The sequence below is a fragment of the Mustela nivalis genome (assembly GCF_964662115.1).
Source record: "Mustela nivalis genome assembly, chromosome: 10".
Taxonomy (NCBI): Eukaryota; Metazoa; Chordata; class Mammalia; order Carnivora; family Mustelidae; genus Mustela; species Mustela nivalis.
This window is the reverse complement of record NC_139029.1, coordinates 17,743,936-17,967,298: the sequence shown is the minus strand read 5'-3', so window position 1 is coordinate 17,967,298 and position 223,363 is coordinate 17,743,936. Positions and strand designations below refer to the sequence as shown.

Below are 223,363 nucleotides of genomic sequence, written 5' to 3'. Positions count from 1 at the left end.
AAGTCAGAGGAAACTTTCAAAAACGCGAAGTAGGTCATCTCATGGCCCTGCTTTGGCCTATTCCTGGCTTCCTGCTGCTCAGATTAAAGTCAGACTCTGCCCTGGGCCTGCCTTGAGGCCCTGCAGGACGGAGGCGGGTCCACCCGAGCTGCTCCGGCCCAAGGGACAGCACCCTGCATTCACCACTGCCCTCCCTGTACTTCCTACCTCTGGGCCTTTGCACTCGCTGTTCCCGCTGCCTGGAATGGTGTGTCACACTGTCCGCTCCCCATCACCACTGTCCCCCTATCACTCTCTTACGTCCCCTGCTGGTGGCCTCCCAAGCACCGAGCTCTGCCTGCACGCCAGCCCCACCTTGCCCCTGGTCTGGAAGCCGCATGGGGGCGGAGACCTTGTCTGTCTTGTGGAAGCTGCACCTGCAGCCCCTTGCCCACTGCCCAGCAGAGATGGTTAAAGGCCACCTGTGGAATTACAGAGCCTGGAGGGTTCTAGAACCGTGGTCTGGGCAAGGAGTCCCATAACCTGTGAAGGTCTGGGGTTCAGCCTGAAAACTTGCATTTCTAACAAGCTCCTGTTGCTGCCGGTGCCTTGGACCCAGCTTCCATACTCAACCACGGATCAAACAATGGCCCAGTGCTGGATCGTTCTATGGGCCAAAGCAGAAACCCCTGCCTCAGGTGTCAGGGGAACTCCCAAGGGAATAGTGACTGGTGGTGAGCAGCTCCTGAGCGTCAGGGCAGGAGGGTCTGGGTGTCTCCCCGCAGGGAGACAGCCACACCCCTGATGACTGCAAGGTTGGCCGATAAATCCAAAGCCTTGGGAGAGGGAAGTTGAGGTGTGGGCGTGCATGTGTGTGCACGTGCCTGTCTCAAGGGAAGGGTAGAGAGAGGTCAGGGAAGGCTTCCTGGAGGAGGTGACATAGAGGCAGCCTTGAGGAATGAAGAGGAGTTTAGTAGGCATACCTGGGGGTTGGGGGGGTGGCGCAGAGGACAGTCCAGGCAATAGGCACAGGGATGGACATGGACGGAGGTATGTGAGAACATGGACAACTCTAGATTGGTTTCTAAAAGGAAAGATCTCTGGGCTATTTGCATGCTTTTCTGGGTTGGGTTTTGCCATTCTTTGAAACACCGAAGGCTTCTGGGAGAGATCTCAGATATCCTTCTTTACATTCATACCAGGGAAAGATCATCATTTTTGTCCAAATCGGGACCCTTTTGAGAGCAGAGGGGGGTGTTGTTAATTACTGGGCTGGAACAGTATGTCTAAAAACTAAACCGTCATGAGCAAATGTTCGGAAGAGGATGAGGGCCACTCTGGATCTGGGGTCATTTATGTGGGGAGGGGAGAGGAGGAGTGTGGCCGGGGGACCCCTGTGGGCATCTGCCCAGAGGTCAGGAATGGCTGTTTGAGAGACCTAAGAGACCTAAGCAGGTCTCTCTAGGCCTTAGTTTCCTGCTCTGTAAATCTCTGCCTGCCGTGTCTTCCTGCCAGAGCTGTAGGAAGGATTCATCAGGTACATCCTGAAGAGGACAGATAAACCGGACCTCCCCCACCACCCCACCACCCCACCAGCCCTTCCCCTGCAAGCGGAGAGCCTCTGCTAGATTCTGGGCAAGCTCCCAGCATCTTCTTTAAGCAGCAGCCCCCTTCCCCCTGTCTCCCTGACAGCCTCCCCCCGCCACCCCCCCAACCAGGCCAGCCCCTGGAAGTCCTTGGATCTTTACCCCAGTTTCCCGATTTCATAGATTCAGGGCTAACGGCAAAATGCTTGCTCAACGTGAAAAGCAGAAAATGTTCAGATTTATTGCTTTGAGATTAGGGGTTGTCTCCTGGGCCTGGTTGATGCAGTTTCCTCCAAGTTTCAGAGCATTTTGTTTAAAAAGAAGGATTTTTGACAGCAGTGTTTTCTAGTTTACAGAGAGCGTTCACATAATAGCAGTAACAATCATTACTATATGTACTGAGTTACTACACTGGGGAACTCAATTAACCCTCGAAATCTCCCTCCCTTTCCACAGAGACAGGCAGAGGCTCAGAGAGGTTAAGGGGCTTGCCCAAGGTCACACAGCCCAGGGAAAGGGCAGGTCCATGGTTTCAGTCAGTCCGTGCTCACCCTCTCCTGTCCTGCCTTTCTGATTTTCAGATTGACCTAATGCACGCAGATTTGCAGACATACAGTGGGTGAGAACAAAACAAAACAAAAACCAGAGGCTGTTGTTGAAAACAGACACCGGAATGAGTTTAAACAGGTACGTCCAAGGGAACCCTCACCTCCCCAAACAATATATTTTGTGCTAAGATTAGTTTTGTAATGATGCAGGTGGTAGAGGGTCCAGTGGGACAAGGATTCAGTGAGCAGAGGACTGGTTTTCTAGATCCTAGGACTGAACTGTCCAAAATGGCACCCAGTGACCACCTATGGCTATTTAAATTTAATTAAAATGAAATAAAATTTTAAATTTAGTTCCTCAGTCGTGCTTGCCACATTTTAAGTGTTCAATATCCACCTGGGGCCGTCCTATTAGACAGCACAGAGATAGAGGATTTCCATCACCACAGAAAGTTCTCCTAAGCCACCAGCAAGCCAGCTCCTGTCTCATCCAGACTATGCTGGAGGCCGCGGGGAGCCGCTGATGGAGGTGATAGCTTCCTCTGCCACCAAGGCAGATGCCATTCCAACACCTGAGCCCCTCAATTTGGGGGAGGTTACGACTCCATGGATGCAAATAATTTTTTCAAAAGATTTTATTTATTTATTTGACAGAGAGCTAGAGAGAGAGCACAAGTAAGCAGAGCAGCAGGCAGAGTGGAGAGCGAAGCAGGCTCTCTGCTGAGAGCCCGATGTGGGGGCTTAATGTCGATCCCAGGACCCTGGAATCATGACCTGAGCCGAAGGCAGCCGCTAAACCAACTGAGCCACCCAGGCGCCCTGCAAATAATTTTTTTTAAAGATTTATTTATTTATTTGAGAGGGAGAGCACGAGCAGGAGGGGCAGAGGGAGAGGATCCCAGGCTCCTTGCTGAGCCCGAACCTGACACTGGGCTTGATCTCATGACTCTGAGATCAGGACCTGAGCTGAAAACCAGAGTCGGAAGATTAACCCACTGCGCCACGCAGGGGCCCCTCCATGGGAGCAGATGAGCAGAAACCAAAGGAGCAGGCATTAGCAGAGGCCTCGCTACTCAGTGTGGTCTCAGGCCCGGCAGTATCCGCATCTCCTGGGAGCTTGTTAGAAACTCAGGAGCTTGGGCTCCGTGCCTGACCTGCTGAATATGAATCTGCATTTTAACAAGATCCCCAGGTGATTCAGGTGCACGTTCAAGTTTGAGAAGCTCTGTCTTAAGAGACAGGAGAAGCAGGATCAAAGTATTGTTCCAAATATAGGGAACCAAACATATTTTTGGATACTAAAAAATAGCATTAGCACCCCCATTACCGTGTGATTGAGCTTTAGTCACAGACGGCTGAGTGTCTGTGTGCCACATAATCAAGGAGCAGAGCCCCCGTGGGGGACCTGGGAGGAGCTGGCCCTTCCCTGTCTCCAGCACGTTGGCGAACCTTGAAGAAGTCCCTCCCCAAAGCCAAGGAGGCCGAGGTGAGATTCACATCATGGGTCTCAAGGATGCTGCCTTTAAACCAGATTTTCTGCTTTTGCTATTCTTCCCAGTGCACTCGTATTTGAACTTTGCCAACTGCCAAGGACACAACATGATGCACAAAACATCTTCACAAACACAGGGATTAAAAAGAAGCATCTGGAGAAGGGCTCTGTCCAGTTTCTCAGGAGTGGAGCGCTCCCCAGCCTCAGTGCTGGGAACCAGCTGCTGATCAAGCTTTCTGGCAGGAACCAGCCTCCCGCCCCTCCATGAAGAAAACAGGTGCAAAAGGTGGTTCCCTCCGACGAGACTCCGAAAGAGACTGGCAGCACGCTGACCCTTGGCGGGGGAAGAAGGGTCCACCGCCAGCACTGGTTCCAGAACCGGGATTCCGATTCCGTGGCTCCTCCTTCCATGAAGATGACTCATCCCTTAATTTCTCTCTCCGCTCAGCCTACCTTGGGCCTTACTTATTTTTATCCCTGGAATGGAGTTAAGTTGCCAAAAGAATGGTATTTCTCCACCTGCAAGGCCCTCCTGGAGGATGAATTTTAAAATATTCATTTTTACAACTTGCCCCCAGGGATAACGCAGAAGACAGAAGGCTGGTGGCAGGGTGGGAGGGAGGGTAACATACAGCGATATGGGCCCAGCGGGGAAGCCCGGGGGGCCTTGGGGAACTGCCAAGGGGCTTTGCAATGGTGAGACATTCCAGGAGCGGATTCTGAGGCGCAGAACCAGAGGCGAGGGAGGAATGGTCAAGGATGCTTTCATAACTCTCTTTAAAATACTGAAAACAATCAAAGCAGAACCTGCAGAGTCCTGCTGTTTTGCCTTCACAAAAGGCAAAATGAAGTGCGTGGCTTCATTATCTCGGCAGCAAACTTCCTTTTCTGCTCCTGGGAACAGCCCGTGGGGCATTGCATGGGGTCCCAGCGGGTCCCTCATTCAGGATGCCCGACCGGCTGCCAGCTGGGAGCACGTGACTCACGCTGGGCCAATGGGAAGCCCGCTTCTTTGAAGGGCGGCAGTAGGATCTGGAAATGTTTGAATTCACCTGTCCTGATGGGGGGTACTGGGGAGACTGCCCCCTTGGTTCTTGCTGCTTGGATTCCTGGCCACGTCCTCTTCCTAGTCCTTCTTGTGGTTGGACTGTTCACTCTCCTGAGATCCCATGAGTCACCGCAAAGCACTTCAATATGTTCTTTTTCTTTTTTTCCCCCCTTCCTTCCTTCCTCCCTTCCCTCTCTCCCTCCCACCCCCTCCTTTTTTTGGTGTAAGCTAGACAGAGTTTTCTATTATTTGTAACTGAGAGCCCCAACTGTCACAAACCCAAATGTCCAGAAATAGGGGCTTAGATCCAGAACGCATGATACAGAACACGATGGAATATTCCACAGCCAGGAACAGTGATAAAGATGTATTTGTTGACATGGAAAGATCTTCACAATATATAGCTGAGAGCAAAAGCAGATTACAGTAGAACAGTATGCACAGTATGGTGCCATGTTGCAAAATATATTCTGTACATTCATAGAAAAAGATCTAGAAGAAAATATAACAGTATTCATTCTGGAGGGTAGAATGGTGGATGGTTTTCTTTCTGCTTAGCATAAAGATATTCCTCACCTTTTCAACAATGCTTGTACAGTGGGTTTTTCTGTTTTACTTTTGTTTTTTTTGGTGTGTGTGTGTTTTTGTTTGTTTATTTGTTTTAATAAACACAGGCAGGTCTCCAGAGGCTGTCAAAAGTGAAGTGACTTCCTGGGTTCAGGCAGGGACTTACTCACCAAACACCAGGTTTCCTGCCATGGGGATGGCTCCCCCATAATTCTGACTACTTAAGAAGATTCTGGAAGCATCTGCGTCTCCAGAACAAGGAAGAAGCCCTTCCCATATGGCCAGGGCGCCAGTGGGTCCCACTTATTCTCACAGCAACCTTGGAATGTGGGAGGTTCCTCCCTCTGTTTGATGGAAGAATGGCCCGAGAGGTGAGGTGACCTATCCAGGGTCCCACTGTGTGGACATAAAGCCAGGTCACTTGGCCTAGGGCTCCAGTACCCCAGGGACTACTCAAGTTTATGATGGCCAAAACAATGCAGCTGAGCATGGGGGAGGGTTCAGAATGCCCCTGTGTGGTCAGCTGTGGGGCAACCTGCCTCAACTCCTTGTTCTGTACATGGCCTCAAGGTGTTGGGCCTCTGGGTGGGAGGGGGGAGCAGGTAATGTCACTGGGGAGGGGGTTTGTGGGATACTCCTCCCGCTGCTTGTTCTTATCTTCCAGGTCTCAGCTTGAAAGTCAGCTGCTCAGAGAGGCTCTCCTTGCTGCCCTAAGATGATCCCTGGCCACAGGCGCCTCGGCCCCACATCTCCTCTGTAGCAGTTCACGTGACTCACAGTCATGTTGCTTATCTGTCCGTCTACTTTACAGGCCATCTTTCCCCTCCTTGGCTGTATGCTCCCTGAGGCCAGGGCTTACAACTGTTTCACTCCCGGCTGTGTCCCTAGCAGCTAGCCCAGTGTCTGGTCTCCTACGGGCACTCACCACGTGTCTCCTGAATGAGAACCGATGGACACACAACAGGGGTCCTGAACACACTGTAGGGACTGGGCTCCCCCCTGCCTCTACCAGCTGATGACCTCAGGCAAGCTGCTGGCCCTCTCTGGGCCTCTTCCAAGCCTTAAGTATAAACATCCAACTCCATTTAAAGGATGGGCTTCAACCTTCCTGAATTTTTAAGACAAATTTAAGGGAAGGCAATAGAAGTTGGAGTCGTGACTAAATTGTCTGACACATCAACTGCTGGTGGATTATTTTTCTGGGTGATAACATTGCTGTGGTTTTCCCAGGAGTCACTGTTGTGCAATGAACCCAGTTGTATTTCTTATTCAATAAACTCTTTTATTGTAAGTTTACAGATTTTCCCATTACAATAATGAAAATAGCACTAGTGATTCGCTAACATTGAGGCCAAATAAAAAGGGAACGCCCCCTCAAATCATAAGGTAAATGCCGCATAGTTGAACGTATAGTAAATGTTGGGCAGAAGGCATTTAAGATCTAGAAAATGGGGTCAAGGTCTGTGTGCAAACACTTTATAAGGTTTAGTTTCTCAAGATGCTGCTGCTTTGGAAAGCCCATGATTCTGAAACTATATTTGTAACTTGTGATAAAACACAACTGCAGAGAAAAGGCAAAATCAAGCAAAACAAACAAACAAAAAAAACCCCTCCCCAAATGAGAGGAAGTGAATCAAAAGGCATGGGGACAATATGCAAACCTCCATTCACTGGGCCCTACAATGGCAAGTGAGTGGGTTTCATAGAAATTCTCCGTAGAAAGGAAAGTCTGGGCCTGGGGGGACACCACTGCGTCTCCAAGTCCTGTCTCCTCACAGAGGAAAAGAAGTTTCTTGTCCGACACATCTGCCCTGGGTCTGCCAGGAGTGGGGCCTATGTTCCCAATCCCTTTGAGAACAGTCCCAAATCCTGAAAAGGCAAGGCAGCCCTCCGGGGCCCTGGGTGCGGCAGGGAGACGGGTCAGAGTCGGCCCCCAACCCTGCTGGAGCTGTCCGAGTGATTCACGGGGAGGGGGTGGGCCTCTGTGTTGAACACCCAGTCTTCCAGGGAGAGCATGTCATCTTCAGAGAACAGAAGATAGAGATACCTGTGCCCCCGGGGCAGGGAGGGAAGCAAGACAAAGCTGGTGAGGGCACTGGGGAAAAGGGGACCACTGGCAGCCAGTCTCAGAGGCTTCCGCCACACTGGACTGTGGCTAAGGGTGCAGGGAGGTTTGAGATCCAGGTACTACCTGCAGCACTGGTCCCAGGGAAGGCACTGTGGATGCTGAGGAGAGCACTGAGATCTGGGGCAGTCAGACCTGGTTTAACTCTGGCTCTGCCCCTGGCCTTCCTCTGTTAGGTTGTACCCATCTGCCTTCACTCAGGTACTTGCGCCGCCTGGAGGAGAGGCCGGCCAGGTCCCCTTATGGCTTAGATTCTTCTTTCTTTTCATGGTGGCCTGAGTACTGCACCAGTCCAAACTCTTAGGCTGCTCCCTGAGGTGCCCCCCAGGAGACTCTAGACTAAAGCAGATGTTAGGACACTAAAATGAATAGGGAGTTGTGACTCCAGAACTCCAACTCCCCAAGCCAAAGGAATGGACTATTCCAATCCATTGCAAAGGGTAAAGCACAAGGTTTGGGGAAGAGCAAGGAAACGGGGTGGCTGACTTCCACCCCCAGAAAGTGAGGGAACAGCGCAGGAGCAAAGCTGTAGAGGAAGGTCAACGGCAGTGACTACCGTCACCATCATTCCTCCCATTTTACAGAAGAGGACATGGTTTCAGAGATCCCAGGGACCCAAGGAGACAGGTTACAGAAATTAACTTAGCACACCGCTCGTACTTGGAGTTGGGGTGCTGTCTGGTCTCTTTCTGAGGGGAGAAACCCACTTGGCCTGAGGGGCATCCTGGGGACCCCAGGCCCCCTAGCCATGGGCCCCCCCGTGATGGCAGAACCTGGTGGTGAAGGGAGGAACTGCTGACCCCAGGCCTTGCCTCCTCCTCCCTCCAACCCTAAGAAAGTCCCAGTTTCCCTCTGGAAAGAACACCGGCCAAACCCCAACTCACTTTAGTGTCTCCGCTAGAAAGAAAGTCTGCTGCTTGTTGTCGTGGTTGGGGACACTGCTGTACACGTCTTGGATCCCGGAGAAACCAGCTTCTGTCCGACAGTATTTCTCCAAGGCCTGAAGAAAAGGGAGGCAGCTTTGGTGCAGGGAGAGGAGAGGCCCCCCCGCAAGATTCGTGCCTGCCCAGGTCGTGAACAGGCAGGCCCCGGACCACTCTGCTGGGGACCCCTGGCATTTGTGGAAGCAGAAAGCCAAATTATTGTTCGAGGGCTCAGCCGCCCTGCCTCCGGGGCTGAGAGCTTAGTCCCAGCTGGCTGCCGGCTTGAGCTCCTCTCCTAGTCTGGACTCAGAGGACACAGGGTACCTGGGTGGCTCAGTGGGATAAAGCCTCTGCCTTCAGCTCAGGTTATGATTTTGGAGTCCTGGGATCGAGCCCCGCATCGGGCTCTCTGCCCCTCAGGGAGCCTGCTTCCTCTCTTTCTGCCTGCCTCTCTGCCTACTTGTGCTCTGTCGGATGCATGAATGAAATCTTAAAAAAAAAAAAAAATGAACTCAGAGGACATTCTTTTGGCCCTGCAGGGAACCAGGCTGAGCCGACAGACTCACCCACAGCGGTGGACAGAGGAAGGCAGCGGAAGGCTGGGACTTGGGGACTGGACTTAGCACACCCCACGGATTCCCTATGGAGATTCGGTCCCTGGTCCAGAGGTGGGAGGCCCCCGGCTGTCTGCTCTTGTATATAAATGCCATTTTTACACACTGAAGTCCCAGGAGCACAGAACACTTACTTGGTTTTCACTGGTCGAGAATGGGGCCTTTGGGGAAGCAGGGGGATTCTGAACCACAGAGGTGAACCTCAGCCCTCCCCAAGTATAATGTCCTGGGTGTGGCTCTCCCCAGGACAGTCTATGCCTCTGAGAGCAGGGGGCCCTAGGGAAAGTTGGGAAGGGGCTGGACAGAGAAGACTTAGCATCCCTCAAGACCCATCTTTCTGGACTTTCCATACTTGCCTTTGACACCCGTTCCCTGCTGGGTGGTTGGGGACAAGTGAGCTAGTAGTGGGGAACAGAGCCCAGAGATAGGTGGGGGCCGCCCAGGGCACAGCTGGCTTTGGGCAGAGGAGGGAGGCAGCCTATTTCTGTTTGAGAGGAGAAATCTGAAACCATCTCAGGCTTCAAGGTCAGAGGGTAGTGACTGCATGCGCTCTGTGTCCCTCTGGCTTCCGCCCTGCCTTTAGCCCTCAAAGTTTGCTGGCCCTGAAGCCTGGGCCCCAAAGGCTATGGGTGCCCAGAACCCTCTCCATTAATTTCCCGGCCCACTTTTATCCAGCCGGGGACTCTTGGCTCTGCAACTACACCTTGACCCTTTGCATTCGGAACCTGAGCCAGATGTCAACCTGGTGTGACCTTCCTCTCTGTGCCTGAGCTCGGGGGGGTTTTGGACCCTGCCTGAATTCCCGGGGCACCTGTCACGCAGTCGGCCCCCCACCCTCCCGCCCAGCGCACTCACCAGCACCACCTCCCAGCCCCACTCCCTGTAGATGGGGTCGTGGGTCTGTCGCCACAGGTACATGTAGCTCTCCACCACCTCGGGCCGCAGGATGTAGTAGCTCTCGCTCAGCTGCGTGGCCACGGCCTCCCTGCCCGAGTTAAACCAGAAGGCCTCGGGCCCCAGTTTGGTATCTGCGGAGAGGACCAAGCAGAGGACCTGGGTCAGATCTCCCAGCTCCTGCTTTTCAGGACCCAGCTGCCCCAGGAGCACTCTCAGTGGCCTGGAAGCCCTGGCAGGTTGACTGGCCCAGGCCGAACCCTTGCCTGCCCTGCCGAGCCTGGCAAGGCCCAGCTTCCCTCTTGGCCTAGGCAGGCCAAAGCAAGACCCTTGAGGCCTCGAACATTGTGTAGTTTTAGAATCTGAGAGTCCAAATGAACTATGCAGTAATCTGGGGAGAGAAAGGTTTGGGAGATGTTCCCCAACTTGTGTTTTGAGACATAAACTCAGCAAGATGTTAACCAGCCAGGAAAGGATGTTAACCAGCCAAGGACGTTTGGGGAACAGGGGGTCAATGAAGTGAAACAGTTTCCTGCTAAGTCTGCGGGACTTAGCAGGTTCTTTAACATGCTGATCTGCGGTGCTGCTTCTCCACAGAGAAAGACCCCTTTCTCAGGGAAATGAGGCTCCCAGAAGGAGCCTTCCAGAGCTGACAGGCTGGGACACTGCTGAGCTCAGACCGGGGAAGAACTGCCCAGAAGGCACATTCTCAGGCAGAGGCAGCTAGATAAAGAGCGCTTAAAGAGGTTTGAGATGTTTTGGTTTTGGGGTTTTTTTGTTTTTTTTTTTTTTTAAGATTATTTATTTATTTGAGAGAGAAACCACGTATGGGAAAGAGAGGCAGAGGAAGGGGGGAAGGAGAGAAAGAGAGAAAGACAATGAGCTGAGCTGGGGGAGGGGCAGAGGGGGAAGCAGGCTCCCCGCTGAGCTGGGAGCCCAATAATGTGGGGCCATAATGTGGGGCCGATCCCAGGACCAACTCACTGAGCCATGCAGGCACCCCTCAGTTTTTTGTGGGTTTTTTTGGTCACTGGTTTGTTTTTGGACAATCTGGTGCCTATTTGCTGGAAGGCCATAATTATAACCACCACAGCCACCACTGATTTCAAGGGCTGTGCTGGGTGCTTTAGGTGCATTATTTCGATCCTTAACAAATGTTGTTTTTGTTTTTTTCTTCTTTTGTTTTTTCTAAGGTAGATATTAGGGTCTCTCTCTCAGGCATATGGAAACTGAGGATCAGAGAGGCTAAGTAATTTGTCCAAGGTAACAGAGCGAGCTGTGACTGAGCTGGGATGTGACACGGATCTGTCTGATGCCCTTTCCCTGGACTGTGCTCTTGTTCTTTCCCTCCTGGGTCTGAGACTCTAGGCCCTGAGTTTAGGCGAGAGGGGTCAGCTTCTCCTCCCTTCAGCACCTGCACACCCTGAGTCGGTCAAGTGCCGGGCTCTGGTCCTAAGTGTGCCTTCCTTCTTCCCATCAGGTCAGGACCCCGAGAAGCCCCAGGTTGTTCTTAGATGACCGGAGCCTCGCAGGACATCCTACTCTTCCATGGAGGGCTTCACAGAAGGGCTGTACCATTAGCCGGACCGCGGCCTCGTCAAGTTCTTGGATGCTTGCTGCTGCTCCTGGCCACTAGCAAAGAGCTATTTCGCCCAAGCTGTGGACGGGGTCGGGGCACAAGAGCCTGCCGTGGCTGTCTGTGGACGGGCAGGCTGGCTGGAACAGCATGCTCTCTTACGTGGTTGTCTTTTATGGTCTGGGTTGGTTGTCCCAGACAAATTGTGAGCTTTTTATTATTCCTGAGATTTTCTTTTTGTTTACGGTTCTGGGTCTTTGAAGGGAACTGCAGAGCCATTGTAAGAACCCCCTTGTGAATTGCGGGCTTCGTGTAACCAGCTCCAGGAGATCTACATCCCACTGGAGGGTCGCAGACATCTTTCAAGCTAAAACATGCCTTCCATGCTGGGGCTGAAGGCAGCCAGCGATGTGCTTTCTATGGGACCCTGTATCTTATCCCGGGAGACCTGTGTTATTGTTCCCGTTGAACAGATGAGAAAATGGAGGCCACCCCGCTGGTGAGTGGCAGAGTGGCACCTGAGCCAGGTTTATGGCAAATCTTGGGTCCTCTCCTCCAACCAAGACTGGGATTACACCCAGAGCAGTGGGCACCTCTTGGGGACCCCAAGGGAGGGCTTTTTCTGAGGGGCACTGTCTGCAGAGGCAGCACACAAGAAGAAGCTGGGCATCAGAAGACCTCAGATGACATCAGAAGCTACTTGCGCACTGTGTGACTTTGGTGAAGTCACTTCCCTGCTCTGGGACGACTCAGTTTCCCCACGTGTAAGACAAGGCTCATGTTCTTTAATGTGCCTTCTGACTCTAGTATTTGACAATTCTGCAATGAGTGTTAGGTGGGGAAGGTCAAGAGGCTCTCAAGCCTTCTGGTGATCTTGATTCAAAGAGGGTGATACACAGGGTGGTGCTAGAGGTGGTAAGACCCCCCAAAAGGGAGGGGTGCCGGGGAGGAAGGGCAGAGGTACACTCAGGGGTAAGGGCCCAGGGAGAAGGGATCTGCTAGGCTCAGGAAGCCTGGAGGACCCTTCACTCTGTGCCCCTTACACCGGACCTCGACCAAGTTCTCTCTGGGCCTCAGTTTATCTGTGTTGTGAGGTTCAGCAATGGTGCAAGTCAAATGCTGAACAACAGTGGGCACAGGTGCTTGATACATCACCCCTATTCTCCTTTTCACTCAGGGTACAGTCTCAGTGCATCGACAGCACACCCCTTGTACAAATTCTCCATAACTTCCAAGGCAAGACCGCCCTAAGACCGTGTGTTCCCTTCACTCACTGCCGCTCTGCTGGTTTTCTAGTTCTTCCTGGTGTCTAGCCTCAGTCTCTCCTCCGCCCCTTCCCCTTGCCGGGTTACCTGAGCGGGCGTATGATTCGTGGCAGGTCTTGGTGATCTGGGCTGCGAGCTCTCGGTAGTGGGCCCTCTTTTCTTCCTTGGCATCCTCAGCGCCGAGGGCGATCATACCCCCAGAGAAACAGGCCAGGTGCCCCATCTTGTGGTCCAGAATCCCCCCTCGCCACTCAGCAATGTAGGTCAGCCCCCCAGGAGAGACATTCACCAAGTAGGTCTCTATTGCCTGGGAGCAAGGTGGGAGTCGGACAGAGGGGAGAGGCGTAGGAGGGGGAACAGAGAAGGGAGGGGGAGAGGACGGAAAAATGAACATTTTGCAGATAGCAGTGAACACAGCTCTGCTGAGCCCTCCATCCCAGGCAAAGGAGGTCCTTGACCTTGGCTGGCGGCTGGCGGTGGTCCCTGATGGGGCCGTAGGAGGTTCTGCCGCTCGCCTGGCTGAGGCCTGGTGCCTGCTGGGGTCTTGGACACAAGGCAGCTCCCTGGACGGAGTCTCTTGTTTAGACTTTGTTAAACAAATATTTTATTTTTAAATAATTTCTACACCCAGCGTGGGGCTCAAACTCGCAACCCTGAGATCAAGAGTTATATTCTCTAACAACTGAGCCAGCCAGGTGCCCCTCTTATTTAAGCTTTTATATCTTCTATGTATAAATATTTTTTTAAAAAAATCTTTAAAAATTTTTATCCATCCTCCACGATGTCCTCTGTTAGGGAATCTTAACCTGGAGCCCAGCTGGCCTGTGGACAGGCCCCAGGGGATCCAGAGGCCACTCAAATTGTATGTGACACTTCCCTGGGAAGAGGGTCCCTATGTTTTATCTGGTTTTCGGAAAGGACCCACGGAAAGTTAAGAGCTGCTCTCTACAGGCCCTTACCATACACCTTCTCATTTGATGCCCTCGACAACCCTGGCACACGGCTGTCATGCCCTGTACAGACAAAAGGATAAGTGGCTCATCCCAGGTCACCCAGCCATGCCAGTACAAGGGCCCCCAGATGCCCAAACTGGGCATTTTCTACTACCTGATGGCTGCTTCTTCTGGTAGCAAGGGGCTTTGAGGGCTCCTATCCCCAACTTCCACAGGAGATGATACGGCTGGTAAAGACTCTAAGGAAGTTGGGGGATGCGGTGTCAGGCCAGGGTGCCCCTCATTCCCTGCTGTTAGTCCCTGGGAGCCTGGAGACAGAGGTGATGGCACTGCCTGTGACTCTGGGTCCAGGCCAGGCCTCTGGAGTCCTCTGGAGGCCAGGCCTCTTCCTGCAGCCCTGCCACTTCCAATCTATTCTCCAGGGGCCTCTGCTCTCTGTAAATAACGGACTAGTTTAACCTGATGCCACAGACATGGCTCCCAGGTGCAGATTCCTCAGGTTCAAATCCTACCTCTGTCAATTCCAAGCTGTGTGACATTGGCGGGTTCTGTGGGCCCTCTGGGCCTTGACTGCCAAGTAAATGTATGAAAGGGGGACAGGACGTAAACCACCTCGCGCGGTTGTGAGGATCAAATGCGCTGTGCGTGCAGAGCTCAGCATACTTGCTCACACGGCGCCCTCAGCACCTGCTGGCTCGGACAGTTCCTCTCCAGTCCGTCCCCTGCCCCAGCCTCTTCGCTGTCACATCCCTCTCCTCCCACTGAGTTTTCCATGAGCGGAGGCTCGGGGCAGGGGATGAAGCCCCTGAAAACACACAGCCTGGACCCTACTCGGGGAGTTCACCTGTTAGGAGATTCCCAACAAAATCACACACACACGGGAATTACGATTTGTGGTCAGCATTTTGAAAGAAACATGCTGGGACGCCTGGGTGGCTCAGTTGGTTAAGCAGCTGCCTTCGGCTCAGGTCATGATCCCAGGGTCCTTGGATCGAGTCCCACGTCGGGCTCCTTGCTCGGCAGGGAGCCTGCTTCTCCCTCTGTCTCTGCCTGCCATTCTGTCTGCCTGTGCTCGCTCTCTCTCCCCCCCCCTCTCTCTGATAAATAAATAAAATCTAAAAAAAAAAAAAGAAAGAAACATGCTCCTCCTCGACTCCATGGCCCCAGCTTGCCTTTGCGCATGCGCCACCCATCCAGGCCACTGCCACGATGCTCGCCTCCGGTTCCCTTTCCACAGGGTGCTCTCCCCACCTTGTGCATCCCTCCGTGTATGTTCTGTGGCAAACCTGTCTCTCTCCCAGGACTCTGAGTGCTGCCTGACTGCAGAAGCCACCACCACCCCCACTCTCCAGCCCCGAGCAGGCATACAGTAAGTCCTCAAGCAACATTCGCTCCTGGATCTGTTCCTTTCCCCCTACTGCAAGGTCCCCCACGGTGGGCTGGCTCTAGGACCTTCACTGAGTAGCAGGTGGGGAAGCTCTGATGATGTGAGTGGCAGACCACCTGTGCCATGGGGGATGGAGGAGTGAAGGGGCCTACGGAGCCGCCCACTCTAGGGCTGGGTTTGCTCTTGGGCAGAATGTGGTCCACACCGGTGGGGAGGAGGGGTGGCAGGCTAGTCCAGGGTGCAGAAATCTGGTCCAGCCACCCGTTGTGGACGCTTGGGGGAAAACACAGACATCTCGGGGAGACCCTGTGAAGCCTCCCCTGGTGGCACAGAGACTGTCCCTATGGGTTACTTCCATTTGGGGTTCACCCCAAGCTAAGTAATCATGGTAAAGAGGAAATGACAGACCAGTCTCACTGTGAGGACACAACTGAGACAAGCAGATAGGTGTAAAGATGAAAAAAAAAAAATCGAAACAAACAAACAAAAAAACACACAAAGGCTTTCTAAAACTCTAAACAAAACACAAGACACCGCAGGCTGGCAACTGACCAGTTAGGCTTAAATCATCTAAGAGACCAGCCGAGCTGAGGGGGAAGACAGACCTGGGCTTGGATGCCAGCTCTGCAATGTGAGGGTTGGGTGACTCTGGGCAAATGATTTCCCTTTTTTGAAGACTCCCTTTCCTAATCTGTAACAAGGGAATAATTCCTGGGATGGCTGTGAGGTTATTCAAAGACTCTGCCTTCCTTTGCCTCCTGGAGGGGACCCCGTTGGCCTCACTCTGCAGAGGGATTTCAGGCAAGCCAGGCTCCTCTGTGGTTGGCAGGAGCACTGGATCTGGAGTCAGTCCGATCTGTGTTTGCACCCCGGCTTTGACACTGGTTGCTGTGGGACCTCAGTTTCTCATCTGTAAGATGGGGCTAACTAAATAAGACAAGGTAGTCATGGCACCTGCCTGGAGGAGGCCACCGAGACAGATGCTCTCCCTGTTCTTGTTGATCTCCCTCCTGTGACCCTCAGGGGTATGCCCTATTGGCCTGTCTGAATCATCCCCAACTCACCCCAGCTGGGCAGTGGTCTCACCCCACCTCAGGGCAGCTTTCCAGGCTGTTTCCTGGGCCCGGGCCCAGACATTCTGATGTAGCCTTGTCAGGGTGCAGCCTGAACAATGGGATTTTATAGCTTCCCCAGTGATTTTTAATGTGTGGACAAGGTTGAGAATTACTAGAATATTCTTCAAAGTCCCAAACTTGCCAGAGGCCCAGTCTTTACCCAGGGTCAGAGATACTCCAGGCTATTCACTGGGGATATCAAACAAGGGGAGCAAAGCCAAGGTTCTCTCCTCTTCAATCAAGTGCTTTCCATAAAACTCCCAGTTTGCTTAAATAATTCATAGCCATGTCTTTCCTTGAAGCCTCAACCACTGTGTGCCCTGAGGGCAGGGAACCAGGCTGCTCGCTAACTTCATGTTTACCCTGCAAGGAATGGTGGAAAGCGCAGACAGGCCTTTGCCAGCAGCACACTCTGCACAGGCTGAACACTGATTCCCTGACAGCAGACACTGGCTGTGGTCTGAGCTTAGTTGAAGCTTAAGCTGGGGCTGAGATGCAGACGGAGATGGGACTGGAGCCGCAGCAGCCGCTTCATGACCAAGGTCTTGGTGCTGGGGAGCTGGGTGGGGAAAACTCATCACCAAGCCTACAGTTTAAAAAGTCCATGGCTGTGGAGGCTTGTTTCGATGGGTTTCCTTTAAGCACTACCATTCCTGGCCAGATTCATGCAGCCAGAGGATAGTTAGAGCTCATTCATCCATCTATGCAACTGCTCATACCCTTCCATCCACCATATCCACCCACGTATCCATCTTTCCACCTGCCTATCCACCCATCCCTCCATCTCTCCTCTACCAACCCACCCATCCATCCATCCACCCATCTACCCTTCCTCCTGCCCATCCATCCACCCACCCAACCATCCACCCAACCATCCACCCATCCATCCACCTAACCACCCATCCATTCTTCTACCTACCCATCCATCCACCCCTCAGTCCTTCCACCCACGGATCCATCCATCCATGCATCCCTTCAGCAATCATGTGTTCATTTGCTCACATGGTTATTGTACACTTCCTATGTACAGGTACTATTGTAGGAGTGAGGCAGACACGGTGAGTGACTGGATGAGATCCTTGCTCCTAGATAGCTCACATTCTACTTGGGGAAGACAGATGATGAGTAAGCAAACATGTGCCCGGAGTAATTTTCAATGTTGATGAAGGTGAAGAAGAGCCTAAGTCTGGTGTATGTGACAGAGAGGCTGTGAAAGGCCAGTTTCCAGGGGCATTTGACTTGACCAATAAATGGGGCCCAGCCATTTGAATGCTATTCTAGGTAGAGAGGACAGGAGATACAAAAGTTCCGAAGTGGGAATGAGTCTGGTGTGTCTGAGGAAGGCGGGGGACCAGAGCTGAGAGTAAAGGGGGAAAGAGTTCAAGGTGATTGGTAGGTCTAGATCATGTGGGCAAAGGTGAGGAGTCTAGCTTCTTCCAAATGCAAAAGGGGAGCCAGTGAGGTAGGGACATGGATCGCCAGTTCTTCTGGCTGCTTTGTAGAGGGAGAATGGACTTCAAAGGGGAGGGGATCAAGAAGACTAGTTTAGGGGACATGACACCTCAGACCAAGGTGGTGGCAGAGGAGATCCAAGTTGCTCAACTTACTTTGTAGGGAAACTGAGGCCTGGAGCCTACCCAGTGCCTTTTCCTTAGTTGGGCTCCAAAGTACCTACTGATGGGTTAATGGGATTCCATAACCCCCTTTCCGATAGCTCAGGCTAACCACCTTCCTCTTCTATCCTAATTCTCCCTCTCTTTGGAGAGACTCATCTCAGCCTACCATGCCTTGTTCAGTTCACACCCTGTAGACACAACAGTTGTGGGGAGAGACAGTTGGAGGGATACTGGGAATGACTTAGAAGATCGGGCTTTAGCTTCAGCTCTGCCAGCTCTGTACTGTGTGGCTTTGAGCAAGTGCCTTCCCCTCTCTGGGCCTTGTTTTCCATCCCCATAAAGAGAAGGAGCAGAGTTGGACGATCTACAGGAGGAGGCCCTTCCCTGCTTACATAGGCTAATTACAGTCCCTCCGGCTCTGCAAGGAAATGGCTGAGGGTCTTGCTTTGGCAGCCTCATTTGGGGGCTCCCAGACCAATGTCTGGCTGTGTTCTGGGCTCTAAGACATTCATGGAAGGCCAGACACCGTGATTTCTGAATCAGACTGACTGCTGCTGTAAGACCTTGGACCAACGGCTTTACCGCCTCGAGCGTGGGTTTTGTGTCTGTAAAATGAGGATGCTAATGTGGCCCTAATTTCAAGGCATCTGAGTAGTCACAACTGGGTGTGCAAAGCACATGGCCGGGAGGGAGAAGATCTTGTTCTTCTGGCTAGTTCGCCATGGGGGATGGGTGGGTGAGGCCCTGGCACTCAGGGGTCAGGGCCAGAGCTAGGGTGAATGGCCAGCTGCCCACGAAGGAGCAGGCGCCCATCTTACCTCCAAGGCTTCATAGTACATATCTTTAGCCTCCACATCTGTCTTGGCTGACATCAACCAGGATTTGATCAAATATTCATAAAAACTGTCCCCGAGGCCTCCAACCGAGACATGGTCTGTGAGGAGAGAGAGGACGGCACGTTACCTCCAACTGCTGAGGCTGCTGGGCCGGCCCCCCAGGGGGAATGCACCTGGGCAGCAAGCACCCCCCTCACCTCATCCCCCGGGGGCCACATGCGGGTGGGGCAGCCTCTGAGCCCTGTGGGAGCAAGGGCATACAGGAAGCCCCAGGGCGGGACTTGGGGAACCCAGGACCATCCTGAGCCCCGCTGTCTGGCACACGAGCGCACGGCTCACCCAGGTGTATAAATCATGTCCCTTTAGCAGGCCAAGGACGGCAGGGCCTCTGGTTATTAACTGTAAATGAGTTGCATTTCTTTAAAAAGATAATCTGGTGGCAGGGAGTTCAGAGATTTTTATTACCCGGTGACAAACATGGTAATTAATGCTGGGCAGGTTCATAAAAGGCCACGGAAAGGAGGGACGGGAGGCTTAATTGAGTCAGAATATGGAGCCACTTGGAGAAACCAAGCTTCTGCTGCACAGACTAGGAGAAATGGAGTTTCCAAGGAGCAGGGGTTGGGGAGAATCGGGTCTGAGGAGCCCGTCTTTGCCCTGGGGGCATCTGCCTGGAGTGGCCCCCATGGGGCAGGACTGAGTGACTCCACCCAGCGCCATCTCTGGAGAAGGATGGTCAACCAGGAGCACTTAACCAGAGAAGCGAGACAGGGACAGCACTTCACGCACATGCTTTAAAAATTAATAACAGGGAAACATAAAGGCATTTAATAGCTATAACAAAGAGCAAACTTCAGTTTCCTGTTAAGATGCACTTAAGCAGAGAGACAGAGAGAGGAAGGAAAATGGGAGCAGAGTAAAGTGGGGTGGGGTCGCTGGCGAGGGCATCTCCAGCTCCTCTGGAAAGTGGGGGTAGGAAGAGAGAAGGGAGGGAAAGTCGGTGGGGGGAAGAGAAGAAGGAACAGGGAATCCATCAAAAGCTGTCATTTCTCCAGGGTCTACGTGGGCCCGGAGCCTTACTGTACTATCTGTAACAACCTCCCAAGAACCCAGCAAGGTGGGCACGGCCAACCCCTCTCCCGGAGGGGACAACTGTGGGCAGGCCTGCAGGGCTCCTCTAAGGCCACCAAGGGGGCAGAGCTCTTGCTTTCTGCTACTTTCCAGCTAACCAGAGCACGAATGCGTGCTGTTTCTCTGCCTAGAGACAGAGAAGACAAGTGTGAGGGGAGTGGGACCCAAAGTCAGAGGGTGAAGACAGGTGGGGACCAGAAAAGGGGGCTGAGAGGAAGACCCAGAGTAAACCAGCCCTTCCAGCTCCTTCCGGCCCCATAAATAACTCATGGCCCAGCAAGGGCTCAAGACCTGTAAAAACTGGAACAGACCAGAGAAATCCTGAGCCTTGGGAAAGCGCAGGAGGGGTTCTGTGGGGGCTGGATCCTGCTGTGTGAAGAGATATGCAGCAACACAGCACATCCCCGACCCCCCCATTGCTACACGGTGGACAGAGCACAGAGGAAAGGGCAGGAGCACGCCGGGTCCAGCACGCAGATGCCGCATCCGCAGCTGGAGCAGGAGGTATGTGCCTGGCAGGGGTTAGGGAACGCTGCAAGTCAAACCAGGCCGGCCTCTGCTGAGGGGACCCCCCCCCCAGCTCACAGACCACAGAAGAGGCACACAGGCCGGCAGCGGGGTGAAATGGGGGAGGGGCTGCCATCACCACACTCCTTTGGGCCTGCCGCCTGTCACTGTTTTCTCTGCCACCCAGACACTCCTAGCCCCCTGCCTCCCCAGACATCTCCGACCTGTGGTGTCCCCTCTATCAGGAACACCCCTGCCGCCCCTTGCATGGCTAGCACCTTCTCACTGCTATACCCCAGCTCAGGCATCCCCTCTGCAGAGAGGCCTTTCTCGGTATTGTCATAAGCCCGCTCATCATCCTTCCCTACGGGGGGACCATGAGGAACGGGTGAGAGAAGGCGCACACAAATCTGGCCCCACGGTGCCTCACGTGGGAAGCACTCCGTGGCAGCCAGTCCTTCCATTGCTGGGTGTGTGCCTTGCCCGTGGCGGCTCCCAGAGCGGTGGTGTCGGTGTCTGCCTCCTCCACCAGGCTGTGGGCTCTCTATGGGGAGGGGGGCGAGTATGATTCGCATTTTACACCCACTGACTGTATGGCACACGTGGACACCCAGTAAGTCCCGAAGGAAAGAAAGGAAGGGAGGTTTGAGCTGTGCTGGGAGGGGCCTTGAATGCCAAGCCAAAGAGTTAGGACTTCATCATGTGGTTGCAGTGTGTCTAGGATGTGGCTGAGGGCTCCACCTGGCGGGTGTGTGCAGGAGAGGGGAGTCAAGCCCCCAGGGAGCTCTACGGGTGTCTGCAACAGGACACCCTCTTGGGGATATGGGAATGATTCTCATTTGGAGGTCCCACTGCTTTCTGGCTTGTGTGTGCCTGCGGTGTCCTACCCCAGCACTGTGTGGTACATAGAGAGCGCAGAGTGGGAATTGGAAGACACAGATCTGCCATTAGCTCAGGGCAAGCCATTTTCCTCTCTGGGCCTCCACCTTTTGATCAATAAAATGCAAGAGGAGCATGAACTGGTGTCCATGAGCCTGAGCAGAGATGGGCCCTGCTGCTTGCTGACCTTGTACGTCAATACTGTCATCACACTTGCAGCAAGAGGTGGTCACCGTACAGTTGGGAACTGGGTGGTAGGAAAGTACCACTAACCCGGGAGAGGCTGCCAGGCTGGGGCTGATGGGCAGCTCACACTGCTAACCCCACTGGGAAGAATGTGGACTTGCCACACCCTCCTGCTGAGGAAAGTGGGGATTCAGGCAGCTGACCAGGTAGACAAGCCCCTCCAGGGGCCACGCTGACTGGCAGGCAGCCTTCTGAGCTCTAGGTGACTCTGCGAGGATGGGTTTCGTCGTCTGTGCCACGTACCAGCAGGAGCCTGGTGGACTTACCCTGGCCATGAGTCCTAGTGGCAAGAGGGTCTTGGCCTCCCCCATTACCCTGCAGCTCAGTGTCCAGCAGGAGCGGGGGGCAGAAGGAGCAGGGGCATGGGACCAGGACACAGCCCCAACTCTCCCTCCCCAAGCGGCAGCTCCTGTGGTTGCAAATGGGCTAACCAAGGATTCAAGAAGAAGAAAGTAAACACACTAAGCTTACGCAAGTTGGGAATGTTCTTGTCCGTTGGAAAAACACACAATTACCAAAAAATCCCAATGAAACCACAGAGAACCCAAGATGAGCCTGGTTGCCGGAGCTGGGGGTCGGGGAGGAGGCAGGCAGGTGCCTGGATGAGCAGGGCTCTAGCTTTCCCTCTGCCCTTTAGCAGGCCTCGCATTCATGTTTTATTAATATGAAACAATTTTCCATAGGTGACCGACTTTGCTCAGCCCAGCGACCCCTGGCGCAGCCTGAAAAGAAAGTTCTGCTTCTGAGCAGGGTGGGGGTGGGGAGGCTCTCTGGAATTTGCCAAGGTAGCTGCTCATACAGGGAGGTCACACCCCTCTCCCTCCTGATGGCTTCTGCTGCGTTGGCTTCTGCTGTGCTGTCCCGGAGCAGCTAAGGCTGGCAGTCGGGTAGTTTATCTCTTTACCCAGTCAGGCCTTGCAATTAAAAGCAGTAACAGTTATTGAACTGTCTTCCATGGCCATAATCTGTAATTCAAACCTTCATTTTCTCCCTGCACTTTTGGATTTGGCAGTGTGTTTTGGTTAAAAATACCTTGTATTTCTGTAAGTGGTTCTTGCAGGAGGCCACTTGGGGGTGAGGTCATCACAGGGGAAAAGTCCTTGGGTCACATTTTCTGGGCCTCCTGGACCTGCAGTCACAGAGGCCCAGGGTTGCGAGAATAAGGCCTCGGCAGTTTCTCTCTGGTGTCCCTGCAGGCTGGCCTGACCCCCAGGCCCTGCTTGCCTACTTTTACTTGTTACCTTTTGGCACAACACATATCCTCTTTGGAAGATGAACTGAAATCCATTTCCTGAAGCTTCTGACCATTACTCCCCCACCCCTCCACGGTGCACAAAAAAGCCATCTTGAGCTCTTCCCCCATTTGCAAGAGAGGAGACCGAGGCTTGCAGTGATGAAGGGCATGCCAGGCCGTCATCAGTCTCCCGTGCTTTGCTCCAAGCCCTTGCTGATGTTGTAACAACTAGGGCTGGCGGCAGGGGAGAGGGAGAGGGCTCCCTGTATCAGCAGAAATGATGGAGGCATGGGAGGGGGGGCAGGGCCAAAGGAACCTGCCGCCACCAATTCGCGCTGTGACCTCCTAGCAGGAGCAATCCCAGGGTCCTGGGAGACTTTTCCACACCCTCCAGCTTGCATGTCCCTGCAAATCCCATTCTGTTTCTGTGGGTGGAGCTGGGGGCTCTCAGTGAGCTTCCCGGGCCCACGCCCACCTGGCTGAGCACAAGCCTCTGAACAGAGAACAGCAGGAGTCCCAGGACCCATTCTGGCCTGTGTGAGATACAACGGTAAATTCATGATTTTTGTATCACTATATAGTTGGGCTCTGGATTAAAGCTGGAGGTGGGGCACTCGATCCAAGGGGCTGGGAGAGGACACGTGGTCTTTCCTGGGGCCAGCCCTAGAGTAGAGAGATGGTGCTGTGTGGAATGGCCCTACTAGTCTGGGGGTTGACCAAAGAGGCTTCAGTGGCACCCTAAGAGACAGAAGTCTGGAGGCAGCAAGTGTGCAGGGGATGCAGAGGGCAGGCCTCGTGACGGGGCAGCCACCACACCTGTCACACAAGACGACACAAAACACAACGGCAGTGAAGACCCCCACAGTGGCTGGCATCCGGGAGCATGGAGCAAAGGCCTCGCTGGCCTGGGGCTCTGACAAACATGTCCCTGCTCACTTGGCCGAGGTGCCTCACACTGGATCCTGGTGGCAGTGACCACAAGGTGGGCGGCGGCTTCCCCATACTCACGTTGCATCCAGTTCCCACTCACTGGGCTCAGGAAGTTGGGGTAGAGGCCAAAGGGCTTGTTGATCTTCCTGAGGACCTTTCGGATGTTCCTGACCTGCCAAGAAACGGACAAGAGATGCACCCTCACTTTCTGGAAGGAGCCGGCAGGGCTCAGCGGCCACTGCTGAAGGAGGAAGCTTGTTCGGATCCGAAGAGGAAACCGCTCAGCCGAGGCAGGAGGGAGAGCTGCGTGACAATAGCAGGCCGCAGCCTGGAGGTGGTGAGACCGCCGCGCCCTGGGCCCACGTGTGAGGCACGGCAGGACATGGCCACGGGGGAGCCTGGCCACTGCCACGGGGGAGCCTGGCCACTGCCTTTGCACTGACCCCTCCACCTGGGGCCCTGCTAGGCCTCCCACACTCCCCTCACTTTACCCCTTCCTCACTGTGCACTGCTTTGGGGGATGGGCCTTTTCAGGCGGGGACGGGGGGGTGGTTCCTGTAAGCGATAGTAGCCCCGTTTGTAAGAACTATGGGTAAAACTGCCTTTTTTTTTTTTTTTTTAAAGATTTTATTTATTTATTTGTCAGAGAGAGAGCGAGCGCGAGCACAGGCAGAGTGGAAGGCAGAGTCAGAGGGAGAAGCAGGCTCCCTGCGGAGCAAGGAGCCCGATGTGGGACTCGATCCCTGGGATCATGACCTGAGCCGAAGGCAGCTGCTTAACCAACTGAGCCACCCAGGCGTCCCAAAACTGCCTTTTAATAGGTTAGAAATTGTTAATACCAGTCATTTCATACGAGGAATAAATTATTGTGTCAGACATCATAGGACCATTGTAGAGGAAAGGCCTGGGCTCCTTCACACCCTGCCCTAACAACAGCCCTGAACATTTCTCAGTCCTTCTGACCCAGACCCATCACCTGCGTCACCTTGGAACCTTCGGACAACCCATCTGGTACTATCTCTGTGGAACAGGGGACAAACCTGCATCCCGGAGTTTCAGCGGCCTGCCCGTGGTCAGAATTCATAAGTGGCAGAGCCGGGACATGAGGCAGGGCTCAGCTGGCCACGCAGAGTAGCCCTTGTGCTCGACACGGGTCAGGGCAGGGACCGTGCAGTAACACGCGGCAAAGGCTGCCCGGCTGGAGCAGGAAGAGGCTAGATTTGCAACCTCTGGGGTTATAAAGGGCGAGAAGAGGGAAGGCTTTATCCCTTGGGGTCTGCTCTCTGGCAGGACACATAATCCTTCCAGCACAGAATCCTGGAGAACAGCAAGGCCCTCGGGGACAGTACTCTACCGTGCTTGTAGATTTATCTACAAGGCGAGGAGCAGGGAGAGCAGCCTTTCAGCTGTCAGACCTTTCTTTCCAGGGAACAGCACTTTGCTTTACCACATGAGATTTCATATCCATTTATGTTAACGAAGTCCATTATAGGGGACAGGAATGTGCTTGTACCTGAGTTATTCTCGACTGTCCTGGTGGTGAGCAGTGAAGCAGGCTAAATTAGCTCCCCTGGAGGGTACGGGTGCTTCTAGAATTTGGGCCAATTTGTTGACTGCCAATAATTGCCTCTGTGGGAGGCATGATTGGGGGATGAAAATAGCCAGAGAATATAAATGTAGAGGGAGACAGAGAGACAAGCAGATGGACTCGAGGGGGAAAGCCTGAAGCCTGCTACACTAATCTGGTCTTCAAAGAATGTGGGCTTTGGAGTCAGAAAGTCCTGGGCTTGGATCCTTGTCACTTACCAGCTGGATGACCAGGACAAGTGACTGAACCTCTCTCAGTTTCCTCCTCTGTAAAATGTGGGTAACAAGACGACCCACCTCAGGGTCTGGAGGGGTGGACAGAAACACTATAAGGGTATCCGACACATAGTAAGTGCTGGGGCGGTGGTGGCAAGTTTGTCCAGACTAACCAGGGACTAGAGTGAGCTCTCTGTCCCGCTCCAGCGTGAGCCAGTCCCAACCTTCCCAGTGGAGTCTGACCCAAGAGCAAAGGAAATGGGAGGCTGGGGGAAGGAAGGCTTGGCGGTAGGAAAACGGATCAGCAAATAAGACCCATCAGGAAGTGGGATGGAACTTCTTTCATGAACTTGAAAGGCGGGGTGTCACAGGGTGCCAGGGTCCTCCCAGTACAGGCTCTGAAGGCAGGTCTGACGTGACAAGCTATTTAAGAGGGGGGTAGTAAACCCCAACACAGAGGAAGTGATCAAGGGGCTGAAAAGCTCTTCTAGAGCTTCCTAAGAATGCTCAGGGAGAGTCCCATACTGAATAAGCAGTGCTCTTAAATCTGGCATCAAAAAGCACATGGGCGCTTATTAAAAATGCAGATTACCAGGCCTGGGTGACGCCCGGAGATGTGTTTCCTCTAGGCTTGCAGGGTGATGTTGGAGGGCTGGCTGGTGGACACACGACTGGGAGCCACTGGGTAGAGGTGTAAACCTATGATCTCCCAGCTCCCCTGGCACCCCAAGAGTCTAACCTTCAGAGAAGGGAAGGCTTTGGGAGGGGAGAGGCCTCTAAAGGGACATTCCCAGAGGCAGGACTTTAGCTCCTTAGGCAGGACTCAGGGAGGGACAGCTGCTGGCAGAGCCCAAGCACCCTCTGAGGGTATGTGTGAACCCTTCCCTTCCTGGGGTTTAGTGTTAGACCCGAGGAGACATTTCTAGATGACGGCGACTGCCATGGGTGGTCATGTGGAGGAACCCGTTCTTCCGGAGGGCTTCACAGAGGGGAAGGAGCAGGCAGCTGTCAGGCAGGCTGACAGCCTTGAGGCCAGCTCTCAGCACCCCTTGTGCCCTGAGCCAGCCTGGTAACAAACAGGAAGGGCAGACGTGTGCCTCTGCCGTGGAGTGCAACCGCTTTGCCAGCCTGCTGACAACGTGAGTTAGGCAGGCATCTGGAAGGAGAAGGCGGCAGATCACACACAAAAAAGTTAACTGTCTCTGGAAAGGGGCCTTCTGCACCCGGTGGCCAATTCCTGCCAACGGGAGCGGGTGCCTGGATTTCAGTTCATGCATTCTCTCCCGATTCCACATGTGCGTGGCTGCCGCTGAGCTGACAGCCCCGGTGAGAACCTCGCTGGCAGCTTCATCTCCTCCCTGCCCGGGCAGAACCCTGATGACTCCCTGCGTGCACCTTTCTGCCACCTGGCTTCGGGCATGCATGCGCAGGGCTCCCGCAGGCAGCAACGGCTGTATTAGCAACGGCTGAATTATCGGTGACCAGAGGCCCCCCTGCTGTTTGGGAACCTGCTGAGTGGGGAGAAGAGGGAGGAGCCATTGAGGGTCGGGGAGCAGGGAGAACACTTGCCTTTTCTGCGAAGACCTGGTTGCCAGAGAGCTCCGTCAGGTGTAAGAACTCCAGGTGCAGGGACCCGAACTCAGCCAGGATGCTGCTGCTCCCCGCCATGGCCCAGCCCCAGCTCCTGTTGGAGCCGCTGTGAAAAGACAGAAGCGCCCCTGTCAGCCTGCTGCTGCTGGGGCTGGCTCCCCTGCTGAGAGTAATGTTGTGGGGGAGGACTGCTCAGTGTGGGGGGGTAACCCGCTCACCAGGCCCTGTCCTGGGAGTTCCCACCATCTGATCTCCGTTGCTCCATCCTGGGGGTCAGTACCAATAACAACCCCAGTTGCTGATGAAGACATGGATGCCCATGAACAGACTTGCTGGAGGGGATCTGAACCTAGCTAGGCCTGTCTACCGGCACTATTCTTTGTTTCTTTCATCAACCAGCCTCTGGGAGATGTGTGGGCTCTAGGACGGGGCCAGAGCTGCCTTGGTGGCCAAGATCGGGCACCCAAGTTATGCTAAATTTATAAGTGATATGGACAATGCTGTCAGGGACCATAAAGACCCTGCAGGACGCTTTCTGTCTGCTGGCTGAAGGCCATCTGGCCCCTACAGTCTGTGGCGCTGTGTGTGGGGTACACTGCTGTGGCTGGGGTTGGGACGGGGACAGATGAAAAAGCAGGGACCCCACCTTCTTCCCGCCTCCGCCTCTTTGGGTATTTCCCTGAGTTGGGGGCGGGGGGGGGGGGGAAGGATGGGCTGCACAGAGAGGGGAGACTAGGCTCACGGATAAAAAATAAAACAGCTTCTGTGTACTGAGCCACTACAGATACCAGAGACAGGGTCAAACTGTTTGCATCTTGACTTCATTTATAGCCCACAAGGTAAAGCATCATTCATCCCAATACACGAAGAGGAAACTGAGGCTCAGAGAGGGAAGTAAGTTATCAGGAAGGTCGAAGCTGGTAGATGGTGGAGGCCAGATTCAGACTGGGCTCTGTACATCCCCTGATGGTCTCCCACCCAGATGGCCCCGCACCCACCCAGAGGGAAGGGGAAGGTGTCCCCTCTCTGTCCCTCTTCCCCTCAGGCCAAGTGTGACTTCTCTCTCCAGCTAGCTCAGTGGGAGCCGTGGGTACCCACAGAGGGTTTCCTGAATAATGGATGCTTCCTGCCCTCGAAGAGACACTCAAGGTCAAAACAGCCACTAATCAGCCAGCTGTCTTTTGTTCTCGGTTTTCCCCACAGGAGCCTTCTCCCTCTCCCTCCCTCCCTAGTGGGCTCCCTGCAGGGGGGCCAGCCTGGCAGACATGCAGACCAGGGCTGGACAGCAGCAGGCAGTGGGTGGGCACCTTCCCTCTCCTGCTTGTCTTCAAGTGCCAGCTCCTGCGGCGCCCGGCCTGGGCGACTTCAGGCAGGTCGGCTGATCTCTCTCACCCTCAGTTTCCTCATCTGTTAAATGACAGTACCCACACCTCACAGAGCTATCGGGAGGTATAAATTAGGCATGTAATTACTGTCATTTTTCACATTAGGTAATTACGCACATATAAATCATGTGTTTATAGTTTATTAAAATTATTGTTTGAGTTACTGAGTTCCTGATGGGTGCCAGACATTGTAGTGTCTTATTTTATCTTCACAACTTCGGAGGTGAATACCACGATTCTTATTTCATAGGTGAGGATGCTTAGACTCAGAGAGGGGAAGATACTTCTCCAAGATCACACAGCAAAGAACAGAACTGGTAGAGCTGAATCCAAATCCAAATCCTAAGTACTCTGTGCCCCCAAATGCTCCTGTTCCGGGCGGTATCCAGAGACCAGGAGGGCTTCTGATTGGCCCTGTGAGGCCCTGGGCTAATAGAGGCTCTGCCCACTGCCTCCCTCCCAGTCTGGTAAGCCTACAAGTGGGTCTGCAGCCTGTGTTCTCTCCCCACAGAAGGGGTCACTCCACAACGCCCCTCCCCAGCATGGCAGAAGCTCCCATGGGTATGTGTATGTCTGTATGTGTGCGGTACAGTTGTGAACATCGGAGCCAGACAGACCTGGCTAATTCTAACCTCACGCCACGGCTGTGTGACCTTGGGTGAGCGACCTCACCTCTCTCTGCCTCAGTGTCCTTCCTGGTGAAATGGAGTCCTTGTGCTCACTGTGAGGTTGGAGAGAGAGAATCCAGATCCCGTGTTCACACGGTGTGTGGTGCACAGTGAATGCTCCAGAAACACGAGCAATTACTAAGATGTGGCTATCTGTGCGTGGTAGGAGCGTGTCTACACAAATGCATGTTTGTCTGGGAGTGTGTGGTGGCAAGAGTGTGGGACACAGGCGAACCTGTGTATCTCAGCCTGCTGATTCGGGTGGGTGGCAGTCGAGTCCGTCTGTGTGTATGAGTCTGTGTGTGTGACAGATTAATCCTTGGACTTGACACTGCCACTGTCTCGGATTCAGTGGTCCCTGCAGGACAAGGGTCACAGTTGTCCCGGCCTCTGCCTCCCAGATAGGAGGAGCAGTCAGGCTCACTTTGGGGGCAGGGCCTTGTTACCCTTCCCTCCTGCTGCAACCTGGGCGGGCCCTTCCTCCTGGAGGGCCCCGGGCTGGGTGGTGGTGTGCAGCCCAGCTCCCACCAGTGGGCCCCCTCTGTAAAGAGCAAACTCAGCGCCCCGTCGGCTATAAACATCCCTGACATTCCCCCGGCTGGAACAGGGAGGCGTTTTTTTAGCAACAGACTCTCTTACCCAGAAAATGAAAGGGAGGCGTTGCCAGGAAATATGCATATACATACATATGTATACAGCACCCGCAGCAGGCAAATAGCCTAAAAATAAATGCATTTTCTTAATCAGAAATGTCAGGATCTGTGTTGCAGCCGGTCTGGGCTCTGCGGGACCAGGGTAAGGCAGGCAGCCAGCACAGGGCCACGCACAGACGCAGACGCGGGAAGGAGGGCCGAGCTGAGGTCCTCTCCCAGACTCTAGGCAGTGAGGACGGAGAAGCCAGCCCTGGGACAGAGAGCCACAAAGACAGCGTGATTGCATCTCCGCTTCCTGACAGCTGTGGCTGTGTTTCTCCAGGATTAGTGTTTGTGGGACAGGAATCGGAGCAGTGATCCAAACGTCCAGCTCTGAGAAGTCAACCCTAGCATGGAGAATGGGATTTGACTGGCTCCAGGGGCCCCCTGTGGCCTATGGTGAGACTTATGTGAGGTCGCACCCCAGGAATGCCCTCGGACCACAGGGACGGACCCTGTGAGGCCCCATGCAGACTGACCTGAAGAGTGAAACCTGCCCAGGACCGCAAGGAAGCAGAGGCAGAGGCACTGAGGCGCTTGACCAGAGCCCAGGGCCTCTACTTCCCTTCCAGGCCACTGGGGGGCGCTGCCGGTGGATGGAGAGTCCAGAAGGAAGACATCACTTCAGGAGATGGAATGGGGGAAGTCTGGTGAGATGGAAATACTACAACCTTCCCCCCTGACTTAGAGCTGCGGGAGAGCCTCCAGAACGGCCCCGGGGAGCTCCTGGGTGCCTTCTGCAACATCTCCCGGGGAGTCTGCTCTTGAGGCACAGGGGTGGCAGGGCTCCTGTCCCAGGGACGGCCCTAAGAGCAGAGCTGTCAATCTCTGACCAAACGGGCTTAAATCATATCCCCAGTTACCTAGTAGCTATAAGACTTTGGGCAAGTTAGTCGACCTCTCTGAGACTCTGTTTGAATAACGGGGGTACTATAAATATCTCCTCTCAAAGGGTTGCTGTGAGGAGTACTTGGTGAGGCAACATCCAGAAACCCTTAGCACAATGCTGGGCACGCGAACTTGCTCAGTAAGCGGCCGGCCCAGCCGCATGGCTGATCTCTTATCCTGCACACAGGCCCGAACACGGATATTTGCTGAAGGAAGGAGCAAAGACTTAGACAAGGATCCTGCCCTCAGGAAGCTTCCAGGCCAGCAGGGAACATGAATAGGCACATGCTGAGGCCATAAGGAGGCAGATAAATTGTCTGGAGTCCAGGAAAGGCTTCTGGTTTTCGTGGCCCAGATGGCAGGGCAGCTGGCCTTTGGCAGCCAGGGAAGCTGTGAGAGGAAGGCGACCAGTGGAAGAAGAGAGTGAGGAAAGGCAAGACAATGGGGCACTGGGGGTCCTCAGGAGCAAGACTCGTGCTCATAAAGATTCATCCATCATTAAGCTGGTTGGCCATTAGTTCTCTTGACTCTGACCCCACCCCTTCCCCTCTCTGGGTCTTAGTCACCACATCTGGACAATGGGTGGATATAAACACACTTTCATTCCTGTGAGAGGGAAGGGCAGCCTCATGGGGGGCAGGTAAGCACCCCCAGGCATTGGGGCTGGACCCAGCTCCAGACCCGGCTCTACCCTTCTCTCATTGCACAGCCCCCAGTCCCTTCCACTCTGACATTCTGTGACTTAGTGGCTACCCAGAAAGTCTTTAGTTCACACACTGGATTAAGCAATAGATCAGGAAGGAAAATCATGGAAGCAGCCAATAAGAATCAATGTTTTAAAACCAGGTCAGTAGAAAGAAGCATTACTGGTGGCTTCTTTCATTAATGGAACCATTCAGGAGTCTTCTCTGTGGTATAATCCATATATTCAGCAATGAAAACTTACTATTTTTAAAGAGGAGGTAATTCCAGTAAGTATTATTAAAAATGGATTTGGAAGTCCAGATTGTGCCCAGGAATGGCTAGCTACTGGCTTATGTGACCTGACAAGGGCATTTCTTCCTTGGAGTCCAAGCTTCTGGGTTCTGACACTGGGTTCCTGAAATCTAGCCCAGGGGTCCCTCTGCTCAGGGTCTTGAGACCCCCAAGCAGTTTGGAGTACCTTCTTGTGGCGGGAGCCTGTGATGTGCCTACTGGCTCCTGACCCTAGCTGGGCACACCTGTAGGGCTGTGAGTCAAGGCAGTGTTAGGGCACAATCACAGACCAGCTGCCCCCTCCCCACCATCAGGCCTTATGAATCCTAAGCCCCAGGTTTGGTGACAAGCATCAGCCCTGGAGAGCTCTCAGCTAAAGCTAGTCTCTGCTGTGCCGCTGACTCGTTATGATTCCCACGGTGGGTCCTGTCCTCTCCGTGCCTCAGTTTCCACATAGATGCACCCAAAGCCACAAGCAGGAAACCAGAAGATGGCCTACCTTTTGAAGTTCACAACACCTTTTGGGATACCCGTGGGGGTGTTGAAAGCCGGCAGAAGCTTCTCTCCCAGCTTGATGGCCTTCACTCGGAACACCTGTAAAGGAAGCAGCATCGTGAATGGGTCTGGGTGGGCGGGCTCCTGTGGGCAGAGGGGCCCAGGAGTTGCGGGCTGGGGGGTGGGTGGGAGGCTCAGGTTCCAGCCCTGCCTCACCGTGCCACCACTGGGAGCTTCTCAGCAAAGTGTTGCCACCCCGTGTGCAAAACCAGGGAAAGGGCCTTTCCCCCTTGACACTGTGAATCTTCCCATCGTTCCCATTTTACAGACGGGAAGGAGCAGAGAAGGTGAACAGTTAAACTACTGACATGGGGGCCAAGGAGCAGTAAGGAGGCCCCAGGCCCCAGGGCCCTGCTGGAGGCTCTGACCCCCTCACATTGTTCTTCTAATTCAAAAGCACCTGTGACCTTCTGATGCCTTAGTTTTCCTCTTAGGCATCTATTCTAAGGAAACAAGTAATCAAGGATGTTGTAAAGGTTGAATTTAAGGGCTATTTATTCCAGCATTGTTTATAATACAATCGTGGAAATATGACGTGGAAAATAGAAATATAAATGTAAATATAAATAAATAAATAAATAAAATATAAATAAAAATAAACACAAATATAATCGTGGAAAAATGACGATATTCTAAACATCAAACAATATAGAAGTGGTTAAATTAGGACTTATCCATGCAACAGAAGACCAGGCAGCCACTGGAATGATATAGACTATTACTTCGTAACAAAGAAAGGGTTTATAGCTTATGAAAAGAAAAGTAAAATTTGAAATAATGTAGTTCAACTTTAGTAAAAATTACATGCACACGGATGCGTGAGGAAAGGCTGGCAGGGAAATACACCAAAATATTAACGATGCTCGCCTAGGGGTACAGGGTAGGCTCATGGAGGAATTTTCTTCCTTTGGCTTATCTCTCTTTCTGTGCTATTTTTAATAATAAAAGCAAGCCTACAGTAAATATTATTTATTTTTTATAACGTGAGATGTAAGTTCCTTAGCAACTGCTCTGGGTGGAACAACACGTTTCCTTTCGCTTCCGAGCTCGAGGCCGATCCAGTCTACCGACCTCCCGCGGCGGCAAAACCAAGTCTTCTTGGGTCCCCGGGCCCCAGTATGGGCCCCTGAATGGCTCAGGCAGCTGCGGAGGGCCTGAGGTGGGGAGTCTGCAGGGCTAGCTGGGACGAGGCAGCGGGGCCTCTGAGGGCAGCTGTGCCTCTAGCCTGGGAGGCCAGAGGTGGGAAGGGAAGAAGTGCCCCAGGGGCCTGCAGGGCTGGGCGGGAGAAGAGGACAGGGTCCCGCACCAGACAGTGGGTCCCAGGAGTGGGCACAGGGGCCACCCACATCAGAGTCCCGGCGGGAGTTTCTCTAGAACCCAGATTCCAAAGCCTTGGCCCAGAAGCCTCCGGTTTAGCAACAACAAAGGGCTCTCATCTGAGGCTCCTGATAGTGTCACTTGGCCCCCGGGAGGCTGCGCAGTGCGGTGCAGAGGAACCGACTTGCACCTGAGCCCACTCCGGGCAGCTGACCGGCTGCCGGCTGCCGCGAGGACTGCAAGCGGTGTCTTCTCTACGCTCTTAGGAATTTTCACGTCTCCACCTTTGGAAAGCCTGTCGCTGGCGGGCACTGCAGGGTCTCAACCCCACCAGGAAGGATGCTGAGTGAGTGTGCGTGGACCAGAGGGGTACCACCAGGAAAAGAAGAACATGAGTTTACTTACTCTCTTGGAAGTGAGTAGGTGTGGAACAGATTCTGAACCCGATTCCACTCCGTGTGTGTGTGTGTGTGTGGGGGGGGGTGTTTCCCTATACCAGCAAGCAATTTGCCAGACACCAGCTGGGTACCCTACAATTCAACTCAGTTCTGACACTATCTTCCTGCAGTTCCCACAGCTTGAGGACGGAGGCCTACCACACTGCCGCACCTCTCCCTCCGCCCCTCCAGACACCAGTCCTAAGTCTAGCCTGTTACCTGTGCTTCTGCACACCGTCTCTAAGTCAGAGGTTCTCAACAACCCCTCTGTGGGTTTGATTAATTTGCTAGAGTGCTTCAAAGAACTCAGGAAACATGTTCACTTACTGGTTTATTATAAAAGGATGTAGCCCAGGTATAGCCCGATGGAAGAGATGCTTAGTGCAAGGTCTGGGGAGAGGGCACAGAGCCTCCATGCTTTCTCCAGGACTGGAGCTTTCCCCAAATCTCCTGGTGCTCAGCCACCCTGGAAGCTCCATGGCCCAGTTCCTTTTTGGGGTTTTATGAAGGTTTCATGACATGGGCATGGCTAATTAGGCCACTGCCAGTTGGCTCCTGATTCAACCTCCTGGCTCTCTCCTGTCCCTTGGAAGTCAGGGCAGGGGACTGAATATAACTACCCTCTCACCTTCTGGTTCATTTTCCTGGCAGTGAGCCTCTATCCTCAGGTGGGGTCCAAGAGTCACCCAATTTACATAACAAAAGATACAAGGATTGCTCTCAGTGCTTAGGAAATTCCAAGGGTTTTAGGAGCTCTGCCAGAAATGGGATGAAGACCAAAAACACATTACTTATTATAAATCACAATGTATCACTATGCCAGGCATCTTCTCTACATGACCTTCAGTCCCCAGTAGCCTTGTGGGCAGGGTGTTGACCACTCTGAGGATGACACAACCGAGACTCAGGGAAGCAATCTGCTCAAGGTTGTGGAGCTGGGAAGTGACACGAGCTGCCTGCCTTTCCCACACAGAGAGATGCGGCTGCAGGCAGACACGGTAAGCCACAGTCAGGGGCCCAGAGGTGAGAGAAACTAGCAAGAAGTATATTCTGCAGAATGAAAGTTCTCTGGGCTGGGCCCAGGTTCAGATCTTCCGACTTGGCAGCTGTGTGACCTCAGGGTCTCTGACCCTCCTGTGCACAATGGAACGGTGTTCTTCTAGAAATCAAGTGAGAGATGCTTCCCGGTGTTCTTCTAGAAATCAAGTGAGAGAAGGTACATAAGGGAATGGGCTGCATGAACTGTAGAGAGCTGGGCAAACGTCACCTCGTGTGACTGTCACCATGCTTGCCATTCTCAGGGGCGTCCCGTAGGGCTGGCCTACCAAGCAGGGGAAGTGACTCCTTTAGGCTCCCCCTGCTGCAAAGACAGGCCTCAGCCCAGGGGGGATCTGGGGTCTCAGGCACCATTCCACAAATACTCATGGGAAATCTGAAGAATGGAAAGTCTCAGCCACAGGCACCCACTGTGTGTGAGATGGAGGACAGAGATATGGTGGCAAGTGGGGACACCGGGCCAGGCTGTATGGGGGCTGTAACCCAGGCCTGTGGCAGAAAGGCTACTGGGTCAGGTACCAACTCACCTCGGCCCTCGGGGAACGCGACCTAAGCGAGTTCCTTCTAAGTCTTGGTTCCCACATCTGCAAGTAGGCAAAGACCCCCACCCTATGGGGTGTTTGGGGGCCAGTGCGACGGGACACATCGGGTATGGTCTCTGCCATGTGTAGGTGCTACGGACAGAGGGACCAGCAGGGCGTGGCTGGAGGACGTGCTGCCTGCTCAGGGGTTCTGAGCCAAGTGGGACTTTGTGGCCTAGTGCTAAATCACTCTCCTGTCCTCCTGTCCACACCCAGCATCCATTCTGCATCCCAGACAGTCAGACTGATGACCCTTCTAGTGACACGGGGGAACCGAAGTGACCCCACAAAGGACTGCTTTTTACGTTCCCTTACCTGCCTTGACCCATGCGAGCACCTGCACGCCCGCCTTATACCTGCTTCATCCTTGTAAGGATCAAGGAGCGAATGATTTCTTTGGAATCTTCCAGTGCAGGAGATACCATCCAAGGACTGCCTGGGCAAGAATGACCAGGCAAGGCTGCCTTGTGCATATCCTAGACACTGACACCAGACATCTCAATGTCAAGACCCCCAGGCGCCGAGGAATAAGTGACTTATGGAGGGCACCTAGACCCCGTCCTTGCTCTGACCAGTTCCTAGATGCTGAGAGGGCATGGACATCAGACCACAATCCTCAAAAACCACAGATCCTAAGCAAAGAAGAGACTCATTCTCTTTTTCCTTTCTGAGTCTCCCAGATGCTCCGTCTGTACCCTCCCTCTCTCTGTGTCTTCAATAAACTCAGTTCTCACTTCCTCTTGGCTCACATTCCACTTCTATCCTGCATGAAGCCAAGGACCACCCCAGGGGACCACCCCTCCTCTGTCCTCAGACCCAGCCAGATTATATCACTAACCAAGGCCTCAAACAAGTTCTCAGAATCACAGATACTCTAAGAGGAGGGAGGGGGAGGGTCGAGCATCAGAACTGAGGGACTCCAGTCCCCCCTGCAAATCATTGGCTCCCAGACTGACCCCTGTGAGCCCGGTCCCCACATCCTGTGGCCACCTCCCAGAGTCATGAGTGGCAGAGAGGCTGGGCAAGTACCTAGAAGAACACGGTGCCTTTCTCTGCTCCATGTCACTTTCCTGTTCTTGGGTTTTCAAATGAAATTCAGGCTTCGTTTGGCTCAAAGCCAAAGGCTCCCAACTACAATTACTTGGGGATGAATTGGTCCAAGTGGTAATCTCTGCCGAGGAGATGAGGCCCGTGGGGGAGGCCTAAAGCAGCTGGGGAGGGAGAGCAGGCACCTGATGCTTCTGAACCCCTAGCTGCAGAAATGACCTCTGCAGCCAACAGCACTGGGGCATAGTGGGGATTTTTCTGCGTCCCCCGGCCACAGGGAGTGGGGATGATGTTAATCTCGGGGTGGACAGAGCAGGGAGAAGTGCAGGGAAGGGAAAGGGCTAAAGTCCAGGTATCCAGCCCCAGGCAGGGATTGTGCTGAGCAGCGCGGCCCTCTGGGTAACGAGGAGGGAGCACAACAGTGGATGACCCAGGTCCTGGGGACTTGGCCAACTTCATGTGCAGATACTTGGGCTGCGTTTTCATGGGAGGTGACAAGGGGAAGAAGAGCCTCCCATTTCTACAGAGCTCTGTGGTTTTCCCAAAATTCTCTTGCATCCTGGAGAATACGGGCTTTGGAGCTGGTCAGCTCGGGGTCAAACCTTATCTCTCCTGTCCCATTTTGCAAGGTTTCTGTGAGCTGAATCCCCAAGATGGAGAAGGAAGCGAGGCCCAGGGGTGGAAGAGGACTTGCTCAAGATCACAGCAGGTATGGTGTGGGGATAAGACCCAGGTTTTCTGACTCTGTGCCCAGGGCTCTGCCTTCTCCCCACACTTCTCAGCCCTTCGGCTAAAGCCAAGGCAGCTTGCCTGGGGCCTGAGGCCTTGCACTCAGGGCATGTGACCAGCAGTGGCTGCCCATGTCCCGTTGCCACTGGAGACCTGAAGTGGTGTCTGGCTGGTGGCTGGCTCAGGAGAGGAGCAGAGGGGTGGCGGTGGGGGGGACAAGAGGCGGCCACAGGTGGAAATCATGAAACAACGGTCTTGGCTTCCTCCATCCTGAAAACCAACACCTGCAAAAACCAGTCCAGCAGCTCTACAAGCCCTGGCTGAGCCCAGAGCCTGTTGGGGGCTGTGCGAGGAGCTGCGTGGTTGGTGTCAAGAGACTAGTCATCGTCTTTAGAGAATTTACTATCAACTGTGGGAGCCAGTGGGGCTCACCTGGGCAGCAGAACAGAAGCATCAGATAGAAGAGAAGGAAGGGCCAGCAGGTGGCCCCGTGGAGGTTGGGTGGCCCCAGGTGGCCCCAGGCAAATCCCCTTGAACTCCTGTTTCCTCACTGGGGAAATGAGGGAGCGAGATCAGATGTTCTCCGAAGTCTTCTCACACCTGAATGGTCGAGGGGCCTCCAAGGTCAACTTACCTCTTCTCCCGTCAGGTAGAAGGCGGAGAGGAGGCCTCCGATATACCGGATGTTCACCTCAAACAGGGATGCTTCTCCACTCTGCAAGGCAGTGGGAGAGAGAAGGGGCGGGGAGCACTTGTGAGATGCCTGCTGGGCTCCAGAGGACAGCCAGGCCCTTGAGACAGGCCACTCTGGCCCCAGCCCCCGACACCGCTGGCTTGGCCACCGTTGTGCTGGGCTCCGAGGCCTCACCTGACAGTTGAGGCTGTGCTGGGAGGTGGTTTTCAGAGAAGTTGAGAGGGATCAGCACCCACAGGGCAGGCCACTACAGCACGTGGACAGCATTACGAATAAATGCTGGGTTTGGCTTCCTTCCCTAGCCTTCGCCCGAGGCCGCCAGAGCAAAGTTAGCCCTGGCGGCTCTCCAAGAGGCTCGAGAGGGTGGTGGGAGCTGCTGGCTAACGCCTAGCCTGAAGGGAGGCAAGTTCTTTAACCCAGCCACCCCCTTCCTGAGGGACTGTCCTACCTTAGCAGGGCCAGGGGAAGGTTCTCTGAGGAGGTTCTGGGGCAGACAGGGCCAAGCTGAGGCTGAGAGGCTAGAGTGCCAGGCAGACACCTGCTGGTAAGCAGACTTCTCAGCCTCTGATCTGCAGCCCGAGGGCATGTCCACACTTGGCTTAATCCGTGTTTTCTTTCTTGGGTCTGGGCTGCCAATCAGGGATGTTGGGGCATCATGCCAAGGACCAGCTCTAGGTTAAAATCCCACCTCAGCCTCTGACTTGGCTTTGGGCTGTCAGGCAAGAGATGTCACTTTTCTCTGCTCAGGGTTCATTCATCCTAAGGCAGGTTGCTCTGAGGGGTACGGGAGGACGCCCACCTGATGCCCTGTGTGGCTTCCCAGAGGTACCCGCTATGACCTCCCCTGTGCCCAGTGCTCCCCACATCACAGTCTTACTGCTGACCACACACAGTGACCATCCCTTCATGGGGGAGAGCTTTCCATTGAAAGAGCACCGCGAAGCCATTCTCTCTTTCAGCATCGCTTCCGTTTTCCAGATGAGAAAGTCAAGGCTCAGAGAAGGGATGTGACCCCATCTTGCCTTTTTCTGAGAGCCCTCCCTAACCTGCACCAGCCTGCTGGAAATGTCTCCTGGCTCCCTGGACCTGCCAGCAGCTGGCACCCTAGGTAGCTGCCGGATGCCCATTCTCTCTCCCCCATCCACCAGGGGCCACGTGCGCCCAGGAAGATTCCCCTTCCTTCTCCCGCCTCGGCCTTTCTCCCATTTAGAATGGTAGGAAATGGGAGGATTCTAAGCTTCCTCACACAGACTAGCAGAGGCATCACATGCCTCAAAATGATGGTAATAATGAGGAGGAGGAGGACACCACCCTACCTCCATGTCAGACTTGACAGTGTAATTAACCCTCCACTGTAGTTAACCTCACAACAAGCCTGTGAATCATTGTCATTGTCACGGTCATCCCGATGGCTCCCCATCCTCTCACCTACCTCTAGAGGGCAGCAGAGGATGGGGCGGGGCTCCAGGTTAGAGCCGCTCTGAGCAGATGAGCCACTTCTCCCCTCCAGAGTCACTTCCCCCATTTGCTGCTGTTCTGTGCGACAGATTCAGCCCTAGAAGGGACTTCCTGGGGACCTGGCACCCCGGGCAAGGGAGGGAGGGGTTGTTGGCTATCTTCCCTCCCAGAGGAGAACAGGCTGGTAAATACGCATGGGCTGGCCAGCGCTAGAGGTGTGCCCCACCTTGAGGCTGGTCTTAGGAGAGGACAAAGCAGACAGTGCACAGAGCCCCACTTCCAGCACTGCTCTGCTGGGCAGCTTGGGGCCAGGGTTTCTGGGTCTCCGAAGTGATAGGATGGAGCTGGCCCCTGACTTTCCAGGTGCCTTTTGGCTCTAACACCCCAAAGGTCTCTGACTCACCACATTCAGGTGGAAGTTCTCTTCTACCCAGGCCTTGGCCTCCTGGAACTCCTCCTGCAGCTCCATGAGGTAGAGGGTGTCAAGGGAGTCAATGATGGTTGCCCCACTGAGGCCTCCTGTAGGCACAGAGATCGAAGGCATGACTCAGGCTCGTTCCTACCCTTTTCATCCCCAGCCACACAAGCCCCCATTCCCCGGCCCCCTCTAAGTGCCTGGGCAGGCTCCAAGGCCAAGGCTGGCCCAGGCATGACCCAGAGAGACTCCACCAGTCTTCGAAGCAGGGGTCCAGGAGCAAGTGTGCCCCCTTCCGCCCACCCCAGCGTGCTTTCTGGGCAGTGGACCATGGGCAGCAGGCTGGGACACCAAGTTCACAGGCCAAACCGCTCCCCAGACCTTCATCTACAAGTATCTGTCCACAAGTCAACCATCAGTACCGGCCAGGCGCCCACCACTTTTCTGTGACATGGGGGAGACGGTGAACTGGCATTGGGTTTACAGGATCTTAACAAACAAGCCAGTCCTCTGACTTTTCAATGCCATTCTTTATTTTATTCTAAGACCAAAAAAAAATAAATAAATAAAAAGATGTTCACAAATATTTATCCAGGGAGTTATTTACTGCAGTACTATATACAATGGGAAGAGTTGGGGAAAAGCTCCAAATCCAATAATAGGGGATTAGTTATATAAATTGTGGCTCAAACATAAAATAGGACATGATGCAGCCATTCCTGCAGGTGAGGCAGACCCGCGTTTACTGGGGAAATATCCATGGGATCTGTTAAGTTAAAAAATGTAGGTTGCAGGAGCGCCTGGGTGGTTCAGTCGTTAAGTGGCTGCCTTTGGCTTAGGTCATGATCCTGGGGTCCTGGGATCAAGTCCCGCATCCAGGCTGCCAGCTTGGCAGGGGGCCTGCTTCTCCCTCTGACCTTCCCCCTGCTTGTGTTCCCTCTCTCACTGTGTCTCTCTCTGCCAAATAAATAAATAAAATATTTTTTTTTAAATGTAGGTTGTAAAAAAAAAAAAAAAGAAGAAGAAGAAAAGCCCAGTATAATTTCTTTGTTGTATGCTGAATGTGGTGAGCTCGCACAGAACTAAGTCTGGCAGCATGTGATTCAATGGTTACCTCCAAGTGCTGGGATTACAGGTGCTCTTTTATTTCTTCAGCTCATGGATTATTTTTACAATCAGAAATGTATTTCCATTTGAGAAAAAAACAGTTTGGGCAAAGAAACCAAACAAATGCACAAAGCAAAGATTCTGTGGCCGCTCTAGGACAGGGAGTACAAAAAGCACAAGCTGTGAGACCTGGCCCCAGCCACTGGGCCTTAGACTCTTGTCCTGGGAGTAAAGGCTGAGATAATGGTGCAAAATATCATAGCTTTCCACACCACGGACTGGGCAGGAGAGTGAAAAGGAAGACCTCCCCATGTGGCACAACCAGAGCTTGACTGCAGAGTATTGTGAAGGAGGAAAAGGAGGGAGAAGGAGAGATGCCTGGGGCCATCCGGAGGGCTTCCTGGAAGAGGTAGCTGCTTCCCATCAACTCCTTAAAACTACAGTTAGGAGTAATTTCCTTTAGAGACCAGCATGCAGCTTAAGAGGTCTGACTGTTCCTTCGGTGTCCTCCTTGCAGAGGCTCAAAAGCAGTGAGAACCACAGGCTCCATCTTTCCCCAGGGCGCTGAGCCCCTCTAGAGTCTGAAGCCTGAGCCCGGGCTTTGCAAGCACACCCGCATTCAGAGTTAGCATCGTATCTCCTTAATTAGCACTTCCCTAACTGCTTGCTTGTGTTGACTTTGCAGGCAGAGACTCCTGAAACTCAAACCCCCACCTCTCTGGGCCAGGCAAGGTCTCATAAAGGGCACGGCCTGGAAAAGGATGGGAGGGAGATCAGGAGACCCTGGGAGAAGGATAAGCCTGGAGGTTTCAGAATCCACTTCCGGAAGCAGGGTCTTCCCAATCCAGAGTCAGGCATCCCAGGGCGGTTTCAGTATTGGGGTAGAAGTGAATTTCCAGAACATCCTCCGACACTAAGGATTGGTAGGAAAACATCCAAAGCCAAACAAAGTCGATCTTCCCTGGTCTGTGCTGGCTGCTTCCCCTGCGGGTGCCAAAGATCAAACACAGGAACGCTTTTACGGTGAGGTAGAGGTGTGAGGCCTGGGAACACTGACATACCATGGATGCTGAGATGCGCCCGGCCACAGAGTGCCCGCCTGGCGTCCATCCTCTTGGCTCTGAAGCTTATACCACAGGGCCTCACACCTGATTTTTTAGGGATTTTTGAAGGCCCCACTGCCCTGTCCCTAAATTTCACAGAGGATCCCCAGAGGGGGTTGGGACATGCCTGGGATTAGACCAAAGGAGAAGAACCCAAGCTCTCTTGTTTCCCTGTGAAAACAGTCAGATCTGATTGCTAATTGTGCCCCAGCCCCCAAAGGGGCAGGAGGCTGCTGTGACCTGAGAAGGATTGAAGAGAAGCCCAAGGCCAAGGATGGCATGGCCCAGAGTATCTGATTTCTAAATCCTGCCCTGTGCTGCCTGGTGTTTTCACCCCATGGGCCCTCCTTCCATGGGCTGAGCCTGAGCCCGAAGGCCCGAGGGCCTAGGCTGGGGAAGGAAGGCAGCCAGGGCTCCTGGTGACCCGTTCTTCTTCCCAAGTGGTCCGGGGCCAGCGGCTGAGAAGGCAGATCACTGAGGGATTTACTGGCAGGGTTCCACTCTGCTCTCAGGTTCCTGCCTCTTCCCTCTGATGATCTCTCACCCCGGCCCACACCTACATGTAGCTGGGCTGCGGGCCAGCGAGGCACTTATTGGAAAGCCTTTCATCCCAGGCCAGAGGTTACCCAGCGGCCAGGCTGGGCAAGAAAGAAGGCCCAGTCCTAAATTCAACTCTATTCATACCTGCAGCCGGCCTGGGTCGGCTCCCCGGGGGGGAGAACACACACCCCTATTCAGTGAACAGGCACAGGGTTTCTATGCACAGAGCCAAAAGGGGACAAAAGTCAGGCAGCTGGCTTGGAAGCTCCACTAGGCTCGGCCCTGAGGCAGGTTCAGGTTGGCTCACTCTCCCACCTCCAGCTCTGAACCCCTGCTGTGCACAAAGGATTGCCCCAGCCCCTGGCCCCTGCCTGCCAGGCAGGAGGTGGGTTAAAAGAAAACAACCCTGGGTTCAAACCCCAGCTTGGGCCAGCAACACACCTGCTCTGACTGTCAAAGTTCTCATCTGTCAAGTGAGAGAAGACCACCATGTTAGATACTGGGGAGCCACTGCAGGTTCCTGAGCTGGGATAAATGCCGCACACGGGTGCCGGCCTTTCTGATACAGACACCTGTTCATGCCTGGCACAGAATAAGCGCTCAGTCAATCAGTTCATTGTTCTTATTCCTGGTGTCCTGTAGCTTCTCTTGAAACACTGGCCCTTTCAGGAAGCTGTGGGTTCAAATTCTGGTTCCATCACATACCAGCTGTGCGCCAAGGCAAGTCACCGTAACTTTCTGAGTCTCACGTTGCTTCGTCTTCAAAATGGGGATGACAGTGGGACCTACTTCCTAAGGCCGCAGGGAGCCCTAAATGGGGGGGGGGGGGTGGACAGAAAGGAGCTGGTGCCGGGCTGGGTACGTGTGAGCTTATTCCCCCAATCGCGTGGCCCTTCTTCCCCCACACTGGCCCTGAGCAGCCCCTCCACAAAGTCTTCGGGGGTCACCCAGGCCTTGGGGTGCTCTTGCATCACTGGTGCCTCCTGGGCCTAAGGGCCGTGTGGCATGACGGCTGCTTGCAAAACCTTTGGCCCAAATGAAAGGAAAAGTGTCGCCTGGGTCCCACCTGTGTCTGCCGAGGAAGCCAGTAACACCCCGATCTGGTTCTGCACCTGGCCTCTCAAAAGGTCTTCCTACCTCCAGGACCCCTGCACCCTAACACCACATCCAACTCCCTCCTCAGCTCAGCAGCTGCAACAGCTTCCGAGTACCTGTGCGATAAGGCAGGGAGGCGTGAGGCTTCTGGGGCTGATGCTAAAGGGCCTGGCTGATCTCAGCTCCCATCCAGCTGTGCTTCCTGGACATGAGCCACACCCTCCAGCCTCCACACCTTTGCACGCGTGCTCTCCTTCGCCAAGGCAGCTGTTCTGTGCAGCTGGGCATACTCAAAGCCCGTGTGTCCTCAAAGGCCCACCTCCCCCTGGCAGCGTTCCCTGATTCCACCCAGCTAACCCCCTCCTGCTGAGGGAGCTCCCTATCATGTGCGCGCCACGCCTGCCCCGCCAGCACTGTGGCCTTGCTCACCTTCTAACTAACCACGAGCTCCTTGAGCTCAAGGGTCCCCACTGCCTCTCTGCCCCTCTTCAGCACCTTATCTCCAAGCAGCCCCAAAGGCCAGAGCCCCCAGCTCAAGTGGGCCACTTTATAGCCCTGCCTTCTGTGACTCTTTGCAGACTGCTAGCAACTGCCCCCCCCACCTTCTCCTGGGCAACCTAGAGCCTACCTGGTGCCCTCCCCGACCCTCCTCTCCTGAGAAATCTTCACCAGCCCTTCCAAGCCCTCACTGTGGGCCCCTATTCTGTGCACCCCATCTCCAGAACAAGGGCTGCCTCCCTGTCCTCACATCACAGAGGAACTGTCGATCTGTCCGTCCGGAAGAGCAGGGCTCTGGTCTGCGTCAGACTTGTCTCCAGGCTCCAGCAACAGCTCCTAGTGAAAGTGGGCAGAGAGTGATGCCTGGGTGGCTCAGTCATTTGAGTGTCTGCTTTCGGCTCAGGTCATCATCACAGGGTCCTGGGATCGAGCCCCGCATTGGGCTCCCTGCTCGCTGGGAAGCCTGCTTCTCACCTCTCCCTCTCCCACTGCTTGTGTTCCCTTTTTCACTGTGTGTCTCTATCTCTCTCTGTCAAATAAATAAAATCTTTAAAAAGAAAAAAAGAAACTGGGCGGAGGAAAGGCTGGGAGCAGGCTGGTCCGTCCCTGACAGGTGCACATACTCTCCCCGGTGCTGGGCCTGTTCAGAGCTGACCTTGGCTCTCAGGACAACACTCTTCCTCTTGCCTTTCCTTCTAACCCTGTGACTGGGCCTGCCCAGTGCCCTCTGTGGGTCCCTCCTCTTCTCCAGACCTCTACGGACGGGGTCCGTGGTTGGGCCTTTTCTCTTCTCTGCCCACCCTCATTCTTTTAAGGACTCAGTACCACCCGGCATGCTGGGGACTCCCGGATGTCCACTCCCAGCCAGGACCTGGCCTCAAGCCCCAGCTTCCCCTAACCAGTAGTCCCCAGTCCTATCACCACCGGGAGGTCATAGACCTCCTGCTCCTCCACATCTGTTCCTCGACCACAGTGATCAAGGCCAAGCCCCTCCTTCCAGGAGCTGAGCCCCAGCCCTTGACTCCACTCCGCACTCCTCTTCCCCTCGTCCCAACCCACGGCGAATCCTGGTGACTCTCATCACAAGATTTCCAGACTCCACGCACTTCTCACCTCCTCTGTGCTCCCACCTTGGTCCAGCCACCTTCTTCTCTCCTGGGTTTATTCCAAGAGATGCCTCGCTGGCCCCTGGGCTTCTCCCCTTTCTCTGCACACCCTCCACACCTCCATCTGTCTGTCCTCAACACGGCAGCCAGAAGGACCTGTTGAAAATGCCGGTCCCAGCATGCTGCTCCCCTTCTCAAAATCCTTCCATGGCTCCCATCAGACTCGGAGGCCCTGGGATCTGGCCCTGGCTTCCTCTTGGCCTCACCTCCCTCTCCCTCTCCCACTTCTCTTGCTCTGCCCTTGCTGCCTGCTGCTCCTGGAGGCCTCCGAGCCTGCTCTGTGTCAGGCCTTGGCAGTTCCCGTCACTCTGCCACAACAGCACCCCCGTCGCATCTCCCTCACCTCCTCATTCTCCTCAGCACCTTCATCCCAGGGACGTTACATGTGGATCTGGGTCCTTGTTACTGTCTTCTCCTAAGAGAGCACAGGCCTCTGGAGGGGAGAGCCCTATTTTGTTCACTGCTGTCCTCCACTGCCTAGAATACTTCGCAGCATTTGCAAGTAAAGGGCCCCTCACCCTGGGTGGGGAGGGTCCGGAGCGGGGCTGTGGCTCAGTCCCATTTCTCAGTTCCTGGCTACAGTCTGGCACCCAGAAGTGTTAAAGGTAAACGTGGTGGTTTGAACAGACCAAGCCCACCATGCAGGCATCTGTGGGGACCACGCCCAGGGCAGGCAAACTGCCTATTCCAGGGGCTGGAGCCAGCAATCAGGGGAGGCCCTGCCACCAGGCTGAGGCCAGGTCAGCCAGGGTGGCTAAGTGGGTGTGTACCATCATCCTGTGGGAAGCTGTTCGTCGTGTGTGGCTCTGTTTCCACGAGGGACTGCCCCCCCACTCCCACCCCGCTCCTGTCACCTCCTCCCCCTGGGGCTGCCTGGGCAGGAGCCCTGCCCTGCTAGACTGAGGTTTGTACCCCCTGTCCCGACTCTGCCGTATTAATGGCGGTGAGGTTTTTACGGGACGCTACACTAGCAAAGAGAAACGGGTCAGGCTGGACAACATAAACTGCAGGAAGAACATTCAGAAGGAAAAAAAAAAATCACCCAGAGCATAGCCTATTACTGGAGCATCCCCAGAGCCATACTCTAACGGCTGCGTTTAATTTGATGACATAATCCTCAGAGACTGCTCTTAATCTGTAAAGAAACAACACAACTGTTTTCTTTCTCAGCTTCCAAAGAAACCAGTGTGGCTTTGGGGCAGGTCTTATTTCCCAAACAGGGCTGCCACAGTGCACCCCACCCCAGGAGAGGGACTCTGCCACCGCTCCTCTCTGTGAACCTGGGTGGGCCTTTGTGACTACAGGTTTATTTATTGATAAAGGGCAGGAGTATACACCAGAATATGCCAGAATAAACCAGAAGGGATGATGTGCTAGTTTCTAGATCCAGACCTTAAGCAAAGGGCAGTTTTCACTTCCTGTCTTTCGGAACGCTGGCGCTTGGAACCAGCCACCATACGGGGAGGAAGCACAAAGGTAGCCCATAAGGAGAGAACACATGGAGAGGCCACGTGTATGTTTTCTGACCACAGCCCCTTCTGAGCTCCCCGCCGACAGCCAGCGTCAGTTCCACACATGGGAATTGAAAAGCTTCCAGATGGCTCCAGCCGTCAGGTTCCCCTTCAGGCCTTTCCAGCTGAGGGTGGTAAAGCGATAAGCTGTCCCTCTTGTGCCCTTTCTGAATTCCCGACCCACCGAGTCTCTGAGCATAATAAAATAATTGTTTAAAGCCACTGAGTTTTGGAGTGATTTGTTATGCAGGAGAAGCAACTGGAATGTTCTGTCATGTGGGTTTCTGGATTGATTAAAGCGATATCCCCACTACCCCAAAGGGCACTGTGTAAAACCACACTGTCTTGTATGGCAAGGTCTTCCGGCCGCATGAAATCCTTTCAGGGATTAGGACCTCTGCCCTCTGTCAGGTCTGGGGCGGGGCTTTTTTCCCTCCAGTAATAATATTTTTCTTGACTCTTCCCATGATGGCTATTTTCTGATCACATCAAGTTGCATCCAGAGGATGTGTGTTTCCAGGCAAAGGTTTCCTGGAGCCTCTGGAAGGACTAAAGATATATTTTTAGGAACTATTCCTGGCACTTGACAGAATGTTCTTACTAGAGGTGAATCGATAGAAGATGGTCAGATCTGATGATGTTCCTGCCCTTTATCAAGGCTTCAATCACATTCAAAGTCCCCGGGGCACCGTGGGCAGGTGCCTGTGGTCCAGGCCTTGGCAGCCTCTGCCTCCACTCCGCTGCTCTCTGTGCGGTGGTGCTCTGTAGGGGGGCTGCTGACATGGGTCCCTAGGCCTGGGATACCTTCTTTTTCCGAGTTGGCTTGGGGAACACCTACTCTTTGTCCTGGCCTGAGCTCGAGCATTGAGCCTTCACTCAAGAATTCTTGAGCCAGCCAGCAGATCCTCCCGGGGACGACTCCCTCCTGGGCCAGGCTGCCTTGCTCCACTGCAGGCCTCTTGGTCACAACACTGTCCCCACCACACCACATGCGCTTGTGAACCCCAGGGGCGGCGGCTGGATCCGACTCTTCCCAGTGGCCCAGCATCCACCCCCAGGCCAGGCACAGGGAAGGTGAGAACGGAAGGCTGCTGAATGAACGAACGGCTCGTGGAAATGAGGACGGTGCTTTCTTGGAGCTCCCCAGGCTCTTGACAAGGCTTCTTGGCCTTGGAGAAAACACTCTGCGCAGCAGCGGCCAGCTATCCAAGGGAAACAGTTACCAGGACAGAATGGGTTGCCGCAGACGGCACGGCTGGTGGAACTAATGGCTTCCTCCAGCCTTCCCAGACAGATGCCACGCTTTGCTGCCACAGCCAGCCGGGGAATGTTTGCTGTGGCCGGCAGCCGAATGAGGGTCAGGGCGCCCAACAACCAGATCCGGTTCACTGAAGTGGTCTGCCGGACAGGGCCCCTCATGGGGAAACAGGGCCTGTTTTAAAAATGTTACTGTTGTATTTGGTTGTTTTTCAGTCAGACCTGAGGGTGCCGTCTGACTGGGAAATGTGCATTTTTAAAATGCCCTTTCGAAGAAGCTGGGGTTCAAATTCCAAACTGCTTTTTATCTCAGAACAGCTCTGAGAGAAGAAAAGGCAGATGGAGTCTGGGACGCCGCAGTGGTATCTCCAAAGTCACACAACGGCTTAGCAGCGCAGGGCAGAGCTGTAAGCAGACATCACCTTCCAGACCATGCGATCCTGTCGGCTTGGTTCTAATCCTCGTTTAGTCCCTTCCCAGCTGTGGGATGTTGGGCAACCGGCTTGACCTCAGAAAAATGGGGTAATAAGGTCTTCTTTTTAGGAAGGTGTGGCCGATTCCGACAAAGGTATACAAAGAGCATTGAGCAGGTATTCAACACCAGAGAACAGGCTATACCCAGCACACTCCACCTTAGGTGCTCGATGAAGGGGCCTGTTATCATAAGGCTCAGTTCCTGCAGAGCAAGCCACAGCAGGGCTGGCAAAGCTAGGACTCCTGGCAGATCCTTGGCCTCCCTGGCCCCGCAGGAAAGAATAGCACAGCTTTCATGCCAGGCAGGCAGGAGGCACGAGCTCTCGGGAGGGCAGGATGGGGCTGGGCAGGCACTGTGGCATTCTCAACATAGTTGAGGGGGAAAGAAAAGCCAGTCTTCTGCTGCTCACCCCAAGACATATTAAAGTCCAGCTGCAGCCTGGGCAGCTCCTGAGTCCGTCCATATACTGGCTTCTACCTGGCTTTTACCTGCAAGTTAGGGGATTGCTCAGTACCCTCCCTCTACCTCCAGGGGAGAAGCAGACACCTCCGGGCCATCAACTTTGGTTGTGTCCATGTAATCTGCTCTGGCTTCATGGTGGGTGGGGAATTAACTGTGCCCTTGATTTCAGGCTTGATTGCGAGCCTTGCCCATGGGATTCGTGGACATGACTTGAATGGAAGTTTGAACGAAGCCTGCCTGGTTGGGCTTGTCCTCCTGTGCTCCCACCTTTCACTGTGAGAAGAACGAATCTCAAACAGCCACTGGTCCAAGACAGGGGGAGCGGACTGAACCCAGCTGAGCACAGCCTAGATAAACTCCAGCCTACTTGCAACCACACGAATAAGAAAGAAATGCTCATTGTTGTCTATCACTTGTTGTGCAATAATGTGTTCCACAGCATTATTTTGGAAGAGGCTGACTGATACAATACCCTTTCGGCCTTGTTTCTTTCAAGTCTTTTATGTTCTCCACACTCCAACCTGACTACTGATTCTCTGGTCCCCTCTTTCGAGGCTTCCAGCCCATTACTCAAGCTATTGCCTCTGCTTGGAATGCCCTCCTCTCACCCCAAATGTCTCTACACCTCTCCCAATCCAATGGCTACTCACAGTCCAAGAGAAAGCTGCTGCTTCCATGAAAACATCCCAGATTCCCCCACCTGAACCTGAGGTCTTCCTCCTCTGAACTTTTTTCATAGAAGATTTTCTTTCCACTTTCTATATGATAATCTGTGTCATCTGTGTCCTTTTCTCAAGTCCATCATGGCGAGTGAGTGTCTTTGGAGCTGAATGGAAGTCTGGTTAATCTAGGCTCGAACATGCCGTGCAGAGGCAATGCATCTCCCGGATTTGCTGAGTGAAGAAATGGCTGCCATCCTCCCACTACCTCGTTCCCAAGCCTCCCTGACAGCCAGCGCCCCTTGCCAGCGGCTGTTCCTGCGCAATGTGAGGTGCTGGGGGACAGAGACCAACCCCATGAGTCCTGACCAAGGCTGGCACTCCGTAAAGGTTTGCTTGTGGAATGTGGCGTTCTCCTCCACGTCAACCACCAACCCCATCCTCGGCAGAGGTTAACAGAAGTAACCGCAGCGAGCCTGGCCGAGCGCTGGCTTCGCGCTCTAGGTCTCACACACAGCTTTTTTTAAACCTTGTGACAACTCTGTTATTGTCCCTCCTTTAGAGATGAACACTGAGGCTACAAGGAATTAAGTCACTTGCTCAAGATTTATATTTTCACCCCAAGACACTTCTCTGAGAGCTCAGGACGTACCCGTGCTGAAGCATGATGGGGAGTGGACAGTCCCGGTCCCCGCCCTCAACAAGCTGCAGGTCTGGTGGGGGGAAGAATGACACCAACCAGATGTCACCCAGACCACATCTAGGTACAAAGTAATGTCTGTGATAAAGGAAGAGAGAGAAGGACCTGAGGCCAGGGGAGGGGCGGCATCTGAACTGAGGCCTGAAGGAAGCACAGGACAAAAGGCGGGTGGGGGCGAGCCAGGCCGAATGCATGGCCCAGAGATCAGCCGGACGTGCGGGCAGTCTTGACACGTTTGTGGAGCAGAGCAGAGGTCGCTCGCTGTGAGGAAGATGTGGGAGCGTGGGGGTGGGGCCGGGCCACACAGCCCTGGGGACACAGGGAGAGGCCTGGACGGCTTAGGGGCCTAACCCTCTGGCTGCTAGGTGGGAAGGGGTCCCAGAGGGGACTCCATGTGGCATAACAGGGAGCTATCCCTCTTGGTTGGCGAGTGCCCACTAGTCATTTATGGGGGGGCAGGAGAGTGGCAGGGAGCCCCCGGGCCTGTGCTCTGAGACTGTCTGAGAGCCACTGGTGGTGCCCCCTCGAGCGGGGAGGCAGCTGTTCACCAGTCCAGGAACAAGAAGAATTCACCCCGAGTGCAGGGTAACGTCAGCTGGTTGCCTCACCTCAGCCCCAGCAGGGGAGCCTCTAGCTGTCCTCCCAGGTCCACAGGCACGGGTCACAACGGCCTCTTGGATATATGTCGTGGCCACACACAGCTATGCATTGATTGTGGTGAACACAGCCTGCGGACCAGAGCCAAGAGACACAGATGCAAGGCTCTGATAACAAGATGAGTGATGATTTTTGGAAAGGAGAAAAGAAAGGAAATCAAAGAGGCCCTATTCACCCCCAAGAAACAGACAGATGGCAGAGGCTGTGCTGGGAGAGCCTGGTACAGAGCTATGGCCCAGGATCCTGCCACTTGCTGGGATGGCCAAGCTGCAGGGAACCGGCAAAAGAAAGGGGTGAGCCTGGAGCCGCACTTACTAGCTGCCTCGGTTTTCTCATCTGTACTCTACCTTCCAGAACCATCCCGGGGGCAGCGGTCACAGTGTGTGTGCAACACTGGATGCACAACTGCCCACAGGGGCCCCCCGCAGACACAAAGCCACAACTGGCAGCCTGTGTGGGCGTGGCAGAGCCCCCGGGCAGCACCTCTTGTAAGCTTCCAGCAACTCTATGGGGAGGGCACGATTCACGTCCCTGTTCCACAGATGGGGAAACTGATGCGTGGGGTGGTCATGAACATTTCCCGAGGTCGATGAAGTGTGCATTCAGGATCTAACTCAGGCCGTCTGCTCCGGAGACTCTGCCTTTCCTTGCTGTGCCACCCCCGGCTAGACTCAGAGGGTCTGAGAGGATCCCAGGGGGCTGCTCACAGCCCAAGACTCCCAAGTCCCCTCCTTGCCTGTGAGCTGGGGCAATGCCCCTGGGGTAAAGGCACTGTCTGTGTGCCAAGAGCTGGGGGCCTCCCCCTGCAAGAGCCCTGCTATGACACACAGACCAGCCTGGCCCCCTCTTCCTCCATGAAGCCTTCTCAGATCCCCTCTAGGGACTATGCTTCCTCCCTGCTCCGTTTTGGGTCCCACTGCTAATCACTTGGCTCAGGCGGGCTCACGGAAGGATCTGGTCTGTCTCTCAGACAGGCCAAAGCCCCAGAAGCTAGAGATCCTGACCATATTCTTCTTTACAGTCATCAAAGAGCCTAGCATAACGCTGGGCACTCAGGAGGTACTGAGTTAACCTGGAGAGATGAGAAGGAGCCAGAGCAGGCACAACCACAAGACAGACCAGGGGGTCCTCGCCGTTTATGGGCCTACCTGATTCACTCCCAGCATCCAGAGAAGAGGAGGTCACCGACTCACCCCACTCTACTGACCAGGGACCTCCCCTTTCTTTGGTCCATAGGCTCCTGCTAGAATCTAATAGAAGCCACACTACCCCCTCTCCTTAATTGAAGATACTTGTACACATTTTACAGAGAAAGTAATGCAGGCATCCCCCTGCCAGACTTACTTGTGTTAACCACCTAACTGAGGTGAGGGGGACAGATTTTTGTTTCCTACAAAGGATGGGGTGAGGAAATTATTTTGGAGTCAGGCAGGGATCGGAGTCAAACCTCACTGTGGCTATTCCTACCTGTCTGACCTCTGGTTAGCTACTTCACCCACGGGAGCCTCAGCTTCCTCATCTATGAAATGGGGATAATGTCAGATAAGGCACATTGCTAGAGAGACTGACACTGGGAGGTATACAGTGAAATTTTTTTTCATTTCTTTAAACATAGATGGGCTGCAGGGGGTGCCTATGAGTCATCTTTCATTTGATTACATTTGGTGTTTTTAGATGCAGTTGCGATAGTGGATAAAGCACAGGCCTCTGGTCTACATGTTTGAGACTTGGCTCTGTATATTACCAGCTGTGTGGCCATAACCAAGTTACTTAACCTCTCTGAGCTGTGAGTCTACATGTGTCAAAAGAGACCGACAACACCCGCCTTGCAGGTGCAGGTAGCCTGGATAAGGCACAAAGTCTGGCAGGAAGAGGGAGCAGGAGGTGGAAGGTCTGTGTGAGGGCTGAGCAGGGAGAGAGGCCCCTCATCCCACCTGCCCACATCCACCCACTCCGCACGCCTGGTATGACAATCCCCAGCATGCTTCCTGGGTAAAAGCTGCCTATGTTTTGGATGTTGGGGCCAAAGCAATTCACAAATGCAGCAAATATGCCAAGCCCAGAAGACAGCTCTCCTTGCTTTGGAGAAAACACACAGTTCAATTTCCTAAAGATCGAACCCCAGGAGCCTTTCAAGGCTTTCCCCGAAGAGAGCAGTTCTCGGAACTCGGCAGACGCCACCCTCATGCGACTGAACAATTAAAGCCCCGAGTATTTGTCATTCTCAGCAAAGGTTTGTGAGGATGACTGAGAAAATGGAAAAAAATCTGATTTCAGCGGCACGGTTTTCAGAAATATATGGTAATCCATTTTTGTCAAACCGCAGAAGGCACAGCTCAAATCATTAAAAAGCCATCGTACTTAATCATGCAAAGAGAAGGCCGGTCTATGCCTCTCAGATCATTTTCAAATGGTTTCAGGTTAACTTTCAAAAACTGACAGGCAAGCAGGGAGGGGATTATGACAGACGATAACTTGAAGAATTTCTGGTTCTGCTTCTCAGCGGAGGGCGAGGGATTTATTTGAGAGAAAATCGCCACCCGGACCTCAGCACGGTGGTGGTGGGGACAGTGGTGAGGCAGATTTCAGAACGGATTGGCTGTGACTTCTGCCCACAGGAAGTCGGCAGCCGCCTTCTCAGAAAGACAGCACGTTCTAGGCAAACTATTAAGTAAATGAAGAATAATGATGTACTGTGACAGGTGCTAATAAAAGGCAGGAGTATAGCCAATGGTTGTCTTTGCTGTGAGTGTCCATACCTGGCTTGGGAACCCGTGTGCCCCTCGCTAGCTGCATGGGCTCACACAAGTTCCTGTCTCTCAGAGACTCGGCTCCTCCTCTATAAAATGGGATGCCCACCTCGGAGGCTTGGCAGGCTGTGAAGGACTTAATGCCTGTAAGGCCTCTGGTACAGTGCCTGGTACACAGTAAACTGCCCATCAAAGCACACTAAGCAGCTCCCTCACTGACCACCTTTGATTTGGATCAGGAAGGATGAGCAGAAGTTTGCAGGATGAAGAACTGGAGGAAAGACACCCAGGCAGAGGGCACATAGCATGTGCAAAGGCCCCACGGAAAGAGGCTAGTCATGAAGGAGCACAGCGTTTGGGGGGGGGGGCGTTAGAGGGGGGAATGCTGCAAGCTAACTTGGAGCCCTCCTGTGAAGGTTTGTCAATGCCAGACTAAAGGGTTTGGACTCTGTTGAGAGGGCCGTGGGGAGCCACAGGGAAGGGGGGTGTCTGAAGGGCAGGCCCGCGGCAGCTGTATGGGTTAGAAGCTAACTGGGGGGCCATGGGGTGGGGGCCGTGGAAAAGGCTGGGACGGTGTGTGGTCCAGGCTCTTCACAGGGTCAGGAACATCCTGTGTCGTCTTCTAGGTTTCATCTATGTCGGGCACTTGATCTCTAAGTGACTATCCCCCCCAAACAAACTCTGACCCAAGGTCCCCAGCCTCTGTTCCAGGAAAACACTGTGTCCTAGGCCCAGCAAAGATCCCACTCCCCTTCACCAGGGCAGAGCTGGCAGGGGAAAACCGCTGCCCGCAGGAACTCTATGTCCCACACCCCTTTGCATTTAGGTGTGGTGAGCGGAATGTGGACATAAAGTACATAGGCCACCTTGAGGCCTGACCCGCCTGTGGGATGCTCCAAGGCCAAAGTAACCTTGGGAGTCACCATCAGAAGATGATGCAGCCTCCAGCACCCTGGGTCCCCATGTGACCATGAGGAACAGAACCCCCTCCTCTTCCCGTCAGTTTGACTTTACATGAGCAAGAAATAAATGTCATCTCAATCCATTGGCTCTCTGGGTTTATCTGTTATAGCAGCTAGCATTACCTTAAACATACCCACTCAAAGCAGTGATCTTGGGCATGTTATTTTGCCTCTCTGAGCCTCAATTTCTCTCATGCAGAATGTTATAAGATAGACAAATGTGAGTGCTGCCTTGCAAGCAGGGAAGGACCAGAGAGGAGCCATTCATTGCCGGTGTTTCTGGCTTCCATCTCTCCGAGAGCCTGAAGGAGAGTGGACTTTGCACAGACCCTGCTAGGCCAGGAGAAATGCAGCCAGGGGCTTAGAGAAGCTTTAGGCAAGGGGTCAAGTTCCACCAGCAGAGCCTGACCTCACTCTAGGTTTTAGTTCTGTCCCTCAACAGAGATCATCCCCAAATAGCTGAGCCCCCAGGGGAGGGGGCTGGCACGTGGCTTCCCTCTCCTGGCAGCCACCCGGGAAGGAGGCAGCCCAGCCTTCTGATGGCTTGTTTCAGCCTCTCACAACTCATTAGCAGGAAACTGCATGCTCGATTTTTCAGACATGTCAGGTAGACACTGGTATCAAAACCTTATCATGTCTCTGCACAGCCCCACATTCTCCTGTGCTGGTGTCCTCCTGCCAGGCTCTGTGCTCAGGACACGCGCCTGCTGCCTTTGAAGATCTGAGAACCTTGTGTGGCTGAGAGCTTGGCCAGCCAGTCTGGCTCGGACCCAAGGCTCAGGATAGAGGCCGCCTGGGTGGCTAAGGCTGAGGTTCCGCCCGCACACTGCTCCGAGGCAGCACCACACTCTTAGCCCAGGATTGGTGCTGAGACCCACAGGGAGAGAGGCAGAAGGCCTGCGCCATACATGATGTCACCAGCTGGATCTGGCCATCCCCAACTTTAATAGGACTCTGGCTATTACATGTCCTTTTGATGAGGGGCCTCCTCTCCCACAGCCTGGGGGCAGGGGCGCAGAAGTCAGGGCCTGAGCCTCCAGGGCCTGAAGTCAGGGCCCCGCTTCCCTATTCTCCTGTGGGGGTGAACAGGTGCTGACCAGACCTTCTCTACTTCCCAAGCTCTTGCCTTCTCCCACTGCTGCTCGGCAGCTCTGGCTGGGGGCTCCGAGGAGTTCCCAAATCACCTGACTGATTAAAGACCCTCCCCAGCCTGGACTAAGCTCTCTGGAGAGACACAGAAGAAACAACAAGGACAGAAAGCATCCATTTCCCAAGTCTTTTCACACACAGCAATGCATGTATTTGACCCTTATACCTGAGGGGTGCCAGGTCCCCTATTTCACTAAGGAGGAAACTGAGGCTCATGGAGATTAACAACTGTTGCCCAAGGTCACTCGGCTAGTCCCCAGGCAGCAGTTGGAGCCGGGTCCTGAGCTCTCACCACAATCACAGCCACCTGGCCCGTCCGCCCTGCAGGCCAAGCACTACTACCATGAGCATTTTCTTCAGTCCCATGGCTTAGGAGGCTACGGTATCTCCAGTGCCAGATGACAAGGCTGAGGCTTCCTGAGGCTGGGTGACCTGTCCAAGGCCACATAGCAAGGAAGCTGGATCCACAGCCTTCGTGCCTACAGTGTTGGTGTTCCCTCCCAACCCCAGCGTCTCCCCAATGCCAAGGGTCCCACCTGGGGAAGGAGGGAAAGAGGTTACAAGGTCCTATCAAGGGGGGCGGTGCATAGCCGGTGTGGCCCCCAGGTAAGGGGTGGCCTCCCTCAGCCGAATTCTCCTCTGGAAGGATGGCTGAGGGTTAAGGTAAATAGGAATCAGGCAGGTGCAGGTGTGGCGGCTCAGCCTCGGCTCGGCCCTCGTGGCAGAGGGTCCTCCATCCCTGTCTCCAGGTGCAGGAGCCACCTGGCTGGGGAACCTTTCCACCTCACTACCTTCCAGACAAGCTTCGGTCTCGGGCACGGATCCACGCAAACCAGCGACCACTGATGTGAGCACCTAGAGCTTCTGAAAAAGTAAAGACTCGCAGGACGAGGTCTGAAGCAGCAGTTACAGCCCAAGCCACATTAGGAAGCCCCTGTGTCTGCAGCGCCCCTGCCGACCACTGTAGACGCTTAGACCAAGCCGCTGGCCTCCAATTGCTCTCTAAAAGGTCCTTGGTGGACCCGTCCTGCCCACCCGGGTGGCTCATTACCCACATTTCAGCTCATGCTACAGTCATACTCCATTCAATGGGCCAGACCACCAAGCCTTTGCTCAGGCTGGACCTTCTGTCCAGAACGCCTTCCTTTCCCTGCCCTCCTATTCCTAAGCTCTAGAATGCACATCTGTGGTTCTCAGTTGCCGTGAATCCATCCCTCAGGCCTCAGATTATTCAGTCTCTCCCTCAAAAGGCATATATTTTAAAATTTGATTAAAATAAGTACTTTAGGAGAATCCTAGTACTCCTAGCAGGGAAAGAGGAACTGAAAAGTGAAATGGCTCAAAGACATGCCACACACCTGTGCTCTCGGAGGCCTTAGCACGGCCCAGGAGGCCCTTGGCAGCCTTGCTCTAGTGGCCTTTGCGTGCACGCCTGGCTCTCACGCTGCCACGCCCTTGCACCTGCTGCGCCTTCCACCTCTCCTCTGCTATCCAGGCCCAGCTCAGTGTTACCGGCTCTAGGAAGCTCCAGAGGTAGAATCAGGGGCTCCTTCCTTTGTGGTCCCCACACTTAGTGCATCACAATTGTGTAGCCCTTCCCCCTACACTCTTTGGGGACAAGGGACATGGCCAGCTCACCTGTGCATCTCTAGTCGTAGCCCAGAACTGGCCTAGAATTGCCTCATGAACGAATGAATGAATGAATGAACGACCCTCTTTTGCTAAGATCCCAAGATGCCTAATTCCTCAGCTCCCGTGGGCCTCCCCTCTCCATCACAAGACGTGCAAACTGTATTCTTTGTCTTCACACCACGTTGGTACTGACCAGAGTTGGGTCTTAATGGTGCTTTGACAAAAGACAGCACCCATGTTCATTTTCCTTGGCTAATTACATTTCCCAATTGAAACGCTTATCTCTGGGTTGGTGTTAAAGACATAATCAGTTTCCAGAATGGATTAAAAAGAGGTGAGAAGCAAGAAAATAATTAAGCCAACTTCTGATTGAATCAAATAATTAAGCAGATTAAATCGGTTGCCTGTGATCTACGGCCCCAGCCTGTGCCTAGGGAGCACATTTCTCTATCGGAGAAATCATTTCTGATTGTTTTAGAGATGGAGAGCATCGTTCCCAAGTAGTAAGCAAAGGAATGACTCTGTCGGCTGAATACAGATCAGGGTGACAGGACCCCAGGTTCCTGGTTTAGGCAACATACTCTGGGTTTAGCAGAAGAAAACGAGGGTGGGGGCAGTATGCTCCAGAGCCAAACTCGGACGCCCGTGGTAGAGAGGCTGTATCAATGGCCCTAGTTCCTCACCCTCCTTGGGTCTGTGCCCTTCACCATTCTGACTGTAGTGTCTGACCCTCTCCTTTTACTCTGGGCTCAGCCATGAGACTAACTTTAACCAATGACAGCAAACGTGATGTGAGCAGAGGCTTGAGAAAGCCCTTGCACATTTCCCCTTGCTTTCTTGCTCCTTTGCCATTGGACTAGCCTGCTGAAATGGAAGACACATGGAGCAGAGCTGAGTTGCCCAGCTGAGTTGCCCAGCTGTCCCAGGCAAGGGTCTCCTAGATGAGCGACACTCAGCCACCCCTGGACACAAGGGTGAGCCCATTCAAGCAAGACCAGCAGTCACTGGGCTGACGCAGCCAGGAACAGCTGACCCCATGCTAAATAAATGCTTTTTTTGCCGCAAGCCAGTGAGGTCTGTGGGTGTTTGTTAGGCAGCATCACCGTGGCGATACGTAAGCGACACAGTGATGACATCGAAGTTCAGGGAACCAAACAATTAGGATTGCAAGAGACTGTGGTCAAAGATAGTGGGCTGGGTAAATGCATAAACCTGTTTCTCCCCCTGAAACTCCATTAAAACAACAGTGTGAGAATTATTTTTAAAAGGCATCAATCCATAAGGACAAAGCAAACAGAGGAAAAGACAACAGCAAGAAAGGTCTGGCAGCTGGAGAGGAGGCAGGTGTGCAACACTGACTTAGGGAAACCAAGAAAGCAGAACGTTAAGTCCTGAAGCTGAGAGCAAACACACACCAGGTCTCCACCAGCAACTTCAATGACTCTGGAATTGGCGACAACCCCAGGCATCTCTGGAAGCTGGATAATGAGAGGATTTGTTTAAAGTCAGTTTAAGGGCAGTAAGACCCCTAGCTCTCCTCCTTACCCCTCCTCTGCCAAGAACACGTCCCTCTCTCACTCCAGCAGAAGACTAGAACTTGAAGCACGAGAGGGAATAAGACAGAGGTCCTCTGGACTGTGGGACACCTGGAAGAGGCACAGAGACTCATTCTGAGAGTATGAGGGTTAGATAAAGGTTTCTGGACTACCCCACTTGTCCCCTAGCCCTCCTACCTTCCAACTCTCAGCAAGCTGGAGCCAGGGATCCACCTCTAGGTAGGAGAATGGAAACATCCTCTCTGCAGAATCTGACCAGCCTCAGAAAGCAAGAACCTATATCAAGAAGTCTGTCAGATCGCCCTACAGTGAGGCATCAGCCAATGAAGCCCAGTCACCACACCAGAGCTCCAACCATCTTGTTTTCTGTCCCACGTTTAGCACAAGCACACAACCAAGGATCCCCAAACATTTGCGGAAAAGCTACCATGTGAGCTAGACATACCTACGTATATACGTACATAGGACAAGTAAACTTAGAGGACACAGAGGCTCTGCAGGAGGAAGGACACTACACAGAATAATATCCTCAGAGGGACATATTACATCCATGAAATAAGAAAGGGATACTCAAAATAGAACATTCGTAAAATAAAACAGAATTCTTGGAATTAATACACAGTTTGACAATAGAAATAAGAAATTCATAGAAGAGTTGGAATACGAATTTGAGGAAATTTCCCAGAGTGGAACAAAAAAAATTTTTTTTTAAGTGGCAGAAGGGGAAAGAAAGAGAAAATAAAAGAGAAATAAGAAATTTAGAGGACCAACTCAGAAAGTCTAACATCCAAATTTCAGAAATGGAATTTTAGAAAGGAAGAAAAAATGGAGGGAAAAAAATAATTAAAAAATAATAATAATGATTCAAGGAAACTTCCCAGAACCGAAGGACATAGATTTGCATACTGAGAAGGTCCACTGATTGCCCAGCACAGTGGCTAAAACACGTCATCATGAAATTTCAAAATATCATCAACAAAGATTAGATCCTATAAGTTTCCAGAGAAAAGACAAAAGTCACATACAAGTGATCAGGTATCAGAATGACAACAGGCTTCTCATCAGGAATGCCAGAATCTAGAAACAATGAACCAATTTCAAAATTCTGAGTAACAATGACTTTCATCTTACAGTTCTTTATTTAGCCCACTAGTAATCTAGCATGAGAGTAGACTGGAGAGATTTTTTATTTTAAAAGTTTGAAATATTTTACCCCCTCAATCCTCCCCATTGCACTCTTTTCCAGGAAACTACTGGATGGTGTAAACCAAAAGAAAAAGAAAAGAAAAGAAAGATAAGGGATCCAGAAAATTGGGGCTTTATAACAAGAGGAACTCATAGCTAACATTGTACTTAATAGTGAAAGGCTGAAAGCTTCCCCCCTAGGATCAGGAACAAACAAGGACATCCACTTCTACTTAACACTGTACTGAAAATTCTAGACAGGGAAGTTAGGCAAGAGAGAGAAACAAAAGGCATCCACATTGGAAGGAAGGAGTAAAGCCATCTGCTTGCAAAAGACATAATCTTTTTGTTTGTTTTTAAATTCAATCAACTAACATATAGAGTATTATTAGTTTCAGAGATAGTGATTCTTCAGTCTTATATAACACCCAGTGCCCATTACATCACGTGTCCTCCTTAATGTCCATCACCCAGCTATCCCATTTTCTCATTCCCCTCCCTTCTAGCAACTCTCAGTTTGTTTCCTACAATTAAGCCTCCTATGGTTTGTCTCCTTAGAGGACATAGTCTTAAACATAAAAAATCCTAAGGAACTGGGACATCTGGGTGACACAATCAGTTAAGCATCTGACTCTTGGTCAGAATCTGGTTGAGATCTCAGGGTGGTGAGACTGAGCCCTGCGTTGGGGTCTGCACTCATTGTGGATTCTGCCTGGGACTGTCTCTCCCTCTCCCCTTGCCCCTGTCCCTCAAATAAATAAATAAATCTTTTAAAAAGTCCTAAAGAATTTTAAAATCCTAAAAATTAAAAAATCCTAAAATATTATTAGAGTTAATAATGATGATTCCATTTACAATAGTACCAAAAATAATTAAATGTTTAGGTATACATTTAATAAAAGAATTCCAAGACCTGTACACCAACATTAGAAAACACTGTTGAAAGAAATTAAAGAAGATCTAAATAAATGAAAAGATGTTCCATATTTGTAGACTGGAAGACTTCAATAATGCCAAGATGGCAATACTCCTCAAATTAATTCAATGTAATGCTTATCAAAATCCCAGTTGTCCTCTTTGGTGGAAGTTGACAAGCTGATCTTAAAACTCATAAGGCAGTACAAGCACTCACACAAAGAACAGTCAAACAATAGTGCAAACAATCTTAAACAAGGAGAACAAAGTTGAAAGACTCAAATTTCCCATTTTAAAAACTATGAAGCTATAATAATCAAGACACTGTGATACTGGCGCAAGGACAGGCATGGAGATTAGTGGGAGAGAGCTGATGGTCCAGAAACAAAATCTCACCCTGCTGTTCCACAAGGGCACTAACACCACTTGATGGAGAAAAGAACAGTCTTTTCAAAAAATAGTGCTGGGACAAGTAGATATCCACACATAAAAGAATGAAGTTGGACTCCTACCTCACACCATACACATCAAGCAACTCAAAATAGATCATAGTTCCAAAATAAGGGCTAAAACTGAAACACTTTTAGAAGAAAACACAGGAGTTCATGACTTTGGGTTAGGTAATGGATTCTTAGATATGATACCTCAAAAGCACAAGTAACCAAAGAAAAAATAGATAATTAGACTACAACCAATTCAAAACTTTTGTTGAAACCTAAACCATCAAGGTGCACCTACCTGGGTGGCTCAGTCAGTTAAGCATCTGCCTTTGGCTCAGGTCATGATCCCAGGGTCCTGGGATTGAACCCCGCATCAGGCTCCCTGCTCAGTGGGAGCCTGCTTCTCCCTCTCCTCCTAGCTCATGCTCTCTCTTGTATCTCCATTGCTATCTCTGTGTGTATGTGTGTCTCTCTCAAATAAATATATAAAATCTTAAAAAAAGAAAAGAAGAAATGAAACTGTATCATCAAGAAAGTGAATGACAATCCATTCAATGGAAGGAAATACTTGGCAAACTGTATATCCAAAAGGGACTGGTATCTGGAATACAGAAAGAACTTATGCAACTCAACAGGAAAAAAGATAAGTTACCCAATTAAAATATGGGCAAAGGATCTGAAACACAGATCCTCTCCAAAGAAGATCTACAAATGCTCAATAAGTACATAAAAAGAAGTTCAGCATCCTTGGGTATTAGGGGAATGCAAATCAAAACCACAATGAGATCACGTAACTCCTACTAGGGTCACTAGGATAAAAAGGAAGGCAGAGTATCCCGGGTGTTGGCCAGGACGTGGAGAAATTGGAACCCTCACACACTGCTGATGGCAATGTAAAATGGTGTAGGTTCCTTAGCAAACAATCTGGCAGTTTCTCAAAAAGTTCAACAAAGAGGCCTCCCATGACCCAGCAATTCCACTCCTGGGCACACATACCTGAAAGAAATAAAGGCACTCATTGACACACAAATCTGCACACAAATGTTCACAGCAGCCCAAAGGTGGAAACAACCCACCTGTCCATCAGCTGATAAATGCATATATAGAACCCAGTATATCCTTCATGAAACATTATTCAGCAATAAAGAGAAAGTGATGCATGCTACAACACAGAGGAACCTTGAAAACATGATGTTCAGTGAAAGAAGCCAGGCGCAAGAGACCACAGACTATATCGTTCCAATTTTACGAAATGTCCAGAAAAGGCAAATGTACAGAGACAGAGAGTAAATGAGAAGTTGCCTGTGGCCGGAGGTGGGAATGGGCACAAGGTTTCTTTTTAGGTACTGAAAATATCAAATTAGATTGCGGTGCTGTTTATACAGCTCTGTAGATACACTAAAATTCACTGAACGCACACCTAAACATGGGTGGATTCTATGGCATATAACTCATATGTCAACATTAACTATTAAAAAATAAAACCAAGAGAGGCCAAAAGATCCCCAGAGAAGAGCTGCTGTGCAGCAGGCCTGGGGAGGTCAAGTCTCTGGATGGGAGCTCAAGTCAGGGGCTCAAGGAGAGCCCCTCAAAAGGAGGAAACTGAGGATACACCTAATGCATTTGAACATGCCGAGAGGAACCTACCCAGCTCGGAGGATGTGGAGAGGTGGTAACTGTAACGAACTGAGCAGAAGCAAGTGGGACAGTTACAAACTGCAGAAAACACAGATGTGGAGGAAAGAGAAGGAAGCCACGCCTTGTCGGGACCAGCCAGGAAGAGCTGCCAGGATGATGGTAAACACCGAGTAATCAATAGTGTGTTAGCATTTGGTAACAGAAGGGATGGGGAATGGGAAGTGTGTGTGTGTGTGTGTGTGTGTGTGTGTGAGAGAGAGAGAGAGATACAGAGATGGAGAAGGAGAGAGAGGAGCGTGTAAAGTAAATAAAGCTACAATGAGATACCAATATTTAGCCACAGGAATGGTTAAATTAAAAAAAAAAAAAAAAAGGCCAACCATACCAAGTGTCGGTGAGGATGTGAGGCAACTGGAACTGCGGGGAGAAAACGGTACAGCCATTTGGAAAGAGTCTGGCCGTGCTCGCTCTGGCAGCGCATATACTAAAATTGGAACGAAAAAGAGTGTGGCAGCTCCTTACCAGGTTGAACAGACGCGTCACAGAATGCCCGGCAGCTCTGCTCCTGGGCGTATGAAATGAAAATACACCTCCGCACAATGACCTGTGCACGAAGGGACAAAGCAGCCCCAGAGTGGAGACACCCCAAACGCCCGCCAGCCAGTGACTGGATAAACCAGCGGGGGGTCCACCCGCACAACGGGACGCTAGCGAGCAATGAAAAGGAGCCAACTACGGCTACGTACAACAACTTAACATTATGTTACGTGAAAGAGCAAGACATGAGAGTTTTTTTTATAAAACTCATTTTATTATATTTATTATTAGATTAGGATTTATTTATAAGAAACTTCAGAAGGTTCAAATGAATCTAGATTGCCTGAGCCTGAAGTTGAGGAAGTAGGAACTGCAGTGGGGCATGAGGGAACTCTCAGAGGTAAAAAAATAAAATAAAATACATTCCATATCTTGATGTTGGGGGTGGTTAAAAGCATCTGTCAAAAGGCGCTGAACCATATGCTTAAAATGTGTACATTTTACTGTATGAAATTATATCTCAATATAATTGATTAGTAAGTGGGGGAAAAAGGGCTAGAATTATTTGATTGGGGTTAAAACAAGCGAGACTTCAGGGAGGAAGTCGAGTGTCAGCTTGGTTTTTAAAAACGAATTTGAGAAACACACAGGAGAAAGGGCAGGGACCTGCATGCAGAACAAGTGTGGCCGAGTCTGTCAGCTGCTCCCTAACGTCCCTTCTCCCTTGACTTCCAGAGAAACAGAAGCCACCGCTTCAGCTGAGCACAGGCCTGGCCGTGAGAACAGAGGCTCTCTCTTTAGCATCCCCTGCAGCAAGGTGCAGGCACGTGTGCACGTTTCGGTCAACAGGATGTCAGTGGGAGTGGTGGGGGCAGACTGTGCTTGAAGGGCAGCAACATCCCTTCTTGTCCTTGTTTTCCCTTCCTGCTTGCTGGGACACAGACATGATGGCTGGAGCCCGAGCAGCCACCTTGGATACCAAGGTAGAAGTCATCTCTAAGGGGGAAGAGATGAGCAGGATTTGCTGTTGAGAGTGGAGTGACCACACCTGTCCTAGTCTGACTACCCAGACTTGTAAGAGGATATAACTTCTATTCTGTTTAAGCCACTGCTATTTGGGGTTTTCTTTTAGTTTCAGTAGAATCCCATCCTAAGTAAGAAAATGAGCAAAGGCATCACAGTGAAGTACTCTTCTCCCAGTGCCGTAGGCTCTCCCAGACACCACCACCAGCAGGATTTGTCTACACTGCTTGGGGACAGGGCCCCAGTGCTCCCCATCTTACTGTTCCCAGGGCTGGAACCCAGCAGGTTCTCAGGGAAAACATCGAGTTGGCTGGAAGACCATGATTCAAGTTCCAGCATGATGTTATAGACTGAATGTTTGTGTCTCCCCAAAATTGATATGTTGAAATCCTAACCCCTAAAGGACGGCATTTGGAGAGGAGGCCTCTGGGAGATAACTAGGGTTAGACAAGTCTTGAAGGTAGGACCCTCTGATGGGATTAGTATTGCCATAAGAAGAGATACTAGAGAGCATGCTGTACTTCTGTCTCTCTCCCTCCCCTGACATGGATACAAAGAAGTCACGTGAGATGTGAGCACACAGCATCATCGCAGTGGCCTACAAGCCAAGAGAAGAGGTGTCAGAATGAAGCCCATGTTGCTGGCACCTTGATCTTGGACTTCTAGTCTCCAGAACTGTGGGAAATAAATTTCTGTTGTTTAAGCCACCAGTCCATGGTATGTTGTTACAGCAGCCCAAGTTAACTAACACACACAAGACACACTGAGCTTGGTCTCAGGAGGCAGGGCCTGGACCCTCCTGGTTACCACTGTAATCCTTGTGTCTAGCTCCAGAAGATGGCTGTTGGATCTCAGGTATTTGTGTAAAGAAAGAATGAAAAGCTGATAGAGCCGAAGTCTGAGGTTTCACAAAGGTCAGTTTGCATACAGCCTTCACCCTCCGGATACTTCCTTTCCTCCCTCACTCCTAATCCATGTCCTTCTTGGGGAGGGACCGTCCAGACCCTTAGCAATGGGATGGTTATGTGATCCAGACTCCAGCCAGTCCACACCTTTCACTTCTCTGGAAATAAGGATTAGTCAGGGACAGACAGAGCCATGGGTCCAACTAAAGCTTATCAGAGCTAATCTTGGGACATCCTGAAACACTTAAGAAAATGGCACTTTTATGCCATGCACAGATTAGGTGGGTGGAAGCTAAAGTAGTGTAACCAAACTGAGAAAGTAGATCACAGGGGCAGAGAAGGAAAAACTGAGTTTTAATGATGCCATCTGATGCCTGGATCCAGCTGTGCCTGAAGTCCAATCCTAGTGATTTCAATCAGTTGATCTAGTAAATTCCTTTGAGCTTAAACCAAACAGGCTTGAGTCTATTTTTTTTTTTTTTGCAACTCAAGAGTGCAAACATAGTTGAACTTGAGGGTCAATGTCTCCCCTAAAACACACCATCTTGGGGATAGTGTTCTGTTCTAACACAGGTGCCAGGGCACTACCAGGTTGCTGCATTAACTCTACTTCCTTTTGAGTATAGCTAACTCTGAGAACTCAAACAAGGCCTTGTTGATTCTACCTGGTATGTGACACTGTAAACCAATCTCACATTATCAGCATTGCAAAAATTCCCCTATAAAAACACAGGAGTCTAAAATGTTAATCTGGGAATTAGTGGACATTTATCTTCTTTTGGATCAGTATAATTTCCTTCCATTTTTTTATCTGCTTTCTGAGCCACCTCATTTATCTAAGCTTTCAAAAGCTCATGCAAAACACATAATGCACTTCAGCTACAAAAATCAATGCTCGAGGACGTGTTTTTACCAGGATTGCTACAGAAATTCTTATACTGCTTTTCTGAGGTCTTGCTATCAAAATTTTTATTCACAAATAGAGCCAGAATAGTTTTACTTATCAAAAAAGCTTCTCCCTAATTATCAAATCAGGGGGAAAAAGTAATTAAAAAATTCTTTTTTATTTTTAAGGGGAAGGAGATTTATATTGGTTTGGGTTTCAAACAACCCTCTTTCCTCCCACCCACCCAAGACAACTGACTGACTTTAATTAAAGACCATTTACCCTGGGAATGGATTGCTTGCTGCAATTTGTACTGAAGAGACACATTTGCAGACAAATGGACTGCAGTCCTTAGATTTTGCTCCAACGACAAAAGAAGTGATTATGTTCCCCCATCACTTCCTCTCTCTGAAGAACTCTATTAAGAGAATAATTTGAACGGACTCTTCTGCTACTCTGCATTTTAAAGTGCGATCTATTTCAGTACCACCAACATTTTTTTCCCCTTTTAAAAATGAGTGATATTTAAGGAAAAATGCCAGCTGGGTATATATTTGAGGAGGGGCTATGGGAAACACAAAGGTTTATATAACTCCCTCAGAAGCTTGGTTGCTTGCAAGCACTGAGTAACATGTAGGCTTGGTCTGCGGCTGCAAATAGCAGACAGAGACAGTCCTGGAACACAGGAGGAGGCTAATCAAATTCACACGCAGGCCTTGGACACCTTGTTCTATTTTTCCACTTCCTGCCTGCCCAGTGCTGGAAGGGTTTGGATGGGGCTGTCTAACTCCAAGTCACGGAGTTTCAGTGGAACTGTTGGGCCCTAAGGCCCCCTGATTTGTTTGTGGTCTAAAAAGAGGCCCATGGATCTGCCTCAGAATTGGCCTGAAGGAAGCCTGAACTGCAGGGAGCTCTCTAGCTCCGAATGAAAACAAAGCCAGGGCCGCCTTCTCTGTGACTCCACAAACACTCGTGTCTGCTGCATCGCAATGCCCTGTCTGCTATGCTCAAGGCCTGAGTACATCTTGAAATCTGGGCTTAGCTCAGTAGCGGGCTCCTGAAGGGTGCTTCGTAAATGCAGAAGGAGTAGCTGAATAAATCTGTGTTGTTGTTGTTGTTTTTAAAGTTTTTTTATTTGTTTATTTGACAGACAGAGATCACAAGTAGGCAGAGACGCAGGCAGAGGGTGGGACGGGGGTGGAGGGTGGGAAGCAGGCTCCCTGTGAAACAGAAAGCCCCATGTGGGCTCGATCCCAGGACCCTGGGACCATGACCCGAGCCGAAGGCAGAGGCTTTAACCCACTGAGCCACCCAGGCGCCCCTAAATCCGTGTCTCTAATTCTGTCCATCTGGATCTAAGCCGTGCACCAACAGTGACTGGGTGCCTGGTCAGCTGATCCCAAATTCACGAAAGGCGCACTGGCCTGGGCCTGAGATGATAGGGATCCTACCTTTGTTCTCCCACGGAGACCCAGGAGCTGTTTGACTTCAGAAGTGTTACAGTAGGAAGGACTCTGAGTGCCCTGGATCGCAGAAGCACTCCCCCTTCTCTGTACCCACGCCTTCGGCTCCGTGACTTACCCGCCGCACCCATCAAGAGATGGAGTCCTATTTCCTCAGCACTTGTATCTAGGCTGGGCTTTTAACTTGCTTGACCAAAGAATGTGAAGAAAGGGACAGTGTGCTGGTTCTGAGCCAGGGTCTAAGAGGACATGCAGGCTTCCACCTGCTCTTTCAGACCCCGTGCCTGCCATGAGAAGTCTGGGGCCACATGCAGCAAAGCTAGGTCATCCCACCGAGGCCATCCTAGACCAGCTGGCCCCCAGGTGAGCTACCAGGTGCCTGCAGACACATGAGAAATAACACATGGGTTTTGTTTTATATCACTCAGTTGTGGGATGGTTATACAATAGCTAACCGATACACTGAGTTCAACATTCCAAACAGGTGGGTACCCTGAGGTCCAGAGAAGGGAGAGATCTTCCCTAAAACTGCATGGGCTGGTGATAAGAATCCAAGTATGAGAACCACTCACCCAGGGCCTTTCAACTCTACTGAACACTGATCGTTCTTCAAGAAGCCATATCTTCCATCTTTCTAACTTATTAACCCTCAGGATCTGAGCAGAAGGCAGAAGCAGGTACATGAAAGTCATCAGCCCCCACGTGGAGGCAAAGCAGGTGTCATACCTCTGAGGTTCTAGTGTCATGTTCCTGGAAAGCCACTGGGTTCCTGTACCTTGTAACCATGTGCTCTGCCATGAAAATCAAACCAAAGGGCCTTTTCTCAATTTGCAAAAAATTACGGAAACCAGTAAGACCTTAAATATTAAAAGTAATCTCTGAAAGGCATTTGGAACAGCATTTGACACGTAGTAAATCTGTTCAACGTTCAACGACTGTTCGCTGTTATTATCAAATTCTCCTCCCACAAATTGTTCGTAAACCTTTGGTGCCCGCTGCTATTGGAGAGCCAGCAGGCAGAGGAATGAGTACCGCTCGGTGAGCACCGCTGTAGGCCATGCCTGCTGTGTACATCACTGCAGTTACCAACCCCATCTTACAGATGGGGAAACCGAGCCTTGGTGGGACGGATCTGCCCCAGGTTAGTACAGCTGGGGAGAGGTGAGCAGGCATCACCCGAGCTGCCTGACGCAAGCCGGTGGGGAGCACAGACCATGCTCACTCAGCTCTGTTCTCTCTACCGTTTAGCCCGTCATGCACTGTCTCCCCCACCCTCTCACCAGATCCCAGGATCTAGTACTTGAAAGGACATTTGTTGCAACCGATGTCCTCAGTCGTGTGTGATCGAGGAACACAACTGAAGAGGCCTCACAGAGTCGTGGTTTATAAGCGCGCATTTAGAGGTGGACTGAACAAGAAATATCTTGAGCTTTTGGAGCACCAGTCTGATCCAGCACTGTTACTGCCTACAGGACCCAGTCACGGCTTCTGCAGACTTCGCTGAGCACCTGCTCTATGCTGGCATTGAGAGCCTGGAGCTTCTAGGGCAGCAGTGTAAGCAGATGGTCGTACTGGACTTTTCTAAACTCAACCAGCCTGCCAGGTCCCCAGATGTCCCTCTTTGAGAGCAAGAAATGTCACTTACCATCCTAGCCTCACCATCTTAGAACAACCAAAGCCACAGGGATGGCCATCATACCTGACTTTCCTTTCTCAAGTGGGACAGCCTGTTCCCTCCCTGGCACGTGGGAGCCTAAGGATTTTCCCTGTTAAGAGACCAAACGTGTACATCCCCCCAAATTTCTTATGCTGAAATCCTAATTCCCAATGTGACCATACTAGGAGGTGGGGATTTGGAAAAGTGATGAGGTCATGGGGGTAGAGCCCTCATGAATGGGATGAGTGTCCTTAGAAAGGGGCCCCGGAGAGCCCACTCCCTCCTACCACGTGAGGACACAGAGAGAAGACAGCTGCTTATGAACCAGGAAGCCAGCCATCAAGCAGACAATGAATCTGCTGGCACTTTAATCTTGGACTTCCCAGCTTCCAGAAGTGTGAGAAATAAATGTTTTCTCTGTAAGCTACCCAGCCTGTGGCATTTTTGCTATAGCAGCCCCGACTGACTAAGGCAGGTGCCATCTGGTGGGGGCAAGATGGTCTACTCAGTTCGGCCCTCCATTGCTTAGTGCCCTGGGGTTACTCAGTCCAGGGGGTCACTGGCTGCGTTTCAGCTGGGCAGACCTACAGACTCTCACTCCCCTAGGCTCAGGAGAATGCAAATGCCCAAGCCCCATTTGGAACTGAATGTGAAGTTCTCCTGGGACTTTCTCAGATACCTTCCAAGGCAGCGGCCCCTTGATACCGACTTGAGATGAACTCCCACCACTGCAAGCAGTTGTCCAACATTTTGTATTTTAAAAATACCATCAGACGATTCTTCTTATTTGATCCTTCTAACCCTAATCCTTTGAGGCTGGCCAGACTTGGGAAATGGCCCACTGAGGTCTGAGAGGTGAATCCCTGGCATAGGCTCACACAGGCTTCCTGCCTGACTCAATCCAGGGCTCTTTCCACTGTTTATCTCGTATCCTCTCATAAATATGATGTGGGGGAGATTTTGTACGTCGTTTCCCCACAACTAGGTGAGATGGTACTGCACCCATTTTACAGAGGAAGAACCAAATCCACAGAAGCCGGGTGATTTGCCCAATGTACTAATAGTAACAAACGGCAAAGCAAAAACCAAACCCATGTTTTGAATCTGCACAGCAGCAGACAGTCCCAACTTTCTAGAAACAGAGTTTACTGGGGTCCCAGTCTGGTGAGTGACAACGAATCAGTAGGACCTAATACTGCATGGTTCAGGCACTGGTTCCTGAAAGGCACTACTCAGAGGGGAGACCAATGCTGCCCGAGGCTGGGCAACATCAGGGATTGTGAGCCAGCTTGTCCAAAGGGCCACTGTGAAAAAGAGCCACTTGTGTCATTCTAGTGGTTTTGTTTTGCTATTAACCATATAAGTTTTGAGGTCAAACCAGATAAGGCTGTCATTCTAGAAGGATGCAAGGCTGTCCTGGAATTACGGCTCTAGTGTGTCTTAGGCCCTCCTCGTGGATTCTGTCCCCAAATACCTATTTGGGCTGGAGAACTTCACCCCTTCTGTGCTTTGGGGTATGAGTTAGTGTTACTGGCCCTGGGAAACCAGGAAGAATCCAAATGGGGTACAGAGTGTAGCTCTCAAGAGGACACCTTTCCCATCAGTCAAGCCCTGGCCCATCACAGTTTGCAGCTTCTGAGCGGTTCATGAGAAAGGAACAGGAATGGCCTCTCCTCCACGGCCGGTCTGAGACTCTGACATGGCCTATCCCAGTCACCTGAAGATGGGAAACAGGTGCCTGCACCCGTGCTGGGGCAGGGATTGGAGGCACCTCCTTTTTCCTCCAGTCCCCGGTTTCCCCACACCTGCATCCTAACTGTTTGCAGCTCTCTTCCCCATGAGATTAGGAGCAACAAAAGGGCAGAGCCCAGGTCTGCTTCCCCTCTGAAATCGCTGCATCTCATACAGCAGCTGGGACTCTGGAGGAGTTCACCGACGGCTCGTTGAATAAACAAGTGCAAGAATGAATGAATGGTAAGTCCTGTCCAGGGACTGTTTCCTTGTTCCAGGGGCCCCGATGGGGACAGCTTGTGCTGAGGAGGAAGGAGAGGTGAATCTGCTCAAGGTTACAGTGGAGCCCGGTAGCAAGAGCAGATACAGACCTTTTCGACCTCAAAGCCACAGTGGCTTTTCCCAGTCGACCTACACCCTCAAATGCATTTTCTCCTCCAGATCATGTTACTTCAGAGGCAAACCAGTTCTCTGGTTTAGTAAAAAGAATGTAAGCCGATTTTCCATTGATTGTCATTGCCCCAGGGGCTTTTACAGATAAAGCTCCTCAATCTGGGGTCTGTAAGGAACACTGATGGGGCCAGGGGCAGCGGAGTGGGAGGTTCAGGGGCCTGAGCTATGAGCAGCCTGATTTTCTTGCTTTGGAAATCTCTGCCGTTCTAGGATGGCTTTTCTATATTGGCATTTCCGCTCCTTGGGTTTTAAAGAATGAGAAATCTGTGGTTGATCACATATTCAGCAACCAAGTACACTTATTCGAAGACCTAAATTGCAGAAATAACTCGTGTGATTATTTGAATGAATATGAGTCTGGATCATCAAGCTCAGCCCATGGATAAATCAAGAAGAGCTGGCTGGGCTGAGGGGAGGGCAAACCCTCCCTGTCAGGCGCTTCTGCTGGGCCAAGACATCCTTGCCCTGCAAGGTGGCCAAGCCGGGAATCCTTGAACCTCTCTGCTCGTTGGGGATGCTGTGCTTTGATCTGCCTATGTGACATGACCAGCCACATCCTGTGCCCCAGCTCCAGGGCAGAGCCTCAAGGACTGAGGCAGCTAGAATCTGGTTATCCCCAAACGGATGAGTCAGGCAAAGTGAGGGTCATGAGAAGAGCACCCCGGTCTCACCCCAGGGCCAGAAGCCTGTCCTAGAGTTCACTGGTGAGTGAACTGCAAAACAGGCCGTACCTTCTGGGCTCTGGCCTTGGACTTGCCTGGTCTAGCAGCAAACCTCCATGGCCCCCAGCCTGGAATCTGCCTCTTGCTCACAGCCTTTTTCTCCTTACTCTCTATCAAGGGCTCAGGCTGCCTTATGTGTACCCCCTGTCCACAGAGTGGCCCATGAGGATTCCCCATGAGGATTCCCCTCAGCCAGCCCCTGAGAGGAACTGCTCTCAGAAGAGCCCAGGGTCTCCCAGCACAGCTGGCTCAGCTCAGCCCACAGGCTGGCCTGTGAGTTGAGCAGAGACAGACACTCCCTTCTTTCCTCACTTGGGACACTATGGGGTGTCTGGGTGCTGGGGCTTCAGGAGTTTTTCTTTCTGGTTCTTACTTGTAATTTCTCATTTCTCTACAATGGGCATGTTTATCATTTTTTGAAAAAAGGAAAAAAATAGATAAGGGTAGAAAAGAATTTTCACACTCAGGTAATTCCAACATGGATAAAGGGATTTGTTCAAACTTCATCACTCTCCAACTAAGAAGAGACACCCAGAATGGCAGCCTTAAGAAGAGGAAAAAATCCCATATTTCAAGGTTTAATGTCTAAGAGTAGTTTACAAACAAAAGTGTCTGCAGCCTTTCTTCCCCGTCACTCCATCCTGTGGGACACCAACCTTGACAGCAACAAACCAGACATGAAACGTGCCTTCCTCTCAGGGGACACAAAATCAGGGTATCAGAATGACAGCAGATTCCTGTTTTACACCTCTCCAAGAGACCCTTCCTGCTGTGCTGAGAAAACACGGGGCACAAATCAGCTTTCTGGAAGGAGGAGGGACGTTTTCACAGGATCAGCTGCAGGTCGGGGAAAACTGCAAAGTCTAAACATTCTTCATGTCATAACTTTGTCAGCTGTGCTGAAGTGGACAAGATGCTGACTCAGCACCTCCAGGCACGTGCCAGATCGAAGCAGTTGACTGTGTAAGCTATCCCAGCTACCGAGAGTCCTTAGCAAGCTCGTGCCCACACCGGGGACTGCACAGCCCCGCTGCCCTGGGACGGGGTCTCGCAACAGGAGTCGGATGGATTGATGCGCTGGCCCATTCCCAGCACCTGCATGGTGGCCGGTGCCAACGCTGGATGTAAGGGTCTGTGCCTGTCTTCAGGAAGCAGCTTCTAAGGCAGGGCTGTGTTCTCCAAAGAGAAAAACGGGAATCTAACTTGCCTGGAGGCAGGAAAAAAGATAATGGGGATGGCTGATCCAGATATGCCACTTGGCTGTGTGAGACAGACAGGGGCTGAGATTTCCTACTCTCCTGGCCAGGCAGGACAGTGAGCTCCAGCAGGGGAAGGCAGGGATCAGGGGTCCACCAGCGCTCAAAAAGACAGGCCATGTGTGATAATAAAGCTCCTTTGAGGCTTTCTTATCAACAGCATCCACAGTCCTCTCCCTGGAGATGCGGGAATTCGGGGCTGACCTAGGGCCACACTCCCTGCCCCATCTCAACCACACTTCAGAAACAGTTCAAAGTTATACCAAGAATAGCCCACATCCCCTGAGGATTAGCCCCCAAGGACTACATGGCTGGAAGGTACCCCCTTCACACAACGGCTGTGCCTGCCATTTACCAATGTTACGCTCATCGAACACCTGCTGAAGGAAAACCCCTAGACAGGCTGATCACTCCCACAGCAGCCCGGGCCCCTGCAGCCCTCCTGTTGAACTTGAACTGAACTGCCTGCCACTCAGACTGTGTGGGACCCGCCTACACGGCTACACCCCGAGGGGGCTCACTCTTGCCAAAGGCACCACCTGGGCTAACAGGGCTGTGGCTGGGGGACCAACCACTTCAGGAAGGACAGACTTCAGGCCCGGGAGAGTCCTGTGTGTCCTAACCCATGCTGTGCATCAGAACCACCGACAAACTATGTATTTTTTTTTTTTTTAAGATTTAATTTATTTACTTGACAGGCAGAGATCTCAAGTAGGCAGAGAGGCACGCAGAGAGAGAGAGGAGGAAGCAGGTCCTCACCGAGCAGAGAGCCTGATGCGGGGCTCAATCCCAGGACCCCAGGACCATGACCTGAGCCGAAGGCAGGGGGCTTCACCCACTGAGCCACCCAGGTGCCCCAGCAGATTCTATTTTTAACACAGATCCCTGGTCCAGCTACTAATTCTACTGAATAAGAATTTCTGGAGATGGAACCTGCAAATCCATGTCTGCAAATGTCCAGTAGGTAGTTCTGATATCTTCCCTTGTTTAAGAGCCATAAAAGGTCCCAAACTGCTCATCTTATGGATAGTGAGACTGTCCCAGGGAGGGTGGGAAAAATGCATTGTCCAAGGTTACACAGAGAATCACTGCTTCCCTGGACAGCTTTGACAATACTGATGTTAAAGATGATGATGGCACCCATGATAATGGCAGCCTCCACTATTTACTGGTGCTGCTCTAAGCCCTTCACATGTACTAATTTGAATTCTCACAACCACTCTATGAAATAGGTATTATTATTTTTTTTCCAGGAGAGGAAACTATGGAACAAAGAGGTTAATTCACTTGCCCAAGGTCACACAACTAGGAAATGGAGCCGAAGCCCTCTGTTCCTATCCAACTGGCAAACTTGTCTCAAACCACCAGAACCCTGCCTCAGGGGTTTTGCCTCGTCTCTAGTAGGTGGATTGAGCTGCAGGGTCTGGGATGTTTCTGGGGAGTGGTCTCTGCCCAGCTTTGCATCCTGACCTCTGGAGCCTGGGGGAGCCTAGAGGGTATCTGTCATTTGCCAAGGGACCCACTTTTGGATGTATACCCTGGTCAGGGCACAGTTTATGTCTGTGGAGTTCAAGGTCCTTCAGATAAAGCCATGCTGCAGGTGGTAAGAAGGACCCCACTTCCGGATGTGGCAAGAACAGAAGCAGCAGCTTTTCCCAGTCCAGCCAGACCCCTGTGACAGCCCCTTAGACTTTGGAGAGTCAGGTAAATAGCCTCACCTGGGCTATCTGGGATTTTGTCCTCCTTAGTTTGGGAAAGATCTGTAAATACTTTGGCTTTCCTTTTAATGCAGGGTAGAGGGATATAATGGACAAAGGCTGAGCAGTTTCAAAATAAGAATGTCACAGCCTTGGGTGCCTAGGTGGCTCAGTGGGTTAAAGTCTCCACCTTTGGCTCAAGTAATGATCCCAGGAGCCCCGCATCTAGCTCTCTGCTCAGCAGAGAGCCTGCTTCCTCCTCTCTCTCTGCCTACTTCTGATCTCTGTCTGCCAAATAAATAAATAAAAATCTTTAAAAAAAAAATGTCACAACCTCCTTCTGATGTAGTTTTGGGATATAGGTGAGGTTTGGTGGAGTGAGGTCTGGAGCCAAAGGCCGAGAAAGAATTCTTGAGACGTCTTTGGTGCAAAAAGGTGGTATTATTAGGGGCACCTGGATGGCTCGGTCAGGTCATGATCCCAGAGTTCTGGGATCGAGTCCCATTTCGGGCTCCTTGCTCAGCAGGGAGCCTGCTTCTCCCTCTCCTCCCAGCTCCTTCGCTCTCTGTCGGTTTCTCTCAAATAAATAAATAAAATCTCTCTCTCCTTTTTTTTAAAGGTGGTTTTATTAAAGCACAGGACAGGACTCAAGGGCAGAAAGAGACACACTGGGGTTATGCAGAATGGCTGACTGTATACTTTGGAGCTGAAGGAGATAAGGAAAAAGGGAGGTTTTCAAAAGAATTTTCATATGATAAGGAGGACTTACAAGATACTAGAGGCCTTGCTATTATCAAGCTAAGGTTGTTCTTCCCTCTAGAAAGGCATTAACATTAAGCCAGTTGGGAACTTCGTGGAGGAATGTCACACAGATCCCACTCAGGAGTGGGGCGGGGGGTGGGCAGGAGGCTACAGGGCGTCAACTCGTGCTTTGTCCTGAGCTAGCCTTCTGCTCCCTCATCACTTCTTCTTTTTTTTTTTTTAATTTTTAATTTTTTATAAACATATATTTTTATCCCCAGGGGTACAGGTCTGTGAATCACCAGGTTTACACACTTCACAGCACTCACCAAAGCACATACCCTCCCCAATGTCCATAATCCCACCCCCTTCTCCCAATCTCCGCCCCCCAGCAACCCTCAGTTTGTTTTGTGAGATTAAGAGTCACTTATGGTTTGTCTCCCTCCCAATTCCATCTTGTTTCATTGATTCTTCTTCTACCCACTTAAGCCCCCATGTTGCATCACCACTTCCTCATATCAGGGAGATCATATGATAGTTGTCTTTCTCTGCTTGACTTATTTCGCTAAGCATGATACGCTCTAGTTCCATCCATGTTGTCGCAAATGGCAAGATTTCATTTCTTTTTATGGCTGCATAGTATTCCATTGTGTATATATACCACATCTTCTTGATCCATTCATCTGTTGATGGACATCTAGGTTCTTTCCATAGTTTGGCTATTGTGGACATTGTTGCTATAAACATTCGGGTGCACGTGCCCCTTTGGATCACTACATTTGTATCTTTAGGGTAAATACCCAGTAGTGCAATTGCTGGGTCGTAGGGCAGTTCTTTCCGCAAAGAAGACATCCAGATGGCCAACAGACACATGAAAAAGTGCTCTATATCACTCGGCATCAGGGAAATACAAATCAAAACCACAATGAGATATCACCTCACACCAGTCAGAATGGCTAAAATCAACAAGTCAAGAAATGACAGATGCTGGCGAGGATGCGGAGAAAGGGGAACCCTCCTACACTGTTGGTGGGAATGCAAGCTGGTGCAGCCACTCTGGAAAACAGCATGGAGGTTCCTCAAAAAGTTGAAAATAGAACTGCCCTCATCACTTCTAATTGGTGCACACACACGGACCCTTCTTTGCATTCACCGTTACCGCTGGATACCGCTAAAGCACTGGCTGGGTCAGTGCCACACCAGGGACGCACAGGGCAGATTATGCGGAAGTCCTGGCCGCAGGGGGTTCACAGTTCCAGCGGCAGAGGAAACCGGACATGCCGGCTTTGGAGGCAGGCAAGCCTGGGTTGGAGCTGCAGCTCCAGCTCTTTGCAGGCTTGGGCAAGTTACTTCTCTCAAAATCTCAGTGTGCTCCTCATCACAACACCTACTTCAAAGAGGTACGGGGTGGGGGGGGGGACATGAAACTCGAGAAGGTGGGCACCTGGGGACACGCCCTTCCGGCCCCGGCCCCTGAGTTGTTTCTGCGCCAGCTTTCAAAACAAAAACGAGAAGGAAGGAATTCTTCCCACCAAGTCCGAGTGGTAGCAGGCTTTCGGGACCCTCCCCTGGCAAAGGACACAGAAACAGACCTACATTATGACTTTTGTGGGCCCCAACTTCATAAAAAATATATTAAAAATGATCTTTTAGAGGCACCTGGATGGCTCAGTCAGCTAACTGTTTGCCCTTGGCTCAGGTCATGATTGCTGGGTCCCGGGATCAAGTCCCACTTGGGCTCATTGCTCTGCGGAGAGTCTGCTTCTCTCTCTCCTTCTAACCCCTCTCCCACCACCCCCAGCTCGCATTCTCTCCAGTTATCTCTCAAATAAATAAATAAAATCTAAAATATATTTTACAATTGCATTTGTATAAAAATGAATATAACCCAGGCTAGGTTTATTATTATATTTTTGTCTTCTGATTTTAAGAGAAATTAAAATTACAATACTTCTATGAGCTGTAGGCACTGTGTCTAATGAAGAAGTCAGCCCTGTACGGGGAGCATCTTGGGTGCTGGGTGCTGGATGCCGGCACCAGGTCTCTTCCCTCCAAACCTGCTTCCTTCCACCCCATGCAGTGCCCCCACCTCTGTCTCAGCACCCATGCTCTACCCAGCGTGACCTCCTAGGCTCGGCCCGTGCTGCTGCCCCACCTGTAAGAGAGACCTCACTGACACTTGGCAAACTCTACCCCCAACAACTCTGCCCCCTCCCATACGACTCCTCTCAAATGCACCAGCCTTGTCATCTGCCGGCACTGAAATGTGGGGAACGTTATGGGAACTTTTCGAATAGTTTCAGGAACTTGCTCGGCAGCTCTCCTTGGGTACTGCCACCCGCTCCTGCAGCCAAGTCACTCAGGCACGTGTCCTGCCTGGCAGCATGGGCAGATGGCCTTGGTCTTCTCTCCAACCAGTTCATGGCATCCTGCTCGTTTTGCACCCTCTTCCTGGCTCCATCCCCAGCTGGGAGCCTGGCACACAGTAGGTCCTTGATACAAAGTTGCAGAACTGAATTAAGACTTAAATAATCCCAACTCTGCCTGTCCCCAACAGCACTATCGGTTACTTATTGCAAAAAGACATCCAGATGCATTTCTGGGCAACTGCTATTTTAGGAACAGTGTTATTTGGGGAGCTGAGCGGTGCTGGCTGGGTAAGGAGCAGGCAAGAGGGCCTCCGCCACTGTGGCTCCCTTCCTCCCTGCCCCAATCATCTGCTTGGCCATCGGCAGGATTAGACAACAGCAATTATCCCCACATGGTCTATTCCCAGAATTCAAAGTTATTGGGGGAGAAAATGCAATTGTGCTTTTATCCAGTCATTAAAAAACAAAACAAAACAGGAGCCGTGGATTTCAAACTGCCTTTCAGATTTGATGAAAAGAAAAACAAACTTGAGTATTAGCCCTAAATTGTGCTGACAACACACTTCCGGGTCTCTTTGTCCTCCTCCAGAGGTTTTCAATTCCTATTGATTCCTGCCTGGTTCTCATGCCTGGGGAGAGCAGGGAACTGATCTGCCAGCCAGAGCGCCCCCCCCCCCCCCCCCCAGTGATGAGGGAGCAGGAGGCTGGCTAAGGACAGAGCAAAAGCTGGCACCTTTCACCCCCTCTCCACCTGCTCCCCTCCGTAATATGTGTAGCGTTCCTCAGGCACCCCTGACTGCCATAAAACGATAAATAGTTAACTTGCAGGGATCACAGTCCTGCAGAACAGGAATCTCCCTTGCTCTACAGATGTCCTAGAGATCTAAACAGGGAGGTTACCTTATCAATAGCACAAATTTCCAGAGGCAAATAACTCTCAGTTCCTGAAGCCCTAATGTCTCCCTCCCCACCATAAACTGGAGGAGGCTGAAGTAGAAGGGAATGTAAATGATAGCAGGATCATAACACCCCACCAAGAATCTCCCAACTATCTTGATGTCAGTGCCTGACCTAAAGACGACATTGATCAGGCCATAAGGACAAGGCCTCCCTCCGGCACCTTGTAGGCCCTCCTTAACATGTGAAAACTCTGTTGAAACCTCCCATCCCTTCCCCTCACCTTCCCCCAACCACAAGGTATATAACATGCCTACCCTTACAACCCGGGCAGCAGCTCTTCCTGCCCATGGGTCCTGTCCCCGTGCTTTAATAAACCACCATTTTGCACCAAAGATATCTCAAGAATTCTTTCTTGGTCATCGGCTCCGGACCTCAGCCCACCAAACCTCACCGAGGTTCTAGAACTTCATCACCGGGGCAGGGAGGGGGGATGGGGAGTGAAGTCCAGGCTCCCCCAGCCCAGAGAAGCAACCCTTGCGGGGTCCTCCCCAGTGGCTGGTGCCACACCTCTGCTCCCATCACAGAGCCCGCTGCCCGCTCAGCCACACCAGACCGACATCAGCCAAAGTAGCCCAATCACCCACTATTTTAGGACCTAGAAGACACAGGAGAGTCCATATGCCCACAGAGGCCCACACCGTATGATGGGGAAATGAGCTCAGAGAGAGAATGGGCCTCGCCTAGGTCACAGAGCAGACGGGTGATTGAGAAGCAATTAGAAGCCAGGTCTCCTGGTTCCTGAGGTTTAGGATGGGGAGAAAACACCAGGGAGCTACATTCAGGAGACACCATTTTTACAACAGTACTGCTTGCATGAAGTCTCTTACCACATCCCCACATGCTATGGCCACACCGGACATCTTTTAGACCTCAAGGGGCCATGATCTCATTCAATCTCCCCTCTAGGCTGTTGCACTTGTGTTTCTGTGCCCGTGACCCCTCTCTTATGCTTCTGCCTTCATACTTCAACTTTCTGAAGCCCATTGCTCCAAGAAGGAATTCAAGAGCTCTCGGCGTGAGGACCTTACTATACTTGTACCACCTGAATTGAAACTACAAGTTCATATATCTCTTTCCCCACTAGCCTGGGTGGTCTACATGGATGTCTTCCTGCTGCTTCCTGTGTCTAGAACAGTGTCTGGCACAATAGAGGCACTGAACAATCATAAACAGATAAGTTAGTAGTCTCATAAGATCCTAGTAACAATCCTATGGGATGTCAACCTCCGCATTCCACAGAAGAGAAAAACTGAGGCTCAGGAAAGAAAGGTAACCCCTGTCCAGTGAGTTGGTAGAGTCAGGATTCAGAGACTCCAAGTCTTCTGACCCCAGGTCAACATTTTCTTCATTACAACCCCCTTCCTGGCATAATAACAGAACTAAAGAAGGTCTAATTCACACTATTTTGGACCTGTGTGTTATGGCTGGGGTGGGCTGGGGAGCAGAGAGGTCGCCCCATGGCACTGGGAGATAGCATGGGGACGGGGTAATGAAGGAAGACTTTGCTAACCATTCCTCCTGCTATAATGAGCCCTTGAGGCAGCCAGCCTGGGAGGTCCAATTCACACCTAGGTTGAGGTGGGAAGAGCAGGGACCCTTTCAGACCAGGGCTGAGGGGCAGTACAGGACAGCTCTGCTCCAGGGAGCACATGCCTGGGAAGCTCGGGGTTTGAACAAAGGGTGTGGCTTTTTTTTTTAGATTTTATTTACTGATTTGAGAGAGAGTGCACAGCGGTAGGGGAGGGGCAGAGGGAAAGGGAGAAGCAGACACCCCACTGAGCAGGGAGCCCAATGTAGGGCTCCATCCCATGACCCCGAGATCATGACTTGAGCCAAAGGCAGACACTTAACTGACTGAGCCACCCAGGTGCCCCGGGTGCAGCATCTTGATTAAGAGGGAAATATTCAGTAGGAGGCGACAATGAAGCATACTGATGACAGCAAGCGTTGGCAAGGATAATGGAGAGACTAGAACTCCCACCCGATGGCCGGTGCGACTGCTGATCCATTTCTCCACTTGGCAAGACTGGTAGCATCCAACTAAAGTTCAACATACCAATATGGTATGACCCAGATGTTCAAATCCTGGGTGAATCCCAGCGTTAAGTGGCTGCTCGTTTCCCACCAAAAAGAGTGTACGAAAGTGTCTGTAACCCTCAAGTACTCCCATAGGAATGTAAAATGGTGCAGCCACCGTGCAGAACAGCCTGGCAGTTGCTCAGAAGTTTACACACAGAGCTACCACGTGATCCAGCCAGTCCCCTCCTAGACAGACACCCCAGAGAAATGAAAACCCACGTCCACCCAAAGACTTGCACATGAATGTTCAGAGCTGCATTATTTGGAAGAGCCAAAAAATAAAAAATATAAAGCAGACACAATCCAAATGTCCATCAACTGCTGAAAGGATAAATAAAATATGGTCTACTCGCAGGACGGGATATTATTTGGCAGTAAGGGGAAATGAGGAACCGGTACATTCCACCGTGCGGAGGAACCATGAAAAATGAGGCCCAAGGAAAGAAGTCAGTCGCAAGAGACCAGATATCATACGTTCCTTTTCATATGCAATGTCCAGAATAGGCAAATCTGTGTAGGAAAAGAAAGTAGATCAGCGGTTGCCAAGGGCTGGCAGGAGAGGGACTGCTGAAAAGAGAGGCTGCTGATGGGTATGGAGTTTGCTTGCAGTTGCCGCGAACTGGAAATAAAAATGTCCAACAACAGTAGAATGGGTGGGTAAACTTGTAAAGGAGTGAACTCCTGTTTATGATAGAATTATGAGTGAAAAGCAGCAAACCATGAAAGAGTATAGAAAGTCTGGTGCGAAATTTTGAAGCCGACTAAAGTAATCTAAGACAACAAAAGTCAGAATAGCAGTGGCTTTTGGGGGGCTGAGTGTGAGGGGCCCGAGGGGACCTTGTGGGGTCTGGGAAATGCTACCTTGACCTGCGGCATAGCTACAGGTTGTACCCATCTGTAAAACTCAGTGGGATTGTGCCTTCTGCTGTAGGTAAGATCTAAGTTACATTTCAGTGTTTAAAAGGTCATTTAAAAAAAAAAAAAAAAAAAGAGGCTCAAGTGAAAAGACCAGGGCTGAGTCCTGGCTGTCAGGCTTTTGTGAGAGTCCCTGTCCCTCTGAGTGCCTCGTTCCCCATCCTCCAGACATCGGACCAGATGGTTTCAAAGAATCCAACTGGCACTGACAGTCTGAGATTCTGCGAATTCACATACCTATTTGTCACTGAGTTTGTTGGGAAATTTGGCAAGTGCTTGCCATCAATGTGGTGCGAAGAGCAAGGGGGCTGGCTGTCTGCTGTGGGCTCAGCCTTGTTTCCAAGGAAGGCAAGGTCTTTGGAAAGTGGGTGGGAACACCCCGCCTCCAGGAGGGAATGTCACTTTCGATATGAATCATCTCAGGCATCCAGCGACTTGCTCTGGGAATAGATACCCTGACTCACTTCTCCCTGACAGGGACAAGACTTGCTACTAAAATTTCGGATTTCAAAAGAACCAGCACAGCCCAAATAGCCTCTCAGAGGCGGAAAAAGAAAAAAAGAAGAAGAAGAAGAAGAAATCAGCCTGGTAACCAACCAGGAATCACAGAGGGGATGGGCATCTTTCTTTGTACTGAAGACCGGACGAAGCCCAAAGGAGGCCGCCGGCTCACACGGCTGCTGGCGCCAGGGCTGGGATGGGGACCCGAGGCTCCTGACCTCGAGTTTTCTTTTTACAACAACCTGCTACTATAGTTTTTAGAGAAATAAATTATGCTCTGTGCTGGTGGGAAGCCTTTTAAACAAAAAAGAAAAAGAAAACAGCCGAGACGCATCTTAATTAGAAAGTGCTTGGGAAGAAAAAAAAATCTTTGCGGGAGGAGGGTGCAGCCAGCCTCATGCCTTGAACTGTCAGCGGCATGAGAGAGGGGACATCCAGCAGGCTAGTTCAGAGGGGAGTGCTTTGCTCCAATAATTACCCATGTGACCTGAGCGGCTTTCTGGTTTTTAGGAGGTGGTGGCAGGCAAAATCATGGACATATCATCCAAGGCCACCGGGAGAACCCCCTCCCCCCAGATGACCATAGCATCTGACTGGCAACTGCCGGTTCTGCCTGTCCTTCACATGTGGGGTCAATATTTTCATCCCATTACCCTCCTTGTGCTAAAAGCCCATCTGCCAGTGACCGGTGCTTCTAATCCATTTCCTCTGTGCTCTGAGAGCCCCCCGCAGCCTCCGGATGGAGCAGCCATGGCTCCCAAAACATGTGACTCCCCGGAAGGCTTGCTCGATGCCCTTACGCCTGACCCGTTCTATGCAAGGATGAGCAACATCCCCACTTCCGACGCAGACGACAGCTCTTTTTCAAAACAAACCCAGAGCCTGGGTCAGGAATGTGCACCACAGCTTGCTAAAAATCAGTGAGCGACATGGCCTGATGACGATTTCCCAAGAACGATGGATGGAAACTGGGTGTTTGTTTTTTCAGAAAAACAACCAAACTCATAAAAGTGGATATGGCATTTTCAGCCAGAGAAGTCAACGCGTTCTGTTACCCAAAAGCAGGGGAAGGCGGGGAGGAACCAGGGGTGGGGGCATGCATGCCAGGCAGGGTACTGGGGCGACCTGCCCCTGCCCCCACCTTCCCAGGTGAGTAAACTGAGGTTTGGGGAATTTTGTGACTCGCCCAATTTCATTCAGTTGGTAAATGCTGAGAATCTGACCCCAGGCGTACCTCTAACGTCAAAGGGCTGCCTCCCGGGAACAGGTTTCGAGATCGTGAAAACAACATGGAGTTCTGGGGAAACTGCAGAAGCAGGTGGTTTTCGCGAACGATCTCTCTGGCAAAGCGTGCAGTTCCCTAGGCAGCCATGCTGGTGGAGTAACTCTCACCCCCACAGAAAGATCCAGGCAGACCGGGGTGTGTGTGTAGGAGACTGTGAGCATTTTGCAGAAGGCACTACTAAGTCACACGCCAAAAAGCAATTGTAAAAGTGACATCTTGGGACCTGGATTTATTCCCTCTTCAACATCATATTTGCTCCGTTTACAAGGCAAAGATGATTTTTCTCCCTGCCAAGGCCGAACATTCCCAGCCTGTGATCTGAAAATCATGCTGTGTTCATTTCGCCTCTTAACTCACCCAAGGCCATAAATCATCCCTCGAAACGGGGATTTGGTTGGCAGTTCTATCGGGGATTCACAAGGCAGAGGCGGAATCCAATTTGGGGCTCTCACAGTCCTCCCGGGCCGGCTAGACCACGCGAGCTCCTCCAAGCTCCACAGAGAAGACGCCCGAAAAGCACATCTGCTGACTAAGCAGGACCCTTGCTCTTCCGGGGTTAGTCTGCTGATTCTAAACTCGCTCTGCGACAGAGGAGGGGGTCAAGGCCGCTGAAGAGAACAAGAGGAAGAGAACAAAGCCAGATCCAGCCCTTCCCAGCCAAACCAAGAACGAAGGGCTAAGGGGAAACAGGGCATGCAGAGACAGTGGTAGGCAATTCATTCATTCCAAAATATGTATTGGAGGCCCACGATGTGTTATGTGCCAGGCACTGTTTCTTTCCTTGGAATACAATTATTTTCCCGAGTATTCTTTTAAGAAACAGAATAATAATGGCAGTAGCTTATGGTTAACAAGCATACAAAGACGGGGACGTGGAGGCACGCGGGCAGGCACTGCACGTGAATTTTATCTAATCTCCCCAACTGCTGGGTGAAGGAGGGGTTATTCTCATTGTACAGATGGAGAAACTGAGGTGCAGAGAGATTAGGAAACCAGGCCACAGGCACAGGACTCATGACTGAGAGCCAGGATTCAAACTCAAGCAGGCATGGTTCTCAAAACCATACTACCCTCGGCTCCTCGTACTGACAGCCAATGGCATGCTTTGCAATTCTGTGTTTTCAGGTTATTGGGTGGGGATAAGGTATTCTCCTATGCTGGAAGAAAAGAGGAACATCTGAATCTTTTTCCAAGCCCTGAGTACTCAGCCGATGTCCACTAACTAATGATGCGTGGAGAAGCGTGGCTGCAGACCTAGGAAGTGTGTGTCCTCTCTGGGCTTCCGTCAGGGCAGGGGAGCAGAAGATGCAGCCCCACCAACCCTGAGACCAACCCTCTGCCCTGTTCCCTTCTCTGTGGCCACTGTATATGGCCACTGGGGGACAGGGCAGCACAGTGGCTTATGGACTGGGTTTTGAAGTTTGACAGCCTTATGATCAGGTCTCTGCTTGATAACTGTGTGACTAAGCAAGTCCTAAAACTTGCCTAGCCTCAGAGTCCTCATCTGTGAAATGGGGATCAAATAGGTAATACATTCCTTACAAGGGCTGTGAGTAGGACACGAGAGAATATAGCTACAGTGCCCGGTGTGATGCAGGTACAGGAAGTGGGTGGGCTCTCTGCCCCCAAATCATACATCTCCTGGTAGTCTGCTCCCTCTGAAGCTCTGCAAATTTCCAGCTCCTAGTGGTGATCTGGCCATGACCATAGGCCTGCCTCTCAACAATCTGGCCTCGGTCAGTTTAGCTAATCTCAGAGTGGGTGGTGCAAAGAGCACTGGGCTGGGACTCAGGCCACCAGAGTCTAAGTCCCCAGTCCTATAATTAACGTGCTGTGTCACCTTGGGCAAGTCCCTTCCGCTCTCTGACCTTGGTTCTCCCTGACTCAGAGGAAGGAGTGGGAGTTGCCTTGAAACCCTTTCACCCTCTCTGGTGGCACCCACTCCCAAGGCTCTGTGCCCTGCTGGTTTTCCTTGCTGCCAAGGGAAGATGAAGTTATCAGGACTCACTACGACTTCTTGGGAGGATTAATGCTCTTTAAGTGCTTCAGGGCTGGAAGCTGGCACCAGTGCAAGGTGTCACTTACTACCCGCCCGGAAACTCTTATCCTGGCAGGAGGCTGATTTTTTCCATGGCCTTGAACTTTAACCTTTCTCTGCCTAAAAATTCCTCTGTAAGCTGCTTAAATGAAGGAGTGAACAGGACACTGCCTACCGGTGGGCTGCCCACCCACGATTCCTGCCATGGGCACTCCAGGGCTGGGGCGACAGGACAGGAGGGATCTGGTCTTCCAGAGCCCCGGAACCCTCACGTGGGTCCTTGGATCCAGGGGTCTTGGACACGCTCCAGTCAACGTGAGAGAGGCACACACTGTCCTAAGAGCCTGACGTCACCCTCATAGCAGCTGACTTGAAGAATGCCAGACATGAATATGCGCACTTCTCATGTCTTAGCTCATGTAGTTCTCAAAACAATCCTGTGAGTAGGTAGTATTGTGGTCCCAACTTTACAGCTGGGACTGTGAGGCCCAGAAAGGTTAAGAAACTTGCACAAGGTCACACAATTGAGAGGTGGCACAGCAGCATGCAAACGCAAGCCATCGGCCTGAGTCCAAGCTCCTCAGCCGGCTTACTGAGTGTCCTCCCCAGTCCTAGCAGCAGGCCCTTCTGCAGGTGAGGAAGCTGGGCCTCTGTGTACTGAGCCATCATGCTTTGTGGCACTCCAGCGGCCGCATCACCACTGGCTCTGCTCCCTCCCCTCCCCTCCCCGAAGGTGTTCTGCGACTGGCAGACTTGACCCTGTGACTTACTAGTGGTCAGAGAGCTGCCATCGAGTGCCCACTCTGGACCTGGCTCCAGGCGAGGCCTCAGTCCATCTCTAGTCTGTCACCACCGCCCAGGAGGTGGGATTCTCTGCCCCACTCCGCAGTGGGACGCCACAGAGCTACTAAGTGGCAACACAGAGGTTCTCCTCAGGCCTGCTTAGATCCAAAGTCTAAGCTCTCTCCACCACCTGGCTGGACACTAACAGGGACAACTGGAGCGACCTCTCAGAGGAAGGGGAACAAGGCAGATATCCACCATGGCCTGGGCCACAAGGCAATGAGCAGGCTAAGGCCTTGCTCGCAGCACAAGGGGCTTGGGAACATTTTCTGATGGACCTGCTGAGCTGGAGGTTAGGAAAATGGAAGCCTCTTTCACTCTGAATTGTGAAGGACACAAAAACTGGCTCGAGAGACACATCGCTCGGCAGTCTCACTCTCGGAGTGAGAACGGATTCAGGGAGGGGTGCATGGGCAGCTGGGAGCAGAATTCAATTTGGTGAAATGCTGCACAGGAGACCAGGCTCGGCATCTGATGTTCTCACTGCAAAGCCAGACACCAGCGTGAACTCGTGACTCTTCCCCGTATGCACCCCTCTCAGCCCTGCGTGAGCCCATGTCCGAACAGCTCAGCCAGGTCGGGCGGGGGTGCGCTGCTGCCACCTGGCCTTGCTGGCAGGGCTCAGTCTGCAGTGAAGTCACTGAAGATGGCAGCGGCCAGAGCCCAGCAATGATACCACCTAGCAGCCTACGTGACTCTGGAAAAAGAACAGGGAGGGTGACAAGTGGCTTAACCCAGGTTAGCTTACCTCCTTCTATCTTTGGGAATAGTCTGGCTTCAAAGCCCCTTATGGCTCCACCCCAAACTAGAAGCTCCTCCTCTGGGTGCATTCCCATAAGCCTCTGGCTCATAAGACACATTTGTGGGTAACCACAGTCACAGCTACTACCTATTAAGTAGGTTCTGTGTGTCAGGCAGGCCCTGGGCTACAAGTCTGATGTTTCCATTAGTACCACTGTGCAGAAAAACTCGGGTTCATGGAGAAATGCCTTGCCTAAGGTCACACAGCTTATGGACCAGAAAGTGGTCCATAAGCATTTGTTGAGTGAAAGACTAAACCTTTCCCAGGAGCCAGCTGCCCACTGCACCCTCTTTGCTGGTTGCACAGGAAAGACGCTGCCAGGACTCCTAGAGGCATGGGAGGATTGGCACCAGGGGAGCGGCTGCTCTGGGAGATGGACACCGAGGAGACCTCAGGACTTCGCACGGGCTCACCTGGGCAACTGCTGACTGCATGTATTATACTGTCAATCGTAAACCACTGGCACATACTGGGCCCTTTGCATGTTCATATGTGCTCTCATAGTAGTCCAGTATGAAGGACAAATGAGCAAGGGTCCAGAGAGGTTAAGCAACTCAGGGTTGGCTACACAGATAGCTCAGGACAGAGTGAGGACTTGTATCCAGGTACGTCAGACTCAAAGTCCAAGTTTCTTTCCACTGTTCTAGCTGCCCATACTTTCTCCATCAGGTCCGGTGACTGAAAAGGGACTGAAGAGTCGAGATGCAAAGGACAGCCCCGAGGAATTTCACACAATGGGACTCGGCTTAGTCCTACCCATAATGCTCCCCATGGTGCTCCCTCTGCCCCATGGATGGTCTGAGCAATAGCTATGCCCGGGCTGTGCAGTTTCAGGAGTCAGCCTCCCCTGACTTCCACCAATTCCCTGAATATCTGCAAACTGTCGGCGAGAAGGAGAGGGGAAGCCTCCGTGGTTCCATCCCAGATTTACACTGGTAGCCAAAGCTCCAATGACTGTGGTGAGACCCACGCTGGCCCCTTTCCCCAGGGCTAATGTGGGACATCGGGGAAGGTCTATGTTCCAAGACAGAGAAGATAACCAGACTCTACACATCTCATACTTGAGGTTAAAGAAATATCTGCCTTTCTCTCTTCTGACTCAGGAGTCCTCCCTAGGAATCTATCCAAAGACAACATTTTATGCACAAAGATGACAACTGCTGAATTATTTTTAATAGCAAAAAATTAGAAACAACTTCTGTCCAACATTAGCAGCATGGTTAAATGAATTATGGCACATCCCTGCAATAATTGCCATCCTTTATGACAAATTTGAATAAGTCAGAGAAACGCTTATGATATAACATTAAGCCAGAGAGAGAGAGAACATAAAATTGTATATCGAGGAGAAAAAAGGCACAGAGAAGATGGGAAGGAAATGAACAAGAGGTCAACAGAGGTTGCATGTATATGGCAGAATGAGCTATTTTTTTGTCTGTTTTTCACTTTTTGATACCTTTTCTTTTCCCCTGTGTTCCTATGATAAACAGAAAAATGAAAGAAGTTACCAAAAATCTCTCTTTCTCACACAGACACACACCCAAGGCGAGTGAGTTATTAGAACATCCAGAAAGGATGTGATGCTGACTGGTTAGAGGGAGGAAGGCAGGTCCAATGTCCCCCTTCCTGGAACACAGGCACTTCTCACAAGACCATACACGTAGGGGCCATCCCTTTAAATCTCCCTTGAAGATTTTCCTGGGACTTTTCATCTGACTTGGTTCTTTGGTTCTGGACCTCAGGGACCTGTGTCTCTAAGGAGTGAGGAACACAGTGGGTGAATTTCCATCTCTAGCCCCGGACAGCTCCCATCTCTCAGGGAAGAAGCAGGCCAGGCTGCCTCCAGCATCTTTTCTGGAGAAAGGCCTGCAGAGTGGAGAGCTGGCGACTTGGAAAGGTGTTAAGTTTGGAATGTGAGGCCATGCCCACAATAAGGCACTCTACAGACTGTCCAGCTGAGAGAGGCTCTCGAGTTAGGAGAACCCGCGGCTGGAAATGGAAGACATACAAGCAAGAGAGGCGGCAGGTCACACAAGTGCTGCCAACACAAGGCAGTTTCTGTGACACTCCTGATGAGCGACAGTCCTGACCGTCCACCGGTGGGGTGTGCAAGACACACCCGCAGGACCCTAAAGGTGGCACACTCGCCCACCTCATTAAAAACCGGTTCCGTTTCTCATGAGCTCACCTGAGATCATCTTACAGCTACACCTGGGGGACTGGAGTCAAACCCAGTCCTCTGTGTCCTTCAGAACCCCAGACCTGCTCCTGGGAAACAGGTCTCCATTCCTCACCATCCCCAGTCACACGTCCAAGTGTGTTTGCTCCAAAACACAGATGTTAAGTGCGTACAAAGAGTATAAAGTGAGAGGGAAGAGCCCAGAAGGAACTCAGACTTGGGAGCCCTGAGTCTGGGGAAATAGGGACACAGCTCAGCAGGGGGTTGGGGAGGAAGAGCCAAAATTGAATTCCACTTAACCAGCAGAGGGGTTGTGGGTCTCACCCACACCAACTCACCAAACATGTTGCCCTCATAGCCGTCTTTTGTGAGCGGTCGGAGCTCGTTTTTCCCCATGGCGTAAAGTCTATAGCTCCGCCAGGCGAACTGCATCATCTGTAAGAGAAAGCAGGAAACAGAACCTGAGTGTGGCAATTCCCAACTGCGGGCACTGGCCACTGGCTTTGCTCTCTGCAACAGGATTCTAAACCATATAAAAAAAAAATAATCTTCCAACCTGAAGAAGACCACTTTCTCTCTCACATAGTTCTATTCACAGTGACAGCTGCCTGAACGGCAATTCTCTTCAGACGACCCCAGAGCCCAGAGTCTACCCAAGGATTCCTCAGAGGAGACACAAAAAGCAATAAATACATTCTAGCTATCCTTCAGAGCCAAAGTGAAAAGCTACCTCTTCCATGAAGCCTTCCTGCTTTGCTCTGGCCTAAAGCTATCCTCTGAAAGGAAGGAAACAACTCAAAGAGTGATGCCTGGTACAAAACAACCCCTGAACTAGGGATGGCTGATTCCATTCTGCAGATAAGGAGACAAGGCAAAGACACGAGGTAATTTGTCCAAGGTTAGCCAGAGAGTCAGTGAGAGTGCTACGAACTGAACCCATGCCCTGTGGCTCTGAAGCTTTAGGTCTGCCACCCCCGCTAAAGTCTTTGTTCTGTCCCTTAACGTTGCCACAAATCTCTCCGCACCTTTCTGACACTTGGCTTGACCCACCCTGGCCATCCCAGGTTCCCCAGCACCCCAGCCAATCACTTATCAGGCTTTGTTTCCCTGGCTATGAACCAAAAGCTCTTCAAAGCCAGAAACTATGCCTGCCTCAGTTTCCCTAACAGCACCCAGCACAAGTCTTGGCACAGGTACGCAGCAATGAATATTCATCAACTCTGTCCCCCAGTCCGTGCATGAGTTCTTAGTACTTTAAGGAAACTATGTCAGTTTCTAGGGAACATCACGCCAGCACCTTGGTTCCCCAGATGCACTTAGCCTGGAGGCTAGAGGAATGGACGTTCAGTCCTGCTCCGCTGGCCCCCAGGCTCACCCCTCTAGAGTGCTGCCTTTTCGCCTCTGCTTGGCAGGCCGCTTGGGTCACAGTGGGGCCGGCAGCAGAGGCACAGCTGGGGGCCTGGTGCCTGGGGAGGTAGCTGGTTTACTGACTGCAAAGAACACAGGGTTCGAGGCCAGGGCCGTCTGTGTGCGCCCCTCACCTCTTCTTTGACCTTGGCAAGTGACTGAAGGTCTCTGAGGCTCAGTGGACTTCTCTTGGAAATGGAGATACCAAGGGCTGTTTTGCTGAAAGGTTTAACCCCTAATCCTGAAAGGTTTATGTGAAAGAAAGTAGCTGGAAATGTTTCTGACCTGCCACAGCATGTGATTGACAAGCACGAGTCCTCTGCCCTCTTCAGCCTCTAAAAACCCAATCTGCTCCTCCAAACCACAACCACCATCCCTCCTTCCACCTGTCCCTAGTTCTCAAACTTTGCTGGCATCAGCATCACCTGGAGAGCTTACTGAATCAGCCCGTCGGCCCCATCCTTGAGTTTCGGATCCAGCAGGTCTGTGGTGGGCCCAAGAACTTGCCTTCCTAACGAGTTCCCCCACGATCCTGCTGGTCCACAGGCCATGCCTGAGAATCACCCATCTGGTCCACGTGTTTGTCTCTACTTCTCACCTCCCCTCCAGACACTGTATGGCACCCTTCTACTTCTCTCCTTCTCGCTCCTGGCCTACCCTCCTGTCGCAGCCCCCTCCTTCTGGACATCTCCACCCTCACCGTCCATGCTCTGCCGTTCCAGGCGCCAAGGCTTAGAAGCAGTCTCTCCCAGGCACATCTGGACCATGACCTCTGCTGTGCCTGCCGCTGTGACCCAAATACACGGCCCAGGAGGGCAGATGTGATGAGTCTATGGCCCACGCCCCCTGTGAAGTGACAGAGGGATCTGGCAGCACCTCTCCATTTCCCAGATGTTCAAACTGAGGCTCAGAGATGGAAGTGGTCAGGATGACACAGACAGCAGGGCTGGGAACCAGGCTCTTTCAACTCCCAGGCTGGCCAAACCTACACCCGTGCTCGGCCTGGTATGTGACTTCCCATGTGACACACATGCAAATGTCATGGTAACGCATGCCAAGCACTTGGCACGGGCTTTGAGTCCTAGTTCCATTCCTCTGTTATTTTCTACTTACCCCGAATTGGCAATAACAGAAACTAATTACCGGGTATGAGTGCTTAAGGGAGACTGGCCTCCTCCCTCAGTATCTCTCATCTGGAGGCTCCCTCAGTTAAGTCAATGAGAGTTGAGGTTGGGGAGGGGGTGCGGGGAGAGCGGCAGGAGGCTGGTAAAACATACATGACAGCAGGAAAGAAGCAGCAGAGGTCTGGAGGGGGAGGACCTCCAAACCCCTCCTGCTTGCAAGAAAGAGAGAGAAGTGGGTGTACCCGAGTGATTAGGAGAATCACGGGTCTGTACATGTTCCCATGGGAGCTGCCACTGTGCGGATGTGGAGACGTTTGGAACGGGGCCCATTACCTCAGTCATCCACACCAGTGGAGGGGAATGAAGGCACAAATAATCCCTATGCCACTTGGGACTGGATTCAGAAGGCAACCAGAGTGGCTCTCAACTCTCTCTTACACTCACACACATAAGCATGCGTGTGCGTGCGGACACACTCAGGTCTCCCATCTCGGGTCACAAGTGGCTCAACCTGGGCACTGGATGAGCAAGGGACAGGAAAAGACCCCCACCAGGCAGTCTGTACTTCTCTTCCTGAAGCATGCTAAGCCAGCCCCGAGCTGGTGTCCTGTCCTGTGCTCAGTGACAGTCTGGGTTACAGCCCCAGCAGGAATGCGGCTATGGGCCCAAGTTCTCCTCCCCTGACTACTGCTTCCCTTCCTTCAGATCCCAGCTGAAACAGCACTTTTGCAGGAGGCCACTTCCCCAGGCATGCCTAAGTCAGGCCCCCACTCCTTCCCCACACTCTTGACTTCACAGCCCACAGCAGCCTGCCAGTCAAGCTATTATGTGGGCCCCCCTCACCCACCAAACCCCTGGTCATTGCTGCATGTCTCACAACGCATCCAGGGCCTGGCACATACTAGGTGTCCCCGAATATTTGCTGAATGGCTGTGAGAACAAGAAAATGGCTGTAGAGTTTAACACATGGTTGGCAGACTGGTGGACCTCACGTGTCCTGGGTAAGATAGGTAATGGGTCAGAGGAGAAGGGCTTCTTGGCAACAGAGGCACTGAGAAGAGGGCAAGTGTGTGTCTCAAGTGGGTACCCAAGTGTCCTGATGGACAAACAGGACTGTGAGGGGCACAGGAAGAGGACGAACGACGGAAAGGCTAGCTCACTCTGGAGCTGGTGATAACGTGCCCTGGGTGACCCCTGAACTGGACTTTAGGGGTGGACAGATCCTCGCTTCATGCTAGGGAATTCTAAGACCTCAAAGGTCATCCAGACTACCTCCTGGCCCATGCAAGTTCCTTAATTAAAGATTAAGTAATGCCTCTTTGAATACCCCCAGTGATGGGATGCTCACCACCTTACCGGGAAGCCCATTTGACTACAGTTTCACAAAATGCTTCCTTAATTAGTCCAAATCTGTTTTCCCCTATGGGCCGTGGGAAAGACAGTTTATACTGCCTTTATACCAGAGACCTTCAGAAAGGGGGAGCCAACTCTCTAGTCACCTTGGGCTATCTGTTGGCCCACCGAGCAGCCCAGCTCCTTCAACAATTCTCCTCCTGGCCGATCTCTGAATTCCCTGAAACTGCAGACCCATACATCACCGTGTTTTTCCGGGGTGCCCTAAGACTTTGTTGCCCATTTGTGAAGGTTGGCTATACTTTCGTTAATGAGAAGAAACTGAAGTGCAAACTCTCCCTGGTTGCTTCTGGACCAGATCCTGTGGGCGTGAACTTGCCATTTGCCCCTAATAATTTTATGTTGTAGGACTCTGCCTACCCTTCTGTGCCATCAGGATCTTCTGGAACCAGATCTTACAATTCAATGTGCATGTATCTGCCTGCTTTGGGTAATCTGCAAACTTGATAGGACTGCCATCTGTGTCTCCCCTCCGAGTTTTGGACAGGAACACTAAACAGGGGGCCTGAGAACAGTATCAGGGAAATCACCGCAGAGACCTTCCTCCTGGATGTTGCATTTTTGAGTGTTACCTGTCAGCAAGTGAGGAACCCACCAATCAATACAACCTCTGCGTCTCCATTTTGGCACATGAAGACATTGTGAAGGACAGGGCTGAAACACAAAAACACTCCCCTAGCATAGCTAGTACAGAAAAAATAAATTGCTGCTTTTTTTTTTTTTTTTGCCTTTTTTCTTTTTTTAAGGAAAATCCAGGGTTAGATGGGCATGGTTTGTTCTTAGAGAACCCATTTTGGCTCCTACGAATCACCCTTTTTTTGTTCTAAATGCTTGCAAATCATTAACTTAAAAACCTATTAGTGCCTCCTAGGAGGCTATAAAATAAAAAAAAAGATGAACAAAAACTAGTGTTGGCCACAATGGGGAGAAATTGGAACCCTCATACATTGTGGGTGGGAATGAAAGTGGTGCAGTCCCTCTGGAGAACAGTTTGGCAAAAAAAGTTAAATAGAAAGTTCCCATGGGGCCCAGCAACTCCACTCCTATGGAGCTGTGCAGAAAAGAACTCAAGGACTCAGCAAGGCTGGTCCTCGGCTGGCATCTGGGAATGAAAATTCCACGAGCAGTCCACCATTCTCGAACTGGTGAAGGTGGTTTCCTATCCCTAGACTGTACAGTCTGGGAGGCTGGATACCTACCTGCTCTCCTTCTGGGAGTCTAGGATTTGGGTATGTGCTAAAGTGGGGCCTGTATGACCAGCCCCCAATAAAATCCTCTGGCTCTGAGTCTCTAATAAGCTTCCCTGATATTAAATAACACCTCACACATGTTGTCACGATTCAGTGCTGGAAGAATTTGGCGTACCCTGTATGATCCTGCTGGGAGAGGACTCTTAGAAGCTGTGCCTGGTTTCCTCTGGGATTCCCTGCATGCCCTTTTTCCCTCTGCTGATTTTTCTCTGTGTCCTTTCACTACAGTGCAGATCACAGCTGGGGGTAGGACCAAGTTCTGAGTCTTATGAGCCCCGCTCGTGAATCACTGAACCTAGGGGTCCCCTTACACATCTCCTAGAAAATAAAAAACATAAGTCCACACAAAAAATTTATATATGTGTATGCATAGCAACACTGCCTGTAACAGCAAAAAAGTGAAAAACCCAAATGTCCACTGACTGATAAATGAACCAACATGTAGGAAAAAACCATATATATGCAATGGAATAGTACTCAGTCATAAAAAAAAAAAAGAAATGAAATACCGCCACTTGCTACAGCAAAGAGGAACCTCAAAACCCAGACACAAAAGGCCACAGAGTGTAGTATCCCATTTCTACGAAATGTCCAGAATAGGCAAATTCATGAAGATGAAAAGTAGGTTAGTAGTCACCAGGGACTGGGTAAAGAAGATATAGGGAATGACTGCTAGTGGAAATGAGGTCTTTTTGGGGTGTTGAAAATGTTCTATAATTGATGAGGAAGAGTGTACAACTCTGTGAATATACAAAATCACTGAATTTTATACTTTCAAAAAAGGTGAATTTTATGGTACATGAACTATAGCTCAATAAAGTTATTTATATATATTTTTTAAGATTTTATTTATTTATTTGACAGAGCAAGGGAGAGACCATGAGGGGGGAGTGGGAGAGAGCCCAATGTGGGGCTCGGTTCCAGGACCCCCGGATCATGACCCGAGCCAAAGGTAGATGTTTAACTGATTGAGCCACCCAGGTGCCCTACAGTTATTTGCATTTTTAAAAATTATTAGTAGGGACAAATCAATGTCATATGCCACTGGATAGGCAGTCCTTTATTTCATTAGTATTCTGCCCCAAAATTCAAACCTAAGCTGAATCATGAGGAAGGATCACACAAACGGAAATCAGGAGACCATGTACAACATAAATGACCTTCACTCTTCAAAAACGTCAAGGTCATGGAAGAAAAGGAAAGACTAAGGGATTGTTCTAGATCAAAGGAGACTAGGGAGACATGAACTAAATGTCACACGTGAACTTGAATGTGATCCTGGAGCAGAAATAACAATTATTATTACTTCTATGAAGACAATTGTCAAGACAACTGACAAAATTTGAATGGGGTGTAGGAATCGCTAGTATCGGTGATACCACTGTTAATTTCTTCTTTGAAGGGTTTTACTGTGGTTATGTAAAAAAGTGGCACTAAGTTTTTGGTAATACACAATGAAATATTTAAGGGGAATTATGGTTGCAACTTACTCTCAAATGGTTCAGAAAACTGTGTGTTGGGGAGAGAGAAAAAAAGCAAAAGGTAAAATGTTAATATTTGAGGAATCTGGGTAAAGGGTAAAAGTGAAACCTTTGTTAGATATTTGCAACTTTTCTACAAATCTGAAATTATTTTTTTAAAAAAACTCATTCAGGAGGCACCCAGTGGGTTCAGTTGGCAGAACATGCAATGTTTGTTCTCAGGGTTGTGAATTCAAGCCCCACAGTGGGCGTAGAACTTACTTAAAAATATATATATATAAATAAAGACTCCATTATCTATCTATCTTTTAATGTATCTAACATATAGACGTTCATTGTAAAAAAGCAGAAAGGAAACCACCACCCATTATTCAAATACTATAACCACCATTCCCATTTTGGTGTTTTCCTTTCTATTCTTTTCCCATTCATCTTTGCTTCTTCCAGGGATGACGACATAAACATTTTCCGTTTTATTACAAAGGCTTTGCAAACATCATTTTCAAGAGCCATATAATAGCCTAGCAAGTAGGTTCAGCATCATTTACTTAACCCTCCTCCCATATAATCCGACATTTCAGTGATTTCTACTTTGCAGTTATTGTAAATAATGCCATAACGAACATCTCCGTGCACGCTCCTTATTCTGCACTTCAAGTAAGTTATTTAGGCCAGAGCTTCTTAGAAATTGCTGGGGGGAGAAATTAAAAGATCTTAATATGTATGTTCCCTTTTAAAGAGTAAATCCAGACACCTTGTTTTGCCCATCAAGATGCAACACTTGGTGAATGGAAAAATATAAAATGAGCTTCTGACAATACAGTGATGCAGTTTGCTTGGGGAGATCAAACTAAATAATAGTCATTTATATTTGTGTAGCTCTTTGCACACGTTATCTCACTTGATTTGGGGAGTTCAGTGGTCTTGACAGGATAGATATTATTCTCATTTAGAAACAATCATGCAAGAGCTCAATAAAGTATGAGATGTAAAGTAATAAACAGATAAAAAATGTTTCCAAGTGCAGAGTGATTACAGAAATGCTACTTGTATAATAAATGAAAGAGCAGGGCACCAAATGATACAACAGGAAACTTCTTGGACTATGTATGAGTATTTTAGAGAAGAAGAAGAAGAAGAAAAAAAAAAGACAGGAAGGAAATACACCAAACACTGACAGTGATTATCTCTGATAGTGAGAAGTTCAATGGTTGTAATTTTTTCCTTCTAATTGACTTATATCTTCTGGATTTTCTGCAATGAGTATCTAGAAATATTTATAATGTGGAAAATTAAAGGCTGCTACAATGAAAAACATATAAGGAAGCAATGAGACAGTGCTGCTCCTAAGTCAGAAGGAAGTGCTTGGGTGGTTGGCCACGGAGTGGATAGGACAGAGCCAGGTTTGACAAAAGAGAAGAAGGTCTTCTACAGCTGGGAGTCAGAGTCAAGGCCAACCAGCGAGAGAAACAACATAAACAGAAGCACAGAGCCAGAATCTCAGAGTCAAACAGAATCTGAGCGCCAGAGACAGTCTTTATTCCCAAAGCCACCTTTTTTGAGAACTGCATGAGGCTCAGACTGGGGAAGTGATCTGCCACGGCCAGGACACCAGGACGCAGAAGTCAACAGCACAGGGGATGGTCCTGTCTCCAAGAACGTGGGCCAGGACGGTGATGCGGCTGACTGGAGCAGGGGCAGCATGAGCCGCGCGGCAAAGGGGAATCTGGGATGGACTCAAGAACATGACTACAAGAATCAGGAGACGTGAGAACTAAATACCAAGAGAAACTATACCTCTGCCCCCACTGGGTTCCAGAAATACACAACAGGCAGTCATCGGCTGCGTGTGCATACGTGCGTGGCCATGCTGGAGACAGAAGGCGGCTCTAGATGGTCTCTAGAAGCCCCTTCCTTCCAGCCGTCTGTGATTTATAGATTCAAAGAACACCTAACAATAGACCACAGAGCCTTCCTTTTGCCAAGTCCTGTAAAGGCAGGAAACAAAGCTGCAATGATAGACACAGGCAGAGCAATGGGAGCTGAATCCTAAAACATCCCATTAGTTCCTTCTCAGACGAAAGGTGTTCTTGTCCACCTGAACAAAGTACAAGGACATGAAATCTTAAGATGAAAAATATTTACTAGTCTGAGGTACACATCATTATTTTGTTTAAGATGTTCTTTCCACCTGTCTCAGAGCTCTAGAATTCTCTCCCGAGAAAAGTGACTGGAATCCCCTGCATTAATCAGCTGGGCACAGACGCCCATCCTGGCTCACGAGCCCCAGAACAGCAGAGCCATGAGAGAAAGGATACCGACGAGGAGGGGACGAGAGGGGACTCGCTGGCAGTTTGCCTCTAGACCGGAAAACTAAGACTTTGTGTTGGAAAGTTCTATGGGGGCAACTGGACAGGAAGGAGTAATCACTGAAACAGGGCGACATTCCCCGTTTTAAAGAAAACCCACACACAGACAGGATCAGGCCTGGCAGTGACCCAGAACCACCGCCACAACGTCTCAAAGCTGCCAAGACGGGAAATGGATTTTCCCAGTCATTAGAGACAAGTGCTCATACCATGCCTTGCAGCCTTATTGGCGTCTCCCAGCAGTGACACCTGGCCCCATCTGCAGGGGCTGAGTGGGAAAGGATTTGGTCTCTAATGATCCTGGGATCTAATGACCATACAGATAAAGAGATGAGGATGTTGGGTTGATTTTTTTTTCCTTCCTTTTCAGCACAGTGCAGGGAGACAGCTGACAGCTTGGTCCCTAAAAACCATCCATATTAGATTCCTCAATCTACCTCCATCACAGCATGACCTGATTGGTGCCGGCTAATGAGACATCAGTGAATACACACCCAGCCCCTGGTCTAATTCAGCAGCTGGACACAGGCGGGATTTGGCTGTGCTGAGGGGTGGAGGATGGGGGGCTGGGGAGGGAATAGAAGGGGGAGGTGCTGCCTCCCTCCTTTCACTTTTGGGTTTGCTTGAGATGTTGAAAGGCAAATGTAGGAAGCGAAAATGTGGCATCACTCCCCACCTAGCTGGGGTCCAGACAGCTCTCCTGCATCCTGCCCACGGGGATGCAGATTTGAGCAGTCTCAGAAATTTCACCTTATCTGTAGCTGTTCTAAGGCACCATGGCACCATGGTTGAGAGTCTGGGCCCTGGAGCTAGACCCCTGCTGCTCAAAGTGCGGTCCAGGTACTAGAAGCCGGCATACACTGTGAGCACGCCAGGACTCAAGCATCCTGGGCCCCAGCTCGAACCTGCTGAATTAGAACCACCATTTTAGGATGCCCCCCAAGTAAGTGATCCAATTGCATGTTAAAGTTAAGAAGTTGCTGTAAGACTCTGTCACCTACTGGCTATGGGGCCTTGAGTGAGCGACCTAACCTCTCCGAGCCTTGGTTTCCTCATCTGTGAAATAAAGACAGGAATATTTAATCCTCATAATAATCCTGACAGTAAATAAGATAACCTATGAAAAGCATTTAGCACAGCAGCTGGTAAAGAATATGTGCTCAATAGAAAAAAAAACAACCATAAGATATTCACTACCCTATTAATTTATCAGCTTAGTATCCCTCCCCTCTTTTCTCCCTACACCACCTGTCTAATCTAAAGCACTCCCTTCTCTCCACGGGACTCCTGCAGCAGCCTCCTAACCCGCCAACAGCTGGAGTCTTCTCCAGCCTCCTACATCGTTGTCCACACTGCAGGCAGGGTGATTATTTGAAATGCAAATGTACTCGCATCTCTTCCTGACCCCCAACCCACACTTAAACACATCTATCAGGTATAAAGATCAAGCTCAATAGGGCTCCTCCGGCCCTGCAGGTCCCACCCACTCAGGCCTCCAGCCTCGGCTTATCCTCCCTATCTCTGCCTTAACGATGCTGGCTTTCTTCCTCAGAACCTCAAAGAACCACACCTCTTTCTGCCACAGGGCCTTTGCACAGGACAGCACCTTTCCTCGGATCACTCCCCTCTCTTCTTTTTGCCTCGCAAATTCCACTTATCTGTCACATCTCTGTCCCAGAGAATCCTAGCTTCCTGGATCAAATCAAATTCCCCTGTTATAGAAGATCATCCAAGCCAGAATTTTACATTAATCATGTGATTGATTAATTTGTATCTGCGAAGGGAAGGCTCCTCCCCACTCCTCTGTTCTGTCACAGTCTGGGTATGGAGGGAGGAACCGGGAGACGGGACATGGAGAACAGAGATGAAGGACAGCCGGGACGAGCTCAGCTCATCTGGGAGGGAACTTCCAGGGGAAATGGTTCGACAAGGCCCTCTGAACGATTTTAGTACAAAACTCACCTACGCACAGGGAGCTCTGCCATTCCCAAAGTGCTTTCCCTTCCTCACTGGAGCCTGTGAGCGAGACAGGGTGCAAGTCACCACCCCCCATTTTACAGAAAAAGGAACTACACTTCCACATACATACATTTATGGAACATACATGATGTGCCACACATGATAAGGGCTTTTGGGTGCATTAGCACACACAGTTTTCACCACGGCTCTGAAAGGCCCTTACAGAGAGGAGGTGGCAAGGTACAGACAGGAGCTAAGAGTCTGGCTTTGGGTCCCAGCTCCCCCAGCTGTGTGTCCTTAGACAAGATACTTAACCTCTCTGTGCCTCAATGAGCTCAACTGTTCAGAAATGATACTGTTATGCTTATCCAGTGCTTTCCATGAGTCACTAGGGATTTATATATATGTATATATAATAATTCATTTAATCCTCATTTTAACCTTATAACATTAGTATATCATTGCCCCATTCTCATATAAGGAAACGGAGGCACATGTCCAAGCGTTACAGCAAGTAGGCGGCAGAGCCAGGATTCAAACCCAGGCAGCCTGCGCTCTTGGCCACCGTCCTCCACCACTACCTCTCCTTGAGGGGAGCAGTTGCATAACTGCCTCAGATGGGTGCCGCGCGGATGAATTACAACACAAGGCACTCAGCACAGTCCCCGGTGCATGGAAAACCCATCCACATTAGCACCTGTGACCGCCTGCCATGGGGTCCACGGGCATCTTCCCAGCAGGAAAGAGGACCAGAATTGCCTTCTCCACACCTCATATCAAGCAAGGCTGTCACTGACATCTCCAACACACGCCTGCGGTTCCCCTCCTTTCCCACCCCCTCCCAGGCCCTTGTCCCTGAACATCAGCCAGTCACCCCGAGTCCTCTCTCACCCCACTTCCCCCATCCTCTCGCCAACTGCTGGAGCTGATCCTTTACAAATGTAAACCATTACATGCCCTTCTTCTGTGTAAGTGCCTCGGAGAGCCTCCCAAGGCTCCAGGCTTGAAAGGCCTGCTCTGGCCTCTCCCAGATCCCAGATCTGTGTGTGTCCACCACAGGGGCCTCTGGACAACAACTCAAACGCATCCAGCCCCATCCTGCCTGGGGTAGGGAGATAACAGCCCCCAGAGGTGCCATGTCCTAAGCCCCAGAGCCTGTGACTACCTATGGTGAAACGGAATTAAGTTTTCAGATGAAACTAAGGTTGCTAATCAGCTGACCCTGTGATGCGGAGATCAGCCTGGATTATCCTAGTGGATAAGGGTCCTTAGAAGTAAAGGAGGAAGAAGGCAGAAGAGTCAGTGTCCGAGAGGTGAAATGCAAAAAAGCCTCCACGGGCCTTTGCTGGCTTGGAAGATGGTGGAAGTCACCACGAGCTAGGGAATGTAGGTGCCTCCTGGAAGCTGGAAAAGGCAGGGTTGGATTTTCCCCCACAGCCTCCAGAAATGAATACAGCCTAACTAACACCTTGGTTTTAGCCCAGTGAGACACATTTTCAACTTCCGACCTCTGGTACTGTAAGGGAATAAATCTGTGTGGTTTCAAGTCACTGAGTTTGTGTGATTTGGTACTGTATAGGAGACTAATCCACTACCTCAGGGCCTTTGCACTTCCCAATGAAGAACTGAGTGAACAAATCACTAAAACTCCAAATGTACTTCATACTCTCTCATGGCCATTTTTCTGCATAAGGACTTCCAATATTCTGGAGCATTCTGGGTACTCCAGAATGGGTACCAGCATTCTGGAATTCACTATTCTCCTGCAGTCCCCTGCTATCCATCAATAGTAATATTTAACACTTCAGCAGGGTCATAATTTCTTTCAAATCTGCCTCCCTTGCTCCTGAACTCTGGGATCTAATCATCAGGACTTCCCCAACTCCTAGCCAGCCCAGGGACTGGCCAAACAGAGGCAATCAACACAGCACATGAGTAATAATAAGGGCTGTATGCCTTACCTCTGCTGTCCAGTAACAGATACGTGCCGAGCATTTACTGTGTGCTGAGCACCAGGTAGGCCCTTCACGAGCTTTTCATCCGACACCAGCCCTGCAAGGTGGGCTACTGTTACTATCCCTGTCCTGCATCCCTGATGATGCAGTCAAGTCCTGGAGGGTTAGCTACCTTGCCTGAGGACACAGAACAAACAGTGGCAGAGCCAGGCCACGGACGCAGCAGGGCAACTTGGAAGGCCACTCTCTTAAGCACAACAGCACACCACATCACGCCCAACAACCCTCCCACGTGAGATGAGCTGCTCCTTTTCCCAACACCTGGTGCTAATGCAGAGGGGTAGAGCTGGTGTTTGAAGCTGGGGTCTGGCAGATTCAAAAGGCTGTGTGTCCCTCCCATCCCCCAGGCTGTTCTGCTGTCTAACGAGTGAAGGAACAAAACGTTGACCTGGCACCTCCGGACGGCAGGCGGCTCACAGAGAATCAGACTGAAGACCAGCCGGCTGCCTGGGCCCAACCGCCTGCCCAGAGGTCTGGTTTTTTTTTTTTTTTTTTTTTTTTTTCAGAACAAGAAACGTCCACATTTCCAGTTCCTGAAGGCTCGGGCTGCTTGAAGAAATGGAAGAAATGACCTGCTTTAAAGCTGCTTCAGCATAGGCGAGAGCCTCTGGAAACATGAAAGGGCCAGAACCCATTCTTTTGCCTGAATGTTAAGGGTTTTGTAAAAAGAAAGGGGGGGAAAGAAGCAGATTTAAGTGACAGCAAGGAAAAGAGTGATGTGAGTGTTGCCCAGGTCGTGACTAGAGCATGGAGAGAAGTAATCCCGCTGCCACGTGTCCCAGGGAGGTGACGGGATCTGACATCTGGAAGTTTGGCCTTGATCATCCAATGCTGAAGGCTGCTAGTGGCACCCAGTGACAGCAAGGAGCCCAGGGGACCTATTTCAGGGCCTCTGGGGTTCACAGGAGGGCCCTCAGCTGCAGAGGACAACAAAAGCTCCAGGAGGACAGGAGTCTTGTTTCCTAGTTGGTGACGCCATTTTGTGAGGACGAGCTTTGGGTATAAAACACTGAGGCCCCCTCCTTAACCGCATCCAAGTAGAACCACGGGCAGCCGCCTACATTCTCTGGTGGTTCTTCCTAGAGCCCAAGGAGGATCAGTACTGTTCTCGGAGATCCCCGTCCTGGACTTAAGGAGGAGGCCTGAGACGCACTGGACACTCACAGACAGTGAACAGCCTTGTTTCTTGTCCAGTAAAACGGTTTCAGTCAAGGCCTAGAGAATGAGCTAGTATTTACTTCGTACCTCCATGTGCCAGTCCCTGCGCCAGACGTTATCATGTCCATTACCTCATTTAATTCTCCATGGCTACTCTGGGAAGCAGATATCATGCCCATTTTATGGACAAGAATACTGGGGTTCAGTAATTATTCCAAGGGTACACAGACAAATCCAGGTCTGACTCCAACCTCTGCCTCTTTCTGTTCTTTTCCTCAACCTCCCCTCCCCGGACACCATTCAGAAAGTACGTATCGATTCCCCTAATATATACCCTGTGTTCCTGCCACCACAGCCCCTATACCTGCGTCGGGAAACACATAATAAGGGGAAAACAAGCAAGCAGGGGAAACTTTAAATGCTGATAAGCACTGTGAAGAGAAAACCCGAGCCAGGTGAGGATGGGTGACTGAGTGGGTGGAGATGGTGGAGGAAAGCCCCCAAGACAGTAACTAAGCTGAGATCTTAACTACTATCTGAAAAACAAAGCTCCTTCTGTTTTCCATTTATAGCCTGAGAAATGCACTTGACTTTTCTCTTTATCCCTCTTAGGTCTCCATCAGCAGATTCCAAAGTACATAGTTTCTTTTTTTTGGCTAGAAGGACTGGCAAAACCCACTGATAAGGTTACCTGTTCACCCCAGGAGAGAGAATTCCAAAGCAGGAATCAGACCTGCTCAGCCTCATAAACACAGAATAAGACGACTGGGGTCTTGGAGCTCATTCATCCTACCACGCCAAGTAGTTGCCACCCCCTAAGCTCTCTTTGAGTTTGCATTAATCAGACAGCTCACCGTAGGTTTTCGTTTCATTTCTCCAGGTCTGTGATGACGGACAGCATGGGGTGGCACTTCTGGATGCATAATAAGGGGCTGGTGGTGTTTTCTCACTCCCCCAAGACTGAAATTCATGGGACACAGGACATTTTTTTTTTTTTTTTTTTGACAGCACTGATCTGAAACCCTGTGTTCTTGAAAGGATTATTGCGGTTCTATTATAAAAGATAACCTAATCACATGGGAGAGAGTGATTTGATTTCAAGCAATTTGATTTCAAAACCCTGGAAGAGAATACCAAAGAATAATTAACTATGAAAACCAAAAGACACTAATCTTGACGAGCTAATGGGACAGACTGGAAGAGAGAGAAAACTCAGATCTTTAGAGTTTCACAGATTCTGGAATGGTTTGAATGACCAGAATCAAAGCTCACGGCAGGCCTTCAGCTGGCTACATGTGTAGCTTTTTCTTCCCTCAAATCCACGCGTCCCAAATAACTGGGTGCTCCTGCCCCCGGTTTGCTGGTCTGCTGCTCTGGCTTCTAACAGGACCAGGGTTTACTCCTGCCTGAGTTGCCTCCGGATCCCTGCTGGGGTCTAGTAAACCCCCTGCAGGAAGGAGGCAGCTCCTGCTGAGTGGGCAAAACAGACCCTTTCACAGGAGGGAGACAAGCAGACTGACGGCCCCTGACAGGTGATCTGATGAAACCTTCACAGAATTCCCCTTCCCTGCATTTGCTTTGGAGGTACAACTCTGGGTGATGGTGGCTCACTGGGGCTCTTTCATAAATCTCGAAGACAGGCCCTTTCAGGCATTCCCTACAAAAGAAAAGACCTCAGTGAGATTTCTGTCACTGACAGCCATTTATTCTGTATAAAGGAAAAACCATCATGTTTTCCCAATTCGGAGCACAGTGGCTGAAAACAACAACAACAACAAAAAACCCCACATTGCATAAAATGGTATCAGTTCAGCGGCAGAGGCAGGGTTGCAGGGGTGGGAGTGGGGGTGTAGGGGTGGCAGGAGGGGTCTTCTTCAGCTGCTGTTAATAAAATCACAAGTCTTGGGTGCCTTCTCTAAGGAGGGTGGCTTCTATTCAACCTGCTGCTTCCAGAAGCTGCTCTCTTTGTGTTTCTTTCTGGGCAAGAGGAAGAAATGCCTCTTATTTTCACTGTGGACTTGATGTTCTATTTATGTACCTGAGAAAGATGTGAGTAACCGTTTGTGCTCAGATCTGACTCTGGGCTTGGCTGGTGCCGCTTAAAATGAATAAAAAGGACGAGCCTCCTTATTTGGAATCCAAGGGGCCCCTCACATAGGAAGTCACTAAGTGAGAAAGCTTCGATGGAGGGGGACAGAAGAGGGGCGGGGACGGACTATGATGTGAAAGAGAGAATGTCAATGCAAAAATGCTTTTTGAATGATTAGCTGTGGCTATTTAAGCCATTGAAAGTTTAAACCCTCTTGAGGTCAGGGAAAGAACCAGAAGAAAATCAGAGGCACATTTCCTCGCTTCTTATGATAAACCCAGCAAAATTTTAAAATGCAAAGCATCTCTAAACAGCTATTTGATTAGGTTTTTTTTTTCCCCCCAACGAGGCCATGATAATTAGCAAATGCCTGGGAGATGAGATTTAAATATGCCAATCAGTCCATCTCAAGAGTTAGCAGAAACAACATGCAATGTAATTATCTTTAGCCAATAACCACTTTTGTGGGGTTACAGCCTTAACTGGAGATCTGAAACCCACTACATGACCTCTCCCCAGACCTGGAGCAGTTGCTTTCCCACTTAAAAAAAAAAAAAAGAAAGAAAGAAAAGAAAAGAAATAGCAATGCCAAGTGTTATCTGAAAACCCCACCAGTGTGACCTTTAAGGAGAAGGATTTTTAGTACCTCTGGTGATAACGCGGCCCCCATTTCTTCCACTAATGGGGCATTTTCCGAAACCAGCAGGGTGATGGAGATAACCTGAATTCACAAAGGTGTGAACAGACTACCTACAGTATCTAAGGCCCTATTTTCTCCATCAGTGATCGTTTCTTGGGTTGGAAATCATCAAAAACTTAAAGATTCACAACATCTTGAGTCTCACGCAGTCCATAGGGACATGCAAAATGGGTCCCTCAGTAGAGATTGGTCTGTAATGGGACAGAACGTCATCCAAAAGAGAACAGTTAGCTATTTGGGAATGTTTTCCTGTCTTGCTCCCCGGGCATGCTGCATTGTGAAACTACTCTGGTTAAAATGGAGTCTTTTCAAAGACTCAGGCTGTCGTCAGACCAAGTTCATTTTTCACACCATAGACTGGGCTCCACTATCTCTAAAAACAGCTTTTTAAAATATGGTGATGGCGAAGTGGCTAAGAGAGAGGAAGGTTTCACTTCTTCAACCTGTAACTACAGAAACGTGTGTCTTGGGCACAAAGGAACGTTACCAGGCAACGTGATAGAAATGAATAACATTGATAATCAATCCCATAGTAATAGCTTTTATAATTAAAGATTACTGCAAGTACAATGGATTCTAACACAAATGGGAATAATGGAGACACTGCCATCTCCCTGCCTCTTTGTCAGCAACTGTCCTCCTGCCTACATGTGGACCCTATGCTTCTGTGGTATGGGCCAAGTCTGTAATTAACCACCTGCCAGTGTGGGGGGGGCCGTAACTCTAACCAGGCCAGCACTTTCTTCACTAAGTTCTTACAAGCAATAATTAAACCCTCTAGCCTTGCTTGTGAGGTCTGATCACAATTGAGCAGTACACGCATACGTACATTGGCACATCTAACAATGACAGATTCTCAAAGAACCACTGGCTGGTGCCGAGGCTGCCAGCGCTCTGATCATCAGATAAGTATCTCCTTATGTGAGTGCCTTGAGTCCTAGCCCCTGCCCCACAAGCCTTCACCTTTTCTTTTAATCGAACAACGTTTGCAATTTCAGCTCCATCTATCAGGCGCTTCCATTGTCTGCTAATAGAGTTTACAGAATCCTATTCCCCAGTCTCTGGCCAGAGCCAAGAAATCTTCCGTCATTCCTGTAAGTCCAAGAATGTTTCAAATGCACTATAAACTGAACTTGAACTTTGTCCACCATTTGGCTGTCGACCTGAGAACTTGCCAGCAAGGGCTTTAATTCATAATTAGATGTTGGCTAGACAAATTACCTGCCAATGGTACCTTTGCCTACCACTACTGCACAGGAGAATAATGTTCAATGTGGGGATACATGGAAAGAGAGAGCTCTCCTGGGAGGAAGTGTTTTGCAAAATCTATTTCCTTGACAACTGTTTTCCAAGCAAATGTTAGTACTGTAGGGGTTTTTTCCCATGGTTTTGAAATATGCTGGCGTCTAAAAATCAACATTGTCAAATGCCCTAATGTGAAAAATAGGGATCAAAACAGAAGTAAAATAATAATAATAATAATAATAACCAGAGTTGAAAATTTTAAAGTCCGGGGATTCACACCACTTTCTGTGTGTGGGTACGTGGTGGGGTGGGGGTGCGGGGGTTGGAGGGGGGTGGAGGGAGACAGTAATGAACAGAAGATGGGCAGCATTTAGAGGTACGGCTGGGGATTACTTAGTTTCCCAGCTCAGGTGACCATGGAGAGAACGTGGAGCACAGTCTCCCCGCCCTGCTGGGCCCCTCTACCCAGAGCTGGAGGACTAACTTGGGCTCTTGGGGGGAGCACGGTCTAGTCCCTGACCATCCCTTTCAGCACAAGGATTAAAGAAGCTCCAAGAACAATCCAGTCAGTCTCGGGATTAGGTTATGTTTCTTTAGAATCGTGCAGTCTCTGGTTCTCTGAGACAGGCCCGATTTCAAATATTCGGTCCCATTATTAGATGATGTGTCAGACACCATGTTTTTATTTGAAAAATGGTTTTATGGCATTGGCGGGTCTCCTGATGTGGGCAGAACCATATTCCTAATGCCAGGACAGAGCAAGGGTGTCAAGAGGGCTACCATCCTCTGCTCCAGCTGACCTTTCTCCCCCTGATGACTTCAATGGAATTATTAGCTCAGCTCTAAACAGGTCATGGCAAATCAGGACACTTTCTAACATACCCATTCACCCACACAATATTCCACATTAAGTGTGGTCTGGGTGCCAAGAATGGTACTAGATACTGGGGACTCAGAGGGACAGGATAAGTGCCTACTATAGGGAGTCATTTTTTAAAGCAGGTTCTTGATTTGGGGTCTATGGGTAGAACTGGAATCTAGGAACCCCTTGAAACTGTACATAAAAATGGCATGTTTTCTGCGCATGTATGCACATACCATTAGCATTATTCTGGGGGAGGAGGGTTTATACTTTTTATCAGATAAGCACAGGGGTCTGTGACTCAAGACAGGTTAAGGATCAGGAAAGCTATAATGCAAACTGCTGTTCTGTCACCAAGATCTACCCACAGTGAAGGGGTAAGGTCAGGCTATGCAACGAAGGTGACGTTTGGGCAAGGTCTTGGCAAATGCAAGGGCTCGGCTTCACCTGCCTAGAGTCAAAGAATGAAGGCTGTGTCCTTCCAGTTCAAGCCTCTCCCTCCAGATGCCCTCTGGGCCCCTCCCCCACACCCATCTCCCTCCTCCATGCTTGTTCCTCCCTTCATCCACTTCCTCAAGTTTTTCCTGAGCACCTACTTAGGCCAAGCCCTGTAAGCAAGGAAAACATGGGCTCCTGCCCTCCCGGGGCTGACATTCTTGTAAGATAGACAGACATTAATCAAATACAGAGATATATCATTACAAACTGAGATCAATGCTAAGTAGGGGGGAGAACGGAGAAAGAGCATGGTTGCCTGTGGGGGCCTCATTCCAGAGAGACAGGCAAGGCTTCTGTGCTCACCAGCCAGCAATCTGGATGATAAACCACCTCACAAGTCTGAAAATCCTCAAAGGGAGAGACCACGGATCATTGGGCATGGCAGCTCACAGAGCTTGCAAGCACCTGGCATGGGGAGCACGTGTATTTGCTGAACAAACAGATGAGTGGATCAGCAGGCTATCCTGTGCTGTTCCCTGTATTTAACATTGCTCGTACCTCTCAGGCACACAGCTCTCACTGGAGATCTCCTTCAAGCCCACAGCACAGAGAACAACTAAAAAATCACCCAACTCGGTGATGCCTCCCACTTCACAAACTCTCAAGAAATGCATTTTCCTTCCCTCTTATTGGCTTTCTCCCACAAAGCTACTTCGATATTCAATTCTGGGCCTTCGTTCAAGTTCCAAGCTGTTCGCACATGACTCTGCTCACACTCGGTCCTGGAACTGAGGCTCAACCCCCTCCGCGAAAGGTTGAAAAGGCAGAGGCCACCCTCCATGGGGAAAAGCAAGACACAGAGAAGGGGGACCTTGTGCCTCGAAGCAGGGAAGAGCTTGAAAATGCATAGCAGGGAGCTGACATCGATTCTGTTTACTGTCTGTTTTGTTCGCTGTTGGCACATAGTTCACACTCAATACTTATTTGCTAAATGAGCCAGTGAATGAAAGGGGACTTGGACATGCCAGGCAGAGGCAGACAGGTGGCAAAATAGACAGGACGGGCGGCAGAGCTGCACCACTGGTGGGCTGGCAAATGTGTCTTTCCTGCAGGAGCTCTGCTGGATATTCTCGCTTACCTTTTAGAGTGAGACAAAAATGAAGTAATGGAAAACAGACCAGAATTCCATTTGTCTGTCAATGATGGTAGCAGATTCTTGGCTGAACTGGACAGCAGCTTTTGAAACCTGGAAAAGGGTTATTTTCCATTTCTCGTGCTATTTACGATGACACACGTTAAGTTTTCTCCGCGTTATTAACATTTTCTCCACCATGTTCCTAAGTCTAGACAATCATCAGGACAATAAATCAGATCCTGATTTATAGCTTGTTCTAGTTTCTGTGGTGTAAACACTCCTACCACTGTCTATCTCCAGCTGCCTACATGATGTTAGGGAGAGATGCGCAGAAGAGCGTCATTATACAGACATGATACAGACAGGGTAGACACATGCCCCCTCAAGAGCACATATGAGTAATAATGTAGTAAATTAACGAAGAAGTGAGGAGTTTTGAATATTGGCTACCTTTGCTTTTCATATACCTTAATTATACATTTATGTAATTAATTTTTACATAACGGCAATTTGCTCCCAGAATTTCTGAAAATTTAACAGTGGCTCTCCTGCTTCAGCTCTGGCCCATCACCAGGTACACTGCCAGCAGACCAAACTCGGCTTTGGGATCATAGGAGATTCAGTTGCAATGGACTCACCCAGAACTGTGGTCATGTTTATACAACTAATGTGAGTTTTGTCATTAAAAACAAAACAAAATAGAATTTTGAATTCTATTGTGGGCCTGCTAATCTCCCTGGATTTAGGGTTTCTAAAAACTTTGCTGCAGCCCCACCCCAGGCCTACTCTGTTCCCCAGAGGGAAGGGTGCCGGCTCTTGGAGGCCTCAAAAAAAATGCAGACAGTATGTGCTTTTTAGGTAGTAAAGTGCACATTACAGAAAACTGTGGCCTGAAGATCTAGCAGAAGCTCTGGCAAGTCAGCCAGAAGAGAGGTTAATTCTAGGTCCGAGGCAGGGGTGGGAGGACAGAGCTGGGTGTGCTAAAGAAGTCGAAACATCTGCCTTGTTGGACACCATGGGGCATGGGGAGTAGGGAAAGGTCCCAGGAGACAAGGGATCTAGAACAAAATGGTCTTGGCTTTGAAGGCTGCCCAACAAGAAAATCCCCAACTCCAACTTCCCAGGTCACATTTAAGCTCCAGCTGGGGCCACCCAGGCAAGTGGGCGACTTCATGGCTCAAGTCCTTTGTCAGGTGCTGGGAATGAGCACCCTTGGCCCTGCCATGGCCTCCTGATCTTCCTGATATTCCACTCCTGGGCAGTGGGCTCAGGAACAACATGGGGTGTGCAGGGGAGAGGCAGGGAGGGCCAGCATCATTGTGGGGCTACTGCCAGGCCTGGAAGATGCAGGTAAAGTCTGGAGTCAGTGCAGCTTCTCTGAGCTTCTACACAGTCTGTGGAGAGTCAGGCTGACGGGGTCTGGGGAGAGCTCAGAGGGCCCACTGCGGTGTTCTTCTCCAGGGACAATCACCCGTGAGGCTGAGGAAATGCCAGCAGTGGGAAGGGCAGGGCCGGGGCTGGCACGGAGAGTACGGAGCACAACTCAGGACCCCAAGTCCCACTAACGCTCCATCTTGCACATTATCTTGCACCAGCCCACCCTGGGGGCCCAGGTGTCCTCATCTAGAAAGACAGCAACTGGGGGCACCTGGGTGGCTCAGTGGGTTAAAGCCTCTGTCTTCGGCTCAGGTCATGATCTCAGGGTCCTGGGATTGAGCCCTGCATCAGGCTCTCTGCTCAACAGGGAGCCTGCTTCCTCCTCTTTCTCTCTGCCTGCCTCTCTGCCCACTTGTGATCTCTGTCTGTCAAATAAATAAATAAAATATTTTTTAAAAAAAAGATGGCAACTGTGAGAATGATTTCCAAGATCAAAGGAGAGAAAGAAATGGACTATAGAAGCTGTGATGGGCTGAGCGGATGGGAGGGATCGCAAAGAAGAGGAAGACTTTTCAGAGGCAGGTTTGGAGGAGCAGCAGGCTGTCTCTACTGGGTTCACTCCAACCCTTGGGCCAACCTCTTTCACTCCCACAAAACCTCCGGCCCCCTCCCCATTCATGCAGCCCTTCCAGCCCACAGTCTGTGCGTCCTAAGATTAAGGGCAGAGCAGGATAAGGAAGGGTCCTACTCTAGATTCACACTCTGGCCGTGGCACTTTCCAGCTGTATAACTCTGGGCATGTTGCATCACATCTCCGAGCCGCAGCTTCCTCAACTGTAACACAGGGAGAATGATCATCTCCTAGGACCAGCGTGGGGATGAATAACCCATGGGAAAGGACTCCCCACACTCTGACAGGGGTCACTGAGTTGTGGCTTTGGGGGACTAACACCTGCCAGGCCACCCAGAGGGAGAGCAGATGTTGGTAGAGAGGAGGGGCTCTCAATCAAGGCCTAGGGGGCTGGGAAATGGGCCCAGAGAACAGGGAGGAGCACAGTAGGGGCCTGGCTATGATGCCCTGAAAGGGGTCAAGCCCTCAAATGGGCAGATGTCCAGTGAGTGGGTCCGGCGCCACGTGTGGTGTTCCACAGCCTAAGAACTCACATCCCTGATCACCCTACAGGGCGGGTGCCTCACAGTGCAAGTTACATGGGTGTGTTTATTCTAGTAAGGATAACATCTAACAGGCCATGGTAACCAGCACCCCTGAGGGTAACAGGGCCTGACATGAGGTTACCAAGCTCCCTGGTCCTGCCTTCTTGCTCTTCTATGGCTTTTGCTGTATCAATCTCTTTTCTGTGTGTTTGTCAAAGGGCAGCCACCAAGTCCCCAAATGGGACATAAATAGGACTGATGTACGATGAGCTACTATATTCTCAGCACCGGAAGTGTAAGGCCCTTAGCCTTAAAGTGACAGATGAGTAGGAAATTATTTCTTGCTAAAGAATAATGAGGACCACAAACCGCTGTGTAGGGGGACGATTCTCTAGAAGATGAGCATTTCCAACCAAATGCAGGAGGCGCCGCCATGCCAAGCCTCGGGGCCTTGCTTCTTCTCTTTGTTCCTATACTTTGAGCAGCAGCCTCCCTCCTTACCCCTGCTTCTCCTTCTCCCCAACCTCGGGACAAAGGTACATGTTGAGGCCAGCTTTCTCAGTCTGGGTTACAATACGCAGGACAGTGTCAGCCTCTCATTGGAAGGCTAAGGGCCCTGGGATCCCTTTTCCATCTGGACCCATGCACACGACCTTTCCTCTGCTTGGTTACCACCAGGTTGGCCTCTGGATCCCCTCCCCACACCTCTTTGACTCCCTCCTGATCAATGAATCTGAAGAGCAGGGCGCCAGTGTGGGCATGACCCAACAAGTGTCTTCTGCTTCCATTTTCCACTTCTACCGGCACCTTCAAAGGGACCAGTACAATTAAGTGGACAGAAGCACAGCCTGGCGTGCAGCCGAAAAACACACACGGATTTACCTGCAGAAGGTAGAGACCCAGAAGGAATGTGTGTCTATCCAAATACAAAGCTGACCCTAACAAACTGGGCAAGCATTTCAGCAAACACTTTGGTGAAGGACTACGAAACCAGAGTGTCTCGAGACCTGGAAAACCTGCCAAATGTGCCTGTAGCTACACTAAGAAATGATATCCTTTAGGTCATGATAATCCCAACCTAAGGCCCACATCGGTTTTGCAGACCATCCTTCAGAGACCCATCCCACCACTCCTTCCCCTCCAGAAGAGGAAGCAGCTCATGAGGACCCCCCAGTCCAGGCCCTGGGCTTGCTCTCCCACCCCCAGCTCCAAGGGAGCTATTTCATACTGTCAGGTTCAAGGACAAGAGTTTTGTTTGTTTGCTAAAGTTAAACTGCAACAGGAAAAGTTGAGATTTCAGAGTAAGAGTCAATTTCTTCACATTCTAGTAACCTCTGGCACAAGTCCTTGAGGGAAAACTGCATTTCCTAGAGGGTTGTGAGGTTTTTTAAAGATTTTATTTATTTATTTGACAGAGAGAGAGTGATCACAAGTAGGTAGAGAGGCAGGCAGAGAGAGAGGAAGGGAAGCAGGCGCCCCGCTGAGCAGAGAGCCCGATGCGGGGCTTGATCTCAGTACCCTGAGATCATGACCTGAGCTGAAGGCAGAAGCTTAACCCACTGAGCCACTCAGGTGCCCCTTCTAGAGGGTTTTAAAAAGGAAAAGACTTCAACCAACAGACTTGGAAATCAGTCCCCCTGATACAAGGCCGACAACAGACCCAACAAGACAAACCAGGGGTTAAAGGGCCCACTTTTTAACCAGCCATGCTCTTCCCCACACATCAATTATCTTCTGTCCCCAAGAGTCAGGGGAAAGAGCCAGAGAATAGTTTTCCACTTGTATTTGTCAAACTCAGCTCACTCCCTTGAAGTCCAGAGGAGAGACTTGAACTACAAGTATCAGTAGGCTCTGTATAACTAAACTAGTCATTTGGTATTTTGAGAGCACCTGAGAATCGCAATTACGGAAGGGAGGAGACGGTCATTTCCTCTCAGAAAGGGTGATTTTCACCCTGGAAGAGTGGTGTTAGGTTCCCTCCCTAAGTTCCATGAAACATGGGAGCTGAGCGAGAGGCTGCAGTAGGAGAGAGACTGGGGGATCTAGTCTGGGCCCCACATTTTATAGATGAAACTCAGACCAGAGGAATTAAAGGACTCACCCCAGATTACAGAATGAATTAATTCCTTAATCCATGACCTTTGGGGATGAAGTAGGTTAGAGCCCTCCATCAAAGATATACTCTAAGTTTTGTTTTCTTTTTAGAATAGCCTAGCTTGCAAGACGGTTTATTTCAAACCAATAAGGCCTTGCTTTGTTTTAAGCCACTTCAACGACCAGAGGACAGCATGTGTTCTGGTGAACTCCATGGCACTTTGGAACCACAGAAAATTTACAGCCTAAACGTGAGCAGATTACGTTCCGCCGCAGCTGCCATAATGTCAGGCTTCCCCATGCAGCCACACACAGATTAGAAGCTCGCTCCGCATAAAGAAAGGACAATTATTGGGAGGCAAGAAAAGCTGCTTCAGCAGTGGCTATGTCCTGGGGCGTGGGAGAGCTTGGCCTGGGGAAGTATCTACCTACCCCGTGGGATACAGCTTCCTTAATGCAGAGTCTAGATCCGGCTCAACAGTCCCCCAAAATAAAAGTCAGAGTTGTTTTCTTTTTACAAAGCCTTACCCTCTGGAAGGAGTCAGGTGCCTCACGAATCAGTTTAACAGCCTGGGACCCCCTAAGATAACAATCTCTACTGGAAGTCTCAGATAGGTCTTCATCTGTTTCGAAAGGCAGCCTCTAGGATCCCTGAGGACAAGGAATGAAAACTAAGGTCCAGAGCAGCTAATCTGTCCACAGTTGCACAGCCCATCAGTAAGAGGTAAGTGATCCTGGTTCTCGGGCTGGGGGACAGGAAGAGCTGAAGAACCAGGCTGATCTCTCTGGGTGATGCTGCACCCTAGAATCCAGGGGGAACTAGATCATGGTTTCTCAACTATGGACACTTTGCACTGGATAATTCTTCATTGTGGGGAGCTGTGCATTGTCAATGTTGAGCAATATCCCTGGCCTCTACCCACTGCAAGGCCCCAGTTGTGACAACCAAAAATATCCCCAGACATTGCCAAACATCAGCAGTGACTGGTGGGGGCTGAGGGGGAATGTGGTACAAAATCGCCCCAGTCGAGAACCCCTAGAATAGACAGTGAATTTCAGGGGCAGTCCCTACACTATCAACCCAAATACGCCTGACCCCTGTCCCCCAGGCAAGAGCTGGGCCACTCAGCAAATTTCCTGCTGGAGCCAGACTGGAGGGAAACTAAGGCCAGCCAGAGCAGCCTAGTTCTGGGGAAAGCAGCTTAGCACCAATACCCTCTCCAACATGGCCCCTAGCCCAGGACACTGACAGCTGTTGGGTCCAAGAGAGTTCAGAAAAATTCAGGCATCTGTGGAGCTCCCTACCTTAGAAGCCAGAGGACTGCATCCAGGGCAAGGGACAGGACTTCTGATCAGAAGGCCGTTGAAGGAAGGGCACACAGTAGTCACACCACAACACAGAAATAGTGGTTTGCTAGAAAGCCCCCATAGAGAGCTGGGTAATTTTCCGGCGGAGAAGTTACACTAGAAGCTAACATCAACGCAACACCCTCCTATGTGCCAGGCACTCTGCTAAGCACTTGCCCATATTCCAACCTCAAGGATGGTTTCCATTATCGCTCATTTTGAGGAAAGAGAAACTGAGGCAGCAGGTCTGTGACTTGCCTGAGGTGCCCTCTTGCCTCCCCGCATGTCTCTGGGAAGACAGGCCCAAGCTCTGCTTCACAAAAGCACCTCACAAGGCTTGGGGCCTAGCTCCAAGGCCCACGAGGCTGGGGAAAGATGGCACGACTCGAGGCCGGCAGCAGCTTCGGCCTTTGCTGACCGGCCACATGCCAAGTGCTGCCGGCACCTCGGGCCCGTGCCGGAGCGGGCGCTGGGGGCCTTCCAGCCTGTGGGGCAGGAAAGGCGGACGCCAGCTGGAACAGAACTTGAGAACACATTAGCAGAGTCTCACTTCCCGGGAGAACGTCACTCCGCCACACTGAACAGGCTTCTTTGGCAGCAAGTAGTACTCGCAAGCGTCCCAGTGTCACTTAGAGAAACCATTTGTTTCCCAACAGCCACCAGGAAGGCAGCAGCTGTCCTGCAGCAGAAGTCTTTGGCACTGCCTGAACCTCTTGCCAGGGGCCACACAGGCCTTCCAGCCCTGACACACAGGGCCAAGGATCCTTGGTTCCTCGGGGAGCAGAGTGACTACCGGTGTCCTTGGGAAGTGCCTGGAGGCCTGGGGGTCAAGAGTTGCTGAAGGGACAAATTGGAAAGATAAAGCACTTGGCTTTGGATAGCAGTTGCTGGGAAGCAGGACAGACCCTCGGGGTCTCCAGACTACTCAGCAATGCCTGCTCAGGCCACAGCAGGCAGGCCGCAGTGTCTTCCCCCCACTCGGTACCTCCCATAGCACAATGTGGGACCATGTCACAAGCACGTCTCAGATGAAACAGGACTTTGCTGCTTTCCTAAATCCCCAAATCCAGCAGTTTAAGGAAATGCCTGGGACAAACCTGATACAGCCCCCCAAAGCACAGATTTTCCCCATGGGGAACATCTCTCTTTTCCTGACAGTTGACCTCAGGCCCCCGCCAGGGTGGGAATTAGAATGCGTTCCACCAGGCCAGAAGGATCAGCTTGCGGTTAAAGGGTGAGCATGTTAATTCTGACAAGAGCCAGAAGAACACACGTTAGCCTCTCCCTGCAGAGAGCATCTTACCTAAAGATAAGGAGTTTCGCCTTGGGTCATGGCTCCATAGACACAGAAGGTTCAGGAATGCCTTCAGGAGCCTTGTCCACACTGCTGGCCATGGGCTGCCCTTTCTATCTGCTGGGAGGCTGCTCACGAGTCACAGGGGCAGACCAGGAATCGGTCCACGTCAAAGACTTGCAGGGCAATGAGCAGCCTGGAGCGGGCCCCTCCTGGCCCCAGGAAGGCAGTGAGCTTGGTGAGAAGCTTAAAGTACAGCTGAAGAACCGAGTATGCTCAGGACCCAGGCCTGGAAGAACCAAGAGCCCTCGTACCCCTCCAGCTGGGCAGTCTGTCTTTCTCGCCAACTGGGCCCAGTCACCAATAGAAGTCTCTGGCAAGGGCTAGTCTGTGCTTTCCTCTGGGATGCTCTAGAAGACTCAGCAGTGGCCAGGCCCTTGGTTCTTGGCACCCACTGATTTCTAGGATGTTTGCTCATTAATTGGTGTGCAGTAGACGGAAACTCTCCAGAACCAAGCTTCCCTCCCCAACTTTTCCTGCGGGCATCATTGCCTTCCGCCCTTTCTCCTAAGCCAATCCCCTCCGGTTCTCTTCTGAGGGGGTTCTTATTTGCTGAACGAACAAGTTGAAAAATAAGTTTAGAAATAAGCTCAGATAAGAGCAATAAAGCCTCCCTTTAGCCTGTGCCATTAGAACTGATTTGAAATAGGAGAGCCAGATTTTCCAGGTGAGAATTACAGGGTTTGTGGATTAAGAAGACAACCGAGTCTCCTTTATTTTTCTTCTATAAGAACTAAATTGATATTTACTTGCACAAGCCAAGAGCAAAAAGGGGCAGTGAGCTCTCCTAGCAGACATTTAACCACTCAAGTGTGGCAGATCCATCCTAGCCTAAAATGGCAGAAAGAGAATTCAGAACATTCTACATCAGAGATAAGTCCTATATGGCCCCAAAATGGTGTTTTCTATAGTTAAAATCCCTCTCCTTTGCTAGAAGGGAGATCTGAGAGTTAAAGCAGGCAATGTCTGACCTAGTCGCTTGAGGGGGAGGTCACAAGCTCCCAGTACAGGCCCCCAAAGCAGCTCAGAAACAACCACAGAAGTAGCCTGGAGAGGCAGCTGCCTGAGGAGCAAGACAGGTTTCTCAGAGGCCTCAGCACGGTGAGCACTGGGCACTGACTTCATAACAAAAGACTCCAAGCCCTTACAGAGTTTCTGGTTGGAGCCCCTCAGCTCATGGTCTGGCTTACATGTGATCGGCAAGGTCACGGTCAGCAGTGAGCCACTTGACTCTTCGTCTGTCCCTGGACAGCAGGAAAAATAAGTGTTGGCTAAGGAACAATGCTGAGAACCTCATTTATAAAAGCAAGAAGAACAATCTATCTCATGGCAGGAAAGACCCACTTCACACCCAAGGGAAGGGGAGACCCTGTAGGATACCATCAGGAATGCAGATTTGAGTTCTTAGGGGGCTGGCAGCACACATACCCTCTAGTTCTTAGAGTCAGAAGCTGGTTTTGTCCCACCACTTGGGCAACTCAGCTTGGCTAGTGGCAAAAGGTCTCTGGGAAGCTAGTATGGCCCCAGGCGAGATGGAGCATCCTAGGATTTTCAACATGAAAAGCAACAAGGCTGGAATGTGTTCAACCTCTGGAGTTCACCTTATGATACTGGGCGGGAACCAGATGCTTCCATTAGACACAGGGCAGCTGGAACAGAGCAACAAGTAGGCTCTCAGAACTCAAGGAACTGAGAAGTCCCCTTGGAGTCCAGCATTCTGGGACCCTCCAGCCCAAGAGCCACATGTGTGTGTTGGGATGCCAGAACAGAAACATGCCATGGGTGAACTGGCCTGCAAGCCCTGAAACCATCCCGTGAAATAAGAGCAAAGCCTCACGGGCTGAACGGGACTGCGGAGAAATCCAGAGCAACTGAGAATAGAAGTGATGGGTTCCTAGGCCAGGTGTGCAGGGCAAGATGTTAAGGTCCCCACCTCGGAGCTTGCCGCTGGTGGAACAACAGTAGCAAAAAGACCCACCAGCTTCGACCTCAGAACCAACAAGAGCAGTGACCCAGCTCCAAAACTGGGAAAGCCAGTGAACCCCATGACCTAGTCAAAGGGTCAGCCCATACAGATCAAGGATAACCTCGGAAACTGCCAATAAAGTCCAGAAATACAATGACTTCTTTGTTCATAGAGCGGATCAATGAAGAAAGTCGACAGGACAGAGATGAAAACAGGGCAAGATGAGCCAGAGACAGGAAGGCGTTCAGTCAGACTTAGGTGTCTGAGGTTCTTCTCCATTCTTCCCCTCACTCTGTGGATTCACACCACTACTGGGAAAATATTTGGGATTTCTGACATTCATAAGGTGCCTTAGTATTAGCACACCCTGGATGCTGTCACATCACGCATTTGTCACAAAGACAAAAACTGAAGTTCGGGGTCTCGGGGTGGAAAATGTCGAGTTTCTTCTGAAGACCCACGCAGCCTGCACCATCTACGAAGAGGCTGGAGAGCGAGACTTGAGTGTTCCTGAGTGGCGTGTGTGAGATGGTCCAGGAAGGTGCACTTTCTAAGGTAGGTGAAAACTCGAATCAGTAGTCCTGGCATCCTTCCTGGGATGTGCCCGGCATAGAGGTTAAACACAATGCTCGTGGAATTCCTGAGGAAACGTGGCGTGCTGATTTGGCTTCCAGCATTAGGTTGTTGACAGGAAGTAGGAGACAGGTAGTCAGGGAAGAATGACAGTTTGGGGATTCATGTGATGACAATTAGCCAAGTTCTGCTCTGCTTCTCTTTACAAAGAAAACTTCCCTTCTCTTTGCTCTTGGAATGCCATGTTAGAAGAGAGACATTTCCATGGCAACCTCATACACATTTAGTGATGTGTCACTAAATTTGTATGTGCACAAAGGCACATTAGGAGACTTTTTGAATGTGGCAAGAGGAATAGATTTTCATAATTGAATGTTGCCCTCAAGTAGAGTTTACCATTTGCTGAAAGCTGGGGCTACAGCAGGAGAGGCGAACTCTGCCTCATCAGAATTGAGGCTCGACCCAAAAATCTCAGCTGACTTGAGCTGAGGGCTGTTTCTTCAGGAGGCTGTTGCCCAGAAAGGGGCTCAGACAGATGGGGGCACAGCCGGGGGCCAAGATGGCCTTGGCAGAGACAGAGAAAACAGATCTATCTCCCGTCTGACCAGAGCCTGGGGAGAAAGAAAGCTATGTGGTTAAGAAACAGACATGACCCTGATTGCTTCCTAGGTTCTCAGCACCTCGTGACCCCAAGATTATCTTCTGTTCTAACAAAGAGCATGTTGGAAAAGATTAGCACCAATATCAGAGAGTTCCCCTCAAGAAGTGGAACACAAGAAAAACTCTGAATTGAACGCCCAAAGTCCCAGGTGTATGTCCTAGTTCTGTCTTTTCCTCGTCAGGCAACTCTGGAAGCCATTCTCTCTCTAAGCCCCAATCTGTATACTGGGAAGAAGCTTCCCGATTACCAGATGCCCCAAGGAGGGAGTGAATGTGGAGGCATCACTATGAAACTGTAACACTGATAAATCGTAACACTGTATGGTGGCACTGACTGGGCCCAGGCATACCGGGTAGCAGTCTGGGCTCCCGGAGCTTGGGTCTGGTGAAGGGGCCGCCCCAGCCCTGCCTGTGCTGAGCTGGACCTGCTGCTGGCTGTTCTGGTCCTCCCCCACCCCACCATACCTACTTCTGGCGTGAGCCCATCAGTACAGCAGCCAGAAGGCCCAGGCATCGCATCATATACACATTTAACTCCCAGACACTTGATTCTACCCATCTGCCACCTCCTCTCCAAACCTTTATTTTCCCTATTACTCTTCTCTCAAGCAAACTAGGCCTTGGCCTCCATTGCCCCAAGGAAAGAGAAGCCACCAGTGAACAACAAACAGAAAAGTTAAATTTTGGCTTTTGAGTTTCCACAGGCCAGGGTCCCGATAATAAGAGATTTTCAAGGATACATTGGAACATGTGTGATTTCACCTCACATGCTTGATTCAGACCCTAACCCCAGGGTAGAGGGCAACCAGCTGCCTCTGCTTCAGGAAAGGGGCATTGCTTGAGTGTAAAACATGGCCCCTCCACACTGGAATCCAGTGAAGCACCCCCATTCCCCCATCACACACTCCTTCCCCCATCAGCCTCATCTGTGGCCTGGGCCTAGATCTCTAACCAGGCTTCACACCCTGCCTCGCCCGCCGGTACCCAGCCCCTACCCACCGTGAGGTCATCTTCTGCCCCCATCCCAGACTCAGCCCACAAACACCACCCAGATCAGCTCTCCCCAGCCCTCCCAGCACCACCTCAGACCACATGGTCCTTCCCTGCCCACGTCCCTGCCCCTTACACTTCCTGTCACACATTACCACCAAACTAGAGAGGCTCGGCCACCCCTGAAGATTGGCAACCCAGGCTACCCAGGTATGCTTATGAACTCTGGCCATGTTCCCCAGGCCCTGTGTCCCCTCCCTGCTCCCTCCCGATGCCACTGGCCCCCACTAACCTGCACTGAGGCTCACCCCACACAACATTTTTGGTTTATGCCAGAGGGGCTGGCAAGCTGGGTTCTAAATGTCACTACCTCCCCTCACGCTGCTGCTAAGAACATAAGACAGTACAGCCACTGCGGGAGTTTATGCAAGTTCCTCATTAAGTTCAACATACAACTGCCATGTGACCCAGTAATTCTACTCCTAGGCAGGTACCCAACAGAACCGAAAAAAAGGTCCACCCAGAAACATGTACACAGATGTTCACAGCAACACTACTCACAACAGCCAAAACGGAAAAAATATCCTAAAGTCTGTTGACAGGTGAACAGATATGCAGAGTGTGGCATACTCACACAAGGGAACGTTATTCCTAAATGAATAGAAGAAATGAAATTGGTGCATTCTACCGTACGGATGAACCTGGACATCATGAGACCACACAGTATAGGACTCCGATGCCATGAAACATCCAGACTAGGAAAGTCCGTAGAGACAGAAAGCATGCTAGTGGTTTCCAGGCGCTTTGGTCGGGAAGGGACTACGGAATGGCTGCTCAAAGAGTAGAGGGTTTCCACTCGGAGCGATGAAATCTTCTGGAACTAGCCAGTGGTGATAATCACACAGTATTGTGAATGTACTTAATGCCACTGTATTGTACACTTTAGCATGCTTAATGTTATAAGTTTTACATTATGTATGTTTTACCCACTTTTTAAAAAGTCACCTCATAACAGTCTGTGCAATTCCTTGGTGCTGCCCAGTAGCCTCCATGGCCTTGCCAATGTAAGACTTTGTTGCCTCCAGAGTTCTGGGACCGGAGGGGGCTCCTGGCTCTGGGACCGGATGGGGGGTTTTGGCTCTGGGACTAGAGGGGGGGTCCTAGCTCCAGGAGAGGGGACTGCTGGCTCCGGGACCAGAGAGGGGGTACTGGCTTCAGGACCAGAGGTGGGGATGCTGGCTCCAGGACCAGATGGGGGAGCTGGCTCTGGGACCAGATGGGGGTTTTGGCTTCGGAACTAGAGGGGGAGGTGCTGGCCCCAAGACTGGAGGTGGGGGTGCTGGCTCTGGGACCAGAGGAGGGGTGCTGCTCTGGGACTGCAGTGGGGGGAGGTGCCAGCTCCAGGACCATGATAGGGGCCCTAGCTCCAGGACTGGAGAGGACCTGCTGGCTCTTGGGCCCAGAGGAGGAGGTGCTGCTCCAGGACTGGATGGGGGGTGCTGGCTCCAGGACTGGAGGGTGGGGGGTGCTGGCTCTGGGACTAGAAGAAGGTGCTGCTGGCTCTGGCACCAGAGGAAGGAATGCTGCTCCAGGACTGGTTGGGGGGGTGCTGGCTCCAGGACCAGTAGGGGTGCTGGCTCCAGGACCAGAGAGGGCTTGCTAGCTTGGGGCAGAAGGTCCAGGCCCAACAGGCGGGTCACACTGCACAGAGGTACAGAGTCAGGAAGTTGGACACTTTTCAACTTAGCTGGTGGGGCTGCTCCAACATCAATAAACCCGGTAAGGACGAGCAGGGACAAAAAGAACAGGAACTTGTATTAGCTTCTGTCACTTCCCTGAGGAGGCAGAGCAACCCAACACAGGCTATTGATGAAAATACAGTGACACAGGGGAGAAAGACACCACATGCTTTTCAGAGCTGCCATGATAAACCGAATGAATTAGCGCTGGTCACGACCCACCTGTTACCCTGGGCGGGCGGGGGCGGCGGGGAATGAACAGACCTAAATATTCCAACTCCAAGATGCTCCAACCACTACAGGAAAACTTAGAGCAACTCAGGCAAGACAGAAAAAGCTGAGGCTACCTCGTGGCCTCAAGGCAGGAACTGCTTTGGCACTGGAGCTTTCCGGATTTCTTCTAGACACAGTGCAGCCGAGGAGACTGTTTTCAGTCTTGGGCCAGAACTGGGGCCAGAACTGGGGCCAGAAAACAGGGCCGCCTCTGCGGCTCACATGCCATGAGAAAATCTGGAAGGGTGTCCAGTGTGAGAAAACCACACAGACGGTCTGTGGAGGGCAGGTTCATTAGGGACCCTCCCCGTTCTATGGCCAGCTCCGTGTGGAGGGTTCCAGCCACAGGCTGAAAAGAATGTATCTCTTTGTCTATTGCCTGACTGGGGTCGCTGAGAAAAGACAAAATGTATCTCCGCTACTCAGCAGTGTCTTCCTTTCTTGGACAGCAAAGAAGATTCAACTAAGCCTCCTCCCTGCACCCGTGGTCTCCTCCCACTGATGAGCTGGCAGGCAAATCTTCAGCCCAAGGCCAGGCCGGAGACACGCACACCCTATTTCGAGAAAGGAGGTGGACGAGCTGTCTGTGTGCTCTTCTGGGACAAGGAGTAAGCTGCAGGGCTGGGCTCGCTCAGCGTAAGAGTGCACTCAGAGTACCCAGCTCTTCTCAGCAGAGGTCCGAAGCAGAGTCCTGATGACCCAGAGAAAACGAAGGGGAGAAGCAGACTCTCATCCTTGATGCCATCAGGGAAGGCCAGCGGAGGGGTCTACGGCCAGTAAAGACAGTCCTGTGCGGCTGGGCAGGGGTGAGGAGGGGAAACAAAGGGCTGACCCCGCAGGAGAGGACACAACGCGGCAAGCCTGTCTGAGCCTGGAAGCTGCGCCTGGGGCTTCGTGGGCAGCCAGGAGAGGCAGAACCAGCTGGAAGAAGCAGGCTGGATGTGGCTCTCTTGGCCCCTCTGCCACCTGACTCTGCCTTCTCCCCAAATCTCAGTTTCTTCTTTAAACACTGGTGCTGCCAAAGTTTTCCTTAAATGGCTTTGCACTCCAGCCTTCGACCCCTGCCACGCCACACTGTAACTTCTAGATGAGCTTCTCCTGTGCCATCAGCCCCAGTCCCAAACCCATATTTCCAACCACCCACTGGCTGTGTCTGCCTCAATTTCACAACTGTATCATTTTTTTCATGCCTAGAATTCAACCTCTCTCCCTCCCTGGAATTCTCACTGTTCCCCTCCCCAATGTCTCCATCTACCCCAGGTCGAAACCCTGGGCATTCCTAATTACACCTCCTACATCCACAACTCCAACCCCTCCTCAGGTCCAGCATGTGGAGCGGCCTGCTATCCCTTAAGCCCCCGACCTCTGGTATTCTCCATATCTGCCTGAAATGCTGTCCTTTTCCCCAAGTCAAGGTTAAATAGATGGGACTCCCCATCAATGGACATGGATGGTCTTTGGAGGACAGGTTCATTAGGGACCCTCCCTGTTCTATGGCCAGCTCCATGTGGAGGGTTCCAGCTGTTTGGAAAGGGTTCCAGCCACAGACTAATAAAGGTGTTCTTTATCTGGGCACCTCCATGATGCTACAATTATGTACATATCCACTGCTCCCTGGCTAGATGCTCCACCCCTGGGAGCAGAACCACATCTCGGCCTCCCCAGCATCCCAGGCACTGCCCAGCGAGGAAGAATAAGGAAGTTCTCTAAAAAAGTCACACTGAACAAAACAGATCAGCAGCAGGTAGTTAATATTCCTTTCACTGCATATCAGTTCGACTACATTATTTCATAAAGTCCGGGTTGGACCTGTTTGACAACTAGATTTCCAACATGAATCAGCTCTGCAAATTCCAGCAGTCACATGAAGGCAGCTTCTAGAACAAAAAAGATAGCGGGGGGAAAAACCCAGCAGCTAATAAAAAGGACTGAGAATTGGGGCGCCTGAGTGGCTCAGTGGTTTGGGCTGCTGCCTTCGGCTCGGGTCATGATCTCAGGGTCCTGGGATCGAGCCCCGCATCAGGCTCTCTGCTCCGCAGGAAGCCTGCTTCCCTCTCTCTCTCTCTCTGCCTGCCTCTCTGCCTACTTGTGATCTCTGTCTGTCAAATAAATAAATAAAATCTTTAAAAAAAAAAAAAAAAAGACTGAGAATTGCATCAAGAGGGGAGGGGAGGTCAGGCCCAGAAATGCCCAGTCCCTCTCCAACCTAGGAATGGCATTCACCCAGGAGAACTGGCAGAGATGGACCCATGCAGAAATGCCTCGGCATCTAATTAAACATTTTAGACTCCACTGCACACGAGAAGGAAGCCTACGTCCCCCACGGAACCCTGACAAATGAGTCGTTTCCAACCAATCTATCACCATAGCATCTGGGTACCTCAGGAAGATGAAAATAAGACCAATACATAAATGAAAACCAATATACAAACAATCATGTCCCCACACAGGCCTCCACAAAGCCGCAGCCACAGCCATCTGCCAAGTTCCATCCCCGTCACCGCTTCCTGCAGCCAGGCCTCTGAGTAAGCGCGGTTTAATGTAAGATCTAACAACAGAAGGAAATGTCTTCTCTGAAGTCTGCGTCTCCGTTAATGCTCCCATGCTAAATGTCCACCCCGGAAGCTGGAATGAAATAAGACTGGGACAAACAGGACTTGCTTTATATGCCACTTCAGCCAAAGAATGTGCTAGAAATAGGTGGGACAGATTGAAGAAACAGGGCAATCTGGCACAGGTGGAGAATTCCAAGGTTTCTTGCATGGAAACAGAGCTCTCTAGAGGACCGTCAGGAAGCTGTGGGGAGGACACTCCCACTGCCTGATAGCTGGTCTCTCTTTGGGCAGCTTCCGCCAGAGGAGGCCTGGGGAGAGTCGATCTGATCTCCCAAGACAGCGATTCTCGGGTTAAATCTCATCCAGCACCTGGCAGGGCAGAGAGGGTCCGAAATCGCAGACCTGGCTGCTGGGAGTCTGAATGCTGGGAGCTAGGTTCAGCTTTTCACTTCTTCAAGATCTTCTTTTTCCTGAGCATCTGTTACTCCGTGGTAAGGCCCAAACAGCAAAGTGAAAAGGCCGCTCTGTTAACCAGAAAGTGGCAGAGAGGCCATGGGCAGGAGGGCGATGGTCTTTTGGGAAATCTATTTCTGGACAAGCAAATATTTTCATCCCAGATATTTATGTCCTACCTGCTTCCCACGAAAGGATTTAGGTGGGATGGGCAAGTGCGATGCACCTAACCAATGTCTCCCTCCTGTGCATCGTATATGGTGGGAAGTGATTCAGACACATATATTACACTATAAAATTCCTTAAAGCCACAGATTCATCGTTGCCTTTTCTTTAGCTCATATAGCCTTCAGTGTCTAACTGGAGCTCAAGAGAGAGTCATTTTCAATGCCTTTTCCTCAAAGTTTTAATAAATCCATGGCTTCTCTTGATCATGCTAACGCTATATGCTCTTCACTCTGGAAAACTCAGTCTTGAGTCATTTCCCCAGCTCATTTTTTCCTTCTTGATCCTGGCCCAAGTCTGAATAAATAGAGAAAATTTCCAACCTCTTCCCTAAGTGGGTAAAAGGGAAATAAAGCCAGAAAGGAAACACAGCTGACGTGAAGACAAAACTGCAGGAGATGTGTTCGAAATCATGGCTGCACATTAGAACCACCTGGAAGTTTTTAAAAAGCCCAGTGCTCAGGCTGCACCCAGGACCAATTAAATCAAGCTCTCCGGAGGTTGAACTTGGGTGTAAGTACTTACTAAAATCCCTGATGGGGTTCCAGACCATAATAAAGGTTAGAATCCCTGTTCTAAAGATTCACCAAACCCGTTCTTTTGATACCTACCAAGACTGATCATTTCTACTTAATTCCATCCCCAAGTGAAAGTGCTTCTTCTAAATTATCACCCACGAGACTTTAGATGATGTAATAGAATGGATGTCAACCGAAGTGGCAGGAAAGCAGGTTTATATCATATATGAGCATTCGAACTAGCAGGGCCTCGAGGTGGTGGCTGCCTTTTCAGTGTCTCCATTCTCTCAGCTATAAAATAGGGATTATACTCCATGCCCTGTATGCCACAGGCTGTGCTGGGGATCAGCTAAACTCTTAATGGGATGCTAGGGCTCTACTAAAAATACCACACACAAAAGGAGTTTTTGATCTCAATTTTCTAGGAGGAAGTGGGCATCATCCCAGCCCAACCCCACTCCCTTCCAAAGCAGACCCCCCCCCCCCCCGTCCCCATGGATTCTCCCTGGGGATTTAAACGCCAGTGGGTGGTACAGAGGCCAGAGAGTCAGAAACCGTTTTTATAACATGGAAGAGGACTTCAGATACCAGGGCTAGAAAACCTGGAACTCTGTTCCCTCTGGTGCAGAGTTCAAGAGCACTTTACTGAGAGCACAGAGAATCTTAATATGCTTTAATCTAATTCAGTGCCTAATCACAGGAAATGTCTAATATTGTTTGTCTCCCTCGGCCCCATTTGGACTGACACTACTCTGGTACCATTCTTAGCTACTCAAGGATCAATAACCAGACAGACCTCCTCGCATGATTATAAGGAGGCTATTACCTCTGCAAGTATATCAGTGTGAAGTCTCTGCCTCTTACATAATTATACACCCAAGACCTGTATCTGACACTGCTAGAGAAGTCTCTAGACTGAGCTGCTATTTTTCTGTCTAAAGACAAAGGTTTCTCTATAAAGGGTTTCCTTATACTCCAAAGTAACAACATTGGTTATATTTTATAGGCTGCTCTCTAAAACGTCCAGCTCTGAAAGCAGGAAACTAAAGTCTTCTTTCCCCATTGACTCTTATAGTTAAAAACCAAGACCACTCCAGAGCTCTGTAAGGTATGTCATAGACATGGAGAATGGCTTCTGGGAGAGCTGGGAAGGAGACAGATTTGCTGATTTAGGTCAAGAACACAAGTACAGAAAAAAACAATAATGGTGCTGAAATGTCTTCCCAAGAGATCAGCACTGACTTGGCAAAGTTTAGGTTTAACCTCTGAAAAGCTTTCTCCAGGAGTGAAAAATGGGGGAGAGGGATCTTAAAGAACTAACTGATTGATAGCTTTTATTCAATACCCCACACATTCCAAAGGAGACAAATAAAGTTAAGGATAGACTATGCTATAAAATATTATCTTTCCTCTGCATTGAACTTTACTGAATAAGGGGAAATAAGAGATCAGATCTCACAGAATGAACCTTGGAAATCCTCCATCCATGTGTTTTTAGCTTTCTTCAGGTCAGTAGTTCAGTAATGTGGCCTATGTGAACAGTTCTTTTTTTTTTTTTTTTAATGTGGGCATTTACAAATCAAGGTTTAAAAAGTAGTCATTAGACTTAAGGTAAGGAGCCCAGAGCAAATATTTGACAGGTCAAATCCTGGGAAGAAAGTGACACTAATGGAGGCTGCTGGAACATCAAGATATTAGCAAATATTTCTTCTAACATCTAAAAAAACCAGAGGAACAAAAATGCACAAATCATTTAAGACAACATCAATGAAAAATTAGGAGCCCTTTGAGAACAGTTATCTTTACTTAGGATATAAATTCAATACAAAATTATATTTAATGTACCCAATACCAATCACCAAAAGTAAATAAGAATCTTTAAATATCTAAACTACACTAAAATATGTAGATTAAAGTTCATGCACTTGATTCAGGAGTCTTTAGAAACCTACTCAAAGTGTTCATTTGTACATTACAGATAATGCTAACTTACAGAAGTTAGATTGAATGGTTTCCTAACCAAGTACAGGTTAGAAAACCACAAAATAGGAAAAGTAGAAAATAAAGCAGGCAGAACAGGTATCCTGATAGCTACAGAAAGAGGGGAGAAAGACTGCATAAAAGCAGATGAAGCTAGAATCTTAAAAAAGTAGGATTCCCAATGTTTAGCACAGAATTCTTTTTTTTAATGAGTAGACACATGAAGATGTAAAAACAAAAAAATGTGGACCAGAAGATAAAACAGTCAATAAATACAGACCCAATGATGGGAACAATTTTAGAAATAGCCAAAAAGACTTTTTGAAAAAGTATTATAAATATTTGAAAAAGTATTATAAAGTATTATAAATATAAATAATAGAACTTAAAAAATATGGAAACAATAAATGAACAGATGGGAAATATCAGAGAAACAAAAACAATGGAAAATATCCCGATGGAAATTCTAGAAGTAAAATACCTGAAATAAAAAATTCACTGTTAGGCTTAACAACCAAATGGACACTACAGAAAATTCCAGTGAACTTGAAGACATGTTCATATAAACTATCTACATCAAAGCACAGAGAGAAAGGCTGAAAAGAAACTCAGTGACTTTAAAAAAACATCAAGCAATCTAACTCATATGTAACTGGAGCTCTAAAGGAAAAGGAGATGGACTAGGGCAGAAACAAATACTGAAGAAATTATGAGCCAAAATTTTTCCAAACCTGATGAAAATATATCAACTCACAGCCCCAAGAAACTCAAAAAACCCCAAGACAAATAACAATGACATCCACATCTAGGCATATCATAGTTAAATTGCTGAGTATGAAAGATAGCATCTTAGTAACATGCAAAGGGAGCAGAAAGATATATGCAGGGGAATATACTCTAACCTCTCATCAGAAAAAATAAAAGCTACAAGACAATGGGTCTTTCATTTAAGAAAAATAAAAGTCAACCTAAAATTCTATATCCAGCAAAAATATCCTTTTAAAATGAAGGCAAAATAGACAAAAGCTGCAAGAATTGATCAGCAAACCTACACTACAAGAAATATTAAGAATGGTTTCTCAGGCTGAAGGGGAAATGGTACCAGACAGAAACTCAGACATGCTAGAAGGAATGAAGAACACTATAAATGGTAAGTATGTGTGTGAATAAAAAGACTCTAATTTATTAATTTATTTAAGAAAACTGACTGAAGCAAAAAAGGCTACTAATGTATTATGAGGTTTATAATATATGTAGAAGCACACTATATGACAACAACAGAATGAAGATTGAAAGAGGGGTAGTAGACATAAGCAGATTGTCAGACTAGATAAAGAAATTATAAGAAGATAGTGACTTAAGCCCAAAATAAGAAGGAAGGAAATAAAGACAAATGTAAATACTAAAAAAATTTTACTGGATAATTTTTTTAAAATATTTTATTTATTCATTTGAGAGAGCGAGAGAGCGAGCACAAGCAGGGGGAGCAGCAGTCAGAGGAGAGGGAGAACAGACTCCCCACTGAGCAGGGAGCCCAATGCAGGGCCAGATCCCAGGATCATGACCTGAGCCACCCAGGTGCCCCTTTAAGGGATATTTTTTAAAAAGATCAAAAGTCAGTTCCAGAAAAAGATCAGTAAAATTGGTAAACTACTAGCTAAACTATTTTTAAGAATGAAACAGAAAACAATTACCAATATCAGGAATGAAAGAAGGAGCACCACTACAGGTCCTACAAATGTTAAAAGGAAAATGAGAATCTTAGGAACAATTTTATGCTAGTAAATTCTACAACTTGGGAGTCTGGGTGGCTCAGTTGTTAAGCATCTGCCTTCTGCTCAGGTCCTAGGATCAGGACCCTGATCCCAGGGTCCTAGGATCAAGCCCCAGATTGGGCTCCCTGCTCAGCGGGAAGCCTGTTCTCCTTCCCCACTCCTCCTGCTTGTATTCCTTTTCCCACTATATCTCTTTCTGTCAAATACTTAAATAAAATCTTTTTAAAAGAATTCTATAACTTGGATTAAATAGACAAGTTTCTTGAAAGCAAAATTGACAAAACCAACACAAGAGAGAGAAACTCTGAATAGCCCTGTATCTGTTAAAGTAATTGAATTGATCATTTAAAACCTCTCCCTCCCTCTGTCTCTCTCTCTCTCTCTCTCTCTCTCTCTCTCTCTCACACACACACACACAAATCCTCTAGACCTAGATGGCTTTAGAGGTAAATTTTTTTTTCAGATTTTATTTATTTATTTGACAGAGATCACAAGTAGGCAGAGAGGCAGACAGAGAGAAAGAAGAGGAAGCAGGCTCCCCACTGAGCAGAGAGCCCATGTGGGGCTTGATCCCAAGACCCTGGGATCATGCCTTGAGACAAAGGCAGAGGCTTTAACCCACTGAGCCACCCAGGTGCCCTGGTGATAAGGTCTATAAAATATTTAAGAAGGGGCTCTGCTCCACGGGGAGCTTGCTTTCCCCTCTCTCTCTCTGCCTGCCTCTCTGCCTATTTGTGATCTCTGTCCGTCAAATAAATAAATAAAATCTTTAAAAAATTTAATAATAATAATAGTGTCCCACAGACTTGTTAAGAAAATAAAAGAGGACATTTTTCAGTTCACTTTATGAAGTAACATAATACTGCGCCAAAAAACAGACAAAGCTCCTGTAAGAAAACTACAGACCCATATGCCTCACAAACACAGGTGCAAAAATTCTTAACAAAATATTAGAAAATCAAATGCAATTTTAACATTCTTTTCAAATCAATATCATTCATCATATTAATAGAATTAGAGAGAAAAACAATATGACCATCTCCAGAGATACAGAAAAAGCATTTGACAAAATTTGATCTTACTTCTGATAAAAACTCTCAGCAAACTAGAAATGGGAGGGAACGTCAATCTAATAAAAGGCATCTACCAAAACCCACACCTAACATCAGACTTAACATAAAAGACTTAATGATCCTCCCTTGAGATCAAGAACAAAGAGGTCAGTTCTCACCACTTCTATTTAACCTTGAACCGGAAGTCCTAACCAATTCAATCAAGGAAGACAAAGGAATAAAAGGCATAAACATTGGAAAGCAAGAAGTAAAACTGTCTTGACTGATGGACAACATGATTGTATACCTAATAAATCCTAAAGAATCTACAAAAAAAAAAAAAAACTGAATGAATTCAATAAGGTCACATGATATAAAGTCAATATACAAAAATTTCTTACATTTCTATGTACTGGCAACAAAAATTTAAAAATAAAAATTTATTTATTTTTAAATATTTTTAGTTATTTGACAGAGAGAGAGTGAGTGAGCACAAGCAGGGGTAGTGGCAGGCAGAGGAGAGGGAGAAGCAGGCTCCCTACTGAGCAGAGAGCCTGATGTGGGGCTCAATCCCAGGACCCTAGGATCATGACCTGAGTCAAAGGCAGAGGCTTAACAACTGAGCCACCCAGGTGCCCCTAAAAATAAAAATTTAAAGATTACCATTTATAACAGTATAAAAATGAGAAAATACTTAGAAACACAGTTAATAAAAGATGTTCAAGTCCTCTACAAAACACTGTTCAGAGAAGTTAAAGAAAATCCAAATAAATGGAAAGAGACACCACATTCATGGATCAAAGACCCAATACTGTTAAGGTATCAATTCTCCCCAATTTGACTTACTGGCTCAAAGCAAACCCCATCAAACTCCCAACAGGATTTTTCACAGAAACTGACAGTCTTGTTCTAAAATGTATGCAGAAATGCAAAGGACCGATAATAGCCAAAGCAATTTTGAAAAAGCAACTTAAAGATAGAAGACCTGGTTTTAAGAGTTATTATAAAGCTACAGCATCAAGATAGTATGCATTGGTATAAAGATAATTCCGTAGATGAGTCCAGAAACAGAATCATATATATATATATGTATATATATATATATATATACACACATATATATACACACACACACACACACACACACACATATGATAAATCTAACATGGCATCAAAGCAATTCAAGGGGAAAAGAAAAGACTTTTCAAGAAGAAGTACTAAACAACTGAACATCTAAATGTAAAATAATGACTCTGGACTCCTACCTCACCCCACATACAAAATTCATTTGAAGTACATGGTAGACTTCAATGTAAAAACTAAAATGATCAAGCTTCTAGAATTAATAGGAGACTATTTTCATAACAATGTGGAAGGCAAACATTTTTTTTCTAAGTAGACACAGAAAGTACCAACCATAAAAGAAAATACTGATACAATGACTTCATCAAAATTTAAAAGTTCTGCTCTTTGAATGCTACCCCTAAGAAAATGCAAGGACAAACCATAGACTGGAAGCAAATATTTATAAAATGTATATCTGACAATGGACTTATATCCAGAATATGTAAAGAATTTCTATATTCAGTAAGATGATAAAGAGCCCAACTTTTTAATTAAAAAAGGGCATAAGATTTGGACACTTAAAGGAAGATATAAAAACAGTAAATAAAAATCATGAAAAGATGTTCAATACCAACAGTAAACAGGGAATCAAAAATTAAAACAACAAAATATTACTATATATCATACAGAACGGTTAAACAAAAAGGTGGACAATAACAAGTGTTGACAAAGATGCAGAATTCTCACACGCTGCTGACGGAGGTATAAAATGGCCTTAACTACTTGGGGAAAGTGCTTCTAGTTTTCTTATAAAGTTAAACAAATGTCTACTCTATGAACAGCAATTCTACTACATATTTAGAGAAATGGAAACGTATCTATACAAAGACTTGTACATAAAATATTCATAGCAGCTTTGTTCATAACAGTCAAACACTGGAAACAACCAAAAAGTCCACAACAGGTGACAGAGAAACAAACTGCAGTGTATTCATGCAACAGAATGTATCTTGATAACAGAAAGGAATGAAGGAGGCATTCACACATGGATGAATTTCAAAAACATCCTTGGTGAAAGAAGCCTTGTGCAAAAGGGCATATGTTGTAGTACTCCAAAGTTTCAGAACAGGCAAAACACATCTCCAGCGACAAACTCAAATAGGAGAAGGGAGGTGGAAGGTGGGGGACTGCCTGGGAAGGAGCAGAGGGATCTTTCTGAGGTGATGGAAATGATCCATATTTATTTCCATAAACCTTTGCAATGGTTTTCCGCATTTGTTACAATTCCGCCAACTGTATACTTAAGATCTGTGTATTCTGCTGTATGGAAACTATACTTAAATAAATAGTGTCTGTCTTGTGGGATTGTTGTAAAAAAACAAACACACACAAGGGACAGGCATTGAGAGGCTGACAGACTTATCTAGACCACTCAGCGGGGCCCACAGAACACTGCTGTACCCGCATGGTGGATTTTTTGGTGACCGCTGCATGGTGGTGGAGGTGGAAGGAGGAAAGAGAAACCTCCTGTTATTCAGCCGCTGGAAATGGCTGCTATTTCGTGAAAACGACTTGCCTGTAACATTCACCTGTGGAGCAGCTGATACCCAGAGCATGCCAAATAAAAGCACAATTATTGCTCATCGAAGGAGGAGAACATGAATCGGTATGTCGAAGTTTCTTCTGTAAAAGTTATCACTAACAGTTCTGCCCTAAAACAGATGGACAACTGCCCTGGTCTTAGCCTTTAATTAATGAAAATGCAGAGTTAAGAGACATAACTCAGACCTCCTTGTAAGTAAGAGCTCTTCCGACTGCCTGCCTGCCAGCCAAGTTTGGGGAGCTCTCAGCCCAAATCTTAGAAAACAGCCTTTTCAGGGAAGAAAACACCTACACCTGGGCCACCACACACTGAGCCCATAGCTATAGGCTGGGGGGCTCCACAGCGTCTCCTCTCTTTGGGGGTGGAGATGGCAGAACGGTGTAACTTACAGGGATCTGTGACTGTGACTTACAGCGATCTCAGCCACATCCACTCTGCATTTAAAAGAACCAAAACTGGGGCGCCCGGCTGGCTCCATCAGAGAAGCATGTGACCGTCAATCTCCAGGGTGCTGAGTTCAAGCCCCACGTTGTGTGTGGCACCTACTTTAAAAAAATAAAAATAAAAATAAAAAAAATAAAAGAACCAAAATCATGCTGCTTAAGCTAATAACTAGCCTCTAGAAATGAGGTGGGGGAAAAAAGGGACTTGGGCTCTTGCTTCCTCAGAATTCTTTTGAGGAGTCCCCAGTCTGGTGTCCTGTCATTATCTGCTATGAGAATCCAGAGCTAAAAAAAATCTGCTGTTTCTTTTCCCCAAATCATGTAAACAGTTGTGGGTAAGACCTTGGCCGTGGGGTAGTCAGAAGTCAAGAACCAGACCTTGCTATTTAAATGAGCCTGGTCTTTCTGAGCCTGCGGTATACGGACTAGAAGAATCATCATCATCATCATCTTTGATTCACAACACTCATCCCTGTTTCATGCAGGGTCCCTCTTTTAGTTTATTTCTTATTTGTTTTTTAGAGAGGGTAGGGGAGAGGAAGAAGGAGAGCGAGAGAATCCCAGGCAGTCTCCATACCCAAGGCAGAGCCCGACAAGGGGCTCCATCTCACCACCCTGAGATCATGACCTGAGCCGAAATCAGTCAATGCCTAACCAACTGAGCCACCAAGGTGCCCGTGAACTCTCTTTTAAAGTAATGTAGTAAATACCCGTGAATTCAGGAGAGACAACTGCTCTCCTGAATCTTGTCCACCACTTCCTTGCTAAGGCTTTCCTGACCGGGCCAATGAAAGCAAGGCAGGCAGGGAGAGAATTTCTTTTTTTTTTTTTTTTTAAAGATTTTATTTATTTATTTGACAGAGAGAGATCACAAGTAGGCAGAGAGTTAGGCAGAGAGAGAAGGGGAAGCAGGCTCCCCGCTGAGCAGAGAGCCCGATGCGGGGCTCGATCCCAGGACACTGGGATCATGACCTGAGCCGAAGGCAGCGGCTTAATCCACTGAGCCACCCAGGCGCCCAGGGAGAGAATTTCTTAAAGCTCCTACGCCCTACCTTAACACAGACTCAATTTAGGGTACAGGAAGACCAGAGGCAGTATCCACAAGACCAGGTGCCCACTAAGATAATCAAACTGCTCCCCTGAATGGGACTTTCCAATTTGTGAGCCTGATTTATTTTTTTCAATAAGAGAAAAGATGTAAGTCCCTTTGAGCAAAGTATGCCTGATATATATCACAATATTTATTTTTGGTAGAGTAATGGATCAGTCTTCGGGGAAAGCTAGAGAAAAAGCATTTCTTGAGCTCGGATGTAAATCAGTCACTCTGAAAACCACAGGGGAATCTATATTCGTACCCCTCTGCTAACTACAGTGTGAAATAAACTGACTTTTAAAAGTCACTGTTTCTAGACGTAACACTAACAACAGAGTTAGGGATGTGAGGCCCAAAAGCCAATTGCTTGTGGAATGTCTGCACCTGATTCCCCCAAATGTTAATACACCTCAAAATGAAAGAAGAGATCCAACCAATCTGCAGGTTAAAGTTGTACACTGGGGCAGGGCAGGGGGGCGGGCACAATTTCTAAGCTTTACACCCAGTACTCAGTTCCAAGGAGGAAGGCTGAGGTGCGGCTGGGCTCAGGATGGAAGGGTCTCCCAAGGGACCCGTCCAGTTATTACAGGCCAGTCTTCCTACCTACATTAAACGTATCATAGAGCAGGACAAGAGTGAAACTGAAGGAGAAGGGGAGAAAAAGATTTTCGATGAATCGGCAACTTAAACTGAGCTCTTCAAAGGAAAGCTATTTAAATCTAAGGTGTTCCTAATATTAATTATCCTGAACATCTCACAGGCTCAGATTCACATGCTACAAAGAACACAAAGCCTTTTAATTTTCCTACCTGTCCATGGCACTAGTGGTGATAAATCAGATATACAGAGAAACCACACATGACTAACGAACCAGTCCATTAATGGCAAGCAAAGATCATTTGCCAAGATGACTTACTCAGACATAGTCACGTATCATAACCAGCAATATCCTGCAGGCTTAAGGCAGCAGGGCATAGAAAGCAAGAGCTGGGGCACTCCCTGCCAAGACTCGGGCACCACAGGGCGACTCGGGCATCCTCCAGATGCCTGCTATCCAGGCATGAAAAGATTTTACTCATGGCTGCCACCTCCCCATTCCCTTCCTGGTAGACTTGCACTTGGAATAATACCACAACTGAGTCCCCAACCTTGCTACAGCCCTTCCTCTGACACTTAGAACTCCAGGTACCTTCAGGAAGAGGACCCAGCCTCTGTCACCAGCAACCTCAGCTGTTAGCTTATAGATCTTCACTATAGACACTCATTCAAGTAACTGAGCTCCCACTAGGTATCTGACCCTTTTCTAGGTGGTTGGGCAGATCCATAAACAAACCAGTAAATAGGTGGGAGTTAGGAAAAGAGCAGAGTTCCCTAAATGCCAGTCCCTTTATTTTACCAGGAAAACAGGCCCAGTGACTGGAATTTTTCTTTGAGGTCAGAGTTGATGGTGTGGCTGGGACTTGAACCCAGGCTGAATTCTTAGCAGGACTGCCACATACAGTGGTGCACAGGGATGGGGATAGAAATTCAACCCATGTTCTGCCAGGGGCAGCCTCATTCCAGTACTATATTCTCAATGTCCCAGACTACTCAATTCCCCATAACAAAACCCCCTTCACTGGAAGGGACAACCAAGGTTCTCCTGGTCAGCTATCAACCATCATTAGGAGGACCCAGGAGAGTCTAAATCCTTTCACTGGGATGTAACCCTGACAAGCTATACACTCCCAGCTCTTGTCATGAGTGAGAAGAGTCTGCTGAACTTGAATCTGTAAGAAATCCACCAATGGCGAACATCCCCTATAATTAATAATCATGACAATAATTTCCTATATTATCATCAGATCTGAAAGGGAAGGCTGCTAGCAAGCTGTTTTATATTCTCACCAACTCCTTTACTCTTCATGATCCCAATATGAGGATCTGTCATGGTTCAATCCCATCTCTAAAGTTCCATATGGATGATGGGAGTAATTAACTTAATCAACTGTATGAATATCTACTCTTGACTAAGTGCCAGGTATACAACAGTGAATACCACCACCATTGTCAATAACAAAACACCATTGTCTCTGACTCCATGGAACTAATACCGTTGAATACAGAGCTGGGGAAAGCCCAGTTGCTAAGGAGTCCCTAACCAGACTGGCAGCTGCTTGGGGCAGGTCTGGGAGCAAGAGTGTACGTGACCACCCTATTCTCCCCTCCCTCACTCCATTTTACAGAAGGAAAAATAAGGTCCAGGGATGAGAGCAGGTGGCTTGCCCAAAGTCAGACAGTTGATGATAACTGAGCTGGGACTTTTTTTTTCTTTTTATTTTTAAAGATTTTATTTATTTATTTGACAGAGAGAGATCACAAGTAGATGGAGAGAGAGGCAGGCAGAGAGAGAGAGAGAGAAGCAGGCTCCCCGCTGAGCAGAGAACACAATGTGGGACTTGATCTCAGGACCCTGAGATCGTTTCCTGAGCCGAAGGCAGTGGTTTAACCCACTGAGCCACCCAGGCCCCCCCTGAGCTGGGACTTGAACCCACAGTCTCTGGCCTTCCCCTTTCCATCACACTGCCTCCTCCAAGGTTCCAAGGCTGCAAAGTGAGAAGAAAGAGTTGGTACTACTGACAGATTGTTTCCTGATGCATGTTCACCCAGAACATGCAGCTTCAACCCATCTTATCAGCACAGACCTCATGCCCATGTTCATCTCTTGAACCAGAATGTTTATAAATATATTTCATTGATCTAGAGCCCGGGTGTCCAGTCTTCATTCACTCTCATTTATCACCCTCTCTGGGTCTCTCTTGACGTTTACTTTCACTTTAAAAACCTCATCTTATAAGAACAGAGCCCTTTTTATCTGATGCTAGCTCCCCCTCTGCTCCTGGGGTCTAATCAATCCATGTCTGGAAATAAACAAACCAGAGAGGGAAGCAACAGTCCCTTTTATGAAAATAGGCACCTTTCTAAAATGATCCACCCCTGGGCATGGCACAGATAGAAATTTAAATGAGAAGGAAATAAAGACATCCTCCAGCCATAGTCCTATGCATTCCTTATCAGGCAGGACGCCAGGGAAGGCAACTCTGTGTTAACAGCTAAACCAAAAACTCTGCCTCGCATTTTTCAGGTTGCTTGGAAAGGCAGGGGGTCCAAACTCAAGGAGCCTGAAGAGACAATAGGCTTCAAAATATAATAGTGTATATAGTTCAGCCTCCTCCATTCTGAGGAGTTGAAGGTCTCAAGATACTAAGAGAGGGCTCATTGAACACCAATTGCAGGTAAACGCAAGCAGGCCTCCAGCTACTACCAGGGGTGCTCAGAGATGCCAGGCTGAATTACCCAGACATCTGGCAGCCAGCGCAGACCTTCACCCACCATGTTATCTTACCACCCCCTATACAGCAGCATCTCCACACCTCCCACCATCCCCTAGCTGCTGCAGCCTGCAGCCTGGGCCAGCAAGGGAGGCTCTCTGTGTATGGAGGGGCAGAACCAAGTCTCCACTAGCAAGCCCACTCTTCCTACCATGGTTCTCAACCCCAGGCTTTCAGAAATAGGTCACAGATCTAGATGCAAGCGCAGAAAACCCCTCTTCTGAAGAGGACAGTAGTTAATTCTTAATTGTTTGGGGGATCCTTTTGAAAAGATGATGGCAGCTCTGGACACCCCATGGGAAACTGCATGCATGCAGTTTATATGTAATTTCACTGGGGGTGACTGCCCTCTGGGGAGGTATAAAAAGGCAGAAAGGGCTAATGTGCTTAGAGTCAGCTTTGAGCAAGGGAGCTGTGGGTGGTTCAGGTAAGTAATCAAAAACACAGTTCTTAACCAAAAAGGGAGCAATTATGTCCCTTTCTTAGCTACTGCAAGTTCCAGCCTTCAATTAATCTTTGAGATTTCAATAAGAATTTTGAAACCGAGAGTGCGCACATGCACAAAACAGGGACTTATCTTTGTGGCTTCCAATCTTGACGTCACAAAATGACCTGTGATTGCTAGTTAAGATAGAGTCTCCCAACAGGGCTTATCGCAGAAGGGCTAAGTACCAACAGAGGTAAGAAGTAAGGCAGAGGTGAACACTGGGATGGGGGACAGTCCAGACAAGGAGAGAGGGATAGCTAAGCTCTCCATTGGCTCTGAGTATATCCTGGCAGGTCAGGTCCCGACCCTTGCTGCCAGCTCCCCTTGGAAGTCAGACCGGCTGACTCCTTTGCAGCAAACCAAGAAGTCCAGACGGAAACAGCCTTTTCCTTCTGGGTCCACAGGGAGTGGGGGATGCATCCTCTCATTTCTAGGGAGGAGACCCTGGCCCACAGCTTGCCCATAGCCCCCTCGTGGCCTGGGGGTGTCACTGCAGCCCCCTCTGCATTGCTGGGCAAAAACCTCAAGGAGGCAGCTCTAATAGTGTAGAGCAGAATATTTAGTTACCAGACATGGCTTGACAACAGTCTTCAAGCTTTTGCTTTTCGTTTCTTAAACTAAGACCAAGATTGACACTCAAAATGATCCTTCTAAACCCGTCCCTGGTACAGTCCCTATGGGGAACGAGTCCAAGACCTGCTTCATTAAGCCAATAACCTCGGAGCTTCTGTAACATCACCACCGCCCTCTTGATCACTCCTTCCTACATCACATTTCCTTATGTATAAGTGTTTCAAAGCTCAACAGAAATAGTTAGCAAGAATGCACAACACCCTCTGGTTTGTAGGTTGCTGGCTAGATTACAAAATACTTTCAGGATCCTAAATACCACCACCACCACCCCCATCCCCATATCCTGGATTTCCAGGTAGCAGATCCTACAGGGGTTTGGGGGAAGTCAGGGCTTAAGGACATACAGTGAGAAAGAATGTGGCCCTTGGCCCCATGGTAGGCAAAGTGGGTGTCCATTAATGAAGCTAACGAGCAACTCCAAAAAGGGACAGAGTGTAGCACATCTGGGTTGGGGACTTGACTGAAAAGACCAGATTCAGGGTAGGGGAGAGTCGATCCAGTGGTTCGACTCCCATCCGTTCGAGGTGGGGATGATTAACTAAACCCAGCAGTGGGAAAGTGCCCACTGAGGAGAAGGTGGAAAGTTTGGGAGGAGAGAGAGGGTGCAGTGTCCCGAGAGGGCCTAGAACAGTAGTCTCGGGACCAGAAGTGACTGGGACCCGGAGGAACAGACGCAAGCACGGAGGGTCTTCTCGCTTTCCGGGGGAGGAGAGTCCTTACCTCCTTGATTTTCTCCCGCTGGGCTCGAACTAGGCTCTGCGGCTCCTTACTCTCATCTGCCCTGGTCCCCAGGACCGGGTGGCGGAGGCGGCTCCGGAACGCGTTGAAGTCAAAGCTAAACGGGATGCCCCCCTCCTGGGGTCTGAGGGCCGTGCTGCCGCTGCTCCTGGCCGCCGTGGCCATTTCCCGAGTCCCGGTGGGGTGGGTGCGCCGCAGCCACACTTTCCGGCGGCGGGTACTGGCTTGGCTGCTGGCATCGTCCTCACCGGGGGCTGGCACGGCGGGGACCGGGTTGGGAGGCGACTCCCGCTCACGGGCCAGGGGGTGGCCGGCGATATCGGCCACTACCTCCAGGCCAGGCTGCTGGGTCCGGGGGGCCAGGAAGAGGCGCTTGAGGCGAGAAGAGTTGGGCAGCAGGAAGAGGGCCCCGAAGCACAGGGTGATGAGGCCCGAGAGGAAGAGAAGGAAGAGGAACTTCTGCGGCAGCCGCAGCCCCCACGGGGAGGCTGGGACGAAGACGGGCACTTTCCTCATGAGCATCGTGGCCTGGCCCCGGGCTGGGGCTGGTCAGCTCCGGCCGGGCCCCCGAGGCCCTCCGAATGCAGGCACTGGCCAGCCGGGGCTCGTTGCGGGGAGGTCGTCGAGGGGCGCCGCCCGGGGTCGGGGGGGTCCCTGAGAGTTTCGCCGCTTCGGGGGCTGCCCCTGAAGTTCAGGGAGTTTGGGGCGAGTGCCCCAGCGCCGAGGCGGAGGCGCAACGAATCTCGGCGGGGCCCGGGCGCGCCGGGCGGCACGGCTCGGGGCCCGGGCCCGCAAGGGTCGGCCGCGCGCCACAGCCTTCTCTCCGGCCGCCGCACAGCCCCTCCTCGCAGCGGCCGGAGCCCGCAGGGCCCGCGCCTTCCCGCGCTACGGCCGCCGCCGAGGCCGTCACATGCCGTCCGCGGCGCCCAGGCAGTCCGCGCGGAGGGGCGCCGGCAGGCCTCGTCCCCGCGCAGAGCCGCTCGCAGCCCCTCGCCCCAAAGTTTCAGCCGCAGAAGCAGTTTCCAGAAGGGGCCGACTCAGGGGGCGAGGCGGTGGCGGAGCTGGCGTGTCAGCGCCGCTGCGAGAGCGCGCCGACCCTGCCGGGTCGCGACAGCCCCGGGCTCGGCTATCGGGACACGTCCACAACTTTGCTCCGCCACGGAGCGGACGCGGGGCAGCGGGAGCAGGCACTTCTGAGCCCGCTGGGCAGGGGGCTTCCTGGGCTCGCGGGAGCTGAGGGATGCCCCAGCCGCGGTCCGGAGCCGGGCGCCGTCCGCGACCAGCCGCGGCAGGGCGGCTGCAGCTGCGCCCGGGAGTGCGGACTTCCGCCCCGCCAACTCGGTAGGGCTCGGCACCCCGCGGGGATCACCTGTTCCCGGCCCCCGCCGGCTCCGCGGAGCGCGCAGCCCCGTCTGCACCTCTCCCGTTGCAGCTGGCGTCCTCTCAGCGGCCGCTCCAGACGGGCCGCTGCCGCCGCCGCAGGCTGAGCCGCCGCCGCCGCCGCCGAGCCTGCGCTCCACACGCGCGCACACCCGCCCGGACGCCTCCGCCGCCGCCGCCGCAGCTCCGCTTTCACTGAGACAGCGCCCGCGGCCCCGCCTCCCTCCGGGCCACGCCCTCGGGCCACGCCCACTGCGCGCGCCCCGCGGTCCACCTCCGCCGCGGCGCCGCAGCCAGGCCAATGGCCTCGCGTCCGTGGGTAGCGAGCGCGGGGCCTAAGCGCGGGTGGGGAGAGGCAAGGGGACTCCAAGCCACGCCCCCTCCCTCAAGTGGCCAGCGCCGCGCACACTCCCCCCATCCCACCAGCACCAATGGTCCAGCTGCGCGGAGTTGGCGAGGGCGGGGTGGAGAGCGCAGCGAGGTCATTGGCTGCCTCGGAGGGATCCCCGTTGGGCTGCAGTCGTCCATTGGTTAGTGGCCAGCGTTCGCTGGTCCGGGAGCAACCGCGAGGCCCCCTTGCCGGCCCCCCCCAACCGCTCCGCTAGGGTCATTGGCCTACGGGTGGGGGCAGGAGACCCTGCTAGTCTAAAGGGCTCTGGCCATTGTTCATGAGCCGCTGTCACCCCTCTGTGCCAGTCCAGGATTGACAGGGAGCTGGGGGCCTGCCCAGGGGTCCCCAGAGCTTCTGCAGAAGTCGTGGTGGTGCTGCTGTGCCAGGCTAAAGGAAAAGGTGGCTGGAGCCAAGCCGGGGAGCAGTAGCCGCTGTTGGACCAGGCTAAGGCAGTGTTTCCACTGGACCCCCACCAACCAGCTCTGCCTTCCTTTTCCCACAGCCCCAAACTGGACTAGGGTCCCCGGGTGGGGGAGGGAGAGATGTGAGGTGAGGGCAGAGAAGAGAGAACCCTGGTCCTGTGTGCAGACCACGCGCATCATGTGACGTGCATACCTAGATGCCCGCGTGTTTCTGTGCACATGTGTGCTTCTATGCATTAGATACATATGCGCTCGGGGTTGAGTGTGAGTGAGTACTTGCACACATACACTTAATTTAGGTACGGACATCAGGTGATTACACCGGAGCATTCATAGACATCTAAACGTATCAGTACGAATATTGACTTGTGTACACACATACCCACTGACCCACAACAGGTCCAAAAACATGCACACGTACCCACTGCCAGCCATATATTCCCAGACCTGTGTGCCTCTCGACTCCAAGGCCCTCTCTCACACCTTCCTCCTTGGACTTAAGCCTCTCTGTGCTTTCCCTTCCTGTTAAAGCTAACCCAGGGCAAAGCAACACTGTGCTGTGTGGGTCTTTCATGCAAAACACTTTATAGAGACAAATAACAGCAGAGGGAGAGACAAATTAAGAGGTGTAATAGGCAAGAGGGAAAATATCTGCTTTCAGCTGCAATTTAAAATGAAATGCAGCGTTGACGAGACAGAAAATACTGCAGGGAGGCCTTTACGGTTAGAAGAAGCAGCCCAGGCGGGCTCTCACCTCATAAATCTTGCTTCTTCCCTGAGGCCTGCTAGGATGGGCCACTGGGACTCAGACATCCTTCTCCCTCTGGCAGGCCACTGACAGCAGACCCTCCCCTGATGTTTAAATACCCTTGACATGTAAATTTCTTTCACTTGAAAGTAAAAGACTGCTCTGGGTAACAGGTGCAAATGCGTTGGTGACTGGAGAGGAGACAGATAGTCCCACCCAACCCAGCAAGTTGCACCTAGCTTAAATGTAAAATTCTAATTCAGATGTTTCAATCCTTCATTAGTTTGATTGGCAGGAGTCAGTTCCCTGGAACCAGCTGTGAACATCAGAGTCAAACATGGGATCCCCTTAGATTCAGGAACCCAGACACGTGGCCTGGCCTGTCCCTATTCCCAGTGCCCAAGCATCCCCTCGCTGGGTCCCACCCCTAGAAGAGGCAGGCTTGTCTTTGGAGAACCAGGAGCCCAGCATTCCTTGGAGGCACCCTGTTGTTCCACGTTGTGAGTATAAGGGAATCACTGTTCAGTCCCCTGAGAAGGTAGGATCCAGTGGAAAGGGGAGGAAAGCAAGGCTGAGTCTTGGAAGGGTATGTCTGTTTGAACTGGATGCTCAGGGGGACTGTGACACCTGGACCAGCCTCTCATATGCTGGTGAGCAGGGGTAGAAAGTGGAGCTGCAGCAAAACTGGCACATTCCACAGACCCAGGCTACAAAAACCAAAGCCCAGAGAGATCAAATCCATTTCAGATTGATGTCATGTTGGTGGTTACACTGAGTTGGTGACTTTTTATACTCTTCCTCAAGAGCTCACTGAAACCCTGTGGGCCCCTATCCCAGCTTCTGTAGACCTCACACTTACCTTGGCTTTTTTATCCCTGGGTTTTTCTATTCATATATAGTCCCGAAGCAGACAGTGCCTCACGACATGGACCATGGCTTGTTCACTTCTCTAACCGCCCTGGGTCTTAATTACAATGCCTTGCACATCAGCACTGTGTTTGTTGAATAATCAATGAACGAATGAGTGAGTGGGTGCCCATTTCACAGATGAGGAAACTGAGGCTCAGGAAAGGGAATAATAATGAACTAACATTTCCTGTGTGCCAAATATATATTGCTTCGTTTACTTTTCAGAACACTCTTATGTGGTGGATTTTATTTATAGCCTCATTTTATAGATAAGACGACTAAGGCTAGAGAGGTATAGGCTAAGTTAACAAGTATCTTTCTCAGTTTAATTTAGAAATTCAAATGGAGCGGGGAAACAGAAATGAGTAGGCGTTTAAAAAATCTGTTCTGTCAACAAACTTTTATTGAACTTAGATGCTAGGTATTTCACTAGTCTCAGGTTGGACACAAAGATGGACAAAGCATGGTCCCTGCCATTATTGATTCATTTATTCAACAAAGATCTATTTATTGAAGGGTGTCTGGGTGGCTCAACCACCCACTTAACCTGGATGGCTAAGTGTCTGCCTTCAGCTCAGTTCATGATCCCAGGTCCTGGCATCAAGCCCCACATCTGGCACCCTGCTCAGCAGGAAGTCTGCTTCGCCCTCTAACCCTCCCCCTGATTCAAGCTCTCTCTTTGACTCTCCCTCTCTCAAATAAATAACATCTTTTTTTTAAAGATGTTATTTATTTGACAGACAGAGATCACAAGTAGGCAGAGAGGCAGGCAGAGAGAGAGGGGGAAGCAGGCTCCCTGCTAAGCAGAGAGTCCAATGCAGGGCTCGATCCCAGGACCCTGAGATCATGACCTGAGCCGAAGGCAGAGGCTTAACTCACTGAGCCACCCAGGTGTCTCAATAAATAACATCTTAAAAAAAAAAAAAAAAGAACCATGTATTGAACACCTACAACTACCAACTACAGGGGGGCTGAGGATAACAGCCCTCTAAATAAAGCAGATGCAAACACTATCTTCAGGGAGCTTCCTATCTAATAGACAACAGTGACCAATTTAGGCTGTCAGGAAGGACCACAGGGCACTGGTCTGCATTCTTATTTTTTTTAAGTTTTTACTTACTTGACAGATCACAAGTAGGCAGAGAAGCAGGTGGGGGCCGGGGGCTGGCTCTCCACCAAGCAGAGAGCCTGACGCAGAGCTCGATCCCAGGACCCTGAGATCATGACCCGAGCCGAAGCCAGAGGCTTAACCCACGGAGCCACCCAGGTGCCCCTCGTCTGCATTCTTCATATTTCATCCTATCAGGCCCTCATGATGGCTTTCTCTGAAGTAGGCCTTGAGATCCTGATTTAACGGATGGAGAAATTGAGGCTCAGGGGTGTAACACGATTTATGCAAAGTCACACAGGGAATGATTTGCAAATATGACAGAAAACCAGATTTATCTACTTCTAGAATCTGTGCTCCTTCTATTAATAATATTAATAATAACTAAGATTAGTGGCACACTCGTTATGCACCAAGCCCTTCCAATAGCATGTTCTAGAAGCTCACTTTTTGGATCCTTACAACCACCCCACGAGACAGGTACTATTATTATTGGTATTTTACAGAAGAAGAAACTAAAACACAGAAGTTAAAGAATTTGCCCAATGTCCCATATCTGGGAAGTGTCAGAGGGAAGATTTGAACCCAGTCAGGTTCCAGAGCCTTTTATGTCTTTCAAGTCTACTACTGCTCTCCATCTTATAATGCCATGAAAGGAGGTGCTGTAGAGGGTCAGAGCAGGGCACTGGCCTCAGGTGAAATTCTCAGAAGCTTTTTGGTAGGATTGTATGTGCTCATTACCATCATTCAACAAGTACCTATAAAGTGCCTGCTATGTTCCAGGCATATACAAGGCTTTAGGGATATAATGGTGAGCAAAAATAGATACATTGTTCCCATTTGTGGGAACAGTTTCAAGGGCAAGAGGAGTTTCAACAAATGAGCAATCCCCAAATATGCACACAGCCTGAGATAACAATGAGGAAAGAGCGAAATGCTGCTGTAGGAATGTGGAACAATGGATCTAGACCTAAACTAAGGGGGTGGGGAGCAAAGTGGTCAGGGAAGACTTCCCTTAAGGCTGAATGAAGCTATGTAAGCAAAGAGGGGCAGTGAGAACACAAACCTGAGAGGACAACATGTGCAAAGGCCCTGGGGTGGAGAGAACATGGTGCTTTTGAAAACAGAAAAGCCAGTAAGTCTGTGGAGTAGAGAGAGTGATGGGGAAAGACAGGTAGCATCACTGAATGATTTAGGGCTGGAGTAGGAATGTGTGTAGAGAGGTAGGTGGGTGGGTAGATTCAGATTAACATTTTAAAAAGGCTTCTCTGGGGGTGCCTGGGTGGCTCAGTTGTTAGGCATCTGCCCTCAGCTCTGGTCATGATCCCAGAGTCCTGTGATCAGCCCTGTGTCGGGCTCCCTGCTCAGCAGAAAGCCAGCTTCTCCCTCTCCCACTCCCCTTGCTTATGTTCCCTCTCTTACTGTCTGTCAAATAAATAAATAAAATCTTAAAAAAAGAAAAAAGAAAAAATAATAAAAGCTACTCTAGTTGCAGTGTGAGCAACAGAATGGAAGGCAGGAGTGAACAAGGTAGGTGCCTTTGAGAGGATATTGCAATAGTCTATGGTGCCTTGGCCTGGGACAGGGGCAGTCACCAGGACTGCAGGATCCAAATCATATTTAGGATCCAAATCGATAGGACTTAGTGAATACTTGAAATAGGACATTGATTGCGAGGGAGACATCTGCACTGACTCCCGGGTCTTTAACTTGCCCCGGAGGTGGGAGCATTTGTTGAGATGGGAGCAGTGAACTAGGCTGTGAGAGGCTTCCCCTCGGTTCATTAAGAAGGTGCTGGGCAGCTTGTACCCAACCTGAATCTCAAGTGGTCATTAGTCCTATTTAGAATCAAAGACCAGAGATAAAGCCAAGTTCAAGCCAAGAGATAATCATCAGCTGGTTCCTTAATGGCCTCCAGATAAATTGAACCCTGGGCAGGGGAGACACTGATGATTGGGGCCCTGCCCAGTGAGAGCGCACCCTGTCAGTCTCGAGATAAAAGGCCCTACAGCTGGTCTCACTCCAGCAGGCTACAAGACTTAGTCAATATCTCTCTATGCGGTGGGGGCTGATTTCAGAGTCACAGAGCCCTGAACACCTGCCCTCATAGATTTTTTTTTTTAAGATTTTATTTATTTATTTGAAAGAGAGCATGCACACAGAGGGAGAGGCAGAAGCAGGCTCCCTGCTGAGCAGGGAGCCCAATGTGGGACTCAATCACAGGACCCCAGCATCAAGACTTGAGCTGAAGGCAGATGCTTAGCCAACTAAGTCATCCCAACGCTCCTGTCCTCATAGATCTTAAAAGAACGTCACGAAATTTCCTTTCACCTTATCTTCCCTGAGTCCCCAAACTTAAATCAGGAGTCATCCAGTCAGCCAGGAGTTAGAATTCTCAACTGGGAGCAATGTTGCTCCCCGAGAACATTTGGCAAAGTCTGGAGAGAATTTCGGCCATCACAGTTGGGAGAGGAGTGCTGCTGGCATCTAGTGGATAGAGGTCAAGGATGCTATTAGACATCTTACAAGGCAGAGGGCAGCCCCCCACAATAAAGAACTGTCCAAGGGCTCCTGGGTGGCTCAGTCAGTTAAGCATCTGCCTTCAGCTCAGGTCTTGATCCTAGAGTCCTGGATTTGAGCCCCACATTGGACTCCCTACTCAGCCTGCTTCTCCCTCTCCGATTTCCCCCTGCTTGTGTTCTCTCTCTCCCTCTCTCTGTCAAATAAATTAAAAATTGTAAAAAAATAAATAAATAAATAAGACTGTCCAGCCACAAATGTCAACAGTGTCAAGGGTGAAATACCCTGGCCTAATGTCAAGGCTTTGAAGTCAGAGAAGCCTGATTTTACCACACATTGACCAGTTGATCATGGGCAACTTGTCTAACCTCTCTGAGCCTCAGTTTTTCCATCTGTCAAAAGAGGGATGTCAATAGTAATACATACTTCAGGAAGATGATGTGAGAATTAAATGAGATAGCTGACCATCAAGAGACTGAAGCAGGGGTGCCTGGGTGGCTCAGTAGGTTAAGCCTCTGCCTTAGGCTCAGGTCATGATCTCAGGGTCCTTGGATCAAGCCCCACATCGGGCTCTCTGCTCAGCAGGGAGGCTGCTTCCCCCACCCCTCGCCTGCCTCTTTGCCTACTTGTGATTTCTGTCAAACAAATAAATAAAATCTTTAAAAAAGAGAGAGCGAGAGAGAGACTGAAGCAAATGTCAGGCTCATCCTCCAAGTGAGCAGGAGCTGAGCAAGACTTATTCTTGATCTGCCTCCCAAACCTAAGTCCTCTGTATGTTGGAAAAGGGAAAGCAGAATGGTAAGAAAAAGAATCCTGGAATTGGAGTACCAGTATTGAGTCTGGACTCAGTCTCCTACCAGCACTGAGACCTTGGGCAAATTGCCCACTTCTTGAGCCCCCAGTTTCCTCATCTGTAAGATGGACAGGTTCACAATACTCACCACATATGGTGGTTCTGAGGACTATGGGAGCTAATCCTTGTCAATGACTGAGGATAGAGTCTGGCACATAGTGAGTGCTTGATCAATGTCAATTGATGTTAGGAAGGACAACAAGAATCACTTGCTGCCTCATTTATTAGTGGCAAGCAAGCTAGCAACCCGAACTGAAACTTTGTAACCAAGTTTACAGGAAGGGAAACTCCATTTCCAAATACTCTGTCCATGGTCCCTATAGAACTTTAATTTGTCAAGTGAAGATTAATTCAGACATGGATTTCATTTCAGATGAAAGTTCTATTATACTAAGCCCTAATCAGGCAAACCCCTCCTCTCTGAGAGTTTCTAGATTATCCTGCTTTTTTTATTTTAAAATTTTATTTATTTATTTGACAGAGAGAGAGAGACACAGTGAGAGAGGGAACACAAGCAGAGAGAGAGAGGGAGAAGCAGGCTTCCCGCCGAGCAGAGAGCCTGATGCGGGGCTCGATCCCAGGACCCTGGGATCACGATCAAAGCCGAAAGTAGACAGCGACTGAGCCACCCAGACACCCCTTGATCATCCTGCTTAACGGTAGATATGGAATTTAAGAATCAAAACATATAAGTATCTTGTAGTTAGAGGCAGAGCAGATGCTGGTCTCAGTACTTGAGAATACCAGTGAGGCCACTTTCACAAGCATAGTAAGGGGTCAAGGTTCTTCTCACTCCTGAAATTCAGGGTGACATTTACCTCATTAACATTGCGAGGATTAATGAAATTATCCACACTAATTTCTTAGCAGGGTACAGGGCATATAGCAAGAACTAAATGTTAGCTATTATTTATGGCACTCTTTTTCAAGAGCATGTAAAATAAATATCTGTGTCTCATAAAAATACACTTCCAAAAGCTTACATCAAGCCCCATAAAGCTAGAAATGAAATAGTATCTTTAAAATGTAATCCTGGTGTAATGTAGTCATCTGGTTCCACTTGCTAATATTAAGGAGTTTTTGTTTGTCTGTTTTCTGTAAAGATTTTATTTATTTGACAGATAGAGAGCACAAGTAGGCAGAGCGGCAGACAGAGAAAGAGGGAGAAACAGGCTCTCCACGGAGCAGGGAGCCCGACATGGGGCTTAATCCCAGGATCCCAGGATCCCAGGATCATGACCTGAGCTGAAGGCAGCCGCCCAACTGACTGAGCCACACAGACACCCCTGTTCTCTAATGTCCATGGGTTGCTTATTGAGGCTCCAAATTCCAGGCGGGATCTCAAAATATCTGCTCTTGTGGTGTTAGGATGTTAAGAAGGGCCCGAGGCATTGGGTGGGTGTTGCTGGGCAAAGACCACGTGCACCAAACAATCTTGAGGAAGTACCCTCAAGCCTTATTCATTATGCCATTCAAGTGTTTTCTAAAACCAGATCAATAAGGCAGAGTGACAAAAGAATTGTGGTTACAGCCTTGAATCTTATAGACCCGCAAATGAATCCTGGTCCTGCCTCTTATTGACAATGTAACTTTGAGCAGGTCATCTCGTCTATTTCTGTCTCAGTTTCCTTGGCTAAAAAATAACAGTGATGTGAGTACTAAATTCAGTACATGTTAAATATTTGTATTGTGCAAATAAATATAAAATAGCAAGTTTAGGATTCAAGGTTGATAAAAAAGAAAGATGGTTTTGAAGATGGAATCCCACCAGTTATCTTCCTTGTCCCATCTCTACCATTTGATTGGATGAGCTGAGCAGATCACTCTTCTCTCTGAACCAATTTGTTCATAAAGGGGACCCTACATATACCCTATCTGAGATAACCAGTGGGCAAGCACTTGGTTAATAAAAAAGCAAAAGAGACATGTTTGCTGTGGCTATCATCCCTTTTTAGAAAGAATTTTCATCATTCCACAAATATTTATTGAGCCTCACCATAATTTTAAAGCTTTATGGGGTGCCTGAGTGGCTCAGTCATTAGGCATCTGCCTTCAGCTCAGGTCCTGATCCCAGATTCTAGGATCATGCCCCGGGTAGCTCCCTGTTGGGCAGTGGGGGAAGCGGGAAGGGAGACTTCTCCTTTTCCCACTCCCGCTGCCAGTATTGTGTCTTGCTGTGTGTCTGTCAAATACATACATACATACATTAAAGCTTTGTGATTCCCTCCCTTTCCTATTTCGCTCCATTCTACTTTATCTACTATTCTTTATATTTAAAAAAATTTTTTTAAGCTGATAAATTTTAAATAAATTTATCTAAAACTTATAAAGTGGGTCCTTTGTCCCGTTTGCCAAGGATTTCTGGATGTCTGCCTTTGGAGCACGTGGTAGAATTGTCCCACCCCCTTGCGGTTGAACAGAGCCACGTGACTAATTCTGGCCAATGAGTTGGAAGCAGAATGGCAGGCGTCACTTCTAGGCCAGAGCATTTAATGGCCAGAGCCAGATCCTCCAGAGCTGCGGCTTTCCCTCTCGCAAGGTGACTCAGAGCGCTGGAGCCGGCAGCTGCTCCATCAGCCAGAGTCCCTGCCTGATTACGACAAGCAAAACCTTCTGCACATCTGCGTTGGCTGCACCAGCATGGAGCTTAGATGAAAAATTAATATGTGTCGTGTCAAGCCACAGAGACCACAGGGCTTTAAAAAGGTTTTTTAACTTAAACAACCCTGTAAGGTGAAGTTAACTTTAATCATCTACTTTACTTAATCCAAAATAGCTAAAATATTATCCATTCAATTATTATTTTAAAATCGATAATAAGGTAAGTTACATTCTTTTTACACACCAAGTCTTCATGGTCTAGTGTGTTTTTTACATTTATGGTACATTTCAAGTGCGCCATGAGCCCCATGTGCCTAGTGGCTACTGGACTGGACAGCACAGCCATAATGGCTAATGATCCTGATTTTGAGGCACACTATTCTAAGGCATCCTCAACACATAAATCTTTATCCTCGTCTGGAGGAGCTCTGGAAAAGGAAATCCAGTGTTTCGTAAAGTAGGCTGTGGCTACGTTTCTGGTACATTTTTCCTCATTTAGTGTGCAGCGGGGGTATTTTCTTTCTAGCATTACAACTCCCCACCACTTCCCTCCCCTTCTCTCATGCACTCGAGTACCCCTTCTTTCCCTCAAAGGAAAAAAAAAGGGGGGGGGTGTTTGAGGGGCCCAGCTTGACGATAAAGAAAAACTTGACTATTTAAAATGTTCTCTGGACTCCTGGGTGGCTCAATCGGTTAAGGGTCTGCCTTCCGCTCAAGTCATGATCCCAGGATCCTGGGATTGAGTCCCACATCCGGCTCCTTGCTCAGCTGGGAGCCTGCTTCTCCTCTGCCTCCTCTGCCTGCCATTCCCCTTGTTTGTGTTCTCTCTCTCTCTCTGAGAAATAAATAAAATCTTTAAATAAATAAAATGTTCTTGGAACCCATGGTATTTCAAGAGTAGAGATTCAGTAAGCCCCGGGTAAGGGTGAGGGAAAGGTCAGTACACTTTCTTGTCCACAGGGTGTGAACTATAAGCTTCAGGATCAGGAGGGAGGAGAGGTAGAGGTGGGGGAAGGATGGAACTAAGGCTTTAGGACCTGATCTCATATCCTGGGGCAGAGAGAATTCCTTCTGACTTTGAATATTGGCTTGGAACTTACACTCAAGTGTCAAGGGTTCCAAGTAAGTGTTAATTGCTTTTTTATTAATTTGTTATTATATGTGTTTGCTATTGTTGTTATATGGCACCTACTGCTTGGAAAATGTGCTTTTTTTTTTGATTTAGCGATATGTCAGGAGCATTTTTCCATGAAATTAAATATTCTTCTTCTACCTCATCATTCCAACAGCCAGATAGTAATTCTTAAATGGGTATACCATAATTTATTTACCCAATCTGCTATTGTTGGACATTAAGGTCATTTCAAATTGTTAATTGTGTTCGACAATAGCTTATTTCTCTTGTGCTGCCTCGGCTCTTGCACAAGGCTCAGGCAGAGCACACATGCAGATGGGAGAAGGCATAGTCACTCCAAGACGTCCTTCCGACAAACTGGGATTTTGCAACATAAGAGGCCGACTTTTAGGGGGTTAAAGAGGGCATGGCCTGCTCGGGGCACTGCCAGGAGAGCTGTGTAAAATGAAAAGAGTGTTGGAGACAGAGGGTTGTGGGAGGTCCCAGGTCGTGCCGCTCAGTAGCTCTGTGGACACCGTCACTGAGCCTCAGTTCCCTTGCCGGGAAAATGAGGGTAATAAGTGGGCCCTTGGTATCATTGCAAAGATTAAATCAGACTGACTGAAATCTGGTTAAATAAGACAGATGGAGCATGCGCACACCCAGCTCGGCTCCCTCCCGCCGCTCCACTAACGCAAAGGCAAAGGGGATTTTTTTTCAAGGCATAAAACTACAAGGCTAATTAGCGCAGAGAGATAATATTAACAAATGTAGAAGGCAGAAAAGCAGATCAGTGGGTTGTAACTTAGAGGAACCAAGGACCCCGAGCCCTAAACTGCCAAGGGAAAGCTGGAAGTAACCGTACTTACATGATAGGAACCCCCAAAGGCTCAGTGGTTACTTTCAAAGGTCAGCGGAAGGAGGAGCTAAAGACAGGAGCATGGTTCCTTCCCTTCCTTGCCTTCCTCTACACCTGGTTCCTGCTTCTGGATAGAAAACTGGGGTCAGGGCCTGAGGACAGGTGGGAAAAAGGCTGTTCCTCCCATGGGCATGTGCAGCCCACACTATGCCAGGCCCCATGTGCCTGTAGTGGCAGAGGATGACAGACACAGAAGCAGACTCTCCTGGTGGGGGTGGGGAGTACCAAAGGACCCAGCAGATGTCCAGCTTGCCCTGGTGAGTCAGAGATAAAAGTTCAAAGGGGACTGGGACAGGGGTCTTGTGGGCTACCCCAACACCCCATGTTAAGACGGGGGCTCTAGAGCCCATGAGGCAGGGCCTTGCCCCAAATCCACACTCTTGAGCCCGTCCCTTCTCACGTGCCCAGCTCAGCTCTCCCTGGGCTTCCCTTTTGCCACCTCACAGACCACGGCCGCCTCCAGGCCCTCTCCAGGCCCTCTCCAGGTGCCTCTTCAGCCTGTCGCTCGGATAAGGGTAGGGAGCATCCAGTTCAGCCAGTAGCTGGGCCCAGGATCCACGGTTTGGGTCCCTCTCACTCCCCACCCTCCTGGCAGAAACACCCCCCACCCCTTCCAGGAAATCACCACTAAGTGCTCTTCTCAGAAACTCCTACTCCCAATCCCCTGTCACATAATAGATTAACCCATAGGGCTTTAATCTGCCCCAGAGGGAGATGTGCTTTCCTAACCATCTGAAAAGAAACGAGTTTCCAAAGACCAAAGGACTGTAGCTGTAATGGTGGAAACCTATAGGTTGTGGGGCCAATCAGATGGACAAAGGAGCTCCTCTCAAACTGTGTGTGTAGATAGTCGTGTCATGTCAAATGGGCTAAAGGGAAAATAGAAAGGGATCCTTTGACCTGTCTGCTCACCTAGAGTCAAATGCCTTTGGCAGAGGCAGGGAGGGCTCATATGCCCCTGGGATGGGACAAGGTGGACGAGGGCTGCCATGTAGCAAATAAAAATATAGAAAGTCCAGTTACATTTGAATTTCCGATAAACAACCAATGATTCCTTTTTTTTTTTAAGTTTATTCATTTAAATAATCTCTACACCCAACATGGGGCTTCACCTCTTGACCTTGAGATCGAGAGCCGCACACTCCCCCAACTGAGCCCACCAGGGGCCCCTAACAGATTATTTCTACTGTGAGTATGGTCCAGGCAATATTTGGGACATACATATACTAACAGATTATTCACTAATTTGTCCGGAATTCAAATTTAATGGGCTTCTTGTATTTGATCTGGCAATTCTACCTGCCCCCAGCACAGGTCTGACACATAGTAGGTACTCAGTGAAGGAGGTATCTGTTTGAGCTTTGAGCTGGACAGGAAATCACAATGTTATACCTCACTGGGTTGGGGTGGACTTTGCAGTTCCTGGAGGTAAGTTTTAATTCCCCAAATGAAACTGTTATTTAACTCCAAGGGACCAGAAAGTCATGGATCTATCTGATGGCCATCAGGAGTGAAGAGAAGGAAAGACTTCCCTTGACAGAAGAAGTTTCCAGGTGGAGAAGAAAAATAAGTCTATTTTTCCCTCGTATGCCATTGGTTCCAGCCCATTACATTCATTCATGCAACAACTATTTATTGCACGCCCACTGTGCACCAGGCACGTTTGATAAACCAATGGGATTACTATGATCATCTTATTACCTCCATTTGACTGAAGAGGGAAAGTGAAGTCTAGAGCAGTTAGGTGACTTGTCCAAAGTAACACAGAAGGTAGGGGGTGAATGGGGGACTCATACCCAATGTATCTGTGACACCTGAGCCCTCGCTCCTTCCCCTTCATGCCTCGTAGAGATAGGAGCCCCTAGGTAACAGGGAGCCTGAGAGAAACAGGAACAGATCAGATAGAGCCCACCCAGCTGGCCCGCTGTCACCAAGCCATCGCCCAGCATTACAATTTTACCTCCTAAATATCCCTGAGCCATCCATCTTGCTCCCTTTCAATTCCTACCCCTCTCCCCCAGCCCAAACCACAGCCTCAACAACAGATGAGTCAGACTGGCTCACCTCTCCAGTCTGCTCTCCACACAGCAGGCAGGGTAGTCCATAGGAAAGGAAGATGTGAACATGTCACCTTCCTGCTCAATGTTTCCACAGCTTTCCTCAGCTCTCAGGACGACAACAGAACTCCTGACCGTGGCCATCCAGGTTCCATGTAATCTACTCCTACTGACCTGCCCTGCTTTGTCTCACTTCCTCTTACTCCCTCTGCCTGCATTAGTCAGTATTTCAGTTATCTGTTGCTGCATAACAAGTCACCCTGAAACGTAGTGCCTTAAAACCACACCTGTTTTTACCTCTCGTGATTCTTGGGCTTGACTAGGCTCAGATGTATGGTTCTTCTGAGATGAACATCATCGGGAGGTGTGACTGGGCCAATTCTCCAAGATGCTCACTCCCTTCTCTGGTAACAGATGCTGGCTGTTGCCTCGGAGTACAACTGGCACTGTGAGCTGGGGACTGGCCTGGGATTCTCATGGCATGCCAGCTGGAGTGTCTCAAAAGTGAGCATTCCAGGAGGTAAAAAGCAGAAACGCCTCGCTCTTAACTTTAAGGCCAGGCCTGGAATAGAGTATGACATTTATCGCTATCTTTTGGTTAAGAAGTCATGGGCCCAGCCCAGGTTGAAGGGGAGGAAAAGCAGCTCTACTTCTTGACGGGAAAGAATTGGTAGCCCTCTTTCATCCACCACAGCCGGTCTCAGCTTCTGATCACAAAAACCACTCCAGTTCGTTTAAGCAGAAAGGAACTTCATATGGGGGAAAGTAACCTCTGGTGCTGTGGGGAGGGCTGGAGAGGTGGGTTCTTGGCGGAGCTTCCAGAAATGATCCCAGAATGACACTGCAGCCTCCACCATGATCAAGCAGCTGGGAAATCAGGATGCTGGCACCACCACTGCTGCCTCCAGAGCAAAACTCTGCCTTGATCCCTTCTCTGAGTGAAGCACCACCACTGCTGCCTCCAGAGCAAAACTCTGCCCTGATCCCTTCTCTGAGTGAAGCTCTTTGCAGATGAGGCTCTAGACACGGTTCTCGGCAACAGCTTCTGCAGATAAACAGTCTCCTTGCCCCCAGATCAGAGAGACATGAGTCTACAGTGTTAATGTCCATGGTGCATCCATGGTGCTAGGACCTAAATCCCATCTGGGGGCCAAGAAGTCCAGCTTCTTGGTCTTTCTAGTACAGGAAGCCATACTACAAAAGATGCTGACCATGGCAAGCTACAGGAGCTCCACCATCCCGGGCCTTCTTCCTGTCCCTAGGAATAGCTCTGTGTCCTCTCGCCACAGGACCTTTGCACATGCTGTTCTCTTCCGCCCACGATTCTCTTTTCTCTCCTCTCCTTCACATCTCTGACCTTCTATCTCCTACCTTCTACCTCCTATCTTCTCTGATCTTCCTATAAGTTCATGTCTCCATTTTGTGGATGAGGAAACTGAGACCCAGTGAGGTTACATAATTTGCCCAAGAGCGCACAACCAGTAAACAGGGCAGCTGGAATTTGAACTCAGGCCGCTTGACTCCAGAGTCTGCTCTTAACAGCTGCATTATGTCAGGCAAAGACAAGTTCACCCGTGTTAAAAGGCCAGGGGCACTGCATGCAGCCACCCTATAAATAAACAAGGATGATGCTTCAGCAAATGTTGACAAGCCCAGAGAACTCTGAGAGTGACAGGCGGTACGGGTGGAAGGTTTTGGGACAAGGTCGATGTTGTGGAGCTTGGCCCTTAGCTCCCAAAGAACATCGATGGGCTGAGTTTCAAATACAGCTGATCTAGAGGAGTCCTCAGAACCCTGACACTTCTACCCTCCAGTAGGGAGCAGAGAGCAATTCACACTGCATATCAAAGGAGGAAAGCATCTCATGTCTCTCCCAAGAGGGATTATCAATTTCAGCAGCAAAACCCACAATCGCAGTGAACAAAGTGTGCTCAGTTCTCATAACTTTAACAAGCAGAATTTTGTAGAGCAAAGGAGACAGCTGTTAAGGAAAGAGAGCCATCATAAAGGAAAGGCTTGGGGTATAATTGGTGCCCCTGCTTGTCTGCCCTTGGCCGTCAGAGCCCAGGGAAGGGAGTCTAGGAGTCCAGAAGACTGCATTTGATTTTTTAAAATGTAGCAATGTCCTCAGTCCATAAGCAGCAAATGGGACCACTTGCCCTCCCTAAGCTAGGTCTGGGAATTCTTGGGGTAAAAGGATGGCATTTCCTCTTCCTCAACCACAACTCAGGTCCCTCGAAAGTCAGCATATGCTCCGCAAAGGAAATAGACAAGACCAGGAAAGCCTGGTTAGCAAACCTGCTGTGTCACTTACCTGCCGTATGACTTTGGGCAAGAATCTGCTCCTCTCTGAACCTATTCCCTGTCCATGAAATGAGGGTGCTAGATGAGAACAAAGGATTTAAACTTTGTTTCTTAACACCAGAAACCTGTGTTAAAAAAAAAAATCTTACAGGACGCCCATGTGACTCAGTCAGTTAAATGTCTGATTCTTGATCCCAGGGCTATGAGTTCAACCCTCGCTTAAAAATAATAATAATAATAATAATAAAATAAATCTTACATGTCCTGTCCTCTAGGAAATAGGGATATAGGAAGTAAGAGACCAGACCACTTACAACCCACTGTTCTGTGAAGTCCATGTCCTTGAGTGAAAAGCTCCTCAAGGAAATGATGTCTTCAGATGCCACAAGATGCCCTTTTGGAAAACCATGAGTAGTTTGTGGGGAAAGAAACGTTTTTTGGGAAACTTTTCCTTGGGAAAAAGTAGCTTGGGAAAGAAAAGTTTCTTAATACCATGACTGGATCACCCTGTGACTTTACCCACTCTGGACCCCAGCTCTCCCATCTAGAAGCTGAAAGCTTTGGGCTCAGTGGTCTCTGCAGTCCCTTTCAGTTTTGACAATCGAGGACACTGCCCTGGTAAGGTTATGGTAAATAAAACCAATGGTGGGGAGGAGTGTGTGAGGGGAAGAGCTCGGGGACAACAAGAATAAGAAGATTTTCAGAGATTCCATTTAGGGACAAGGGAAAGCTCAGGGGAGAACTGAAGCTTGTAAGAGGTAATGAACCCCAGGTCAGAACTCAGTAATATTAAGAGGTCATGGTCTCGGTTTCTATTTTAGGAAGAATAGAACCAGGAGTTAAGATAGTAAGTGTGGAATTTAATGTGTGGGATGGATAGATGGAACATTGGGTGGATGGATGGATGGATGGATGGTAGGTGGATAGGTAGACAAAGGAATGGAATATTCATAGAGTATTAGATGGAGGGAGTGGGTGCATATATTTGGTAGATGAGACAGGTGCATATAATCAGGTAAATGGAAGGCAGGTGAGCAAGTGGGTAGGTAAATGGGATCTGTGAGTGGACAAGCAGACATGCAAAAAGATGCAAAAAGGTGGGTGGGCATAGGGGCAGGCAGGTGGATGCCCAGGTGGTTGGATGGGTGGGTGGGCGTTCTAATGTAAGAAGGCTTAGGGGATAAAATTGGATTTGTTTGTTCAGTTTTCTTGGCCATTTATCCCATTTCCTCTTCCATACTCTACTCCCATTCAGTCAAAGACACCTGAAACACTTACAGTGAGTTTCTCAATGTGTGGAAATTGCTCCAGTGGTCGTGCATAAAATTATTTTATGTAGTTATAAAATAATCTCAGAAGAAATCCAGACACAGCTTGAAGTAACACTGAATCACATAGCGAGGAAGATATTCCCTTTGACTCCTCTTTCCGTCTTTCTGATGATCACGTCAAGGAGAAGGTCCCACCGGGTGCTATTGTGTCTTCAGCGCCTTGCTGATTCTTTAATCTCCCGTTTTAACAAAAAAGGTAGACTTTGGGATCAGAGCCTTAGGCAGGAGATGGAAGGTAACAATGTTTCATTTTCATTAGATTTCATTATACTGTCACTTTGTGTATTTGACACAAATTAGGATAGTGTTAAAAAGGGTTTCCCTTTTAAATGAATGCATATACATAAAGTGAGTCAGGTTAGATGTAAAATATTCTGTGATCAGTCTTGATCACTGGGACAAGAGATCAAGAGATGTTGGATACAGTGAGAAAACACTGGTATGCAGAAGTACGATCTAGTTATGTCATTCCAGGCTTGGTGTCTGCTCCGGATCCTTCATAAGGGGACCCCCGCCCAGCCCACTACCCAGCCTCTCCTTCATCCCTTCTCCCTTCCCCACTCTGGTCCAGTCCCAAGAAATTTCTTTACCTTCTTCCAGCTTGCCAGGCTCTCTCTTGCTTTCAGGCTTTTGAAGCTGAACATCCCTCTGCCCGGAACTCATTCCTCCTCCTCCACACTTGAAAGGAATCCCGCTCAGCCCTCAGGTAATGGTGAGATGTGGCCTCATGCAGGACACCTTTGCTCACCCTCCCAGCAGAGTTCTATGCTGTCCTCACCGCCCCCAGAGCATCCTTCTTGCCCCCATCACACCACCCAGCCTACAGGGGAGAGACTGCCTGGTTAGCTGCCAGTGCTGCCTATTAGAAGGGAAGCTGGCCAAGGACAGGGACTCTGTCCAGGTCACCCCTCGCTTATTTGTTCGTTTGTTTTACCGAGTGCCTCCTCAAGGGCCATCACTCTTCTAGCAGACACAGCAGTAAACAAAGACAGAAAAAGTCCCTGTCCTCATTCTAGAGGGCAGAGTGGGACAAATATAAAGAATTGTTTTTTTAAAAGCCATATCTACCATATATACAATTTCAGGCTGTACTGAGTCCCTTCAATAAATTAAAAGAGTTCAAGAATTTGGATGCCTGGGTGGCTCAGTTGGTTGAGCGACTGCCTTTGTCTCAGGTCATGGTCCCGGAGTTCCAGGATTGAGTCCCGCATCGGGCTCCCAGCTCCCTGGGGAGTCTGCTTCTCTCTCTGACCTTCTCCTCTCTCATGCTCTCTCTCACTCATTCTCTCTCAAATAAATAAATAAAATCTTTTTAAAATTTTTAAAAAAATAAAAGAGTTTGGGAATTAAAAGAAAGAGAGAGAGAGAAATGAGTAGTGATGGGGAGGGACGACAGCGACTGCTATTTTAAATTGGGGTCAGGAAAGGCCTCTCTGAGGAGGTGACATTTGTACCAAAACCTAAAGGAAGTGAGGGGAAGATGGACAATGGCAAGGGGGAAGGCCTTGAGGTACAAACCAATGTGGTATGTTTAGCGAATTTCTAAGGAGCGAGAGTAGCTGGGAGCAGCAAGCCTGGACAGGGGCCCCCACCCTGGGACTCGAGGAGCAGGCTGCCCTAAGAACAAGGCTGCCTTGAGCAAACAGAAGGGAGGATGCCTTCTTTTCCTGCATGCCAGCCTACCCTGAGCTGCCGGAGAGACCGAAACATTTGTAGAGGTACTTCCTGTTAACATTTACCTTGGCTGAATGTTTATTAATCGGGTCTATTAATAGACCTTTTTTTTTTTTTTTCCTTTACCCTTCCTAAGGAGTAACTCCTGGAAGAAGCATTTTTCCCCAATTATCCTCTACCTTGCATAATGCTTCAGGTTTGTAAATTGCTTTTCCGTCCCTTATTCACTGATCTATGTGTTGATCTATCCGTATGGCACCCATACACTTTCTTGAGCATGGAACAAGACAGACTGAGGTCCTACCCTCATGAGGTGTGTACCCTTATGAGAAGCAAGCCTGGGGGGCTCTGGTGGGGTCCAACTTCCCTCTCACTTTTGGTAGCGCAGCAGAGAGCTGACTTGGCTGGACCAGGCCAGTCTGGCAGGAACCACCCACGTCTGCTTCGGCAAATACTGGTGCTCCTGCATGCCGAGACCCTCGAGGTTCTCCCAGAGTCCACACTTCCCTCAATGTATTTATTACTTAGAGAAGTTGCTCTTAACTCAAGAGTGATGAGTAGGTCCTTCGTCCTTCGTCCCAGGAACTGTCGCACGTCTGCCCCACTTTTTGTGGGGGGCGCCTCTCTGCTGAAACACTGGCCATGTTGAGGACCACGCTGAAGATGGGGAGAGTTCGAGGGGCTGCAGATGCTCTACTATTTCTCTGCCTCTCAGTTACTCTCTGGTGGTCTCAACCTGCCTCAAGGGGTGTGAGTGCTGTGTGTGTGTGCCCCCTTGCATGAGAACTCTAGTGGAAGTAGACAGGAAACAGGCAAGTGCCCTAAATTATGATGAGTGTTACAAAGGAGATGACCACGCACTGTGGAAGTGACTTAAGACTTGGACTAGGGGAGTCACAAGCTGGGTTCTCTTGAGACAGACATTTCAAGGGAGGTCAGCATGTAGGTGCTTAATAGGGAGGGTTCTGAGATCAACACCTGTGGAAGGGAGGGGAGACCCCAGTCCTGGTCCGAGGACCTCAGTGGCCCCTAGGGGAGCAGTGAAGTGGGAACAGCCCTTCAGAGTCATCCTGAGTTGGTTGGGATGGCTGGGAGGAGTTCTTGGATTCTCCTTGCTGCTAGTGGTCACTGAGCAGTCACCAGACACGGGCAGCCCTGAACGGGGTGGTGGCCGGAGGGTGTGGGCTGTCTGGGGGCAGCACCCCAGACCCAGGACACTGAGTCTTTCGCTGAAGGGCGATCCACCCGGTGCATCGTGTGTCCACCACAAGGAGCTTCAGGAAGACTTCCTAGAGGAAGGGGCATTTAACCTTGGGGATGGAGGGGTGAGCAAGGAAAGAATAGCTGTTCAGGCAAAGGGGACAGTACCTGAGAAAAACCGAAGGGCCAGAGGGACAGCAGTGCTCTTGGGAGCTACACGACCGCTGAGGAAAGCAGTGGGTCCGTTTTAGGGTGAAGAAACCACCTCATAGAGGCCAGTGGACTCACCCAAAGTAAGGTTACAGCAAATGAGAGAGCCCAGATTAGAAGCAGAGCTGTGCAGCCTAATTCCAGAGCCCTCCCACACCCCACTCCCATTTGGGTGCTGTCCTCGTCAGTCTCTTCTCTGAGACGGCCACCGGCGGTCTCTGTTCTCCCCTCGGCACCCGCGCACACAGTGCCTACAGTTCTGCCCGGTGAAATGCTCCTATCCCCTCTAGTTCCAGCACCGTCTCTGCCCTCTGAAGGGATCCTGGCTCCCGCCTGGGTTAGGGTTCAGGTCAAGAATTGACTTGTTATTTGGAAATTCGAGATCAGTCTCTGGCCACGGTCACAGTTCAGTGAAGGACAGAGGTCAGGACTAGAAGTTAGGGCTGGATAATGACTGGATTTCTGACCAGAGCCAAGATTTGTTTGGGGACTAGGTTTAGAGCTTCCTCTCTAATAAGGGTTCAGCCTGGAACCAAGAAATGGTCTGGAATTGGGTCAGAACTCAGCCTGGAACTGGGGTCAAAGAGAAGTCTGGAAAAAAGATTGAGGTTCAGTCTTAAAATAAGGCCAGGGCCCAATCTGGAACCAGGACCAGGGCTCAGACTAGGGATGATAATTAGAGCTTAGCATGGAGGTCGGGGCAAGGCTCTCTCCAGGGGCCGGTTTGGGTCTTGGCCTGGAAACAGAGTCAGGGTTAAGCCTTGGGTTGGGGCTCAGGGTTGGGAATCTGAGTCTGAGATGGACTGACGACCATCAGGCCTCTGACTCCCCTGCCTCTCAGCCTGAGACCTGCCCTGAGAGTAGGCAGGAGAAACCTAGTGAGGAGAGACACACCCCGCCCTCCGCCCAGCTGAAGGTCCACCCCTGCTGCAGTGCCATGCTCCAGACCCCCTCACTCATCTGTCTCCCGCTCACACCCCGGGCCCGGCATTTGCAGGCTCACGTGGGTATGCAGTATGTGGGAAGGAGGAACCCAGGTACAAGGCCCTGGGGAATGCGGCAGCACTGCTGGTCTCGTGTTTGCAGGGAACGGTCTGCACAGATCAGATGGAGCCCCAGGGAAATCAGAGCCAGCTCCCAGGAAGGCACAGAGGTGCGTGCAGGGAAGGGGTGGGTGTCTCAGGCTATATTCCATGCCCCCCATCAAGCCTGACTATCATGAGAGCCCCAGGAGCACCAGCCTACAGAAATCTGGGTGTCTACATCAACAGCATTCCATGAGTCCCCCGGGACTGGCCCTGCCCAGACCTCTGGGAGGATGATGACCAGGTATAGAGCAAAGAGCCCCGGGCTGGATCTGGGGGACCTGGGCACCCTGGCCTTACTTCCCATCTCTGAGCCATCTGTAAAATAGAGATAAAGTAAGAAGGGTGAGTATTTCACAAAGGAGGAAACTGACCATCAAAAAGAGGAGAGACAGCTCCTGGCTCACGGCCCAGGGAGGGACAGTGTGGGGCCCAGAACCCAGGCCTTCCAGCACTGAGGCCCTTACTACTCTTGCCAGTGTGGCTTCCTATGTCTCTGAGATGGACCAACAGCCTGCTTATACCCCACCCCACACAGGCTCCCAGGGAAAGACAGAATAAGAGAAAGAATGGGTGGGCAGAGGGGGCAGGACAGACACCCTGCTTGGGTCTCCCTTTTCACAAAGGGACCCCTCCTCAGCCTGTGGGAGAGGTGCCAGGAACATCCTGTGTTATGGAAGTAAGAAGTTCCCTGCCAGGAGGTGAGGTTGGCATCTCCCCCCTGGGAATAGTTGCTGGTGGGCCAGACTGTTCCGGTTCCACCTGAGCAGGGCGGGAGAGAAGAGAGAGAAATGGCACATTGGAAGGAACTAGCAAGGGGGCAGCCTGCTGCCTGTGCCCCACTAAGGGTCAGTAGAGGCCACAGAAAAGAGCTGGGCTTGCACTATCGTTGGTATCCATCCAAGAAGGTATCCCGCCACACATGGGTCCCGTGGCAGGAACCATAAGGCAGACGGCTGCCATCAGCGTCTGGGGAGAGGTCATCCACATCAGGATATCCTGGGGAGGACAGATATCCATATCAGGGGACTCTGGAGGCTGGGGAGTCCACAGGACCCCCAAAAAGCACATCCACATGCCCAGCAGAGAGCCAGCATTCAAACCCCTGTCCTGCTGAGGGCACCGGCAGTGGGCAGGCTCAATCCCCAAGGAGGAACCCAGCCACGGCAGACAAGGAGATGTCATCTCGTGAGCCCTGATTCCCTCAGCCTCTACATCTGTGTCTTAACAGAGAGGGGGGATGAAGGACCTGCTTCCACACAGACACAAGTCAGAACCACGGCACTGAGCGCAAATAGCCAGACGTACAAGGCACATATTGGATGATTCCGTATACGTGAAATGTGCAGAACAGGCAGACCACAGGTGGAATGTAGACTGGCAGCAGGCTGGGGGGGGGGGGTGCTGTAGTGGAAGGCTTCCCGTGGAGACGGGATTTCTTTTGGGCGGGATGAAAATGTTTGAAAGGGGGATTGTGGTGCTGTATGCACAACTCTTGCGACTATACTCAAACCCATTCAGGTGTGCACTTTAAACAACTGAATTGTTATGTGAATTACATCTCAATACTGCTCTTATTTAAAAATGGAGGTGGATTTCTTTGGGGGCGATGATGAAGTTCTGGAGATGGACAGGGGTGACGGCCGCATAACACCGAGTGCGCTTAGTGCCTTAGGCCAGTACTAAAATTACAGATTTTATGTTAGGTGCATTTTACCACGATTTTAAACAAATAAACATTTAAATTTAAATTTGAAAAAAATGGCAAGGGGAGGGAAATATCCCAGAACAAGACTATGTATTCTTGAATATTCCCAAGATACTAGGAACCAGAAAAGAACCCACGCTCTGTTTGCGCACACACAAACACACAGGCACTCCTAGTCCCACAAGTCTGTCATCCGGAAACAAAGGAAAGGAAAGCTTTGACTTGCCCCTGGGATGAGGATCTCGAACAGATGGCCGTGTAATAACAGTGTGACCACGACACCCTGGGATCTGACACTGAACAGTTGGGGCCCGTAACTGGAGAAAAATGAAACTGTTTCCTGTTAATGCCCTTATAGTCAGGGAGCTCATCAAACTGGCTACAGATGCTCAATGTCAGCCCCCCATGGCGCATAAACTCATTGAAGGCTGGGACCACTGGGTCTGTCTTGTGCCCGGGGCCCAGCACAAAGCCGGACACATCATGGGTCCTCAATGTCTGAGGAAAGAATCAAGAGCCTCCCCCATTAGACAGAGAAGAAACTGAGGCCCAGGCCAGGCCCTGCTGAGGGCCACACAACCAGGGAAAAGGGGGCAGCCAGGACCAGAACTCAAACTTCCATCTCCTGCAGCCTAGGCCCATGATGGGCAGAGCTGAACTCCACTGACGGCTCAGCCTCCAGCTGTGCACATCTGTTGGCCTTGGTGGAATGAGGCAATCACCCAGGAGGCTGGCCAAGAACTCAAACCTACAGGACAGAACAATAGAAGGCACTTCCAATGGGTGGGGTGGGCAGCGCAGCGCCAAGCCTGGGGCCCCATAGGGCTGCCTACTCCTGACTGACTCTCGGAGCTGCATTCCCGAGGCCACACCTCATGCTGTCACCCTAATTCCTCCTGGCTGAGAGGCAGGAGCCCTGGGATACTGTCCTGGTCAGCTACTCTCTGGGGGATGAAATCAGCAGGTCCCCGCCCCTCTCTCTCAGTTTCCCCTGGGAGATGATTAGGTTCCATCCAGTTCTGTTAGTTCCAGTTTGGCTTTGCTGACACTGACCTCTTAGAACACTCAGCCCTGCCTAGTCTGAGGGAAGAGACATCGCACCCTTAGATGCCCAAGCCCTACCCTGCACACACAACCCCTGAGAGCTGAAAGAGAAGTCACACAACTCGAAGGATTCCCCAGTCTCAGAAGGGAGAACATCTCAGAGTCAGAAACTCCTAGTCTGATGGGGGAGACCTGGGCCACCAGCAGTAGGCCCCTGTGTCAATGCTTGGGCTCTGGCTGGCTTCTGTTTTTTTTTTTTTTTTTTTGAGATTGATGGATGGCTAGATTGATGGATGGCTTGATTGATTTAGAGTGCAATAGGGGGAGGGCGCAGAGAGAGAGAGGGAGAGAGAGAATCTCAAGCAGATTCCATGTTGAGCGCAGAGCCCAGTGTGGGGTTTGGTCTTATGACACTGAGATCAGGATCTGAGCTGAAATCAAGAGTCGGAGGCTTAACCAAGTGAGCACCCCAGGTACCCCTCCTCTTCCAACTGATAGGGTTAGGGGCTCAGAAACCAGCATCTCTCTCACATCTTTCCACAGCAGTGGGTACCAGCTTCTTGACAGACTCACCCTGAGCTGTGGCCTGGCAGAAAGCACGTGCTCCTAATGTACTGTCTGCTTTGGGAGAGAATTTTTCTGACTCAGCTGTGTCTGTCACAGTCCCTGGGATGGTGTCGCCTTGGTCCGAGACCTGTCCCTGACAAACCAACAGCAGGAACATCTAGAATTAGGAAGTGCTCAGACAGGACAGGCTCCTTTGGCCTGTGCAAGACCCAGTGACCAAGGCTGGCCTAAATCCAGGACAACCCCTCCAGGAGCCTCACTCTGAAACATCTGGCATCCATGGTGCACAGCCCGGTCCTCACAGGAAGCCCCTCCCCCCAAAAATCTGGGTTTCTTATTGATGAAGAGACTCAGAGCTTGCTTCCCCAGCCACAAAATGAGGTTGATAAAAGTAATAGCCTTCAAAAGGCAATTGTGAAAGATTCCATGGAGGAAAGGCAGGCAAAAATATCAGCATGGTGCCTAGCCAAGGGTAACATTGGCAGTTTTTAGGTCCCCTCACCCCCGCAACCCCACTCAGCATTCAACCCCCTTTCTTGCTTGTGGGACTAGCTAATGGCCTGAACCTTACAGGGCGGCGGCCATCCTCCCAGGACAGAGCCTGAGCCTTCCCAGGTCAGCCTGGAGCAGGCACGGGACTGGGCTCCGTTAGGCTCCTGCCAGCACTGAATTCAGGGTGCAGAGGACAGTGCAGCCGTGCCCAGGATGTGACGTCCAGCGACCGTGGCCCGGGCAACAGCCCCGGAACCATGCATCTCCACGCATCTTGGCCAGCCTCCTTCTACAGCTGCCCTTTCCCTGAGCCAGGCTGGTGTCCTTCCAACAAATTCCTGTCCTGCTTCAATTAGTGAGCGTCAGTTTCCATTGTTTTCCACCGGGGGACTTGACTGGTTTGGAAATTGGTCTGCGGGGTGGGTTTCAGACAACACACCCGCAGGGAAATGGGGGAAATAGTGATCAGGGCTTGCTGGGTCCGAAGGTAGTGAAACTCCAGTTAGTATCCAGGGTCGGGAATCTAGCAGGCTGTGGTATGTAGTGGTGAAACAGCTAATTAAATTAAATTAATGAATTACATTATGGCCTGTGGCCATCTGGAAAGAAGTGCCATTGAAGGCAAAGCTTGGAGGGCCTGAATTGCTCCTGCCATTGAACACATGAATGGCACGAAGATTTTAAAGATCTGGGCGGCTGCTTCCATGACACTAGACAATTAAAAGAACAGCTTTAATCCCAACGTTCTTGGCTCAAGGCATGGACTGGAGCCTAGGAACTTTTTTACAGCCGGGCTAGAAATGCTCTTATCTTTTACTGCAGCAGGATGAAGTTTGAGGAAAACCAGACGCAAACGTGATCTCTGCACGACCAGACTGCAACGGTGGCCGAGCGCTCACGCGGATGGGTCAAGGCTGCTCCCGGGACCGCTTCTCTCCCCGCTCCACATCCTGCTGCGTGTGGGGTGCATTTGGCCGTGAGTGACTGAACACCCCGGGAAAGGGGCGGCCTGGGGCAGGTGGGCTCCTGGGCATGGCCCAGCTCCCCCTGGCTCCCACCACTGTCAGGGACGCCCTCTGCTCCAATCCACCCTCCTCGGGGCTGGCTTCATCTGGCCGGGGCTGGAGCGGGTTTATGCAGGCTTGCCGAGCGGATGGCATGCACTCCTTGTCTGTGTTCAGTGACGTCCTGTCACAGCTTGAAAGTGGCCACAGAGGGGATATTTACACCATGGAAATCTGCAATTGCTGCCAGTCAGCACCTTCTTTCTTTAAGGGGGCGAGGTGGTATACCAGCCACAACTGGCCTCCTGCTAGGTCTGGTGCCCTGAGGGGTGGCAAGGGGGCCACTGGCTTCTTTGTGTTTACACCAAAAAGGGCGAGGGGGAGTGACAGAGGAAGGGAGGATCTCTCTCCTCTGACTCGGGAACCAGGTCGATTTTTCAGTCTCACTGAGCACCAGCACCAGGCGGGATGCCATGAACCAACCGACGGATTCTCACCAGATCCCTCTCCGGAGCCTGAGTGTGGAGTTGGCTGCCCTGAAGAGCACAGGCTGTGCTGAGGGCAGATCTTTGAACAAAATGGGTCCTTCGTGGAAGGAGGAAAGATGGAACAGAGAAGATGAGTGGCAGAATGAGGGCCCCCACACCCTCTCAGGGTGCCTAACTGCGCCCGTGGCTTCCCTGACCACGACCAGAGCTAGTCCCCCGCCCCGCCAGGCTTGGGTAACTGGTCACGACTGGACATCTGCGCTCAGGTGATAAGAACGGCAGTTCCAACAGCTAGAGCATAGAGTGTTGGCCACATCCCAGCGCATCTAACCACAGAAGAGCCGGTATGAGGTGGTGCTGTTGTCGCTCCCATCCACAGATGAGGAAAAGGAGGCTCGGAGAGGGGCATGACTTGCCAGAGGCTACAGTGGTGGTGCTGGGATGGGGAACCAGCTAGCTGGCTCCAGGTCCTGGTACCAAAACTCCACTCCACCCTGCTCTGCTCCCTCCTCTGCCCCCCACAGGAACCTCAAACTTACTGCCTTCTCTCCAAACCTGCTTCAAGCCCTTTCCCCTCCTCGTCAACACCAAGTCAGTGGTCAGGTGTCACTAAAGGATCTCCGTTCTAGAAAGCTTTTCTAATCCCATACCAGCCTAACGCCCTCTCCTCGGCTGGCCCAATGAGCTCTGCTTCCCCCATCAGAGCCCCGAGCCCCGGGTGCTCTGACTATCTGGCTTTGTGTCTGTTTCCCTGGAAATGGGTCTTATTGCCCCCAACATGCCCAGGGTCCTGAGTGCAGACCTGGAATGCAGGGGCCACCTGCTGAGAGCCCAGACCTGGGCTTCCATACCCTCCCCTCCCCCGCAGCCGGGTCCTGTCCTGTCGGGCCCGGCATGAGCCGACCCCTGCCTTACTTTGCAGGCAAATGTCCCAGCAGCCCCTCCACCACTCCACCTCCCCAGCTGGGTCTACTTCACACGCTCAGCACGGATTTCCCCACCTCCGCTCCTCAGCCTCCTTCCTGCTTTACTCTTTTATTAAGATTCTAATTAAATAATTCTAATGAAATGTAATGAGCTGAATCGACAAACTTACTGCAATAAAACAGCATTTGAGACATTCTCTCTCCTGCTCTTTTCTCGGCAATGGAAGCGAGATGGCATGGGGCCTTTCCTGCCAAGGGTGGGGTGGCCATCGGCAGCTGGCACTGAGTGCCCTGCTCACAGGACATCACTGTGGGCCGGAACCACGGGCCTGCCACCCCCAGTCCAGCGGAGGCCTCCCCTGATGCAGTGCCACTCTTAGCACAGAGGTCCGTCTATTCTAAGAGATCAAGCACTGGCCTGGACCTCACCATCCGGCCCTCTTCAGGCCTGTGCCTCCGGCCAGCCTCAAAGCCTCTGCCTGACGGCCCTGCGTTGCCTTCTCCATACCAGGAGGGGCTGCTGAAGGCTCCAGACCTATGATCTGGGGTTTGCTAAGTACACGGGCATCTGTTGCTGCCCTTCACAGAGGAAGAAAGGCCTGGGCCTGTGTCTGGCTCCATCTCCAGTATGGCCTCAGACACGTTCCATCTCTCCTCTGGGCCCCAGCCCAGTTTCTGCCAAACATCAGGCTTATATGGTCATGAGGGAGCTACTGTGACAGGGAAAGTGCACCAGGGTTTCCGAGCTGGGCCTGGCCTCTGGCCCTTCCTGCCTCTATGGCCTGGGGCGAGTCGCTTCACCTCCCTGAGCCCGTTTCCTCATCTACAAATGGGACCAATATCACCTGCTCTGCACAGCCGTCATGGAGACATTAAAACAAAAATAAGTGTGACGCTGACATGGTCAGTTGGTTAAGTGTCTGCCTGCCACTCAGGTCATGATCCTGGAGTCCTGGGACCGAGCCCCATGTTGAACTCCCTGCTCAGCGAGGAGCCTGCTTCTCCCCCTGCTTGTGCTCAGTCTCTGTCAAATATGAATAAAATCTTTAAAAAAAATAAATAAATAGGGGCGCCTGGGTGGCTCAGTGGGTTCAAGCCTCTGCCTTCGGCTCGGGTCATGATCCCGGGGTCCTGGGATCAAGCCCCGTATCGGGCTCTCTGCTCGGTGGGGAGCCTGCTTCCTCTTCTCTCTGTCTGCGTCTCTGCCTACTTGTGATCTCTGTCTGTCAAATAAATAAATAAAGTATTTATAAATAAATAAATAAACAAAAAATAAGGCACAGACTAAGTACTTGATAAATTATGACCACAAATTATCCCAATCCATGTCCCTTTCGCCATGGCAACCCTGGGGACTGAGAGCTGAGGTGGGGGATTTAGAGCTTTCAGAATCTTCCAGACCTGACGCCCCTGCCTTCCCACTCTGGGTTAGACCAGAGCCATCAGCCAGTGTAGGGACACAGTGCCCTGGTGGCATCAGGCTGGACTCTAGAGCCTCACTCATAGGCCCTGCCCAGGCCCCAGTCACAGCCCTGAGGAGCTTCCTCCCATGCCTGATCTCACCACCTCCTGGCAGGGAAGGCAGAGATCCATTCATGGTCCCATTTCACAGACAAAGAAACAGGCTCAGAAAGGGGGTGGGGACTTGCTCAAGTCCCATGGCCAGGCAGCCAGAGTCAGGCTCCAATACCTGTGAGCCATGAACTGCCATCTGCCCCTCCAAGTGCCACACGGCCCAGGCCGTTGAGACCCAACAGCCTGGGAGGCAGGCAGGGGTACAGAGGGAGGGGAGAGTCCACAGAGCAAAGCGAATGAGCGAGGCCCTGGCTCCTGGGCTGCCCCAGGCTCACCCAGCCTCGGGCTCTGGGGCCGGGCACAGCAATACTGACTTTGGAGTCAGGGAGACCTTGGTTCAAGTCCTGACATTGCACTCACTTGGGTTGGTCACAGGGCCACGGACGGCACCTCTGGGAACCTGGGTCTCTTCACAGGGTGAGTGAGGGCGGGAGAGGGGTGTAACCCCGGAAAAAACGGAGGGCATTGTGGGTATCCTGTCACAGCCTGCGTGTTAGCTTCCTGGGGCAGTTGTGGCAACATGGCGTTGAGTTCTGCCATCTACAGTTCCGGAGACCAGAAGACTGCACTCCCTCTGTCCCCTGCAGAGAGGCATTGTGCCTGGCCTCTGTCAGCCCCTGACTGCCCTCGAAGTCCCCACAGTATGGCAGCGTCGCCCGGGTCTCCACATAACACTCCCTGCGTCTCCTCAGCCCTTCCTCGGCACATGTCTGTCCTGTCCAAATTCCCCCTTTTATAAGAACCTATGTCACATTCGATTAGCCTACCCGAGTGACTTTGTTTAAACCTGATTACTTCTGTGAAGACCCTATTTCCAAATAAGGCCACATTCTGGAGGCTGGAATTTCCATGTAGCTTTTCAGGAGGACACAAGTCAATTCATAAGAGGATGCAAAGCTCTTCTGTGCTCATCGAATCCTGACGGGAGGGCAGCTCCCCACTCAGGGAAGGGACATGACTGGTACGAGGTCACACAGCGAAGGAGTCTCAGAGCCAGGGTTTGAACTTTGGTTCCCCTGAGTCTGGGGCTTCTCCACCACCCTCTTTATTTAAAGTGAGGAAATAGAGTCCAGAGCTGTCCTTCGGGATCAGGAGCCTGATCCTGAATAGCCATTTGGCATCAATAACACTATGAACCAAACACCGACCAGGAGTCAGGCACCTGCTTTCTGTTCACTGTCTCAGGCTCCTGCCTTTGCAGCTGGACTACCTGGCCCAACCCAGGCTCTGTCCATTCCCAGCTGAGTGACGGGGCGAGTAACTTCACCTCCCTGGGCCTCAGTTTCCCCTTCCGTAATATGAGTACAGTAGCTATTTCAGAGGGTTAGTGTATGGGCCAAATGAGGTGCTCCAGGTAAAGCTGTAGCACAGCACCTGGTGCATGGTGAATGCTCACCTCAGCTCCACAGCAATACCAGGAGGCGGTCCCCACTCTGCATGTGAGGAAACTGCAGTCATCCGACCAAGGTTAGGAAGGAGGAAGTGGCAGAAATGGGATTTGAACCCGGGTCCCTCTGATTCCTAGCTCTGTGTCCTTTCCACAGTACTAAAGACCTGGCTTTTCCAGAAGGTCCTCAGGTTCAGGAATCTGGCTGTTACTTAAGACTGTCAGGGCCCAAACATCAGACAGTCTTCCTAACTGGATGCAGGGAGCCCTGATCCAACCTGGTTACGAGGGAGGGAGGGGGAGTTCTCCCTACTTCAGCTGTCAGAGGCCCCAGGGGGCAGACCCTCCACCCAAGTCCCCAGGAAGCGCACATCAACTCCACTAGGTCCCAGGGGCCATCAGTTTTGATTCACTATAAAAACTCAGAGCTGAGCTCTGTGGAAGGTCAAGCAAGCAGGGGCTTCAGTGACTAAGCCAAAATCCATGACATTCCCCCATGCTGCCCCCTACAGATGACCAGAGACCCACACATATGTACAAAGGAATACACATGCCTGATCCCTCCGCCTCCATCCCCCGGAACTCACATGTTTCCAGGCTCACATTCAGGTACGTGTGCCTGAGATGCACACAGACCCACAGAGCCAACATGCGCTCGTTCTACACACCCAAGGCGATGACACGATGTGCCTGGAGATGCTTGTGGCTCCACAGCCTTGTGGCTGGCAGGGACCAAGAGATGCCATCCCCGCACATCAGGTAAGGATGCAAACTCTGGACCCAGCCCTACAGAAACCCACAAGGTCCCTGATGCACAGATCTGGGTCCCTGATCAAGTGCATGGTGTTGTCCTTGGTTGGAAAAGAGAGGGAGGAAAAGTTCCCTTTTCAAGCTTCTGCTGCTCCTTTCCTAGCCACTTGCCTGCTTCCTCTGGGGCCTGCGACCTTGGAACCCCAAAGTCTCTGCATCCACACTTGTGTGCCACCTCTCTGAAATCTTGTCTCTCTCTGCACAGAACCTTCTGATGAGTATCTCACTCGGAAGCCAGCCCAAGGCCCCTGCCACAACCCAGAAGTCCCAAGCGCCTGACCTGCTCTCAGACCTCATTTCCCAGTTCTCCTTTCCAGTCATACTGATTTGCTCCTGTTGTTCCTACCACATTCCATTTCTGTCTGCCTCAGGGACTTTGCACTTGCTCCAGTGCTCTTTCCTCCGATAGCCATGTGCTGGCCTCCCTACTTCCTGTGGGGTCTCTGCTCGAGAGTCCCTGCCCACCCTGAGTAAAGTAGAACTGCCCACCAGGTAATTTACCATCTTTCCTTGCTTTTTCTCCTCCATGAGATTGAGCACCCTAGAGGACTGATTCATACTTACAGAGGGTGCAGTTCCCAGAATCACCCACAGCAGAACGTCAACTTCACACGGATGGGACTTGTGTCATTTTGTTTCCTGCCGTGTTCCAACTACCTGGAACGCCGCCTGGCCTGTGGTGGGTGATCAGTCAATGGGTGTTAAAGGAATGACTCTCTAGATCCCCAAAAGCAGCCAGGGGTAGGCTCATCTCCAGACAGCCCAGGAGTACGATCCTGGTTCTGTCACCCAGCAGGGCCCTGTCCTCAGCCTTGGCTCTCACAGGGCTGTCCTGAGGATCAAGATATTGTGTGAGGCAGGTGGAGGGTGAGGCAGGGAGGTTTGCTCTGGACCACTGCCCTCCCCCAACCCAAGTGCAGAGGGGGAGGGGTGCCAGGTTTCTGGTGGCTGCTCAGCACTACTCCCCTTCCCTTCTAGTTGCCCTCTTGGACCTCAAGGCTAGGTGCCTCTAAACCACTTTCCCACTTCCTTTTTGGGCAGACTCCAAGCAGTCTGCCCATGAGACCAGATCCCGTGAGGGAGGCGAAAGGGCCCCAGGATCCCGAGCAGCAAATTCCCTCAACCCCAGCCTCCCCTGATTCCCTGAGCCTTTGCAGGAGCCTCCTTTTCTCCCCTAGCCCTGCCAGTGGTTTTGTGAGCAGAATCTCTTTATTAAGAGATTTATTTCCTACTTAAAACTGCTGGGGTAGAATGTTTTCCTGACTGAATCCCAAGTGGACAAAAAAGGCTCTCAAGTTTTCCCAGAGGGCACATTTCGGTGGTGGGGACAAGCCAGTGTGTGCCCTTGAATGGCATCAGGGTAGAAGCTGGTGGGACATTTGCCCCGGGAAAAGGCCAGTGGGCCTCTCCCCTAAGTGGGGACTGGTCCCCAGCCCTGCCTCGCCCGCCCCCAGAGTGGCCTGTGCAGCAACTAGGACAGTGGGACAGCCCCAGCGGATGCTGTTTTCAGCATCTTATAAACAAGAAGTCTTAGTTAACTCATTCTCTCCTCACAACACCCCAACCTGACCTGAAAGGAACCCCAGACCAAGACTATGAAATCATTGACACAGCTAAGTGGCAAAGCTGAGATTCCCGCCCTGGCTGGTGCCCAAGGCGGTGCTCATCACCACTCTCGGTTCTCTCTTAACAGCCTTGTGCCGGCATCTCAGGGCTCGAGAAGGGGGCTGAAGAGACAGATGATGAGTTGACACTCGTTCCATGCCTTGGAATTCACCAGGCCTTTTCTCCAGCCCTTCTTATAATCTTTTCCACTGCCCCACAAAGCCTCGGACCTTGAGCATGTGGTCCTCTCCAGCAAGTGTGGGGAAGGGACTTCTCTCTTCTCCTTCTGGGGTGGAGGAATGGGCATGGGCCCCATGGAAAAATCTATGGCTGAAATCGCAGCTCTGCGTAACTGCCCACACAGGCTGGGGGAGTCCTGTCCCTCTATAGGCCTCAGTATCCCAAGTGTAAACAAAGTAGGTAGCCCGGAGGACCATTAGGAGCCCTTCTGGCACTAAATTCTAGAATCCTGCTCTAAAGACATTTTAAAAACCAAGATCTTTGGTCAGGGTGAAGGAGTTTTCCCAAACCAGGTGGGGCTGTGTGAGAGCTAGAATGCCAGGCCCAGGGTAACTGAGAGAGCTTGCCATGGGATGGGTTTGCCTCTAGAACAGATAGATACTCTGCAAAGTGGGCCATCATGCCACAGAGGCTGGTCTTGACCCCTCTCTCAGCAGGGTCTCACAGGAAGCCAGACCAGCTGTCTCCCTTTTGGTGAGCTGACTGTGGTCCTTGACGGCCACTGGGTGCCAGGTGCCACGCTGGGCACTGGGGCCACAGGTGTCTCAAACCCACACCCTGGCTGTCCAGAGCTCGGGGTAACCAAGGCAGTCTCCAACCTTTATACTCTCCTTCAAGGCCTAGCAGGAACACTTCCCTCTTCCAGAAGCCCTTGTTGGCTTCCTCAGCTGACTTCCAATGTCCCCATGGTGCAAGGCGAACCTACGTCATGCCCAGCTCTCCAGGGCCCCGTGACCCACAACCCCAGGACTGCAAAGAGATCAGGACAGGCCCCGGAAGCCCCATCCCACGTGGGGGCTCAGCAGGTGCAGTCATAATTGTTGCTTGGCAACCAAGACTTGTGACACAGCTCACATCTGTCCTGGCTGCAAGCATAGGCACCAACCCGATCCAGCACCTGTGTGCTGGGAGCTCTGCTCAGAAGCTCCTAATACGCAAGCAAGGTGTCCAAATGTGCCAAGTGACCCACAGCCACACCGGGGCAGGGAACACACAGGCTTTGAATCCCAGACCTACCTCTTACCATCTGTGGGAGGCTGGGAGGTCACATAAGCTCTGTGAGCCTCAGTTTCACTGTCTCTAAAATGAGCTTATGATGTCTACTAGCCCAGTCACTGCGCAGCAGCTTTGACTGGTGAATGTGTGGAGGTGCTGCCAGGGGTCCCCTTCCTGGTGCCTCCGAGGCTGCCATTCCCCTCCAGCCACACTCTGAGTCTGCCTGCAGAGGAAATCTTCCCCCTCTGAGGGACCACAAAGCTCACTCTGGCTACCCCTTCCCTGCCGGCCCCAGGCTGGGCAATGCCTATTGGGGGCAATATGTGGTAGGGTGTGATGAGGCATGACTTGCCAAGTCCTAAGCCGCCGTGTCCGAGCAGCAGCCCCAGAGCGCCTGCCTCTACCTAATTAAAGGCAGGAGGGATGTTCAGGCCAGTCTGGGAGATGGACCCCGCTTTAAGTGTCTAGCCTGGCCCAGGCCCCGCTACTCTGCCCATGGAGACACCCACTGGCCCGCGGCTCCCATGTGCCCTGTGGGCGAGGCTGCCCATTTCTGGGCATGGGCAGCTCGGCTTTACCCTTCACTCCACAGGGTGAGTAGGGTCATGGAACTAAACAAGCACTGGAGTCAGACAGACTGGGGTCCAAATCCCAGGTCTGCTCCTTACTGGCTGGGACACTTTGGTCAATTCACATGTCTGTCCTCCCTGACCCTCCACTGTCCCATCTTGAAAATGGGACTAGGACCACCCACCTCATAGTGCAGTTGTCAGAATTAGTACCACCGGTGTTAGGCGTGAGGGACCTAACAGGGCTTGGCATATATGAAGCGCTGGAGAAAGGTTCACACCCTAACAGACAAGCAGGCCACATGCCGTGATCTGTACACACAGGGAGGGAGGAGGAAAGCCAGAACTGAGAGCACGGAATCGACCCTGATTCCCTAACTGGGCTTACTGAGAAGTCGTTGGAGAGATTTAACTGGGATGCTGTCTCCTCCTGGGAGACAAGACCTCGACATCCACCCAGTGAAGCTGAAGGTCACATCAAATCTGAAAGGCAACTTTGTTCTTCCTGGCTTCATCTGTTATGCATGAAAGAGTAGATGGCGGATGCTTGGGAGTCATAATTTGAGACATCCGGAGACTAAAGACATTGGCCAAATTTATACCGAAAGATGAACTTGTTGGGTGTCTTTTCAGATTATGGGAGGTGAAGAAAGGAGAGCATTTCTTAGTCATCTATGATCCACTCAGAATTCAGTGAGTCTGCCTGACATCAGAGGGCTCAGCCTCTGGGTTCTGGACATTTTAAAAATCGCTGTTTAAAAGGGACAAAGAGATACATGTTGGAGACCCCCACTGGAGCCTGTGGAGGGAGCCTTTCTGTGGCCGGCACCATGGGGCTCACAGGACACCACGGGCAGCAGGACTCCTGGAGTGGCTCCAGGGAAGTCAGGACGTGGTGGGGTCAATGGTCCACAGATCCGAGTCTGGCCTGTGGCTCTGCAAAGTGCTAGGTGCAAGACAGCCTTCCTCCCTAGCCTTGGTGCCGCAGCAGTAAAATGAGCTAAAAGCAATGGGCTCAGAAGAGTTCAAGTTTAGCACAGCCCCAGGCACATGGTAAGAGCTCCGTTAACAGCAGCTGTCTTTATTGTCAAATTTTACTTTGATTTCCTTAGGGTCTGAATGCCTTTTGCTCGGAGATAAACTTTGAGCTATCTCAGTAGCCGCCTGTGACAAAATGTCTACTACCTCTGAGTCTCACAAAAACCAGGGAGGTGGGAGGGTTTAAACTTGCAGTAGCCTTTTCCTAAATGGGGAAACCTAGGCTTAAGGAAAAGAAGTGACCCGGGGCACCTGGGTGGCTCAGTAGGTTAAGCCTCTGCCTGCAGCTCAGATCATGATCTCAGGGTCTTGGGACTGAGCCCCTCGTCTGGCTCTTGCTCAGCAGGGAGCCTGCTTACCCCTCTCTGTCTGCCTGCTTGTGATTTCTCTACGTTAAACAAATAAAATCTTTAAAAAAAAAAAAAAAAAAAAAAAAGGAAGAAGTGATCGATCCAGTGTTAGAGCCTGAGTGAGGCCTTGGGTCTCCCACATCACTAAAACTCTTTCCGCCATCGCCCACCCCCGTCTCCAGTCACAGCAAAGCCGCCATCTGGAGTCCACTGGGACCCTGTAATGAATGCATGTTGGGGACCCACGTTAAGAATGTGACAGAAACGATGGGCATGCTCCCCAAGAAAGACACACTGTGTGTGATCCACACATAATCACACGCACATTCCATGGGTTCACAGACCCCTGGCCAGGAGGCCCTGCCCTAGGTCCTGCTGCTCCAGATCACTGGTGTGGCCCCAAGCCCTCTAAGATGAGCTAACTGCATGGCCACACCTGCTGGATGAGACGGCTTCCACCTGTGGACCACAGACCATACCCCCCACCTCACCTCAGCCTTTGGTCACTGCCACCGCAACCACTGAAGGCAGGAGCTTCATGCTCACCAGGCCATGGGCCACTCCCTCCAAGTGCTCTTTGTGGTTCAAAAAGAGAACCTTTATTACTCCATCTTTCCCTCATGAGAAAGCAACACAAAATAAAGCACAAGACTCATCTGCAGACACACGGGGGCACACGGGACAGCTTGTCAGCCAGGGACACACAGGAAGGCCAAGTCCCATTCTTGGTCTCTTTCTCTCTCTCTCTCTCTCACACACACACACACACACACACACACACACACACACGAGCACAGCCTCTCAAGGCCAAGTCCTGTTCTCTGTCTCTTTCACACACACACACACACACACACACACACACACACACACACACAGCATGGCCTCTCAGGGGCTTCTGGACCCTGGTGCCAGGAACAGTTGGCATTGGGCCCACCCACTGCTGCCTCACAACAAACCCACAGGCCTGCACCAAAGTCGGGGGGGGGGTGGCAAGGTACAGGAGCAGGGCAAGGAAAGGAACAGATTCCAAAGTCTGATAAAGACTCTACGAATTCCCCGCACCCCCCCGCCAACTCCTCGGCCAGGCACTTCTGTCTCTGTGCACTGATTCAAGTGCTTGGAGAAGTAGATTCTGAGAAATGGTGTGTGTTTTCCCCCGGCTGGTGCAACCTGCAAGAGTCAGTGACTTGAGCTCAGTAAAGCCAAGCCCAGGAGGCACCTCCAGGTGGAGATGCAGCTCTGCTGGGAGCCCCGGGGTGGTAAAGTGGGAGAACAGGAGACTGAGGACAGCCAGCCAGCGCCATGCCCCAACCCAGGGGCGAGAGCCAGGAAAGAAGAGCGTGATGCTTCAGAGTATGGTTTGGTTTCACCCTCCCAATTAGCATCGACACTTCATTTCCACGGAAATCGGCAGTCAGACAGCTAGCAGGGCAGGAGGCTCAAGCCAGTTGTGTGTGGAAAGGCACCAGATGGTTTGTTATGAAACACGTTTTGGTCAGAAAATAGCTGGGGTTTTTGGTTCCTGGGAGGACAACAAAGCCAGAAAGAAGGGAGGTGTGAGCCGGGAAAGGCGAGAGTGAGAGGCAACTTTGGCATCAGACCTACTTCTACTCTGCACTCTACCCCTTCCACAGTCAGGGCCTGTCTCCTCTGTAAAATGGCGACAAAGCAGTCCTGACCAAGTCTCGGTGCTCGGTGCCACACGTTGTCCCCGGAGGCGTGGGGAGTCGGAGCTGAGACCCCCATGCGGACACAACAGGAAGAGTGGGCACGTGCCCGTCCAACTCGGGGAGAAGAGCACGGCGGGGGACCCCAATGGAGGGCAGTCACAGATGATCCCCACTGTTGCAGTCTCTCTTGGGACCCGTGGGCAGCCAATTACACTGGTTCCGAGCACCGACGAGGCCCACCCGCGGGGACTTCGGGCCTTCTTGCAGCGGGGCAGACAGGAAGCTCCCTGCAGTACAGCACTGTGGAGGAGCCCCTGAGGGCTACACCTGCTGTGTGTGCTTTAAAGTGCCAGCTGCACACCGTCTTTGGTCGGGGGCAGCCCCTCCATTGGGGAGCCCGAGGCGGGGGCGCAGGCCTGCTGGGCCCCAGTCGAAGGCACACTTGAGGACGCAGCGCTCTCCTGAGGCTGTGGGGCCCTCCTGTGCTCCGTAAGGAGTGGGGGCACCGCCAGGGAAATCTGGGTCCTTAGAAAGGGAGAAGGGACAACAAAAAATGCTTTGGTCACCGTCCTGACACCCACAGCAGAGAGAGCTGGCTCAAGAGAGGGCAGAAAGCTGGTTAAAATACTGCGCTCGTGCCGGACGCAAAACCGGCTTCTGAGTTGAACCAGGAGTCACTGAATAAATATTCAAGGCATCCTTCAGTTCTTACAGAAAGAGCAGAGCCAAAAAAAAAAAAAATGTCCTCCTTCCCCCCTGCTTGACTGGAGGCAGCTGTGACTCGCAGGCTGACAGCGCTGCCACCCAGCAGAAGAGGGCCAGGAGTCCCGGCGCCTGCCCCATGCCACCACAAGTGGCTTTGGTCTGTCACGTGTCCCACCAGCACGAGGGCCCTCAGAAGCTGAAGAGGTCATCCTGCTCTGCACCGCGGCCATCGGGCTTGTCCCAGTTGACAGGTGAATGGCACTCGGCGTAACGGATGTCCTGTGCTGTCAACCCAGTGTCCAGGACCTGAGGGTTCGTCCGAGAGTGCGCCAGCCTGGAAGGCAGAGCTGTGTGAGCCCAGGGCCCCAGAAGGGGGCTGGCAGGAGCCCGAGCAGTAGTGCCGGGGAGAAGTGAGAGCACACCAGTGGGAGAAGGCCAAGACACAGGGGCCGGGGAAGAAAGTCCTAGACATCAGGACAGGTGACGCCTCTGACCAGAGTTTGAGGACCAAACAGCTGAGAAAATTCTGGGGCAGGCAGGGGCATTCCCGCCACAGAGCCACCCTGACCCTGACTCCACCGGGGACAGGTGGGAAGGGCAGCGCCAGCGCAGACAGCGAGGGACACATGCGGGGTGGAGGCAGCGCAACCGGGCGCGGACTAGCAGCGAGAACTCTGTTATGGGAAGGAAGACAGCCCAAGCGTCCAAAGAACAGAGAAGTAAGTTAAGGACCTGTACAGCCCAGGTCCTTAGAGGAATGGGAGGCAGTCAATAAATGAGGTATTTACAAGGAGTTTTTAACAGGCTGGGGGAATGCTCCTGGTTGGTCAGGGTTAAGTGAAAATCAGGATCCCCAAAGCAAATACCATTGTGAGTGATCAAAGCAGAAAGAAAAATGTATATGTATAGGATTAGCATGAATTAAACCCAAAAGTCTGGGCTGTGGGATTACAGGATGGTGTTATTTCCTGTTTAATGCTTTGCTGATTTTCAAAGTTGTTAGTAAAGGGCATAGGTTCTTAAGTAATCTGGAAAAAGCAAATGGAAGATTTTTCTTAAAATGAGGGCGTTGTAGTCAGCTAGAGAAGCAGGAAGATGGTAAAAAGAATCTCTGTCTCCATGAAAGAGCCACCCATGCCGACCCCCTATCTGCCCAGGCTGGGCCCAGGGGTTTCTAAGCAGGTTCTGGCAGGGAAGGAGTTGGGGAGGAAGGAGAGGGCTGCAGGCGGCTGCTCAGGGTTCCCAGAAAGACAGGGACGTCTGACTGACCAGGCCCAGTGTTCAGAACCCAGAGCTGCCCAGGGCTCTCTTCAGCCCAGCCTTCTCCGTGCCATGTCCCCAAGCTAAGGTAGCCATGGCTACAGGGCTGGCCCCTGTGAAGATGGGGAAAGGCCATCAACCTCGTCCAAGACCAAAATATCTCCCTATAGTGCCTGACATTCCTCCTCTATGTATCGTTCCATGGACTTCATTAAGCATTACCTCCTCCCTGCCCCCTTCCACAACTGCAAAGTCTCTGGAGGGAACAAAGCCTGCAAAAAGCCAGGTTTGGAAGACTACACCAGCTGTAGAAAGCTGGAATCAACCTGAGCTGCAGAGTGTTTAGCACATCTCAGACTGTGGTAGAGAAGCCACTAGGAACAGTTTTTGATTCAACAGCAAGAGCCTTTTAGCAGACCTGGCCAACCCGACAGTGAGTTCCCCATCCCTGGAGGTATTCGAGTTGAGATTTTACACCCTGGCAAAGGTCAGAGTTCATATTCTCAGATATGGCAAAGGACCCCAGAGACTAGCCCACAAGTACCAGGCCCTCTTCCCCAGCACAAGGAGCCCAGCTAATGTTACCTCGAAAATGCTTCATCCAGGCCATCATCCAGCTCCTTGGGGAAAACAAAGAAGGAGATATGAACCCTCAGTGGGGGAGACCGTGCTCACAGCCAGGCCCTAGCCTAGCACTGGGTAAGCTATGGGGACTCGGGACACAAACACAGGAGTCTGGTGGGTGCCTGGGGAACAGGCACACACATCTCAACACACAGGCCCAAAAGTGGGGTATAGAACAAGACAAAGAGCACCTGGGGGGTGGGTAGAATTCCCAGCTCTGCCACAAGACAAGGGACCCCTTGGCAAATCGCTGCTCCTCTCTGGGATTCAGCTTTTCCTTCCATAAAATGAGGGGGTTGGATAGAATAACGTAGATGGCTTTCAAATTCCAAGAGCAAAGAGGGTAGGGAAGAAGGTTTTCTTGCTTTTCTCCACTTCCAGGCTCCTGAGGGAATAACTCACAGCAGGAACCCCACAGCTCTGGTAGGTAAACAATGGGCAGGGCTCCTTGCAGCCTCCCTGAGAGGATGGGTAGGTGCTAAGAGTGGTTCCCAGGCAGCAGAAAACGGGCCTGATACCTACTTGAAGGGGCCGCAAGCAACGGGATTTGTGTCTCTCAAGTCCATCACCATTCCAGATATTTTACAGTTAAAGAAAATGACAAAAGTAACGTGTGATTCTGCAAGTGATCCGAGAGCAAAAAGGGGACGTGTGGTGGACATGTGACTACAACCTGTGCCTGACCTCATGGCGTCGGACTGATAATGACTTCCATCACTGTAATGTGCTCATGTGAGATGCTGGTATGTGGAGAATTTGGATGAGAGGTGAACAGGAATGCTATGTACTGTTTTTATAACTTTTTTGTTAAGTCTGAAATCATTTTCAAGTGCAAAAAATTTCTGTATTTTTAATAAAAAAAAAACAAAAAACAGGGGTGCCTGGGTTAAGCCTCTGCCTTCAGGTCAGGTCATGATCTCAGGGTCCTGGGATTGAACCCCGCATCGGGTTCTCTGCTCAGCAGGGAGCCTGCTTCCCCCCCTTCTCTGCCTGCCTCTCTGCCTACTTGTGATGTCTCTCTGTGTCAAATAAATAAATAAAATCTTAAAAAAAAAAAAAAAAACAGCTTCCTCTGGGAAATTCTGCAGGCCGAGGTCCTCATCTTCACTGAGGGGATGAAAAACCTGAGACACAGAGAGGTCAGGGGGGCTTGTCTCAAGTCACAGAGCGAGTCAGGACCCAATTGCTAACCACCGGGCTTCAGGCTCCTCCTTCAGATGGCAAAGCGGGGAGGGGTGTCGGAAGCAAACCGTGCCCACGCCAAGAACAAGGGAGCCTTTGGCTGGTTCTGTGGTGGGCCGAGCCACAGGCGCTCAGACCAAGAGGTTGGGCATTGTGAGAAGACAGCTGTGCTAGGAGTCAAGCCTGCTGGGGATGCAGCCCTGAGTTCAAAGGGGACATTGTTCACCCCCCACCCTGGGCCTGGGCGCTGCTGGGCTGAGTCTGGTCCTCCCATAGGACTGAAGTCATGGGTGCCAGGGCCTGGGCCCTAGAGAAGCCTCAGGCCTCAACCAGGGATCAGGCATAGGCTCACTGGATTCCTGCGGGGTCCCCAGGCCACATGACCACTCACCCAGACAACACTGCTATTGTTCAAGCCTTGAGGCCTCGGTGCCTCGTCCACGTTAGTGGTATTAGCGCTGACTGTGGACAGTGGGGCCTTGGCCGTCTCTTCCAAGTCCAGCAGGTTCCCAGTGGCAACCACTACGAGGGGTCCGGTCAGGTGTGTCAGTGGGAGGAGTCTCCTATTTCCAGGCTTCATCTCCAGCCCCGTCCTAGAGCCTCCCAGGCCATCCTGGTCCTGACCCCATCCTCAGGCATTGCCCTCCCAAGCCTATCAACAAGACTACCCAGAGCCCCACCCCAGCACCTCCCCAAATGGCTGGACAGCTGCCCACAGGGCCCAAATTTCACCCCAACTAATGTTTTAAGCTAAAATTTTCACATTCACAACAGGCGTTAAGTATTTTAAGAGATCACATAAGATGTTAAGTGTACTGAGAGAGGGGTAAACACATATTTATATATTTGCATAGACATATTTGGAAGAACATGCATCAAAAAGAGTAACCATTCCCTTTTATCTGCATTTTCTAATTTATCTATGTTGGGCATGTATTATTTATTTAACAACAAAACAAAAATAAAAAACCAAGGGTTTGCCCCAGCCCTGGAGGGAGTGAGTTGGGCCCTCTGGATGAAGGGCAGCCCCCGATCATGCAGCTGATTCCAGCCCCATCCCCTGCCCAAGACTCACAGCTCTTCAAAGACGGGGTGCTGTCTCGGAGGCCCCCGCCTAGGACGTCCCCGCCCTCTTGGCTGGCTTTCTCCCTCTTCTCCTTCTCTGTGGGACAAAGGCACAGAGGGTTGCAGGCCCCACAGCCAGCAATCACTGGACAGGGGCCCACATCAGGTGTCCAGCAGGGAGAATAGAAACTGTAGATCTGACCCTCATAAGCACCCTGGGGGAGGGAGACAGCTGTTCCTTTCCTTCACAGGGGGACAATGGGGCTCAGGGAGGTGAAGGAACCTGTCCAAAGTCACACACCAAGTAGGTGAGGAAGAAGAGAGTTGGGCCTGGATTCCAGGGCCTTTAGTACCCACTCTCCATTTCTCTTTCTCTGCCAGCCTTCCCCTGTTCCATTCTCACCCCCCACAGTGTCCCTGAACAAGACTCACCTTCCTTGGACACCTGCCAAAACTCAAAGGCGACTTTGAAGGCCTGAGCGACTGTGAGGGTGACAGCCTGGGCCTGAAAAACAGGAAGCGGGGTGGGGAGGGGTGCCTGTCAGGCAGGTAACAGCAAGTCTGAAATGCAGGCCTGAGGCTCTGCTCTGTCAAGGCCCTGAACTGCCAGATGGGTGAAGGCAGAGTCCCAGCTCCTCCCAGGTCACCAAAATAGCCCTGTGGTGTCACAAGGCCACACCCTCTCCAAACAGACTGAGCCACATCCTCACCACTGGTAGGTAGCGCAGCCAAGGTTCCCACCTGTATTCCAGCCCCAGTGCTTGCAATGGCTGTTCACCTCTACTTTTTCCCCTTTCCTTTGGGCTTCTCTACATTCAAATAACTAGGGGCTTACTTCTTCTAAGAAGCCCCCCTAATTACCTGAGGACTTCACACTTAGCCCTTGGAATTAAAGAACAGAAAAGCCAGAACTGGAAAGTGCCTAGCCACTGCCTAAATGACCAACTTCTAGAGGCAAGGGTTAAACTCCGGGCAGCCTTACGCCGGGTGGGAAGGGAGTGCAACTGGATTCACAATTGAGTGTGTGCCCATGGCAGGGGACCAAAACCATTCAGGGCCATAACGCACCTGGAAGAGGGAGCCACACCTTGGCTCTTCACCCCTGAGGAACTCCCATGCACCCTGACAATTCTCTCAGGTCACCTGGACTGGGGCCCCACAGGCCCACCAACATCTCTCTGGCATCATGTCTATCAAAGTGGCACCAGCTCACATGCCTGTGTCTCCCTATCTGGATGCTTCCTTAAAGCAAGAACCCAATCTAAACACCTTGATCCCCAGAGCAGGCCAAGCCCTCCAGAGGTGCAACACTGCATTAGCCCAAGGGGCAGGCCTCCTGAGGCCTCACTCAGCCAGGACCTACCCCCAGCCCACATTCATGGCAGCCTCCTCCTCTCTCTGCTTCCAGTTCAGGGTTAATCACAGCTCAGCTGCTGAGAGTGGGAGTCCCAGAGCTCAGCTGTAGCCGGAAGCGACATCCAGCTTCCTTCTGACAGCTCGAGCCTAGAGAAGAAAGCACCAGATTCCTTCAAGTGCACAAGTTCAGGCCTACCCAGCCTTGCTCGGACCCATTCCCTTTCCCTCCACCAGACAACCTGATTTAATTGAGAAATGAATCTGCGGCTATTGCCTTTAAAACTCTTTTTTCTAAAATTTAAAATCCTTAAACAAGCTGACTGATCCATGCCAATTAAACTTCACGAAGTATAAAATCTCATTTGAATGTCTCCGTCATTTACATTTTTGATGGAAGTACGGGCGCTTTATGGCAAAACTTAAATATGGTAATTAAGTATGAAACTCTTCACAGCTGTTTACAATTTAAGCTGTCACGTCTGAATCAAGTTTAATAGACCCAGTTACCATTGAGAATTGCCCATGAACTAAAAATATGGGCTGATTACCAGCCGGAGTCAGCTCACTACATACCCAAGACGCGGCTGGTCACCTAGTGTGGCAGGGAGATGGAAACACCATTACTTTTGCTTCCAGGATATCTGGGGCCATGAACCTGATACTGGTTTTGCATCAATCTACTCATTCATTTGCATACATTCCTGCCCTTTCGCCCTGAAATCCCAAGCTACAAGAAAACCAAACATAACCCAAGATGCACGTGTGTGCAGGTGGCTGCAAGTCCAGGCCGGGCTGGGGCTCAGGCGGGCCCTGATCTCTGGGGCAGCTGCCGGAATCTGGGCAGCATTACAAGAAAGGACTGCTCGAGCCTGCCCAGGGGGAGGTCTTCCTTCCCTGATCCCGCAGGCTAAATGCTTCTCTCTTCTAGGAGTGCCTCTGGCTTGTGAGTCCCTCAGCACCTGAACCAGGTTCTACCTCACCCAGTTTTTCTTGTCTCTGGCTTGTTCCCTGTAACCAGGCTGTGAATTCCTTCAAGGGACCAGGTCTAGCTCAGGACACCCAGGATCCCAGACCCCAACCTAGTACTCGGACCAAGTACGGCCATGGGTCCCTTAAGGCCCAGCTGGCCCAGAAGGATTACCTGAGGAATGCCAACGGCTCTGCCCCAGCCTGCCCGGGATAGAATCTGTTGGGGGTGGGGGGATGCGGAGCCACTTTGTTTACTGTCAGTCCACCTGCACTACAACCCTGGGCCACATCAAAGCCACAACCCCACCTTCACTTCCGAATCCCGAGGCTGCAGGGCTGGCGGAGGCCTCACAGTTGGGCAGACAGAAGCATTTCTTTCTGGGGGAACTCATCTTGGCCGTGCCAAAAAGGAATCACCGGGGGAGGGAGGCCGGGTGGCTGTGCTGCCCGAGCTGAGTTGAACAGGGGGGTGAACCAGAAAGGAACCCCTTCCCACCACCCTGGGTGGTCACAGACTTCTAGGCCAGAGAAAGGGTAGGGATACATGGAGACTGTGGGCCCCCAGCCAAAAGCAACAGGGGCTATGTCGGCATGCAAATTCAAGTTTCCCCCACAGGCTGACTCTACCCACCCACCCCGGCTCCAGTCACATCTGAGTCCTCCACCACCAATCATACCATTTAATTCTGCACCTGCATCTTTGCACATGCCGATTCCTGCGCACTCCCTCTCTTACCACCCCCACCCCCTTTCTCTTGGCCGGCAAACTCTTAACTCATTACTCAGCCTTCAAAGCTCGAAATCAAAATGTGTCCTTCTCTGGGAAATCCTACTGACCTCTGGTGAGACTTAATGACCTCCACCCTAGAACTGAGCCCCCTGGGTTCCAGTTACCAAATCCTGGCCCTTCTGCCCCACCACCCTGTTGGTATCTCCACAGCCAATTCCCTGGGTCCCCAGGTCCAAACACAGTGTTCAACCCAGAACAGGCAGCAGTGGACAACTGGGGAGGCACCTGACCACTGGGGGGCTGCAGAACCTGAGACCGCCATTTCACCCTCTGCCTCCTTCTCAGAAAGGTCCACTAAGCCCTGAGAAGCTCAGGATTTCCAACATGGCCAGGTTACTAGCAACCCGGGCTTAGCGGTGGCCTGGGGAAGGTGTGAGACCACCACCCTCATGTCGGATGGCCTGTTTACCCTGCCCTGCCCTGGGCTGTCTGAAGGCAGAAAGCCGGCTAAGGAAGGGTGGATAAAGCTGTAATTGAGCCAGTCAGCTCCTGACACAGAGCAAAGTGTGTGAGGAAAAGTGACGAGCCTGGGCCCAGGTGTCCAGCAGGAGTCACCCCCTCTGCCAGGCCAGGGTTCGGCTGTCAGCGCCAAGCCACAGGCAGGTTGTTTTCCTCAATAACTGACCTCTTGGCCTGGGGCAGGCTGATTTTGTTCAAGCCTGTCCAAAGTCCTCTGGCCCCAGACCAGGCCTCCCTTCAGCCACTGGGCTGGCATCCGCTTTCTTTTACCCCCAGCTCCCCTTCCCAGAGGAAGCCTCTGGAGCTTGGCGCCCCTCCTGCCCGGGGTCCACCCACACTCTGCAGCAGTGGCTATGGGCCAGCTGCCCCTGTCCAGTGCCTGCTCTGGTCGGTGGGGAGGAAGAGACAAACAATGGGGACATAATGAGCCTTTTTAAGTCTCTGTGGCCTCATAAGAGACAAAGCCAGGAGACACTGTCTGTGAGAACAACGCTGTCATGGGAGAAGCTACTGCAGTTCAGGGACCTGGGGCATCACGAGGCCTTGGGTGAGTGGCTGGCGACACTGAGTCTGCAGGAATGAAACAAGGTACACAGAGGAAAGGGGCCTTTCAGAACAATCCTAGAGGTCACTGAGGTGACCTCCTCATTCTGCTGATGGGCAAGCAGCCCAGAGAAGGGCAGGGTCTTATCCACAGTCACACAGCACAGCAGCCAGAATTACACCCCTAATCTGTCTCATCCTGCAGTGTTCCCTCCAAAAGCCCTTGGTAGGCTGAATCATGGCCCCCAAAGATGTCCACATCCTAATCCCTGCAACCTGTAAGGGTTAGCTGGCATGGCAAAAGGGACTTCAAAGGTGTGATTAAGTTAAGGATTTTGAGGTGGGGGTTATCCTGGATTACCTATGGTGCCCAATCACAAGGAGCCTTCTAAGAGCCAGGCAGGAGGGTCAGAGACAGTGACAATGGACTGACAAGGGAAGCAAAGTGACAACGGAAGCAGGAGGAAGATTGGGAGGTGCTGAACTGCTGGCCCTTGGGTTGAAGAAGGAGCCAGGAACCAAGGAACGGTGGTCTCTAGAAAGTTTAAAAAGGGCAAGGAAATGTATTCTCCCCTGGAGCCTCTGAAAGGATTCCCAACTCAGACTGCTGACCTCCAGAACCAAAAGAGAATAAATCTGCGTTGTTTTAAACCACTACTAAGTCTGCAGTAATTTCTTATAGCAGCTATAGAAAACTAACACCATATCTCGAGCAGGCCCTGATGGGTAGCAGGAAGCCTGGGGGTCACTTAAAGACTGTGATGTCCTTGACGTGTCCATGATGAGAGGGGTAGGGGAGATGATCTTGTCTCCTTGGTTCCAAGGACCATAGGATCTGGGGAGGGCTCTGGGCTCTATACAAGGTTAACAGAGGCCAACGCTAAACCAATAAACATCAGAGTCTCCTCACAGAGCAGATGCTCAGACCTCCAGGCCTCCAAAACGACAAAGCCTCAACACCAAAGGTGAACTCACTCTGCCTGCTTGTCGCAAAGTTCAAGACAAAGCCCAGAGACCACAGGGGTCTCCACTCGTCTCAGCTGGATGTGGCCAGAGGTAGCCTGGAAATGGGGCAAGGAGCTCGGGGCTCCTTGCAGTCATGCAGCAGGGAGAAGCAGCATGGGCTAAACCCTTGCTCTGCCCAGCTGGCTGTGTCATCTTCAGCAAGACAGCTGACCTCTGTGAATCTGCTTCCTTGTAAAAAATAAAAATAGCGAAGCTAGTAGCAGCTGCCACGCCACAGAGCTATGAGGACTAAATAGAAGATCCCTCAAAGCCCACCACTGACAGAGGCGCATGGTAGGTGCCAAAAAATGGCCATTTCCCTCCCCACTCTGGCTATAGAGAGCCAGGTCCCCTAGCCTTTCCCCTGAGCCCTGGGATCATCAGTCTCCAAGGACTAATTCCTATAAGGCCCTGAACCCCCAGACCGTACTGAAAGCACCCCCCTTCAAATCCAATCAATCACGTTAAAGAGGAAGGGACTAGGGCACTTACTGGGGACATGGCCTTGTCACCACCCGCAGGCCAGGATGGCCACTGAGGGCAGCCCACAGTGACAGGCTGCCTACTGACTGCAGCCTTACTCAGTGCTCTTAGCATCCATGTGAGGGTCCCAGGAATTTCATTCCTCCTATTAAGTGATGTCACCTCTGGGTCCTGCCTCCCCCCTAGGGCAGGGCTGCCAAGGCCAGAGCCTGCTTGGGCCCCAGCCTCTCCCCACTGACCACTTTCCGCTTGGTGCAGAGGAAGGCATGGCACTCAAGATTCTCGTTGTGCTGGCTCTGTGCAATGTAGGCAAACACTTTGTCGTGCATCTTGTCTGCTGTGCAATAGGAGATCCTGAAAGGCAAGCGGGAAGTGTCACCAAACCCAGCGCAAGGGCCTGCCCACATATGGGTTGCCCCACAGGGCATCTCCCCTGATTCCCCAAGAGCTGACTATCCTACTCCACCAGGGGGAGACTCTGGAGAGACAGCTTTGGCCTCTGGACCTGGCATTCTGGGCCATCAATGGGGGGCACACAGGCTAGGCAGGAAGGAGTGGAGGGGACTTCCCCCCTCTACTGAGCCATACTCCAGAATGGTAATAGCTACGCCTTTCCTGCATCCCAGGCCAACGTTCTAGATATGACTTCACTTAATTCTCAGAGCTGCCCTGAGATGGGTTCTATTATTATCCCCACTTTTCAGATGAGAAACTGAAGCTAAGTCTTGGATCTCCTGAGGATTCCAGAGGTTATAACCACTGCCATGCTTCCCTTAAGGGTCTGTGCTGACCAGATGGCCCTGACCAGACAGGGGAAGCAGGACACTGCCCCAGCCACCCATGCCCTTCACCAGGCCTTCCCTCCCAGCCCTCCAGTCATGCCCCTGCCCAGAGGTCAGGGGCGTTCCAGGCCCTCTCTCTCAGGATGACTGAGACTTCTGGCAAATTCTCCTAGAGCTGTGGTCAGAGGTCAAGGAGCTGGGAGTTGGGTGAGGGAGTGTGAGGATGACCAGACCCAGAGCCCCAGCGGGTCCAGGAGTGTTCCCTCCTCCTGGAACACTTGGTCCAACCCCCCTTGTCTGCTCCCTCCCTGCCAGCTGCTCGGCCTGGGAATGTCAATCAGCAGAGGAACTGGCAGCCCCAGATGGGACCGGAGCTCAGCAGACTCCTTGCCCTAGTGCGGCCCCAGCTTCCTTCACAGCCACTGACACAGCCATCGGCACCACTTAGAACCCACAGGCCAACAGCTACCTCTTCTCCATCCCAGCAAATCCAGCCTCCTGCCACCTTCCTGGGGAGGCCTTGTAAGGTCAGACAAGCCCCTCCTTCTCTGCTCTCTTGGGAAATACTTATACTCTCTCTCCTATTGCTTTCCCTACATGCCCTCTTTGCTGACAGGGTCTGGCTCAAAAGGCTCCCCTAGTTCAAGGAGACAGGAAGAATCAGGAAGGTGAGAGGAGGACACCAGCCAGAAACGAAAACCAACCTCCCTCTTTCCCCAACCCAGTACTGGCCTGGGCTCCAGCGGGGTGAGCCACATGCTTGGAGAAAAAGCAAGAGGGCGGAGGAACGCCCAGCAGTTGAGTGCCTGCTGGACAGAACTCCAGCCTCCATGCCCTGGTCCCAGCCCAGCTACTACCTCACTGTGGAGCCTCAGGCAACTCCCTGGGCCTCAGCTTTTCCATCTGTAAAATGGACTGTCCCTTCCAGCACTAAAATCCTACAACCAACCAGCCAAGAGAGGGAACTGGGAGAGCTTGAGGTTTCAAGGGCTGGGCTCTGCTTCCTTGAGAACCGTGTCACCCCCACCCTCCCATACCATCTACAATCTGGCCTCAGACTCTTGCCTTGAGGCCTCCCTGAATGCCTGGCCAGATGTCCAGAGCTGCTGCATTCACAGTGGAAGGAAAAGGCAGTGACTCCACACCTCTCGGCTCCAAGCCTGCCTCAGCAGCACGCCTGGGGAAAGGCGGTGGGGAGAGGGTCCCAGTCCTCACTAGGCCTCAACTGCCTACTGCAACTAGGAGTAATGACAGCAGCAACTGCCCTTTAACTGAGCACCCACTATGACCAGGTGCTGTGCACTCAGCTCTTCTAACAGCGCCGTTGAAGCAGTGTCTGTTTCCATCCCCCACCCCCAAACACACATACAGGAGGAAACTGAGGCTCCAAGCTCACCCAGACAGAAAGTAGTGGAACCTAGGTTCAGAAAGGGCACCCACCCAATTGCCCCAAGCAGCAGAGTGAATGTGGGGGATGCTGAGCATACCTGTAAATGGACACGTTCTCGATGAGCTGGTTGGTGATGTTGTCGGTCAGGATAATCCCCCGTGGCGACACCTTGAGGGTCACTTTCTGTAGCTTCTTCCCGCTGGCCTTGGCCTTGGGGTAGACGTGGGTGAGAGAACCTGCCTGCCCCACTTGGGACCTACTCTCATGGGCTACACCTAGTTGGTCTAAGCCCTAGACTCGAGGCCCCCGTGAGGCCTCAGCATAGAGACAGCAGACACGATGGGGAAGACAGCAGTCAGCACTCTCCTGTGATAAACACAGGACAACCCCGGCTCATGAAGCACCTGCTGTCTGCCAGGCACTGGACCTTGAGTCGTCCTCAGAGGCAACAGAGCTTCTTCTGAAGAGGAAACAACTCAGAGGTTAAGGGAGCTTCCCCAGGACACACTGCTAAGAGGGCCCGCAGACTCTGAGCACAGAGTGGGCTATCACAACCCAGCAGGATCACTCCTGGGGAGTCTCCACTCCACCCACTAGACCTAAGAGTGTCTGAGCTGAAGGGTCCAAGGCCACCAAGGAGGTGCATTTAGAGGGCCATCCTTACTCAGGACGGGGAAATGGGGAGGGGATAGATCTGTCTCTGGTGCATTATCCCATCTCTCAGGCCAGAGGGCAAGTGCTTGCGTAACCGCAACCTCCCCACTACTCCTTGGCACTAAGTCACCAACCCTGAGGTAAGGGACCTGAGTTGGGGGAGGGGAGCCTGGGAGAGGCCAAGGCCAAAACAGCTGGAGAGGAGGACATGGACCCTGACCCTACAAGCCCAGTGGCTCTCCTCTACCAGAGTCCCTAAGCCAGATGCAAGGGGAGTCAAGGATGGGAACAACTGAGATGCATCCCATCAGGGTAGTAAGCAGGGGATAAGCGGTACCCCAAGAAGCAGCCGGCCCTTGGCTCATGGCTCCCCCACCCTGACTGGGGCTCACCGTGGCCACAATCCTCTTGACAGCTGCAGCTGACAGCTCCTCGCCCTTGGGCTGCTCCACCAGCGTCATGCCCAGGTACTTGAGGCTGAAGAGCATTCCCTCTAGCAGTGTCTCCCGCGTGTCTGTCCAGTTCTCCGGCAGCTCTGTGCAGAAGGACAGTCCCTCAGACCCTGTCCTCCCTGCACCCATTTCCTAGGAAGACCTAGCAAAGGGTATTGGGGTTGTCCATCTACCATTATTTTTTACCTATAATAAAGGACTAACATTTTCCAGTACCTACCAAGCACCATGGTAAGAAGCCTTCCATAAAAGATTCTCACTAATTCTATGACAGCCTATGAAGCAGACACTTTTATCGCTTATCCACTTACAAAGACACTGAAGCCCGGGAGCTGAAATCACACAACCACGTCCACAGAGCCAGCAAGTATAAGAGCCAAGATCTGAGCCCATATTTTCAAGTTCAAAACCCAAACTCTATACTTCAATACTTGCTGAGAGCAAACCATGCTATTTTCTTACTGAATTTTCTACATGATCCTGTGAGGTAGATGCTATCCTCACTTTACAGATTAGAAAACTGAGGCTCAGAGAAGCAAAGTCATCAAAAGGCCACCTACAGTGAGTAAAGAGTTGGGAGTCAGGACTCAAACCTGGGTGGTTCCCAGAGCCCCAGCCTACTCTTACTGGCCTCCATCTCCACAGCCATGAAGAGGAAGAGGCAGGGGTGGAGGACCAGGAGAGAGGTGGGGGCAAGGGCAGGAAAGGGAGAGGTGAGTGCTCAAATGACATCTTATGAAGGCTGCTGGAATCCAGCAGACCTGGGTTCAAGTCCCAGCTCTGCTTTCCACCACCTCCATGTGTTGGGAAAGTCCCCTCTCCCCTCTAAGCCTAGTAATGCTGAGGCCAGGGTATAGAGCAGGGCACACAGAAGGGTCCTCTGAAAACTCTGCATGAGACTGAGGTCAGGAAGGTTGGGAGATGAGAGCTATGAAAACTAAACAGGGAGAGAGCTGGAAAGCCCCCACCTCACCCCACCCATGTGAGAGAGGGCCCCGAGCAGGCAGAGAGGCAGGAGGGCAAGTGTGGTCTTCATCAGTGGTTTGAACAATCCCCAGGGTTTCTCCCCAGATCGCTCAGCTGGAAGCAATGAAGCCAGCAGCGAAGGATGGTCTCTAGGGATCCTTCCAAGCAGATCACCAAGACAAATGAAAACCCCACACTCCTGCATGTCAGGGCCCTTTGCCTGTCCATTATCATCCCTTCTCTGACAATGCAGTATAGGAAGTATTACGATTGTATCCACTTTAAAGAGGAGGAAACAGCTCTTCAGCTTCACCCATGATCTTGGATAGGGCAGGATCCACAGAGGAATCAGTTTCCAGAGGCCACCATTGGAGGCAGGCAGGGCCAGCTTCCCTGGACCACTTTCTGGGAGAGGAGCTGGGAGAATCCTGTACTCTCCTTGCTTATCCAGGAGCCCTCAGTGTCTCTAATGGAAGAGCCACAGAAAGAAAGCTTTGAACTGGGCATCAATGGTGCCAGGGCAGCTGAGGCTGGGCAGGGCTGCAGGCCCCGCCTACAAGGTACAGGCTGGCTCAGGGGTTCCTGTGCTATTGGACCTAGGTGGCAGTACTGGGCCCTCTACCCTGTCTGGCCCATGCTGCCCCTCCCAGCAACTGTCTTGAAGTTCTCCACCTCCAGGGGTTCTACTTTCTTTTCCACCAGCCATAAGAAGCCTTGCATACCCACACCTCTTTGGTTTTGACTTGAGCAAGCCATTGTCTCTCTCTCAGACTGCTTCCTCATCTGAAAAAGAATGCATGGGTATTGGGGGGGAAGGGCTCCTTATAAGAACTTACAGGTGTACCTGGTCCCCCTGTTTGAGGTCCAGGTGAGCAGGGACTTGTTGGCTGGTCATCCAGAGCCTGGCATGCAGCTGGCACTCAGTATTTGCTGAGTGAAGAAATGACCTGGACAACTCCAAGGCTTCTTTCGGGTCTGTAATGTCTCAAAACCATCTTCAGCTGCAGGCCCCAGCCCACTGCCTTCCAGCCCTTGCACTTGGGCCACCACCCCAACAGGAGGCCCAGTCCCCGCTGAGAAGACCCCCAAGGAATCCTATCCTCTGCTGTATCAATCACAAGCCTGTTCCATTTGATCCTCCAAAAAGAATCAGAAAATCCCAGAGGTGACCCAGTCCTGGGTTGGCTGATGGAAGCCCAAGGGCAACTCAGACCTGAGCCTCAGCCTCAGAGAAACCAAGACCACCCCCACCAAGACTACCATCACATCATCAGTTCAAGACTGAGCTATCAGGTAACAAAGACAAGAGTAATAACAAAGCAGCTCTGACCACTACTTCTAACATTCACAGCTACCTTCCAGCCAGGCATTCTTTCATTCCCCTTTCAAAGGAGGGAAGGGAGGCTCAAAGGACATGTGATTTGTCACACTAGTCATCTACCTGACTCTAAAGCCCAAGTTCCTGATCAGTAGCCCATCCTATTGATGAGGGAACAGAAGGCTGGCTAAGGACAAAGCAAAAGGCTGACACCTTGCAACCTCCTCCCCCGCTCCCCACTCCTGGGTGGAATGTATGCGACATTCTTTAAAAAATCCCATCTTAATGTTAATACCTTGCTAGAGGGCAAAACAACCTTAGCAATGGCAAGGCCATTGCTGGTATCTTATAGGTCCTCTTTAGCATATGAAAGTTCTACTGAAACCTCCCTTTTCCTTACCTCCACCCCAAGTCCATGGTACAAAACCTGCCAGCCCTGTCACATCCCCCGTCACATCCCCGGGACAGCAGCTCTTCCTGCCCATGGGTCCTGTTCCCATGCTTTAATAAACCACCATTTTAAACCAAAAATGTCTCAAGAATTCTTTCTTGGTCATTGGTTCCGGACCTCACCCCACTGAACCTCACCTATATTCTAGAACTTCATCACTATCTTCTCATGAGGCAAACCACCTTGATTTTAGCAAAAGGTCAGGAAGAAGTGTCTAGAGCCAGAAATATTTCCTCCCACAATTCCTAATTCCTGAGGATCCCCCTAAGTAGGTATTCAGACTACTGCTTTCAACCCAAGATGCATCTAAGCAAGGATAGCCAACTACTTGCTGCCCCATCACTAGTTTCCTTGGCAGACACTGCTAATCAATTGCAGCTCTATTCTCTGATTACAGGCTTTGGACTATTTCTCAATATAAGGCTCCAGGCAGGCAACACCAATCAGGGGTTGGTGTTGGGGGGCCAATCAGGGATGGCCTCGTTCATCTCACTATCCATCCCTGTCTACAGCAAACATCCTTCCTCCCCGCCATTTTCATGTCCCCACTATCCCATTTCCTTCAGCTCAGCCTTTCCTGGCTCCTCTCCAAAGCCACTTCCGCCCCTTCCATTCCAAAGGGCCAAAGCTTGCCAATGTCACAGATGACCTTTTTGCTGTCAAAACATTCCCCAGTCCTCCCCGACCTCTGAATGCTTGGCATATTCTGCATTCTTCCTTCCCAGGCCTGACCCTTCTCCTATTCCATGGCCTCCTTCATGAGGGCCCTGGTAGACCAGTTGCCACCCATCAGCCATGGAGACCCTCTGCCCAAATTCTTCACGTAATAGATGATGACACTGAGGCCCAGAGAGCAATGGGACTTGTGCAAGACCACACAGCAAGTCAGAACTTTACCCTGCCCTGCCTCCCCAGCTCCCAATCCACTACAGGCAATTCCCACAATGACTTGTGGGGAGTCACAGGTGTCCCAGTGCCCACTCCCACAATATCCCTGCATCCACACACTCATTCCCATGCACATGTACACACAACGGACACTGCAACCATGCAGAGCTTCTTTCTCATGATGTTTAACATTTTCTTTCCCACTTCTATGGTTTGGCTCAGGGAGTTGCTTCTACTCAAGGAGTTCCTTCTATCAGAAATGCCCTTCCCTTTATTTGGTTGAAACCCCTTGCGTCCACCCTCATCCAGGAAGCCTTTTTGACGGCAGGATAGCCTAGCTGTTAAGAGCAAAGGCCTGAATCCTAGAACCCCAGGTCTGTCATTGAGTGATGTTGAGCAAATTAATTACCTTCCCAGAGTCACAGTTTTTTCATCCATAAAATGGGGAAAACAACAGTCCCCGGGCTCACAGGGCTACTGTTTTGACCCTTTGATGAGATAATAAAATTAGATAATGAGATAATAAAACATAATGTGCTTAGCACAGGACCCAGCCCATGGTCACACCCGCTGATGGGGCATCTTCCCTCTGTGAGCAGGCCTCCCATTTCTTTCTTGAGCCTGTGCCTCTCTTGAGCATGGATTTCCCTCTCTTCCTTCCTCCTTCCAGCCACATCACTCACACTCAGCAGCTGTCTACCATGTGTCTTCCTCTTGAAGGACTTCTGGTCATGTGTGTCTCCCCCAGGAACTGAAGAAGGTGCACTCCTGTCCAAAGCTGCAGCTGTGCTTCGTCCTCTTCCCTCTTCCCACTACCTCATCCTCCCAGGCCCAGCAAGATCCTCCTTCCCCTCAAGGAAGGGAATCCTACCTCTGCTCCTATGCGGTCCTTCTGGGCATGACTCATCTCTTCAATGAGGTGGAAGGTCTCTCATGCCCCACACCCTCCCTGAAGAAACCCACCCCTAAGAGCACTCAGTAAGACAAACGACCGCATTCACACCGCCTGCCCCAGAGCCTGCCATCTAGGGCTGGAGGCCACATGCTCCTAGGGGAGGAGCCCAGGGCTTCAGGAAGAGCTCCCAGAGGCCCTCAGGCTAATACAGGCCTCAGTCCACAGCCCTGTTCCGGTCCTGGTTATTTTCAGCCCTGTGGTGGAATAATGACTGTGCTATTTTAACTTAGCAATTTTACAGATGACCTGCTGTCAGAGTTAGCTGGGGACGGACCATATGCCCAGTTTAACTTGCGGCTGCAAACGTGTGCCCTTTCCTCATTAAGGCCCCTTGCCCAGGACTCAGAGCTGGGCAGGGGGCCCCTGTGCCCCTCTTGGAGAAGGGGAGAGCCAGCCTGGCTCGTGTCTGGAAAATCAGAGCAACAGCCAAACCCATGGGCCAGAGGGAACCTCCAAGCGCCCTGGCCTCCAGCCTCTTCCAGTCTGGTGGGGAGATGGCCTCAGAAGCCAAAGGGAAACATCTCAGAAGGCAACTCAAGCTCTACCATGACCCAGAATATAGCTGCTTTTCTAAGGCCACAGTCTCTTTATCTGACAAACGGGTTCAGTTCCTCAAGAGCATCATCAGAAACAGGTTCAGCATGTAAAAAAGTGCCAGGTAAATTTCAGAAGTTGTTAAGATTATCAAAAGAAAATAATTAAAAAATTACCATCCCATAAGCTCTCATTTCCTGAGTACCTAAACTCTGTGAAAGAAAAACGAGGGGTCAAGGTTAAAACCCTGGGGTTTGGAGATGGGCTGTGGGTTTAGTCACTCCACCTCCCTGGTCCTCAGTTTCCTCACTTACAACCTGGGACAACCCCATAGTGTTGCTGTGAGGATGCAGTGAGTTTACACACCAGGTAGGCTCAGAACCATGCCCGGCACACTGAAGTGTGAGCTACTGTCATTACCAAGGGCTGAGGGCTAAGGGCTTGAATGGGCACACAGCCATTTTCTGTATTTTGTGGGAGAGGCAAGGATATATTAGGATTCTCACTTTATGGATAAAAGAGGCTCAGAGGAGTCTGGCCATGACTCCTAATTGACAATGCTGCTCTTTGCCTCCCACAGCCTGTGCTGTTCACACACACCGGCAGTCCACCAAGCCCCTTTTCATGTGAACCAGGGGTCAGGTCCAGGATGACCCAGAGGGGTGGGTGTCCTATCCTGCAGGGCTGCCTGAACAGAGTGCCGCTCCGTGAGCACGGAATGACCTGACTCCTTTAAGGTACCTATGCCTCCCTCAGCCAGCAGACCTGTGAGAAGCAGGGCCCCAGCCTCCAGTTAAACGTCCCCTGCACCTGCTGTTCCCTCTGGCTGGAAAGCTGTTCCCACTTTCCTCCCTCCTATATTCTCACATGTGCTCCAAGTCACCTTCTTGGAGAGGCCTGACTGCCTGCACTGACACTAGCAGTGCCCCCCACCTCGATCCCCTCAAGTGGACATAATTTCCACACACACACCCTGACTAGCCACCTCTCTGCCTGCAGCTCTCTCTGGCTACCAGAAGGGCCGATGTCCATGCAGACTGGGGCATTCAGAGCTCCCATCCCTGAATCCACCACTGCCAGGAGCTTGCCCCTCAAACAGAGTAACTGAAGCACATTCTCCACTGCTTCCCAAAGCTCCCCACGGGATGGCGCTCAAGTCACCCACACTGGCGACTGTCTTCATATTGTCCACGTTCTGGACTCTCTTCCCCTCTCACTTCTCCTAAAGATATTTCCTTCGGTCTGTTCCCAGATAGATAACTCGCACTCAGATCCTCCTCTCAGCATCTGCTTTCTAGAAAAACCCAAAGGGAAATATCACTCTAAGGAAGTGGTCCCCGCCATTTCCTCACAGACCACTTTATCCTTCTTCACAGGGTCACCACTACTCGCCTGCACCCTGGTCATTCTGCTTCCTCCACCAGACCTTGAGCACTGCTGGCAGACAGACAGACTTGTTCACCAGACTCTCCAGCACCTATCGGTACATGGCACATACTCTGTGATCAATAAGTATTATGACTTGGGGGTTTATTTATAATATCTTCTATTGTAAATATTTTAAGTAAGTACAAATAGATCCTCTGTTCCCCACAAACCACCATACTCTAACTTTCCTGGAACCTGTGTCCTGTATTTCTTTACCAGCTAAGTCCTCGGACAGCCTGGAAGGAGCCTAAGGATCAGAGGGGACCCCTCCTGGAAAGAAGGGTACTGAGGGGCCAGGGTGAGCCTCCTTTCAAGCCGCTAGAAGAAAAGAAAATCCATGGCTAGGGACTGAGATAAAATATTATGGCTCCTGAAGAGATGGGGAAAAGGCCATGTGTGGGAGAGGGAGGTAGTTCTTCAGACTCAGGACCAGCTGGGAGACAGGGCCATCAGGTTCAGTGCAAAACAGCCTGGGGTTATCTAGCTTGCTGTGTGACCTCAGGCAAGCTGCCTCCCTTCTTTGGGTTTCAGTTTCTCCACAAATAAAACAATGACCATGCTAATCCCAGCTGAGGATCTTCAGCGGTTTGGGGAGGAGCAAGTCGCGGCTGATAGCAGGTTTCAAGTCTAACTTTAACTCCACAGGCTTCATTTTGGCCCCAAAAGTCAACCACGGGGCTCCATTCCAGATCGCCGGAATAACTCATCAAGCCAAGCTACCCCAGACATACCCACAGCTTCCCTCTCTACCTTGTGGCCACTACTGTCAGCCCAACCTAGGATGGGGTCTACTCCAGCTCCTCCCGCGGCCAGAGTCATGGTGCCTCATAGCAGGCATGGTGATGAGACCCCTGGGCTGGGGATTTGGAGTGCTACCTCTAGGAAGCTGTGTGGGAGCCTGAACCTCCAGTCTTTTATCTCTGACATGGGTCTGGTAAGAATCCCTGCTCTGGGGGCACCTGGGTGGCTCAGTGAGTTAAAGCCTCTGCCTTCGGGTCAGGTCATGATCTCGGGGTCCTGGGGTAGAGCCCTGCATCAGGCTCTCTGCTCAGCAGGGAGCCTGCTTCCCCCCTCTCTCTCTCAGCCTGCCTCTCTACCTACTTGTGATCTGTCAAATAAAACAAATAAAATCTTTAAAAAAAAAAATATGTGCTATGGTGAGTGCTGTGAAATGTGTAAACCTGGTGATTCACAGACCTGTACCCCTGGGGATAAAAATACATTATATGTTTATAAAAAAAAATTTAAAAATTAATTTAAAAAATCTATTTAAAAAAAAAAGAATCCTTGCTCTGTCACCTCACAGGAGCAAATGAAACAACAGAAGCAAAAACTGTGTAAAACACAGTGACAAAAGCAGTAGTTACTTTTTATTGATTGCCTTTTGCTAATCCAGGCAAAACACTATTTCATTTAATACACACACACACACACACATACACGCACACACACAAATCTGAGCTGGGTACTACCGTTATTTACAATTTACAGGTAAGAAAACTGACAATAACGAAGGACAGTGAAGATTCCACCCAGATCACTCTGGGTCCAGAAGGCTCAGGACAGCATTCTGGGCTTTCTGGGGGTCTGCGGGAGAGGGGGGGTTCTCCTCTCCTTTTCTCTGCAGGTGTAGATAGGCTCTGAGCCCTCAAAACTTGTTTCATCACAGTAATAGTCACATTGAAGTTCCACATGACAGGAGGGGGGAGAGGGACAGAAGGAAACCACCAATGAGGTGCCAGTAGGAAGCATTAATCAATAAGTTTCTCAACACCCCTGTCAGGTTAGAAGTTTTATCCCATTTTTCTGGTGAGGAAACTGAGAGCCGGAAAGGAAAACAACTTGCTCAAGATGAGAGCAGCAGGAGAAACTCTTTCCCACCATCTAATGTGGACTCCTCTCCCCGTTACCCAGAATCAGAGGCTTTTAAAGCTTTCTTCCCTTACCTAGCACCCCTCTTCCTCCCCCTTCCCAGGAGAACTGCAGGGTTCCACCACTGGAACAAATCATTATTCTCAGAAGTCCCAGTCAAATCCCTGAAGTATTTAAAGGGGCTATATTTAGGGGCCAATAAGTGTGGGAGATGGTGCATCCCTGGCCTGGCCCTGATCAGCCCTAATGGGTCTCTGACCCCACCCCCACCAGCAGGCCACGGCCCGTGTTCCCAGTGCCAGTCTTGGTTTAGGAGGTGGCCACAGCAGGAACAGTGGAGTGGGGCAAGAGGGAGGGGCAGGGCGGGCTTTCTAGGCCCAGACACGCTGGCACTGGGAACTCGGGCTCCCCTGGCGGAGCCCTGGAAAGAAGGACGGGGGTGGTGGCGTGTGACTGTACTGTCAGTGGTTTCTGGGGGGGGGGGGGGGGGGAGGTGGTAGAGGGGGAGGGGAGAAGCTGGAGTCCCAGGTATTTGATAGGAGGGTGGGCGTGTACAGAAGTCCTGGCTCCCGCTCCACCTCTACCAGGAAGGCCAGTGTGACCCCAGGCAATCCACTCCCTTTCTCCTGGAGAAAAAAGAGGGACTTAGGCCGGGTTTCTCAGGCCTCAGGGGAAGATGCCAGGTGACGGGTTCCCTGAGAGTAATTAGAGCCGGGGGCGGGGGGCGGGGGGGCGGCTCCCGGCCTCCCAGACGCCCCCGGGAGAGGGGAGAGGTGGCGACGAGTCTGCCATTCGCCTGGGCGCCCTGGGACTTCGGAAGCCCGAGGGGGAAAGTGCGAGAGAAAACAGGTTTCAAAATTAGCCCGAACGCCAGCCAAGAGGAGGGGCCGCAGGGGTCTGGATGACTCGGGCTGTGAAACCTCCTGAGACCCCAGGCTTGAGCCTTGCCCCCAACCTCAAGGAGGTACCCGAGAAGCCCGCTCCTACCTGAGTCTGTTTCTGGGCGTCTGGGAGCCCAAAGACGACCTCCAGGGCTGGCGGAGGGGGTGGCGGGAGGCGGGGAGCCAAATGGGCTCCCACCCGCCGCGGACCTCGCAGCTAGGGCGCATGGCTACAGGTATCTCCCCAAACCCAGCGCTCACCCCTCCTCCCCCGAGCACCGTCTCCCCTCAGCCGCCTAGCGCGACGAAGTAGCCAGGTGCCCGGCTTCGCGCACGTCTCTTCCCCTCACCTGTGGCCCCTCCGACTGCCGCCTGCACCTGGGGACCCCGAGCTCCGCACTCCCCCAGCTTCTGCCCCTCCTACCCAGCCGCACAGAGCGGGGACAGGAGTGGGAGCGCGACTTGACCCCCGGCGACCCCCAACCCCCGCAGGACCCGGCAGGGCCGCAGGGCACCGGACAGACCGCGCCTCTGCCCCCGACGCCCGCGGGAGGCCGGTCCCTCTGGCCTGGACCCCCGCCCGGCCCCGGCCCGGCCCGGCGGACGCGCACACACTCACTCCGATGCCGGCCACCGCTCCCCCAGCTCTGCTTGGCGAGGCTGGGGCTCCGGATCAGCGCCCGCCCCGCGGACTTGAGCGCGTCCATGGCCGCTCCGGCCGCCACAGCTAAAACTCCGTCAGGGAAAACTTTCCGCCGGGGCCGCGCGGCGCGCGGGCTCCGCGCTCCTCCCCGCGCGGCGCGAGCTCCGCGCCGACGTCCGACGGGGCGGGGTGATGGCCGGCCAGGCCCCGCCCCCGACCGCCCTGCCTCGCCCCGCCCAGCCCGGGCTCCAGCTCTTGCTCCCCAGGGAGTCCACACCACGGGCACCCCTAACGTAGAGGGCCGAAAGCCCGAATGGCCCCTTCTTTTCCCCCCTCTCCCAATCCCCTTGTTCCTAGGATTTCTAGGCAGCCCAGCTATAAGATACTTGGGGACCATTTTACAGATGGTTAGACCTAGGGTTGGAGAGAAGGGTCTTGCCCGAGAGGAGGGTAATGCCGAGGGCAATGGGAGGCTTAGAAGGAGAGGTGGGGACGCCTGGGTGGCTCAGTTGGTTGAGCAGCTACCTTCGGCTCAGGTCATGATCCCGGCGTCCTGGGATCGAGTCCCGCATCGGGCTCCTTGCTCCGCGGGGAGCCTGCTTCTCCCTCTGACTCTGCCTTCCACTCTGTCTGCCTGTGCTCGCTCTCTCTCTGACAAATAAATAAATAAAATCTTAAAAAAAAAAAAAAAAAAAAAAGAAGGAGAGGTGGGAGTAGTAGGACTTTGCTGGGAACCGGGCAGGACTATTAAAGTTTTCCTTAGTAAGACCACCTCGGCATTTTATTCACCCAGCAGCACGCAGGCTGCTCTCTGGCACCATCAGGGCTCCAGGGCTGCCCCACCCCCCACTCCATTCCCCATGTGGTGATATGGCCTGGGTATTAGGGTCTAACACTGACTTGCTCGGTTACCTGAGGCAATTCCTTCCCCCCTCTAGGTCTTAATCTTTATCTGTCAAAGGAGATGGGATCCTATTTCTAGTGATCCTTCCAATCTGCCAAGGTCAGGTGCTGCATGAACTGGACCCAGATCCTGCCATGCTTAGTAGGAGGCATTTTGCGGGCAGTCTGGATTCTAGAATTCCTCCAGCATAGATGTGTGAAGTACAAGATTTAGAATTCTCTCTAGAATCCTATACTCATCTGTTGGGCTTTGCAGACAAAAGAGCACATGCCTCCATGCCACAGTCTGGCTTCTTCTAGATGGGGAACTTCGGCAAAGGTGAACTTCAGCTTCTAAGATTGCTGCTAGCTCAGAAGACAGAAGTCCTGTTCCTGTGCTGGGAGAAAGATGGGGCTGAGCTGTCCCCAGCTGGATGGTGAGGCCCCGCTGACGTTTAAACTAAGTGCTTTTTCCACCATCTGTCCTTTGCTCCTCCAAAACCCTGCAGCCAGCAATACACCCACTTTATAGATAAGATTTCAAAGTCTGGGACAGAAGCACTCAAGAAGGGTCTCTACAAGTCAGAGGTTGGGATCAAACTCAAACCCAGGCTTGTAGTCCAGAGTGGAATGCTGGGGATTTGAACCTGTCTCCTTCTTTTGGTGGTTGTGAACTTGCCTTTCTGAGCCTCACCTGTAAAAGCAGCAACAACACCTATGCCACAGGGCTGTCTGTAAGAATTAAGAACATGAGTTCATGAGTTGGAAAGGCAGAGATCTGTCCTTGAAAGCTCACCTCCAGAAAGCCTTCCCTGACTGCCACCCATCTGTTAGGCTTCTGCCTTTTGAGATCCCACAGACCTGAGCTCTCACCATTGAGAGTGTTGTTGCTGCCTGTTTCTACTCTGATTGCCTCCACCAGACTTTGGGTCCTTCAAGGCCAATAAGTTTTTCTGATTCATTTTCTGAACTCCCAGCAAGGGGTCCAGATGAGCCGGAATACAGGCAGTGTTCCTTTCCTTCCTCTCTTCTTCCCTCCTTCCCTCTCTCCCTCTCTTTAGCTTTTTACCATATGAGGCTATCTTCTCCCCAAAAAGTGCTGTGGCAATGGGTACGTAGGTTCTCGGGGTGGAGCCCCCCAGCTCTCTTTCCCTGAGCCTTCTGGGTCCTGGGGCAGTAGAGAGAGCATTCTGGAGCCTGGAGGAAAAGCAATCACCCAGGGCTGGCAGGTGAAGGGCAGCTGGTGGTGTCCGGCTGGCAGGGGGCACCATATGGGCCTAGGGAGCAGGCAGGCCTGGGAACGCTGAGCCTGCACTGAAGGCTGTTTCCAGGCCTATCACATTGTCCCGGAGGTGACTTGCTGGGAGCTGTCAGCCATGCGTCCCCCGCAGAGGGGCAGTCTGCCTGTGCCTCTTCTGCCAATCCAGGAACAGAAGCAGAAACAGAAGGTCAGAGCTGCAAGGGGCCTCCTCTGAGGTCACCATGCCCAAAACCTCCTTTCACAGGTGAGGAGCCTGAGATCTAGGGAAGGGCAGGGACTTGCCCAAGGTCACAGAGCGAGGCAGGACTGGAAGCCAAATCTCTTGCTTCCTGTCTTGGATGCCTATAAAAACAGAGGGAGCAGAGAAATCTTGAAAATACACCAGTATTCAAGGAAGAGTTTTAAGGTGATTTTGTTTTCTTTTCTCTTTTTTTTCTCATTTGCTCTAACTTTGTAAAAAAAATTTTGCCACGATCATATAGCCTTTTGTAATCAGAAAGAAAAATAAATAAATAAATGAGAGGGAGAAGCTATCTTTAGTTATAACTGGCTTTTGTCTTTAGGAAAATGGTGCCAGAATTGTAATCTTACTGTTTTCTCCCCCACGGGGCCCTCATGGAACCCCAGGAAGATAGTGGGTGCGCACAGGTTGGGAGGGCTCTCAGCTTCTCTCCAGCTATCATTTGGACTTGCAGTGGGGCGAGGGTAGAAGCCTAGCCTAGGACCTGGAGCCCTGATTTCCTCAAGTGATCTGTCCTCCCTACTTGCCTGAGCCAGTCCCTTTACCTGGCTTGGACTTAGAGTTTCCATCTGTAATACGGTAGTTCTTACAACAGAGTATGTTTTCTTGCCCCCCCCCCCCACCAGCAGAGCACAGTGCTTAAACACGTGGATACGGGAGCCCGAGATCCTGTCTCCCCCATACATTTACTTCATGATCTTAGGTGGGTCACTTAAATCTCATGGACCTCAGTTTCCTCATCTGTAAAATGGGGATTATACATCATGGATCGTTGCAAGAATTAAAAGAGTTAATGTCTGGAACGTGTTTAGGATTATGCTTGGCCTATTATAAGTGCTATATACATAGGTTGCATATTTTAATAAAACTAGAATCACTTTTCTGACTGAATGAGCAGTAAAAGTGGAATGGCTATTATTATCATAATTCTTTACTGGCCCCCAGGGAAGGGAGCTCTTTTGCAATTGGAACCAGCCTGGCCCAGTCTGAGCTCTCCCAGAGTCCTCCCCTCAGCCCCACTGCCCCACTCCTGACTGCTCAGCCCTCTCACAGGGATTCAGAGGAAACTTGGGTTACTGGTGAGTTACTGGTGAGCCCAGGGATTACTGCTTAGACTTGGCTCTGACCTTTAGCCTGACCCATGGGACCTCTCCTGCCTACAGTGTTCCACTGATCCAGCCGCTCCAACCAGTTGCTTCTGAACCCTTCCCTCCTCAGAGCCTTCCCATGATCTTTCCTCTTCCAGAAACATCCAGTCAAAATGCCTCCCAGACTACCCACCTTTGCCCCAAAGATCTAGCTGGTTTCCTCCCTGATACCCGGTCACAGCTACCACACACTTGTCTTCCCTGGCAAACGGCGATAACTCTTTGACCTTTGCGTTCTACAGAGCTGGGCCCTAAAACCAAATCCTCCGTCTCTATAAATACAATCTCAGCCAACCGGGCTTCAGTTTCCCCATCTGTGCAGTGGGCATAATACCTGCTGTAGAGGGCTTTGTAAGGCTTCTGTTGGATAATACGGGGGAAATGCTTGGCCTACTGCCTGCCAGGGGCCAAGTGCTCTGTCAATGGTAAGTCAGGTGACCATTCATGTTTTACGGTTCCTGTTGAACCTGTTTACCTCCTCTATCAGCTGAACATGCCCCAAGCATGTGGGCTGGGAATCATCCTTCACCCCAGGGGTCCCTGGAGCAGCTGACCAGGGCCTGGCACCAAGGAGATGCCCAGTACACATCCAAGGACTCCACTTATATTCTGTCCTCTGGTTCTCAGCATTTGCCCAGCAAGGGGTGGGGTGCGGGGGATCCCTCTGCGGTTGGAGAAGCAGCAGCACCTAAAGGGGATGGAGAATGTGCTCTTGAGGGGCTCCTACCCACCCAGACTGCCCACCTGGGTAGGACCACCAACTATCTCCTGCTTCTGTGAGCAGCTCTTTGCTTAGGGAGCTGCTGAGCTCATTGAGAATGACAAAGCACTGGTTAAGTGTCAGGAATTGATGAGTTTCCTGCCTCTTCCTGCCCCTCCTTCTCTTTGCTCTTCTTGGCACCGTCTGGCCTGGAGACCAGGCCTACAGGGAGACGGAGTGGTGAAACTGAGCACAGATTAGTATCAGGAGATCTGAGGGCTGGCTGCTTCTGCCACCCTCTTGCGTGGGACTCTGGGCTCCATTCCGTTGGATCCATTTCCCCATCCTCAGGGCTCTTAACCTTGTGTTAAGAGCTGGGACAAGGCTGCAGGGCCAGGCCAAAGGGCTCTGCCGAGGGACTGGGCAGGAGCTGCCAGGTGGGTTGAGGTAGACAGTCTCAGTAATGCATACAGCCCTGGGTTTACGTCCTAGCCCCACCTCTCACCTGCTGTGTGATCCTGGGCAGGCTGCTTACCTTCTCTGAACAACATCACCAAAATGGGATTTGTTTGACAGCACTTAGCTCTTACTGGGACAACCCTTATTTGTCCTAGATATGTGTCTGTAACAGAGACTCCCTGGACAAGAGCATCTCTATCAAAAAGAACACAGAAATTAAAGGTGAAAACTTGTAGTGCAATTTGATAGTGCAATTGCATGTCTTGAATGTTATAGTTTAAAAAAAAGGCTTGTTTTTTTAATTCATTTTATTTTTCAAGTAATTCATTTTCCTTACATTTCATAAAAGTAATAGTCTGTAATAGATTAGAAATTTTTTAAAATGGTGCTTCTCCACAGATGGCTTGAGAAGCACTGCTTTAGAGGACCTTGTAAAACAGACGTGGTAGCAATCTTGTCACAACATCTACACAGTTCTAGAGTGTGATTTCCAGGGACCTTCCGCTTCTGTGGCTCCCAAGCCTTCAGGATCAAGACCAAATCTCTTAGCCTGGCTTTTAAAGTCCTTCTTATAAAGCCCCAACCTACTTTCTCATCTGGCCTCCTTCCCCACGACACAACCTTGTAATACAATCCTGTGCTCTCCCCCTGCCTCCCCGCCCCTCTCCCCCACCCCGAACCTCCCATGCCTTCTCACTCATTCATGCCTTTTCCTATGCTTCTCCTTCCATTTGGAATGCCCTTCTTCATTTTGCCCTGAAACTGGCAAACTCCTATACATCCTTCAAGGCCCACACCAAATGTCCCCGCTCTTGGGAAGCCTTTCTCAGTGCCACCCCTGCACCTGCCCTGGGCTCTGTAGTACAGCATGCTACTGAGAGACAGGATATTGTAGCGGTCAAGTCTACATACAAGCTCAAAAGTCAGAACAATGTGGAATGTGGACCTGACATTGCCGGTTGTGTGATCCTAGGCAGGTGCCTTTGTACCGTTGAGTTTCATTTTTCCCATCTATACAGTGGCATCTGCTGTGAGGAGTAGAGATGATGTGTGAAAAGTTCCCAGCACCGTGACCCATGGGAGAGACCCGAGATACAACAACTGTTGTTACCATTATTTCTCTGGTTGATTTCCCAGGTTGTTTTTTCTGTCTCCCAACAGACAGAAGGGAGGGACAGTTGAGAGTGTCTGATGTATCTAGCTAGATGTTTCCCAGGCTCTGTGAAGGGCTTTTGCACAGAAGGTGTGTTTTGGGTAAGGGAAGACCTGAGGGTTCAAAGCCCACAGTCAAGAAACAATTCTTGAGACGTCTTTGGTGCAAGGAGGTGGTTTTATCAAAGCACAGGGTTGGGACCTGTGGGCAGAAAGAGCTGCACCGGGTCCAGAGGAGTGACCCAGTGTATGCTTTCAAGTTGGGAGGTGTTTAGGGATAGCATAAGCCTCTAAGGAATGTAGAAGCAAGGTTTCTGGGATCTTGAGGGGGCTAGCTGTTGTTGGGGAAAGGTCATTTATTACTGTCTAATAAAACCTGAGTCCTGAGACCCTTCCAATGTGTATCAGTGTGCCATATGCTTGGGGGATGATTGCCAACATTTATCTTGGGGGAGGGGGGCGGCAGGTAGAAATAAAGGAAGTTTCCAAAGGAATTCTTCCATTAAAGTAGACTTACAGGATCCTGGGCAAGGGGGGCGGGGGAAGACTAAGATTGCCTTTTGCCCTTAGCAAAGTATTAACTTCAAGGCAGCTGAGTTCCTAGAGGAATGTCACTCTGCCTGTTTCAAGGATTTGTCAGTGGGATATAGGTGATAAGGAAACATAAATTTTCTTTTGCCTTTTTTTCCCACATCACTAGTGCCTGTGGCTCCCTTGTCCAGAGGAGGGCTGATTAACTAGCTCTACGGATTAAAAAAAAAAAAAAAAATCCTTGATTTTTTATTTTGTTTTATTTTATTTTATTTTTTTGCTGGTTTCCATGCAGTAAAAACACCCACCAAGGCCGCCAAGTTACCAAAAGTTTAACAACCCGCTTACAAAGTTCCTGAATATTTTTCTTTTAAGATTTTATTTATTTATTTATTTGACAGAGAGAGAGAGACAAACATCACAAGCAGGCAGAGAGGCAGGCAGAGGCAGAGAGAGAAACAGGCTCCGCACTGAGCAGAAGATAGTGGCTTAACCCACTGAGCCACCCAGGTGCCCCAAGTTCCTGAATATTTTAACAGTCTACTCCTGTGAACCACCCAGCTCCAGCACCCAGTTCCAGCACAGCACCCCTCTGGGTGTGACTACTCTGAGCCAAACGGCAGCCAGAAAGGCTGGGGCCCATAGTTGAAAGACAGGCTGCTTCCCGTGTCCTCTGCCCCGGCAACCCATTGAGGGCCACCCAGGGAAGGGCCATAAGGTCGGCAGGCTCCATACAGAGGTCCTCACTCATCCCCTCCCTCTTTGCTCTCTGTGAAATCTCCCATCCTTCTCCTCCCTCCACAGGAAGAACAGCAGGTGGGCCAGTGGGCCCAGATGGTCCATCAATGACTCCTGGGCGCCTGGGCAAAGTGGGGGCAACCTGGGCAGCCAACAGGGGCCTCTTTGCAATAATGCTGTCCCTACAGCTGCTGCAGGTAACCCTGGTCACCTTGTCCCTTGGTCACAGTGGGGAGCAAAGAAAACTTGTGCAGAACCTCCTCTCACCTCCCCACCCTCCTCCTCTCCTCTGGTCGCGCCCTGCCTCTGGGTCTTTGCCTCTGCACTTCCCTCTGTTTGGAATGCCCTCTCCCTCTGCCCCGCCCCTACTTTCTGCCCAGTTCAATGCCCAGCTGCAACAGTCCTTCAAGAGGTCATTCACCAGCAGAAGTCTCCAGACCCCCTCTGCAGGTGCAGTTGATGTCCCTTTTCCCGCTGCTTTGCCCAGCTGCCCTGCCCCTCCCCCTGCAGCAGTGGTTCCCCTTGGGATGCTTTTTTAAAATGCAAAGATCTGGCAACAACACCCTCTGAGGTGCGAATCTGGGCTGTAGGACATTTAAATATAGAGGACTGAGAACCTGACCCTATCTTAACTCACCAGGACGGTGGCTGATTCACCCCGAGGCTTCTAACCCCTCACCAGGACCACATGCTCAGTCTGCCTCCGTGGGATGGAATCCAGTGTCCACTGCTGAGGTCTCCCAGTCTGGAGAGCCCATCCTCCAGGCCCAGCGAAGGGTTACTCTGTACGGAGGGGAGGGGGGCTGAGCACCACATCCCCCGCAGGTGAGCTTTGGACTGAATTGTGTCTCCGCATCCCCCTAACAATTCATATGTTGAAGCTCCCCAGTGTGGTTATATGGGGACGTGGGGCTCTCGGGAGATAATGAGGGTTAAGTGAAGTCAAGAGTGAGGGGACCTAATCTGATAAGGTTGGTGACCTCCGTAAGGACAGGAAAGAAAGAGATGAATTGCGGGCGCTGTGGCAAGGCTAGGTGAAGACCGTAACAAAAGAAGTGCCTGTCTGTAAGTCCGGAAGAGAGCTCTTACCAAGAACTGAATAGGCGGGCACCTTGATCTTGGACTTCTCAGCCTTCTAATCTGTGAAAAAAAAAAAAAAAAAAAAAACCCACCACAGTTTCATTTCAGCCATCCAGTCTGTAGCTTCTGTTCTGGCAGCCTGGGCTGAATGAGGCCCATGCTGTGTCCTGTGCTTGGAAGGATTTTCCCCTGATCTCACGGTGGCTCCTTATGTCTCTCAGATTTCAGCTGAAATGACATGTTGGAGGGGCCCTGCTCCCACCTCACCAGAAGCTGGAATCTAGGGTCTCCTGCCTAACTCCCTGAGCCTTGAACCCTAGGTGGCATCCTGGGGCCTGAACTATATGAGTTGTTTTTAAATATCCAGAATCTGACCACACATCCTTCCAGGCCGGTCCACGCCACCATCACCCGTCTCCCCGACAACTACAGTGGCCCCCTGTTTGTCTGCCTGCCTCCTATGGTCTCCTCAGAACCCTGCAGGAGCCCCCCTAAGTCTGACCATGTCATTCCTCTACTGAAACGCCTTCCTTGGCTCCCGCTTTCTCTGAGACCAAAAGCCATCATCCCTAAACTGTCCCCCAGGGCCTTGCAGAACCGGCCCCTTCTCCAACCTCTCCATCCACATGTCCTCCTGGCCGCCCCGTGGATGCATTAGGCATGCGCCCAAGCCAGGGCCTCTGTACATGTGGTTCCCTCTGCCCATAACACCCTTCCCTTGGAAATCTGCGTGGTTCGTTCCTTCTCATTCTTCATCTTTGCTCAAACATCATGTTCTCACCAAGGCCTTCTCTGAACATTTGTTGGGAATGAACGCCTTTCCTAAACCCTCCAGGGCTGGCTTCTGGGAGCACCACCAGCCCACAAGCATAGGACCCTGTGCTCAGAAGGGCCCCATGCTTCCCACTTTATGTTCCACCAGCACTGTCTTGAGGTTCTTGATAATTTTATCTTCGGATCTGTGTGTTGTAAGTGAAATCTGATGGGACAAGGGAGTGTGCACTAGGAACTTGGCCTCAGCTCACACACAGGCTGCCCGCTCGCCGCCCATTCATACCTCTGGCCCCAGTCAGCCTCCTCTCTCAGGCCCCACCCAATGATTGTGGCTGTCTTGGGTGCCTGGCAGGACCCGGATCACAGGCACCGGACAGGGGCGGGGGAGGTCAAGGGCATGCACCTCACAGTGTCTTGGGCCAGGGCATGGCCATTCCTACCCTTCACTGGCAGCGTTACAGCACATCTGGTAGGTGATTGGCCAGAAGCCACATCTCAGTGGGGGTAAGACCCTGATCCAGGTACTGAGCACATTCTAGAATGGAAGTTTAAAGACCCTTGGGTGTTAACCATCTGCCAACAGTTGCAGCAGTAGACCCATGGGAAGAAGTTGAGATCCATGGGCCCCACCTTCATTAGGGGTGATACGCATCAGTCCTGAATCTGGTGGAAGGGATGGTTTGGTAGGGGGAGCTTGGTGGCCGTCAGGCTCTGGAGAGTGGACGTGTCCCTTATAGTGGGACAGGGTTCCTGGGAACCCAGAGACCTGAGGTCTCTCTGTGCCCAGGAGAGCTCCCTTACTCTGGCTGGGTGGCTGGGCAGATCAGCTCTTCCTCTTTCCAGTCCTGTTTGGCCTCTTCTGGCAGGTTTGGGGCACCCTTGGGGACAAGCCATGAAATAGAAATTGTGTAACTTCTATGATTCCACATACGAGTTGAATGCTCTAATATTTTCATTTCAAAGCTGGCATTGCACAATAGAAAAAGGTAAAACCCATGCTGATCATTTAAATTGAAGGTATTTTTTTAATCTTTTTTTTTTTAAGATTTTATTTATTTATTTGACAGAGATCACAAGTAGGCAGAGACGCAGACAGAGAGAGGAGGAAGCAGGCTCCCCGCTCAGCAGAGAGCCCGATGCAGGGCTCGATCCCAGGACCCCGAGATCATGACCTGAGCTGAAGGCAGAGGCTTTAGCCCACTGAGCCACCCAGGTGCCTCTAAATTTAAGTTTTTTTCTTTACCTTGCATGACATTAAATAGCAAGTAGAAAACAGTGACAAGTCGAGAGACAAGAGAGAGATGGGCGCCTGGGTGCCTTAGTCGTTAGGCATCTGCCTTAGGTTCAGGTGATGATCCCCGGATCCTGGGACTGAACCTTTGCTCCTTGCTCCACGTGGAAATTGCTCCCTCTCCCATTCCCTCTGCTTGTGTTCCCTCTCTTGCTCTCTCTCTCTCTCTCAAATAAATAAGTAAAATCTTAAAAAAAGAGAGAGAGAAGCGAGACTGCAGAAGGAAGGGGAAAAAATCTCCTGCATACATGTAACAGCTTGTTTCCTCTGCTTTTAGAACAAGCCCCACGTTCTCAGTTTGCACGGGGCTCCACAGCTTATGGAATCAGCCTCATCTCCGGCACTCTTGGTCCTGTTGTGTTGTTTTGTTTTTACAACACTCGCTGTATCTTGGCACTACAGAACTGACTCATTTTTTGTGGTTGTCTTTTCTGGTCTACTTCCCCCACCAGCATGTGGGGCCCCTGGAAGGTGGCATTTTTTTCTGTTTGGTTCATGGCTGGATCCCGAGGCTACCAAGGTGACCAGGACACCATAGGAACTGCAGAAATGTTCAGGGAATGTTGAACCAAACGGTGCTACCTGGGAAGACTGAGGCCCATTGGGTCCTTCCCCTCCCAAGCTCCTCCCCAAGGTCTGTTTTGTCTGTTTTGGCCAAGACGGTTCCTATTAGAACTTTGTGCTTCCAGCATTTCCTTTCCAGAGCTTTCGTGTCTCCGGCCAGCCCCAGCTCTGTCGGTGCGAATGGTGGCAGCTCTGCAGGCTGCGAGGAGCCCACCAGGTGCCTGGACCAGAGGCTTCTCTCCTTCCTGGAATTCCTTAGGTCATTTCCATCCATTGTCTTTGGCTATAGCTTCTTGAATTAGTCTTTCCACCTTGGGAGGGCTCCCTTGCTGGTTTCCCCATCTGCATCCAGGTCCAAATCCTTTTTGGCTCCAAATCCTTTCTTGGGGTTTCCTTGGCCCTTCCGCCTCTAAGGGCCAGGGTGACCTTGGGCAAACGTCCAGCTTTCCTCTGGGGAGGCCCTTGTGAAATGAAGGGGGGCTGCTCTTGCCCTCCCCCCAGGGAAGGGCGGCGGGGGCAGAGTCCTTTAGAAGAACAATGGCGGAGAAAATGGCAGTTGCTTCTGTTGCCTGTGAGTGTCTGTCGGCCCTGAACCCGGGTGCCAGGTGACCCCTTTAGTTACACAAGAAACTGTCCTGCTTCACTGCTGCTACAAGCAACCCCGGCCATTCAGTCATTCTGCAAACGTGTGATGGGACAGAGCCCATCTGTGGGAGTCCCAGACTCTGCTCCCCCTTTCTCCTAAAGAGCATTCGGGTTGTGACTATTCAGCTGGCCTCTCCCCTTTCCCACCTCTCTTATTTATCGTAGGACTCAACTGCTCTTTGCTGAGGCAAGGAAACCCCCAAACAAAGCAGTGTGAGGAGGACAGGAGTGTATGCCCCTAGAGAGACCTGCTCCCTTTCCCGGGAGACTTCTGCCCCAGGCTCTGTCGGCCCCACCCCGGGTAGTAGCCCTGTGGGCCCCCAGGCAGCAGGGAGGAAGGGGAGGGCACACGGAGACCCAAGGCCTAGGGCTGAAAGTGACTTCCATCCCTGCAGTGACATTCTGGTGGCTGGGACTTGGTCCCAGGGCCACTCCTGGGAGGGAGGGAGGCGGGGAATCAGCAGGTCTAGCAGAGGAGGAGGGGCCCAGGGCTGGGAGGACAGCCCGCTGATCCGCAACACCTCCTGTCTCCCCATAAGGTGACTCTGGCTTTTGGACAATCTGGTTTCCAGGTTTTGTGTCATGGAGTGGAAAAGAGAGGAAAAGGGACAGAAATGCAGTGGGAAGAGGATTTTAAGGGTATTAGAGAGACACAAGTCACAGCTGGAATTATTTTTAAATTACTTTTGCTTAATGGTCTGTGTCTTATTAAGTGCTCTGGCCTCATGGTGCAGGGACTGGGCCCCCAGGGGTCCCTGGAAATGTGGGTTACATGTGCCCAGTGCACTTGTAATCTCCCAGGCCCTGTGCTGAGACTGAGGCCACAGGACACGCTTTCTGCCCTCCAGGAATCCACAGTCCAATGGGGAAGACAGATGCAGGATTAGAGGTAAGTCCAAGCTGCTGAAAAGACACTGAGGGAATTAACTTGGGCTTGGCAGGGTGGGGGAGGGGTGGGCAAGAAAGGACTTAAAAGGGACATCATGTGCTAGGTTTACCTCTGCCTGTGGGAAACACTCCATTTTCTAACACATTGTGCTCAAGAGATGCAAAGCAAAGGGAAGAAGTCAAGATTGCAGAAACTCAGGTCGTGGCCCGCCTGTTGTGCATCCTAGGGCAAGTCCCTGTCCCTCTCTAATCACCTTTGTTCCATGCCATGTGCTGGGCCACTGTTGGCATGGTCTGCACTCTTGGAGGAAGTACTGAAAGGCTCAGTCACCGACGGACAAAATACAGAAAGGTGACCCCTTCTCCAGGCTGATGCGGACCCCATGCTAGGACACATGGGGTGGAGATGGGTAGATTTCAGCCACACTTCCCCCCTGGCTTCCCACCCTTGTTCAGTGCACAGGTAGCAGCTTTGCAGATCAGCTCCCGAGATGCTGTGTGATCCCAAGGGGTTAACTTCTGTGGGGTTCCCCAGAACCCCAATAATCCCTGGAACACCTGCTCACCAGCAGGTTTCCTTTTTCCTGGGCTCTGCCACAGGTGCAGAGCTCACATGGGGCAAGCCAGGCACCTAGGGCACATGGTTAAGGAGACAGTCATGGTCGCGGTGACCATTGACAATGGGTGCCTCCTTAAATTTTGCACACAAGGCACCTCACCTGCCTCACCTTAGTTTTAGCCCCATTCTATTGGGTTCCCACAGATCTGAGCAAGTGGTGGTGGCTTTTCAAAGGAAGGTGCTGGAAAACCACCTGAGACCTGCTAAGGGAGGCTTCTCTCAGCAGCGAGGAGCCATGGAGGGGACTGCTCCCAGAAGAGGAGACACAGGGCAGGTGGACCATGGTCCGGGGAATGGGTTGGGGTGCCAGGAGAGGCTCTGTGCCCGAGAACCTCGACTTTAGCTAGAACAGCAGGGGGAGACGGGGAGGGCCAAGTAACCAGGCCCCTTGCTTGTAATTTGAGAGGTCTGAGAGGAGACTATGCTTCTGGGCCCTGAGGAGGCAGCCTCCAAGGGTGGCCTCCACTCAGATGTCCACCTTTGGGACCTCCAAGGCCCACCCCAGGGTGGCTTTGGAGGCAGTGAACTTGACACCCGATGCTCTGTGAATTCCAGACTCAGGCCATCTCGAGTCAGTTAGGACATGTCCAGGCCGTGGTCCCTCCAGCAGGGGAAGCCAGGACGAAGTTAGCCTCGCCTCCCGGACCTGGGGAAAACCTCTGATTGCCTCTTGAACTTCCCAAATATCCAAACCCACTTTCCCTTCTGCCTGGACTGATAGCTGCTGAGTGTTTTTAGAAAAATCAACTCATCGTCACTTAAATAATTTATCTTCAAAGGAAACTATGTAAACGGGAAACTTGCAGGATGGCCATAAATAGAAGCTTTGCAATCGCACGAGGACAATGTTAATCGAGTCGTGTTCTGAAATTCTGGCTGGGTTTTGGTGCCCCGAGTGTTCTGAATTCGAGGGCCAGTCTTTGTGTTCAAAGGGAGGTTAGCAAAGGTCAAAAACATCAGAAAGAAGGATGGTATCCACCTGAGACTCCCCTTTCATGTCAGGAATGGAACCATAGTCTCCCACTGTGAGTCTGAGTCCTTTAATGTGGCATTCTTGCCCGTCTACCCCATTTCACAAATGTGTCCCCTCCTTTTTAAAAACGGCTCCCAGGAAGTCCCGAACATAGGACAAGAGCTACCTTTCAGAGCTGGAGTGGGAGTTGCTGGTGCCTCTGGTTCTGGGAATGGGCTGGGCCCTGAGCTACACCCCAGCCTCAGCCTGGTTACTCCTGTCTCAAGCGAGTCTTGGACAGGCTGGTCTCGATACCCCTTTAACCTCAGTCATGTAGGAGCGGACACAATAGTAGGTGCTCAATAAATGCATGAATGCAGAGCTCTTGGAAGAGAGATGGGTCAGACCTCAGGAGCGTCTGGGGGTCTGGCTATGGTGGGGGCTCCCAGAGAGGCTGGTTCATCTCAGGATCCAGCCTCAGCCCTGACAGGGGGAACCCCAGTTCGGTGGGCCTGGAGTGAGAGGGTTGGGGCAGACACGGTCCCAGAGAGAGGCCACTGGGAGGGATGGGTGTGTGCACAAGAGAAGCTTGTGGGTTTGGCGCTACAGTTTTGTGGTGACAACTGTTTCCCACGACTAAAGCGGTGATAAAAACAGGAAGTATCAAGCCGCGGAGACCTTCCTCGATCCTACCAGCCCTCTGTCTCCTCCACATCCTCACACATCAGGCTGGTAACCTGTCTGGTGTGAGGCCTTCTGAGAAGTCCCAAGAATCTCTGAGCATTTGACCCGCCTTGCTGCCCATGTCTCAGGCACCATGACCACAGGGGGGCACCGGCTCTGTGGGGGGCGGGGGTGGTGCCTGGCTTTCTGGTCCAGCTCTGCCATCCTCTCACTGAGTGACATTGAGCAAATTTCCAACACCCCCCACTCCGCCCCAGCCCTGGACCTGGATTTCCTCATTACTGAATGGAAAAGGCTGGATATCTGACTGCCAAGGGCTCTTCCTTCCCAGGCATCCCGCAGGATCCTGGGGACAGCAGGAGAAGTGAGTGGGGAGACTGGAGAGGAGAGGTTGTCCCTGTGGCAGGAACAAACATGAGCCCAGTTCCCTGTAGACTCCAGATCCAGGGCACACGCACCCATACTCACACACACTCCCACACAGACACCCCCCCCCCCAACACATACACATGGCATGGGCACAGCTCCATCAGTGAAAGTGAGAGAAAGCACAAGTCATATAGCTGACAATGCCGGCCGGGATCAGGCGCCACAGAGAAAGACGAAAGAGCCGGGCCCCCCATGCCCTTGGAGGGCCCCTGGTCCAGGGAGACAGACCAGCTTGCAGGAACAACACAGAGAAAGGCATTATAACAGGGACTGGTGGTTTTGGGGTGGAAGAGAACAACTCTACAGGAGCTGGTGGGGGGGGGGCTTGACCATTGTTTACCCATTGTTTATGTATTATTTATCATCATTATTATTTATTTTAATTTTTTATAATATTGAGATAGAATTCATAGTACATAAATTTCACCATTTTAAAGTACGCAATTCAGTAGGTTTTTAGCATGGTCACAATGTTGTGCAACGGCCCTACTAATTCCAGAACATTTCCGTCACCCCAGAATGAAACACGGTACCTCTCAGTAGTCGCTCTTGGTTCTTTCCTCCCCGCTGCCCCTGGCAGCCGCCAGTCTACGTACGTTCTGTCTCTCTGGATTTGCCTATTCCGGACAGTTCATGTAAGAGGAACCCTGGCGCCTGAGACCTTTTATGACTGGCTTTTTCCCTTGGCATAAGTGTTTTCAGGTTCATCCATGATCACGTATCAGTACTTCACTCGTTTTCACGGCTAACTAGTGCCCCGTCGTATGGTCACACCACGAGTTGTTTAGCCATTCGTTCCCTGATGGATGTTCGGGTGGTTTCCACTTTTTGGCTATTATAACCCATCATGTATCAAGTTCTTTCTCCCAGGCACCATTTCAAGAGTTCCTCAGCATCATCCCACATAGCCCTTCGCTCCAGTCCTTTGAGGGGGGTACCCTCTTAATCCCCTTTACGCAGACAGGATTTGCCTCAGTGTGGCACTGTGTGCATTGGGACTACGCGGCTCCCTTCCAAGCCACAGCACTTTATTGTGAAAGCGAGACCCTCCAGGGCCCCATCGAGTTGACTGAATGGATTGAGTTGGGAGATGCTCCTCCGGCCTGTGTGTCTGAGTGCTGGCCTGGGGTAGAGCTCCCAGCAAGCCACAAAGGACACTGGCAGTGCCTGAGAAAGCAGCCTTTGCTTTTTTTTTTTTTGACAGAGAGAGATCACAGTAGACAGAGAGGCAGGCAGAGAGAGAGAGAGGGAAGCAGGCTCCCTGCTGAGCAGGGAGCCCCATGTGGGACTCGATCCCAGGACCCTGAGATCATGACCTGAGCTGAAGGCAGCGGCTTTAACCCACTGAGCCACCCAGGTGCCCCTGAGACTGGGGCTCGTTTGTTACTGCCATAGTGCCTCGCCTTCCCTGACGACCATGGCGTTTCCATGGGCTGGGACCCCGGCCTCCTCTGTGCACGGAAGCAATGTCCAGGCTTGCGGATGCACACACAACAGAGCTTGAGGTCAGGCTGAGGGCAGGCAGTGTGGCTTGAATTTCCAAAGACTTGGCGAGTACATTTTGGGAGCTGATCTTCATGAAGGTTCTGTCACACAGTGGCCAAAACTACCCAGATAAGACTCTCAGTCGTGGATCAGGCTCCCCCTGGAGGTTGTTTCCAGATGCCCCTTTGCACTCCTTGAGAACAACCACTCACCTTGGCAGATAATCAGAACCAAAGTAAGTACCGATGGAGAATCTACCAGATACATCATGGGGCACTTTTCATATTTGTATATATGTTAATCTCCTGGCCACTCTCTGGAACAGCTACCATTATCACCCCCAATTTCCGGATGAGGAAAGTGAGACTCAGAGAAGTAAAGAGACTCGCCCAAGGTCCCCAAACAAATAGGTGGGAAAGGTAGAGTTTGAACCTAGGTCTGCCTACTTCTAGAGCCCACGTTCAACTCACTATCTTTTGACCACGAAGGTCCTCTTGCTGACCTTTGAGCAACTCGGCATCTACCAGTGTCTTATGCTGGAACTGACCATCAGGTCTTCCAGGGAAATGACACCATAGCATATAGACTGAGCCCACGGTTAAAGGTCAAGAGCCTTGGGTTCAAGTTTTTCTTTTTCTTTTTTTTTTTTAAAGATTGTATTTATTTATTTGATAGTCAGAGGTCACAAGTAGGCAGAGAGGTAGGCAGAGAGACGGGGGTGGGAAGCAGGCTCCCTGCTGAGCAGAGAGCTGGATGCAGGGCTCCATCCCAGGACCCTGAGATCATGACCTGAGCTGAAGGCAGAGGCTTAACCCACTGAGGCACCCAGGTACCCTTGGGTTCAAGTTTCTGATCCTGCTTTAACTTACTCCATAGCTTAGGGCAAATTCCTCCCCCTCCCTGGGCCTCAGTGTTCACATCCATGAAATGGGATATTTTGACTAGATCAGTGGTTCTCATGTTAGCTGGACATCCAAAGCTGCTTAAAAAACTGATTGATGGGCCCTTCCCCAGATTTGCATTATCAGGTCTGGGAATCCCAAATCTGTAAGTGATTCATACCCCAAGCAAGGCCTGGTAACCCTGCTACTAGGGACCTTCCCTAGCTCAGCCTATGAGTTTATGGAAGCAGAAGAAACCAACCCAGTAACCATGTTGGACAGTCTGAGTCAAAGACCAAATGCAACACTTTCTGGACAGTGTGTTGTGGAAGAATTCAGAAGGAAGTCGGTTGGACTGTGAACGTTGGGGTGGGAGGAAGATAGAAGCAGAAGCTGGCTTCAGTCCGTTTTCATGGTTTCATTTTCTCTGCGGAAGAAAATCACATTTCCAGTGGAATGACCTTTCTTGGCCTCTTTGCAGTTAGAAGGGGTGGTCCTGGCTAATGAAGGAGGTAGAAGTGATGAGTGTCAGCTCCAGGCCTGGCCCTAAAACTCATGCATGCTCCCTTCCGATTCTGTGGTGAACTTGGACATGAAGCGGGGCT

At 50.9% G+C, this 223,363-nt stretch overlaps 2 protein-coding genes and 1 long non-coding RNA gene across 4 annotated transcripts; 1 reads left to right on the top strand and 2 right to left on the bottom strand.

The window, feature by feature from the left end:
• Positions 1 to 6,481: 6,481 nt before the first annotated feature.
• MAN1C1 (mannosidase alpha class 1C member 1) lies at positions 6,482 to 142,926 on the bottom strand (the record flags this gene model as incomplete). Its single annotated transcript, XM_082684700.1, has 12 exons — positions 6,482 to 7,267; positions 8,230 to 8,345; positions 9,738 to 9,910; positions 12,705 to 12,924; positions 18,507 to 18,622; positions 23,530 to 23,623; positions 26,824 to 26,950; positions 31,952 to 32,046; positions 37,809 to 37,889; positions 39,730 to 39,845; positions 90,579 to 90,675; positions 142,387 to 142,926. The coding sequence occupies 12 exons, from the start codon at positions 142,924 to 142,926 to the stop codon at positions 7,141 to 7,143; spliced, it is 1,902 nt and encodes a 633-aa protein (XP_082540826.1). The 3' UTR covers positions 6,482 to 7,140.
• A 15,456-nt stretch (positions 142,927 to 158,382) lies between these two features.
• On the top strand, positions 158,383 to 180,878 carry LOC309841586. The gene is made up of 2 exons (XR_014299200.1): positions 158,383 to 170,017; positions 170,418 to 180,878. It is a non-coding gene; the product is annotated as an uncharacterized lncRNA (long non-coding RNA).
• Positions 180,606 to 205,539, bottom strand: LDLRAP1 (low density lipoprotein receptor adaptor protein 1). 2 transcript variants are annotated; one of them, XM_082684712.1, is made up of 9 exons: positions 205,331 to 205,539; positions 195,359 to 195,501; positions 194,410 to 194,522; positions 192,380 to 192,494; positions 186,968 to 187,040; positions 186,546 to 186,632; positions 185,862 to 185,992; positions 184,250 to 184,284; positions 180,606 to 182,738 (listed from the first exon to the last, which is right to left on the bottom strand). In XM_082684712.1, exons 1-9 carry the CDS (start codon positions 205,416 to 205,418, stop codon positions 182,594 to 182,596), a joined length of 930 nt encoding a protein of 309 aa, XP_082540838.1. In that variant the 5' UTR covers positions 205,419 to 205,539; the 3' UTR covers positions 180,606 to 182,593. The 2 variants fall into 2 exon arrangements, with proteins under 2 accessions (XP_082540838.1, XP_082540839.1); XM_082684713.1 differs by having other exon boundaries at positions 184,250 to 184,281; positions 205,331 to 205,517.
• Between the last annotated feature and the right edge of the window lie 17,824 nt (positions 205,540 to 223,363).

Excerpts from the sequence above, each read along its gene's own strand:
- LDLRAP1 (XM_082684712.1), bottom strand. The coding sequence starts at position 205,418 with ATGGACGCGCTCAAGTCCGCGGGGCGGGCGCTGATCCGGAGCCCCAGC. Across the intron at positions 195,502-205,330 it reads GAGCGGTGGCCGGCATCGGA|AGCTGCCGGAGAACTGGACA; the intron begins GTGAGTGTGTGC and ends CCTTCTGCACAG. Across the intron at positions 192,495-194,409 it reads GAGAACGTGTCCATTTACAG|GATCTCCTATTGCACAGCAG; the intron begins GTATGCTCAGCA and ends CTTGCCTTTCAG.